Genomic DNA, 288,358 nt, shown 5'->3' on the forward strand with positions numbered 1-288,358 from the left:
ATATACTTTTCTCTATGCCCAATTATATATTTGAAGATTTTTTAAATAGATATTAGCTTGATAATCCATTTGGGACACATTTGAGATCAAGAACAAATTTCATGGATAGCTAACCATTTTGAAGTCATTTAATTTCTTGAAATTGCAGATTTTTCACGTCTGTACATAAATATATCTATTTTTATATTTTTAATTTTGATTCTTAAATCTTTGTTTATTACTGTATTCTTACTTTATTGAATTTTTTTAATTAAAGACTAAAGATATTTTATTCAACACTGCAAAAGCATAGGTTAGAGATCAACAATTTTGATTTCTCTCCTTTTTTTGAATTCAGATAACTTTTTTATTTTTTATTATTATTTTTTAATTTCTCTCCTTTAATTCTTTTATTTGCATCAAAATTATTGATGTGTACTGTATATAAGAAATATGCAATAGTTAACAGGAGAGATAGTAGGAAGAAGTAAACAATTATCTAAACACATATACTATGGGAAATTGTGGTAAGTTCTATTAAATAATCTTCCCTAAATAAGAGGGTATTTTATAATAGATATAGTTATTAATGTTTTAATATGTTTAATGCTTAATTTAGCAAGTGCAAAATTTATTCTAAAGATCTAAAAATCTACACATGATGAATCTTTTTAAAAATCTTTTCTTTATGAAAAGTAAACAAATTTATAAGACAGATGGTCCTCGACTTATCGCTTGACTTGCATTTTTTTTTTTTCCTTTAAAAGGGCATGCAATTCAAACCTTCAATAGGAACCCTATACTTTGAATTGTTTTTAACTTGTGTAATGTTTTATTTTAATTTATATTTTTGTTATTGAAGTAACATTGGTTTATAACACAGTATAAGATTCAGGGGAGTGAGTTCAAATGTCCTCATATGTACGTCCACCCCCAACACACCCATAGTCATTCACTCAAGACCTGTGGGTCTCCTTCCCCTTTATTTCCACCCACACCCTCTTCTCCTTCGTAGCCTCAATTCTAAAGTCATAATTTTAGGGTGTTTTTGTTTGTTTTTTTACTTAGTTCTGTCAGTTCCTCAGTTTTGCTTCTCTCGATTCTGTATTGGTGAAATCATGCTGTCTTTCTCCTTCAGACTTATTTCACTTAGCATTTTTGAAGAATAGCTATCTTAAATTTCCTATTTTAATTTTACTCTTTCAACAAATCATTTTGTGAAATACTCCGAAAAGCTTCAAATACTGTAACAACACAAAACATTATTAAATAACCATAATTTTTATGCTACTATACAATTCAAAGTAATTGTATATTTCATGAAATCCCTCACAATCTTTACACATTTTCTACATTTTACATAGAGAGGGAAAAAATGCCATAAACAGAAATAAAAGTAAACAAAACATACCGCCCCTGCCAGGCTTATGGATTCTATTTGTCAACCAATTAATTTCCAGTTTAAATATTAGAACTGGTTGTTCCTTCTGAGGTCTCTCTGTACTCTTCCTTCGAATATTTTTTAGTTAACTTTTTATAACCATGTTACCTTCCTATGTCAAAAATGCATTCCGAAGTCATGTATTACCTTATGACCTGAAGTTTTTTGTGTGCTCTCATGGTGATGAAGTTTAATCCACTTTGTTTTCCGTATCCCTTCACATTTTAAAAGTATCATGCTTTCTTAGTGCAATCATATACTATATTTTAGAAATTGATCCAAAGTTTGTATCTCTTAGGAATTCGGAGATTGTGGAACAAAGGCTGGTTTCTCTGGTAATAGATCAAGTTACTATCTTCTATCAGATATGAGCACTGTTTTCTACCTGATTGTTTCGTAAAAAACAGAGCAGATTATTCTGCTTCTAGTGCATGCAATATTTTTGCCAGAATTATTGACTTATTCATAGTACCATGAATTTACCCATCTCTATTTTTTAGTGGGAAAAATATTTGCATACCATAGTTAATATACACAAAATTGAATAATATTAAGGAATAACTGAAGCCAATATTAATAATATCTTGATACAATTATTTAAAAAATAAAGGTATGCTTACAAATATGTCTAATACTACTAATAATATCAGTTGTCTTAATTTTCCATATATTTTGCATTAGCTTACTTTTTTCTCTTCAAAAATTCTTAGAGGGGCCTCCCTAGTGGTGCAACGGATTAGGACTTAACCTCTGAAGCTATCTGCAGCCACTGCAGCAAGAGTTTGATCCCCAGCCAGGAAGCTACCCACATGTGCAGCAGACCTCTCCTCACTCACCTGCTGCTCCCCTTAGCAATGTATTTCTGTCGATCTGCCTGTTCTGTTCCCCGCTCAGTCTCTGGTGAATCCTCTCACCCCCACACTTCTGGCCTGTACCCCAGTTTTTGTGTGCATGAATAAATACATCTTAAAAAAAAAACACTTAGAGGCTAATGGATTTTTACCATGTCAATATAGTGAAAAATATTCTAATACTTATTGTAGCTCACTCTTCAGTATTACCAATTACTCAATAGGTTTCCTATCAATATTAGATCCACTAACTTGTAGGTTTATCAATCCTGTTGTTGAAAGATTTTTTCTTCTTTCTGGAACAAGGTGTTTTGCCATTTTCCTTAGTACAGGCACAACAGCTTGAATACAATATATATGTTATTGAAAGATCCTGCATTCTGCAAAATCACCACTAACATCATTAGCTTATTGGGAAAATGGTGTTGGCCAAAATTATGCAGTTATGCAAACAGAGTATTAGAGAAAAAAAAACAACTTTGGTTTATGGTGATCTGTGTGGGGAGAAGTGGATCTTGAAACAGTAACAAGTAAAACCTGCTTGAACCTAGAACATGATTGCACATCTCCAAACTAAGTATCAGTTCAGGGGCTCATTTTCAATGAAAAAAGAAAATGGAGCTCACGGGCCCCTTGTCTATGAGCTGCTCAAGCAAAGTTCTTACTACTTTTTACAACATGGCATCCATTACACCGTTATAGTTTATTTTTTTTCTTCAGAAATGTGTTAAATAACAAAATCCCTTAGCTTGTACTTAAAGTTTTAAAAATATGGGTACTTAGGAAAAAAAAAAAACACCTCAAAAAATCACATCTCTTTGCCATCATTTACATTTTGACAAAGCCTATACAGCAATTTTTCTTTAGTTTTGTAGCCCTAGTTTGCATTGATGCTTCTGACTTTCATGCCCATTTCCAAATGCTTTAATCTTTTACAAATAGAAACTAGTTAATTTTCTCTATATCACATACAATTAGATATTTCACTTCTTACCTAAACTTGGCTCATAGCTGGTTCTTTTTATATAACACTTAAAAGAGACTCAGTGAAATATCACTGAGAGAAAGAAAAAAAATAGCAATAATGCTGATGGTTTTTCTAGTGATAGATTACCCTGCATTCCTGGAATAAACCTTGTTTGTCCTGATTCATTTTGATTTAAGTAATACTGCATGACTTGAGTTTCTAATATTTTATTTGTTCTTTGGCACACATTCAAAATAAAATTTATCTACAGTGTTCTTTATACTGAGTTATGCTAGCTTTGTAAGATGATTGGGTAAGGTTTTTTATATTTTCTATCTTATGGAACATTTTTAATAAAATTGAAACTATTCTTCAAGTCAAGTTTGCTAATTTATGTTTCACAGTAAAAGCATTCATTTGCTTAGCTTTTAAAGGACAGGTTGCTGAAAGTTGCATCTCATATCTTTTACATGATTTTATTAACTTTCATATCTATGACGATATGTTACATATTTTTATCTCTTTACTCGTAGGCAGAAATAGGTATTCAACATTAAAAATAGACAAATATTAATGTGATAGTTGATATTTTCATTGTTATATTAATTTTATATTTTGATGATAGTTTATAGTCCAAGATATAAATATATCTAAACAAAAATGTGAAGTTCAAGAAAATAGCTTTTGTCTAGCAAACAACCTTTAGTATATGAAAGAAGTTGAGAAACGGGCATAGTCGTAGGCATTTCTGACCTTGAGTAATTTATGTAATTCACTTACACAATGTTTGCCATTGTAACTTGGATCCAGTAGTGTCACTTGAATTTGAAATGTTCCCATGATGACGTGTGTGTTTGTGTGTGTGTGCGTGCGCGCGTGTTTATGCATATGCATCTGTGCATGCTCATGTTTTTCAAGCTACTAACTACTCTTACAAATAAATTGTGATGTAAAATGGTAGGATTTTATCTATAACAGTTATTCATTTTGGCATAGGTATCCTAAAATCCTTTAGAGATCTGACACATTTTCCCCCATTAATAAGAGGTTTTCTACCCAAGTATCCGAATCCCATTAACTCTGGCAATATGAACATGGGTACATCCTCAGTGGGAAAACCTTCCTAGAATTTTTCTATTTGATTAACACCTTACATTTTCTCTTTTGATTAAATACTTTAAATTGAATGAAGGACTCCAAGGAGCACTTTTTTTTTTTAACCATTGACTTTTATTTATTTATTTTTAAAGATTTATTTATTTATTTATACAAGCACTGGGTACAGTCAGAATCATGGGAGGGTGAGAGAATTCACCTTAGCCAGAGGAGGGAGCAGAGCAGGCAGATTGACAAAGAACACTGCTGAGGGGAGCAGCGGGCACAGCAGGAGAGGTCTGCGTGACATGTGGGACCCTTGCCCAGCAGCCGGGGATCCAACGGGCACTGCAGAGGCTGAGGGCAGCTTTGCAGCCCAGCTCTCAACCGCTGCGCCACCAGGGAGGTCCAGAGCACTTATTTTTTAAATGTATTTAACCCTGTCATTAATGACAAACACAAATTCTTGTTACAGTTATAATTTAACAACATATAATAACCTTTGAATGGTACTGTATTTCTGAAGTGTCCAAAGATAAAAATGGATATAGTTTTTAATTGTTCAAATTCCTCAAGTACAAAAGAACATTAAAATTAAAAAATAGTCAATTGAATAATTTCATCTGTCTATAATGTTAATATACGTATACATGCACACACATATATGTAATCTTTTAAAGGACTGTTGGATCAGAGCTATTGATAATGCAATTAGTAACTGTTATTACTATCCAAATCAGTTTTGGAGACAAATGTTGTATAGTGTTTTGATTATTTTTCTTTTATGTATTTTATGGTTTCAGGTCTTACATGCAAATCTTTAATCTTTAATTTTTGAATATGATGAGATAGTAGTCTAATTTAATTCCTTGCATGTAGCAATACAGTTTTCCCAACCCCACTTGTTGAAGAAACATTCCTTTCTCCAATATATACTCTTAGCTCCTTTTTCATAGATTAACTGTACATGTTATTTTCGGTTTATTTCTAGGCTCTCAACTTGGTTACATTGGTCTTTGGGTCATATTTTATTCCATTAATATATGGTTTCAATTATTAGATCTTTGTAGTATAGTTTGAAGTTTGACAATATGATATCTCCATTGTTTCTCCTTTTTTATCAGGATTGCTTTGGCCAATTGGATCTTATGTTGTTTCATATATATAAACTTTCTTAATATTTTATAATAAATGCATATTAACATGTGATGCCTAACTGGTGTCATTATGCTTTATTCTATTATTATTAAAGTGAAAAGAATGGACCCAGCAGGAATACTTATAGTTGAATTTAAAATTATGGAACATAATTTTTCATCTTGTTATTTAGCTCATAATTCAAAAAACTAAGTGTAGAGTTTAGTATACATATGTATACATACAACCCCCTGCCATTATAAAAAGAAAAAAAAAATTAAGTCATCTTGATCAAAAACATGACCTAATTAAATCAAGTGGAGATTATTTCAAATGCATAAGGGTTTATTTCTGCAATATAAATCCATTTTGATTATTCATAGGAAGATACTTCTTAAAATCAAAATTTTACAAATAGATGACTCAAACTTAATCTTGTTAGATGCTTTTGTATCCTTGGTATTCTGATTCAAAATCTATTCACACATTTCCCATTTTTCAGTAAATTTTTAACTTTTACTGATAAAAAATATTTTTACGGTGAAAGACTTCAATCTGTCTCACCTTCAAGGGTGACTGATCCTCCCATGTCAAGGAAGACTGAGGATTGAGGATTTATGACTGTCATCATAGATGTCAAAATTGTGCCTGGACACATATTAGAAGTAACAAAATCAGTGTTTTGAAGATCTTGTGTTTTTATGAGCTTATTTTGACTGTTAATATAGTTCCTTTTCTAAGTCTACAGAAAAATGACTTTTTAGGAAGATAACTTGATGAATGTGCTCTTCAGTCTGGTACATTTTCTTATTGTAATCAATACAGATCAATGACCATGCAAACACAAGTAAAGTGAATTCAATTGGGTTAATAGAATCTTGGCTTAAAATGGTTCTATTAAAAACACCTTATATTTTAGGCCTCCCCGGTGGTGCAGCAGGTTGAGCGCAGCACTATGACACTGTCAACAGCCTCTGCAGCATGGGATCGATTCCTGGATGGCCAGGGAGAAATCCACATGGTGTGGTAGACCTCTCCCATCTCGCCCGCTGCTCCCCTCGGCAGTGTATTTCAGTCAGTCTGCCTGTTCTGCTCCCTACTCTGTCTCTGGTGAATCCTCTCACTTTCCCCTGCCTCTGGCCTGTGCCCCAGCTCTTGTATAAGTAAATAAAAAAATAAATAAATCTTAAAAAAAAAAACTTATGTTTTTTATGAAATTATCTTTGAAGATAACACACACAATGTTACTGAATGCTTTGGATTAAAGAACTAGACATAAGACCTGAAACCATAAAATATATAGAAGGAAATATAGGCGAAACACTACGTGATTTGCACATCAAAGACATCTTTACAGACACATCACCCAAAGCAGTGATAGTGAAGGCAAAGATAAACAGCTGGGACTACATCAAATTAAAGAGCTTTTGCACAGCAAAAGAGACAATAACAAAAACAAAGAGAAACCCCACCAACTGGGAGAACATTTTTGCACCCAACACTAATGATAAAGGACTGATCACAAAAATCTGCAAAGAGCTGATGAGACTCAACAACAACAAAGAAAATAATCCAGTCAAAAAATGGGCAGAAGAGCTTAAAAGAAACTTCTCTGAAGAGGAAATACAAATGGCCAACAGGCATATGAAAAAATGTTCAACATCACTTGTCATCAGGGAAATGCAAATCAAAACTACCATGAGATACCATCTTACACCAGTGAGAATGGCACATATTAAAAAAGCCAGCAACAACAAATGTTGGCGAGGGTGTGGAGAAAAAGGAACTCTTCTGCACTGTTGGTGGGAGTGCAAACTGGTCCAACCACTGTGGAAAGCTGTATGGAGATTTCTGGACCTACTAAACATAGAGCTTCCATATGATCCAGCAATTCCACTCCTAGGAATTTACCCAAAGGACACAGAAACATCAATTCCAAAGAACACCTGCACCCCTATGTTTATAGCAGCACTGTTTACAATAGCTAAGCTTTGGAAACAACCCAAATGCCCAAAAATAGATGACTGGATCAAGAAGATGTGGTACATATATACCATGGAATATTACTCAGCATTCAAAAAAGATAAACACATGCAATTTGCTGCAACATGGATGGCGCTGGAAGGGATCATGCTCAGCGAAATAAGCCAAAAAGAAAAAGAAAAATACCGGATGGTCTCACTCATAGCAGGGATCTAGAAAACTTAAATAAGGGACCAGGAAAATGAATAACTATAAGAAAGTGAAAATCAAAATCAACAAAAAACTATGAACTAGAGACACTTTTAGGGGGGCGGGGGTGGGAGGGGAGGGATTGGGCTCAGAATGGGGGGGCTGCAATTGTATGGGGAATATAACAATAAAATTTATAAAAAAAATAAAATTAAATTAAATTAAAAAAAAAGAATTATATAAAATAAAATATTAAAAAATTTTTAAAATATGAAAAAAAAAAGAACCTATGAAGTGGGTGCTTTCTAGAGAAATCAGTGTCTTCCGAAGTATCATAGCAATGTACAACCCTATTATACCTCAATTCTTGCTGTTTTGACAGTGACCTCAAATATCATGAGGGCATCTAACCTGAATTATAAATGATTTCCCTAACTTTCATTTTTTCACTAAAAAATTGTTATAACTAAGGTATTCTGTGTGCAATTTCACTAAGGAGTCAATATTGAAGCTTATTTACGGCATTATTGCTTAAGTTTCCCCATCTTTCTTTAATGAATTTACCTCTTACCCATATTCCAAACACTTATCAAACACTTTTCTTAATGGACTTCATTCCTGCTCTGTCATTATGGACAGAGTCCTCTCCATCAACAATATATGTACAATTGAAATGGAGAATTTCTCACTTGTATTTTAGTATAAAATTTTCATATATAAAACTAACAATTTAAAAAGTAAGTGAAATATTTATTGTAAACTTTTCATTTCTGCTTTATTGTTTACTTATTCAAGAATCATCAAAAAAGAGGGCCATTGTATTTGTATCTATAATGCATACATGGTTTCATCTCTTCAATAGGTGAGTAAATGAGTTTATGAAATTTCTGATATCTGTATGTCATACTAAATAATCTGGACATATACTGATGAAGCTTTAACTTGTATAATTATGATCACAGAAAATGACTACTGTTTTATTTGATGTGCATTTTAAAATCAGTGGTTCTCTTGTAAAATATCACAAAATATGTTCACATTGTGAATTCCATTATTTCTGAGATGAAGAGAAGTAAAAGTGATCAGAATATATTTAATGGTATTATGCTTGGTGAGCATGAACACCATGGCAAAGTAATGTAGCTTAGGAAGTATTGATCCAGGGATTTCAAATAGTGTTAACAACTGATTCAGATTCATAACAGGAAATGTTTCATGAGACATATTTCTGGAAAATTGCTCATGTTAGCATTAGCCTAAATGATTTTTAAAAATAGAGCTGAAAATATATTTTTTAAAGTGGAAAACATATTGCTTCTTTTAGTATTAAAATGTATGTGAAAATGTGTAATCTTTACAATTTCATGACCCCCTCCCCCAACATCAATTTTCTTTACTTAAAAGGGAGACATGCCTTTTTCTGAAGGATTTCTTATTTGAAATTTGAAGATTAAATATCTTTATGCTTTATAACTAACTACTTATTTTGGGGGGAAATATGCTGCTTATTTGATCACCATTGGTGAAAAAGTAAAATAATGCACAAATTAATGAATAGAATATGGAGGTTTCTCAAAAACTTGAAAACTTCCATGTAATTCAGTATTTATCTAAAAGAATTGAATCAGTATCTAAAATATATCTGTACCCCCATGGTTCATTGAAGTATCATTCACAATAATCAAGATATGGACACAACCTAAGTGTTTGTCATGCTCGAATGGATAAAGAAGCAGTGTATATACCATGAAATATCATTTAGCCATGATAAAAAAATTGTTACTTATGGTATGAATGAGTGAGAGCATTTTGCTAAGTGAGATAAGTTAGACATAAAACGACTATAGGTTTCAGTTCAGACTTACCCAATGCATGCCTAAGTAGAATACATATATATATATTTAAAGATTTATTTATTTATTTATTTATTTATTTATTTATGCATACAAGAGCAGGGGTACAGGTCAGAGATGTGCGGGGTGAGAGGATTCACCAGAGACAGAGTGGGGAACCGAACAGGCAGACTGATGGAAATGCACTGCTGAGGGGAGCAGCAGGTAAGACAGGAGAGGTCTGCTGCGCCATGTGGGTAGCTCCCTGGCCTGCCAGGGATTGAAATCATGCCGCAGAGGCTGCAGATTGCTTCATGTGTGGAGATTAACCCCCTGCACCACCAGGGAGGCCCGGAATACATATTAATTTTCTTGAACTAAATAAATATAATTGGTAAATAACTGATACCCAAAATATCAGTTGTTCTAAAAACAGTTTTCTGTTTTCACTAAAAGCAAGATATAAATCAGTATATGGCAGATCCTTCTCTTATACAAAGATAACAAGACACCAGTAGTGTAAAGACAAGGACAGAGATGGGGAAATGTGTAATCAAGCTCTGCTTTGCTCACTAAATTATCTGCCTGAACCAAAAATGTCAACAATTTATATGTTTTGTCTGTTCTTCACAGCTTTACTGCTAATTTACTTAAAAAACTACACTGGCTATTTTGTTTATTCCTTAGATTCCATTCATGGTGGCATCTCCATGCACATGAAATTGAACTTGATTTTGTTCCTCTTATTGAATGTGTCTTGTGTCAATTTCATTTTTAAACCAGGCAAGAAGGACTGAGGGGTAGATGGGAGTCTTCCCCTACCATAGAAGATAAATATCACATACGTATACTCTTAAAAAAAAAAGAAAGAAAGAAAGAAAAATATTCATATGATGGTGCTCATCAGGGGCTGGTTATAAATAAGTTCTTAGATTTAATGCACAGCACAGTGATTATAGTCAAGATTACTGTATTATAAAGTTCAAAGTTAAGACATTAGATCTCAATTATTCTCAACACACACACACAAATGATAGGTATGATTCATGATAGAAAAGACAGGAAATGCAAAGAAGGTAATCACATTGCAATATATATCATATTATGTTAGACACCTTAAACTTACAAAATATTACATGCCAACTATATCACAATAAGAAAATGGAATACTCAATTTGAAAGCAATTTGCTAATAGCCATTGTAGAGGGTACTTTCTGATACAGCCTTGTGAGCTCTTCCTTAGTATTCATTCCCTTTTCTTAACTCCCTTTTCCTGAGGATAGGCTGACTTAGCTACTTGCTTCTAACAAGTAGGGTACAGCTAACGTGATAGGGTATTACTTCTAAGATTAGATTACAAAGGTGCATCTCAGATCAGATTAATGAGGTCAGCTGCCATATTGTGAACTGCCCTTTGGTGAAAACAATGGATGGCTTTACATTAACAACTAGCAAAGAATCTGAGACATTATATTGCCATGTGGTGTACTGAATTCTCCCAATAATTACTTGGGTGAAGTAGATCTGGAAGCAGATTCATCCACATTGACAAGCTGAGATAACTGTATCCTTCTGAAAGATCTAGAGGTAGCTGTCTAAAAACCCAGCTCAGCAATGCCTGGCATCCTCACCCACAGAATTACCATTTCTTCAAGTAACTTGGTTTGGGACAAATTCACTACACAACTGATAACTAACATAGCTAGTAAATGAGAAAGATCTCAATGATTCAACAAATTCTGGTCTAGATATATCCTGTAGAAAACAGTATGGCTCATATGAACTGGGAAATGGATTAAATAAATGGGATATTCATGAAATGAAATTTTATAAAATAAATAAATTTGAGTCACAATGGATTAAGAAATTTTGAGTAAAACCAGGATTTTACAAATAAGTACATGTTTAGATGTTATATCTGAATGTTAAAGTAGCAAAACACTATATAAGTTATAGAAATATATTCATATATAGAAAAAAATATAATATCAATCCATGGTATGTACACTAAGATTAGCATCGTGTCTCAATGCAGGCACACTGAAAGATCAATAAAAGCACTATTTTATTTATATGTTTTTGCTTTTCAAAAAAGATGTCTGTATGCATAGATAGTATATTATGTTCTACTTTTCCTCATTTGAAATATTTCACAAATTTTGAAAAATAATATTTAATAAGAAAAACTAAAGCATTATAAATGTGATATATTAATACAAAATTGATAAAAGCGCCACTGACAAAAAATAATGGAGATAAAAGCACCTGTATTTTGTTTAGACAAGCTAAGAGAAGACCAAATTAGATACAGATCTTGTTTATTATAGTAATCTGATGACAATAGGATCAGCAACCATAATACATCAAATAATTTCCAAGACATTAAGCAAACAAATCATTTATATAGAGTAATGTAAACAAATCATTTATACATCTATTGCACACAGCACATCTCTAAACTATGCCTCAGAGACATCGAGCAAATAGTATAAAGCTTAGTAAATCTATCATATTTTGTTCATGTTGGAGAAAAACACAGTGACATATAATCCAGTAAAAATGGAAACTACATTGTTTAGTCATGTAAATCTGACATCAGAAATATTAATGCTATTATGCTAATTAGATAGTAACATAATTATTCAAATTTTTAGTTGCCTGATATTCAGTAAATTATATCTAAGATGGACAGTCAGAGACTTTTTTAGAATTCAATTTAAGGTGCCACATAGATAAACTTCCCAGGTTGTATATTTTTCACTAATCTATTTCCTTTTTTAAATTATGAATAACTAAGACTATGCATAGAACAAAAATTTCATTTACTTTATATAAATATATATGTCGTCATGATTATAAAAACATTGATAATACTTAAAATATTATCTACCTTGTATATATCTTATTTTCACCAGGGAATGCTACATAAACAGGAACACAAAACCCAATTTCAAGATATCTGTGGCATTTCACAAGATATGAGAAATGGTTAATAAAATCATGAGGTCTCAAAACCTTCATAAGTCACTAGCTGATTTCTGAAAATACATTTTAATGAACACTTACACACATAACTATAACTTAGAACTATTTTTAATTATGTGAGAAATATTTTGCATATTTCTGTGAATCATTTACACCTTTGTATTCAAATGTACTTTTCATAATACACACAGGAAGAAACAACATGTATGTGACATTAGGAAATAAAAGCAGTTGACCAGAATAGATAGGAAGAATTTGGAGTACTAAAGTGGCATCATTTGTAGACTTTTTAAAAATTGTATTAATGGTCCAATTTCTTCACAAGTTTTTCTATCCATGTGCTTTTTCTGTGTAAGTTTTCAATGTTCTTTCATTGTGGGTGAGTTTAATTCTTTGTACCTGAGTTCAGTTTGTGATTTACTTTGGTCAATATGACCTGAGACCAACAATGTCTCTAAATGCAAGAATATTGAACTTACTTGCTATTCAGTTTTTTACATTCCCATAAAAGTACTCCTGAAATGGACTGATATCCTAAATGGAGCATAAATGATATCTAGAGAAGTACAGAAGCAAAGAGTTTCGAAAAAAGTTTAGATCAGTCAACCAAGGATACCAGAGCAACATAAATTGGGCCTAACCTACATTAATAAAATCATGGCAAACCACAGACACATTAACTAATATAAATAGTGATCGATTTGAAGCTACAGGATTTTGGAGTGATTCATTACATAACAAGAATTAAATGATGTAGTCAAATATTCTATAGAGTAATCAATGAAACTCATAAAATCTATTAGTGTTAAATATTGTGCCACTACAGACATTTATGAGTAAGTCATTTTAAATTTTTCTTTCTTCAGCTGATAAAACAATGATCCATTTCATTATAATTTAGTGAGATATAATTTCCATCAGAACTGTACAAATTTAAGGCATACAGCATAATAGCTGATATACATATATTATGAAACATTACTACATAAGTTTAGTTAGCATTCATCATCTCATATAGTTATACAAATGTTTTTTTTCTTATGATGAGAACTTTTAGGATCTAATTTATGTAAATCATAAATTTAAGCAAATGATAAGTATATTGTTTAACATTATAAGTCTAAATGAAGGAAAATACAAAGTAAATTTAATATGAATAAAACAAGGATATAGAGACATAGAATAATTTAATATTTTTAATACTACACCTTTTACCATTTGTTTAACTTTACTTGAACATTTAGGGTTTGAATATTTCCTTATATCAGAACAAAATTTCTGGCCTCTTTTATTTCTAATATTTTATGCTGTCTTTTTTCCTAAGTGAAATGATAATGTTAAGCATATATTGATTGTATGATTTGTAGTATTTATTTGATAACCTAATGACTTAATGAATTTAAGATCTATAGAAAATCCATCTATTCATCTGCTATTATCATTCCCAGAAAATTCCCAGGCTGTTGGGATAAGTCTTAGTTAACAGAATATTTGATGTAGAAGTAAACAGAATTGTCTATAATTTTATATAAGATTGAAGAATTGATGTTTTGTCAAGTACATATGATGAGGATAATAACATTGACACCCATGGCACTAAGTATGTTGGAGGTAATGCAAGAATTTATAAAATTTAGGATTAAAAAACTAGAGAAAGAGGGAAAGAGGAAATGTGATGGATACAAATGTTAAAATGGTCATCGGTTTCCAGTTGGCAATGAGCATTCAAACAAGTGTGGAAAAGTAGCTCATTTTTGAATAATGTAAGAAAAGAGGAGCAACTGGAACAGAGATATTGATTTGGTATAACTTTATAATTGAAGCAGTAGAATGAAAACATGAATTCATTAAATAGTGTAATTATAATATGAGGAATAGTATGGCTACATTTGTATTTAAAATCCCTTTACACATACCTAAAGTAAAATATATTCTACAGATTGATTCACTCATCGTACGTATAAATACTGATACAGTACTCTGACACATATATTCTAAAATTATAGTCTATGAATCATTTTTCTGCACTTTAACTAGATGGTCAAGTTAATTCAACTCTAGGATGAAGGAAGAATAAGTATAATTTCCTGGTCCAAGTAATTTTCTTCATTCTGTCTTCACCAGCAATCAATATAAATAGGAATTGTGCTGTTATTCTCAATTGACTAATTTGTCCATTTTTCTTTTGATCAGAATGCAGAGGGATGAAAAAGTGGCATACAAGCCCACTCTCTCTTCCCTCCTCCCTCTTTCTGTATCTCTCCCTCCTTCACGATCCCTTCCCTTCTCTTTATTTCTCCCCTTCTCTATTTTTCTCTCATATTTACATGAGTTACATATGTAAATACATATACTATTTTTTTAACTACATAAACTATTTTTTCCTTGTTCATGACTTTATTTTTTTTAATTTTATATATTTTTACATCATTTTTCATTTTTGCACAATGTATGCATTTTCATCTTGGTTATAGTCCCCATACAATTCCCACCCCCTCCTTGTCTTGATTCTACTCCCTCCACCTCCCTCTGTAGTGGGTCTCTGGTTTATAGTTGCTTGTTGATTTTAATTTTTACTTTATTATAATTACTCTTTAGAAGTCAACATAAAATAAAATCAAAATCAACAAGCAACTATAAACCAGAGACATAAACAATTTTTTTTTAAGATTTATTTATTTATTGATTTTTGCAGGAGCTGGGGTATAGTCCAGATGTGCAGGAGGGTGAGAGGATTCACCAGAGACAGAGCAGGGAACAGAACAGGCAGACTGATGAAAAACACTGCTGAGGGGAGCAGTGGGAGAGACTGGAGAGGTCTGCTGCGCCATGTAGGACCCTCACCGGCCAGCTGGGATCAAACCCGCACTGCAGAGGCTGCGGACAGCTTCATAGTGCAGCGTTCAATTGCCTGCACCACCAGGGGAGGCCCACAAATTTTTAACTCATCTTTTAAATTGCAATTCTTTCCAGATGATTTCCTTGACACATAAACAAGATCAGATTTTTATTTATATTTTTCATAGCATCCCTACTTCTCATATTTGTACTTATTACATACTCAAAATAAGTAAAAACTGTGGCAACTGTATGCTTTATGACTCTATATGTATTTAAAGTTGATCAGTTGTATCATGGCTGGAATGCTCACTTCGTAATAGTAGTTAGCGTAGAAACTAGAAATAAATATATACATTTTTAAATGAAGTTAAATTTATTTTTATTAATTGAACTTTATCTTCTTCAATATTAAACTGGGAATTATAATACTATGCAATACACAAAACATTAAATGCCTAATATTACTTTTTTTTATTTGCTTCACTCGTTAGTATTGCTAGTTTTCATATTTTCCAAACTGATTTTCTATCTTAGTGATGTTACTAAAATTCTAATATTTGGATTTAAAACTATAAGTCCTCTGCAACTGTTCTGAATAAGCTTCAGAAAGAGAAAAAATAAATTTCCTTTTCAGGGCAGGTAAATAAAAGCATAATAATAACCTCTGTTGTGGAACTGTTACTATTGTAATCTAAGCATTACCTGTTTTTCATTGGCTATTTAAAAACTGTGGCTTTCTAAATACTTTGTTTCTATATATTAGAATAGCTATAAGTGGTGTAAGTTTCATCTGTGAAACCAGAAGTCGATTGCCATTATCACTCCCCTCTTCTTCCGCATGCATCTCACGTGGAACTCACGTAACAAAAATAACAACAATTAAACTAACATATCTACTAGATATATTTGATTTCTTATTTTAAAAGGTTTGAGTTTGGCAATTCCATTTAAATTAGCACTACCTCCTAGCTTTAGTGTGACGAGTGAATATAAATCAATGAGCAATCAGCAGAGTGACAAACTATGAATTAAATGCTCAATTAAACCTGATGATGCTACATAATAAAAAGTGCTTCATTAGATGGACAGGTCATTAGCTTTTGGGGCAATTGGTAAGTCTGATTTTGCATGTTCATATATGGATAACAATATACACAGTAAAATGACTTGCTTGATACAGGATTTTTCTGTGGATAATTTCCCTCCAGAACAGAGAGAAAATTAATGTTGAATTTTTATATAATTACTTTAAATTTAAAAAAAGCAATAAAAGGAAGTTTTCAAAATGAGAAAAACAACTAATCATTAGATACATTTTCAGAGTAAACAATTTTCCTGAATAAAAATCGGACCCTGTATTCCCAGTTTGTTTCCAGTGCAAAGTCAAAGTGTCATATTATATTAGGTGAATAATAGGACTCCACAGCTCATTAAAACATAAATTCATTTCTTTGCTTCTCTTGTGGTGTAATGTGTTTGCATTTTTGCCCTGAGGACAGATACTAACATGAACATTTATCTGTAATTAAAGATTCACAGACCATTAACAGTATAGCAATTTCCTTGCCAGCTAAGGCAGGGGAATAACATGCTTTAAAAATTATTTCTTATTCCATGTGAAAGTTATCTTCCCTCTATTCTGTTCAGATTTTCTCCACTTAGGAAGAAATTCATTCCTAAAATAGTTTTCTCCAAAGTTAAGGAAGAAGTTTGTGATTGAAACCAATCCTAAAAATCTGAATTCCTTTCTCAAACCATGCCTGCCTTCTTTCTGCCCAGAATCCAGCTGATCACCAAGTCTAACCACAAGCTGTATTTCAGCCTGGTCCATTAAATCAGTAATGCCTGACCTGCTTCTTTTAATACCAAGACTATCCTGTACTTCCTGAACAATTCTTTTGCTCCAGATAAAGAAAATCTAGCACTTTTGGTCCAGACTTTTGTCCACAAGGTGTCCAAGCACCAGGACTATCTGACCACCAGGGCATACAGTCAAGAGCCCACTACCACCAGAATGTTTCTGCCAGCTCTGCATCCCTCTGGCTCTGGTGCATTTGCCATTAATATCCTGATAACCCAGCATTCCTGTGCCCTACCCAACTCTCCAGCCAGTGGAATTCAACTATTTTTTTCTCCCAAATATACTTCCCTAAAACATTATATAAGCTCATTCCCCAAGTGTTTAGGGGGACAAATACAAGTCTTAGGATTCCTACCTCATGCTGAGTCAGCTTTGCATCAATGTCCTGTCCTTTCTCTCCCTAGATGCTGGAGACATGTCTTTGGCATTTATGTGCATTGAGTAGGTGAGTCTCAATTTCAAGCTAACAGGAAAATTCACAACCTTCTTTGCTCAATTACCAGCGCACATTTTCTGTGATATATACTCTCTATAAAGATTTAGGGACTATGAGTACGAATTTTAAATGTGCCTGTATCATAGGGGGCATCTGCTGCAACAGACGAAGGTAAGCAAGCCTAATGAACTTTCAAGACTGCACAGCAAATCACCAAACTTGGAGGAAAACACAATAGATAATATTTAAAAAAAAGATATATTGGCCCCAAATTCAACCCTTTATATCAAACTCTGCCAAGATCTAGTTCTTAAGCTAATTGTGGTTTCACTCTGTGAAGGAGTTGAATTTTAAACCTAATCAATCTAAATGTGCTGGTCAGCACTAGTGAGGTAATCTGCATGCTAAAATCTGCCTACCTTTCCTCAAGAGAAAAGTCTTTTTGTCTAACACAATTTTTATTTTATTTCATTACCTTACCCCCTCCTTCTTCTTAGTATAAAAATCTTCCATTTTGAGCTGTGATTCTACAGCACCCTTCTACTAGCTAGACAGGATGTTGCTCAGTTCATGTATTCTTCAGTAAATCAAAATAGATCTCCAAATTTACTAGGTTGAATTTCATTTATTAATAATTAAAAACTGAATACCTACCAAATACTTTCAAGCAGATAAAGAGTACACTGTGACTGGGTAATATCTTAATGGATATATTAAAATGCCTGCAGGTGACAGCATTCCTCAAAAAGCATTTTACCTATGTGTTTGGGTAAATTTATCTGTTCTGGAATACACACACACACATGCACATATATACACATATATGTTGATTCAAATTATCTGTTCTGCATTCTGGGTAAAAAGTCTCCTCAGTTGCTTGTTTAGGAAATCTCTGTTGAGTATATATGTTAAAATACAAATATCATGAAAGTAGTATAGTGGGTAGATTCTGAAGCTAAATTGCATGAATTCAAGCTCCTCCCATCAATTTCAAATTGTGTGACCTTCGACAGCTGTTATTTAATCTCTATCCTCTCTGATTTTCTACCTAAGTTATGGGGTATGACATCAACTGCCAGGATTTATTACTGTCTGTTTTCCATTTGTTTGTAGGTACAAAGTCTAAATATATTCCTCATCTCGTATTCATTCACATCAGTCCAAGTGAATTTGTCCCAGCTAGAGAAATGAGAGAAGAAACAGTTGCACCACTTTCAGTCTAACCCATAAAATTCACCCCTGCATAATTATGTTCTTCCTCATCAATATATGGAAAGGAAAGAACTCTGATGATATGCATGACCAAAGCCAGAGGGTGGGAAATACCAATAACCTTGAATGACTGTCTGGAAAAGAAGCTTCCTGCCTCAATGCAATCGACCATGATGTGAAAGAGAAATATCTTTTTATTATGTAACCTGTGGAGAGTTCGGACTTCGGCTTGTTAAAAAATCACACTTCTCTAAATAAAGTACGAAGGTGATTTTTCTTCTGTCAGATTATTTACTATTGAGGTAACATTGGTCTATGACACTATATATGCATTGGGAGACAGGTTCACACAACTTCAGATGTGTATGAGCACACTACACCACAACCGAGCACCCATAATTCTCCACCTTGTTCCAAGGGGCTCTCTCCCGCCCTCTTTGCTCCCCACATATGAGTGAAATCATCTCGTGTTTGTCTTTCTCCTTCTGACTTATTTCATGTAGCATCATATGCTCCAGTTCTGTCCATGTCATATCCTACCAGCCATGTAAAAGAAAGAGCCTATAATTGCCTTCTCTTCTAGATATTATAGTTTTAAATTATATATTTTTCTCACCCAGGTTGGAAATGTTGTTCTTCCAATTGATTTTTAACACTGAGAAAATAGCTTTAGAAATGTGAATGATTACTCTTTCCAGGGAGTATTGAATGTCCAAAGAAATGCACGAATGTCCAAAGAAAAAGTAGATGTGTTTGTAGTTCTGTCATTCCCTCATGCTGCATGCCAAGTTTAGGACACGGTTTTAATGATTAGATTTCATATAACATTTAGCAGGTGATCAGCAATGAGATTCGCTGAAAAAATGAACTACTTATAATGATTCTGAGACTCTGATTACAAAGTTGCATCAAGTTGAACATTTCTTATTAGCGGTAAAGTCCGAACTGAAAGTACCTATCCTGAATCTTTATTTTTGATTTATTTTTATGTAGCTAACATTGGTTTATAACACTGTATGACTTAGCTATGGAGGCTCACTGTCTTCAACCACTGGGTACACTCTCTATGTGCATCACAATTATTCAAGAAAATTCCACCATAAAAAGCTTACATGTATAATGCAAATATATAATATATTCAGGGGAAATACAGTTCACCTCATTTTCTGAGCAGTCTTAATTAAAGATAAAATCGGGGTCAGAATGGGGGGCTGCAATTGTATGGGGAATATAACAATAAAATTTATAAAAAAAATAAATAAAAATGGACTTATAGTGATACATTAAAAAAAATAAAGATAAAATCATAAATAGAGATACAAAAAACATGTAAATATGGAGTTACCGATGAGAACAGAAACAATATTGAGAGAGAGCTATACTTTAACTTCTGAATTGTTTAATGACTTTCAATTCTTTATTATTAATATTCTTGTCAAATTATTGTAGTTGGGCAGAAATAAATCATTCCTGTTGAATTATTATTAAATTAGATATTGAGGGCCCCTCTGGTGGTGCAAGGGCTTAAGATGCGACCTATGAAACTGTCCATAGCCACTGTAGCATGAGTTCGATCCCTCTGCTGGCCAGGGAGAAACCCACATGGCACAACAGACCTCTCCTGACTTACCTGCTGCTCCCCTCAATAATGTGTTTCAGTCAATCTGCCTGTTCTGTTCCCCACTCTGTCTCTGGTGAATCCTCTCACCCCCCACACCTCTGGCCTGTACAGTTCTTGAATGCATAAATAAATAAATCTTTAAAAAAATAAAATAGATATTGATGCCATTAAAATATAAATACTACTCCTTAAATTTATTTTTTTCTATTCAGTAGGTAATTAAAGATACTCATGTTAATGTTAAAACAATTTAAATCAACAAAAAACTATGAACCAGAGACACTTTTTGGGGGATGGGGGGCGGGAGGGGAGGGATTGGGGTCAGAATGGGGGGGTTGCAATTGTATGGGGAATATAAAAATAAAATTTATTATAAAAAATAAAAAAACAGATCAATAGTCCATTAATTGTAAAAAAAACAAACAAACAATTTATTATCTAAATTCTCAGATATTTCTAAATATGAAATTGTGTCATTTTAGTTACGGTAACATTCAATTTGTTAGTAAAGGTGTGAATTTGGATTGTTTCAAAAGACAAATTTTACTTTCTCTTTATCAGAGTATAATGAATGACTAGAATTTAAATTTATTTTCTTAAAATCTCATTTCTATATAAAACACTTATATTCCAAGGATTTAATAATCTATATTTTATTAGTTATTATAACCAAGAATTTCAAATCACTGCATTTTAACATTTATATGATTACATATACAAAACTAAATATTACTTATTTCCTCTAAACCCTATTTTCTTTTTACACTGGACTTTTTGTTTTTACTATTCTGTCATTTCATCTATCTCCTTTAGGTCTTGTTAGAGGTCTGCTCTGTTTAAATTAGCAAAACAATTAAGTATTTGCTGTCTGCCCCAGGTATCCAGGCCTAAAACACCTGCCAAGTGACTTCGTATTTTCTCTGAAATGGCAGGGAATCCAGAATGCTTTTTGGAAACTCCACCAGAGGAGGTAGCCACTAACAACTCTTGGAATAAAAACTATTTCTTATCGTAAAGGGAAATATGAAGGTTTGGGGAAATCACAAATGAAGTAATAAAGCAGCAGGAACACATAGGGCAAATAATCAAATTTAGATATGCCCACTTAGCTCCAGATGCATGAAAGTCACATCCTTGACAAGTTCATTTGTTCAAGAAATAGGTTGATCTTGAATCAGGAACCTACATGAGACATATTCATGGAAAGAAATAATATTAAGAAAACAAACAAATAAAAAAATTAATAAAATATATGTAAAAATAAAAATACTCTTCAAGTTATAATGTATCAATTAAGGTATTACATATGTTTATTCTTGCCTGCTTCAGAAATAAATCACTTTGTTTCTTTTTTCTTCATTTTTTAATTCACCTGAGACAGCAAACTACAAGAAGCTCAGATTGATCAATTTACCTACCTATCTATATATCTGATATGTTCATAGATTCAGAGGAGTAAATTCACTACTCTCTGGAGATTTTAATCAAAAGTCTTTTGGATACTTCACTAAATATTAATGTCTACTCACATACATTTAATCTTATTACTTTAGCATAGAATTCAGTTTCCTTAGTTGATCCAGTTTCATAATGCATGCATTTCTATTAACTGTTTGTTAAAAAATAGAATTTTATTGTATTGTGCTTGAAGTTGTGAAGATAACTAAGAAATCATTGCATTAAAATTTACAAAAGGAACAGAAAAGTGGAGTCAGGGATCTTTAGAAGGCTTGAACTTGTGCATGGCTCGGAGGCAGACTCCACCACGCTCTGTGAACCAGCACACTGACACCTGAAATTGGAGAGTTTGGAGATGACACCAGGTGCTCACTCAGATCAACAGAGATAGTTGTAGGACCTCAGGTTCAAAAAGGACATTCTACCACTGTGCTAGATGGCAGACATCTCTCTATTTTGCTTTTCTTTCTCCTTTTAGTTTGTTTATCTGTGGGAGGTAGCTCTGCCCCCACACTGAAACACTTACAGTCTCTTGCCAGAGTGATGTCTCCCAGATTGTAATTCAAAGTGAAAACTCTGTTTCTCTTACAGATAAAACTCTGTGTCATTGCTGAATTATATTCTAACAAAGTCATGCCAGTACTTGCCAATTCCATAGAATGAAGTTCAGGCTCATGACCTATGTCTGGAATCCTATGCCACATTAAGTCCCTCAACAACTATGACTTTTCACAATTTATATGCCACTCACTTTATATTTATTTCTCTGAAATACATTATGAGCTTTTTTCAAAATCTCATACGTAGGTAAAATGAGCATGAAACATGAAAAATAAATCACCGACAATGCATTTCATGTTCTTCACTTCTATGATTGACTAAAAACTTTTCCCCATGAGAGAATACAAAGAACAACTTGCAGTTTTCTGTTTTCTTCTCTGCCATCTGTTTGTTTATTTTTTTAGATGATAATGAGAACATGAAACAAGGAGATTTGCAGCAATGAATTTCAAATATTTCCAATCTGTGGATCATTTCACTAGAGAGTCCTGGGGATGCTTCACTGTTTTTCTATAGTAAATGTCTTATAAATACTGATTTATGCGCTTTTGCTCCTAAGAATTCATAATGATTTAAATACCCTGAAAGCAAATACTATTACCTTTGCCTCTATTTACCTTATATTTTACATAGGCCTGATTCACAATAGACACTTGATAACGATTGCTTTTGTTTCAGTTCATGTGCAAGAATGTGGAATTAGTGAATGATGCCTACAATATAATGATATCTTTTGAATGAATTTCAAAAATCCTCCATCTATACATTGCATTGTGAAAAGACTGGGGTATAGGGGTATAAATATTGCATGTATGTGCATATACATTACTTCCTCTGTTTACTATGTTAAAAGAGGAATATATCTAAACCATGCCTGAGACATTATTTTGTGGTAGGTCTAAGATTATTTATCTTGTATCCTGAACAATAGTCAAGAACAGATGAGAAAAATTTCCTCTCTTAAAAGGCATACTTCTTTTTGTATTCTTGTGACAATGCAATTTCCTTTAGTAGCAAGTTGAACAGGATAATGGAAAAAGTAAAAATGTATTTTCTCCCTCTGTCTCTATCACTGGATATCCCTAGACTTCAAATGAAGTACATAATGTAACTGTTGGAAGAGATACCATGATTTTTGCTCTTCCACTGACATCCATACACAAACACAGATTTGGTATATGCAAGAAAATTCAGTATTATAATTTTTTGTTAAATTAATCAAAAATAAATTTGTACTTATTTATAATATGAAATAGGGCATTAATTTCTTTACTTTCTCCATAGAAAAGTCATCTCTCAAGCACTATTTAGTGAACATTTCTTATCCTACACATCTGTACTGCCATAACTAAATGAATTTCTATAATGTCTCCTATTCTATTTGTTCATCACGGGATCAAGATTGAAGCTACTTATATTTCATCACTTTGAAATAAACACATGTCTCTAGAAGGAAATAATTTGTGACAACATATGCATGTCTTTTTTTAACATTTTCTTGATTAGTGTTGATTAAATAATGCTATAAAATTAAGGTTTGTCAATAAAGTGTAATATTTCACACAGAATTCTGTTTTAAGTCAGTCAATATAAACCTACAAGCCTATTGTTTTATTTTTATACATGGGCTTGACATACAATGCAAGGTATATGTACATATCATATAATAATAATTGTAAAATTCTCTATCATATATTAAATATGCATTGTTTATTTGTTGGTGTCCTTATGAAAATATATTGCTTTTGAAAGGCATCAATTTTGATCACTTTTCTACATGCAGCATGGACAACACTGCTGACCATGTAATAACTTAAATAGTTCTAAATAAAAATAAATGAATAAAGAACAAATCACATCTAGATAATCCCTCTAAGTACAGATTCAGGAATTCACACGGAAGCCAAGTCTTACATACTATTCTCCTGATAACTGTTATTGATCTAGGTACCATATGTTACTGAAGCTGGTCTGTTCCCCTGAAGAGGGATCTGATTTCCTAAGTCTCTCACAGAGGGAAAGGGTGAAATTTGTGACTTCCGATTTGAAACAAAATTATTGATAGGTTCTTTATAACAATGAGAGGCATTGCCATGAAGACAAAATAAGGATGCCAAAGAAGGCAGGATAGGGTTATTGACAGGTATAATAAAAAAGAACCTGGTTTTGATTTTGGGATGCATAATTCTTAGCATCTGTCTTACTGTTGAACATGTTGCTATATTTCTATGCTATAGTTTTGGTTTTGTTTCATAAATTTGAATAAACAGTTTGATTTTAGTTCAATATTACTTGCAGTTGGAAGTATTTTACCAGAGTGAGATGCAGAAGTTCCATTGAGAAGAACTTACCACCTGCATCAAGGAGGGCTTGTTTTCCCTTAGCATGACTATTTAGTATGTATTAGGCAAAAGATGGCAAAAATTCTTTCAAATACTGGTGATTTCCCAATGTGAAATAAGAGATTGAAATAAGTTAGTCATCATCAACAAAATGCTAATCTGTCATTTTAATTCCCAAAAGGCAGCACAGTTTCAGAATGGTTACAAACTCCAGATTCAGACAGTTTCTAAGTTTGAATTTCAAATGTAGTAATTATAAACATCGACTTTGAGCAAATCCCTAAATTCAATTTCATTGGAGTGAAACCATAAAGTACTCATTTAATGATTATATATAGTAAACAGCAGAGGAAAAGCATTACCAGCTAGTAACTAGTTAGGGAAGTATGTATGTGGTTGAAAGCAATGTTGAAATCCACAACAAGGATGAAATCGTGATCAGTTTGATAAAGGGAAAAATAATAGGACAAATAAGAGATAAATACAATAAACATTATTTTGCTGTTTTAAATAGTGTTATTGTTACTTTAAAATTGTTTCTTTAACATTATCAGTGGGACTTTATAATTATTGGCAGATTTTTAATATTGAACTTGGGTGACTCTGATTGCTTATGAGAAAATTTACGACATGCTCCACATTTTGAGATAAGAAAACTTGGGCCCTGAGAAATGGATTGTAAGTGATAGACAGATCATGAAGCTAGATTTCTTGTCTAGTAATCACATTGAATTTCTATCCACAAACAGCTTATGTCCATTAAAATAGGTTTTTGTTTCACTCTTAAGGATTGAAGAACTCATTAAGGCTATTGAGAAGAGAGAGACACAACATATGTGACAATATTAAAAGATAACTGCATCTACTGTGTTGCGAATAAGCAGTGACGAGAGAGTGTGGAACTGGGAGGATCAGTTAGAGATTACTGTATAGTCTTCAAGATAGATGATCATGACTTTGATCTCTGTGGAAGTAGTGAGAAATGAGCTGATTCTCGATATTGCTTGAAAGTAGAACTAACTACATCCACTGATGGATTGGCTATTAGGGGTTGACAGAAAAAGAAGATCTTGATGACTCCTCACTTTTGGGACTGAGAAACTGAAAAGAATGAGTTGAAGTTTACTGATAGAAGAAACACATTATGAGTAGCTTGTGTGTGAGGAAGGGGCATATAGAAGGTTTTGAATTTTTTTTTTTCATATCCAAGTGTAGGTTTTCACCTAGGAGGGAATTAAATACAAGTCCCTGGAGTTATGGAAGCAATGTGAAGTGACTCTAAAGTTGGGGATTTATACAATTTATACATAAGTGGTTTTTGAAGACATGATTGCAAATGAAATCACATAGAAATGTATACATGAACTTAAAAGTTGGAGAAAACTGCAAATAACTATAATGCAATGATTTTTGTCTCAGTCCAAAATTAGCTAGTGTTTCATCCCTAAGTAGAAGTGGATACCTCTTGACTATAGACTTACCTTATAAAATCATGATGTTGGTAAGAAAATGGGGGAAAGAAGAAAAAATAGAAAAAGCAAAGAAAGTAAAGGAGAGCTGGTAGGAATGGAAAGGTAAAGGAAAGTTTCATCTTCAAGAGAAGTGTAAAATAGATGTATTGATGCCCCATTAAAATAAGCAGGGGGCTTCCCTGGTGGCACAAGGGGTTAAGCATCAACACTATGAAGCTATCTGCAGCCTCTGCAGCTGCCTCTGCAGCACAAGTTCAATCCCCGGCCAGAAAGCCGACCCACATGGTGCTGCAGATGTCTCCGTTTTACCTGCTGCTTCCCTCAGTCGTGTATTTCAGTCAAACCACCTGGTGCTCCCCACTCTGTCTCTGGTGAATCCCTTCACCCCTCCCCCTGCACCTCTGGCCTATACCCCAGCTCTTGTATGCATAAATAATTTTAAAAAACAAACAAATAAAAAATAAAAAACAGATACAAAGGCCAATAGCCTACAACCTATCTTTTGATGATTGTAATTGTCACCCACATTCATTTCCCTAGATGTGTAATCTTTTTAAAGATTTATTTATTCATGCATACAAGAACTGGGGTACAGGTCAGATGCGCAGGAGGGTGAAAGGATTCACCAGAGACAGAGTGGGGAACAGAACAGACAGACTGACTGAAATACACTGCTGAGGGGAGCAGCAGACGAGACAAGAGAGGTCTGACGCACCATGTGGGATTCTCACCGGCCTGCTGGGGTTGATCTGGCACTGCAGAGGCTGTGGACAGTTTCACAGAACTGTGCTCAACTGCCTGCACCACTAGGGGAGGCCCTAGACGTGTCATCTTCAGTAAGTTACAGATCCCGGTTTATGTTTACATGTGTACACGGGACTGCACTTAATTTTCATAAGTCATCTAAAAAATTACCTGCATCAACTCTTGGAATCAGTCACAGACTGACAAATAAGTGGGCAGAATATTCAGGACTTTCATCTCAAGATACCATCACTTTATGGTACAACTTACAATTCAGATTCCCCTGTGGGTCAGGATAAGTCTAGGTTTTACCTAGCATTGAATCTTAGCTTGGCTCTTTCCTTTTTCCTTTTCTGATTCCATACTGCCTTAGAGGTTTCTCCAAAACATCATCCCCTTAAAAAAACACACCGTCAGATATTTTTATTTCAGATTCTGTTTCTAGGGAGGACTATCTAAGGTAGATTCTGGACACATTTGAAGATAAATGTGATAGGATTAGTTTTTTTTTTTTATTTCTGAGAAATAAGTATAAAAGATAACATCAGGTTTGACTCTGATATTCTCCTTGGAAGTATGAGACTTGTTTTGAACTAAACAGACACCATTTTGTCTCTGAGATTTTGAGAATTCTAGAACCATTGAGGCAGTCTGACTTGGCAATTAACTACTATGAAGGAAACAAACCCTCTATTGATTTTGTAATAGATATACACTGCAGTGTCATGCATGAAGACTATTGTCAGCTAATCCAAAAGTTTCAAAACAACTGGGATAACTCAGACCACCATCTTCTGAGCCTTTGAAACTTCCCAATCTCCTTACCCTGATGGAACAGGTCTTGGTACTGTTCCTTGGTTGTGTGATTCCTATTCTGGAATAAATACTTTATTATATTACAGTCTGGTAATTTCTCAATTGACAGATGGACACACTTAAGATGGGTTTATGGACTTAGTTCATTCATAAAGTGGGTGATAGTGAAGACACCTTTACTGAGGTAAGTTGAGTATTGGTATTCTTTGGAATGCTGGAAGTGTACTAAAGTTAGGATTCATACTTGTATTATGCTGAGATAAACACAGAATGAGATGCATCTACTTGTACAACATTGCTAGAGTTTGAGATAGATGGAGGATACCAATCATTAGGACCACAGAATCAAGTGACTATTGCTGAATAGCAATCATATTTTGCAAAAAAATATATATTATACTCAAGGGAATCCATCACACTTACAAAGTAAAATGTGATTTGTAGAACTCCTTTTAGTATGTTGAGAACTTTCCACGCTGATCACTAGACATGGAATCTAATTGTAAACAATAGAATACTAGTGAGGCTGAACTTCAAGTTTTACAATTTTTCTCTGCCAAAATCTTGGCCCTGACAGAAAAAGACTGAATACTTTCATAGATCAAAGCATAAGACAGAAATATAAACATCCAGAATCCCTGAAGTCTGTGAATCTGCAGGAGTAGCTCATTCTTCTTTGCTAAATGAAAATTCCCCTACTTCTTTTGCTTAAAGAGTCTTCAAAAGTCATAGCAGTAGGGGAACAAATGCCATTGAGAAAGTGAATAATGGCTGCTCTCAGCAAATGAAGATTTACAGAGGAGGTATTGTTATAGAACTAGAATTCTCAATAGCAAAGGATACAATAGGAAACTGGATATGACAGAGGCCATTGGCAGAACATAACTATCAGCAACAAGGCTGGTGTAATAACCATAATCAACAGCCAGCTAAATTCACTATTAAAAGTTAGCCTTCTCCTTGGGTATCTACAGAAGTATTGAAGAGGCTAATAGAAAACAGACTTCCAAGGTGCAAAACAAATGGACAACCAACAAGGGGCCTTCATATATACCATCAAGAGAGCTTAACAATTTTGTGAACAAGAGGCTGTTGTTAAACACTCCAATGAAAAGTCATGATTGGCCCATCAGTTTCCAGAATTTAACCAGTACTCTACTCGCAATCTACTGATTGAAGAACAGAACTGGGCCTCATGAAGAATTCTATAAACACATATCAGTTGGATTTAGTAGTGATTCACTCTGTTCTTCAAGGGACCTATACATTCTGCACAAATAACCATGTTGTAGGTAAAGGAGAAGGGAAAAAAATGCTTTTCCCCTGGTGCTAGATCCAGGGTCCATGCTAATATTGGACTAAATACTGAAGGACTAAAAGTCTTAGAAAAAGTAGGGCATATGGTGGTTAGATGTATAATGGAGTGCTTCTCCTAATCAATTTCACAGAAGATTCATTGATTTTAATGTCTAAACAGGTAATCACCTCCCCATTTCCAAAGTATACAGTTGAATTTAATATATTTAGAAATTTCGTCTTTGACCTATGAGCTATTTTAGTAAGAAAGACCACGTGGAAATTCTGAAAAATTCTGTGACCTCCATTCAGGATAGTCAATCAAAAATGATACCAGTTCAGGAAGATATGATAGAGATTAGTGCTTCCATCAAAAACTTAAAAATATATGTACTCCATCCTTCCCTCATTATATTTCAACATCTAACCTATGGAAAAATTAAATGAGTCATGACAGGTGAGAATAGATTAGCAAAAAATGTAACAGGGTTTGAGTCACCTTTACAAAAAGTTTTACTAAATGTGGCAGATTTGTTAAAGTAGAGTAACACAGCCTTGGTAAGAGTTAGATAACTCTTTGTCTGGCATATGTGTTTCACTTCTTTTCATACCCATAACTAAAGAAAATAAGAAGCATTTCATAGTCACACGATATAACTAGCAATATGCACTCATGATTTTGCCACAAATCTGTCTAATTCTGCACTCTGTTACCCTATAGTCCAAAGTAAACATTTGCAGGATATCAGACCAACTCACTATATTTATGGTGTTGGCCAATTGTTTAGCAGTAAGGAACAAGCATTCTGGATTCCTCAATAAGACACAGAAACAAAAAGATTTAAGTTCTTGCTTTATTTGTGAAGATTTCAGGTATGCAATGGCTTGGGTCAACTCAGAGCATCCTCAAGTAGGACAAGAATTCGCATCTCTCCTAACCTATCACTTAGAAAGAAGAACATCCCTCCTTCACACTTTAAAAGAAGTGTTTTCTTGACATAGTAACAAAGTTTTCACCCATTTACTGGGTGATGAGGAAGGTGCTTAGTATTTATTTAATTGGTCCTAAAATAATAATGTATCCTGGAATGAAAACAATGTGTAAAACAATCAGTTCTTGGATTAGGTCATATTACCCATGTTAGAGGGATGTAGTGGTAAAAGGCAGTAATAATTTTTTGTCTCCAGCATAGGAATCTTAATACTTAGCACACCATGTGTAGTTAAGTATTAGCGGCCACTACTAGTGCCATATATAAAAATTCAACTCAAAATAGACTAAAGACTTAGGTGTAAAGCCTGAAGCCATTGCATAAAATAGATATAAGAAAACACAGGCAAAACTCTCCATGACATTAGCCTCGGTGATGTGTGTGGGGACTCAACTCCTATGGGTAGGGAACTATCACCAAAAATAAACAAATGCAATACATTAAACTGTTTCTGCAAAGTGAAATAAACTATTTGGAAAGTGAAAAGACACCTTACTGAATGAGAAGAATATTTGCATATCATACATCTGGTAAGAAACTAATATCTAAGATCTACAACCAATCATACAACTCAACAAAAAAATCCTAAAAAAATGAATATTGGCAATATATCAAAATAATTAATAATGCTTACATAAACATTTTATATGGGGTTATGTATAATGGTATAGTCTATTGCTAACCTTTACATAAAGAGAAAATTCCATTTAATATGTCTTTGCCTTTGTTCTCCAAATCTGTATTTACCAAAAGAGTAAACAGCATGTCTACCACTTTTTATTCCTAATAAAGATTCCAGAGAATTGTGGTTTGCCATTAAGTGTCAAAAGCCGCAGAAGTGCTGGATTACAAGAGACAGAACAAAACACAACGAGCAACACGGTCTCCATTTTTAGTCTTCAAATCTCTCCTACCCAAAATTCTTCATTAAAATATCTAATTCTAGGGCCTCCCTAGTGGTGTGAGGGGTTAAGACGCAACCTATGAAGCTATCCGCAACCACTGCAGCAAGAGTTCAATCCCCGGCCAGGGAGGTGAACCACATGGGGCAGCAGACCTCTCCTGACTCACCCGCTGCTCCCCTCAGCAGTGTGTTTCAATTTGCCTGGTCTGCTTCCCACTCTGTCTCTGGTAAATTCTCTCACCCCCACACCTCTGGCCTGTACTCCAGTTCTTGTATGCATAAATAAATCTTTAAAAAAGTCTTTTAAAAAATAAAATAAAATATCTAATTCTAAACTACAAAACACTTTCTCCAGGTAAAAACTCATTAGTCTCTTTTCTATTAGTCATGTAATAGATCATCCAAATTCAAATGAGTTAATATTAGATCTGGGCATGTCTTTGTCCATGAATATCTGTAGTCACTAGAGGAAAAGCTTTATCTTGTATGATTTTGTACCCTGGCAAAATACATTCATAACAAATTTGAAGAAAAATTGTCAACAGGAGCCACTTAATCTCTTTATAGAGATTAGGAAAGAGTCAGAAAATGAAAAAGAAAAAAATGCACCATTTGTATAATTTGTCTCTGAAGAGTGTCCATGTACTTATTTTAATAGAAAAGTAGACTTTATCATAGTGAATGGATTTTTGTTATTGATGTTTCAAGCATCTGCTGATTCCAGTCCTTGATTGAAAACACACATACTTACATAAGAAAAGGAAGATAATAATTTATCCTTTAGCAGAACGATAAATTGTTGGTTTGGTTTATGTATTGGTATTTTGGTTAAAATGCATTTGAACATAAAAAAGTCATATTAACACATATGATTTTGAAAATAAGATCTAGTTAAATCCCCAAAATCTGCAAAACATAATTTCATTGATAACTAAATTACTGCAGGCAGCAAGCTATTTCCATTGAAACGGCTCTGTATGGCTTTCCTTTAACTGGGGTAGGGAATGATTTGGGAATAAAAAGCAATATTTAAGGATTATGCACATATAAACCCTATGTTCAGATATAGATCTATTTTGTTACCCTCTTAAACATAATCTTTTTTAAAATTTTATTTTATACATTTTTATATCATTTTTCATTTTTGCATAATCTATGCATTTTCATCTTGGTTATAGTCCCCATACAATTCCCATCCCCCTTGTTTTGATCCTACTCCCTCTTCCTCCCCTGTAATATGTCTCTGGTTTATAGTTGCTTGTCGATTTTGATTTTCACTTTATTATAATAAGGTTTTTCCCTGGTCCCTTATTTAGGTTTTCTAAATTCCTGCTATGAGTGAGACCATCCAATATTTTTCTTTTTCTTTCTGGCTTATTTCTCTGAGCATGAAACATTAATTCAAAAGGGCATCTGTACCCCCTATGTTTATAGCAGTACTATTTACAATAGCTAAGCTATGGAAACAAGCCAAATGTCTAAAGATAGACGGCTGGATCAAGAAGATGTGGTACCTATGCCAAATGGAATATTACTGAGTAATCAAAAAGATAAACTCATGCAGTTTGCAGCAACATGGATGGAGCTGGAAGGGATCATGCTCAGTGCCATAATCTTTTTTTTTTTTTTGACACAAGCAATAGACATTTTTTTTTTTCCCTAGAAGATTCAGGGTACTATATTTGAGGTGGGGTTTCCTGTCTAGAAGAGTGTTAGCCTATATTTAATTTCATAATTATACCTCCATTTTTTTTGGTTATTTATCCCTTTATTTTCCAATATCTCTAATTATATTTTGGGGACAATATTCTTCTTTTAGGGTATTTAATACTTTTTTTTTTCCTAATCTCGAATCATGGCATTCCCTTTCCAAACTTAACTTTCATTCCACCTTCACTTATATTTCTATATCAAACATAGTTCATAAATGTTAATAAACATTTGTATGCATACATCATTTCATTTTACAATTGTGAAACTGAAACTATGTAAAAAAAGAAATAGAAAGAAGGAAGTATATAGAGGCATTACAATTGTTTCATTATTCTAATTAAAAAATAGAAATTGTGAATTATTTTTCACTCAGACTTTTTATATAAAGAAAATGAAGACCAGAAATGTAAGTTTAAGGCCTCAAAACTAAAGAAACTTCCAATATGGAATTCAAATTAGCAGTCTGATTTCAAAAGCCACTCCATAATACCTCCTCAGTGTATTAAACTGTGTCTTCAAATGTTTTGTCATCATTGTATGGTGTCTCTAGCACAATACCAGGCCTAGAAAAGAACTGAATAGGGCCTCCCCTGGTGGCGCAGGTGGTTGAGGGCCACGCTGTGAAGCTGTCCGCAGCCTCTGCAGTGCCAGTTCGATCCCAGCCAGCCAGCGAGGGTCCCACATGGCGCGGCAGACCTCTCCTGTCACGCCCGCTGCTCCCCTCAGCAGTGTATTTCGTCAGTCTGCCTGTTCTGTTCCCTGCTCTGTCTCTGGTGAGTCCTCTCACCCTCCTGAGCATCTGGCCTGTACCCTGTTTCTTGTATAAATAAATCAATAAATCTTTAAAAAATAAAATGCAGAATTTAAAAAAAAACAAAAAAGCTGAATATATATGTATTTCACTAACTTCACCAGAGAAAAAAAGACAGATGGCTTTTTTTTCCCCAATATCAAAATAGATTAACACTGAAGCATTTAAACAATGAGAACCCCTGACCTCTTCTAACCTCTTGTGGAGGAAAAAAAGGTTACTTCCCTGATAAAAACTCTTCTGTTCTCTGGGGAAGTTTGTAATTTACAGTTTTCTGATATTCCTATGACTTGTATCTATACTTATTGTAAAGATTGTGACTGAGAGTCTATTTTTGAACCAGACCATCTTGAATATTGGCTCTGCTATTTAAAAACTAAACCTCACCCCTCCATTTGCCTTTTATTTATCAATCTTTTCTAAGGGATCTGCAATCCATGCTTTGGGGCTAAATCTAACCTGTGACCCTGTTTTTGTACAACTAAGTGTTAATACTAATTTTTGGGTTTAAGAGGATTTTAAAAGAAGAGTATGTGACAGAGACCACCCATAACCCTTAAATTCTAAGCATCTCTCTAACTGACCCTTCACAGAGAAAGTTTACCAAGCTGTGAGCTAACTCCTTTATGTGTTATGACTTTATTTTTGTTTTAATCCCTGGAATGTCTCTGACACTCAGATTTGACCTTAAAAGTCACACCTTTAGCTAAGCTTCCAAATCATTGTTTTTCACATCTTTATAGGTGATATTTTTATAATAGCATTAATATTCCTAACTCTATACATATGTAAACATTTTGTTCAATTACTGTTTTTCCTCAGTTTCTCAAAGAGCAGCCCTCTCTCTACATGTTCAGTGCCATGTTATCATGGCCTAGCCTGTGACCATATTTTATACATTTACTGCAAAAACAAATATGTGTAAAAATGTTATCTTACATTATGCAAATACTTATATAATATTTTAACTCTAGACATCATTACAGAATGAATGTAGTCTTCCATGTTTTAGGGAATGAGGCTAATTTTGGGTTAAAGCCCCATTTGAATGATAGCATTGCTTTTACCTTAGAAATTGCAATAGTTTTGCTCTGGTCTCATGAAGTTGATATGCTTTTTTTCTTTAAGGTTTGCTTTCTTTGAGCAATTTTTAGAAAAATTACTGTCACTCAAATATATTCATCTCCAAAATCTCTACTTCCATTAAATATGAATAATTGACAGAAAGTGCTGCAGAAAAGTGAGGCATTGAATTGTGATAATCACTCAGGAAATTGTTTCATTCCTCTGTTTTCTTTCTGGTTAAGAAGGAAGAGCCTATATTTTATGATTTAGACAGTTGGTTTAAGTGGAACAAAGGAAACTTGCTGTGATTCTGTTTGAGACAGGGTCTTCACTGTAGCACTGTTTCATATCAAGGTGACTTGGGAGTTCTGTACTATTTATGTAAAATATACTTAGGAATTTCAATGCTCTCTTGCTAAAGAACAAGACATTTTACACCTGGATCCTTCTTATTTATCAATGATACTTTTTATTTTATTTTAAATGTATGAGGACAAGCTTATTAGGAAAAGAAGAAAGAGAAAACGAGAGACAGTGTATAGTCACAGGTGGGCAGAGAGGAGACCTGCCTATCAACATCACTTTAAAAAATGTCTGAATTTTATTAGATACTCTATATTTTCTTTATTTTTTTAGATTTATTTATTCATGCATACAAGAACTGGGGTACAGGCCAGTTCTGCAGGGGGGTGGGTGTGTGACAGAGGATTCACCAGAGACAGACTGAGTAAGAGAACAGGCAGACCGACTGAAATAGATTGCTGAGGGTAGCAGCGGGCGAGACAGGAGAGGTCTGCTGTGCCATGTGGGTATCTCCTTGGCCGGCAAGGATCAGACCCGTGCTGCAGAGGCTGTGGACACCTTCACAGTGCGGTGCTCAACCGAGCCTGAGCCACCAGGGAGGCCCGAGATACTCTATAAAAACTAGGAAAATCAGTCAAATTGTTCTTCATTTATTATTTACTAAATCATTTGCTACCAAAACTCCTAATAGGATAATGTTAATTCTCTCTTTCTCTCTCTCTCTCTCTCTCTCACACACACACACACACACACACACAAACACGCACACCCACACACTTATACACACATGGTAAAATTAGATTTCAGTGTTTTGGGGTTTGTGTACTTATATGCATATGCTTATATAGATTTCTAGTTTTTAAACTGCTCTTTTCTTTGGTAAGTGTTTCAATTTTATAATAAGGTTTTACTTAATTAAGAATAATATGTGTCAAGATTTTTAGCACTTCATAGACTATTTTGCCTACAGTGAGTTTATATTGATAGAATTAAATTCACATTGTTCTTTATATTAATTTGCTTAGTCTGTAATATCAAAATATAATATCAAAATACCATGTCAGATTTTCATGGCTCTGGAGGTTGGAAAATCCAAAATTAAGGTTCTGGTAGGGGTTGGTTCTGATGGTACCATTTTCCAACCTGAATGTAGCCATTGCTGTGCCTTTCCCTTCTCTCGTAAGTTCTATGGTGAGGTCACATTCTATTAGCTAAAACCCCAATCTTATGACCTCATTTAATGTTATTTATTGATGCACTTATTTCCAAGTACAGTAACACTGGGTCAGGAATGTGCCAGCATATCCCCAGGGACACAATGAGGGACGAGTCATAGAGTAGGTTTGCAATGCAAGACTCTGTTGCTCAGTGAGAAGCCCTCTTCTATTTATTAGCAGTAATAAACAAGCATGCATGATTATGTGACAATGGCAGGAGGAGCAGGGTCCAGGGGAGACTAAGGTTATTCAACTTTATGGGGAACAGGAAGGGACATGTCAGTCATATATATAGGGAGGACTTCCTGTGCAGGTACTTGATGTAATTTCTTTTTTTTTTTAAAGATTTATTTATTTATGCATATGAGAACTGGGATATAGGCCAGAGGTGTGTGTGGAGGGGTGCGAGGATTCACCAGAGACAGATTGGGGAACAGAATAGGCAGACTGTCTGCAATACACTGCTGAGAGGAGCAGCAGGTAAGACAGGAGAAGTCTGCTGCGCCATGTGGGTAGCTCCCTGGCTGGCTAGGGGTCACACTTGTGCTGCAGAGGCTGTGGATAGCTTCACAGTAGCTTCACAGTGCTGCACAACACCCAGACGACCTCAGACCATGGCCAAACCACCAGTCAATGGCTACATAGGTGTCCCTGGCTGCCTCATGATGTGGGCCAATGTCCTAAGGCAGCCATGCAGGAGTGCCTAATCCCAAGCCTTCACACACACACACACACACACACACACACACACACACACACACACACACGGGTGCACAGAGAGGCCATACACACACAGGTGCAGAGGCCCTAAGCAGTAGAAAGGCCACAGATTTCAACATGTTGATTTTAGGAGGTCACATTTTTGTCACAGCATTTTGAATAATTTTCAATTTCTCCATTCTTTCTTAGTTTATTTGTAAAGGTAATATTTATGCAATTTATTTTACTTAAATGAATAGTCTACACAGAACAATGTTCTTGCTTAGTTCATAATAACAATGCTCATTTTTCATCAGAAAATATTTATATTAATCTTTTTATATCTTCATATTTAGAGTTATGAATATTTATACTTGTCTCATATTTTATGATTGACATGTGCTTATTCCTAGAATAGCTTGCTTGAAATTTCAAGGGTTGAAAAGTTGCTTTGGTAACAAATATAATTCTTATAACATTTTCATACAACTTATAACTATAACTTGAAAATCTTTCCCTTTGAGATTTCATCCTTTCTATCTAAAGTGACACCATTTTCCATTTCATCATATGGGAAATCTCAATTATTCATCATTTTGTTTCTTTTTTATGCAATAGATGTGGCTATAAGGCCATGTTAACATAGGAGTTTCATTAGGGAGACAATTCGTATATTAAATAGTTAAATATTAAAGTTAGATTCTAACAGATTATACAGATTGGAAATCAATTCCATTTTCTTCATTATATTGCAATAAAACTGCATTTCATTTTTCACAGAAAATAATTGAAAATGTATATTTTTGTCTGAATTCATTCATCATGAACTACTACATTTCTTCTCTGTTGCAAGCACTTCAATTCTCCGTTATGATTCCCCATTCACCCTCTCCATCCCCTGTATGTATCCTCAGAATAAATTTGTTTTAAATTATGGTGACCAAATGTTACGCATATTGGTGTTATATGACCAGATGAAATATAATTATCTCCCTAAATAAAGCTCCTAATATAATGTTTACAGTCAAGTTAAGAATTCTGAAGAAACAGTAAAAGACACATTTGCCAACTTTTCAGTCAACAACTGTATGGGCCATATTAATGATTTCCCTGAAACTTAGGTAGCAGTTAAGCCATTTTTGATACTGAGCTCAGTGCATCAACTAAAATCACATTTATATATGTAAATATTCTTTAGTGAATGATTCTGCCACATAAATTAAAATATATAGCAGGGACAAATATACTCATTAAATGACAGAATGTGTTGTTACTTGGAAGGATTATCTTTGAGGATAAATTTTAAAATTACGTGAAAGTAGGGGCCTATCATAGATATTTACTAATTCCTGGGCAGTATTTATTTATTTATTTATTTATTTATTTATTTGTTTATGCATACAAGAACTGGGGTCCAGGCCAGAGGTGTGGGGGTTGAGAGGATTCACCAGAGACAAAGTAAGGAGCAGAACAGGCAGATCTACTGAAATACACTGTTGAGGGGAGTGGCAGGCGAGACAGGAGAGGTCTGCTGCACCATGTCGGTTGCTCCCTGACCAGCTGGGAATTGAACTTTTGCTGCAGAGATTGCTGATAGCTTCATCGTGCTGTGCTTAACCCCTTGTGCCACAAGGGAGCAACCCCCGCCCCCAGCCCCTGGGCAGTAAGTCTTAAGGCTCTGAATCTATGAGGTGGGAAAATTCTTACTCATTTTAGTCAGGAATTCCTGAAGTCTCCTTGCTTTTTACACAAAAACAAAATAGCTACTAGCTTTGAAAATTTAGTTCTTGGAACCATGATATGAGAAGATTAATTCTCCTTGTTTTTTTTTTTTAATAGATATTTGGGGGGTCTTCCATGGTGGCATAGGGGTTAAGTCTCAGCACTATCACACGATCACTCCTGTGGCCTGAGTTTCATCCCCAGCCAGGGAGTTAACCTACATATGGCACAGTGGACTTCTGTATCTCCTGTTGCTTCTCTTAGCACCATATTTCAGTACAGCTGTCTGTTCTGCTCCCCACTTTATCTCTGGTAAATGCTCTAACCCCCTGCACCTCTAGCCTACACCTCAGTTCTTCTATGCAGAAAGAAGGAAAGAAGGAAAGAAAAGAAAGAAAGAAAGAAAGAAAGAAAGAAAGAAAGAAAGAAAGAAAGAAAGAAAGAAAGAAAGAAAGAAAGAAAGAAAGAAAGAAAGAAAGAAAGAAAGAAAGAAAGAAAGAAAGAAAGAAAGAAAGAAATCTTTAAAAATAATCTAGGGCCTCTCTGGTGGTGCAGGGGGTTGAGCACAGTGCTGTGAAGCTGTCTTCAGCCTCTGCAGCACGGGTTCAATTTCTGGCCAACTAGGGAGATACCCACATGGCACGGCAGCCCTCTCCTGTCTCATCTGCTGTTCCCCTCAGCAGTGTTTTTGGTCTGTCTGCCTGTTCTGCTCCCTGCTCTCTCTCTCTGGTGAATCCTCTCACTCTCCCACACCTCTGGCCTGAACCCCAGCTCTTGTATAAATAAATAAATATTAAAAAAAATCTACTTTTTAGAGTGAAATCAAATAGCAGCAAAGCAATTTTGCTTTTTGCTAATGTTAGCAGCCAAGAGATCGCTCCTTATTATACATTAAGTGGATGACTTTGGGCAACTTCACCATAAGGACAATTTTCATATTTCCTAAAACCCTCCTAAATGTCCTGCTTTATATTATTACATCCTTTATTCACACACTGATTTTTTTCCTTATCACCAAATTTATTTTGTTTTAATCGGCAGCTGTTAGCTAATGAACTAAGATACAGAAGTGAAGTAAGTGTGTGTGTGTGTGTGTGTGTGTGTGTGTGTATTAGAAATGAGTTAAATTATTTAAGGTAAACTGATTTTGGATAGAAAAATAAAAGTATCAGCTACAAATTAGCAAAAAAATCAATAATACTCAAAATGTTTTAACACTGTAATAACAGCCTATTAGAAAATGTGAAGGCAACAATATCTATCATTACACCAGAACATAGAATAGAATAAAAAAAATAATTATACAGGACATACAGAAAATGACTCTTTTATTTTGTTTTTAATTTTAGTTTTTGCTGTCCAGAGGCCTCATCTAGCATTCTCTGATCTCTAATATCTTAACCTCATTAGGGGAAGAGACATTTGAAAGTAATTTAGCACAAATAGCTTTTGCTAATTGAGATTCCTTTCTTGCTTTATTTTTAAATTAAGGTCACATTGGTTTATAACACTACATATGACTTAGAGACACAGGATCACACCTTTCAGATGCATGTTACCACACCACACCACACAACTAGAAAATCATTGTCCGCCATCATAGTCCTTTGCTTTCTACCATCCCTCTCCCCTCTGATAGCCTCAATTTTGTAATCAGATTTCCAATGTTTTGTTTTGGTTTGATTTAGTCTTGCCTTTTGTTTTGTTTCTCTATATTTCACATATGAGTAAAGTCATGCCGGATTTGCTACTGCCTTCAATTTTAAATTCTGTATTTTTATTTAATTTACTTTCAACAACAGATGATGACTGGAGCATAAAGTAGTAAGCTTGGTCCTCCCTGGTGGCACAAGGGGTTAAGCACCTCACTATGAAGCAATCCGCAGACTCTGCAGGACAAGTACGATCCCCTTCCAGCCAGGGAGCAACCCATATGGTGCAGCAGACCTCTCCTGGCTTGCCCACTGCTGCCTCAGCAGTGTATTTCAGTCATTCTGCCTGTTCTGTTCCCCACTCTGTCTCTGGTGAAACCTCTCACTCCCTGCATCTCTGGCCTGTACCCCAGCTCTTGTATGCATAAATAAATAAATCTTTAAAAAAATAAATAAAGTAGTAAGCTTGGTTAATATATATCCCCAATTTACAAATAAACTGTGTCTTTTATGTATTCTCTTATGTTTCACAAATGAGACTCCCAGAGTGTACATAACTCTCAGAGTAAGTGATACAAAATTCTCAACACCTTAGGAGCTCTCACTACAGTTAAGAAGAAAAGGTATACAAAGCTTATGTATACAAAGCTTATGTATACAAAGGTATACATCATCCTGAATTTAAAAAATAAGCTACAATCTTGAGACAGATATAATTATTACTATTTTTAATCAAAATATAAGTTTTTTTCAAAATATAAGTAATTGACTATTACCACTTTTTATCAAAATTTATACATTAACTTGAAAAATTATATATGATCAAGCCACATTGTCTTTTAGTTAAAAGTTGCTTGGAATGATAAAGGTTATAATTAAAGGTGAAGTAAATATGCACTCAATTTAACCTTCAAGAAGGAAAGAGACCATCTGGTTTATTTCAGTGCCTTTACTGTGCAAATATGACTATAGAGGTTTTACACCATTGTCGACACCAGCTTTAAATGTGCTTTTATGGATCATTTCTTACAGTATGTCCCTTAGGGAAAATATGAGGTGACAAGGAAGTTTATAATGATACTTCAACAAAAATTAGTGATAGTGGTAACTTTTAGAAGACTTCTAAAACAGCAGTTTTACTAAGGTTAACATATTCTCTATAATTCATTAGGTTTATGTATAAAATAATAAAACACATCAATCTAAATATATCCTGATGATTTTAAGGTATCTAAAATGTGTTGTAAGCTTTTAAGTGCAACATGCTCCTAACAATGTTCATTTATAGAAATACATTCAAAATTTAAGTCTGCATTGATTTTTTTCATAGTTTTTTTTCTAGTGTTTTAAATACTGTTGTTAATCTTGAAATGAACTTCAATGCCATGAAGCAATGACACACTATGTAATTTTAACGCTACCTCCAAAAGATGGAATTTATTTTAGGAAGTAAGATAGTTCTACATACATGTAGTCAAAAGTGTGAAAAATACAATCTGCTTCATAGTAGCTTCTGTTATTCGAAACAGATATTCAAACTAAATGATTGCTTCAAGCATGTTAAAAAAAAGTGCAAATCTTAAAATATTGCCTGAGAAGCAAATTTCATGAGAGGGCAAATGTGTGAGATTTCTTCGATTTTTGTTATAATGTAAAAATGATATAAAGTGTTTTTTAAAGTGCTCTAGTTTCTTACAGCATAACAGTGTGTAAATATAAAGACAGGCAGAGAAAAAAATGTGACTTAGAACAATTTACAGGAAAATAATAGTGCTAGAAAAAGTCTTTCAAATGTCATTTTGGATGATTTCTTTCATTGTTCAACTATTGATTTTAGCTTTTTAATGTTCCTAAGTTATATGAAAATCTCACCTAAAGGAATTCAGAACATTAAGGATATTTCTGGAAATAATATATGAACCAGAATAGGTATAAGAAGATAAAAAGTTTCTTAACCCAGATGTACACTCAGCATGCATCTATTGTTTTCTCCACCCAGCAGCCTGACTGTATCTTTCATCTTTGAGAAATTTTCTCCAGTCAGTGAAAATATTGTCATCCTGTACATATGACTGCAGAGGATACAGACCTGATTGACATATTTTTCTGACCACAAAATTTGTTCTACAGTGAGCACATGGCTATAGCCAAAACAAAAATCTTTCCTAGATGATGTGTACCTGAGGTAGGGAAATAGGAAACATTGTTTTTGTTTTTTTCCTCCCAAGGTTGCTGAAGACAATAGTGCCCGTGTTTGCCGTTAGTTGCATTTATATTTGCAACTTAATCTATATAACTTGGATAAATATTGCCATGACAGGGATTATATCAGATAATTTAATTTTTCTAATCAGATATAACATTCTGCCTTTATAAAATAGTTATATTGCATTTTGATTTGTAATAAAGAAAATCCATCTTGAATAAATATTTGTTTTTCAGTGATTTCCATTAAAAAATAGAAAGTTCAGGAAAAAATTGTTTACTTGTGACAAGGTATAATCTTGTGAACATTTCCTATTTAGATGAAGGATCATTTTTTAGTAATTACATATTCAGAGACAAATCAGTATTTTTTGATAAATATTCATAACTAACATTAAAGTTCTAAAGAAGAAATATGCTATGGTACCAGAAATTAAAAACAATCAAACATACGTTTCATGCCGGTTAAAATATTTTCAGCAGTTTTAGCATATCATATTACCAACTCAAAAGAAAACTTTTGGAGAGAATGGATATATTTATTATTTTCACTGAGGTTATATTTTCATGGGTGTATGTAGATGTTGAAAATCACCAAACTGTATTTATGATATGTATATTTTTGTAGCGCTATTAATGCATCAGTAAACTATAAGATATTTCACATGTGTATAATTTTTAAATAACCCCTTTAATTACATTTGCCTCATAAATGATCCCTGTTCAGGTGACAAGTAGTATAAATGAGGGCTATAATATTTTGTCCTTGTTTTATATTGATGTTTGTATATATGTCTACTAAGTATGTTTTCTACTCCTTTCTCATCTCCTTGCCATCTAACAAAAGCTGCATTAATTATAAAAAAATTCCCAGAATTTAAATCACATATTTATCAAATGGAAGTGTAACTAGCTGGAAAAATATGAATGTCATCCAAAGACTGTAAAGAGGGTTAGTAGCTTCTCCTAGGTAATGAGCAACTGTGTTTTTATTATTGGGATAGCTGCACAACGTTAGGGCAGAGAATGGATTCTTACCTTTCAATTTAGAAATTACGCATTAGAGATATGCAAAAGTGCCAATTGACATTCATATTCCTTTTAATTATGTCAATTTAGTTAGGTTCGGCTATTAGAATTTTGAGAATTTCTGTTCTGGGTGCTTCTGGTGAGGATGGGCCACAAGAGAGATTTTACTAAAGTAAAAAGTTTTAGTAAACTTTTATAATTTGCACTAAATTGGGTACTCTGACATGTTAGCCCTATAAATATTTTGGTCAGGAATATTTGGACAATCAGATAATTTAGATATTGAGAAGTAGGCATTTCATACAATTTTGAAATATAAAAAAGTAGGATTTGTTATGCAGTATCAATATAGGTCTCTAAATTATTTTCAATTTAAATATCCAAGAGAGTACTTGTAATCTTATTTCTCTTATGGCAATATTGCTAGCCAATTCTGCTAACTTTGTTCTGGGAAAGTTTCCAGTCCTGGTCCAAAAATATCTGCTTTTTAAGGCAGGATCATGTTGAGTCATTGTGAATACATGGACAGTTCTCTGGGTGAGCAGTTGTGTTTTGCATCTTATCTTTATTTTGACATGATATTTGCTGAAATGAGGGATAGTGTTCATGCTTATGTTTTAAAGGTTTATTATGTATGTATATGCACGCAAATGTGTGTTTGCTTTAAGTCTTTTCTTCACTTAAACCTTCTAACATGGTCATTAATTTCAAAGTTAAATTTTACTTGTTTCTAAAATATAAGTTACAGAATTAATTAAATATATGTTAGCTATTTATAGATATTTAATAGCAATAATAAAGTCCACCTTTCGTCACATGTGATGTTACAACATCCCCATCTCTCTAAGAATAAAAGTCTTGTTCTTCATGTCAGTATTAATAATGGCAAAGGATGAATTGTCCCTGAATTGTATGTTTCCTTTTATATTTTTCTTGTTCATTATGTTGCTGAGTGAAATTTCCTCCAATAATAAAATTTCAAAATGACTTTTTGTTTTATGGTTGGGACTTAAGTAGTATATTAGATATTTATTCCAGAAGATGATGTAACAGAGTTATATGAAATCTGGTGTACTTATTACAACGCTGGTTAAGTAAAGTTTCTTGCCTTTTTTTTCTAAAATAAAAATTATTCTTATTTGAAAAATAAATGCTGATGATTTTCCTTAACAATACAAAAAGTTAGTACTTTTCTTTCATTGCTTTTGTTTCCCCCAGTGAGGCAAATTTATTTCAAAATGGCTTTAGTATGATAATTTATAGAATGTGAATAATATCCACTCATATTATATTCTATTACTGTAATGTAAATATATAGCAGAAAAAAATTACCAATACTGGAAGTGCTCTCTAAAATTATATTTTGAAATCAGACAAATCCCAATTTAGAGTATATAATCAAATTAGTAAGCATTAATGCTCAATATTAAGAGTAGAAACCATCAATGGCTTTAATTTCTAATTACTCTTTAGATATAAGATGAGCCTCAGATTTTTTTTCATATGAAATAAAATATTTCAAATATATTTGACATGTATTAGAAACAAAATTATTGGAACTATATAAAATACATACATTTGTCACAGTATATTAATGAGAATTCAAAAAATATAAATAACAAAATGTAGGTTAATTAAAGTTGACAAATTAAAGTATATATTCTTATGAAAAATATTCCTTTCAAAATTATGAGCAAAAATCAAGTTAAATATATTTAGAGTGATTTCACCAATGCTAATAAAAATACATATAAAAAACAGATCTATGTGGACATGAAAATATTCAGAGGCAATATTGGGAGTGTTTGTCTTTAGGTAGATTCTGCAATTGTCCCTATAATCTCAAAATTTACATAAAGTACATCAATACACATAAAAGAAAATAATAAAACATATAAAAGCAATATGTGTATGAAAAACTGAATTGTTCACCATTATTACTATCTAAATTTAGGCTAGGAAAATAACTTTAAAGTTAAGTCTGGTTCATAATATTAGCAACATTTTGCATGATCTCATAAACTTACTATTAATTTTTTTTATCTTTGTAAATTCTGTACAAAACCTCAAAAATCTAAATACTTGGCTGTAATAAAGATCATAATTTTCTCATAGTACTTATGTTTGCATATTATTCTATAAATTTGAAATTTAGAGTTCTTGGGATCATGAATTATTTTAGCTTAGAAAAGAAGGTATTTTAGGATTAAAAAGGAGGGAATTCTGAGCAATTGATGTGTCACAGAGATCACCTGTGGTAGAAAGAATAGTGCCATCCCTTAAATGTCCACGCTATTTTCCAGGAAACTGTGAAAATGTTTCCTTACATAGCAAATAGGAAATTGCAGATATACTTTAAAGGGCATGAGATGGAGAGATTATCCTGGTATCTCTGGGTAGATTGAGCATAATTACCAGCATCCTTATAAGAGGAGGAAAGAGAATCAGCTTCAAATAGGCAGTGTGATGATTTGAAGACACAGGGAGAGTCAAGAGTGAAGTGAAATCATAAAGGCAGTGGAGGAAGGTATCCACCACTGGAAAAGTCAAGAAGATGAATTTTTCTTGAGGGTCTCCAATTGCACACAGCCCTCACCATAACTGGTTTTAGCCCTGTTAAGATCCATTTCAGAATTCTGACTTACTTAAATTTAAGAGAACAAATTTGTGTTGTTTTAAGGCATTAAGTTTCTGGTATTGTGTTACAATAGCAATAGAATAGAAACCAATACATCCCATTACAATTCAACCTCATTATAAAATCAATTGATGTGTGTTAAGTTTTGAAAGCAATGTCTCCACTTTGAAAGCATTAATTGTCAATACTAGATCCTAGAAAAGTTTGTGTGTGTGAGAGACAGAGACATTTAATTTCTCTACCCCATGCTGCCTGTGTTACTGGACGCTGTTAAGTTACTTTTTGTTCACATTTAAAAAGAAAAAAAAAACAACAAAACAATAACATTCAATTGATAGATTACAAAAGGAAGCACTCAAAGTAGTACCAGGAAAAAAAAAAGTAATTGACATTTTTTTAACACATTTTCATTTAAGGATGAATTCAAACCTCACAGCATATGGTAATTGGTTTGTCTTGAAGTGATTTTTTAAAATATGCACTTTTCTAAAAAATATAACTTCTTGAGCTGTCTGTGGTTTTAAATAAATTCACACTTTTCAAGCATATTTGTTTCCACCTACTGCATCTGATTATGGTGTCTTGCTCCCTTGTCTACATTTGCATAATCTGTGTGGGTTCATCTATGGACAGAAACATGTTTTCAGTTGGTGATGGGCTGAGAGAAGGGCTGTTCTTATGTTCTTCTTTTTCTCAGAAAAATGTGTGTAATTCTCACCAGTGAGGCCCAGTTCCTGTATTAAAATATATTTTGGGTATCACCTTGACTATAACTGACATCCTCTAAGTTTTCAACAATCATAAAAACTAAAATTCAGTTATCTATCCTCAAAAGAAAACTTCCAGAAAGCTATTCTATTTCCTATGACAAGAATGCAGAAACAACAGAAGCAAAGAACTTTGAATGAATATTCTTATTGAAGAAAGATTAATTAAGTGAATGCTAAATTTATATAAACTTGTTAGCAATGATATTTTGAAATATATGTTTAAAAATATAACTTAACAGAAGGATGCCAAAACAATGATGAAATTGGACAAAAACTATTCCTTTGGTAGGAGTATTGGCAGCACCTATCACAAGCTTATTTTTATCTTTATTTTAAAAAATAGTGTTGTTTTTAAAATTCAATTGAGAGTTACTGAGAGTTTTGCTGAGTAAATGTTTGCATTCTGTGAGTATTTCTTCATCTTAAAAAATAAAAATCACAAATGGCATCATAATAAAAGATCTGGAAAAGTTAGACAAGTATAAGTTGTTTTCAAAGTATAAAACCAATTAGATGATGGTTTGAGGCTAAGTTAAACATTGAGAGCACGACGTCTGATTATACCATCTGTGACTTATTATAGTTTGTCATATTTCCTATCAATAATCTTCATGATTTAGCTTACTAATAGGCCATGCAATGTACTTAAACATTAAGATTTCTTGATCTAAAAAAAAAATCATACATTTATTTTATACAGCACAGAATTAAGGACTGCCAGTGAGCCAAACTTAAAATTACCCAAATCTGGTCAACCAGAGATGTCGTGAGTGATGCATTTTTCCAGCTTTTTCTTCTTGCATATACTTTAGCTTAACTTTGATAAACACCTGCACTATTTTGTTTCACTTTTTTACTTTTAAAATTGAGATATTTAATTTTTATTTTTATTCAAAGCATTGAACATGGAACTACCATTCAACCTAGTAATTCCTTTCCTAGGAATCTATCAAAAAATTCAAAAAACACCAATTCAAAGGATACTCACTTTTTTTTTCTGATTGAAGGAAGTACTTTAGGAAAACTTGTGTAATGTGGCCTAGGAAAACATAAATTCTTATTCTATTTCTTTGCATTACCGCTGGTTTTTTAGGTACTACACATAGAAAATCCAACTACCAATGACCTTAATATTTAGGACTGTGTAATCTCAAAAGATGCCCATGGGAAAGGTACTTTCAACATTGTTTAATTCAGTATGTCAGTGATATCAACATGAACCCAATAATAATGTCTTTCTTTAATGGCCTCCACAGGTCCACGAGTTCAGAATTTTGACGTACTTCATTATAAAGAAATAACTGTAATGTATTCAAGGACCATGTCTTCCCAATATCCACAACTGAACAGAAATTGAGGCTATCTATTTTAAGTGTAAGAATAGCTCCCTAGAACACCTACAGAAAGCCTCTCTTTATGACAGACTCCAGATTATATACATGCTTGCTGATACTTGCTAAAATCACTTATAAAAATAAATTGTTTTGATACTACTGCCTTATGATAATCAATATCCTTTATGGGGGAAGGGTTATGGGATTGAATTCCCAACATCCCTGGAAGGATATGATCATTCAAAAATATTTTCATATAATACAAACAGCTATCAAAACCAGCATGAAGTAATAAGTTGTGCATATATTATTTGAAAATAAAATTTAAAAATAATCTATTTACAATAAAGTGAAGAACAATAATAAACTTAGGGGGAAAATTAACCAAGTAGGTAAAAGATCTATACACTAACAGCTGTAAAACAGTAATAAAAGAAGTCAAAGATGATGCAAATAAATGGAAAGTTATATTGTGTTTATGGATTGAAAAAAGTGATATTGTTAAAATGTTGCCACTGATCAGTCATGTACATATTCAATGTAATCTTTGTCAAATTCCAATAGCATTTTCAAAGAAATAGAAACAAAAGCCAAAAATTTATATATCTACAAAACATACCTAGAAACCAAAACAAACTTAACAACATACTGAGGCTAGAGGCAACATACTTACTGGTTTCAAACAACTTTTTTAAAGAAATAGTAGTGGTAACAGATGTATTGGAATAAAAGACAAACACAGAACAACGAAACACAACAGAAAGCTCAGCAATCAGTTCATCCATACACGGTCAACTAATTTTTTCCAATGGTGTCAAAAATACACAAAGCACAAAGGATGATATTTTCAGGAAATCGTGTTGGGAAAATTGGATATATACATGCAAAAGAAATGCTGTACCTTATACCATACAGAAAAAAAAAAATATTAAGAAGAATCAAATCCCGAAAAGTCCTGGAAGGAAACACCTTTAGTTGATATACTCCTTGACCTGGAGATTCAGATATAAAATAAACTCTTCATTGAGAATAATACAGATGGATCTGGAAGGGATTATGTTAAGAAAGTAACCAAAAAAAAGGATGACAAATACCAGATGGTTTCACTTACATGTGTAATATAGAGAAGCAAACAAAAAGAGTCAGATAACACCAAAACGAAACAAAACAAAAAACCCCTAGAAACATGACTGTAAACCTGAAGTACCAGAGGGTGAGGAGAAGAGTTAAAAACAAAGGGGAAAGAGACACAATGGAGTAAGGGGATGGGGCAGGACAGACTATGGTGGAGGACTAAGAGTGTCTTGGTGGAGTCTGTGGTGTGGCAACATATACCCCAAAAGTTATGATCCTATAACTTTGAATAATGTACAGCATTGTAAACCAATCTTACCTTAATAATATATATATATATATATATATATATATATCTCCCATACAACAGTACACAATGTCCTTTATAACAGAACAGGTCACTAATCTTATATTACAAAGTACTAACACCTATTTAGTACATAGAAAAAAAAGATGGTAAATGGTTGCTATGTACTAGGTAGTCTATTAAGAACTTCTCCTGCAATCTCTGGGACATTAAGGGGAAAACATTATCAGTCACTTTGGGATTGTTCTTCATCAGCTGGCTTTGAAATGGTGATTTAGGCATTGTGGATTTGCCAAAATTATGCACACACTATTTTATTTTATATCTCGTTCACTATGTTCTCAAGATATGTGTAATTCACACTTAGATTATGTGCTCAGTGCTAGGTTAATCACTTTCCAAATGACTCTCCAGGCAATCATAGCCGGAGATTGACAGAAGTCATAGGTTTTCAAAATGTCTCTTATCCACAATGAATTTTCTTTTCCGCTAGGGTGTTCTTTCTCTTTACCAAGCCTCAGGATAACAGTCCTGCTTATTTGTTTGATTTTTTATTAAATTTATCATCACATTCTATATTCAGAAGAACTAAACAGCAAAATTTATAATTTGTGGAAATTATAGTTATGAAATATACAATATTGAATTTCCAAACAAGGACAGGTTTGGAACAAGGTTAAAAACTGTTGAACGCATGACTATAGACATATACTAAATCTGTAAATATATGTTTTATCCTCATTGCTAGATAAAGGCCTACTTTCAGTTTATTACTGAATAAAATAATTCCTGTGACAGGACAGATATAGCAAACAATTTATATTGGTAAAATTTTAACTCCTGAACCACAAAATATTCATGCATTTCTAAAGTACCATACCAAATACTAATTCATATTTTCATTTTCCCAGAGGTCCAAAAGTAAAGCTAAATGAATTTATCATGTATTGATCTTGAGAGAAAACCAAGACCATTACATCTCAAGATGTCAATAAAAGATCATTTGATTAGTGTTATTGGAAGAGAGGAAGAAAACTATTGAAACGCCACTAGCTGAAATATAAATCCTGATTCTATTACCAATAAAAAGGCTACTCTACTTGAAATAGACTTGATAGTATAAGAATCTATATATATTCAAAGGATCTTATAAGAAGATTTTTTTTTACATTGAAAAGTGATTACATAGTAAACAGTTTAATAACACATTGACATTTGTTTAACAATAAGAAATAATCTTCATATAATTCTGGGAACTGGAATTTTTTCAGTACAACTAAAAGGACTTGGCAAATGTTCCCTATTGCCATTATGCAATTTAAAATATTGAAGGAGATAATTCAGAGTATCTGTAAGTTAAATATGATTTATTTTGAAAGGATATCAATCTATAAATGGAAAATTGTTATTTAGAACCCAAAGATATACATTTAGATTTTTTTCAAAAGTCAGAGTATTCAACTTATCATTCAGTGACAATTAACAAGTTGTTTCTACCATAGTTTATGTTTTTTCTTCAGCTTGACAATATCTATCATATGAACACTTCACGTACAGGTTGAGATTATTTTAATTTGTAAACAATGGACACATCTACTAAGATACCTTGTGGGCAGCATTTAGGTAGAAAACTGAAAAAGTGTATAGTAAAGTAAGATATTTGGTGTGTTTTTCTCCTAAAGGAGGCAAAATAACACTGGTGAACTCACTTTGAAATCTTGCTTTGTGCTGACAGTTGAACTATAACTATATTTCATAAACCATAGCGCTCCCAAGTTACTGAAAATAAATTGATTTTCTGGAAATATGCGACACACAGGTTCTCAATATGGGTCTTGAGCAGTCTGTCCCTAAAGTAGTTATTTCCATTTACACCTCTGACCTGCCAGTATCTTCAGTGCTACTGTAGTTTTTCATGTACTTCAAAAGCTACAGATCTGTTTCCATCCCTCTTAATCTAATATAAACTGCACATGCTTCTATCAGTAAAGACCTTCATTTTTATCTTTCTTCGATTTCATGACACCAATGGTTCTATATTTCACAGCAAAGGGAGCAGAATGAAATTACATATCGCTCAGATTTCAGCAATATCTGGTTTATGTGATTCAGGACCTCCATACAAAGAAGAGGTCATTCTTAATATTTTAGAAAATGACTCCTTCTGGAGATTCTTTATGATAAACCTGACGATGTGTTTGATTGGAGTAGTAAGAACATGTTTATTTGAACAAAAGTGGAAAGAAATTAAAATAATCAAGAACCTAAAATGGCATCTGTAAATAGAAATATAGGCAATTAATAAACAGTTTGGTCAAAGCATAGAATGTGATGAAACCTATACAATATAAAACTAAGGAAACAAATTTTAACATTATTGTAAATGTAGCATAGCTGTCTCCAGTGAAATTTAAAATAAAACCTCAGAAGTAGCATATCTCCAAAAAGAAAAAAAAAATAGCCCCATCCCTCAAAAATAAACTCAAAAGCTGGAAATGAGAAAATTACATGTTACAATAAGAACAATGTTTTGGTTATTATAAAGATGAACAATTACATAAACCAAAATAATTTGAAAAATTTTGGTTGATGTTATTTTAAAATTACAAGAAAAAATGAGAAACATTAAGGAAGATTAAAGAGAAAGAAAAGGGGAATAGAAATGTTGCTGAGAAAAAAATGATCATAGAATGACCTAAAGCTTAAATGCAACAGGATAAACTAGTAGGGGAATAAATCTGAATGAAAGTAGGAATGAAGTGACTGCAATCTTTTATGAAAAATATGTGGGAATGAGGGATATTTAAGAGCAATAGTCAGAGATCAAGTCTGCAGTGCACAATGCAGTGTTGTTACAGAAATGATTGACTCAAAGTTGGTATATAAGTAATTTCAATCCTTGCATTGGATATGGTAGCAAACCTTCATATGTTCCAGCCTATTGACCTGAGACATTGTAATGTATTAACTATCTTCTATAAAACTTCCAGCAATACTAAGATCCAGCCACGCAGATTGCTGTTAGGGCAAAGATCCAGTATGATGTGTAAGCAGAACTTTAAAAATGGATTTTGACTAGAAAAGGAATTGCAAGTATTATAATCCCTGGAGTCAACCAGGAGTAGATTCCATGGGTGTAACTGGGTAATTGACTGGAATGGGTCCTCTGAATATATGTAAGCTGATTTATAATGATGGAGAATGAAGCACTGCTGGGAACCTATTTCAGAATCTGAATGAAGACAGGGACTGCTGCCAGAAAGCAGGAATTAAGTCTCCTGAAAACCAGGGATGTGTGACCATGTACCAGGAGTGAATCCATATGCAGAAGCCAAAACAAAATCTACAAATAACAGCTGTCACTATAGCAGATCCAGGTAGAAATAAAGAAGCCAGGAATCATAATGAAGGCTGATTATAGAATTGTGGAAACAGCATTATGGGGGACCTACGTAATGTTCCATAAAATACTTGAGGATTTCTATATTTATGTCCTTGTGGTTCAACATGTTTGCTGATGATCTACGTAGATTTATGACTTAGATTAATTCATCACTCCTCTAATAAGTGCCTGGTAGAGATGGCTTGGTTCAGAGTTCACACTCATCAGAATTGGTTCAGAAACTGAGTGAGGTTTATCCCTCAGATTTATATCATCAGATTCCAAATATGAAGAGAATGAGAAATCAGGCAAATTGTTGTACATACACAAGCAAATTTATCTTGAAATAAAAGGGAACGCTTGCTTGCAAAGAACAGTTGGTTTGTTGATAACAGCATTGATGTATACATAATGTTGTGAGTTAGGGATTTACACAGGTCAAGAAAAAAAGAGGTGATCAAAATCTTTTGAAAATAGACTATACTCTCTTAATGGAAATGAGACAATTTTCTTTTTGTATTGTAAATCACCTAGGCAACTGAATCCTCTTGTATTCCTCTATCAAATTATCTTTTCCATATTGGCAGTCAGCTGAATTCCTTTGGTCCACAGAATATACCTCATATTGCTGAATTTATCACACTCGAATGAAACATGTACAGAATGGGCCTCTGTCTTTAAACTTAAAGTTGAAAAAAATCTCATAAGAAAAAAGTCTCAGATTATATTAATGTGGCCTCTGAATTTCAACCTGTTTTGAAACCAGTGTCACCATTTACTTGATGCACAGCCTGTGTCAACTTAACCTCTCTTTGTTTCATTTGTCTCTTTGGTAAAGTGGACATATCAGTAGCATCTTTTCGTGGGAATATTATGAGGATTGTGAGACAATGCACATACGATACTTAAAGTAGCAATTGACACAAGAAAAACCAAAAATAAACATATCAGCAGTCGTAGAAGTGATGGCAACAATAGTTAAAGGACTGCCAGTTAGCAAATAAAACCAGTATATTCATTTAATAGTAAATTTTAGATAAACAAGGACAACTTTTTAGTATAAATTATTCCAAGTCTTTATGGTTGGTTATAACAATGGTAACAAATATTTATAGTTATTATACTAACAAATCACACCAAGACATTATTGACTGTTTGTCTGGATTTGAAATTTAATTAGGTGTTCTCTATTTCACTTGATAGGTAAGTAGCAGTTAAGACACCCAATCTAACTATTTAATTTAACTGATTTTAAAGGAGTCCAGAGAAGCAGCTGGTTGACTAAATTAATTGATGTTTCATAATGTATCTTATTATAAAATTCCTCGGGAAGATACAAAAGTTTTAAGGGCAGTGCATTATGCTGAAAGTTATAACAATTGATCAGAAAATATGTTTTATAACTTCTTTGAATGTTTCCTTAAGATTTATTCACTTTGTGAAATAAGCCAGAAAGAAAAAGTCAAATACCTGATGGTTTCACATATAGGAGTAATGCAAGGATCCTAATAAGGGATCAGGAAGAGAAGTAGTTATAATATAGTAAAAATAAAAATCAACAAGTGACTATAACCAGAGACATTCTGCAGGGTGGGGAGAAGGGATGTGGATCAAAACAGGGGTGGGAAGAGCACAAGGAACAGATGAGAAAGTCTCTTGTTTTGATGAAAATCTCTCTGTAAGATATGTAGAACAAAATATAAGGTCAGTCTGTATTAGGTTTTTAAAGTAACCCGGGTTGTTTTTGTATTTGACAAATTCAAAATTGAAAATAGAGAAAACATGTCTAAGAGTAAGTATTTGTGTAAACTTTATGTAATAAAGGCAACAGAATATTTGCATATATGTGATTCAAATAAAGTTTTAGAACCCGATTTCATATAATTAAAAAAATTAATAATTCTTAAAACATAAAAGCTTATATAACATTATTTATATGTAGCAATGTCATTTCAATATGATCTGGTTGTATACATAAGCAATATTTTTTATAAATGTTTTAAGTCAAAGTATATATCCAAATATAGTATGTGTGGGCCTCCCCTGTGGCACAGAGGGTTGAGCGCCGTGCTGTGAAGCTGTCTGCAGCCTCTGAAGTGCGGGTTCGGTCCTGGCCAGCTGGCGAGGATCCCACATGGCGCAGCAGACCTCTTCCGACACTCCCGTTGCTCCCCTCAGCAGTGTATTTCTGTCTTCTGCCTGCTCTGCTCCCCGCTCTGGTTCTGGTAAATTCTCTCACCCTCCTGCGCTTCTGACTGTACCCAGTGCATGTATAAACAAAACAAACAAACAAACAAACAAATAAATAAATAAATAAATAAAACACGCCTCTATTAAAAAAAAATACAGTATGTGTGTGGTTTCTCTATGCGAATATATGCTTTATTTGTACATAAATTGCATTATAATTATATATACATAATTGCACATTTTATATAGCTACTATATCTATATAGATATCTATATAGTTGTATAACTCACCACTTATGTCAGTAGCATTTGCATATATATAATTACTGAAAATACAAAATTATGTGTGTGATAATTTGAATAAATTTGTCATTTTCCACTTTGCATTTCTGAAATAAATGATTCATGAACTGTCTGATAAATACATAGCTTGCACCATAAATTTAAATATTCCATTATTTCTGCTAGACAAGCAGAGAATAAAACCCATTAACAGATATTATCTGAATTACTGTTTTATTTTATTTTATTTTTTTAAAGATTTATTTATTTATGCACACAAGAGCTGGGGGGTACAGGTCAGAGGTGCAGGGGGGTGAGAGGATTCACCAGAGACAGAGTGGGGAACAGAACAGGCAGACTGACTGAAACACACTGCTGAGGGGAGCAGTAGGTGAGACAGGGGAGCTCTGCTGTGCCATGTGGGTTGCTCCCTGGCTGGCCAGGGATCAAACTCGTGCTGCAAAGGCTGCAAATTGCTTCATAGTGGGGTGCTTAACCCCTTGCACTGCCAGGGAGGGCCTGAACTATTGTTTACACATTTATTTTTCCATATGAGTTTTAAAACTGATTTGCCAAGTTCTTTGAATAAACTTATCATTAATTGCATTATGCTAGATTGAATTTACAGAGAAATATCAAGAATGGATATTTACGCAATGTTATTTTCTGTACAAGGGGAAATAAGTTTTTTAAATTTTTTATACATTCTTTTTATATTTTAGTGTATGTAGTTTAATGTCTTGGACATTTTTGAAGTGTTACTTTAAGGCACTTGGTAGCTGTTATTTAATACAATTTTATTCACTTACTATTAATTTACAGTATTTTATCAATTTCTGGGTAACTTCATCTCTATCTTTTACTATACCTCACTTAATCCACCATCAAAGATCAAGTACCAGGTTCATTACCAAGTTGACATATTTTACTAGTCTTCCATACCACCGACTTCTCTCCTTGTAACTATATTTTTCAGAGCCTACATGGTTTTATTAATGTGAATGTTTTCCTTGTTACAACTTTAAATGGTAATTTCTGGGGTATTTGTAGGAAAACCATAATTTTTAATTAACCATTGTCTGTTCAACCAAATGAATTCTGTTCTTCACATGCATATATTTTTATTTGATTTTCTTGAATTTTCCTAATAGGATCTTTTATTAACTATAAATAGTATCAGTTTGTTTACTCCACATCATTATGCAAATTGATTATTTATATTTTCCATAATAAAAATGGATTTTTAATTGGACAAGGAACTGAAGACCATGAATTTCAGTTTTATGTTTAAATATGGAATTTATTCCAGTAGATTTATGTATAGCTTTTTGATGTCCTATATTATTCTCAAGGTCTCTATAGAATTTTCATATGACACATTTCAAAAACAAAGGTGTCCAACTGAATTCCTTAATTCCAATGTGCCTCGAGCAGGTGTCAGAAAAAAAATGCAAACAACTTTATGAATAACTATAATATTTTCAAAATGATAATTTATGCTATTTATTATTAAGTTATTTGAATATTATACAGGTAATAGCAAAAGATACAACACACCATTAATCTTTTCAAGAGTCACTTATATAGTATATTTTTCTTTAATCTTGTATGCCCTCATAGATAAATAATTGCCATAAATTCATAGCCTCAAGTGACCTTTTCTTGCTCAGACATCATCAAAATATATACTACTCACCCCAAACAAAGGGGGATATCCATATTTCTTATTCACCTTTATTTTTCTTCAACTATGTTCACTTTCAAAAGACATAATGGTTCCTTACATATGTAGGAGGTAACTAAAACACCAGATCAATTTTACAAAATAAGTGCTGTAGGTATTAGAATAAAGTTTGTGAATAATTTTAGTTTATCTGCATCAGTTATTTGATATAATTTCTTTTTAGGATCTAAAGTCATAAAGGAAAATTACTCTTGGTCACTGATCTATGCACTCCACTGGTATTGATTTCTTTTTTGGCAAAGGAAATAAATGTCTTATAGCTCAAAGCCCTAAAAATAATTTCTACAAAAGAAAAAACAGAAATTTGCAGAACATGTGAAAGGGAAATTCTAGTATAAAGGGTCCTTCGAAACACATTTTCACTTTCAATGATATATTATGTATTTTTTGTATGAATTAGCTCAGGTTGCTACAACAAAGCAGCATAGCTGCTGTGGCTTACCAGTAGATGTTCATTTTTTCCACTTTTAAGACTGGGAAAACCAATATCAAGTTGCAGATGAGAGACCGCATACTGGCTTGATGACAGCCATGTCTTCTGTGCCCTTACCTGATGCACAGAGAGCTTTGATTTCTTTGCTTATTATTAGGACAATATTCCCTCATTTGGACCCCACATTCTGATCTCATCTAAGTCTAATTACCTTTTAAAGACTCCACCTCAAATTACCTTAACACTGAGGGATTATAGTTTCAACACCTAAACTTAGTACAGAAAGTTTTCAAGTACATTGCAAATGCTAAAAATAATTTTATTCATTTTTAGAATGTCCAATAAATGCAATTATTGACATGCAATATTATAGTTTAATTTTTATATTGATAATTTTGAGGTAATCAAAAATCATTGTTGAAGTTATTTTAAGATTAAATAAATTATTTCTTGGTTTATTAAAAATAAATATTGATAGTGAATACACAGATAAATAAAGTCACCTAAAAATAAATGCTGCTTTATCTTGCTTTGTTGCTTTCTACACCATCTCTGAAGATATTTTTCTGCTATTTCTATAAATTAATCTCCAGGTAATTTATGACATGAAATTCCTTATAAAATGTTTTTGTTTGGTTTCATGATATAACTTTATTCAGAAGTTTCACTGTTTACATAACCGGTGCCTAACCTAAAAGTATATTATCACAGTGTTCATAATGATGATATGGATCATGAGTAGTTTATCTGTATTTAGACTGGAAGAAGAAAGGGAAACCACAGTTTGTGTACTGCTTCACTTAATGTGCTTATTTCCAAGTAAATGAATAGTTTTTTTCTATTATATGTTTAACAACAGTGTGTCATTCTAACATGTTTCACGTTAACATTCATACAGTCCTCTCCTGCTGAATTTGTTGTGTTGGGCATAAGCACAAAAAATAAAATTCAACCATCTGCTTTTCTACTGTTGACTAAGAAATAATACACCATCTAGAAACACAAGTTTATGCCAATTGTAAGAACAACTAACCATCAATAACCACATGTTTTTGTTAGCTAAGTCCTCAAATTTACACAGCAAGTTAATTCTCACAGGCAGCTATCTGTAAACTTCAAATTCCCTACAGAAAACTATGAAAGTCCAGTCAATGATGACATAACTCTTCATAGTTGATAGCATCCATCTTATAATTTTGAGAAATTGTGATGGAGTCAGCTTAGATCACTAGCAAAGTATCGCGTATCTCATGACTAGTAAACAGAGTTTAACTTGCAAGTCTTGGAATTTAAACAAAGAATATCACTTTCAGTTTTATTTTCAAACATGGAAATCTAAATTTGGAAATTATATATTTCAATACAGTCACCATGATTTATCTTAGATCTCCAAAATATATTAACCTTAGTATGAAAAATGTGTATTTTGTTTTCAATGTATAGATTTTTCACTTGGTTAAATTCATTCTAAGTATTTTCTTTATGTAATGCTATCTATTATAACTGGTATTTTTTTATTTCCTTTTCAGATAGTTAATTGTTACAGTATAGAGGGGCAGCTTATTTTTTATAGGCTTTTGCATATAGAATTTTGACTTTATATATGGGACTGTCATCTTTCAGATTTCCTTTCTCTCAGGCATATTCCCTCATATTCCCTCTGTCAAGGAAAGTAGGGCTCATTCATGTTAATTCTCTTCTATTCCAAACTGACTTGCCTCTCTTGTGTCAACTGCATTTATCTCTCTACTTCATGGCAATGAAATCATTTCTTTAGTAATTCAGACCCTAGACACACGTTAGGGCACATCCAATCTTTTAATGGGTTTTAAAATGTATTTAAAGAAAATTCTATTCACATCTATATTAACATTTTGACTGTTTTGTGTGTGTTCCTTTGATTTCTAACTATTATTGTGTACCTGAACCACACATGGTCTACCTTAGTAAACCTGCTAATTTTTCCCCCTTTTTATCATGTTCTCCTTTTGTCTTATCTCTGAGCAACTTGAGTCAGTAGCCAAAATATTTAGAATGCCGTGGAAGGAGACATTATCTATTGTAATACAGTCATAAATATTGTACAAAGAAGTATGAGGAAGGAAAAGCCTCTCTAAATTTTGCTATAGAGGAGATGAAACCAGAAATAAAAAGTAATAACGAAAAGCAATACAGCAAAAGTATCAAATAAATGGCACAAGAAAGGATGCTGGTTATATTTAATCTCTACATGCATTTTTTGACAGCATAGCAACATGGAATCATTTGGAATCAGATTTATCTTCATCTTTCCTTTGTTTTCAGATTCAAGCAACAAGGATAGCTTTAGAACTTTTTTTTTTTTTAACAGAGGCTATCATATCATGTATCTATATATATGATCCTCAACTTAAAAGGAAAAAAATCTTAGTTAACAACTTATACTTGTCAACTGCTGAAGTATTTGCCTCCAGATTAATTACATCCTTCACTATGATTATTTATTAAACTAGATAAAAAAACATATATACCTGTTTATTGTAACAAGTTTACTTATTAGCAGGCTATGGTAAAACACTTTAAATAAATTGTAGCATTTCAGACAGTAAGTGAAAAGGCCTTATTGCAAAACCAAGGGCTCTTAACACCACTATAATAGTACTTTACTCACAAAGTGGAAATCATTATATTTACAAAATGACTTAATATATTAAATATTTTCATAGTAACTATTTCTGTAATTGTTATTGTAATGCCTGAGGAGAAAAAATAATTTGTCATAGTTGTATGACGTATGTCAAACTTTAAAAAGTTAACATCATAGCTTCAGAATTAGTGTTCACTGACCTATCATTAGATGTCAAGAAATAAACAAACAAAAAACCCCACCAGGATCCTAACAGGACACTCTGGTCAGAGACCTTTTAGAGAAAGAGGAGTTTGCAAATATATATAGATATATATATATATATATAAACATATATATATTTCCATATATATAACATATATATATTTCCATATATATATATATATATATATATATATATGGAACTAATTCACTCAGCAAACATTAATTGAATGAGTATACCTTCTGGCAGTTTAAGACATTTGAATCAAAGAAAGCTTAAGATCTGCCACGATTGCAAATTAGTTGATGCTCCATGAACGTAGAACTAGCACCTATTATATTGTGCTATTGGGGATGAAGAAATATTTTAGAAAAGAATCATCTCAACTGCTAGTGAGTTTTCAAATGATTAATACCCTCAGGATATTGAAAAATAAACCCTGTGCAATGATTATTAAGCATACAAACCATGATTGCTGATTTTAGTCCTAAAATAGAATGCTTCTGGAGAATTTTAATGAAGGCTGAAAGAATTTCATGTAACAATATACCCTTTTAATGTAACAGTGGGAAAATATGAAAGAAGTAAATGAGCGTGTTCATAAAAACATCTAGTGCTTTTTTTCTAATCTTTAAAAATGATTGAATCAAACAGTATCAGGTCAAACAAAAATATTATTTATTTTAAATGATATGGAAAAAATGTTTTTTTTTTAAAGATTTATTTATTTACACAAGAACTGGGGTACAGGCCAGATGCGTGGGAGGGTGAGAGGACTCAGCAGAGACAGAGCAGGGAACAGAACAGGCAGACCGATGAAATACACTGCTGAGGGGAGCAGTGGGTGCGACAGGAGAGGTCTGCAGTGCCACGTGGGACCCTCGCCTGCAGGCTGGGATCCAACCAGTGCTGCTGAGGCTGTGGACAGCCTCACAGCGCGGCGCTCAACCACCTGCACCACCAGGGGAGGCCCAAGACATTGTGAGTTTTATTTTTCTTTCAAACTAAATATGTGTGTATTCAATCTGAGTTAGTTATATAAAATACATCCAAGAGATCTATCAAGCAGTTTTGTTATTTTATCACTAATGTTTTTTTAAAATAATTTTATTGTTTTGAAAATATATATTTGTAAAATTTTAATGATTTTCAATTGTTAATCTACCCCAAATATATATAGCAGTTTTATTCTAAAGTATAATATTCTGTAATAAATCTACACTATTCGAAAATATTTTTAATTTAAAAAGATGTGGGTATTTAATATTTTATTATTATAGTATATATTATAAATATATATTATATAACTTAAACCTAAACACATATTAATTCTTGATTCTCATAGGTGCATATATCTACAACAAAAAGATGACGCCACATTAGTGATTGATATATATATTTATATATTTCAACATATTTACAGTTTTCTCTTTTACTTTCTGTAAAGTAAATGCTGACAACCACCCCCCCATGAAAAATACCCCCCCCCTTTCCTCTTTTTATTATTCGTGCATGCTTGCTAAGTCAAGCTTCAAACATCTGGTCTCAGCACCTGAGGCTTCCTCTGGTGTCAGTAGTCTGCTTTGCCACCCAACGTTAGACTGGCATTGCCTGGGAAATATTTTCCCTAGGGAGCAGCCTTCCACTGATGACTGATGACAGTAGCTGTATAAACACCTCCATTGTCTGCCCCTTGAGGCAGGGAGTAACTCTGGAATGTATTTTCTAAAATAATTTCCAGCATTTTCTCAACAAGGGTAAGCTCTTAGTCACCCACAGTGGTAGCTGTATTCATAATGACTCCTTTATGAGGCATCATTTTCCTGTGTCTTCTCATCCTACTAGCACTCCCAAAGCATTATTTATATTAACTTCCAAACACATTTCACACACACCTTAGTCTCAAGTTTCTCTTTTGGGTGAATTCCCATTTAGACATACTACTGCCTCTCTTCTGCCTTACAATACTGGCTGTAACGTTAACATCTGAGGCAGAGTCTAGACCAGTGAACGGTATCCCAACTGCATGTGTCTGGATGAGTGTATTTCTGAACCTGAACCTCAAAACACACAGGAATGTCACATGACCACCACAGATAAGTATCCAGTATCTGAATCCTCACATTTATTGCAACTCTTAGGGTCCAGTCCAGTTTGCATTCTAGTCAGTAAAAGAAATATATTCTACTTCCCTCTAAGTACTTTACTTTTAGGATCTATATTTATAAAGCATTGCTTTTCAAATAAATGAAAATCATTATAGACTTTCACATAGAAAGGGATTCAGTCCATGTAGTGGGATAAAAATACACACTCATTTTTTTTAACACATTCTCTAGAAGTGAGATCTGCATCACTGCCCCTTAAGTCTGAGCAGGTTCTAGAACTGCTTTTAGTAATAGAATATGGCAGAAGTGACTCTGTCTTAGTTGGCAGACATAGTTGTTTCCTGGAACCCGGCCACCATGCTCTGAGAAAGCACATACAGCCTGATATAGACTCGTGGGGATGGACCTTGCTCTTGGCCTATTGGGATAATCAATCCATCAAACAGTTTCCAGTGACATGAGGAGTAAACTTAAAGGTGGATCCTTCATTCCCAAGAGAGCTCGCATGGTGACAATATATAAAACAGAGATAAGATGGTCAGCTGAGTGAAACTGATGACCCAAAAACCAGGAGTGAAACAAAATATCTATTTTAAGCTAGTAAGCTATACAGTAGTTTCATAGGCAAAAATAGAGAACTCTAAATACAGAGTTCACATCTTGAAGAGAATGCTTTTTTTTTTACAAATAGGTTTTTGAAAGTTTTAGAATGTTTCCACACTCAAAAACAAAACCAATTTAATGTTATGGGAAACTTCCTAACTTGGCAGGCTCTGAATGGGAGTATGATCCTTGCCTTAAAAGCCACCCATACAGGGCCTCCCCGGTGGCGCAGCGGTTGAGCGCTGGGCTGCAAAGCTGCCCACAGCCTCTGTAGCGCCGGTTCGATCCGCTGCTCCCCGGCCCCCAGAGGAGGGTCCCACATGGCGTGCAGACCTCTCCTGCCGCCCGCTGCTCCCCTCAGCAGTGTCCTTCGGTCCTTCTGCCTGCTCTGCTCCCCGCTCTGGCTCTGGTGAATTCTCTCACCCTCCGGCGCTTCTGACTGTACCCAGTGCTTGTATAAATAAATAAATAAATCTTTAAAAAAAAAAAAAAAAAACACCCATACACTCCTCTGGGCTGTGATTGTGACAATGGGTGATGGGATTTTTCTTTTTCTTTCAAGGATCTGATAATATCAGTGCCTGATGAACACCCCAGGGTCATTTTCACTGATAACACAGAAGAGAGCAACTACTCCAGAAATATTATCAATAATGTGATCATGTGCACCAAGCTACCAAGCTGCCACCACCAACGTGAAAATGAAGAAACTCTCCACTCCTGCATATTCCCACATTCCTTTCTTGCCTGTATAATTTTCATTTGCCACTCGGCAGCCTTTTTTGATAACTGTCCCTGCTGTCCCCTGAAGTATCACCACTGATAATAAAATTCTTATAATAAAATTATTTCTTTGTGGAAACTATCTCCTGGATCAGAGTCTGGCTTTCTGAGCATGAGCCATGTAAACTGGTTTGGTGGGTAACAGTAATTCAGATCAATAGGAGAAAAAATAATAAATTTTATGATATATAAATGCTATTGACTTGAGGAATCTATTTAAACTATTTCTCTTGTCTGTGTATTTTTATTGCATATGTAAGATCAATAGTATAATTTAAATGCATTTTGGTAATGTGCAATGTCGTTTGCTCTGCATGCAAATGATCAGTCTTATATATGTATTTTGGCAATTTCTTAAGGCATCTGCATTCTGAAGAACAAAATGACCTAAAAAAAGTTTGTATGCATATTTATAAATCACATAAATATGATGCATTTAAATAAAATGATTATGAAATAAATATTTCATATATTTTATTAAAAATATGAAGGCTACACAGGGATAAAATGATAAGGTCTAATACATATTATTTTTATATGGTTGGGAATGGGAAGTAATAATACCAATTACAGATTGAGTCTGCATTGGAAAATAATGTTATTATTAAAATTAATTAACTAGCAACAGCAACTGCTACATATTATGCACTTACTGTGTAATTTAAATTTTCCTGAAAATATATAATTGTCATAGCCAATATACTATGCTCTTAATCTGAATGAGAATACTGATCTCAATGCATAATTTGTTCTAAGTCACACAGGAAGTATATGGAATATAAAATATTTTATCTTAAATCCTTCTGACCACAATACTGGATCCTTTATATGATCACATTGCTCATTTATATTTTCACATATTATTCATTAAAAGAGCAATCTTTATCCTCTGACTCCCTGTGTAGGCAGTTTTTTCCCCCCCATAGACAAATACTTTACTCTCTTGGCAATCTCTTCATATATATTTCTCCCAGTAGCTAGAAGGGATGTCTGAAGAAGTACCTTCAGGTTCTGTCCTGGTTTTGATGACAAAAATCAGCAACTTCAATTTAGCCTCAAAGATTTGACCTGTCTCAAAGTCTTATTCTCTCTGGCAAACATGCTGGACTATTTTCTATATCTCAAATGGTAGTTACTTTGCCTGGTGTGGTCTTCTCTTAAAGGGCCCTTACTTATATCATCTCACTAAATAATATTTTAAGTTGCCTTTCTTGATCTCCCACATTAAACTAGGCTACTCCAGGACGGTATCTGCCAATGATCTCTTGTCTAATTTGTAGAGACTCCTAACCTGCCTCGTGTGTATGTTCCACTGGATTCCAAACACCAAAGTCAGTACAAGATGATTCCATGTCAAGTAAAAATATGTTAATTATCCTAATAAAAATTGATACAATGAGGGATTATACGATTGATGATTTTCCTACGTTTAAAAATTTAGGGGTTTAAGGAATTTGCAAACAATTTTTTAAATTTATTTATACAAGAGCTGGGGCACAGGCCAGAGGTATGTGGGTGAGAGAATTCACCAGAGACAGATTGGGGAGCAGCACAGGCAAATGTACTGAAAACACTGCTGAGGGGAGCAGCAGGCGAGACAGAATAGTTCTCACGTGCCATGTGGGTATCTCCCTGGCGGCCAGTATCGAACCCGCGCTGCAGAGGCTGTGGACAGCTCCACAGCACTGCCCTCAACCTGCTGTGCCACCGGGGAGGCCCTGCAAACAAAATTTTATGATGATTTTTAAAATCATTATAAAGTAATAACTATTAATGTTAGGAAACGAAGTTACAGGCATATAACAAAGACTATATATTTTAAATCTATAAGATATTTCACTTAATTTCTCTTTTCAAATGGTCATAATTTTATAATAAAAGCAATATTTATTGTTCAATTACAAATTCAACCTGGTCAAATTCAATAACATCAATATTTGTGAAAACATTTCCATAGGCCCATCAGCTGAGAGTTTAATGTAGTTTTGTATTAATTAACTTCATTGTTCTCAGTGATATTTGTCCTCAGTGAACTGTAAAATGTTTATTTCCATTGAAACATACCAATAAACACACACACACACACACACACACCCTAAACTCTTTCAGAAAATGAAGAAAGTTCCATGTATTATTTCTTTTTTGAATTGAAATTTGTTGGATTTTTATTTTTTTTACTTTTTAAATTTAAATTTTATTTTTATATTTCCCGTACAATTACAACCCCCTTATTTTGACTCCAATCACTCCTTTCCCCGACCCCCAACCCCCATAGAGTGGGGGTTCATAGTTGTTTGTTGATTTTGATATTTTCTTTCATATAGTTATTCTTTTTCCTGGTCCCTTATTTAAGTTTTCTAGATTCCTGCTATGAGTGAGACCATCTGGTATTTTTCTTTTTCTTTCTGGCTTATTTCGCTGAGCATGATCCCTTCCAGCTCCATCCATGTTGCTGCAAATTGCATGTGTTTATCTTTTTTGAATGCTGAGTAATATTCCATGGTGTATATGTACCACATCTTCTTGATCCAGTCATCTATTTTTGGGCATTTGGGTTGTTTCCAAAGCTTAGCTATTGTAAACAGTGCTGCTATAAACATAGGGGTGCAGATGCTCTTTGGAATTGATGTTTCTGTGTCCTTTGGGTAAATACCTAGGAGTGGAATTGCTGGATCCTATGGAAGCTCTATGTTTAGTAGGTCCAGAAATCTCCACACAGCTCTCCATAGTGGTTGGACCAGTTTGCACTCCCACCAACAGTGCAGGAGAGTTCCTTTTTCTCCACAAACTCGCCAAGTTCCATGTATTCTTAAACAAGTCTTGTTTGCTATCCTCCATGTTAGTTTTCTGCTGCTTATAAAACAACTTGTATCACTTACACAACTGACAACTTCAGTAATTTTGAGGTCAGTTTATGATTCTAAGTCCCAAAAGTTTTAGAACAATTGCTATTAATATTTACTAAAACATCAAGGCATTGCTAGAATTCCCACATTCTCCACATTACAAATATGAACTGTCTCCACAAGTTTAGTAAAATGTATCTGAGCTGGGCTGATAGCTGGGGAAGCAGATGCACAAATTTATCTCAAGAGGTCACTAATGAGTCCTTTGGGTTGAACCAGGGAATCAGCATGGAACTTATGGCTATTCTTACTAATTCCTTTCCTGGTCCTCCCTAGTGGAGCAAGGGGTTAAGAGGCAGCACCATGTAGCTATTTGCAGCCACTGCAGCAAGAGTTGGATCCCTGACCAGGGAGCTGACCCACATGGCGCAGCAGACCTCTCCTGTCTCGCCTGCTGCTCCCCTCAGCAGTGTATTTCATTCAGTCTGCCTGTTCTGCTCCCCACTCAGTCTCTGGTGAATCCTCTCACCCCCGCATCTCTGGCATGCACCCCAGCTCTTACATGTATCAATAAATAAATCTTTTTTTTTATTTTTTCCTGACAACACACACATACATTTAATAAATTGCTTCCTTACTTTCTCTCCACTGGATAATTATATTTAATTGTAAAAAATAATATATTCAATTGCATGAAGGAGACATTAGAACACATATTAACTCAATTTCTAATCTCGTTTACTGACCTAAATTTGGGTTTTGTGAGATGCTAGGATTTTTTGTTACACCTCCTTATATGATACCTTCCCTGCTGCACAACTGAGTGGCCAAAGTGGAAGCCCCCACTCAGCACGAACAATTACTTAAATTCACTTTGATGTCATGCTCCGTATTCAACATAAATGTAAGATTGTATCACTTCAGGAATACCTTCTAAGTAATGGGATCTGTCCTATAAATACAAAATACAAAATAATGTGACTAAGATAATATACTTTTAATTTAATACTCAGTAAATAGTATAACATTCAGTGAAGATAATGATTCATTAAAATGGATTATTAAAAAATGAGTTTTCCATACTAATTTTGTAGACTTTGTAATAGTTTTTAGTATTTTACAAATGAAAACTTAACATATTTATTAAAAATGGTATATATTTTTATATATCAAGGTTTGGGAAGCAAGCACAAATCTGTTTTGAAAATATTCTAGGGTTTTCTTTAGTATAATCTTTAAAACAAATTTTATGATAACAATTGTTTTTGTTAATACTGACAGTCAACCAACATTCTACTTTCCAAATGAAATTAATATACCTAATAAATGCTGCATCAGTGCTTACTCAAGAATAAGAAATTATGGTCCAAATTAATGGACTTGCGTTATACCATATACTATTTCTTTTAAGATTTATTTTTATTTATTTATTTATACAAGCACTGGGTATAGTCAGAAGTGCGGGAGGGTGAGAGAATTCACCAGAGCCAGAGCTGGGAGCAGAGCAGGCAGAGGGACCGAAGTACACTGCTGAGGGGAGCAGCGGGCGGCAGGAGAGGTCTGCACGCCATGTGGGACCCTCCTCCGGTGGCCGGGGAGCAGCCGGAGATCGAACCCGCGCTGCAGAGGATGCAGGCAGCTTCACAACCCAGTGCTCAACCGCTGCACCACCAGGGAGGCCCCCATATACTATTTCTAAACTCCAATGTTGGTTAGTAATTGCCTGTCCAATGTAGCAAAAAACAAATAAGAAAGGAGAAATCAATGGTTTCCTATCTTAAATAAATCTTAGGTTCCACCACCATGTTGTCCAAGTGATTTATAGAATTTTAAGCTATACATCTGGATGTTGTCTTAAAGGTCAGGTAGCTAATCCCTCACTCTAAAAATGAAGACAGTGATCTAGAAAAGAAAGGCAAGTGGTGCCATGTAAAGAGATCTTACTTTTAGTTTTGTTTTATTAACTGATTTATCACAGTAAAAGCAGTAAATGCAGAACCAGTCATATTTCTGTCTTCTAACTCCAAGTTTATAGTTGTTTTTAATCTCCTGGGTCATATCAGAAACATCTGAAGGTAGTAATCACACATACACATAATAACAAAGAGAGAAGAACAATATCATTAAAGAAATCTTTATACTGTAACACTGATACAGAAAAAAAAAAAAGGCAGGTACCTACAAGCTATTCCTTGTCTATCACAAACACACAAACATGGGAAAAAAAAACAACACAGGACATTGAATGCTTTTAAACACTGAGCTATTTGCAAGAGCTCTGGCAGGTTCAAATTTATAAATAAATCAGCACTATGGAATACATAAAAAAACTTCACTCAAAGCATGTTTTTCTTTAATTACTAGATTCAAGTTATGATGTATAAATAAATATTTTTGCCATATCTTCCAAAGGAATAACACCCTTAATATTTTTGCTTACTGTCAATGTTGTTAGAATGCTCCAATCAACTGTAACTTACCAAGAGTGATTTAACTATCATTGAAGAATTTATAAGCAATAAAATAAATCACTCAACATATTAAATGACTCAATGCTTACAAGAAATGAACTCATATAAAGAATGACACTTGCTTCAGTTCTTCATAATGCTGTCAGTCACCTACCTCCTTGGTGTTTCCTTTAATTTAAGCATCTGGACCTGGTTAAGTAACTCAGTGTCTAGATTAGCACATTATGTTGTTAATGGGTCCCCCTAATATTTGTAAAAGAATCAGAAAATACAAATTTTATCCGCTGAATGACAGTGCAGTCATGACAATGCACTAGCTCCATCTTTAAAGAATCGTGTGCCATGGGTGGACTCATGAAATTGATGAGACAGTATTTAGAATGAGTCAAACTTATTATTTTTGATATTTCATTATTGACAGCTTTAATGACTCATGAATTTTCCCACTTACATAGGCTGCTGTTTAGGTATTAATCCAAAAGAAAGGATAACTTTATTCATCATGCAAATGTACAAAGTGGAAATATACATGATTTGCCCCTTGTTAAAAAGACAGATCATTAAAAAATGCAGTCATAAGATGAAATAACTGTTCATATGCCCTGTTCAAAGTCTCATTTTATCTTATGACTCCCTCATTTGTTTACTCTTTTAAAAAGATACATGATATCCAAATCTTACATTGTATGCTTCAACATATAGCTATTTATACTAATAACATACAGCATAAATGATGTGATTCAACATGCAACCTCCACAATCAAATTGAGCTCATTAATTCCTAGATGTTAATGTGATCAAAACTGGCTTTTCTCACTTATCAACATAAGTTTCAAAATCCAGCCTATGTTTTTCTTTGCTTTTGAAATAAAGAAAACATATCTCAAGAAATTGTCATTGCCAGGGAGGAAAAAAACAAAACAAAACAAAACAATGTTCAAATGCTTGCCTACAAAAAACATTTAAAAATTTCCAAAGAGTACCATTTAAAATATTTTATGTTAGTATAACTCAGTTTAACTGAACATTTAAACTAAAGTATCATGTACACAATTTGGAAAAATAAAATGTTGCAATATTCCTCTCTTTGCATATCCCAGGCATGTCCTCCCAGCCCCCTTTGCTTCAGCCAACTGGCCCCAGCAGCTGAGCACCACATTGACCTGAGACTGTTCCTGTGTATGAGGAAGCCTAAATGGGGCCAGCAGAGTTGCACCACTGTGCTGTGCCCCATTCTCTGACCCATACAATTTGAGCTAAATATGTTAATTGTTTTAAGCTACTTAATTTTAAGACAGTTTGTTACATGGAAAGAGATAAATGACACAAATAGTAAACCATGACCCAAATGCTTAAAGGATTTTGTCATTTGAGGAACCAACCTTAAATTTTTGAGCATAAAGAAAATGAGTGTCATATCAGATCACATGTATTTCAGCCAAAAGAAGTATAATAAAGTAAAATGATACACACACACATACACATATACTCCCACATATATTCATATAGACACAAATAGCAGGAAATTTAGGGGCCTCCCTGGTGGCACAAGGGGTTAAAGACAGTGCTATCAAGCTATCTCTAGCTTCTGCAGCACCAGTTCGATTCCCCAGCCACGGAGATACCCACATGGTACAGCAGACCTCTACTGTCTCACCTGCCGCTCCACTCAGCAGTGTATTTCAGTCAATCTGCCTGTTCTGCTCTCTACTCTGCCTCTGGTGAATCTTCTCACCCTCCCACCCCTCTGGCCTACACCCCATATTTTGTTTGCATAAATACATAAAGTTAAAAAATAAGTAGGAAATTTAAAAATGTGTAACATTTCATCTCTGAGCCATCCTAAGTAGGGATAACTCTGGCTGCTTTTATGCTACTTAATTTCTACCCTTATGTTGGTTTACATGCCACATTTAAAAATTAAGTCTCTCTATATTTATGTATGTATACACACACACATATAGCACAACATTTTTGTAGGTAAAGATAGAGAGGCATTTTTTTGTCTTTCTAATTTTAAGATTGTGTGCTCCAGCACTTTTTCATTAGGTTTACATATAAATATAAACACAAAATGTTTTGCAATAATATATTTTTTAAAACATACACTAACATATACTGCAATGAAATTTGGGAGCAATTGGCCACTGAATTGTATGGTCTTAAAATTAAATGTCCTCTTGATAAATGAGCTAAAATTTCCTTGAATAATAAAATTAGGTTATTTCTATTATAAAATGTAATTTATATAAAAAATAGAGTTTGGAATTACTAACTTCCAACAACATTTTTTTAAAGTAATATATCCCTTCAGAAATAGATATGAATAGTTTCTGAATTGTTTTTAGGACTGTTCATTAAACATCATCTGTCTTGCAACTACCAAACAGCCATTTCTTAGACAGAATGATGGTAAAAAATATCCAGTATTTTACATGTACATATATATGTATGTTTTAGACAAAGCTTTACATAATTTACAGCAAAATAAGTCTGCAGTAAATGTCAGCATGCTAATATTTTAAAAGACATGTAGTGAAAGATGTCTCATAATTATTTTAAATATTGAAAAAATACAGGAAAATTGCTATATCCCTTCCAAAAAGAGTGATATTTAATGTAATCTTTTAAATAAGGGTGAAATAACATTTAGATTAAATTTATTACTCATTCAATCATCTTAATGCCTCTAATCCAAATTCCTATCATCTTAAGGCAATCAGAAATGCATTGCCCAAACAATTTACTCTACCCATGGGCAATGAACCTAAAACAATACTAAATAAAAACAGGATAGACGCTAGAGAAATAAACACAAATATTTCAAAGCACTGGGATTTTTCCTTATTTGTTAGTGAGATGAGAACTGTGCTCTTGGCAGATGTAGACCTGAATCCCTGAACCGATTTAAATAGATCACGTCTTTATTTTTATTAGCTTTGCTATATATTTATCTTTCAAGTAAGATTTCCTTGAATAAATGGGCCCATAACTAAACACATACACAGGAAAAATTTGAAAATTAATGCTATTCTGGAATATTGTCTACCAATAGCAAACTTATTTTACTCAGTTATAAATATTAATAAGCTTATGACTATGTTTATGCATGCTATTTATATTTCAGTATATTTTAAAATAGTCAACAATAAAAAATAGATCAATTTTCTCAGTTAAAGAAATGTGTTTATTCATGTACTAACAGACATTAATATATGGATATAATACCATTCTCAGGACATATTCAAATTTACCATAAGATACCTAATTAATGTCTAATGATAAGTATTTACCATTTTAGATTTTAAGTTAAACTGAGAAAATGTGAATCATATTTGTTAGATCAATGAAAGTATACCTACTCAATTATTGCTTTTCTTTCCATGGAAAATTGGAAATAGAGTTTTGTTATACATACTTTACTATGAAAATTGTAATCAATCTGTACGAAAGGGGAAAATGAGATCAAGGAAAGAATTTTAAGTAAGTTTAAAGTCTGATTTTGAAAGTGAATGAAATACAAGGAAATATATAGAATCTTTTCATCAAAAATGTGATAATCTAATTCATTCTTCATCCATTAATTCTTGTTCTCAGTTGCCCTTGGTTTATCCTTTATTTAATTTGACCATTAAACATTTTCTATTTTGAATTATATTATATACTAAGGATTCATTGATGGAAGGCAGTGTTCCATCTATAATGTAGATTTAAATGTACTTCAATTTTCTCTTTCTAGTCCTGATCTCATTTAAATGAAATATTTATTAATGTTAGGAATATTTTGAAGTTCTGGATATTTCTTTAAGTCTTATATGCACTGTTATATATTGAAAAATAATGTGCACCAATCAAAAAATCATGTTTTCCTCCAAAAAGATAAAATGATTTGCTGCAGTGTTTTTCAAGTGATTTTAGTATTTTCTAAAAATACTGGAGACATATAATATAGTGTGAATGAGGTCACATTATCAGATATTAATCTGAAATTTCTAGAAGGATTGTAACAAATGTGACAAAGAAGTTTATATGATTTTTTTCAATACACAGCAATATTACTTTAGCAACAGGGTGGTGTAGTATTGAATGTTTTCTAAATGCTTTGATTGAATGTATATGTGCTGCCAAAGCAAACACATTTTGACAGCATGTCATTCTAAAATGTTCAATATATACACTTTGCAAGGACTCAAATCTTGTATCTTATCTTTTCTAATTTTGACAGATGAGAAAATGGAAATAATCCCTGACAATAGAACCAAGAAACCTGTCTTACACTTCTATACCACAGGGCTGCTCACACTTCCAAATGCTTCTTTCTTTCATGTGATTGAACAATGGATTAATATCTGGTTCCCTAAGTGAGTTTCAGACCCAGGCACCAGATTCAGACTTTGAAGTTTGAACTTTCAGTGGAAGTTCCAGCTAAATATTCCATTAAATATTTTTTTAAGAATGTTACTAAAACATTCACTTTGTTTTATAAAAACTAAATATTGAAAACAAATATTACAAATATAAAAATAAAATTTATTATTTAAAAAAACAAATATTACAACCATCTAACATAGAAGTTGTACATAACAAAAGGAGTTCTTTGAAAACATAAATTTATTCTATATTAAGCATGAGCATCATGGGAGTTTGCTGTGGTTGAACTGCTATCGTAATGATTGTTGATATATTAGCAGCCATAGCAGTAGAAAGACTAGACAAATGTCAATAAGTAGAGAAAATGAAATATAGCAAGAGTGATATTGCCTCTAACACATTTACAATGACAGAATTGTAAGTTTTGTCATGATATACATTTGTAATTAACTTAAATCTGTGAACATAGAAACAGGTATGCAGGAAGCCATCATTCTATTTCACAATATATTGTCACCATTTCTGACTATATAAATGAGATGCAGAAAGTTCATTTGATTTATTCAAATGTTCAAGATATTTTCATCATTTAGTTTGGTCAAAAGGTCATTAAATTTATGAACTGCACTTGTGCCCTTCAAAGTATGAAGTCATTGGTTTATTGAATATTATAGCCATTAGGAGATTTTTTATTTTAAATAAATGAATTCTGGGTAGTCAGTGTTATGTTTAAAAGGGAGTGATATGAGTAAGATAGAATTGAACTGAAAGAATGCTTTTTATATTCCCCATAGTGAATACTGTCCAGATTTATTTTCATGCTATAGTTGTGATAAAATAATCCATAAGAGTAAAATATTATTGAAGATTTCAAATTGTTTAAAGATAGAGTTAGTGCTATGAAATTTTTTGACTTCTTACCTGAAATTTTTAAAGTAGGCCCAGTAGGCTGTCAGAATCTAGATTTATGTATGAATTATTATTTGAGGGTCTTCAGAGACCCTCTTCCATTGCTCTGTGCCTCATAAATCTGTAGGCAACTGTGCTCCATCACCAAAAAGCTGCACATATTAATCTCACAGAAAACAGACATGATAAAATTATTCATTTTATTTCTTTCTTACATTTCTAGTGAAGGTGCCACGTAATTTAAAACAAACACATTTTTTCTTACTAAAGAAAAAAATCAAAGAAGGAAACTTACTAAGTATAGATATTATCTAAAAATGTCATTAGAATTCATTTTTATATTCTATTTTCCCCAATTATTTAAAAATATTACTTGAAAAGAGCATTTGGACTGAATCTTAGGGCCTCCTTAACAATTAAAAAATATAATGGTAAATATATATATACATATATATATATATATATATTTCTCCACACTTTCAGTCTATAGACATTGATAAACCCAAGAACTTAAATAAAAGGAAATGTAATGGAGTGGATTTCCCATATCCTTTTATGATGAATATGTGACAAAAATAGAGCTGTTAACTCTTAGAGAAAAATTGACATTGTCTTTCCTGGCTTTACAATCAAATCCCTGCTATCAGTTGAAACTTTTAAAGTTTATATATTCAATTTTATAGGCTGAAAAAAGTAATATCTCACAGGAATTTAGCCCTTAGATGCTTGACAAGCCTAAATTCTTCCTGGAATACTAAAATCATAGATATTGAATTTCTAGCAGATACATATCAAAGAGAATTTGTTGCTGTGCCCTACCATTTATAGAGGTATCAGCCTTAATCTTGATATCTGTGTCTGCAGAAATAAGAGACAACCTCATGATTTTTAGGTATGATTCTCTGGTTTTGTAAAGAAAGTAGCTAAAGCTTTTGCCCTGCCTATCCATAATGATATCCATGCTCTCCTCAACTTCAGTAAGTAAACATACCATCTGTGATTAGTAAGAAACTATATGGATTGAAGTCAGTAAGATCATTCAAAGGAGAAACATTAAGTTACGTGTAATGCGAATGAGAATAATATTTTATGTTAGAGTAAAAGGAGTGAGAAAGAGAATGAGAGAGAGACAGAGAGCGAGCAAGAGTGAGCAGGTGAGTTATATCTCATACTATACTACAGAATTTTAAAGACATCATATGTTATAATGATCAAGTTGTTAAACAAACAGAACCATCATTCTGTAAGACAAACTTGCAATAATAAAAATAGGAAAGGGTTAGCTCTTGATGTAACACATCAAGAAATGTGAATTTCAGATAAAGAATTTTACTAAAAAGTCTTACAAAATTGGCAAATAGAGTAATCTTATAAAATTTCCATTGTTAGATGCACATAGAGAAAATAATTACAAAATATTGCATTATTATTCACATCAAAACATGAAAGTAACCAAAATTTCCACAAATGAATGAATGGATTAAGAAAATGTGGTTCATACACATACAATCGAATATTAACCAGCTCTAAAATAAAAGGTGATGTTGCCATTATGTTAACTGAAGCAAGCCAAACACAAAGGACAAATACTAGATTATATCATTGTATGAACAAGTTAATTTATGAAGCTCAATGAGGAAGACAGTAGAATGGGTAGCCAAGGTTGCAGGAAGTTTGGAGGTATTAGTCAAAAGGTACAAAGTTTGGAATATGAAAGAGGACTTGGGTTCCATCATCTGTGCCCACAGTTAACAATATCGTATTATACAAAAAATGTGCTGAAAATGCATATTTCATGTTGAATTCTAAAGAGTAATTATAATAAAGTAAAAATCAAAATCAGAGGCCGTCTGCAGCCTCTGCAGCACTGGTTCAATCCTGGCCTGAGGGCGAGGGTCCTACATGGCGCTGCAGATCTCTCCTGTTGCAACCTCTGATTCCCTCAGCAGTGCTTTTGGTCTGTCTGCCTGTTCTGCATCCCATTCTGTCTCTGGTGAATCCTCTCACCCTCCTGCGCCTCTGGCCAGTACCCCAGCTATTGTATAAATAAAAAATAAATCTTTGAAAAAAATGACTGGGGGAAGCTCTTGGTGGTGATGGTCTTTTTCAGATCCTGGATTGTGGTGATAGTTTCATGGATGTATAATCATCTCCAAATAGATTAAGTGATATGCATCAAACATGGACAGTTTTGATTGCCAACCATCCTTCAATAAAGTGGCTTAAAAAGAGAATAATCACAAAACCAAGTTGTGCATTTCAATGTATCTCATTTACCCAGAAATAAAGATTGTCAGCATAATAGTAACGATAACTGAAAGCAATGGGTCCATTTATGAAGATCTTTAAGGTAAATGCAAAAAGGCATTACACATATTTTTCATGCTTTCTGGAGATGTTGCACCATCTAAGTTGCTACGCTTACTGTTTTATGTTATGTGTCTTATTTCATTCAGGCTGCAATTACAAAATGCCACAGAATGTATGGCTATTGTATTTTGTACCACAGCAGACATTTACTGCTCACAGTTCTGGAGACTGGTTCCCTGATATTTGAGTACCAGCACGGCTGAGGACTCCTTCTTGGTTGTATGATTCTTGCCATATTCTCACTTTGTAAAACTAGGAATCCTGCAGGATCCTCTTTTATAAAGCAGTAAGCATATCCATGTTTGTTCCACCTTAATGACTAATGAATCTCGCAAATATCTTACCTACCAATACCATTATTTGAGGAAATAATATTTCAACATATGAATGTGTGGGTCACAAGCATACATACTGTAGTATCTATCATGTTAATCTACCAAAATAATAGTGCCCAAATTCTTTCACCCATGCCAAATTTAACTGTTGTTAAAACCTTCTGACTCCACCCAATATTTAACTGCTATAGATAATAATTTAATTCTCAAATTTCTATATAACCATTGGATCACCTTATTAATTTTGATTTTTAAAAGCCCCCCCCCCGCTTTGGAAAATATGTAAATCCTTAAAACAGTGTCTTTCAAGCTATGCAACTATTAAGCATTTTTTCCATTTATTGAGATGGCCACAATTTTTCTTTTTATTTTATGAAAGTGCTGACTTATTTTGAGATTTTTAAAAAATACTGAACAAAATTGCATTTCTGTAACAAATTCAACCTGACTGACACCATGTTTTTAGACATGATACTGTTAAAACCAATCAATTGTTACGTACAAATAATCACAAATTGTCATATTTACCTTGTCCTTGCAGCTTGTCCAGCTAGAACTCTATTCTGCCAGAATTCTTGCTATAATTAATTGATGTCTATTTTAAATGTAGAATTTAGTAAGTATGAATGTATAATATATTGCAATAATGATAAATTATGGAATGATGAGGAAAGAATGGTACCTATGTAGAATTTTGCTGTTATTCAGAATGATGGGGAAAGTTAGAAAATTTCTTCTAGCTCTATCATAGCTCTTACATATATCACATGATTTTAATAATTAGCTGTACAGTCTTTCTCAAACTACATTTCATTAAACATAATAACAGATTTCAGGAAGTACTTTTTCTTTTGTCTCCTATTTCTAAAACATATTAAGGACACACTTTTGTAAATCTTTTCTAAACAAGCATATGAATGATTAACTTTGAGATCTAGTAATTTCACATTTCATAAAACTCTAAAATTATAATATCTTTACTTCACAGCAGAGTGTATAATTTCAAATAGTACTCTTAACTTTTATAAATAAAGTACATCTCAGTGATCAGGAAAAATTGTTTCATTACAATTTGCAGATAGATTATGTCAATAAACCCACCACTCAGAATTATTTACCTATTTCTTTAAGAGTTTGCATATTGACTTAACTCAACTGATAGGTTATTTCAATACCTCACACAAAAAAGGAAAATGTTATACTTCTAAAATTGTGAAATCACTCTCTAAATTTCCCATACATTGTAAATTTTATACTATGTCCTGTTTAATATAAATATTTTAAACTGTTTTAACTTAGATTTAAAAAAATATATCCTCTCTATGTACCTGCCTCACTTGATCCCATCATTAAGACTCTTTTGTCTTAATTGGCAATCTCTTTCTACATAAGAGTTTCTGATCTATGATGGGCAGCCACTGATGGATACAGCTGTGCTTATTCTCCAGCCAAATCTCATCCAGCATAATTCCATTGATAGAGATGGTGTACTTTTTGCAGCTCTGCTGCAATGCTTTCTAATATTCATGACTTTGAGCTGCTCTAACCTGTATTCCCATCAACAGATGTCAACCTGTGGGAACCACATGCTTTCAAGGACACCTGTCAATATTGTCAATCCAATTATACATTATGTTCTCACTCCACCCACAACTAGAAAATTTTGTTTATTTCTTCTACTGAGATAGCCAATTAATTCTAAAATGAGAAAACTGCATGGAAGATGGTACTTGAAATACTCTTCTGACATTAACAACACTGAATATGCAAATATGTACTCCAACTCTTGATCTATATGTATGAAAAATAAAAGCTGCTAGTAGGGAAATGCTAAATTGTTTTTGTGTATTATGTTGGAAGACTTTCTGTGTTAGTTTCTGCACAAGATGAGGGTTCCACATTCATTTAGATCATTGTTTTCAGTCTTGTGATACAGGTTTCATTCTGATTTCTATAGTAGCATGATTCCCCTTGGTTTTAATGATGTTAGCATTTTAAAAATATTTTCCTATATTTCTGTGGACATGTTAGGAAGGCAGTTTCACAAAGCTATATAAGATACTTTTAACTGGAAATATAAGCTATCATATTTTCCAATACATTATTTCTGTATTGTTTAAATTCTCCTTTTACTAGGTAATTTATCAATACATTATAGAAATAATCTTGTGATATGAGGATGTTGATGTTAAAGAAAAATGCAAATATTTGTTGAACTAATAAGAGACTTTTAATATCGTGTCTTTTGACATTTGGGGCTCCATACTCCTTGCTGCGGGGTACTGTCTTGTGTGTTGTAGGATAATTCACAGTATTTCTGTCCTCTACTGACGATATGCCTGTAGTGTCTTACACCATTTGTGAAAAGTTCATATTCCTGGAGAAATTGGAATTTCTTCCTAATTGGGAACCAACAATGTCAATTATCTCAATTCTCTATATTTCTTTATTTTTCAGAGATCTCATGAATACTTAAAAAGTGTCTCTACAATTCTGTTTGGCATGTGTTAGAAGGCAATGGAAAAAGGTCCTCATTTGCTATGCATGGAAAGTGTTTTTCTCCTTCCATGCCCAAATGGAAATGAGAATATATACTGAGAAACATGCATTATTATTTGACTTGGATATAAACATCACTGATACTCATCTATGAAGAAGCTATGGCCACATCAAATGTACTGTTTTGCTGTTTATGTTGTATTTTCTCAATACCATAGGCTTGACCATGGCTTATCACAATATCTTACCACACTATCATATATATATATATATATATATATATACACACACACACACACATACACACTCATATATACACTATATATATTATATATATAATACCACATAGAAATTATGGAGGAGAGTATGTAAGTCATAACTTCTGTGTGGTATTGTTTCAAATAGCATTGTGTATGTTTTGTTCTTGACCTGCTACTTCACTATGTGCCTATTTTAATACTAATATTTCCAAATGTTTAAATGATCTGATTTGCAGTGATCCATATCTTATATATGGTAGAGTGGATTTTTTTCAATTCTGAATGACAGCCCTCTAGACAACATCTTACATTGTTTTACATTTTCAGAATTTAGTTAACACAATAATTACAAACAAAATCAACTATAGGTTAAAGAGGAAGTACTTCCGACTTGAAGTGGAAAGAGCTCATCTGTAACAGTAACTACTCTGTTAGATTTAATTTTTTCCAAGTCTATTTAGAAATCATTTGACATTTTTTAAATTTGAAATTAATTTATATTTTCTGGGCCTCCCTGGTGGCGCAGCGGTTGAGCGCTGGGTTGCAGCCTCTGCAGCACCGGTTCGATCCCCGACTGCTCCTGGGCCCCGGAGGAGGGTCCCACATGGCGCACAGACCTCTCCTGCAGCCCGCTGCTCCCCTCAGCAGTGTCCTTTGGTCCCTCTGCCTGCTCTGCTCCCCGCTCTGGCTCTGGTGAATTCTCTCACCCTCCCACGCTTCTGACTGTACCCAGTGCTTGTATAAATAAAAATAAAAATAAATCTTAAAAAAAATTATATTTTATGTTCACTACAGGAAAGGAATATCAAACAAAATGCAATTCAATGCATTCTATAATAAAATATTTGTTTTAATAAATGGAAGCAGAAATGAAATATGCACTTATACATATATAATTTATGCATTTCACAATGCAATATATATTATATTATGAAAACATATAAAATCATACTATAGATTAAGTGCATTTATTTTATAATATTGTATTAATAATCATAATGATTTAATCTAATTATATTTACCATCTCCAAAAATTATCAAAGCTTAAATGTTTCTATAACATCTGATTGTTTACTACAAACATGAACACATTTTTATTTCTGTTATTGAAAAAAGGGCAAAACACTTCCTTTCCCAGAAGGATTTACGTATCAAGATATTTACATTAGGCTCACAGTCAGGTTTGCCGCATCTCAAATTTAAACATTCATTAATTTTATTTACAGAAATAATACAAAGTTATATAATCTTGATGTTTACACTTTAAAGTTTTAAATATAAATTTAACCCACATAAGCTATACTATGGTCATACCAGTTTGTTTTCCAGAGACTGTCCAGAGAAGCAGCGAGTCCTTTCAGAAGGAGCTTTTGCTGCAAAAGGAGTTCCAGTCACAAACATCATCATGTTGCACTGCGCTCCCCAACCTCACCTCAATAGTTAGTGAACTTCCTCCCTTAATTTAAATTAATTGTATGACTATATTATTGTAACCTACACTCCCTCAATAAGTTCATTTTGTGATTATATGCATTTGGCTTGAGTCCTATGTGAAATCTCTGTGCTTCCCTGGAAATTATTAGCACTTTTGAGAGCTGAACCTCACCTTACAAAACTTTAAGAGGTAAAAGGAAAGGCATACATACATAAATATTAAAGAAACAGAATATAAGGACAAAATAAAAATAACCAGAATGATTTCTGTAGAGGAGTAACAAAGCAAAATAATTTATGGTAATATTGATTGACAGTGAGAAACACAAACTATATGAGAAATTAAAAGAGAATATAACTGCACATAAAGAAGATATTTATAAGAGAGAGGTAGTTTTATAAATAATGCTATTGAAATGAATTTGTAAATTAAATGGTATTTAATTATAAATCTGGTACATATTAAGGTGGTCACGCTCATCGTTTTTATTAGTGTTACAGCAGATCTGTAGCCAATAAATAATACAAAAATAAATAACAGCAGTGCTTGTAGTCTGTAGTTAGATCAAGATCATGATTAGTTTTATTCAGATTTTATCATCTATGTGTTTACTGATTTTTTGGGGGGTCTACTAGTTCCAACAATTGCTATTAGATAAATGTTAAGTCTCCAAGTATGGATATGGAATTATCTATTTCCCCCATTCAATTCTGCTCACATTTTCTTTATTCTGTGATCTGCTTTTAGATGCACACACATAAAACAGCCAGTGCTGACATGTCTTTGACTATATTCCCTTTGATAGATTTCTGGTCTTTTCAGGATTGTTGTGGAAGACAGTATGTGGTGCTTACCACACTTCCTCTTGACTCTCTATTCCTTCAATCCCTGAACTGCCCTTTCTAGTGGAAGAGATATGTCTTTCTTCATTTGAGAGAGACCTTGAATAGCTCTTGAGACTACCTCATTGAACAAAGATTAAACAGTTTAAAATTGTAGGGTGAAAAAATAATATTATTAGTATTGTTTCAACTCATTTAATTGTTATTTATTTTTTTTGTGGAAACCTTGGGCAATTATTACATTAAAACATGTTAGTTAATCATATTAGGTACTATCCTACAGACAAATGTGAAAATTGAGGCTCACTAGGATAGTGACAGTTCATATATATGTATTTTCCGGTGTAATCTCATTTCACATAAAAGTAGAAACTGAAAACCTAACTTTGTTCTATCATCCTTTTCAGTATAGATTCAATTTCGGAGAACTTACTTTGCAGCTTATATGTCATCATGATAACATCATTAAAAAAAGATTTTAAATTAACTCGGACAGTCTGTCCATTTTTAAAAAGTTAGCTTTAAATTCAAAGAAACATGCCTGTCTTCTTAAGATATCTAAACAGCAATATATATATATATATATATATATATATATATGCACCATATTGCAATTGCTGTAGAAATATCTATGGCCAGTATTTTCAACTCTGCTCCCTATATTTATCAGGATTGCACTTGTCAGACTGTTTTTATATTCATGATAACACCACCACATTTTTTGGTTATCTATTTTTCAACAAATTTTGTTATCACTTTTACATCTCTTAACAGCAAAATTTTATCCTCTGTATTCAAATAATTTCAGTAGAGTTTGCTTTACAGTTATTTATTTGCTAAGAAAAACTTCCAATTTTATTAAGGTATATCTGTTGAGAATTAGGACCATATGCCATTTTATTCTTTATTTCATTTTTAACCTTACATTTCTAATAGTTTCTAAAATAAAATGATTTAGCATATAGGAAACAAATTCTGCTAGAAACAAGAAATATAATGTTCTCTAATTTTAATACAAAATATGTGGTGATTGATGTTCTCAATAATATTTTATTTGACCACAATCAACACAAAATTTTTCTAGAAAATAAAGCTGATATTTTTACTGCACATTAAAAGAAATAAATAATAAGTTGTTTTCATGCAATTCTTGCTACAAATTCACCAACACTAGATTTTTATTTTTTTCTAGAGAGTAAAGTTGGCATTTATACTGCACACTAGAAGAACTATAAGTATTTTGATGCAATTTTTGTCATTTATGTTGTAGAAACAACTTGCTTTTAAATTTAAATGTAAATTATATATGTATGTATATGTTTTTTATCAACACTAAGAAAAATATCTCAGTAACTGGTGAGAGGAGGAAGTAAAATTTTAATATGGAAATGTTTATACTTAAATAGTATACATATTTAGATATTATAAAAATGAAAGATGCAAATGCAAAAGAAATATCAAATAAAGAATGTTTACTTGAAAACTATATGTCAATTTTAAGAAAGCAATACTTATATACCTACATTTGAATTGACCAGAGATTTCCACTGATCCATGTAAGCTATTATGAGCTCATGAACTCAAATTATAATTAAAAACAATGAAGTGGAACATAGCAAAATAGAAATGATAAGATTACATTGCTCAAATTAAGGTAAGAACTTTTATTATAAGATGTTTTTCAAGGTGTATGAAATAGATAATTCACGGGAAGGGAGTGAAACAACAAAGATGTGTCAGTCCTTGGTATATACTGAGATATTATGTATATATTTTATACATATCTATATATGCGTATGTACTTGTATTTGTGGAAACATAACTATTTTAATTCATGCTGTACTACTCAACATATTTATTTCCATTTTACATATGTACAGTTTTTGAGATTTACGCATGTTTAAAAACACTTGTTATAAGTAAAGTTAATATGAAAATTAATTCACGTGTGTTTATGTAAAATTTTTCACTGAAATGCAGCTGAATGCACCCTAATTTATGCATGTATGTATGTATGTAATTATGTATGTATGTATGTAATTATGTATGTATGTATGTATGTATTATTTATTTTTGTAGTTTGGAGCTTATGTAGCAACATGTGTTCTTAAAAACGAAAAATCTGGGCCTCCCCGGTGGTGCAGCAGTTGAGTGCTGGGTTGCGAAGCTGCCTGCGGTCTCTGTGGCACCGGTTCAATCCCAGGCTGCTCCCCGGCCACCGCAGGAGGGTCCCACATGGCGCGCAGACCTCTCCTGCCGCCCGCTGCTCCCCTCAGCAGTGTACTTCGGTCCTTCTGCCTGCTCTGCTCCCTGCTCTGGCTCTGGTGAATTCTCTCACCCTCCCATGCTTCTGACTGTACCCCCCAGTGCATGTATGTATAAACAAACAAACAAATAAATAAATACATGCCTCTTTAAAAAAAAGAAAAAAAGAAAAATATTTTCCCCATCTCCAAGTTTCCATACTGAAACCACTCTCCATGGCACACTCAACATCCTCTCTGCTCCTTTGCTCGTACATACAGAGATGAGATGATAACTGATTTGCAATTTGAGGACTGAAGCACTGGCATGCCAACTCTCTTTTGAATTTAATTTCCTTAGGCCTGAACTGAGTTCATCATCAGGCACTCCTTATGTCAGGGAGGTTTATCTGCCTGAGCTTCTTGTGGGACTGAAGTGAGCAAGCATAGTCTTCTTGATCCTGTCTAAAATTCCCTCTTATCAGAAATAATAATAACTTTATTCATTAACAGATATTCTCTTGTTTTATTTCTTATGTCCCAGTGAGGAAAAGGGTATTTTTTTATAAGACGCTAGTAGGGTAAGTATGAGGCTTTTGTGCCCTTCTGCCATTAGGATTGTTGATGGAGCCCTAGGGTCCTGAATGCATGCCTGATGGCGGGCATATGGAGTAGGGTGTGGGCATACGTAGGTGGGTTCGCCTGGGCTAAGACTGGGCTCATAAGGGTGACATCACGAGATGCCAGAAGAGTAGAAAAAGCCAGAAGGAGAACAAGCAAGAGACGGGAAGAGGACCAGCAGAGAAAGAGAAACAGAGGCCACGAGAGAACGCCAGAGAGCCCAAAAAGAGTGAAGATTCGCCAGGGCTCAGGAGGCCAGCCTGCCACCTGTCCCCCCAGAACCTCTTCCTGCCAGGTACCAGGTACCTGGTAAAGTCCCAATAAAATCCTAAAAAAGCCACCAAGTTTCCAAGACTCCTTCACCCATCAGCTCCATTCATAGAAAACCTGCTCTGTGGTCCTGCTACCACTACAATGCTTCTGAAAACAAAAGAGGGTGGAAACTCCTGGAAGTTGGGAGTTTCTATGGAGGCAGCATAGAGAGATGCAAAAAGAACAATACAAATATCTGAGAATTCACAGCCCTGCAGGCCTGGAGAGCATTCCCCAGCTGACAGGCATACTAGCACCACAATCAGGAGGACCATGGCCACAATTGAAGAGTAGCAATTTTAAAGGAAAAGACTGGGCAAAAGGGAAAAAAAAAATATTTACAGAACTTTTTAGCATTGCATGGCTTAGAAAAAAGAGCTTTTAATGCACTTAAACTGCAAAAGCACTAAATCTCCATGTATTACAAAATGTTGGAGTGTCTTGACTCCCATTATTAATGCCGGTCTTAAATGAGAAGCACAAATCTACTATTCTGCTTTCCATTCTATAGTCAAGCCTAAGAAGGAACTGTGGAAGTAACCCTTTGATTATTATTATTTTTTAAAATGTTAATGACATATTTATTATTATGTAATATTCTCTTTTTTTAAGATTTATTTATTCATGCATACACGAACGGGGGTATGCGCAGGAGGGTGTGAGGATTCACCAGAGACAGAGTGGGAACAGAACAGGCAGACTGAATGAAATACACTGCTGAGGGGAGCAGCAGGTGAGACAGAAGTCTGCTGCGTCATGTGGGTATCTCTCCGGTCAGCCGGGATCAACCCGCACTGCACAGGCTGCAGACAGCTTCACAATGCTGTGCTCAACCACCTGCGCCACCAGGGAGGCCCAGGTAAATCTTTTAATGGACTCTTGTTTACAAACTCAAGATCATTCCCCTGCTCATGGAATGTCATTTGATGTAATTTATTCCTTATTTCATCTTTAGTATTTTACACATCAAACTTCTAATATTCAAAATAAAATAACACATTGCAACATTAAATATATTTGTCTTTTTTACATCTTTGAGATTTAAATTTCAAGACTTATTTTGATACTTTGGAGTAGATAGTGAAATTTATTTTATTATTTTTTAAAGATTTATTTATGCATACAAGATCTGGGGCACAGTCCAGATGTGGGGGGGGGGTGAGAAGATTCACCAGAGACAGAGTGGGGAACAGAACAGGCAGACTGACTGAAATACACTGCTGAGGGGAGCAGCGGGCGAGTCAGGAGAGGTCTGCTATGCCATGTGGGTTGCTCCCTGGCCAGCGGGGGAATTGAACTTGTGCTGCATTGGCTTCAGATAGCTTCACAGGTTGCATCTTAAACCCTTATGCCACGAGGGAGGCCCTTGAAATTTATTTTAACGATGTTATTCATCCTCACTAAACACCTCACATATTATTTTTGTCAGAGTTTTTAAACATAAATTGAGATGGAAAATAGAATAAGGTGAAGATTTCCAGCTTGGGATAGAGTCTCCTTGAAGTCGATTTCTAAGTGTATTGTTCTGATCCACGTATAATCTTCCCACATTAAACCTCTGGACTAACAGTGGGGACTATTTGAAAGGAGATGTACTTTGAGTGAAGGGACTGCATCTGAGTTAGGATAGCATTGCAATTATAATTGCTCAGAACTCAGTTGTCAAATTTAACCACATGATTTAAGAAAACCACCATTAATTATAACAAAGTGTTAGAGAGGAAAACATGTCCCCACCGATAGTTTCACTCAAATTAAAAAAAAAAAAAATTCTTCCCAAGTTTAGGACATTTCAATTTTTTTCACCTCCTCTCACTACAGAATCATATTTTGGGGTATTTATTAACTCTGTCTTTTAGATTTATCTAGTTTATTGACCCGTAGCCACCACTCTCAAGCTCTAATCTAGTCCATTCTCCTCACAGTAATACTTCCTATACTGTATCAAGCAATTTTTTTTTATAGAGCCAAATTATCCATTAAGTCAGGTTATCAAATAACAAAACAGGTATTACATTAAAAAGTCAAAAGTTTATCATGAAAGACATCAATATTAAGGTGAAAGATGGAATGTGTAGAAGTAGAGTTAAATATTCTATTATTTTTCAGCGGTCATACAAATCCTTGTGATATAACAATTCATCCAGCATGTTTTTTTTATTTGATTTAATTTTTGTCCATACAAAAACACAGCAGTAGGTGTTATTCTGGGTTATTTGTACAACACTCAAGATCGTGAATGTCCAGGTCCCAGTTCTCATAGTATTTATACCTGAGTGCAAAAAATGAGTTAAAAAATAAATAAGTAATTGCAAATATAGGCACTTAAGTATATATCTACATACATTTGAGATGTATGATGAAATACTTTCATTTCACTTTGAGTATTGTAAAAATGAACCAAGGAGGATCTCCCTGGTGGCGCAAGGTATTAGGCACAGCACAGTGAAGCTATCCACAGCTTTTACAGCATGAGTTTGATCCCTGGCTGGCCAGGGCACTGCCCACATGGTGCAGCAGACCTCTCTTGACTCCCCCGCTGCTCCCCTTGGCAGTGTATTTCAGTCAGTCTGCCTGTTCTTTTCCCAACTCTGTCTCTGGTGAATCCTCTCTCACCCTCCACACCTCTGGCCTGTACCCCAGGTCTTATATGCATAAATAAATAAATCTTTTAAAAAAATGAACCAAGGCATGCTATCTTTCAAAGGAGACCTGAATGTAGCAGTCATGGCAAGTTCTGCGGGAAATTATACTTAGGCAGAAAGGAAGCATTTTCCAGGACTCTGTGATTGAAAGAAGTGTGCCATGCTCAAGAATTGGGGGGAAAAAAAGGCCTGTGATACTGTGTGGTGGAGGAAGAGAGGATAACAATATGAAATTTAATTGCAGAGGTAGAGACTCAAGCAGATTTGTGATTAAAAAAATCAGAACTTGCCTGGGATTAAATTAGGTATAAAGTGAATGTACAGGCAGGATACATGGGATTTCAAAGAATGGTCAAGAATGCAGGAGATAGACCATGATAGTGTTACATGGTCAGTATGGATTCCCTGTCTCAAAACCTACATCTCTACCCAACAGAGAATGCATCATTCTTTCAAAGCTCAAATATATAGGTATGAAGACTCAACTTGATCCTGCCACATCATAATGGTCATGGAGAGAGAGAAATAAAAGTCTCCTCCACAGTGTTCCACAGAGATGGGTGGGGCACTACCTACAGCTACAGACATACAAGATGGGGTATGGCCCTAAGTAAGAAGAGATTCATGATGCTGAGTTAGCCAAAATATAAAACATCCATTAAAGGGTCCGTCTTTGGCTGTTGAACATTCATACAGTATTTCTCAAGTAGACCTAAGGGAATGATGCTTCAATTAACTAATTGTCTTTTCACTCTGCCTTTTCCAGGTTCCAGTGAATTCTGGCATGTATAAGCCCTATCTATCCCTCCTGTTTTTTTGCATCATGTTTTTAAATTCTATTTTTTTTTAAGTCTAGATATACACTAATATGTAGCTAAGCAAAATATATATTCACATTTGTAAGCAATAATACAACATTTTTATTTCTATTGTGGAATAGTGATACAACAAATTAGAAGGTTTGGCCTAAATTATTGCTATTTTTTAAAAAAGTCATTAGGTTGGGGTATATGCTATCAGGCAATTAGGGAAAAATTGCTATTGCTCAATATAAATTATTTGAATTTTGTTCAAAACAGCCATGAGATAAAAGAATTGAAGGGAAGAAAACATAATGGGCTAAAGTAATTTCTTATTACAGAAGAGAGTAATGACTTCCGGTAATAGAATGAGGAAAAAAAAGTTAGGGTGATAAGAAGAGAAACTCCAAGATGAATGATTATTGTTTTCATTATTTTATATATAGACAGAGAATACCAGACTTATTTTCCCAGGGGCATCAGATGCCCCTAAATGGAATTGAAAGGCAAAGTCTGGATTTGGACAAATGTATCTTGGTAGAGCAAACACTTCCTAAAACTTAGACATCAGTTATTATGTTCATTGAAGCAAAAATTTCTCAAAATAACAATTCCATGAGATTGTTAAAATGACCTTAAGGACTGTTATCCAAATGTGTTGACTCAGGTTTCTTGTTTATAGCATGAACCTATATAAATGCCCTAAGATGAGATTTGTCTGTCTCTCTTTCAACATATCTGTCATTTTTACTTTCCACTCGTTTTTGTTTAGTTTCAATCTGAAGAGAGTATGGAACGTGGTTTCAAGCACTCTAAGCTTCCCACATTCTCATTACTGGTGATTTCAGATGTCCAAAGGTTTTTACATAATGAAATGAACAGCTGATGCTGAATGACACAAACAGTAAACATCTAGTTTCATGTCCAACTTTGCTATAGAACATGCATATCGAGCATTTTCTTAGAGGCATATTTTGAAAAGGAAACTATCACCACCCCATATATCCAGTCAAAAATTTTAATGATCAATATGTTATGGGCATTGATTGATCAGAAAAAAAAATCTATAAACAATGGTTATGGTCATACAACATACTGACAACTTGGCTAATAAAACTCAATCTAATATACTATGGGTGTCTTAGTGGTAGGTGTGGTGTGACAACATACACTTGAAGAAGTGGGATCCTGTATTTCTGAATCATATATAGTACTGCAAATAAATTTTACCTTAAAATAATTTAAAAAAACAGTATCATTAATTTTCTGTAAAGAAAATAAATGTGAGTTTTACCAATATTTGATATCCTCGTATAAGTCCAGAATTTCAGTTAATTTCACACGGATAAAGATAAATTGCAGCCATTACCAAAATACCTGCTACACAAAGGTAGAGTAAAAACTAGAATATTGATATAAAACTCCCATTTGGAAAATTACAGGCTTAATTATTACAGTGCAGATTTTAATCCAAAGCATATACTGCATCATAATGCAAAACAACTTCAAATACAATCTGATGTAACAGTGATTTTATATCCTTGACCAGACCATTTTTTTTTTTTTTTTTGCTGCTCAGAGTTTAATTCTGAGAAACTATTTCTCTTGATGATTCTATTTAGTTGGCTTGTGGAGCAAAATAGTCACTATTTTACATTTGTCTTTCTAATCCTCTCCACAGTAGTCACTGCTTTTCATTATATTCCATTCAGTCACTATATTATCATTTGTAGTGTTTATATACCTGTTGTGCACTGAATTGCATCCCTCCAAAGATAGATAGAAGTCCTAATACCTAGCACTTGTGAATGTGACTTTATTTGAAAATAGTGTTTTTTTGCAGATGTAATCAAATTAATATGAAGACATACTAGGTTAATGACTTGCCCTTATGAAGAAAGAGTTTTGGAGAGACACAAAGACACAGAGGGATACAGGAAAAGGTCATATGAGGATGGAATAATGCAGCTAAGATCCAAGGAACATCCAGGACTGCTAACAATCATGAAAAACTAGAAGCAGGCAAGTAATAGATTCTGTCTTGGAGCATCTACAGAGAACCAAATCTGCTGATACCTTAAATTTGGATTTCTAGCCTCCATAACTATAAGGGAAGACATTTCTGTTTTTATGTATCAGCTTGTGGTAATGTGTTAGGTAGTCCTAGGAAACTAATATAAACTCCAAAGTTCTAGAAACTATCTTTGGTCTTTCACTGTGGAGGAGAAAAAGTCCAACATTGGGACACATATAAATCCTGAGATTTATTTTCTAAAGCCTTCATCAGAGAGAATTTTATTTATTTGCCAATGACATTCTCAGATATAAGTTGAAGGTAGTTTACAACTACTTTTGACTTTTTCTGATTAGCAGATAAAAAAAAATCACACAAACATATCAGTTCATTAATCACAATAGTTGTAAATTAAATATTACTACAAGTCATCCTAACTGTGGGTTCAACATTATTACAGATCAATCCATAGGATTTTCCTGTCCCAGAAGATGTAGTCAGAGTAGATGAGCTTAGCTTCTGTTAGAATCCCCACACTGGTGCACTAACCTTTACAGTGATATTATAGATAGGCATCATAACATACAGTAAAGGTCAGCTAGAAGTTCTTAAAACCAGCCACATCCTACAAAGAGAGTGAACCATAGCATTATTGGGCTTGAGATGAATTGTAGAGAATTGCCATTACTGCTAAAGGCTTGAGGAATGCATAGGTTGATATTTACCCCTTTATCTACATTACAACACTTCGATCCATGCTAAATCTAGATAAGTCACAGTGATACCATGATGCCATTCTTATGTGGTATTGCCAGATATTGTATCTTTTTTGAAAGACTGCAAACCTTGGTATTGAGTTATACATATTTTTTTCTAATTTCCAGAAATAAAGAAAAATAATAATAATTTAAACGAGGTTAAAATTATACTTGCTACTTTGCTCCTGGGCTATGCCAATTTCCTTCCTCTTTGCCATGGCACTATTGAAAAGAAAGTCTATCCTTTAAAATATCTGATGCAGAGGAGTGGCAGTTGTCCTTTTGTCAAATAAGACACTGTGAAAAAAGGGCAAAAATCTCATGTGTCCTCAGGTTTTGGAGCAAGTGCATACTGCATTTTGATATTTTGCTTAATCCATTTATCAGGTAACACATAAGACTGCTGGTTTTGAGTGGGTCATGGAGCAATATAGGTCGCTGTATAAGATTCAAGCTGTGATGCAAGCTGTACTGCTTTATGACCCAGCACATCAAACAGCATTAGAAGTATCTATGGCAGTGATAAATCCTGAGTGGATTTTCTGGTGAGCTCTCTTTGGAGAATCATAGCACAAATCAGTAGGGTTTTGGAGGAATGCCACATTTTAGCTTGCTAATGAGCTCTGGTAGAAGCTAAATTCCTGACCAGGGGATACCGACTTACTAGGATTCCATAATCACTCCTCCCACACACAGTGAATGAGACGTACTAAACCAAAAATTAGATGTGCCCTATAGAAATCAAATATAAATGATCATTTGTTACTTATATATGTATGTATAGATACACACATCATTGCATATATAAAATATATGTGTTTACTTTGCTCATAAAGTCATGAGAACACAAACAATATACATAAGCAGGTGGTTCACAGCTCCACGGTACATGCTCTAACTACTCTGTACCTCTCTCTCTCAAAGCCATACCTTGGGGCTCATGAGGCATGTCAATGGTCTATTCTTGTTACAAATGTATCTGCATTGTGTTCCAAATATAACAGTCTAGTAATGTTCACTGTGTGACAATACTAGTTGGCTGTCCTGAATGACTTTAGCTACAGGAAGTTTTTCCAGTAAACATATTTGAATGAAACATCTTTTCCAATATGTGCAGAAATATAGATGTCTTGAGATATAGATATATCCACCTATGGATCCTAGGCAGTGACTGAAAAATTGACCAGTTTCACTAAGGATCCAAAAAAATCAATAAAAAGAAAATAAAATTGAAATAAATTAATATGAGAGTAGAGAGGAAGAGAAAAGAGTGTGTAGAACTTCTTATATGGACGTATTATGTAGTGCTATTTGTCCAATGGATATGCCTGATGACATCAGCCTAATGGATATGTAGTGTCAACTACAGTGAAATATCATGAGCTCAGATATGTAGATTTCTCACCAAGGTTTCTCTCCATCATACTTCTGCTTAGTACACAACCAGCTCTATACCAATACGACACAATTACCATGGTGTGACCTGAAAAACAAAAGCTATTTTTTTTTTGATTCACCTTTTTTGACATGGATTGCTGAGTGACTTTTTTTTTTCCTCACAGGAAAAGATACATATTCTGGGTATAAATTTGCCTTTTCTGACGATAACATTTTTATCAGCATTGCTAGTTAGGTGCGTGAAACAATAATCATCTATTGTCATGTCACTATTATTTAATATTGTTTCTACTTGAAGTATTTGCAGTTTAAGAAATGCAGAACTTCTTTTTTTGATCAAGATGGAGTAACAAAGAACAGATGTATTCTTTCCTTAAATAAATAAACAAAAACAACAAGAAGAACAAAGCAAATATAGGAAAAAAATTGATTAGCGGCTGTGTGTTAGGAATGAATAGAAGTGACATAAGGAAGAAATTAAAGGGGGGAGCAAAACAACATGGTTGTAATTGGATGTATTCACTATCTGATCATGGGGATGTCTTCATTGGTGTTTGCATATATCGAACTTCTCAAGATCTGCTTAAAAAAATACAGTTTGCTCCATGACAATCATACCTCAACAAAGCTATTTTTAAAAACAAACACATAAATTAGATTGTGTTTGTTGAATTTACTAATGTTAACATCTTCCCCATTATCTTAGGCCATAACCTGATAAAAATATGGAATGTCTTATGAAGGTTAACTTATGTTACCAACTGGAAGATAAAATCCTGGGAATGAAGTGACTAGTCTCTATTATATTATATGGCATCCATTTAAGCATAGTGGCCAATATTAGATGCCCTTTCTCCTAGATAAACAGGACATTGACTTGAGAAATGGGTAGTAAAACATTATAAAATGTTTTGCCTCCTGTCTCTGCAAAAGGTTATAAAGTCAAAGAACCAATAGTTGAATGAAGCTACCAAGAAAGTAACGGGTTCCTATGAAATGGAATTTAAGACCTTCTAGTCACTAAGATGAGGGGATAACTGATTTCAAATATGAGGGGGAAATTGATTTTCATTTCTGAGTGGGAGCAAAGGAGGCTCCCATTGGGACCTAAGTGACTCAATACTTAGTAGTATATCCTCACACTATATTACTGATGTTCATAAACTATGAACTTAAGAGTTTCCCCTTGAACAATTTATATAGAAGTTATACATAGTATAAATATAAAAAATAGCTTTATAAAGATTTTTATTGTTAATCATAGGAAAATTACACATCATGAATGAATTAACATTATATTTTAAGCAAAACAAAACTAACAGCCATTTAAAAGATAGACTTCCATTTGCTGATTTACTTTATATAACAATTTCTGTTCACACAATTGTCTAAATGATTTTGTCCAATTATTTATGAATTTAACTTTTTGATTGAACCACTAATAAAACACAATAAATAATCTATTGTGCCTCACACTAATTATACTTTGGTTGGATTGATTTGGATAACTGTTTTGGCATTGTATAGGACCAACCATATATAAATGTTATATATGTAATTTATAAACATTTCATGGGGGCAATTCATATCAAAATTCATTAAAAAATCTGTGAAACTATGCTTAGACATTTAAAATGTCAACTATTATATGATCCTGCTTTTTAGCAATTTCTATCAGCTAATGCTTTTATAACTTATTTTCTTAGGAAAGGAAAAACTATTGTTTTCATTTTATTGCAATCATAGTGTGCATTCTTCTTCTAAGACTGTGTGGGTTGCTTAGCACAGAAAGCTTTGTGCTGTCAGTCCTTTATCATGCAGTAAGTGATCATGTCTATCTTTACATGGAAACATTAGAAGGACTAATCCTGCCTTGGTGTATCAAAGTATTTGAACTCTGTTTTCAAATGATAAGTGGACTTGAACAAAGAAAGGTATCTAAACATTCTTACACAGCCTGCATAAATAAGAAATGACATTTAATTGGAACAAGCTGCATGAAAATGTGACTGCGGGTTGAAGAGATTAAGGTGTGATTTACACTGGTGAGATAAGTTAGGTTCTTGCCAAACCTGATCTACTATGGTGACTGACTTTGGTAAATGCAATTCTTTCTTTTTTTCAAAATCAAATAAATCCACTAACACTGATACTATGAAAAAAATCTAAGAAACATTTGGCAGATTTAAGTAATATTACCAATATTTTAGATGTGCTTTCCATGTTTTTCCTGCAATGTCTAAGAACTTCTTTAGCTATCAACAGCTGAATATTTAGAAATATAATCCTCTTCAGATACATTTTTCCTATTGGAAAATTTCATTAAAAATCAGTGTCCTTATCTTGATTTAGAATGTGACCTTATTCCAGAGAACTAAAAGTGAATTTCAAAACTATAGCCTTATTGCATTTGGTATTTCAGATAAGCTGCTCAAAAGCCTCAGCTGTCAGGAATTGTGATTTGGACCTATGTTGAGTCATGAAGGTCAATAAAAATACCTGAAAAGGATTATAAATGGTCACCCCTTTCCTTGTTATCACTATGCTTGATGAACACATTATTATTGAGGAAACTAGCATAAGAACTTAGCTTAACAATTGTTGCTCTAAACTGGATATGACATATTAGATTCTTAAAGAATAACTCTGCACATATATAAGGGATATTATATTTTCTCTAAAGAGAAAATCTTTAGAAATATGGTAAATGGGAAAATTTAAAAAAATGAAAATTTGCTACATAAGAAAAAAATAGCTAGAACATGAAAAGAGAATTAGCTGTAAAAGAGAATTAGCTACAATAGTAAAATCATTTGTAAAATATAAATGCAACAGATGATGTAACATACAATGTAATATGAATTAATTTGAACATTTGTTTTCACACAAATCTTGATAACACCATCATATGGAGTGTTCACATTCTAAGTAATTTTGATCTCACACACATAAGCTCTGTATGCATATTTATTGAGAAATTTGGATCTTTTAAGTATTTGAAACTGTAATATAGAATTTCTTGTCATATTTCTTAAGAAGCCAAGGAAAATGAAATTCATTCATACTGTTTTAATGAAAAATTCATGTTTTCACTTGTGTCAGCTTAATTGTAAAGGTTTAGAAATTTTAGAAAAGTCATAAAATCAATGTAGAATGAAGGTTCTTAACTGTTGAAGCTAATGGTGAAGTCAATTTCAGTGCATTGTTCATTGACGATGCTGTGATTATATTAGAATCATTTATATGAGGATGCCCATTCCTAGTTGTCTCAAAATTAGAAAATGAAAAACATAATCATTCTTTCATGATGCTCTTAAAGTTTCAGTGGAAAATGAATAAAATATGAAATGCATAGAGAAATGATGTGAAGATATTAATAAACATTTATCTCAATATTAAAAGGGATCTTTTTCCATACACTCTCCCTTACACCCCATCCTATCTATGGGCTTTATTGTTACTATTTTATGTTTAGCTTCCATATTTAAATCTTTCACATTAACATTTATATCAAAAGCTACAGTATATGCATAATAGTTAATACATTAATGAGTCTGCTTTGCTAGACATATATTTTACTTAAGTGAGATAAAGATCTATTGCAAATTCTTAATAACCCATCAATAATTCCAATAACATGATAATTTTAAAGCTCACCCAAAATTCATTAATAAAATAATAATAATATGTATATTCTAACTCTTATTGCTTTAACTGTTTGCAAAAGAATAGGGAGAACTGACAAGACAAAAATCGCTCTAGAAATGCAAAGAGCAGAAAAGTTGGAAAATGACTCTCCTACTGGTTATTTTCACTATTTAATAAAAGAAACAAAGGTCAGGGTTTGATTCCTATGTTGACTGCTCTTCATGTTAGTTCATTAACTATAAATTTATTCCTCAAATACATGGTCACTTCACATTGGGGTGCAAAGAGCTAGTGGAACAGAGGATACCAATGATGTGTAAACATTCAGTGAGTCTGTGTTGTTCAAGTCCATTGGAACCTAAACCAGGTGACACATAACACATGCTGTGTGTGAAAGTTAGCAATACATTCTGATCATTATTTGGTAAATGATATTTTTATTTCTGAGAGTACAAGGGCTTATTTTTTTCTTAGAATTTAGAGGTATTTAATTGTGATTTATGTGAAAAATCAATTTTGAAATAAATTGATAAGTAACATCAAAAATTTGACTCTACTTGAAACACTAAAGTTACATAAGATTTTTTTTTTAACATTTATTTATTTATGCACACAAGAGCTGGGGCACAGGCCATAGATGCAGGGGGTGAAAGGATCCACCAGAGACAGAGTGGTGAGCAAAACAGGCAGACTGACTGAAATACACTACTGAGGGGAGCAGCGGGTGACACAGGAGAGGCCATGTGGGTTGCTCCATGGCTGGCTGGGGATTGAACTCATGTTGCAGAGGTTTTGGATTGCTTCATAGCGCAGTGCTTAACCCCTTGCACCACCAAGGAGCCCCTACATAAGATTTTTGATAGTATAATTCCTCTACCTTGTGATACAGTCTGACCACCACCGTTACCCCCGAGTCAAGTAGTTTATCAGAAGTCATCATGATGATGCATCTTTCTAAAGGAATTTTATGCTTTGGTTTTATAGCTATATCGAAGCTTATTCTCAATATAAGAACAAGAATAATCTGTGACTCTATAGTGATGAAAGTTTCTGGGCTGTGGCTAGTCAATAGCTTCCTCCCATTTGAAAGAAGACATACACAGAATGGAAAAAAAGAGTGAAGCCATCATGGAAATATCCTCCTGCCTGTGCCCTCCAAATGCCTCCCTACTCATTCCTGAGTTTTGTTTGGCTTTAAAAATTAATTTTAAGTGTACCATATCTAGTTAACAGCTACAGTGCTATGCATACCAGAGCATGCAGTTTCTAAGTTGAATGGCTTAAACTGTGCAAGGAAATGTTCCATGGCTGCAAGAATTTTACTTGAGCGATGCTTGGATTTAACAACTAAAGAACTCTTTAAATTTTGCTTGGTACTCTCCATCCCACAATCCCTTTCTTTCCTTCTATCCTTCCTTCCTTCATTCTTCCTCCTTCTCTTTCTCTCTCTCATTCATTTAATAAAATCTCAGATTCAAAATTTTGATGGGGGGGGATATCACTAGTTTTTCAGTCTGTGTATATTTTCAAAAATAGGCTTAAGATAATTTTCACTGACTGCATCAGAATATCATCACTCCTATTGAGATGTTCATTATTTAATATTCAAAATCCAATAATGAACAGAATATAACCAGTTATATGTAATAGCATACTATGGTACAATCACATCTAAGGAGATCTTCACTTTCATTCCTGTTTTGCAAATCACACTATTGTCAAATATTTTAAGCAGTATTGACAATTGTACGTATATTTTAGGTATGCTTTGTGTATGGTCTATGCATTAAATTTTTATTTAACATATAATAATATACTTTATATAATTAAATGCACCATTTTATATTTTATAGATTAAACGCGAGTTGGAATATGATCTAACTTGACATATATTGCAAACGGAACAATTTTAGACATTGTCTAATTCTCAATGAATCAAGTAGGAGAGGTATTATGATGGCTAACACTCCATTATTTTCTACAGTTCACATAATCCCTCTATCAAGTTTATAAAAGCCCTGATGTGTTCCTTCTTTAATCATAATCCTCCTGGTCAAACAGCATTTTGCAGCTACTTAGATTTTTTCTCATCTTTTGGGATAAGCAGCATTACAGCTAAGAAATTCATAAGTCATTCTTCATTTTTTAAAATAACAATGCAGGTTCAGTATTGCAAAAACTGTCATTCATGGGTATTCTCTAGTAATGTGATGAACAAAAGGTGGCTGTTGTCACTCCCTCCCTCCCTTCGTAATTGTTCATTCTACCTGACAACTAGAAAGTCTAATTTCAGAGAACAAACCAGGAAGGACTCTGCTTCATTTTAAAAGGGAAAAAAGTATTTTGAACAATTTCCATGTTTATTTTGAAAAAAAAATCTTACATTTTTGCTGTATTTTTCCCACATTGTCTGAAATGTGGTTTTGTAAAAACAATGCAATACTTTTCAGATAAAGCAATACCTTATTCTATTAACCACTTACTCTTTGTATGATTTTATTGGATAGATCTTATTGTTTCTGCTTGCTTTGTGGCTGCTAATGTACACCCAAAGAGATGTGAACATATACCTCTAAATGTTGGAAAACTAACATTATCTCAAAAAAAAAAAACACAACCTTTCAGCATGTTACTTCATAAAATAACCTCACTACACTACCTCACTGCAATTTTTATATTCATTCCATCATTAAATTATAGTGACTGCATGCATTAGTTCAGAGAAAACCTTGGAAAAAGTGTTATCTAGGTAATTTAAAAGGCATTTTCACCTCCCATAATATACTTCAAATATACAACAGACCAAAAGAAAATACATATAACTTTATTTTATCACAGCTAGGAGGTGAATCTAATCCATACCTTGACTTCAAAAATATCTGTATAGCGCATGAGGACAAATTTCAGGACACCAAGTTAAGATTGTGATAGAGGAGTTTATCCCTTCTTCGTGTTACTGTGTGAGAAATAACTTAGAGACTATTAAAATTTAAAAGACTGAAGAGGAAAAATATGATTTTGGCAAATAAGAAATTGCACAGAATGCAGTGAATATCTGCTGCTGTTTGATTACTGAAAAGCTTATTTTACATCATATACGGCTAGAAGGATCTAAACACACTCTAGTTTTGACCTACTCGATCCTGGAGCAACATAAAAAATGAGAACAAAATTATGATTTTCAGATATATAAAGCTGAGAGAGTTCAGCTAACAATTTGCATTTTTATTTCAACTTTATTTTGGTTTCTATTTTAAGTGTATATCTTTGAGGCAACATGCTATTCAATGTTGACCTCTTCTCCAATTTAACAATGTCAGTAAGTAAATCAAACTTTTTATTCTATTTATATTTAACACAATAATTAATGTGATTAGATACCATTTCACTTTTCATTTTCCTTTCTATTTTCTTTACCTCTTTTTACCATCTTTCCTGCTTCTTATAAGTCAGTGAAATATTTTTTCACTTTCAATTTTATGTCTTCTCTTGTTATCTTAGATCAGCATTATTTTATTATTCCGTCCATAGGTGTTATAATGTACAGGGTTATAAGTGTGGGCACAACTTATCACACTCCTTAGAAATAATATTGACAATGATTTACTCTGAAAAAAATAAACATTTCATTTTGGCACTTTCCATACCCTACTTTACCTTCGCTGTGTCTACTCCACACTGCATATTTTCCACTTCTCATACTAGTTCACCCAGTTTCCACTTCAAATAATTAATTTAGGGCTTCCTTCCTGGTGCAAAGGGTTAAGTCTCAGCAATAAGAAGTTATTGGCAGCCAATTGCAGCTAGAGTTCGATCCCTGGCCCGGGAGCTGACCCAAATGGTGCAGCAGATTTGTCCTATCTCTCCCACTGTTTCTGTCAGCAGTGTATTTCAGTGGATCCGCCTGTTCTGCTCCCCTTTCTGTCTCTGGTGAATCCTCTCACCCGCCCCTGCATCTCTGGCCCACACCCCAGCTTTGTATGCATAAATAAATAAATCTTTAAAAAAATTGTAAATTAAAGACAAAAAAATATGTTTGTGTTCCTTGGTGCTTTTGTGATATGTCTTTTATTTAGGAATGAGTATTACCATACTGCATAAAATTTTTTCACTATGCACAGATATATGATTTTTAAGTATTCCCTTACTTGCTTTAATAAAAAAATAAAGAAAGTATGTTCATCATCCTTCATCCGAAACGTTATCATTCCTTATACAAATCTAGTCATCTCAATTTTTATTTATGTGTAAACATTATTTTATCCTTAATTTTGAAAAGTATGTTCACAATGAAAAAATTGTTTGTTGACATGTTGTATCCTTCGTACTTTAAAAATTCATTTTATTGTCTTCTGGTTTGCTATTTTTCTAGTGAAAAATATTGTTTTCAATTATTTTCTTCTTATATTTCCACCTCTAATTGCTCACAGGTTTTCTTCTTTTCTTCCACGTGGACTATTTCAATTATGATGTCCCTAAGAACAGTTTAATGAATTGATTTTTATGTTTAGTATGTCAATTTTTTATATATGTGTGTCACCTCCTTACATCAAATTTGAAAAAAGAAAAAACATGATTTTTTTCAAAAGTTTTCTACTTTATTATCTGACTCCCTTCATTTGAGATCCCAATTACATACACCTTAAAATGTTTGATATTGGTCCACAAACCCCTGAGAATTTGTTCTTTTTTAATTTTTTTTTAATATAGCTTTGAGTTCAGAGTTTTCCTACTAATCTCTGTTCAGATTCACTATCTGCCATCACCTGATGGCAGAGGTGTTCTATTAAGCCTGATCTTAGGAGAGTTCTATTAATTTTTCATTCCAGTGAATGTAATTTTTAGCCCATGAATTTCCAATTGATATTTTTACACAGATTTTTACTATCTTGGCTGATATCTCTTTTATTTTCAAAAACTATTTGCTCCTTTTTAATTATTCACCTTTTTAAATGTATGTTCTTTCACTCTTTGAGACAATTTATAGTATCTTTAATTTTTTGCCTTCTAGCACTAACCTTTGGTTTATCTGGTTTATTCAGTTTATCTAGGTCCATGTTTAGCAATTATATTTTAACACACTAATTTATTTTTTTTTCAAATCTATGGTAATACTTAGAAAAAAATTCCTTATCCTAAATCCAGTACCCTCAAATATCTTACATTTGTCATACTAAATGAAATTATATTGATCAAATATTATAATATAACATTGATAGTATTATTTAGATTTCCTTATTTTTTATTTCTCATTTTCTATTCCAAAACCCTATTCACAGTGCCATCCTATGTTTAATAGTTATGTATTATTATACTTCTTTTGGTTGTCATAGTTACAATTAATATTTTTAGTGTATGGTAGGCATTGCACACAGTATATTGTAGCAACTTAAATTTTATCATGATTCTCTAAGAATACTTGGATTCTCTGTCTTGGAGACAGTTTAAGTATTGACTATTGTCTTTAAAAGTATTTAGGCTAAATTTCATAACATGATATTGTGGTCTATGGAAAATTCAATTTCCATGCCTCTCTAATATGGTGGCATAAAGTGTCAAATTTAGTCATTCTAGCTAACTTGTTATGGTGACCTAGAGTAAGCATTCTCCGAGCTGCATTTTTATGTGTCGGGCTTTATGGACATCCCAAAACCCTGCCTGCAATGTTCACTAGAAGTCCTCAGAGTCTCTGCACTATCAGCTCTTCTCGGTTTCTTTAATTTCTGTTTTTTCTCATCCCCATAGCAACAACTCTTTGCAACATTAGCATTCCTAGAATGCAAGAAGCCCCACAATCCAGGGATTTGCTGAAAATTTCTTGCAGCTTCCTTTTATCAGAACCCTTTCTTCATTGCTTTCCATCACAAACTTCACTTGTTCCAACAACTCTGAGTTCCAATATCTGCTTTTTTTAATTCTTTAGGACCTCTGACTTTTTGTGGATGCCAGCTTGCTGGGACAGAAGAAAACATCATTCCAGCACCTGAGTCACTGTGATGTTTACAATCTCTCCCTTATTTCAAGGATCACAATTTTGTGCCACCTATTCTGCAATGACAGGGCTATCAAGGCAGATCCAATACTAGAAGACTCACACTTCTCCAATAAGTGATGTTGGCTTGAATATTTTTAATGTAGTTTTATGTTTATTTATTGTAGAAGAGATAAATCTGGAATAAACTATCATGTCCCAGCTGGATGCATGGAATTTCTGCTTAGTACCTGGAGGCATAATAAAAATGTCTCAGGGTTGTCTAGAAATGGAGGAGAGAGGTTTTGTTTGTGTTTGAGATACATTTGTGATTAAAATAAATGTATAAGGTAACAACCAAGCTAAAACTCTGGTGAAAGGCCAGGCTGGCTATGTGCAGATACCATACTGTGGATGTTTTGAAGATAGGGTTAAAGTGTTCTAGGAAGTGGATATAGAGAAGAGAAAATGTCTTAGAACAGAACTACAGGACATCTCAATATCTAGAGGTCGAAGGATATAGAAAACCAACTACAAATACAGCAATTAGTGGAAGTTGGGGTGGGGGATTTCTAAAGATCCCAAAAATGATGAAAGTAACTATGCCAAGCCAGGGAACACAGTAGTTATGAAAATGCACTTCTCGAATCTCCTATCCCAAAACTGACTGTGAAGTCATCTCTGAAATCCATCTTCACGCTGGTAACAGTGCTGGACCTGAGACAGGCAGCCCTGAGCCCAGGCAGAATGTACACTTCCCTGATTGGTGACATTTTTTGAGGCTTTCCCCCCGAGTCTGCTGTAATTTCTTGGTACAGCACAATAGATATGCCCAAGCAAATTAGTCCTTTTCCCTTTTATGTATTCTCTCTCAGCCCCCATGCTCCCTCCCTCTATCCCTCCTGCCCCCACTCCCCTCTTGCATCTTTCTTTCCTTCCATTCCTTTAGACTTCTTAGAACACAAGTCTGCATCGAGACCTGATGACTCTCCAGTGTCCCTTCTCGCTTTCTTTTTTGTAACGTTCACTCTATTTTCCTTCGCAGACATTTTTCCTCAATCATCATGCCTGTCCCTATTCGTCCTGCATGCTGCTACATACCTGAGATTGTAAATAATCCTTACAGGATTAAGGAAAAGTAAATATAGTGTAAAGAGACAGCTACATTTTGTTGGAATTATAGGATAAATTTTAAAGGAAGATTTTAATCATGGGGAGCTTGCTAATGGGCTACAGAATATGTACTTGTTCATTAGAATGGATGCAAGACTAAGTCACATTAGAGAAGCATAGAATCACATTGGCAGAAAATTTTAGTAAACAGATACAATATCATATGTATATATATATCACAATTATCTAGATAGCTCAGAGAAACAGATACAATGGTGTTTAGAGTATATAAATTATACATGAATGTATGCATAAACATATACATGTCACATATAAACACATGCATTTGTACACTCATGCATCTATACATATATGTGTAAGAATTTTATATAACTAGACATTCTTTTAGGAGGACTAGACCATCAGTGCATGGCCGATTTTGTCTTTCATGAAGATTTTTGAAATGAGGTTGAGGGAAATTGAAGGGAGGAAGTTAAAATTGCCAGAAACACTCTTTTTTGCAGAGTCTAGGAGAGAACAACTTGACCAAATCAAGTCACATAAAAGGATTTTGACTGTGTCAAAAACCATGTGAATCGAGAAAAGCTAAGTTGGTGTTGATATAGTTCAATTTAGAGTAATTACAATGACACATGATCTGTTTTCCAACAATTAGGTAAATGGATATCTTCACTTCTTTAAATATTCTCCTATTTGGCACTATAAGACCTTTTAAGGTGATTTCAACATGCAAAAATATAATGAGCATGTCTCTTTAACAACTGTTTTTATCTAATTGACAGGTTAATAGGTTTTTTTTAAACAATGATGTTTTACATCTAATAAGAATATTGCTCATTTGCTGATCCAATTGTAATTTATCCTTCTTTGCGAAACTATTTTTATCTTCACACCAACTTTTAAATTCTCATTTATTAGACCCAGAGCAATAGGGAAATATTGCAATAGCTCAATAAATTTCAATTTATTATTTGATCAAAAAGCTCACTTAAATGAAAAAAAATTATTTAAATCTGTTGAATAAATTCCATATTTATTACCTGTATAGTTTTATATATACATGATATATATTTTTATAAATATATATAATAAGACACATATGATTAAAAATGATATTTGCTCTCTACAGTTTGTGAAAAATAATTTGGAAATTAAAAATGCATTCTATACATTATAATTTATAAAGCAAAATGCCTGCTAAATATTTACATTAAATATACCATACATTAAGCGTCTGTCAGCACAAATTTGAGACGTGTTGCTTCACTTAACACACCAGCTAATAGATAAATTGACTAAACTACTCTCTGAGCACTGAAGAACTGAGATTAATCTATTATCTCACACCATCCAACCTTCCATAAAAATGATCACAGATCCAATATTGAATATGTCACTTCTTGAGAGATGTGCTTGAACATCCACTCATAGAACCAACATAGTAAATGTTGAAATCACTCAATGAGCCAAAAGATGAAGGGAACAAATGATAAAGTGAGATATTTTTTCAGATAGGAGATATAGTTTTACTACTATATTAATCATCAGTCTGAGTTTTAAAACCTCAGTGGTAAGATATTCTTTGTAATTTATTATTTTTTTAAATTATTTGTGGTTGTTATGTTAAAGCAATAAAAGCTAAATAAATCCAGCAAACCTTTATGGCACAAGTATATATACCATTTCCTATTTTCCTTTTATTAGGTTATAGATTTTATATTTTTATTATAGTCACTTTATCACAAATGCAGCTATTCTATAAAACCATGTATATTTTGATGCATTTTCAAAGTATGTTGCAGACCTTCTGACACTTCTTTTGAAACAATCCATTAATTAGACATCCATGTTTGTTTACAGATGTTTTTCCTCCAATTATGTTTACTGAAGTCTATTTGGTTTGTATCACTGTACTTGTTTTAGGGGTGATAGTTTTAGACCTCTACAAATGAACATTTTTACAACACCCCATCACCAAAACCCAATAATATCCACTATGTTCAACTGGGACTTTTCCTCTTCACTGCCACATGCCCTCCCTTCTGGTGCCCAGTCTGGTAGTCAGATGTCAGGATTTGTTACTGGTTTGGTTTTGTCTAACTGTTACATGTACCTATAGTCCACATTTAGGTTAAACAACCTGGTATTTTTCTTTCTCTTTTGGACTTATTTCACTTAGCATTATTCTTCCCAGTTGGATCCACATCACTGCAAAGGCAAGAATTCATCTTTTCTTTCTTTTAATAGCTGAGTAGTTTCTCATTGTGTGTGTGTGTGTATGTGTGTGTGTATGTGTGTGTGCATGCATATATTTTTCTGATCTACTTTTGCAAGTTAATTTTGTGACCTACCTACCTCTTTATCGAGTCAGTTCATTATTATTATTCCTATTTTTTTGGCCTAGTCTTTAGGATTATGCATTATACTAACATGATTAACATGACATCTACAAATATTTGTACTTTTATCTCTTTTTTCCCAATTTGGATTTCTTTTATATCTTTCTCTTTCCTGACTACTTGAGCTAGGACTTCTAGCACTATGTTTAATAGTAACAGTGAAAATGTCTTGTGCATATATTAAAGAAAAAGCTTCTAGGATTTCACCACTGAGTATGATATTGGTTGTGGGTTTTGTATATGGCCTTTTAATGTTAAGGCATATTCCATCTATCCTATTTTTTGAGGATTTTTATCATAAATGGATGCAGAATTTTACCAGATATATTTTTTCTTCATTGATATAATTATGTGAGTAAACAGGACTTCCTATACTATGTTGAATATTAGTGGTGAAAGTGGATATCCCTGTCTTGCACAAGACCTTACAGGAAAAATTTTCTTTCACCATTGAGTATGGTATTTCTGTGTGTCCCACTCTTGAGTAAATTAGAAAGCTATTAGTATTTGCTATTATTTACAAAGTAAAAATTGACTTCTCTTTAGATAACTTCTTACTTATACTAGAAGTTCTTTACCTTTACTTGAAAAGACTGCTGCAGAAACCAAAAAGCTTAATTTATACCTTCAATTATGTAAATTATACTTGGAATTTATGAATAATTCCTTTGGAGTGGATATCTGTATTTTTACATAGATTATAATTCATGATGCATAATGATAGTTATATTTTCCTTATTTATATCATTTTATCTTTAAAATTAATCATAAGCATCACATCATATTGTAAATTATGCCTGAAAGAAATAGGTTAATTTTAGTGTCGTCTAGGAAAAACATTGTCCTCATCAATGGTTCTTAAATCCGTAATTTGTATTACTTCCAGTACATTACACACTACCACCACCTGGGAAGTAAATTTTCTAGAGAACTGACTTTCATTTCATTCTAGATGCCTGATGGATGAAATAAAGCATATAAACATTTAAGAAGCTGAATTAAGAGGTTCATGAATAGAATATTATTTTGTTGTGTCCTTTTAGATTTGCTATGAGACACAGAATCTAAAATAAACATTTATATCTGTTGAATTATAAAATATAACCATTTTCAAAAAAGATTCCTATATATAATTATTAAAGATTTAGATTTAGATGACTGCCAAAAGTTCACTTAGTTCTCCAAATGAAATAAATTTATTTTTCTCCCAAAGTATCTAAGATTTTAATGTTTAATATTTCTGCCTAAATTTAGAAACATAGATGTGAATTTCACTATTTCATTGGTTTCTAACTATAAACCAATGTAGCTTCCTATAACATTTATCCTTTAAACTTGATAGAGTTATTTCATTTTTCAACTAGGAACTGAATGACAATTTGAATAATGAAAATTTTTTGACAAATGCTGAGGATTTGTTAATTTTTGAATTCTTTGTTTTGAAATAGAGGTGTCAAGCTTTTTTTTAATGGGTGAAATGATTATTTTAGTTTTCAAAATTATTTCAGTTAAGGAGACTAATGGAAATAGTTTTATTTTTAAAAATTATATGGAATCACAAATGATTAGACAACTGTTCTCATAAGCTTCAGATTCACTTCGTATCTGTGAAATTTAAAAAAGTGATAGCATAGTATGGCTATCAAAACAAATGTTATTAAATTGAAAATGTGGGCAACCCCTGATGGCGCAGGCAGTTGAGTGCCATGCTGTGAAGCTATCTGTAGCCTCTGCAGCACCAGTTCAATCCCAGCTTGCCGTTGGGGATCCCACATGGTATGGCAGACCTCTCCTGTCTCGCCCACTGCTCCCCTCAGCACTGTATTTTGTCAGTCTGCCTGTTCTGCTCCCCACTCTGTCTCTGGTGAAACCTTTCACCCTCCCGCGCATCTAGCCTGTACCCAGATTATTATATAAATAAGCAAATAAATAAATAAATAAATAAATAAATAAATAAATAGATAGATAGATAGATAGATAAATAAATAAATATTTAATTTAAAAAAATTGAAAATATGAAGAATACTGTAATGAAAATCCTTATGTAGGAAATCAGCCAATATTTACATAAAAAAAGTTGCAATGCTTTAATATCATGAAATGTTCAGAACAAAAAGAAATTCATCAGAAGAATAGGTGACTCCTAAATTTCAAAACATATGCTAAGGTATATATGTGAATTTATTCTTCCAATAATAGAAAAACAAAATCTCTGTTAGCACAGTAGAGATCAAAGCCAACAAGAGAAATCTGAAAGATAAAACACTAAGAAAAGGAAGCAATATTCCTAAGTCTCAAAATAAGGACTTCTTTGGAATTGAGGGCAAATTGTAAATTGAAGATCACCAGCTTAATGAAATTTTCTTAAAAAAAATATTAGAACTAGCTGCCAATCCTGAAAGTGCAAATATTCTTTTTTTGATGGATATCAGATTTGGTTTCTCTATTTTCATTTTATTTCTATTTTTGTTTGGGAAAAAAATCTGAAAACATTACCCACGTTTCTTTGAACCACAATCATTAATATTAACTAAATTCTAACAATTCAATGCATTCACATGTAGACTGATGGATGGATGGAGTAAATACTTAACAGAATGGTCAGACAAGAGTCCTACAATATGGTTTCACACATGTAACTGCAGATATGTACCCCAAAATACCTATAGTCAAGTTACATAATGACTAAAACTATAGAGAAAAGAATTGTACTAATCCTCTAGGAAATACTATAAAATATTCAATAAAATATTCCTAAACCACACCTACAACATTCTACTATGGCTTAACCATCCAGGTGCTTGCTCTATTTTGTAAGTTGTTAGGACAGAGTGACGACTTCCAAGTTACTTACATGCCTTGCCAGAATCTAGAAGTCCAAGACTGATATTAAATGATGAAAATCACAATGGCAAAAGTATTTTATCCATACATTCCTACCAGCAAAATAAAAAGTAGGACATTGGCTCCTAATACATCTGTATTTATTTATGGTTTTGAAAGCTGCATGTCTAATACCACACTGATATATATCAGAACTTCATAATTCATAGATAAAATAGGCATGAAAATATGATAGTAAATATGTTTGTGAACACAAACACGCATATTTCTAATGCATGATACCTCCTTTAAAATCATAATGAATTATCGTGAAGGTCATTTCTGGTACAGATCTCTAATTCTGAGATGACACTCTACATGACTATTTTATAAACCTCAGTGTAATCCCTCATACTATTCTTGTACATAACCTCTTACGAGTCAAATAAAAAAAACCTGAATTTCATGGTATATAATGTTAGATATAATGTGATCTTCAAGAATGCATTCTATTTGCTATGAATATCATACAAATTATTAGAATCCAAAAGACACGAGTATTAAAGAAATTCCTAACAGGGTACCATAGGAAGAAGTGTTTTTATGTGATTTGTACTAGACTAAGAAAAGTTTGAGAAATCAAATTACTTTCTCCAGTGAGTTTTTTTTTTCTCCTTACAGCAGATAATAAATCCCAGAAGTTTCTCTTTGTCATTAATTTCCCCCCCTATTTTCCTAATGCCCCAGGAATCTAGGATTGCTAGTGGGGATACTTTCAAGTACTCAAACACATTTTATTTCATAGCATAAAAATTATCCTAAGTAAAACACTTTGTATGTATATGTAGAGCTGTCTATGGGATATTCTCTCTCTCTCTCTCTCTCTCTCTCTCTCTCTCTGACACACACAACTCAGCAGAATCAGTATTTAACCTTATATATTTATATTGCACATTTTATTTATTTTTTAATTATTATTATTATTTTTAAATATTTATTTATACAAGCACTAGGTAGAGTCAGAAGCACGGGAGGGTGAGAGAATTCACCAGAGCCAGTGCGGGGAGCAGAGCAGGCAGAAGGATCTAAGCACACTGCAGAGAGGAGCAGTGGGCGGCAGGAGAGGTCTGCGCACCATGTGGGGCCCTCCTCTGGGTGGCCAGGGAGCAGCTGAGGATCGAACCAGTGCTGCAGAGGCTGCGGGCAGCTTCGCAACCCAGCGCTCAACCGCTGCGCCACCAGGGAGGCTATTGCACATTTTAAATACCAGCAGTTTCTTAAGTATTTAGATGTCAAGGAATATAATTTTTAAAAAATACAGTTCTATCAGCATAGGTTTTTCCTTATGTGAAAATAACTATTTCTTGTTTTCCTATTAGTATCCCAATTAACATATGAATATTTTAACTTTATTTTTCTTCACAGAAGGCAATGCCAGATGATCGTTACAGTATTTAAATAGCAAATACCTTTAATAGCAAAAATTATTCTTGAGATGAGCACACACTTTGTATAAATGTGTTATCTTTAAAAAATAGATATCCCTTACATGACTTTTTGTCATACTGCCAATTGGGAAGCTACAGTTCCAACAAAAATGATTTACCTTTGAGGATACAGACTGAGTATATTTGAAGTAGTGAAAAGAAGCATAATGATAATTGATAATAATATGAGAAAAAGATCAGCAAAGTTACTCCTATTATTGCTGAAACTCCAACTGTGTGAGTTGCAGATGGAGTGTTAGAAGTGAGTCAAAACTAGGTTTGCTGGGGGAAACTGAATAATAAGTGATCTATGTCAGTAAATGCAAAAAAATCTGCTACTAAAAGTCAAGAATGTCAGCATGGAAAAAGAACTACCAGAAAAGTACATGACGTTCCCTATCAATGGAATACTTGCATACACTATTTCACAACACACAAAAATACAGAGATTTAACTAATCAAAGTTTACTATATGTTAACATTAGATGAATTTACAACTTACTGAACAGATACTCTTATTTTAAGTAGATACTTATAGAATAATATTGATGCTTTAATTTTCCCTTCCCTTCTTGATTTAATCACCTTGCTCTAAGTCCATCATAACTTTCATGAGGCTATAAAATTGCCTCATTACCATTGTTTTCCCTGAACAAACTGTAATTTCTTTAATGATCCGGATCATGTTTTACAAATAACTATTAACATTATTTTTTGGTGCTAGCACGAGATGTTCTTTAATAAATGACCTCATGAATTACTTAATAAGGAATTATCAAATAAAAGAATGAATGGATATTGATTACACTCAAATTTGAATATTACCTATTTAAAATATTTTGCCTAATACAGATCTCTAAAGCAGCAGCCACATGATCGTGGATATCACCAGTATAACTTGCAGAAAATACAGAGATGTATGTGAGAGACATAGAAGAATGATAAATACAAGCCTTTTCAATTGCACATTAGTATCAACCAGCATATTTTTTAAAATGACAAATAATATTGACCGAAGAGTTATGCTTAGGGTGAAGAAGGGATACATTTGGGGAGGAATAGGGCACTTGTGCCATCATTAAAACAGAAATATCATATTGCCCTTTCACAAATCTAGGATGATTCAGTTTTCTCCATTTGCAAAAGCAATTGTGTTTTTAAAAATAGATACTCTGTATGAGATAGATATGAGTTTCTTACAATAGTTTTATATAAATTCAAAAGAATAAAAGAATATATAACCAAGATAGTCAGCCCAATGAAGCTTTCAACACTAATAAGACATTTCCAGAGGCATAGCTGGCAGCACATTTCCCTAACAGGTTCTTTTTGGGATGGCTATTCTCTGGAGTTTGATATCTTAGTTCTCCGATTGCTAAGCAAAGAGAAAAATAATCCAGTTGCTAGATCTGATTGCTAAGAATCCAGTTGCTAGATCTGATTGCTAAGAATCCAGTTGCTAGACACACGGTGAAAGGTCACCAAAGTGTATGTTTGTAGACATGGATTGGGGTTGATGGTTAAGGATACTTGCATTTTTTAATTTTTTTAATAAGTGGTGTATTCATATTTCATTACATGTAATTAATGTCAATTTAAATTTCAAACAAAGTATATTATAAAAAAGATTGGCTTGGTTTATATTAACAAAATGGTAGGGGTTTTAAAATTTTCTTTTTTATTATATGTACAGACTTCAAATGTTCACAAATGAATTCTTTTTGGGGATATTATATCAATTCACAGAATAATTTAATTACAATCTCATAATTTCATGAAGGCTAAAGCCTATCTTTAAAATACAGCATATGACACTTAAAAATTTGTTTCATACATGTATATAGTAAACATGATAATTAGAACTTTATGTTGAAACTGTCATAATTATAAGTAATAAAAGCTATAGTCATAAAAATACCTTTAAAATGAAACATTTTTACAAATAAAAATGTAAGATAAATATTACACAATATTTGGCAAAGGAGGATATGAAACTAAATAAAATCCTACCACTAGTCTCAAGGATATGATTTGTAAATATGAACTGATAATTCAAAACTTCTAATAATGTATACATGAAATGAATGGTGTAAATTTGCACAATGGTAAATATTTACTTTGTAATTCAGATTTAATTATTTCCTCAATAAGTAATGAATCAGAAATTTCATTGGATTGCTGTGAAAAGGGTCAGAACAAAATAAAAGGGCACGTTTTAGCATTTCTCTCAGTTTAGGTAATGAGAAAAGTAGTAAATCTATTCTCATAGTGTTAAATGTCATATTTTAACTGAAAAAGAATTCTGTTGAACATCTGAAAATTCCACATTGCTAACTTGGAATGATATATAGAACTGATTGCTGATAATGATTTTGTATATATATATATATATATAAATAAATATTTATACATTAAGTAGTAAAGAAGGATATGAAACCTGTTGGAAATTCTGCCATTAGTCATTAGCCAAACTGATAACAATCACCAACTGCAGCTAAAGATTAAAATTTGCAAGATTTGCTGCAAATCAAAGACTTAACTAGCTCTGGAATAGAGAAATGCTTCAGTATGTATACGATGCATAGCATAAATATACAGTGCATATACATACACACATGTAGAACTTTATATATTAAAGGTTTTGGAAAGTTTTAATAAGATAAAATATTAAGTAATGTAAATGTAAAATCCATCATGACTGAATATTTCATATTAAAATATATCTATTACATAAATGTATGTAGCCAATATATGTTCTTATCAAGTAACATTATTATTTTGAATATAAGTTTCACCAGTTTTTTCTTCATATTTTCTATGTTAGGCATGCATTTTATAATAAGCACAAACTATTTTAAAATAAAAAAAATGTAATACTTGCACAAGACCAAATACTACAGTCTATGTCAAAATTAGATACTGTTTATAATTTCCAAAATTATTTTAATTCTGATATCTAGATGTGTACAATGTTTAATGATATATATATATACATGTATGTGTTATACATGCATTTCATATGTGTGCACTTATATGTTATATAAAATTTTATTATAACTAAACTTCAAATAAAATTTACAATCAATAGGATTAATTATTTGTAAGATTTTTTTTCTTCTTAGACATTATGGTGCTGGCTTCTATATCAAGAACAAAACAAGTGACATTAATACACTGTCATAGTTAAATTCAGTTTCATGTGTAAAGTGAGACAGAAAGAAAATTGAATACACAGAATTTGATTTGTACAAACCATCTATCATATTGTCACTGAGGGCAAAGATTATATAATAATCTAATCAAATGTTAAAAATCACCTCTCACATAGAATATACACCCTAACATACCTGTGTATATATGTTTTGTTTTCCAGCAGAAAAATATAGTATTTGAAATAACCACCATAAAAAGAACATTTTGGTCTCATAAACAGCATCGTATTTTTGGAACTGAAAATCTTTAGTTTTGGGCTACATGGTTGCAGCAATATGAGAAACTATCCCAGTGAAATCTGAAGCAATAGAGATTTGCTCAGCTTACTATCTATATTGGCATGACCTTTCTATGTAACTGTCTTCATCAACTTGGCTTTTTTTTCTAAAGACTTTTACATAGAAAAACTGACATCGCAATTACTACACATTTTACTCAAATAACATATACAATTCAAAATTGAAGATAAATTATTGGTTTATTGTCTCAATTTCTGTAGCCAGAATTCTGGGCTGGAATGGCATTACTGGATTCTCAGTGTCGGTGGCACAAGACCGAGAACAAGTGTCATGGAGTGAGACTTTTCTTTAGAGGGTTAGAGGAGAATCTGCTTCCAAGAACATTTATGTTGCTGAGAGAATTTGGTTTCTCCTAGTTGCAGGACAAATGTCACTGTTTCCTCCCTGGCTGTCAGCTAATGGGCACCTTCCTTCCAGACCAATTATTCCTTGCTATAGCCCCCACTCCATCTCAAGCAATCAATAGCATCTATTTCCTTCTAATGCTTTAAATCTCTCTTACTTCCCTTTCTACTACAAATTAATGAACACTCTGCTTTTAAATTACTCTTATGATTATATTGGACCCACTTCGATAATCTCTTTCTTTAATTAACTCAAAATCAACTGATTAGTAGAGTTAATTATATGTGCCAAGTTCCTTGGCCATACAATATAATGTAATCACAGAGGTCATATCCACCTTGTTCACAGTAACAGAGATTCTAGGGGGAAAGTTCAAACATGGCATTTGAAATTCTGCCACTGCATAACTGTTGTGAACGCAACATCTGCTACGAAATTTAGAGAGTATAGAAAATCCAAATAATTACTCTACCATGAAAAAAATACATAACATATGATCATATCACCCCTGACATGATCACCCCTGCATATTTATATGGGTGGGGGCCGTATGCATATCAGATTTATAATTTCTAGAATACGAGGAGATACAGGTCAAAATGGTCTCTATAGTATGACAAGGTCAGTTTCTGACTTGACTTTAAAAAATAGAAATGGTTGGGGCCTCCCCGGTGGCGCAGCGGTTGAGCGCTGGGTTGCAAAGCTGCCCGCAGCCTCTGCAGTGCCGGTTCGATCCCGGCTGCTCCCTGGCCACCAGAGGAGGGTCCCACATGGCGCGCAGACCTCTCCTGCCGCCCGCTGCTCCCCTCAGCAGTGTCCTTCGGTCCTTCTGCCTGCTCTGCTCCCCGCTCTGGCTCTGGTGAATTCTCTCACCCTCCCACGCTTCTGACTGTACCCAGTGCATGTATAAACAAAACAAACGAACAAATAAATAAATAAATAAATAAATAAATAAATAAATAAAAACACGCCTCTATTAAAAAAAAATAGAAATGGTTTGTGATGAAATTTGCTCTTACAAGCTTGGTTACTTCAGAAGTGTAAGCAAATAGAGGTGTTACAGTTAATTTATCTTGTCAAATAAGATAGACATCTGCAGGAAAAATACTCCTCAGTTATGTATCTATTACCAAGCCATATCCTCAAAAATCTTTTAAAGAATATATAAATTATTTCATATTGTGACATCCTTTTTCAAAAATTAAACAGAAGTATGGGGGAAAACTTCATTTCAATGCACTGAAAGTGGACTATGTATCACTGCATTTTCCAGTACTTTTTTATTCTACCTCTCTACTTTTTTAAAAAGGCATACTTTATTTTTCAATTTCTTTATTATATTATTCTAAGAAAAGTGCATTTGAGAATAGATGAGGGCTTCTGTAGAGCCAGACTCATTCATGGATGTAGTCATTCTTCATTCTCCCTCTATCAGAACATAACACTGGGAGTTCCATTCAGTGAAAGAAAAATACATTTAAACTATTTAATCATTAAAATAGTTCAAGCTTGGGCCTCCCTGGTGGTGCAGGCGGTTGAGCACTGCATTTTGAGGATGTCCATAGCCTCTGAAGTGCGGGTTTGATCCCAGCCGGCCAGCTGGCAGGCGAGAATCCCACATAGGGAAGTAGACCTCTCCTGTTTTGCCCACTGCTCCCCTCAGCAGTGTATTTCGTCATTCTGCCTGTTCTTCTCCACACTCTGTCTCTGGTGAATCCTCTCACCCTCCCATGCATTTGGCCTGTGCCCCAGTTCTTATATAAAAATAAATAAATCTTTAAAAATAGTTCAAGCTTATTTAGTATTTCATAGGGTATTATTGCTTAAACACTAACATACAACTATCAGAATGATATACAATTTATGTTTTCTAGGGCTTGGTTCAGAAACAAAGATGAAGACTTTACAGTCCTAAAGTCCAAACAATTCAAACCCTAATGGGTGAGATATGGAGATGACTATCTACAGGAACATTTTGTAACACAAAGATTGGCAATTCTAGAAGAGGGCCTAATATAGCAATTTGGCTCCCTGATTCAGAAGCTGTTAGGACTAAATTCACCATAGGACAAAAATCTTAAAATACAGGGGCTTTCAAATTAACAAGATAAGAGGAGAGTCAAATCACAAAATGGACTGAGCATGGCAGATCAAAAGCAGCATGGCCTGCCAAGAATAATGCTGAGATGGATGTGAAAAGAAGTTAAATAATGAGGAATGGAATAAATCACAGAGGACCTTCTATGTCACATTATGAAGTCTACACTATATTATATTTCCTAAGTGATTAATCGCTTCACATATTTTTAAAACGAGTGATAAAACTTATTTACAAATCTATTTTATAGGTATAGAGAAGTATTATAGGATGGATCGTGATTAAATTAACTGCTGAACACTTGAAATAAGATTGCTCCTGTTCAAATTCCAGCTCTGCCACCTGTTAGACATGTGTTCTTTGGTAACTGAGTTATCACCTCCGTGCCTCCATTTCATCATTTCTAATACAGGATTTGTCATGAGAAAATTAAATTGAGTTCTTATACACAGAATACATAGAACAATACTTGAAATATAGGTTCTACATAGTAGCTAGATATTTAATAATGATTTTATTACTTTTATCAGTGTTTTATCTTTGTTGCTGGAGGTATGATACTGTCTAATATAGAATGCCACATTAAAAAAAAATATGGTAACATTTTAACAGTTGCATCTCTTTATTAGTCAGCGGGCGAAGATGCAAATTTCAAACATGATGATTTCCAATTAGTGAGTGGTGCTTATTGAAAGTCAAGGCTGCTTCTGTTAAAAGATGAACTAAGACATATTTAAAATTTTTGTGCTCATTTGAACAAAAATCCATTCTTAACAGACAGTGTTGAACCAGAAGTAGTTAGGATTGTTCTACGGACAGGAGCTAGGGAGAGACCTGTATAAAGAAAAGATGAACTCAAAACAAGGACATTATTGACTGACTAGGACTTAGAACTAAGTTGGTGGTTTATGACTGGCTATACTTAACTTTAGACTTTTTCTTAAAGGTTTATTTATTTATTTATTCATTGAGGAACTGGGGTGTAGGCCAGAGGTGCAGGGGGTGAGAGGTTTCACCAGAGAGACAGAGTAGGGAGCAGAACAGGCAGATCTACTGCAATACACTGCTAAGAGGAGCAGCGGGGAGACAAGAGAGGTCTGCTATGCATGTGGGTCAGCTCCCTGGGTGGGGATGGATCTCAGGCCTTCAAATTGATAGTGCTGTGACTTAACCCCTAGGCCACCAGGGAGGCCCCAGCTTTTGATTATTTAATGCTGAGTTATATACAGGTTTGCATTAAAATTTGCTTATAAGGACTGCCAGCATTAGGTCCACCAATCTAATGGTGTCATTATTTAATTTAACTCTTTTCTATTTTGGGTGATTGGTGAGCTAGTAGCTGATATAGTGATTGTGTGTGTGTGCATTCACAGTGAAACTCTCTCTCTCTCTCTCTCTCACACACACACACACACACCATTCTTATTTAAACAACGTTGGAAGAAATGGAGTGAGAAAGGAGATTAAAGCCATTAGAAAAAGCAAAGTAAGCCCTGGGTAGAGCTATTATCATGTGCATTTTGCTTACACAGATAATATATTAAGATCTTATATTAATATCCATTGTTTCCATATTAGCTCTATTGTAATAATGATGCATAACAACTTCCAAATCTCTTTAAAACTTGCTTCTCATCTCCAGGCTAAGACTTGGATACAGGAGTATTCTGCTTGACTCTTCATTCTGGAACGATAATAGCTATTTTCCATCCCAAGGTGAATTAGAGAAAGATAAGAAAACATGCAGAAGAATGCAAGCATATTAAAGTTGCAAGCACATTTAAAATTTCTGCTCACATCAAGTTCATTTGAAAAACAAACAAACAGAAAAAAGCCAGTTGTAGGCTAAGCCAAATATTATGTTGGCAGGGAAACACAGTCCATTTATACTGGTGAGAGGCATTTGACAAGTCACAAAGTCAAACGTATAGATCTATATGCTATTACACAAAGAGAGGAAGGGTTGACAAGATAACCCATCCTAGCACATTTTCCCTTAGATAAGTTTAAATGACAAATGAGTAGGGAAAAAAAAAAAACAAACAAACTTTATTTCACTGTTTAAACTTACTTAATATAAAGTCTGAAAAGCCACTGTGAGAAAATATTAATATTTTTCTACAATGTTAATTCTTCTCAATAACTTCTAAACCATGTGGGACCAATGGCTGATTAAACCTAGAGGATTTGATTATTCTTCTTGACATACTGTGGGCATGAAAAGAGCCATTTTTGAAACTCCAAGCTATAAGAAAATGATGAGATAGGAGACTATCATGAAGGAGAAAGAAAAAGACCAGAGTCCCAGAGAAAGAATCAAAAGAGTACAATAGGAAAAAGCTCAAGAACATAGGAGGGACATGTTGATTAAAGATGACAATAAGCCAAAATTGTCAACTGACACATATCAGTTAGCTATGACAATTAGGAGTTCATTAATGATTTAAGGAATGAGGTTAATAAAAATTATTTATTGCTTTACAACTTCCAATTTTAAATAAATAATAAAATTCAGAATGTTGTACTAGACTGAGATAATTAAAATTGATTAGACAAATTAATTGTCTTGAAAGCTTAGGCTGACTAGAGTGTATATGAAAATATAATTCAACTCTTTCACTTATGATACTAGATGGGAAAATAATTTCTATATTTTGACAAAAAGGATAAAATCAGATATCAATAGCTTCTGTAAAATGCTTAATAACTTCAAACTCCACAAAGAAATATCATAAGTGCTGATTATAATCACTGTCCTCATATTTCCACAGATAAAAATAAACCTAAGCAACACATTTCTAATATAAATCTTTCTATACGACACTTCAAATATAATTGTTTTCCAGACAATACTTCAGTATTGTTGTTTTCTATATCTTTAGAAACAGCTGACTTACTTGAAAACATATGATGCATAAGAATAAGCCATAAACAATGTGTTCTTGTTTTCTTCCTTGCTAAAGGTTATTTATAATAATACTTATTTTACATAAAAATGTAACTTATTTATTCAGAGTTGTTTCTCTAATTTATTTCTTTTCATATTTCTGTTTCCAAGTTTACTTTCATAAGGATAGAATTACTTAGAATTGGTTGACTTAATCTGTAATTGCTTGTAAAATATTTAATTGTTCCTGAAATATATACACACATAAACATATATATATAATGTGATATGGATAAAATGTTTATATCAATGTCAAATATGTATACACATAACGAGCAGCTTGTTAAAACTTTTATTTAAAAATCAAGGAAAATAGAGGTGATTTTCCATTAGTAATTTTGAAACAAATATAAATCTGGAAAAGTAAGATATTTCTAACTTTACATATGTATAAAGATATCTATTTTGAGAAAAAAATTGTATATTTCGGGATTTCTAAATCTTTACAAGAGACATTCAACATAGATATCCAAAGAGAACTCCAAAATGCCATTGCACTGTTTTATTTTTAATCTATTGAGAAGCATAAAACATACAGATAAAAATGCAAATTACTCTAATAGGCTATCAATATATGTTTATATTTTTTCTTACTACAAATAGAAGCTCAATATATAATATTGAGCTCAATATATAATATATATACTTGTATTGGCAAAATGATAACACATTTTCTCAAAAAATCTTTAGAGTCTTATTTTGTTGAAAAATACATACATATTTAACACTTTGCTTTTTTCTTCCTCTTTGTTTTAACAAGTATTTTTTGAGTCTCTTCTACATAAGACAGTATATTAATGTTTTTCCTACTCTGCTGATGTATGATTATTCTCATTGAAGATGTTTGAGAAATATCACGTGCTTTTGTTCCTTATAATGAACATGAGTCACTTTATGAAATGATACTGAATGTTACATAGGAAATCATTTTTTCAGTAACTTACATAACTAATTACGGCAAAACTTAGTTAATAAAATAATCATTTATTGTCCTTATGATTCTACATGTCAGGTATTCAGACAGGATAGTAAGGTAGCTTGCTTTGGTTCCTCAGAGGGTAGGACCTCACCTGGAAGTCTTGAAGACTGGAGGAATTTGAAGACTGACTAGTGCACTTGCCTGGAAGTTGATCCTGGCTATTGACTTAGAAATGAATAGAGAATAAAGTATAACACTACATGTATGTTTTCCATGAAGTAGGCCCATGATGAGAGAGAATTTATTTTTATGGCATGTCCCCAACTATCAAATACTATAACAAAGAGTTACAATCCCTTATCTCCCGATTCAAATATGTTCCAACAATAGATATCTACTTATCTTATAGAGGGTAAGTAGACAATTTCAAAATTTTTTTGAGAATGGAGATACTGCTATGGTAAGTTTTGCAAAATAAAATCCTCTTCACTATTGAAATAGTAATAGCAATAGTGTAAGTATAGAGGGAATATGTATTTATCTTTTAACATTCATAATTATGCTTCATATATTAAATAATCAAATATTCTTTTTATTTAAAAAATAAGGCAATATGGGTATATCTGTAAACATATATATGTGTGTGTGCTTATATATATATAATATATATATATATTATATATATATTATATATATTCTCTTCTCCATGTGTCTTTTTCTCATTTTTTTTTAAGATTTACTTTATTTATACAAATACTGGGGCACGGAACAGATGTGGGGGAGGGTGTGAGAATTCACAAGAGACAGAGCAGATAACAGAACAGGCAGAGTGACTGAAATGCACTGCTGAGGGGAGCAGTGGACAAGACAGGAGAGGTCTGCTATGCCATGTGGGTATCTCCACGGCCTACAGGGATTGAACCCAAACTGTGGAGGCTGCAGGCGGCTTCACAGGGCTGCAATCAACACTCTGTGCCACCAGAGAGGCCCTGTTTTCTCTTTTCTTACAAGGATATTTGCTAGGAATTCAAGATCTAGCTGGATAACACCAGGATGATTTCATCTTGAGGTGCTTAATTAAGTAGACTTTTTCCAAATAAGTTTACATTCACAGGTTGTGATTGGGTATAAATGTTGTGGGACCCTCACCCAACCCACTACATGACCATTTATTATTAACCTATGTTTCCTATTTAATGTAAACATGAAAATGTCTCTATTATATTCATTGCAAAGATTTTCACAATCATTGTTTCAAATCCCCTGCAACAATTTAACATCATGCAATTCTAAAATCTTTATTTCTGATAAAACAGTGATAATCTTATTTAATGCAAATTATACAGGCACTGTGGATTTTAATTCCAGTTTTTTATATTAAGGTAACACTGGTTTATATCATTGTTTATTAGAAAGCCTCTCTCCTACCAGGTACTCTCTTTAAACGCTTAAGATTTAAAACACCTCTAATTTTGTAGATAATAAAATAAAGCATTTTTTTGTGATTATTTTTCCTTGGTTGCTGGAATTATTCTTCACTGCAACATATGGTACAAGTTGCAATGTTCAATAAATATAAAACTATATAGAATTCAACGTTAGCATAAAGAAATAATTCATATTGCATATTCTCTATAAACTAATTGTGAGTGGAAATACAATTTTCAGAATATTGAATTGGTGAGTCCCCTTAAGTCTAATTCCACAGAAAAGAGACTAGTTAGACAAAAATTTTGTAAATCATGAACCAGAGGCAGAGTTCAAATACCTTGCTCAAGTCAGTTCAAGAACAAAAAAGAATATTTCAACTTTCAGTTCTACTTTGCATGTGTCATTCCACTTGAGAAAATGTCCTCAACATGTCCCCTAATTTAATTGTCCTTAATAATTTACTTTAAAAAATTAACCAATAATAATTAATTTAAATTTTGACTCTATTTAGTGTTTACTGTCAAGGCAAATTTATCAGAGACTTTATCCCAGCTTGAATAATTCCCAAACTTGACAATAATTTAGGCAAATCAGTCCTTGGCTGCTTACTTTGTGGGAATATGAAAGTTATAAGTTCTAAAATTGCACTATCAAACTTAATTCTCTATAGTCACTGGCTTGCAATGTCCATTTGATAAGTTGTACATATTTCTCAAGTTTTCTTCAAATTAAAAGTTTTAAAATAATAAAAATAGAATATTCCAATTAGTGTTAGATTATTGACTATTATTACACGTACTATTTCTATTACTTGAATTTCAAATGTGTTTTTCATTCCATTCCAATGTTATTTATAATTGCCTGAAACAATCAGTAAAAATAAAAATAAACTTGATTTTTTTAGCATAATGACACTTTGCTTGTTTTATGGGAATGTAGAAGAAAGATGAACTTAGTTATTTTCTTAAATTGGATTGCTCTGTGAAATTCCTTTTGTGCATCATAGTGTTTTGGAAACTGCTTTACATTTTTAACAAAGAAAATCTTATTTAAGCCAAAATTAAAATAACTACTGATTAACTAAATTAAGAATGCATTATGGAAAATTAAGAAATTTACTTAACTTGGCTATTTATAAAGTTGGGAAAATATTCTTATAACTGGAATACCCTGACTATTTTGTGAATACATAGCACAAGTAGTTATTATAAAATTCATTCTTTTAAAATTTGAAAGTTTTCATTTATATATAATTAGACATATAGTGTGATATCTGCTATCTTAATAAATAATTCATAAACTAATTATGTGTGTAGTGTGAATTCAGCAAGCTTCTACTGATCTTTTCCATGGGTACTAACTGAAAATATTTTCTATGAAAATGCTGTAATTAAAATCTTACAAATGATATACTTTCATAGTGATAGTAAAGATCCACTTATTTCTAATGCTAAGTAAATGAGAATCCTCAAAATCAATATCTGGCACCTACCAACTAATATTATAACTTGGGATTGAATATGAATTATATTGAAACAAAAATAAAAGTTATCACATCATAAATAAATAAAGATTTTGAAAAACTTACAATTTTATTTCCTAAACTATTTGGGAAGATAACTTTAATATTTGAAATATGATATACAGTATCCATAAAATACTTTCTACACACTTATGTAATCATTCTTTTTTATGGTGGCATTTCATGAATTTTCCCCCAAATTACAAGGTATAATAAATTTGATTATAAAAATACATTATTAGATATCTTGTTATATCTAACTTATTTTATTCATTCCAAGACATAGAGTATACAATAGATTATATATGTATAGCTATTTTCTTCAAATTTTGTATAACTTCTTATCCCATGAATGACTCCAAATAAGATTAAATTGGAATTTGTCAATATTGACATAGATTCTACCTGCACTATTATAAAAAAATGATTGTTTATGTCTAGAAGGATTATAATCTTTTAATAATTTCAGATGTGCAACATAACTATTCAATACTTATACATATTGCAAAGTAATTGCCACCATAAATCTCCTTAAAAGCTGCCCCTAATATAGATAAAGTGTTTCTTTTTTGTCTGCGTTGAAGACTTGTAAAATGTACCCATATACCCACTTGCAAATATGTAATACAATACTGTTAATTATAGACACTATATTATTTACTATACCTTGACTAGTTATTTTTAACTGGAAGTATGCCTGTTTTGATACCATTTTCCCATTTTGTACATCCCCAACCTTGCCTCTGGCAAGAATTACTATATTTTCTGTATCCTGAAGTTTTTCTTTTTCTTTTTTTCTTTTAGATTTCACATATAAATGAGATCATATGGCATTTGTCTTTATTTGACTTATTTCACTTAGCAGTAATACTGCATTTTGAATAGCTATATATAGCATATATATATATGTATCATGATAAACTTCTTTATCATGGAGGTTGTTTACATATCTCAGGCATTATAAATAATGCTGCACTGAACATGAGGTATTCGTGGGTTTTTTTTTTTTTTTTGCTTTTGCTTTTCTTTTTATCACATCATTTTTGCAAATTGTATTGAGGTAAAGCTGGTTTACATTTTGAAAACTTTTTTTAAAGATTTATTTATTTATGCATACAAGAACTGGGGTACAGGCTAGAAGTGTGGGGGGTGAGAGAATTCATCAGAGACAGAGTGGGGAAACAGAACAGGCAAACTGACTGAAACACACTGCTGTGGGGAGCAGCGGGCAAGACAGGAGAGGTCTGCCCCACCATGTGGGTTGCTCCCTGGCCAGGGATCAAACTCATACTGCAGTGGCTGCAGACAGCCTCATAGGTTGTGTCTTAACCCCTTGCACCACCAGGGAGGCCCCGGTTTACATTTTGTATGTCTGCTAGTTATAGAGTTAAACCTCTACAAATATGTATTTTCCCTCATATTAGTGATTTTGTTTTCTTCAGGTAAAAGCCCATAAGTAGAATTGTTGGATTACATGGTAGTTCTGCTTTTAATTTTTTTTAGGAACCTCCATACTATTATCCATTGAGACTCTAACACTTTGCCTTCCCGACAACAGAGCATAAGGACTTTCCATCAAAACACTTGCTATTTTTTGCTATTTTTTATTCTTTTTGAGAATAGTCATTCTCACAGATGTGATGTGGTTATATATTGCTGGTATCACCTCAACTATGTATCAAATTCTTATACAGAATTATTTCCCCCTAAAAACATCCCTTTGTTCCATCTGAGACCAATGGGTTTGTTTACAGGGAAATATGACGATTTTATTTGTATGTTACTGCAGTGTGTTTTATTATACATTTCCCTTAAAAGCTGAATTAATAATAAGGAATATTTTACATGTTCATCTATTTTATCATTAATGTGTGAGGGTCAGTAAATATCCTATTAGAACTTTCATTGCTTATATGACAAAACATCCTTGGGAAATGCATGGCAATGTCACACAAAATTTAAAATAACTTATTTTATAGATAATTTCTACAATGCTTTCACAGAAAAAGCATGCAAAACAGTGATGTTTAAATCAAAATTTGGTGGTTGCTTTGATTTTCCTTCTTATTTGAAGAATTTACCAAATCCAGATGGGAAAGAAAATATCACTGTATGCCAGAATAAACAAATAAAAATTTAGAAGCCAAACTGAATAATTGGTTTTTACTTTAGTCCTACCAGCTGTCTGGAAAGTGATATCTTCAGCCACCTGCCTCATTATAATCACTACTATTCAAAACTTGTACCAATATGCTGATGAAAAAACTTTTTGTAAGACTATTTGTTTAGATTATCTTTGAAGTATTCAAAGTATTTTCTATTTAGTTAACTCACATGACAATGCATAGCAATTATAATGCAAAATATGTGAAAAATATATAATAAATTCATCTCTAATATTTGAAAACACTGTATTATTCTTTATTCTCTGACAAGGAACATTCATTGGGGATGTGCATTATTTGTTGGAATGATATCATGGAAATCCCAATATACTAAAGTCAGTTGACACAACAGATGATATCCACATTTATTTATATGATTCATTCTGGGTGTTTTTGCATGTCTAAATTTGAATTAATTAGACAGAGATGTGACATTTCAGAAACAATAATTTATTAATGGTTTGATTTCAAATATATTCCCAGAATTTTTGGAGTTAAAATAAATATATTTAGTACTGAAACAGTGATGTTAAGACATATTTATATTTTACTTTATACAAAACCTAAAAAAGCTGGGTTATTTGATAAAAATCCTAAATTTCTAGCAAAATTAGAACAATCTGAATCCTATTAGTAGGACCATCCTAATGATAACTGTCTTTGTTGAATGAGTAGCTAAAAGAAGTCATGTGAATAAAGCCCATGTGCAATATACTAGAAAAGGTAACTTATTAAAATATATTATATAAGCACATGATATGTAATTCTGTATTTCCACATATAATTATAGGTTTAAATGTATGCTACATGTATGTAGAAATATGTATGTGTGTACATATATTTTAAATATATTAAGCAGTTTTCCAAAACAGATTTTAAAAGTCTCTATGGGAATGTTCATACCAAATTTTCAATCAAAATTTTAATCCTCACACTATTTACCTTATATTAATATGCATCTATGCCGCTGGCACTCAGTTTACAAACTGACATAATTTGCTAGTCATCACAAAAATTGATTACGGATTATGCTCATTAACCATTAGCAGAGCATATATTCTAAAATTGTTGTGTAGACACCAGAATAAAACAGCTTATATATGAATATTTTCCCCACAATTTCCCCAAAGTGTGAATTGTGGAAAATAAAAAAAAATACTAAATCGTAATTTTTGTCAAATTTAAAACAAGGGCAAAAATAACGATTATTTTAACAATATGTGACAATGATGGTCAGATGAGTAGGTTGGGATTTCATGACATTACAGAGTGAAAAAAAATGACATTAAGTACTTAGGAAAATGATTCAAGAATCATCAGCATTATTTTTTAAGTTCTCTATTTCACTGATTTTTAAAATTCTTGAGTTTCTTTAGATTTTTCTTTTCTTCACTGCAATAATTTTTTTAAAGATTTATTTATTTATGCATACAAGAGTTGGGGTACAGGCCAGAGATGCGGGGGGTGAGAGGACTCACCAGAGACAGAGTGGGGACAGACAGGCAGAATGACTGAAATACGCTGAAATACACAGCAGGCAGGTCAGGAGAGGTCTGCCTGGCCATGTGAGATGCTCCCTGGCTGGCCAGGGATTGAAGGAGCTGCAGATGCTGCATATCACTTCATAGTGTAGTGCCCAACCCCTTGTGCCACCAGGGAGGCTCATTCACGACAATGTATTATTAATACAAGTCTTTTCTATCTTTTGGCTTTTAGTTTTCAAGAAATGCTAATCAAATGAACACATGTCTAAAAAATATGAACCTTGTAGACTGGTGGACATTGTTTGAAAACCACCTGAATTTTAGTACTTTTTTCTAGATAGTGACTGTGTATACTCCTGATGGCACATTCATTTGCCTATCACTAATGATAATGGTGTCCATGCTGCGTGTGACAGTTACCTTCACAAACTATTTCTCACTTTAATTGTTAAATTGCATCCCTGATTCTAAATCAAGAAATCTGACCTTGTTATTACCCCTGTTATGAAGGAAGCCCTAAGGAGTAGCTGGAGGATAAAGAAAAAGAGAAAGTAATGTACATTGGCAATCAATCAGTAAAGCAGCATACCAAACAGTGACAAATGAGTACAAGAAAATTTGGGGTATTTTTTGCATGCCCAATATTGATATTTAAGTCATAAAATTACAAAAATAAATATTTTTGCTGCAATGGACTAATTTCAACCCCTCTCAAACTAGAAATATAGTCCTTAAGTATTACAGAGTTAATAAAATATTGATTGATATTTGCCAATTGGCTAGAAACATAATTAATTGGAAAAGTCATTGCTACCAGTTAAAGCTGATTGATAGCCATGATTCTGATATTGATTAACTATAGGAAGACAGTGATCTACAAAAACACTCTTACATAAAACTCTTTATCACCCCTCTTCTGCTCTCCCCGCCTCCTATCGCCACTCTTCTCTCCCTCTGCTCTCCTCTCCCATCTTGGCCTTGCCTGTCTCTCTGTCTTTCTCTCTGTCCTTCCCTTTGATCCCCCATTTTCCCCTTATTTCCACCCCAACTCTGGGAAATATGATTAACATAAATTAACTGAAATAATCCTTATTACCACACAGAGGAATACCATGACATGGATGATTTTATGTCACCTCCCTGGGAAATTAAGTTCTCTCTTTCCATTAGTCAAACTTTAGTTCTCTGGATCTCTTTCCTTCTGGACCTGAAAATGCTTTCATTGAGATGTACCTACTCCTCTTCCTCTGCCAGAGTTCACAATTTACTGGCCAGTAATACTGAAATTCTTTCTAAGTCTTTCTAACCCGTGTCACTTGATTTAAATCTGCTGCTGGTGAGAAAAATGGATTAAAAAAGACAAAGTTGGGGGGGTTGCAGAAATTAATATTGACATCATCAATATTGAGAATGTCATCAAATGCCACTAAACACTTTTTGACAAGCAGAAAATGGGAATGGAAAGTGAGGAAGAATTCAGTAGTTGGCATGTGGTCAACCCATTCCAAGAGTCAGTACTGTAGTTAGAACAGACAGAAGCAGTTATTTCTCAATCCCCTTCTTAATGTTAAGAGTTTATGACCATATCCATCCTGTACTTACACAATATTATCTGGTCTAATGTGGAGATAATGAAAGTCACAGTGACATGATGAAACCACTAAAAACAAAATGAAACCACTAAAAACAAATATTGTCCTTCCTAGTAGTTCTCCTACCCTTATTAATGCGTCTTAGCTCCACAAAGACACAAATGAAAACATTCCCAATATCCTAACCTCTCAATCTCCCCAGTTAATGTTAATCCTTTCTAGGAGCACCAAATTCATCTCAGCTTCTCCAGGTATTTCTTTTTTACCACTGCCATCCCTAATATCCCTTGACCCTTTATCCCTTTCTCTATTCCTTTTCACCCCAAAAGTCTCACTTTGTCAGTGTTGACAATTTTTACAGGATATGCTTTGTTGAATTGCCTGCAATGCAAACAAACTTTCACTATTTGTCTTTGTCATTCTGACTTGCTTTATTATACATAATTCCCTTGAACGCCTTCCATTTTGCTGTAGATGATAACACTTCATCTTTCCTTATGGCCAAATAGTTTTTCCATTATGTACATACACTGAATCAACTTAATCCATTCCTGTCAGGCGGTGTCCATGTCCTAGTTATTGTATTCTATTTTTCTGTGTGATAATAGTGTTTTTGTGTATTTGTGTATATATTATGCTCCTGTTATTTGACTTCAAGGTTGCTGGAGCAACATGTTTCGTCATGTTTTGCATATTAAAAATTCACTTAGGTGAAATATTGTGTTTACGTATCTTCATTCCTGTTTAAACTCACTGCCAATTTCATATGTGTATCAACTTTAAAAAATACTGTAGATAGATATTTTATATGTTTAAAAGACATCTATTATACAATGCAATATCGTTAGAAAAACAATGTACAGAATATATTGAAATGAGTTTATTTAAATAGTATTTACAGCAATCCATTTCTGATATCTGGATGTATAAAATTCTGTGGTGAGTATAGTTGAAATATAAAACTCAGAGTTTTTCAAATTAAGTTAATATGTAATTTGTAGATCAAATACTTTTAATATTAACTGAGGCCCAATTTACATTCACTATTCACACATATCTTGCCATAGAATTGCAGCACAATTACTGATAAAGCATTTATTGCTATAAAAATTGTAACATATTCTACAATCTTTATGACTCAATGTTATACATTGATAATCTGAATACAATGTAATGTCAAAATAGGGATGTTTAGCAAATATGCTTCTTTCTGTAATATTGAGAAATAAAATTTTATAACCTATAAATAAGCAAAAACTTATTAAAAGTATTTCATATTGTATTTTATTTATCTTCTATTGTCTTTAAATGCCATGTAATTATGTCAGACCCTGTTCTTCATTCAGTTACAATTAAATGGAACAAATAACTTGAAAGGTCTGCAATTATTATTCTTACATTGTAATTAGTTATTCATTTGATGATTGCATTTTGTCATTTTCATAATAGACTTTTTGAGATTATATAAAGTTGATGTTGACAAAATGCAATTACTCATGTTGCTTGAATTATATTTTGCATTTTTTTGACAAAGTAGTTATTTAATTTAGACATGTCTAATTAGAAAAGTCAAAATAAAAATAATTATTTTAACTATTAATGATTTAATATTTGGGATGATAGTCAACATTTGACTACTCTTTATGTCAAAAACTGAAACTTGCCAAATAGCTTTATATTAAATATGTAAAGATACATCTGTTGTAAAGTATTTCAGACTTTGAATGAAAGATTTATTCAGCGTCAAATTGTGTGCATGTGTGTTTAAAGTCAGCAATCCCAAAGTTTGTTTCCTCCCATTTCAACCTGTTTGTTTTCAGTTATGTGCCTCCAGTTTGGTGACTATGTTATTTAAATGATTTAAATGTCATATCAAAATTTAAATATATTTCATTTTGAGTATAAGCATACATTTTTATCTGAAAGAATATATCAAAATATATCTGGAAATAATAAAAAAATCCTCTTCTCATACTTTCCTTGTATTTTTAGAGAAAGAAACTTAACCTGAAACAATTGTTTTATGTTTCTTTCTTTGTGAACCTACAATTTACTCAAGGTAATGCACTTACATGTTATATGAGAGAACAGCCATTGCTGCATATATGGTAATGCTTAGATTTTGTCCTCAGGGAGATTTGCTTGAGGACATTTTGCCAGTCTAAATGAAGGGGCTAATGGAGTTTTCACTTATGTATTCACAGAAGTGACTGCCCATTTTATTTTCCCCATGTTCCTCACTACAGTTCTGAAAAGTGGATTTCTTCTGAAGTCATTGCTCTCTAGCCTCTCTTTGCCAATTAATCTCCAACATCTCATTTTATATGCCTGGCAGTCTGCCGGTTATTGAAGATGGCTTTGGATTTTGTTATATGTTCACTTTTCCATTTTTAATAAGATTCATATCTTCACCTAGATATCACCAAAATATAATTCCTTAGTAACAGTCACAGTTACCTATTAGTGTTCTAATAACAACGCCTATAATTTTCCTTAGATAATAATACCTATGGTTTTACTTACATCTCCATCCATTTCCTAAAATGTTTCATGTGGTTACATTTGAAATAAAATGTGTGTTTACTGTGGTATAATAATAAATTTAAATTATAATTACATTTTAGTTTTGAATAGGTGAAAAAATTCCATTATTTCAAAATATATCTTATATCCTGCAATTACACCCCCAAGTAGAAAGGTTAGCATAATATTGGTTATTTATATGTTTTTACTCATCTTTTATTCATGATCATTAAAATAAAGCTAACTGACCATTTTCAGCTTATTTATTTCTAATCATTTATCCACAAAACAAATAATGAAAACATGAAGAAATACAGAAGCAAGGCAAGATTTTCAGATTTTCAAAAACATTTTCTCTCTTGAGACACTGGGATTGGAATATGAGTCACTAAAATTCAATAAATTGTTGAAACCATCCTAGACATTTAAAATTATGTTCGTATTATGTCATTATTGACTCAAACTATTTTTTTTTTTTTTATAGAGGCATGCTTTATTTATTTGTTTGCTGGTTTGTTTGTTTGTTTTTGTTTATACATGCACTGGGTACAGTCAGAAGCGCGGGAGGGTGAGAGAATTCACCAGAGCCAGAGCGGGGAGCAGAGCAGGCAGAAGGACCGAAGTACACTGCTGAGGGGAGCAGCGGGCGGCAGGAGAGGTCTGCGCGCCATGTGGGACCCTCCTCTGGTGGCCGGGGAGCAGCCGGGGATCGAACCGGCACGGCAGAGGCCGCGCGCAGTTTCGCAACCCAGCGCTCAACCGCTGCGCCACCGGGGAGGCCCGACTCAAACTATTTTTGAAAACAAACACTGGGTCTCGAAATACTGCCAACAGCAAAAGTATGTGATAGTATTTTGTAGCATGATAAATTATACACATCTAATATAAATTCAATCACAAATGTTTTAGTATGTTTATATATATATAGTATATATATATATAGTAGTGCTCACTGTTTAGAGTGCACAAGGATCATCAGGTAAGATAATTAAAATCACAGATTTCTGGGTCCCTGCCCTTAATAATTTTTAGTTTGTAGTTTTGAAGTAGGTTAAAAGGAAAGGAAATTTTTAATAAACCACTCACATGATATTAGGTACAAAATAAAGGACCATTCAGCAAGGCAAGTTCATGATTTTGAGTCACATATTTTGAAATTTACTGATTATTCATATTTTCTCATGGGAGTCAGATTAATTATGATTCATTTCATTATAGATGATTGAAAAAATACATTGGAACTTCCTTTTTTTCTTATGTAATTATGAAAAGCTAAGGCTCTATCTTTTATATATGAATTCAAAGCATTACTTGTGAAAAGAATGTACATGAAACAAAACAATAAGCTTTATCATAACTAGATTGATAATCACTATTATTATCTCCAGAATGTGTTTCAAAGAATGGCATTTAGTCATTATGTAAGAAAAATAAGGAAGTAGTTAGAAGGGGGTGATAAGAAGAGAGCCTGTGATAAAAATCTTTGGAAATTTCTAACAAACAAATGGCTCACTGAATCATGCCACACAAAGTCATAAATATTTGCTGAATTTAAAAGTTTCTTTGTAAGTATATTAATGTCGATGTGTTCTAAAATAAGAAAACTGATGCTTGAAATTAATGAATTTATTACACTGAATAAATGCACATTTTTTCTACAGCAATAAAGCCATGCAAAATCTGAACCACACAATTATATTTATGTTGCTATTCAATTAAATTATCTTTGTATAACCAGAATTAAAGCCACTATTTATTCAAGCTACTGTAAATTTTGGCTAAAAAAATATACTTACAGTATATCAACTGTATTGCAAATTGATTGCAGTTATCCTACAGTTAAAGATATGATCAGTGATACTTTCAATAAATGATGCTATTTATTTGAGGTAGACTTATAGTATTTCTAGTCTTAACTGAGTGATAGATATAAAATTGGGATATCCATTCTTTACTTGTACTTTTTAATCACTACATTAAGAATATCTTTTTGTTATTAAAGCACACTTAATTTCTTATTGTGTAGACAGTTTATGACACTTCATATTTAAATAAGAATTTTAGGAATAAAATATTCCTATAATAGGTTGGAGGCACATTAAAGCTGAATGATTACTAAATGGTTTTAAACTCTGAGGTCATAATTAAGATTTTGAAAGTTTATCATTATCTTTTGAATAACAATGTAAGATAAAAATGGTTTTACTATAAATCTTTCTTTAAGAAAGTATATGATTATTATTACAGTTGATACTGAGTAAATATATGCTAAATAATGAATAAAGAATCTTCAGGAATAAACTATATATATATATATATCATCTATGAAATTGTTACTACATATTATCACAGCTGGGAACATGGATAAAATATGCAAATAAATGTCTTAAGATAAAACAACTAATAGTAGAGCATGAAACAGATATTTCTCCACAATGTGTAATCACTGATTCTACACAAGCAGTGTGGATTTACATGATCTAATTCATATTTTTACAAACAATGTGTATGCATAAAATGGAATGTATAAATCTCAACATAAATATTACATATATATTTATGTTTCTGGTTTTAAGGCCTGTCTATAAAAATAATTAGTTAAGCATGAAAAATATTACACTTCAATTTTTTGCAAAGCTTTATAAAGCAAACACTGTGCTCTAGTGGTAGCTAACATTTTTGAAAATATGACTTTGTCCTTCACATAAATGGTAAATGGTTGTCTTTTCTGCCAATCATTTTTATCTTTGCAGTGTAAGCTAAAGGTGGTATGGCTTATTGCAAAAGACAAGGGTCATCATGAAAATGAATTTCAATATTCCTTGATGTGTGTGAGCCATCAATTGTGAAGAAAAGCCTTGAGCATGAACAATGAAATCATAAATTCTCTTGCAATCTGTTCTTTGTATAGAAGGAAAAATAAAGATAAATGTAACTCTGGATTGTATATGATACTATCAATAAAGCAATAGATTCAAACCAAGATAAGGGATAAGCAAGTTTGATATGTTGATGATAATATATACTCTAGTTTTATTTAAATTTTAATAAAATTTGAAGAAACACAGATATTGAGGACTTGAGAATTACAACTGATATAAAATGAAAGCACAAATTTGTAAATGAGAAAAATATATTGAATAATAAACTGATGTCTTCTAAATTCTAAATTTACATTGAGAGTTACCCATTGTGAAAAATATGTTAGGTTCAATAAAGTAAAAGTTTATTTGCTATTAAAATAAATAAAATAGGGGGCCTCCCTGGTGGCACAAGGGGTTAAGACACAACCTATGAAGCTATCCGCAGCCACTGCAGCACGAGTTCAACCCCCTGGCCAGCCAGGGAGCAACCCAAATGGTGCAGCAGATCTCTCCTAACTCGCCCACTGCTCCCCTCAGCAGTGTACTTCGATCAATCTGCCTGTTCTGTTCCCCACTCGGTCTCTGGTGAATCCTCTCACCCCCCACACCTTTGGCCTATACCCCAGCTCTTGTATGGATAAATAAAAAAAATCTATAAAAAATAAAATATAATATAATATAATAACCAAAATAGTGGGCCTCCCCTGGTGGTGCAGGCGGTTGAGAGTGGCGCTGTGAAGCTGTCCGCAGCTTCTGCAGCACGGGTTTGATCCTGTGGTGGTTCGATCCCGGGGTCAGCTAGGGGGACACCCAAAGGCACAGCAGACCTCTCCTGTCTCGCCCGCTGCTCCCCTCAGTAGTGTATTTCATCAGTCTGCCTGTTCTGTTCCCCACTCTGTCTCTGGTTAATCCTCTCACCCTCCCACACATCTGGTCTGTACCCCAGTTCTTGTATGCATGAAAAAATATATCTTTAAAAAAATAAAATAAACACTATTATTTAAATGATAATAAACATCAATGTTCTATGCTTTCAGCAATGTTTTCACTTGCCACTTGAATAACTCACAAATTAACAATTACTTAAGACTTTAGGTGTATAAGGTATTGTCCTGAATATGGAAGAGAGTTCAAAATGTCCAACAGATAGAAGATAATGCTGAAACAAGGACTTATGAAAAATAAAAGCAATAAAGACTAAAATACAGTCTTCCATTAGAGTCTATAGGAAATTGCTTCCAGGAGTCCCCGCTCCTCCTAGGAAATACCAAAACTGCAGATGCTCAAGGTCCTTATATAAAATGGCTAAGTATCTAAATGTAGTCTATGTGTATACTCATATATACTTTAAATCATCTCTAGATAACTTACAATACTTAATATAATGCAAATGCAATGTTAAGGTTGTTATAAAGTATTGTTAGGAAATAATGACAAAAAATTTATTTTTAATTCAGTGTAGTTAGAACAATTGCAAGCTTAATTGGCATATTGTTGATATTATTTTCTGTATGTGGTTATGATTGTGTGATTACATGGAGTACCAATTCTCTGATGCCTCTGATACCTTGGTCTTACTTTAGTGGTGACCATTTAGAATCAATTCTGTTTTGCTTTATTTATTTTCTATATTCACCAACATTTGGCTATGATAAAATGTTGTCTCTGAAAATACATTTATTTACCAATAGGAATATCTACTGATGACCTTTTTCTTTGTCTTAGAAAGGTTTTTTCTCTTTTGACTTTGCTTGTCCGTGAGGAAATTGATGCCTCTTCTAAACTGACTGTGTCCACATTCATCACATTGGACAACCCTGCATATTCCTGCAATCTACTGACTTTGGAAACAGAGGTCAACTTAATTGTTCTTGTTGGAAAAATATTCAAGTAAATTGAAGCAATAGCTCATGGTATTTTGGTATTCAAAACTGAAAAGTTTAAGCTAAGTTGAAATTTTAGTTGCTAAATTGAGTTCAGAAGTTTACCTGTCCATCTTTTCAAAAGTTCTGAATTTGTTTTTTGGAAGGCTGCCTAAATTGGTAAGGTAATAAAATGAAAATAGAGTGTAAAATAATTACAGATAACAGTTGTTTTAACTGAAATAACTTTTAGTCAAATTGAATGCCTTTATTTAATGTGGAAAACCAGTCTTCTTTGAACCTCAATATCACTTAAAGAAATGATGTCAACGTAACAATATTTTAAACAATTTTGTATATACTTTACCTATATTATAGTGGATATTTTGCAGGAAAGAAATAATCCGCACACTCTCTCCTTAATATATAACTTTGAAAAATCTATTTTACCTTAATCACTCCCCACACTTTTAAGTTAAAACCTCTGCTTCTTTCACATGTTCCTCCAGAACAAACTATGCATTATAAGCAGAAAACAAAAGTCAGAAAGTAAAAAAAAAAAAAAAATGACTTAATAATAACATAAGAAGCCCACATACATTCTCCAATCATCTGTATCAAATACAGTTTATATTTTTCTCCCTTATGTTAAAAAAGGAGATGCATATCATCTTCTCATCTCTCTTTCTCCATACCTAACTACCAACCTAACTATATGGCAAGTTAATTGGCTAGTTAAGCTTATTTTTACGGTCAATTTAAAATTTTAAAGAATGACTCAGTTACATGATTATAAGAAATGATTATTGGCCTGTATTTTTCTTTATGGCTTCATAAATTTTGTTATGGTTTCATAAATTTCTTTCTTAATATCATTCAGACTAGATAACTTTTTATCCTGCTGTCTATGCCATCCTTGAATGGTATTTAGGGCATTCAGGAATTCCATGTGAATCTGATGTGTCTGTTTTACTAGCTTTCAACACCACTTTTATGAAAACTTTTGTAAACGTTCTCTTCTCTAAAGGAGAAATTATCTGACCATTCCTTGTAAAATGACAATAATTATATATGTATAAACATATATGTATATATTATTTCCATTTTACATGTTAGTAAATAAAGCCTCAAGATTGTGGATCTGCTAACCCTAACCAGCCTGTTTGGCCACCATTTTTGTTTCTTATGGTTCTGCATTCCTATACAAGGTCAGAACTGCCTGATCAATCAGAATTATAGGAGCCCAACCCTACAAGGTGCCTTTCAAATCAATCAAGAGCAGAAAGCTTGATCACCCTGGGAAGGGTATGCATCACCATGGGTATGAACGGAAATGCTGGGGGGCTGTTGATTGATGTGTGACAAGGGATACCAGAAGCTGATCAGTGGAACACCTTAGTAAGACTGAAACCAGGGCTGGGGAACTAGGGCTTGATTTCAATCTCAATAATAGTCATCAAGCAGATGAGAAGAGCCTGGGAGGCTGACTCACATCCCTGATACTATAGATGACAGAGCACAAGTTCTAGTTTAACCACCCCCCCTTTTCTCTTTGTCCTCTTTCCCCAAGCAACTGATGCTGTAGGAATTTTCGAAGAATAAAAAGAATAAAATAAAAAGAATAAAAAGAATAAAAATCTTACTCTTTTAGCAGCATCCTGCATTGAACAGCTTGCTCCATGACTTCCATTTGTCAGTGTGGTGTTAACATAACACAGATATTGACTACCCATTCACAGGATATTCTGCATGCTTTATATAAAACTGCTTATGAAGTGATGGTAGCAAAATTAAAGGCTTTATTTTTTACTGCAAAAAAACTCAAATAAAAAAAAACTTCTACATAATTGTTCTCCAAGCATTTTTTTCAATATTCATCTTCTGTTTTATTAATTTTTTTACAGCACTATATTTGTCACCCAGGTTGTTATAGAATAAATACAACATGCATGGCAAGACAGAAAGTTAAAATGATTTGGATAACAATCAATCATTCCTCACTTTATGATTACCATACAATTAGCTTTTATTAAGGACGGGATAAATAGTGGGGATTTCAGGGATGAGATGTGCCAAGAAAATAGGCCGTTGTACTTCCAGTGTTTATACAAGAAACATCATTAAAATATGCACTTACAGAAAAAAAAATATTAGAAAAATAATGACTGGATAAGCAACAACAGCAAATGACATCTGAGAAGAGGAATATATCTCAGTGTATTCTGGTTCTATTTAGCTTCAGAAAATAAATTTTGGTAAAATGAAAATTATTTGCATAGGTTTAGGTGACCAAAATTATAGGATAGGGAAATAAGAGAGCACAAGGAGTGAATTTAAAACAGACAATAATAGAACAATTCACATAGAAAGAAATTTTGTGCAAACAGAAAGCTTAGAAAAGATATTTTTATTTTATCCTAGAGAGTCCTGACTACTTGTAGTTTCTAAAGTTTTTGTTGTTGTTGTTGTTATTGTCATTTTTTTTAACATAAGGTGTCTTAATTGTACTCAGTTAAAACCTCTGCCTCTTTCACAGTGACTATTCTCCAAAACACTTCACATTGTGTATGGTACTAAAACATGGTCCATAATGTTTTGCAACAAATGAATGAAAGATTAAATTGGAGATGAATTTATTATGGCTTAGTGAAATGTATCTATGAGAAACAGAATCATCTCCATCCATAGTGATGCTTTTCTTATTTGTCTGCTAACATAATGGGCTCATGGAATTCTAACACCTGTCAATGCAGTGCATTTTATCATTGAAAATAAAGAGCTGTTTCTCAAGATCATGGAAAATATATATTCTAGAGCACTGCGCATTGAAAATATTTGCATAGTAGAAGAAAAAAAAACAGAATAAGTGTTCTGAATTGAGTTCTGATTATAAAAATTTATTAGATGTACAAAATTTTAATAGACTATTCATGCTTGTCCAGTGAAAATAGATTATTTCTCTTAATACAAATATACTTGATGGCTCAAGATATATAATTACAAATTTTATAAATTTTAAATATAAATTGTTTGGATAAAAGAATTTATATGTTTTCAGGGAAAAATAAACCCTCTCATTTCCAATAAGTGTAGTTGAGCTTGTGGAGAAATAGCATTTTCTATACATGTCAAGTCATAGAATAACACTGTAACAAGACAGCACTGATAACGAAACACAAAGCTAAAATTTTTTTCTTGATTAGCAACAATTTAAAAAAAATCAATTCTTCCACTAGAATATATAAGTATAATTCTATTCTAAGTATAGACAATTGAATAAAATTGTATTTATATTTGAAGAGTCTATCAATTATAGAACATGCCAGGTTATAGAACCATGCCAGGTAGTTAACTAAACATTCTTAATTGATGATGTTTGTGGTATTTAGCAGTTTTTAAGAATGCAGTATGGATTTATGTTCTTAACTATTGTGGAGGACCCCTCTAAATGAAATCACATTAGGAAACATAAAGTTTGTGTAACATCTCTGGCTGGACCTTACTTTTGAAGGAGAGGTTAGATTTCCAAACCATGGAGATAGCTCTGCAGAAGCAGGGGTCTCCAAAATAGCCTATATGAAATTTACCTCTCACTGTGAAAGTCATTTCTGGTAAGCCAGAACAATGCTGGACAATTCTTTCTGGGCCTTAGTAGTATTCAACAGAAGGAGCAAGAGATTCCCATCACAATAAATAATAAGAAAGCCTAATCCCACATTTTCCTTGACACCAACCTCCAGTGGTTTTGACAGCCAGATGGGGTAAGCTTGTCAATACACAATTGAATTTTCCAGTCATTCAAGTGGGTGGGAGTGCTGCTGAGCAGTTTTCATCTGATTTAAGAATGTGAAGTAAAGTGATACTGCTTACCCTTGAGACCCAAATTTAAACTCATTACATGTGGGAACCTGTCCAAGACTGAGAATGATTTCTGGTTTTTGTATATGTGTCATAAGATTTTTACAACCTGTACTTTTAGAGCCAATTGATTCTGAGATAACAAAGGCTCTGTTGAAGAATTGCCATGTAGAGATGCAAACAAATCTCAGGGAAACCACAAATTTGGCAAATTACAGAGGACAGAGAAGAGATTGAATTTGAAAGGGAATGCCTAAAAAAAAATCCTTAGAAAATACAGTGTAATCAGGGGGAGGGTGAAGAAGGAATCAAGGGAGATAATGTTTGAAGTTTCTTTCTCAAATGCTGAAATTATATTTTTAAAAAGGGTGCAACTCAGAACAATTAGACAAAAAGCTTTAATTAATTTAACTCTCTACTTCCCCAGATCTTGGATCCTGGCTAAAGAACAGAATGTAATAATAATATGTGTTTTATTATTTTATTAATAATAATCCAAAATTTATTATTATTTTTAGCTTATTTTCTCTATAAACCACATGAGTGAAATTATATGGTGTTTATCTTTCTCTGTTTAACTTACTTTACAGTGCGTAATTACCCTCCTACAAATAGCAGTGTTTCAACCTGATTTTGTGGCTGAATAGTATTCCATTGTGCGTGTGCATCTTGGGCTCTTTATCCATTTATCAGTTAGTAGGCTTTGTCTTGGCTATTGTAAATAGTGCTGAAATAAACATGAGGACTATTCTTATATTTAATTCATGACCATTAATACACTGGATCCTTGGTGCTAATTTATTTTATTTATTTATGTCATTCCCTTTGTCTCATTCTCCTAAACCATTTTTTGTACCCTTATATCTGTCTCTAAATCTTTACCACTTTCCTCTCCTTACAGTGAGCTGATTTGTTTCTCTCTTCACTGAGACTATCTAGTCAATCAGAAGAGATTGACCTTATATCTGCACTAATGTATGTATCTACACACCATAGTCCGATCAGAATTATATTCTATTACTACAAAGGTACTATCTATGCTTTCTGCAAAGACAAGGTTTTCTATTATTTCACTCAGTCCTATCCCCTTTTTTCATTATGCCAGAAGTGACCTCAAAATTGACTCTCTTTATCAAAAAAATCTCCCTATACACTGATTCCCTCACTCTATTTGATAATCCCATGATGTGATTCTTTCATTTATTTTAAAAATAAAAGACAAAAATGTCTTTTCATCATATCCCAATCTCCACTCTACTCTTTGTTTTTCCGCTGTTGAAATACATCAAGCACTCTCTTACCTCAGGACATTTGCACATGCTCTAAATTCAATCTGGAATTTCTTCCATTTATAGCTATAATTATCTTTATCCAGATCACCTTCACACTTCCTTCAGGTTTATCCTCACATTTAATCTTATAGAGAACATCAATGAGGACACTTCCTATCAAAACTTGATTTGTTTCTGCTATATTTTTTCTCTTAGTCCTTATCCCTCTCTGACATATTACATATTTATTGTCTATTCATTCACTATAATGTGACTTCCATGAGAACAAGAAATACTTAAAATGTTATAACAGCTAATTAAATGAAGTGAAAATGTTATTATCCTAAATATCAAATAGCACATTACAAAGACTAGTTGCTTTTCAATTAATGCCTTTCCATATAGTGTGAAATGCTGCAATATCTGGGAAAATAGAATTTAAAAATACAAAATATGCAGTAGCATAGATTACCTGTCAATGTGATATTCATTTGAACACATGGAAAATTGGAATTCCAAACATAGTTGATATGAATGTAAACTGGTAAGGCCTCTTTGGAAAGCAATAATAGTATCTAATATTGTATCTCTTTCAACCAACATATGCCACTTTCACAGTACTACCATAGAGAAATAATCACACATCTTAAAGTACTTCAAATGGGCCACATATACACATATGAATTATAAGTTATCAACAAAAAATGAAACCATTCAAAGGGATAGGAATGGTCACATTCATGTATAATTTATCTTTAGAGACAGGCACATTTATGGCAGGACAACAGTTATCCTTTGAGAATTTTTTTCCCTATAAATATAGTCATTTATTTGTACACTACACTTGTGAGGGTGGATCACAGCCAGCCACACAAAAACTAAGCTGTGCTTCAAGTTTCGGCAAGTCTGGGAAGCTATGAGCAGGGACACATTTGATTACACAGCATTGGACTCCTCCTGAACTCACTGTCCTTCTCTTTTTAGAAAATGGTTCCCAGGAGTGAGAATACAAACATGGAGATTATCCTGCTAATGCCTGATTCGAGTTTGAACAAGGATGCAAGTCATGTTCATATCAGGAACTCTCAGTTCTATTGTTCAATATGAAGGGGAGAAAACGTTCAACCAATTAGATAAGGCCTACCTCAGTATGGAGAGTAATCTGCTTTACTCAGAACCCACCATAAATATTAATCTTACCCAAAACACCTTCACAGGTATATCCAGAATAATGTTTGCATATATCTGGGATTGGGATACCAATCATGTTGACACAGAAAATACTAAAATTAACTTAGCCTAATGAATATCTATGCAATATATTTAAAAAAAGCTTAGTACTCTTACAAAGAAAAAATCTCTATGTATTATCACTTAAAATAAGCCAGTTTGAATCTAAAAAAGGTTATATACAAACTTTACCCACAGAAAGAAAATGTACAGATGAACAATGTTCTTCTTAAACTCAGTAGCAGCCCCATGCATAAAGCAACACAATTATGTACCATATAAATTTAAACTCTCATTGTAAATTTTGTCTTCTCTAAAATTAGATAAAGACATTCTTAGACAAGGAAATGCTGAGAAAATATAGATGCAAGAGAATGATATAATAGATTATTTGTTGCATATTAAAATATGTATGTGTTCTGCATTAAAGCAATAGCCACTGATTCTTTTCACTAGAAGCTACAACCTAAATTAAAGTTTTTTTTTTCCTTAATTTTATGTTTAAAATATATTTGTTTAATTTTTTACATCATTGTTCATTTTTAAACACTATTTGCTTCCCCCCTCCCCCTCAGGTGTAGTCCCCATAGAGTTTCCGTCACCAATGCACCTGTGCACCATCACCTCAGTCCCCTGTGCGCCTCCCTCCCTCCCTCTAATCCCTCTCCCTCCTCCCCTGCAGGATGTCTCTGGTTTATAATTGTCCGTTTCTGCTTTGTTGTGTTTTGTACTGTTATTATGTTTTTACACTGATGTCTTATTTGGTCCCGCTATATTCCTGCTGTAAGTGAAACCATCTGATATTTTTCTTTTCCTTCTGGCTTATTTCATTGAGCCTAATTCCTTCTAGTTCCATCCACATTGCTGCAAATGGCATGAGTTTATCTTTTTTGATCGCTGAGTAATATTCCTTTGTGTAGATATGCCACATCTTGTTGATCCAGTCGTCTAAAATAAAATTTTAAATAAATAGTGGCAAATTTTGTCACACTTAATTGTGTGACTATCAAGGAAAATAATTATGTAATAAATGTGAGATTTAGTGGCATAACATATAATCTGATGGTGGTTTTCATCATCACTTTTGTACTTATGTTTGCAGTATATGGTAAAAAATAATAGGTATATATGTATATGCATGTATACATGCATATGTCCTATGTATTTTATATATATAGAAAAAGTGTATTATTTATTATGAAAGTAAACTATCATTTTACACATGAGAAAATTTAGCACAGAATGTAATCACTTTCCCTGTTCATAAACTTTTCATTGACAGAACAAGAAGTAGTTGTAAAGCTCCTAATACTAGTCTCTGGGCTTAGAAATAGACAATAATCACCTATATGCCCACATATGAGAGGTATAACCTTTTAAACTTTTTCATATTTGACTTGATTATATTTTCTGTATAGAAAGTGAAACTCTACAGGTGAAATAAAGTCCAATTTAATCTAGTCCCTGTCACCCTCTCTTATTTTTTTTTATTTAAGTGGTCCACTGTAATAAATATAGATTTCATATTTCTTATTATTTTTTAACTTTGAATACACTATATATATATTCTTGAAAATAAATGGTATTATTTTGTGACTTATTCCCCAATGTGGCATCATATAAATGTACAATTATGCAGCTTGTTTTTACTACTCAAAATTACTTTTCTCAGGTCTATATAAATTTAATTTCTATCAAGATCATTAGTTCTAATTGTGGCATTGTATTAATATATACTTTATATCCATCTTCCTATTTTCTGTGATTTTTTTTATCTTCACCCCCTTCCGTGATTTATTTTATACACAGCGATGCTATAAACATTTATATGCCTTTTTGCTTCTGCAAAATTACAAATGGTCGCAAAGTTTCCACAATGTTATGCCTTGATTGCTTTTTTATCTTTTGTGTATTTACTCCAGGTCCTTGCTCTGTAGTTAGGGTGAGGCATACAATAATCATTTCATACATATAACACTCAAGTTTTACCTGATAGAAATTGAACTTTCATCATAAACACTGTCTTTGCACTTTCCTTCCATGTTTTATCTTTATGATATAAATTACTTATTTTATATCACATATCTATTAACACTTACTAGTTACAGTTATTTTTAATTCTTTTGTCCTCTAAATCTATTTTCTCGAATTACGTGATTAATACACCACCAGATTACTGTATTAGAGTATCCGGAATTAGACAGTAACTTACCTTTAGCAGAATATCCCTTGGCTGACCTGATTCTGGGTTCACAGGGGCTGATGTGGTGCTGGGAACCACAGTGGCGGTGGACGCGGTATCCACATCAGCAGCGGGGAGCAGGCCAGGCCACAGTGTGCTTTCAGGAGAGCAGGCCTGGAATTGGGACCTGCGCTGGGCCTGCACTGGGTTGCCTGGAATCTGGAACCACTGCAGTCAGCCTGGATCCTGGGCTTCAGGGTTGGACTAGAGGTGCCTCTGCTGTTCCGGACAGGCACTTGAGCCAGCCAGGAGACAGGATGCAGCCCACCGAGCTCGCCTGGTGCTGAGGCTCACCAGGACTCTGCGTTCTCTGCGCACGGCATCGAGCTATGGGAGCTTCCTGGAGCTGAGACAGGTTGAAAGTCTGGTTCCCAGCATCTAACCTGATGGCGTTGGGCAGGATGGGTAGGCTGGATTCGCAAACGCTGGCTGACCCGGGGTTCAGGGTAACCCAGTGTGAGTTGTCCAGAGCTGCTGTGTCCCAGGAGCCTGGTTACCTGGAAGCCATTCAAAAACTTGGGACCCTCAGAGCAGTTTCAGGGGGTTGCTGCCAGCAGGCAGCAGAACAGTAGAAAACCCGGACTCGCTATCCCAGAGCCGCCTGAAGCATGGAGTCGCCAGCCCAGGAGTGGGTGGAGTGGGTGCGATTTGCGGCGGTCGCAGGGATGGCTGGGAGGCAGGCGCCTTGCAAACTTCCCCGCCTCAGGAGCCACCTGCACCTGCTACAGCTGGCAGGCGCTGCCGTGAGCCTGGGGCCTGGGTTTGTAGGAGCCTATCAGGAACCAGGTGAGAAAGGAGCTGTGGGTGCCAGGGTGGGGAACTAGGGCTCCTGGCATCCACGTAGGACCTAGGAGTCAGGCCATGCTGGGTAGTGACTTGACTCTGGAGTCTTCTGGAAAATTAGGGATTCACTTCCCTCATTTTCCTGCTGGGAGAGTGTCTCCCTTTGTGCTGGCACAACCTTTCTTAGGGTAGGGGTGGTGGGGCAATGCAAATCTACTGCCTGCCCTTCTCAAAGGATTTATTTTTTATTTATGTTTTTATTTCTGTGCTTCTCCTAGGTGCTATCATCACTCACCTGAAATTCATGGTTCATGTGAAGGTATTTTTCTGTTCAAATTGATGCTTCTTGGGGAGAGGGTGTCAAGCCCTAGAAATTCCTCTGCTCCTCTTTTGCTGACCTCCTTTTGCCTACACTATACTTTGTGCATTCAGCTTTTAATGGACATTTACATGTGTATTTGGGGGCTTGAGGTTTGTTCTAAATAGTGCATCTATGAATATTCTAATACATGTGTTTTACTTAACAAATGTATAATTTTTATTTTGGAATGCATTTATGGTATCATCGTATATGCATAAGATCAGTTTTAGAAGATGGAGATATCTTAAAGGATTTGTAAATCATCTTTGAAATTTCACTCTCCTCAGGAGTGTATGAATTATTCTGCTTCCATATCCTTGCCAATACTTGTAATACCAAGTTATTTTCATTTTAGACATTTTTATGTGTGTAATTTAAATCATTTAATTGATAGCTGACTCAGTTGAACATTTTTTAGTTTAATAAGTTTATGGCACAATTGCATATCTTTTGTGTGAAGTATTTATGACATCTGAACAATTTTTCAACAGAATTATATATTTATATTATTAATTTTTATGCTAAAAATCAGAAGTACAATTACTGTCTTCTCTACATTTGATAAGTTTGCTTTTATACTCTTGTTTTTTTTTTTTTTTAAGGAACAGATTTTGATTTTATTTCCTGTAAGTTTTGTGCTTTTTGCTGCTTTTTTTTTTTCAGTCTGTCATACTCCACTATCATGAAGCCTAATCTAAAATCTTTATTGTTTTGATTTTTTGTAATCATTTGTACAATCATTTAGAAAATACTCATTAATGTAGATTCAAAACATATTAAGGAAAAAAATAGGGAGATGAAAGAAAAAAATGGACATCCCAAAATAACTCTTATAGGGAACTGTGTTAGATGACAGAGGCAGCCAAAAATCAATGAAACATAAAATATCTGAACATAAAGCTAATAATTTAATTAATAGGCATTTAGGGAACATTTTGCATACGTATGCAAGAAATATTTGACAAATTGACCATATGTTGGGCCATAAAAATGACCATGACCAACTATTTTAAAATATGAAAAGATATTGCATTTCCTGATCATGATGGATTTAATATAAAATTAATGACAAATATATCAATAAAAAACATCCACTTAGAGGGGGAAATAATACAATACTAAAAATTAATGAGTTAAATAATAAAGTAAAATTTTAAAAGTTCTTGAACATAATAGAAATCCATGACTACTTATCTCTTACAAGATATAGCTATAACACTGTTTAAAGGCAAATTGATAGCCTAATATGTATTCATTATAGAAGAATATAGAAAAAAACAACCAATGACTTAATCATCCATATGAAGAAAATAGAAAAATAACAAGAAATCAAACCTAAGGGGGAAAAAATCAAATTAGAGCAGGAATCAATGAAAAATACATCAGTGATACAGTAGAGGAAATTAGCAAGACTAGATGCTGTCCATTGAAAAGATTGATTTAATTGCTAAATTTGTAGTAATGTGATAAGGAAAAAAGTAAAGAAAACAATAATCAATATTATTAATAAAAAGGAGAAGGTCACCCCAAATCCTAAGACCTTCCATAAAGTAGCAAGTTAACAGCATTTATAATTTGGATACCATGGGTAACTTATCTCAAATAAATACCTCGTGGCAGACAAAGAAATATAAGCTGAAATCTGATATCATTTTAGGGAATATGAATCCAATTTATAAAACCTTCCAAAAAAAGAAAAACCAACAATGTGATGACTTAACTGATTATTTTTTTCCAAAATTTAAGGAAGAAAAAGCACTAATACCACAACCATTTATTAAAGGAGAAGTAAAATATATATGTCAGATACTCTAATATTTTAGAATAAAGAAACCTGGCTTATTTACCTTTCTCAAACTGGGCATTACAATTTATATTAAAATGTTTCTTCTACTTTTGAAAATTTAGGTTAAATTATATAATTCTAGTTTTATAGCTTCTGTAATTGTAGCTTAATCACCTTAATCACCCTCACTATCTCTCCTTTTACTTAATCAGTGATAATTATAAAGAAACAGCAAATATAAGAGGTAACAATGACATAAATTAAGAAACATTTTGAATGAGTCAGAGATTAGTGAATGAGTAATAGAAGACTTTGTATTTTATTTTTTTTTATTTTTATTTTTTAAATTTTTTATTTATTTGTTTATTTATATTTATACAAGCACTGGGTACAGTCAGAAGCGCGGGAGGGTGAGAGAATTCACCAGAGCCAGAGCGGGGAGCAGAGCAGGAAGAAGGACCGAAGTACACTGCTGAGGGGAGCAGCAGGTGCGGCAGGAGAGGTCTGCGCACCATGTGGGACTCTCCGCCGGTGGCCGGGGATCGAACTGGCGCTGCAGAGGCTGCGGGCAGCTTCGCAACTCAGCGCTCAACCGCTGCACCAATGGGGAGGCCCAAGACTTTGTATTTTAAATATAAAGATCTAGTGTAGAAGAGAAGGACACAATCTCTTCACTGGCTTGAGCAGTGTACTCTGGGAACCCAAACTCTTGGATTGGCAGTCCACCCTATCTAGAATTCAAAGGTGGCCCCTACTATACTTCCAATATGTAGGAGATTCCATTTATTCCTCAAGTAATTATTTTGATGAATAATTAAATGACTATAAATTCCCTAGGATGTTGCTTGAATTTGATGAGCTCTCAGTATAAGATTTATAATTATTATTTCTTTCTTATTGATAGTTCATCAAGGAAATGATGGGACAGGATGAGGAAGAAAGTGAAGCTGTCCAGAGTGAATGTAAGTGCAAAGTGATTTAAAGATTTTTCTTAGTGAAATGCTGTGAAAGATTATTCAACCTGAAAGGGAGTCTTGGTCCTGTTTCTGTGGAATTTAGATTGCTTATCAGAAAGGCAAAAGTTTAAGAGTCTGTGTGTAATGACTGGTACTTGAGAGGAAAGGGACTTTTCATTCTTATAAGAAATGCTTTGAAGGCAGTGAATGGTCCTGTGTGTGACTGAGGACCTATAGCACTTGGATTTGTAGAGAGGTCAAGGGTTTCAAGAATGAGAAAGATCAGTGATGTATGAACCTTCATGATATGTGGGAACAAGGAATTGAGTCCTTGCAACCCGTAGCTTGTGATACTGAATCTCTTTCCTTACCTTGATTTTTTTTTTTAATAAATAATGATTGAAAGGAGATGACCTTACTCTATCAATGAGAGGAAGAAAAACAGTGATCTTTCAAACTGATAGTATATTGACACGTATGGTAACAAGGTCATATACTATGTTACAGGTTACTAAGTTTCTAGTTAAGCCACTTTTGCCTCAAGGCACCAGAATTTGCAGAAGAATACTTTAACTTATTAATTAGCTTATTCCTGTCTCTGCATGTTTTAGCAGCCTCTTTTTTTCTTTTTGTTTCTTTGGAGAAATTCCTTTTTTTGTTGTTGTTTTTAAGGTGTATGTATATAATCGAGGCTTGTCTGGTTTTGTTCATAACACTAGAATATGACAGTTGAACCCTGGTGTTTTGCGTCTTCTGTGTAGTCCTGATCTTCACTGTCAGGTGGACAGTCTGGTTAGTTCCGTGGGTAATTTGCAATTTTGCTTTGTGGGAAGAGTTAGTGATTGTTGTCTTTTGATTTGGGCAAGTGCTTTGGTCTTCTATGTTGACATTCTTGACCTGCAGATTTCTGAGTACAAACATTTCATCCTGGCTTGGGATAAAGACTGGTGACTTATTAGCCTTTGCTCTGTTTCCATTACCCCTCTCCAGAGTCACTTGTTAGGACATTTACTCTCAACTCAGTGTCTCCTTTCATCATGCCTAGAAATAGGGAATTCCTATATCCACATACCAGAAAGCCATTTATTAAGGTTTAGGTTTATTGACACATTATTTTCCTCTGTCTACCATGTAGTACAGCTATTTTTACTTTGTTGTAACTAGACTTTGGCATAAGACCACCCCGACTGACACTAATCAATGTTTTTAGTGTTTCAGTTACCCCATCTAACACTAAACCTCTTCATAATTTAAATTTTCTAGAACAGAAGCCAAGACCCAATCAGTCTATGACTGTGCTTCCTCCCTTCTGATTCATAATTTTCACAATCCAGACTCTAAATAAAATGAGCAAGATTTTCTTGCTTCCTGAGAAAATAATGGCTACTCTTTCAATTATACATTGAAAAGCTTCTACTAATGGTATATGATGATGCTAGATGATAAAGCTGAGCATTCAAGTAGTCAGTCACTTTTATATAGGAAGCTTAATTATTTCGAAGCTCATTTTTTTTTTCATTTATACGTGACCAACTACACTTAAGTGTTTTCTAAGACTTTGTTATCACTAGTTGCAGAAGGCTATTGATTAATTAAATACGGGTTTGTTCACATCTAGATGTTACAAGTGCAAAGTACAAAACATATGTGCTAATGGTAATGGAAATCCTATGTAAAATTGCTCAGTAATATCACATATTGATTATATGTTAAATTAGCATTTTCATATATATTTGGTTGATTACAGCGCATTTACTGTTTTTTTTTTTTAATATTTTTAAAGCTTGCCTTCCAGTTAAGTTAAAGCTATCTATGAGCTATCTATATTATGTTTTTACTGGACAGTGTTATTTTAGGAACTGAAATGAGCCATCTGTGTGCCAAATCTGGACATTAACTCCTCATTTCTTTTCTATTTCCTCTGTAACAAAACTGATTTCTCCAGTGGCTTCGTCTGGCAGCATAAATAACTGGAAAGGAAAAAAGCACACACACATAATTATTATTTTCAATGATGCTTATTTCAATTAGGAGCAAGGAGGTTTTATGGGCACCTGGAGAACTAGGGATTTCCCTAAAATGTTTCCTTTAGAGATTTGATTTTGTGATTAAGGTAAAAGGATACTGTTGAGGGAGAATTACTGTTGAAAAATTTCAGTTGCATAGCCTGAAAGAAAAGAAGGTATGCAAGGTGCTTATTGGCTAGGGAATTTTGAGATACTGGGCCAAGCAAGAGGGTGTGATCTTTATGTTTCACAACCCTATTTTTTTTTTTTTTGTAAAATTTATCAAACATAAAATTAAACATGAGTCATTTTAAAGTTTGCAATTTAGTATCATTGATTGCATTTGCAATATGCTGTTGCCATCAAATCTGGCTAGTTCCTGGACACTTTCATCACTGTACAAGTTTTGAAAGCAGACAAGGTCCTGCTCAATACTCGTAGTATTTGCTCATGGGAACCAATCTGTGGTTTTCATTATGTGGCTCATGTAGGGGACTCAGACCATAGTATGAGCACCACTGTCCTCATGCGTCTTCCTAGTCTATGGTCCCACATCTCAAGCTAGTTGTTATTGTACTATCCCTGCTACTGTTCATTGCATGTGACCCATATCCTCAATATCTTTAATAAGTAGTGCAGATTTTTTTTTTAAGATTTATTTATTTATTTACTTATCTACTTATTTATTTTGTTTGTTTGTTTATTTATTTATGCATTTATACATGCACTGGGTACAGTCAGAAGTGCGGGAGGGTGAGAAAATTCACCAGAGCCAGAGCGGGGAGCAGAGCAGGCAGAAGGACCGAAGTCCACTGCTGAGGGGAGCAGCGGGCTGCAGGAGAGGTCTGCGCGCCATGTGGGACCCTCCTCCTGTGGCCGGGGAGCAACTGGGGATGGAACCGGCGCTGCAGAGGCTGCGGGCAGCTCGCAACCCATCGCTCAACTGCTGCGCCACCGGGGAGGCCCGATATCCTCAATATCTTAAAAAAATATATTTTTAATACATGAGATAAAAATAATCCTTGGGCATTGAGCTTTGTTTACTACTTATTGAGTTTATTCTTAGCATTCCTTGCCTGTTTGCTTTATGCCTATGCTTAGTACTAAAGACCCCTTTCAAAATCCTGAAGTCATCACTTCTATACACCAGGACATTGAGTCTCAAGCCTTGTATATATTTGGAGAGCAGTTATATATCAATTCAAGGAATGGAAGAATATATATATTCTGGAAAGAAATGGTCTGGTTGAAAAAGTTAAAAATTTTCAAAATGATGGTCTTTCTAATTGTGAAACATTTGATATAAAACTTTTTTGCTTAATGTAGCAATACCATTTATACTTTTTTACTGTCCTCATACTGTCTTTCATTAATTTCCATTATGTACAATCAAGTATTCACATTGTCCTTAAAGATTCCTTTAATTAAATAAAATTAAAAATTTTAGTTTAATAGAAATATTGGCATTTATAATATTATAAAGATAGCTATTTTTCCTTCTCTTTCAAAGTTCACAGACTAAGGAGACAGCATTAAACATAACAAGCAATACATTTATGAACCATTTCATTGAAAATGGCGTTATAGAAATAGCATGAATTTCAAAGTGAATATTTCTAATTCCTCATTCCCAAAATGATGTTAAGAAATCCTGTCATAAGGTGATATGAAGACATAAAACTGACTTGTTTAATGGGTAACACAAATTACCTTCTGAAATACAGTATTAATTTATTGAAACATCATATAAAATAATTTATTTTGGCAAAGAAATCTATTGGGCATTCAAAGAATAATAAGATGGCCTTTAATGCATTTGATGCAATTAAATAATTAATGATAAATATGCAATGCTATTTAATGCATTTAATGCAATAAATGTATTGTAAATGTTAGAGAAATGTATCACAGAGAAAATTATTATTCAGTCTTAGTGTAGTGTAATATTTATGACAATTATTTGCTGAGTTTAAAAAGTCTGGCTGTGAATTAAAATTATTGACTGGTGAAGCTCAGGAATTACAATAGGATATATAAATGACATAATGTGATGAATGAAACAGTTGAAAGTTTCTAAAATTACTCTTAAAATATTGAAATACACTATTTTAAGTTGCTCAGTGATGTCTGAACTGTTATGTGAAAGGTAGTTCCTCATGGCAGACTGAGTACTTGCTGGATCCACATTCTCCTCATGGTCAGTAACAGAAAATATAAAGTTAGGGTATAAATAAAAATTATGTAGTTAGAAAAAAGTTCTAGAAACATGAAGGCGGATAGTTGTCTCACTTTAAGGTGAAAAGCAAGTAACAACGCACTGAATACTAAGACAGTTTCTGAAGTATTAAATATGTTCCCACTAATTCAAGAACCAGGAGATATTAGCATTTATGTACTGTCATCTTTCATCTAATAATCAGTTCTATACTAGTAAAATGTGCAAAATATATATGTATTTTACAGTCAAATTTCCATGGTTTGCCAAGCTTTTGTTTGATCCTTTGTTTTTCGAACATTTATTAAAAGTATGTTGATATTACCTAGTTTTTTACATTTTCAGCAAATACACCATTTTGCTAAATCATTGGATGATATTATATTTACATAATGGAAATAAACTACATTCATTAAATTTGCCTTCAAATTTTATCAATGATCTATACATAACAAAAATATGTGAAATACATGAGTGTTAATATTTTTATTTAATTACTATATAATATGTATAAATAGTTGATAAATAGAATATATGATCTGATATGGACTGACTACCCCCTCAAAACAATTTATATCTTGAAATATAATACATGCTGTGATGGGATTAGTAGGTGGGACATTGGGCAGTAATTAGGTCATAAGAATGGAACTTTCATTAATGGAATTAGTCCCTTTAGCAGAAAAGACCATTAACTTGTTCTCACTCCACCATGCTAAAATGATTCAGAAGTCAACTAGATAAGAGGAGGGGAAAAAGAAGGGTCTCAGAACTGGATCATGCGGTTATGCAGTTCTGAGAGTTCTAGTCTCCCAAAGTGTGAGAGATTTATCTATTTTGTTTATAAACCACTCAACCTAAGATAATTTGTCATGGCAGCCCAAATGAAGGCCTAATTCTATCAAACGAAAGCCCTGATATTGTTTGACTTACCTAATCATTTATGATTTCTGCTACATTAGCTGTTATGCTTTATTATTTTCTACTCTAAATTTGAAGTGTAGGTGATTTAAAGACTTAAGATTGATTCTGGGACAACTGTTAATTCTTATTATTTTTTTAAATGTAATTCTGAACTGGAATAAAATTTTATTTTCTGCTAGGGTGGTCATATTTAGACTAATCCTTGACATCTCAGCAACACTAAGAAACATTATTATTAAGACCTGCAGTATAACACCTAATGGTACAACCTGTTCACCTTACTTTTCATTTTCTGAAAAATGTAAATCAACTTGATGCCATCAACTCATTTCTCATACTTTTTGACAGAAAATAAGAGTGAAAATTTAATTATGAAATATCCTCTGAAACATTTGGTTGTATACTTTAACCTTTTTAATATTCTGAATTTTAACAGATGGTCGTTCTAGCTCTTCCCAACAGGGGTTTGAGTTTTTAAATAGGAAAGAAATGTCCATCCAATCAAATTTGGAGTTCTGAAAAGGTCAAATTAGGATAGTACATAGCAGTTATTCTCAGAATGTATTAAACATTAGCAGCCTGACAACTTATTCTTCTGACACAGTGTAGGACAATTTTCCACATGAGAAAGCTTTTAACAAGAAAGAAAAATGGAAGTGATTTGACAATTTTCATTACAACCTTTACCAACACACAATCATAAAATGAGAAGTAAAATATTTACTGTTATCCTTTAAAATGTATTCGAAGGACTGAAAATCTTATTCAATTTTTATATACTCTCCCATTCTCAGATATATATCTACCTCTGTATTTGCTATTTGGATTTTGACAATGATGTGTGTATTGCAAATCCAGTATTATTTTTTTTCAAATGTTAAAGTGTAGCTTGGAATCTTAGAAAATGAGTATTATTCTCTACAGAAAAAAAAAAGTCCGCTATGGAAGACATTGACAAAATACATCAAACATACAAAAATATTGAAATGACCCATCTTTAAAATATAAACATATGAACAACTGTACATCCACATACAGAGAAAAAGAAAACTAGACACATCTGACACTATTCACCAAAACTAATTAAAATAGATCACAAATATAGAATTAAGGGTATAACCTATAGATGATCACATAAGAGAAAATCTGTGTGATCCTGAGTATGGTCCCTTTGTAATAGAACACCAAAGTCCTCAGTAAAATAATTAATATACTAGACTTCATTAAAATTGAAAACATATGATCTGTGCAAGAAATTTTCAAAAGAATGAGAAGACAAATAACAAATTGGAATAAAAAAATTGCAAAAAAAATCTGTTAGTAGATAGCTAACAAAATATACAAAGAAATCTGTAGACTCAACAAGAAGATAATAAACATCTATTTTTAAAAAAAGGGGTCAAAAACTTTGTCAGACACCTCCCAGAGAACAGTCACATTTTGCTCAGTATTTTAGAATTTGTGTGTAAAAACCCATTCAGATAGTTTAAATTATGATTTTGTGCAATCAAATTTGTAATGATGGAAAAACAAATTTTGGAAGAAAGGAATATGAAAGGAAGAACTGAGTCAAGTGATAAATCAGTGAGTCAAATGAGAGATGAAGCCATAAAATAAGTTAAAGAGATGCTGGAATGAATTACCACAAAATCCACTATTTTGCAGCCAATCAGTTTGGTGAATCATTTTATTAAAACACAAAATCATGATGTTACATTAAAATGAAGCTAAATATGAATCAAGAATTAGAAAATAAAACACACATTACCTATTTAAAAAATAACAAGAATATTGCAGATATCAAACATTAAAATATTTAACTATCTGACATACCTTTATAATTTTATAATTTTGCTTCATGAATCCTTTTATTCTCTTAGTGACTCTTTATTTCAGTGCTTTTTATTTATACTGACTTTATTGTTCATTTCCTATAGTAAGAATGGATCAATTCAGTTTTTCCTAAAATATAGTTTTTAAAGATTGTTCATTCAGGTTTTATTGTTAGTAGCTGATTGCTAATTCATGGAATTTTTGCAATTGTCAGATTTCAAAATACTATATCAGACTTTTTCTTTCATGTGCTTTAAGATCCTAGAGAGTTAGAGATTTTCCTGTTGTCCTTATTCTATGAATTGATCCTAGATTTGACCTAGTATCTCCTTCAGAAACTGGGAAGGCTATGCAAGTGAAAGACTCAAATATTCACTTTTATTGTCTTCAAGAAAAATCTTCTAGTAATATATACATTAAAGATACACTTTTGTGTCTAAAATTATTTCAGTATTTTGAGAATGAACAACTAAGGAAATGAATGTTAATGTAGTGAGGTATATGGAAGCATAGTACACCACCATATGAAAGAAATGGTATTCTACCTTCATTCTCCGCCCCCCTCCATGGTTTTAAGGCTGACTACTTTTATACAATCTGTACCATAATCACCTGGAGGGTGTGTCCCCATATTTCTGTGTTAGAATTAAATTATCCTCAATCTCATTAACGATATCTTGAACTTGACAATTTTCTGTTTCTATAGCAAAGGAATCAAACATGGTCAAAAATTATGTTTTCTTGGTTCTTTGTCTTTATTTTTTGACTCTATATAAGTTTTAGCACTATATGGGCTATATAGATTATCTGTTTGTGTGTTTGTATGTGTGTGCATATTTGTGTGTGTTCCTTCCTATTGTTAAATCCCTTAGAGCACAGGAGTGTATCCACAGAGGGATCTTTGCCCTCTGTACTTTTTACTAAAATTGTTCTGAATATTTTTGGCTATATAGTCAACTTTTTTATAAAAGTATATACATAAACATGCATAGAAATACATGCACATATGTATATGTATGCATTTCAATATATTTTACCAGTATGATTTGCATGTTATAATGTTCAGCTATTTGATATATGTAATTTAATGATTTCATTATATTTCCAGAATTGTGGAATCATTGCCATATTTGTTTCTGTAAAAATAAGTTGATGTGATTTTGTTGTCTGCATGTTCGAGAAATCTTGTTGGTATTTTGTGGTCTCTATTTCACATTTTTATACTAGAGATATTTCCTTGATTTTTTTTTTCTATTACGGTTTGCTTTTGTTGCCATCTATGTGAATATATTCAGTTGTACATGTTTGTTATTTGAAAAATTGCCATCTTGCTTAAATGTGAATTTTATTTTTGGAACTTTATTTCCCCTCAAAAATCTCATTTGCCTGAGATTTTTGTTTAATGTCAAAAGAACATAATATTTACTTCATTTTTTCTACTATAAAATATTAAATATTCTGAGCTAGGTTTAAAAAATCTCTGTCAGCAAAAAGCAAAGTATTTTCTTTTCCATGAGGAGATATATTTCTATGTAAATGAAACAAAATATAGTGATTGTTCTTGAACAGTAGAATAATACAATGACTGGAGGAAACTATAGAATCATCCTGACTCCATCCTTGTCTTGTATCAGTGGTGTGAGAACTGCCTTCTTCTGCCACTTCTTAGAAAATCTGTCTCTAAGTTGCCAAAAAATGGTTGATCCCATGTAATTTTATCCTTGCTTGATTATTCAGGTCAGTAGTGGTTCAGACTCCTCAGCATTTCTATTTTATTAGTACCTCAACATCCAGTGCTGTTTTTCTTTTTTTTTTTTTAAGTTTTATTTTTATTTATATAAGAGCTGGGGTACAGGTCAGAGTCGTGGGAGGGTGAGAGGATTCACCAGAGACAGAGTCGAGGAGCAGAACAGCAGATAGACCGAAAGCACTGCTGAGGGGAGCAGCAGGCGAGGCAGGAGGGGTCTGTTGTGCCATGTGGGTTTCTCCCTGGCCAGCCAGGTGTCGAACCGGCACTGCAGTGGCTGCAGACAGCTTCACAGCACTGTGCTCAACCCACTGCGTCACTGTTTTACTTAGTCTTCTCTTATACCTCTCAAAGTAGTTCTTTTGAGAATGATATCTGCTTAGTAATCATAAAACCAATCAAATATAAGCAAATCATGGCTAATAATTATTTATTTTAAGGCTTTTTGGTAAGATCTCTCTCTCTCTCTCTCTGTGTGATGTGTGTGTGTGTGTATATATATATATATATATATATATATATATATATATATATATTTCAACATCCTCTTCCTTAAGATAAAATACCTGTCATTCAATAGTAATGAGTCCCAGAGCTGAGGTTCCACACTTCACTAAGGTCTCACCAGTGTCAATTCTAGGAAACTAATGTATGATTTTGACTTTTTTAATAGTTGATGTGAGTGGAAATGTTTGACAAATGATGAACTTAACTTCTGTCTTCCTTACTCCTTATTTTAGATATAAAATAAAGATAAGGTCCTTATAAATCTGTGGAGATATCAAATGTTGAAATGCAAAACAATCAGGAATCTTGAATAGTCAAGCTTTATGAAAGCAACAATGTGCAGTCTATGTTTTAAGAAATGAAGCAGCAATCTTAGCATTTCTTTATTAGAAACATTGGCCAGGCAGCAGTATGGATACCTAAAACTAAAATAACCAAAATTCTTTAATTTAAAGCTCATAAAATACTGAATACAGTAGAGAAAAATCCATTCTAAAGAATACTTGTCCTTAGAAGAGAGACAGGAAAATCTCCAGTGAAAAATGGATCTTATACAATATTGTGAAGACATTGACATGAAAGATACACTGATTTCCAGCCACATTGGTACCCTGAATTTACATTTTAAAAGTTTGAGTCTACATTTATACATTGCATTTTTATTTTTTCTTAAAATATTATTGATAAAGATATGCTATAAAATAACTGTTAAAAAGCTTAAAGCATTCAGGTGGAACTAAATTATATTTTCAGGATTTTTTAATCAATTTTTTATGCTTTTACACTTATTCTCACGTCCAATTTATTGTTTCAGATAATTGCAAGGCATCACCTGATCCAGAACAAATTTGAGTTGCTATAAACCACCAACCAAATGGCAAACTTTTCAACCCCTGCATAGCATATCTGTATACACCTGTACATGTACACACAGAGAACCTAACATGTTCATTATCATTACTAGGGTTGGTTAGTTAACTATGAGGGCTACTCAGTAAAAAACAAAAATGCACATATTATTCAATCATTTTCTTACAATTCATATTCAGTTATGTGTTCCAATTGACAATATGATGATTCTTTAACCAATTATAAAACAACTAGTGAAAGAGTCCTCAGAATCTCAAGAAAGGGAACAAAGCTCTCACTGTTTTTTTTTTTTTTTTAATCTGGCCTTGTTTTTTACATAACACAACAGCGCCTTTTTTTTTTTAATTTGAACATATCTTCACTTAAGCAATAAAAATGAATCCATTATACATTAATTTTATAATGTACATAATCAGTTATGTAGTTATGTAGTCCAGAGGTAGGGAAAACTATAGGGCTAGGTAATAGGATGTTTGGGATTCTCTGATTTCCAATCCTCATAATTTTTTGTTGTGGTATTTTACGTATATAACATATAACATTACGTATATAACATATAACATAACGTATATATACACACACACACACACACACGTGTATTTCATAGGGATTTGAAAGTTCTATTAACATTTGTGTTCCTGAATTTAAAAAAGAAATCCCTCATTATTTGATAATAATCATTCATTATTTGTTTTACTGGGTATAGATTCTCTTTTGTCAATATACAGCTAGAATCTGATTGGGAGACACAATCATAGCCATACTTGAGCAAGGGGAATATAAATAAAAATTAAATAGAAAAATGTGGTTAACTATTAAACAAGGGTAAAATGTGTATCTAAGATTCCAAAAGTGGCAAGTTCAAAATAGCACCTGCTACCTTTAGGGTAAAGGAGAATGAACAATAAAGGGAAGTAAGGACTTAGAGGAGTGCTATACCCCAAACATTTTGAAGAAGGCAGGATTGGAAATGAAAAGCAGCTGCTAGTTTTAGAGACATTTGTCATAGAGCTTGGAGTGGAGCTGGTTAGTAGAATTGTCCTACCATTGGTAGAGGATCCAGGCCAGCAGGAGCTAATACAGAGTAGTAGGATGAAAAGGTGAAATAGTAAGAGTGAAGTTGGACACCCATAGAACAAGGTCTGAAATTTCTGTCTCTGGGGAACTCTAATGGGGAACTGTGAAATGAGTGCACAGGACCTACTTCGTTGTTAGGCAAAAATGAAAGCAGATTGGAAACCAGCATATTGCCTTACATCTGCATAGCTTTGTACTTCTAGCAACCTCTATTGGCCAAGTCTAATTCACCAACCCACAAAGCAGACATATCAACCTGGTTTAGGTCCAAAATCACCAAGCCTTGCAAAGAAGGGAAAGAGAGTTGATAGGGGCAGAGAGATAATGGCTTATCTCTCTGAGTGTTTTGCAGGATTTTTTTGTTGTTGCTATTTTTATCTTTTCCAATTTTTAACATGTAATTTCACTCTTCATCCAATCCAGGTTCCATAATTTCTCTTTTCTTTTTTTCTTTTTTTTAAGATTTATTTTTTGTTTATACAAGAGTGGGGGGTACAGGCCAGAGGTGCAGGAGGTGAGAGGATTCACCAGAGACAGAGTGGGGAACAGAACAGGCAGATTGACCAAATTACACTGCTGAGGGGAGCTGTGGGTGAGTCAGGAGAGTTCTGCTGTGCCATATGGGTTGGTCCCTGGATGGTTGGGGGATCGAACTCATGCTGCAGATGCTGCAGACAGCTTCATAGGTTGCCTCTTAACCCCTTGTGCCACCAGGGAGGCCCCCAGGTTCCATAATTTCTAATGAAAATATTTTATCCTTCAGGTATAGCATGTATTTTCATTTGTTTACTTTGCACATATCTTCTCTCTTTCTCAGTGATTGTGCTCTGTTGTATTTATGTTCATTTTCTTTTTATTAGTCTTTTTTTGAAATGCATTGTCTGTCTTAATTACATAATTTGATATATTTAATTAGGTAAAGAAAATGATCAGCTGTTAGGAATTTAGTTTATTTTGCCTCAGTGACTTTTTTCTCTCCAATTCAAGTTTCTGTATATTACATCATTTGACCATGTTCCATACACAATTTTTTTTTTATTCTCTCCTTCTTGTCATCATTTATTTTGAAATCCAAACTAGTTACTTAGGTGAATTTTTATTAACCATCCTTTAATTAATTTGTGATACATCCTCTGTCATTCCACTGCAGCCCATATGGTTTGCTATTGTTAGATTTTCTATTTTAGGAGTTTTTTTCAGTGTTTATAATGGCACTTTATTTTTATTTCTAGTTTATATTTTGTTGAAATTTTCTATCATCTCATGCATATTTTTCAATTTTCTTTGAATTTCTCTTATTTAAACTATTGTTTTCAAGTCCTTGACTGCTGATTCTTTTTATTTTTTTCTAAATTTTTTAATGATTTATTTATTTATTTATACAAGCACTGGGTACAGTCAGAGGCACAGGAGGGTGAGGGAATTCACCAGAGCCAGCAAGGGGCAGAACAGGCAGACTGACTAAGTACACTGCTGAGGGGAGCAGCGGGCATGGCAGGAGAGGTCTGCGTGCCATGTGGGACTCTTGCCCTGTGGACGGGGATCGAACCAGCTCTGCTGAGGCTGTGGGCAGCTTCTCTACCTAGTGCTCAACCGCTGTACCACCAGGGAGGCCTTTGACTGCTGATTCTTACATCTGGGTTATACAAATATCTTTTACTGTCTTTTTTCCTCTTAATGTTAAAACACATTATCCTGCTTCTTCACATCTTCTATTTCCCATTCTTATGCTGATTATCATTTTTAAGTGACTTATGGATATATTGTGAATATTAATTCCCAACAGAAAAAACTCCTTTTCTTCTGACAGTTAAGGTGGGGCATTATTTTGTATTCCAATTAAGAGTTTAAATGAGTCAATTATGTGTTACAGTTTTGGTTAGTTTCAATATTTTGAGGATAGGCTTTTATTATCTTAGACCCCTCTACCTTCCAATATTTTGGTGTATAAGCATGATAGTGCAGAAGTTAAACAGTATCTTTCAGTGTGATTTCCCCTGCCTTCAATGCCACCAATAAGAAAAACTGCAGGTAAGAATTGGCACAATTAAATATTATCTTTATATTTGGGTATTTTAGAAATTGCAGTCTATTTTGTCAGACAGTTTATTAGATTGTTGTTGAAAAACTACATATGTTTTAAAAGTTTGAATGTCACTCCAGGTCATTCTGAATAACTCTCCCTGACGTAATGGATAAAAAGTGCTTAAGTATAATACATAAGTTCAAACTTCATTGATAATATGTAAATGATGATTACCTATAGAACAAAGAAATATACGCACATACAAAAGAAACACATAGTTGTGTGACAGAAAGGATAAAAATGTGTACTGGAGCTTTACATGGTACTCATTACTTCAAAAGTGAAAATTTGAAGTGGTGAAAAAATATGGCTTTTTTTGCATTTTAAAATTTGTTAATCATATAAATAGCATTTGAAGCAAAAATGTAAAATGTAAGCATGCTAATTCTGATTTCAGTGCATATTATGGAACATTTACTGTATTTCCTTTATTATCTGGTTGTTAAGATAACTTTCTGACAAGGGAAAATAGAAACACAGTGGCAAGGTTTCACTGTAATCAAATGGTTTATACCATATTCCCACTTAAAGGAGAATCTAAGTAACAGTAATTTTTTATCAAGCAATTCAATAATGTAATATAAGCTGCAGGAGATGGGAATTTTCCTACATATAGAATATCATCTGACACATGGTGCCAACTATGTGATTTTGTTGATTGAGTGAATAATGCATATATTAATAGAAATAGTATTTTAAGAAATTGTGATCTTCTATATTATCTTTCACTTAACTTGCCTGGTGGGCAATTTTCCTCAATTTCTTCATCATTTTACAAATACCTGAAAAATAAAGTGTTCTCTTCATCATCATGTGTCAGATACAGAGAAAGGAATCATCAAGCCACTGTTCATACCCCAACTTCAGCTGACCATCCATTGTTGGCTGACCCATGAGTCACACAAAGTAGGCTTTTCATTTCAAATGAAACAAATCAAAAGGAAAATACTATATTGTGGCATGTGAACATTATGTAAAACTCAATTTTAGCATCTGTAATTAAAGTCTTACTGGATCACGGTTGTGCTCATTTGGGAACATGTTGTCTGTGGCTGTTTATATGCTAAATGTTAGAGTTGCATACTTATGACAGAGACCGTATGGTCTGAAAAGCTTAAAATATTTACTGTCTGTCCTTTGACAGAAAATGTGTGCCCCCTCTTGATATAGCAATGTAAAAAAAAATCTTATCAAGCTAAATTTTGCCTTCATTGACATATACTCCAATCTAGCTTTAGTTTCCCTCTTACACCTCTATTTACAAAGTGATCACATTTTACTACGTGGGTATATATGTATGCATGAAAGTATGTTGTAGCCATGTGATTGTTTCCATGTTCTCTCTGACAAGAGTGGGAGGTCAGGTAGATTGACTTATTTGAACATTTCCCCCAGTGCTAACAGAGAGCCTCTTACATTCTAGAAAGTATAAGTATATATAAAAAGAAGGATGAACATGTTATCTTTTAATGTGTACCCTCACTGAGGTTCTGTGGGAATAGTTCACATGCTAGTACCTGGAGAAGAAACAAATTTTATATCAGTTTTTTATAAATGCATATTCAACTATATGACAGATGACTAATTGTTTAGTATAAATTATGTGTTAAAGTTATTGCATGTAAATTGCCTCTCTAAATATCTAACTTACACATGAATTGCTAAGAGGGAAAAACACTTTCTATTTTTACTTTACATGTTGAGATGGTGATGTACAATTATAATATTCAGAGTAATGTGTTTATTGAAATTCTTACTCTAAAATGCAAATAAGAAAAGTTTTGGAGACTTTAAGGAAGTTAATCAGAGCTGAAAGAATACAGAGATCATTGTAGGAATTCATTAAATGTTGTTTTTGTGTGTTTAAAGCTAAGCCTTGCTATTTTATTTTTATTTGATATAGACACCATTCAGATTACATCAATGTAATTTATTTAATATCTGAATAAATTATAGTTACATTTAAAAATAATCTTTGCAACTTTTTTTTAATATTTATTTATTTATTTATTTATATAAGCACTGGGTACAGTCAGAAGCACAGGAGGGTGAGAGAATTCACCCGAGCCAGAGCGGTGAACAGAACAGGCAGACTGATGAAATACACTGCTGAGAGGAGCAGAGGGCGCAGCAGGAGAGGTCTGTCGTGCCATGTGGGACCCTCGCTGGTGGCCGGGGATCGAACCGGCGTGGCAGAGGCTGAGGGCAACTTCACAGCCAAGCGCTCAACCATTGTGCCACCAGGGGAGGCCCTCTTTGCAACAATTTTTAACAAATTTAAAAGAATTTCGGATCTATAAATAGACAAAACTATCTCTAAGACTAAGAAGGATACCACATTTTGGTTGAATTTTCCTATCACTTCTGTTGCCATAAATGACTCAGAGGCCATTGATTCTTATTAACTCATGGATCCTAGATAAAAAATTAATCCTGATGATATTTTGTCCATATTTTCTCAAGAATGACACAGGAGCAGTTTCTGCTTAATCCATTTAAAATGAAATTAAGAGGTAATTAATAGTATTTAATGGCATTCAATTTTCTGTCTTCTCTTTTAAACAGATATTCATAAAACTAGTTGATAAGACTGGCATGTGGGCATAAGTTTTTTTTTTTTTTCTATTTAAAAACTAGTAACAATCCCTTAGACATGTGAGTTAAGATTACTCCATTTTTTTTTTAAGATTTATTTTTTTAAATTTATACAATACCTATGGTACAGGCCAGAGGCATGGACAGGTGAAATGATTCACCAGAGACAGAGTGGAGAGCAGAACAGGCAGACTGATAAAATACGCACGGTTAAGGGGAGAAGCAGTTGAGACAGGAGAGGTCTGCTGCGTCATGTGGGTTTCTCCCTGGCCGGCCGGGAATCGAACCCACGCTGCACAGGCTGCGGACAGCTTCATAGTACTGCGCTCAACCTGCTGCACCACCTGGGAGGCCCTACTCCATATGTTTTATTAAAATATTATAAATGGCCCTTAAAACTGAGGATCATGCAATCTATTTTTAATGCATAACCCTTGGAAATGTCAATGAATTTAACTGTATATTTTGAAAGGAATTCTGAGTCTATATTTGTAGAATTTTAAATATATGTGTGCATGTATGATATATAGAGGGCCTAATACACACATAAAGGATATGATAAATATAAGATATAGAAGATACTTGTATATATTTAAGATAATGCTGGCTTATAATAGTGTATATGAATCCAAGTTATAGGATCTGGTGTATATATGGCTGTCCCTACTTTTGTGTCCAGATTGCTGGTAGAATTATTTTCTAATTCTTTATTTTGAGCTTCTGATAATCTTTGAAGTTCTGCTGCATTTCCTAGAGACAGCAGACCTTTTTGTTTTTGTTCTTCCTCATCCACTCAGCCACTCTTTGCCTTTGATGATGAGTTCAGTCCATTTACATTTAGGGTGTTTATTCATTCAGGGGCATTGGCTGCTGATATGAGGACTTTAGTTTTCTGGTTCTATCTACTTCCTTTTTCTTTTTCTTTTCTTTTTTTTTTTTTTGATAAGTTTTCTTCTGTTGATTTGGATAAGAGAACTACTCTCAATATTTCTTGTATGGGAGACTAATGTTTACAAAATCTTTCAGCTTCTGTTTGATAGGAGGGTCTTTATTTCTCCCTGGTATCTGAATTAGAGCCTTTCAGTATCCAGCATTCTGCAGTTTTGTTTTGTTTTGTTTTTTAATTTAGGTATCTTTAATAGATCTTTCCATTCTCTACTTGCTGTTATGTTTCCTCAGAAAAGTCTAATACAGGACTGTTGGAGAACATTTTTAGGGAATCTGCTTTTATTGCATAACCCCTACAGGATCCTTTGTCATGAATTATTGGAAGTTTGAAGGCTTTGTGTCTTGATGTAGATTTCATTACATTTTGATAACCCTGTGTCGTTTTTGCTTCAGGATAAGCTGAACATACAAGTAATGTATATAACTTTTGATTCAAAGAGTTCAAACTATTTTTTAAGTGGATAACCACAATGACTTTTTAAAACACTTTTCTCTTTGAAACCACTTATTATTCTGCACGCTACTTACAAATTTCACACCAGTAAAATTTTAAATTGTATCAAATTGTTACACACAGAAAGATGGTAGTTTCATGCATATGGATTTAAAATCCTTGATTTGATAAAGAGCTAGAAATCTCCATATAGCTCTTGAGTTAAATTTATGCACCTCTCTTTCTCTTTCTTTCTCTCTCTCATACACATACACATATACACAAAACAACAACAACGATAAAAACAAAAACTAATTTATCAGTATTACCAGTATTCCAAAGATACAAAATCACAATAGATTTTCCTCTTCTTTCTTTTCTATCCTACTCAAAAATGTTCATTTTTATTTTATTTCCCCAACATATTTCACTGTAAAATCATCTATAATAATCCTAAAGGGAGGGCCTCCCCTAGTGGTGCAGGCAGTTGACTGCAGTGCTGTGAAGCTGTCCGTAGCCTCTGCAGCACCGGTTCCATCCCAGCCAGCTGGCGAGGGTCCCACGTGGCATGGCAGACCTCTCCTATCTCTCCCGCTGCTCCCCTCAGCAGCATATTTCGTCAATCTGTCTGTTCTATCCCCCACTCTGTCTCTGGTGAATCCTCTCACTCTCCGGCACATCAAGCCTGTACCCAGGTTCTTGTATAAATAAATAAATAAATAAATAAATAAATAAATCTTTTAAAAAAAATCTTATAGGGAATGTATTATTTGATAATAAGTAAAGGTAATTTGTTTCGAAATAAGGTAAAATGTTCATCAGAACAAAAATTCACAGCAAACTTCACTTAAAGTAACATACCTTTCGAAGTATTATCCAGAAGTTGGAATGGAAATAATCCCTTCACTTTTGGAAATGGCAGCAGGATGGAGTTGACCTCCAATCACATTCCCAGATTTTTAATAAACATTCAGGAAACAGACACTTTATAGTTTATTGGATCAAAAGTGTGATATACTTTGAAATCATACATTTTAATCATTTTGTAATTATGAAGCAAGCTGTCCTTATTGATGGTTACATAATATCAATCATATTTTATAAGTATCACATATTGATCAACAATACAAATCTTTTTCACATGCAAAAGAGATGATATGAGTATAATCTTTAACAACTTTACATTTCACCACAGCCATGTGAGAGCAGTAATATATGCAGGAGACAGCTTACAGCTGACAGTGGCTCACAGAACCTCTTGTTGGCATCCCTTTCCATTTGCATTCCATGTTGTCATGTACTCATGCTGAAATCAGTGATGGAGTATTTTCATTACGAAAGTAAACAAACACTGCACTCAAGACTTCTTTTTTACCTCTACAGGGAGAAATTGTTTAAAAACCTTTTAATAGCATTGCTTAAAATGCAAAGAATAGTTAGAATTCATAATTAAAATATTTTTGTGAGAATGGATTATTTTGATTTGTTCTTGTCATATGAATGACAAAAATTATTCAAATTTCTAATGTTTAGTTCAACAATGACTTTAATCCTGCTGACATTTAAATATATACCTCTCTTTCTTAATGAGAAAGTGCAAAATCAAAGAGGTTGAATTTTGTTATGAATTTCCAGCCAAATAAATATTTCTTCATTAACATTTATATCGGTTTATAGTTGTCTGTTTATAACCTTTCAAGATGAATGATAAATGGTGTCTCCCTGTAAACAAAGTCATTCTTCAGATAATATAATCTTTGTGTAAGATCAAATCGCCACTGATCATTTTATGAAGTTTATTTAATTACTCTCAGTTGGGTCATACATTTTTCTGAAGTGAAAATAAAAAAAAAGAGTTGAAATATTTTTAAATATAATGTGCTAGCAGGCAACAGTTCACTGTTGAAAACCACAGTGAAAATTCCTGAACTCCTGACAAAAAAATCAAGTTTTGGTCAATGAAAAACAGTTTGCTTTCCCCCTCCTTGTAAATATTCTTATGTATTACTTTAGATGTGAAAATATAAAACATTATTTTTTCCTTCTGGTAAAGATGTAGATCTCCCTTTCCAATATATTCCCAACATTTAGTGCTAATTATATAATTAAATTTATAGGTCAGATACACAAATGGTTTGTTTTAAGTGGACAGATAAATTTAGAAATAAAAAAAAAAACTTCAGTAGTTTTCTTTGTTTAGAATTAGGTGAAATATTACATTAATTTCTTGCAATTATTGAACTGTTATAAATACCAAATGAACAAACTTACAGCAAATAAACATTACTCATATTTCTTCCTAAAATATCTAGATATTTTAATACCTTTTATACATTATGAATGAAAAAATTGAAAATTGGTATCTTATTCTTGGAAATTGTCTAGGTATTTAAAATTTAACAAAAAAATGATGAGACATAACATTTATTGTGATTTGAGATCATGGAAGTGGAAAAAGTGCAGCCCTGATTGTCCCATGAGAGCCTTTTATAAGTGATAGTAGTTAATTTGTATGATCATATAACAAAGATGCTGATTTTAGAGGAGTTAGTTAGAGAAAAGCATATCACTAGGACAGTAGCCTTGAAAATTACACTAATTGATCACCTGAAACTATGCAACTATACCAATTAGGAATCACTTTCACTGTTCAAGCAGATTGTATAAAACCACGAGGAAATGGTGATGTTCTCTTAACAAACAGAAGGGATATCTAGAAAATCTAAAGGCAATAGTTTAAATACTTAACGGCAATTTAAAATTGCACAGCTCTGAATTCCTTGAGACTTTAATAAGATCAGGCAGTCAAGAAAAACCAAGCATAAAAAAGGCTGGAATGAAAAGCAATAACAATAAACTGACCAGAGAATAGCAAATTGAGAAACATTAAACAACTTGATGCTTACAAAATTCTAAGAACCTAAATAATGACAGTGTCAAGGAGCTGTTGGTTTCATAGAGTAACTTAAATATATATTGCGAAAACAGAATATAATTGTTCTACCCAACAATACAACTGAATGAAGAACTAAAATATAGAGCAGTCTCTACTGAAAAGTGAAAAACTGAAAAAGAAAGGGACAATATGCTAAAAATATAGGGGATATTTACAGAGGAATTTAAAAGGCCCAACATCACAAGAAAATGTGGGAAGGGATAACTGGCTAGATATGAACCATAGATATCATAAGACTTCATATTGATAAATAAGACAAAGTCTAAAATGACACCAATTTCCAAAGAACACTAATCAGTTTTATTTTATAATTCCAAAGACAAAGCATTAACAAGATTAAAGACACATATTATTCAATTTTTAAAAAAAGTAATATACATTTGCATGTCTTCTTTGGAGAAATATTTATTTAAACCCTCTTCCTATTTTTTAATGCTAAGTCAAATAAGTCAGAGAAAGCATGCTCTATGACTTCACCTAAATGTGGGTAACAAAGAAACAAAGCAAATAAGCACACATACAACCAAAATGAACACTTAGTTAACATAGAACAGATTGGTAGCTACCATGACGAGCAGTAAGTACATTGGATAAATGGGACAGTTGCATCATGATGGATAGAAACTAGGTATTTGGTGGTGTTAAGGGTGCAGTGTAAACAGATATCAAAATATATGCTTGCTGGCTCATTCCGCTAAGCATAAGTCCCCCTGCTTTCATTTTTCTTTTTCCATTTGTCAATCCATGGACAATTAGGTTTTTTCATTTTAAAATTTAAATTACCAATCCCTGCAAGGGGCTCACATGGTACGGCAGACCTCTCCTGTTGCACCTGCTACTCCCCTCAGGAGTGTATTTAATCAGTCTGCCTGTTCTGTTCCCGCTGACTCTGGTAAATCCTCTCAATCTCCCACGCATCTGGCCTGTAACCCGGTTCTTGTATAAATAAATAATCTTTAAAAAAATTTTAAATTACTTTGACCTTGAAATAATCCACTTAATTCAGTTTGTAGCACAGTTTTTTCAAATCTGTATCACTTACAAAGTTAGTTTCTTAGAGAACAAATGCAATCTAACTTTGGAAATATCTAAATTTGCATTAATGTGAGGTAGACGATGAAGAAAAGATGGCAAATGATGCACACATCCACATACATGCAGAAAAGGGACAGAACAGAACAAAGTCAATGGCGACTGAATCATTTTAAATTGATGGTTTTAGGCTACAGATTTAACATAAAGGTCATTTTCCCAAAAATCACATGCAATGAAGATGGTTATAAAATATTACAATTAATCATTATTTTATTGAAATAATAAAATGGAAATAATATAATTATTTAATTCTATTATAGACTTATAAGTGTCAAGCAGTATTTAGATGAAAAAGAATACAATTTTCATTGAGGAATGCAAATACCTTGACAGAAGAATATATAGTTCAGTGTACAAGAACAAACCATATAAGGAGTTATTTTCATACAGTTATTTAATAATTAATATATATATTATATTAACACAGCCTGCTTTAAATGCATTTAATAAGTTTTGGTAAAAGTGAAATGAAGTACAACAAATAATAAATTCATTTTAAATTACAAAATGTCAAAATTATAAAATAAGCTATTTTACATTAAAAATGGAGACTTGTTTGGTGTTATAAAGGAGCATATAAAATACCTACTAGATTCATCTTATTTTACAAATGAAGAAAATAGTAAATTGGAAAGAGTCCTTTCCTAAAATCAATAGCTAAAAGCATAGCAAGTTTTATGGTTTTAACCATCTTAATTTTAAACCCCTATCTTTCAAAGTATTTTTAAATTATCATAAAAAGTAGCCTTTTTATTTCAGTTTTATATTACTAAACAAATAATTAATGCAGTTAGAATTGTTAGTGATTATATACCAGAAATGGTGCAAGTAATGAGACTATAATGATAGCAAAGTTGAAATAATATGTACTATCCTTAAATTTTTCATAAAACAACATGATTTAACTTTGTCTATTTAGTTTTAGCTAAAAGATATATGTTCACACACATATATATATACACATACACGTGTGTGTGTATATATATATATATGTATACACTCATAATATAATAAAAATATATATACACAGAACTATCAACCACAACCATAAACTGTTTGTACCAGGAACAAAAAAAAAAGTTTCAGTGAGCTGTTGAACTAGTGCAATAAGGCTTATGGTTTGCATATTATAAGATGTAATTGAGATCAATAGGAGGAACAGCTACCTCAGAGAAGGCTGATACAGGTGAAAACTTTTGGAAATCGATGTCTAAAATAAACATAGGCCAATGTTTTTACATGTGACCAAATCAATAAACCCCATTCATTCCATTTCATTCTCTTTTATTTCAGTCATACCAGTTCTCAGTGATTATTGCAGCACAGCCTCAATATTGAGAAAATAGCGATAATGTCTGTTATATCTGTTCTATAAAGGTTATGAGTTTTTGTCAACACACAATTATTTGTAATAACATTTTAAATATACCCTGTACACAAACTGTTTGCATAGAACATCACCACAGAGATGCAACAGAACAACACTAATCCAGGTAAAAATAAAACTACTGTGATTTTTGTTGAAATAGTCAGCTAGCTTAAATAGACTAATTTTTTTTGAAAATATGTGAATTTTGAGCCACATTATACTATTATCTTTTAGAGAGGGCACCATCAAGATGATAATAGTAAGATACATTGTATTTTAGATAGAAGAGAAATTATACATGATATTTACTGCTGGCAAAATATTTTATGAATGTTGTCTCATTTATTTTAATTGCTCTGTCTTCTATAATTTATCACATTTGAATTTTCCCTTGAATGTTTGATTGCAAACTCCTAAGCCCCTTTGTAAAAGGGTTCAGATAATTCTAATATTTATGTTTTATATGTCTCAAATGAGAAATACATAATCATGTCAGGGACTTTTCTAAACAGTTAACATAGGCTTCTCTAGGCTGGTAACATGACTTGAGACTGCTAGAGGGGATTGCCTTAAAATTTTCATAAAACAACATGATTTAACTTTGTCTATTTAGTTTTAGCTATATGAACATATATATGTTCATATATATACACATATATGTGTGTGTATGTATACACACATAATATAATAAAGATATGTGCACACAGAACTATTGACCAACCTATGGCTATTTATTATTTTTTTAAAGATTTATTCATTTATGCACACAAGAACTGGGGTGCAGGCTAGAGGTTTGGGGGGTTGGTGAGAGGATTCACCAGAGACAGAGTGGGAAGCAGAACAGGCAGATTGACTGAAATAAACTGCTGAGGGGAGCAGCAGGCAAGAAGGGAGAAGTCTGCTGGGCCATGTGTGTCAGCTCCCTGGGAGGGGGATCAAACTCCGTGCTGCAGTGACTGTGATTAGCTTCGTAGTACTGAGACTTAACCCCTCGCGCGCCCAGGGAGACCCTGTTTATTATTTTAATGATTCATGGGAATTAAATTTTATATTTATGTAAGTAGCAATACACTTTATTTTTGGCCCCCACAACATATCCTATCCTCCATTTTCCAAAATATCTGGTTCTGCCTATGACTCGACTCGGTAATTATATATTTGCCTACATGTAGTGATACTCAGAGGATAAGGGGAAACTGCCCGGAGGTCATGATGTGGCTTTTCCCTACCGTACTCTGAACAAACATCTTTAAGGTGCCTCTTTATGATTAAGCTTCTCTAAAGCTTTCGATTTCTAGTCGCAAATTCTATTTTTGACTTTCATTTCCAGTTCCTCAGGGCTTTTATTTAATCTTCTTTCAGTCTACTTGTAAGAGTAAACTAATGGGTAAACTTAATGTGTTTTACTATATATGTCTATCCTAAGCTGTCCCCCTTTTTCTAAAAGCATATAAACTATTTTTATTCTTGAGGGAAATACAAATAAGAGTAAAAACATAATTTTGATATAATGTGAAGTGAAAGCAAAATGAGCAATGAACAAGATATTTTCAGGGGAAGTAAATTTCTATTACAGGAAAAAAAAGAGTGGCATAAACTCCTAGCAATACTTAGATTTCTAGAAACCCATATTTCCACAAGAATGGAAATAGCACATTTTTATTCTTAAATACTTAGGTTGTTTCCCTTTTCTTTTTTAATAAAAGTAGCAGTTCTCTCTGAGGAATGATTACAAGTTAGTAACATGCTTCCAAATAGCTCATTCATTTTTTTTTCAAGTTTTTTTTAACTTACGTATTTAAATTTTATTTTCAAACAAAATAAATTGGCCCCTACGTCTTTTTTATCACTAAAATTTCAAATTTATTTTATGATTTTATTTATTTTATATGTTTACCTGTGGATGGTACCCTCTATTGGTTAAATGAAAGACCAGACTGTACTATAGTCGAGTTAGTAGGTAAAGCGAGCAGTACAAATACATGGCATACATTGGATGTGATATAAGTACTTAAATCGTAAGATGACTTTGTTCACTATGAGCATGATGTATGTTTAGTTTGAGTCATAAACAGTAAAAAAATGACAAGGAAAGCTATGTTCTGCATAATATAGGTGCATGTGTGAGTGCTCCTCTATGATTAACTTATTGGAAATGCATAGCATATAAATGTGCATGTGCATGCATGTTTCATCTACATATAAATGCACATAAATATATTTCAGATACATGTATTTATGTTCAGATATTTTTCACATATACATGCATATGTATATTTGAATGTCACATATACACATAAATGTATGTTTTTAAACAATGTATTATAGAAATATAGAGGAAACTGATAGAAAATATGGACGTAATGGCCTTTAGTACTTTCAATCAAACTTATAAAAATAGACTTCTAAAGTCTTTGAAATAAAGAGAATTCTCACAGTGGACTATGGTGGTGGACCATGGATGATTTGGTGATGGGTGCTCTAATGGTGATACCTGATAGAGGTATCCAAATATTACTTCAATTAAAAATAAATAAATAAATTTTGAAAAAGAAAAAAGTAGCTGTGTCATCTTGCATTTCCATCAGCGATGAATGAATTTATTTTGTTCTTCATTATTTAGTGTTATCAGTGTCCTAAACTTTGGTAATGTTAGTAGATGTGCAGTGGCATCTCACTATAGCTTAACCTTATGTTTCTCTGTTAACATGTGCTGTTAACATGGAGCATTTCTCTGTTGACATTTGCTGTTAACATTGAGCATTTTTCTGTTGACATGGAGCATCTTTTCATGGGCTTACTTACCATCTGTGTTTTATTTGATGAGGTTCTGTTAGTATGTTTGGGCTAATTTTTATTGGCTTATTTATTTTCTTACTCTTGAGTTTTAAGTATTTTGTTTATTTTGAATAACAATCTTTTATGAGATGCGTATTTTGTAAATATGTTTCTTTTTTCAAATGCTCCATCCCTTTTGCTAAATCGTCTTCATCTTCAGCAAAGCAGTTGGTCCAAATCACAGACAAAGGGAGGGATTCACAAGATAATGAATAACAGGGTGAAGGAAAACAGTGAGACTTGTCATAAACTTGCTTCACAGGGAAGCTGAGAATTTAGTAAAATATGTTAAGGCACACATGTAGAAATAATATGCTAATGAATAATAGTACATATGCCAAAATTTAAAAAGGATGTTGTGTCCTGACTGTATTCAGATGAAATCTGATGACATTAGAGAAAGGGAACTTATCTTAAGAAATAAGTTTCAGTAATACAATAAACACAATTCAACTTTTTGCACAGTGTGTAATTATTTTTCATTTCTAATATATGTCTGCATAAGGCTATACATATATTTAACATAACTCCTAGTTTATGACAACATACTTGCATACCTTGGTATTTTAATGATTTCCACCATATCACAAATGATAGTCTTTGAATAAACTTCCTTTAGTACATATACCCATCATTCTTTAAAATCTATGTCACATTTAATTATCTGAAAACTGCCTTAAGTAAAGTAGGTCTATATTGATAGACAATGGTTGCAGTTGTTGATAGTTTACATTTTGTGCCCCAAACACAACGTGTATTACTAGCATAAGTGCCTGAATGTAAAAATTCTGGGAAATATGTTAAGTGCATTTTTCATTTTGAAATATATTGCAAATGTCCTGCAAGGATGTTTTACTCAATTCATTCTTTTATTCAATAATATGTAAGAGAAATAGTTTCCTAAACATTTGTCAGCACTGTGAATATTGCAAATACTTCTTTACCGTGCAACAATGATTGAACTTCATGAAGACAGGCATCACATTAAAATTTATTGTATATTTTTCTGTTTTGTGGGTTTGCTTGGTCAGATTTCAATAGTGTTTAAAAATTTTTGTGCATCTTTTACAAACTACTTCCTTTGCTCTTTCTTAATGTATTGTTGATCGTTTTCTTTTTGATTTAAAAGAATTCTTTATAATGGTTGTCAGAAATAGCTATTGCTTTTTTCTAACTATCTTGCTCTATGTTGTATCTTGATTCATTTATCAAGCAGACATTTTTAAAACATAAAGTGTTAAATAGATTAACATGGCAGAGATGCCACTCAATATGATGTCAATATATATTTTTATGAAGATAACATTGGTTTACAGTATTGTGTGTGATTAAAAAATATAGAATCCCACTTAGGGAGGTGATGTTACTACAGAATCCTTGACCTCCAAACTTCGGCACTGACATAGCAGTACAGTAAGGATGTTTGTCCCACTTTCCCTTTAATAAAGGTCTTGGCTGCCCTACAAATGTGAGTAGTATGGTGAGCAGGTTGCTGCCCGCTCTCTGTAAGCTTCTTCAGGTGGCCCAAATCCTGGCTTTGTCTGAAGCCATTCTCTTCCCAGAGTAACCCACACCCAGTGAGTAAGTGAGACACAAATGCCTCCATTTCTTGTCGTACAGGCAGAACCCTGGCATTCTTCAGGGTTACTTGATGGGTAGACTGAGGATTTGTCAGTTTCACTTTGGATTTGCCTTCTTCTGCACCGACCCTACATCCTACTGCTTAAACGAACATAATTCATGTCTTGAACTCTAAGTTTTATTTATCTCAACATTTGCTTCCCCAGAACTTAACTTGTAATATTTGGTCAGTTGTTCACTGCAACTGATAAAAATTTAATTCCCAACTTTTATTTAATAAGCATTTTTCATTCCTACCTCTCTCCTTTCTTTTCCTCCTTCAATCGTCTGTCAGACTCTGGTTAGGATTTAGTAAATTTGCTCGTACAAAATATGGATCCCATTTACTAAATCTTGACGAAGTTCAGTAATTATCCTTATAAATATGTATCATTGTTTCCTCTGTCATCTCATTCTTGAACTCCAATTAGAAGTATGGATTCTATTTGTCCTTCTAGTCTCTATTTCTTCATTTCCTTTTTCATATTTTCTAGTTTTCTATCACCTGTATGCTATTTTCTATGCAATGTCTTTATATTTTTTCTCCAATACTTTAATTTGTTTCTGCTTACCTACCTTAATTGTTTACTTTAGAGTAGACCTTATGTCCATTTAGAATGTCAGTTTTTTCTTGTTACATCAGTCTAGTTGTTTTTTTTTTTTTTAAGATTTATTTATTTATAAAAGTACTGGGATACAAGCCAGAGGTCCAGGAGGGTGAGAGAATTCACCAGAGACAGAGCAGGGAGCAGGCAGACGAACCAAAAACATTGCTGAGGGGAGCAGCGGGCGAGGCAGGAGAGTTCTGCCGCACCATGTGGGTATCTCCCTGGCCGCTTGGGAATTGAACTTGTGCTGCAGAGATTGCGGACAGTTTCATAGCACTGCACGTAACCCGCTGCACCACCGGGAGACCCCTGTCTAGTTGTTTTAACTCCTTTTAATTTTGTTAAATTATGTTTAATGTTGAATTCCTGTGTTTATATACCTTTAAATATCATTTAACATGGCACACTCATGTTTTGTCTATATGATGTATAGGATTTTTAATTTTTTTTTCTATTTAGTAGGTATCAGCTGATCTGTAAGTATTGTGACATTTTGCTCTTTTCTACTAGCTTTGTAAAAGCGAGATTAAAAGAAAAAGTTAGAATGAAAATGGTAGAGGCATGTGATGAAGAGTTAGGAAGGAAGAGGGCACACTGAGAACAATTAATGAAATGAAGGTAGACAATTTAATTTAAAGTAATAAATGAGTAAATAAAAGATATTTCAGTTGATCTGCTTATGGGACCATATTATACTCTATAGCATTATTAAGAATAATAAGCCCTTGGGCCTCCCTGGTGGCATAAAGGGTTGAGGGCAGCACTGTGAAGCTGCCCGCAGCCTCTGCACTGTGTGTTTGATTCCTGGTTCCAGGCCAGCCAGGGAGATTCCCACATGGCACAGCAGACCTCTCCTGTCTCTCAAGCTGCTCCCCTCAGAAGTGTATTTCAGTCCTTCTGCCTGTTCTGCTCCCTGCTCTGTCTCTGGTGAGTTCTCTCATCCTCCCATGCCTCTGGCTGTACCTCAGCTGTTGTATCGATAAGGAGATCTTTAAAAAAAAAAAAAGCAGCAGCAGCAGCACTTAGTCCATACATTCCTATAAAGCAAATGAAACAGCAATATATTTTTTTTAAAGTGAAGTAAACGCAAGAAGTCTTGATATTACATATAATGATTGAAGCTGTATAGGGTGTTGCCTCTTCTTCCTACAACAAATAAATACTACCTGAGTTTGCTCAAAGGTTTCAACGTGAATTTAATTTACAACTATATCTACACCATGAAGATTCATCTGACAAAATCAAAACTCTGGGAAAATTCAGGTTTCTCCAATGAAATATGTAACAGGCAGGTTAAAAAGCAAAAGAGAAAAATAAGCCAACAGAGATACCAGTAGACTAAGAGAAACTCTAGACACAAGTCAATGAAAATGGAAGGGGTATATTTAGATGTTCATTCCAAGACATTGTAATTAGCATTAATGCAATGGAAATGAAAAATCAGCATACTTACTGAATAGTTGATAATAGTAAGTAATTCTTAAAAATGTGATAGAAATGGCACTTACACATTTTTCTTTGGTTTATGCTAAAATTATATCTGACTAACACTACTATAATTTTGGAGAGACAAGGGGAAGACGATAGTGATATCACCATTTTCCATCAATTGATAGTTGTTAAAATTGTCTGCTTTTGTATGTGTTAGAAATAATTCAAAAAACAAAAGCAATAACAAAAATAAAGTGAAAAAGAAAAGCAATTTATTTTAATGTGTATAATATTGATTTGTTCCCATCTAAACTTAGGACATTCCATTATGAAATTTATGTGACATAAAATTGCCAGTGATAAAAATAAATTATTAAATAACAGCTTCAAGTCATTTCTGTTTTACTAGATTTCTCTGCTTGAGAGAAGTTTTGGACTCAAAACCTAGATGTACCACTGATTTCTCAGTATGTGGATAATGTAGACCATTTAACATCACTGAAACTATTTGCTTGTAATATAGAGATAAAAAATACTTGTTCTTTTCTCACAGAACTCTTTTAGTTATAAATAAGAACATATTTAAAACATACTTCATAACTTATGGTGATTGAATATTATCAAATTACAATTATGTTAGCATTGCAAGAACATTCATGCATTATAAACAGTGTAGTTCCTTGGGAATAAATGAAACAGTTAACACCTATAAGTAAATAAAATTAGACTGAATTATGACTGTAGGATAGTAGTGTCATTTATTCTCAGAAATATGAGTTAAATAAATTACCAATTTGAATGGAGATAATTTGGAGTAATTTAGATCAGACTATATAAAAATACAAATTATTAAATTTTATCAAGATTCTCCGAAAGAATTAAGTGTTTTTTTCCTTATTCACACACTCATAGGATTCAATAATTCACTTACCATACAATATATCAATATGGGATTCCATACTATTTTTTTACACATATTTAATTAAGCAGTGCAAATTTTTACTTGAGAAGTTGCCAATATTTTAATACTTTTTCTTTTGATTCTAATGTATTTTCCTGTCATTTAAAAAAGTTGAACAAAAGTATATACATTATGAGTATTTTTTCTCTATCATTTTTAATGGAAATTCTTGTTACTTATGTTTCAAAAGAATGTTTTATTTAGACATTGAATGGATATTAATACAGCCTTTGTGGATTTTTTGCACTGGAATATGTAAACTGTGGAATGTGTATTCTTTTATCAGAGAACATTTGGCTGCCCATAATTAGGACAACTTATTTTCTTTGATTCTATCCCCATGTCCCACAATTCTTCTAGCAAAGTCCTCTCCATTTTCTAGTTACTAAAATGATACTTTGTTGAGCCTTATTTTTATTAGTGTGCTACAATCTACAGTTAAGAAACAGAATGTAAGAATATGCCTGGAGATAAAATCAAAACAAAACTATTTTTACAACAGATTATTATGGGCAAAACATAACTAAACCCAAGGTTTCCCTGCATCCTATGCTGAATTAGAATGATTTTAATTGTCAAAAGTTCACTCAAGTGTTTTCCAATTACATCTCCATAAACCTTCACTAATAATCCCTAATGAGATATGAAATATTCTTTGAAGATCAGCATTAGAGTACTAAAATTAAAAGAAGAAAAAAACTAAAATTTTTGCCTATACCCTTTCATCTTTACTGTCTCTCATGTTGTGGGGCTATTGCCCTATCTTTACTAGAACTATGCTCCGAGTATAAGAAAATATTTCTGTTCATTAATAGTAGGTAGTTTTTTAATGGATACTAAATATTGTGGTTTTAAACAAATAGAAAATACTGAATGTATAGCATACTGACATTTGAAAACAGCAATATAAATAATAAAAACAAAGTAATTATATTGCATAATATTATAATGCTATGGTATTATATGTAAATATCATCACTATATGCAAATAATAATCTTCCCTTATAATATATTCTGGAGACTTTATAGTTTAGTATTTTACCATTAGATTCTTGATCTATTTTGAAATAATTTTTGCAAAATATATAAGGTCTATTTGGTTTTGACTTTTCTTTCCCTAATAAGTGATAATGAGCATTTTTTTCATGTGCCTTTTGGCTATCTATATGTCTTCTTGGGGGAAGTGTCTATTTAGAATTTCTACTCATTTTTTATTGAATTGTATGAGTTTTTTGTAGGTATTTGATACTGTCAGATTTATGATATGCAAATATTTTCCCATTCAGTAGAGTGTCTTTATTTTAATGATTATTTTGCTGTGCAAAATATCTTTAGTTTGATTTATTTATATTTGTTTACTTTTCCTTTTGTTTCACTGTCCATGGAGTTGATTTCAGAATACATCCCTGAGGTCAATGTCATGTAGTGTTTCGCCTACTTCCTGTTTTTTAAAGACTGATTTATTTATTCATACAAGAACTGGAATGCAGGCCAGAGGTGTCGGGGAGGTGAGAGGATTCACCAGAGACAGAGTGGGGAGCAGACAGGCAGATTGCTGTAATACACAGCGTGCTAGACAAGAGAGGTCTGCTATACCATGAGGGTCAGCTTCCTGGCTGACCATGGATCAAACTCAGGGGTAGAATTCTTGCCTGCCAAAATCTTTCTACTATCATTTTGGAGGATGAACATTACCATGATTTTGGGGAAATGTGAAGATATGCTCCTGCCTAAATTTTAATTTCTGATATTTAGTCTCTAAGTACTCTTTATAACTACTCTGATCATTTTATTCAAAAAATATTTAGTGTTTCATATTGCCTTTCCTTGAGTAATCTTAAAACAAGCCAAAAACCATGCCAATTTACCTTTATGAAACAAGTTATCTATATCTGAACAGTAAACACCCCATTTTTCACTGTAAAGTTTCAGAAAGCAATTTTTATGAGACTAAGATAAGACTATATACAAAGGTGGAAGCTATTTGAGTTCATGTATTTCTGAAGATTAAAGAAACATTTAGTAAACTCAAACATGGTTTTCTTTTACATAAAATGTTATTTATAACATGCTATCATGAATTATTTACAAGCAGTGGAGTCACTTGCAACAGGAGTAAACAGAATTGATGATGACCTTCAAATCATTGTACTGCAGAGAAAACAATTCTCTCATTAGGTTTACACTGGAGAATAAAGGAAGCCCTTGCTTTCAAAAAAAATCACTGCTTGCTCCCTCAATACCCTTCCTTCACCATGGAATTGAAACTACAAGTGTATTATATTGTAGGTTTCTTCTAGTATAATGAAGAACCAGTTGCAAATGAGTCTAACCCCTGTGGTATGTTAATTAGTTCTGACCATGGTCTATTAACACAACACTTAGAAAGATTCATATGGGCTCTTGATCTAAAAGTAAATGTCAGATAAACTTGTAGTTATTCCTACCATTTTAGTAAGTCTTTGGGGGCTTTTCATTGATTGGATTATTAAGATCATGATGTAACAAATTTCCTGAAAACATTTTTAAATGTCACATTTTGTCCCAGGAATAAACTATTGTAAGATGAAAAAGAATCTCTCCTTAACCAAATTTTAGTAAGGTTCTTTGGGCCTTTTTGATCAGGTCCAGCATTGGGTTTCTGTTTGTTCTTATAGATTCAGCTTTAGCAAGAATGATAAATGATGCTCCATCAATTTAGAGAGAATCCCTACAACCATTATCTTATAATCCTCATTCACTGAATTCCTTATCCAATGTCTTACTCAGTTGACATATGGTTACCAAGATCTGCCTACCACAAGAATCCTTTCAGGGCAGTTTAGCAAGAGTTGTACTACCTCATAATGATTTCTATCTGGTCCTCCCTAACTTGATTATAAACCCCACTGTTCCTTTTTGTGTTCAAAATTGAGGTTTATACGATACTGAGGTCCCTTTACCTTATATTTTCCTATTAAAAATTCTTAGGTACAACTTTATTTTAGCAAACTGTCTCTTAAAGTTTATTTAAGCAACTCTGTTGCTTAACAATAGATTACATGCATATTTTTTCTTTACATTATAGTTTCTTTTATAGTGCAGAAGCTTTATAGTTTTATTTATCTCATTTGTATATTTTTGCTTTTATTTCCCTTGTTATTGGATTTTAGTTGTCAAACACTTTTCTGAAGCCCATGACTCAGAGTATTATGCCTATGTTTTCTTCTATGCATTTTATGGTTTCAAGTCTTTAATTTAGGTATATGGTATAAAGTGAACTTCATTCGTATATGGCAGATTTCCTCTTGTCCTATTGTTCTAACAAGGACTTCAAATTCTATGTTATGTGGTAGTGGGAAAGTGAATACCCATGTCTTGTTCCTGACATGGAGAAACTTTCAATTTTTTTTCAGCACTATTTTTTTAAAGATTTATTTACTTATGCATGCAAGAACTGGGGTACAGGCCAGAGGTGTGGGGAGTGAGAGGATTCATCAGAGACAGAATGGGGAGCAGAACAGGCAGACTGACTAAAATACACTGTTGAGGGGAACAGAGAGTTAGATAGGAGAGGTCTGCTGCACCATGTGGGTAGCAACCTGGCCAGGGATCAAACTCGTGCTGCAGTGGCTGCGGATAGCTTCATGGTGCTGTGACTTAATCTCTTGTGCCACCAGGGAGGCCCTAACTATTCATAAATGTAAATATAGCCATTGGCACAACACAGTTGTATTAAGGGACTTCAACATCTTCTTTTATCAGTGTAGAAATCAACTGGACAGAAAATCAACAAGTAAACAACAGCCTTAAATGAGGAATTTAGACTAGATATGCCTAATAGACTTTTATAGAGCACCACACCACAATAAATGAGTGCACATTCTTCTCAAGTGCACATAGCACATTCTTTGGATACAAAATGTTGACTCCAAAATGAATGTCAATAAACTCATAAAGATTGAAATTATATTAAAAATATATTAAAAAATCCCTCTGATCAAAATATTACTGAAGTAAGTCAAGCACAAAAGGAAGAAGTGGTATGAACCTTCAATTTTTGAAGACTGAACAACATACTATTGCATGATTATTGAGTTAAAGAAGCAATTAAAGGATAAATTAAAAAGTGTCTAGTAACAAAAATGAAGACATGAGCTACCAGAACTTATGGCATGCAACAAAGCAATACTAAGGAGTGCGTTAAGAGCACTGTAGGTCCACCTCAAGAAACATAGGGGAGTCCCTCATGGCCTAGGGGTTAGTCTCAGCATTGGCAACTCTATGGCCTGAGTTCAATCCCCAGCCATGGAGCTAACCCAAATATGGGGCAGTAGACCAGCAGACCCCTCCTGTCTTGCCCAGAGTGTATTCAGTAAATCTGCCTATTCTGCTCCACACTCTGCCTCTCCTGAATCTTCTCCCTCCCCCCATCTCTGACATACACCTCAGGTTTCTATACAGGAATAAAAAAAAAAAATTAACACACATTAAAAAAAAAAAAGCATGTAAGATCTCAAACAAGTGATCTAATATGTACTTTACGGAGTTAGAAAAAGATGAACAAATGTAATGAAAGTTCATTGTAGAAAAGGAAATAATAAAAAACTAGAGAAGAAATAAACAAAATATAAATAAACAATATAAAATTGAATTTCAACCAAAAACTGGTTCTTTGAAAAGTTAAACCAAGTAGGCCAATCTCTAGCTACAGTTTCTGAGAAAAAAAGGAAAGGTAAAATTCCTCTAATAAGCAGAATCAGAAATGAAACAGAAAATCTTATAATAGATGTCTCAGAAACAGATGATCATATGAGACTACTATGAATATCTTTATCCCAGTGAATTAGGTAGCCTAAAAGAAATGGTCATATCTCATATAGTAATATGTATATATATATATATAAAATTTACTGTTAATATTAATGCATTACATTTAATTCATTTTTGTACCTTGGAAAAACAAGCAAGCAAAAATAAGTCGAGCATTCAGATTTGCCCACAGTTTTAAAATGATATTGAAATTTATTAATAGAAATTTGAAATGATAAATATAAATATCTTATGCAAAGAGCCTGCATGGAGTGAGGGAAAAGAACAGTTGCTACATTTTTCTTTTATATTTTTTCATAGCACATAGGAAAAAAGACAGTGCCCTTTATGAAAATTTCTTATTTTGAAAAAAATTTTCCCTAAAAAATTGAGTCAAAAAACTAGCAAACAAACAAAAAATAAATCACCAAGATTAGATAATTGGCTGTGTCTTAGAATTGGCCATATCTTGGTTAAATTTAAAAAGGAAAACAGTTATAATTTGCTTCTGTGATGAAATTACATTTTCAGCTTAACTTGATCAACACTTGTTGAAAGTACTGGTATGGGTTAAAAATGGGAAACACGCTATATTTGTCCCAGAGTAGAGCAGGGCTTGGCTGGGTTAGAACTCAGTTTTAATGATTAAGGTAATCTATTATCAAGCGTGCTCACAGGTGTGGCTCTTCTACTGCCTCTCAATAGACAGGATGAGTTTGCAGACCAAGAACAAATGGGGTTACAACAGAGCAGAGCATAAAGGCCTTTAGGCCTTTTTTTTTTTTTTTTTTTTTTTTTTAGGTTCCCAGTAGGTGCAATACCACAGTGAGCAACCTCTAAACTGTGGGCTCTAAACTGTGGGTCTGTAGTCTCAGAGTGACTCTGCTGGTCTTGGTTCCCCATAAAAGGGTTCAGCAACCCCCATGAGGGTGCTAAGGCTCCCCCCAAGCCACTTTTTCTCTGTAGAAAGCTGACAAAATGTGTCTGTGAGTCTATAAATATACTGTTACTTAAGAGATACGTATCTCCTATCCTGCCATCATGACGACATCATCTCGACATGACTAGTTTAATGTATAAACTTACAAAATTTCTGTTTAAAATTAATGTTAATATTAACTTACTATGTTTATTTCTCTTTTAATTACCTGAATAATTGAAAAAACAAACAAATCTCAGGTCATGACCTAGACAATGAATTTTATAAGTGGGATTTAACCAAATAAAAATATGTTGTTTAACTGATGTCAGTTTCTCCATCCTAGTTTAAGATCCATCAAACTGAGAGGTATAATTATATGATGAGACACATCTCCATTACCTAGTTCTAGACTGTAATTATGATATGTTTGCATTACCACTGATAATGGAGGAATTAGTTTACCCAAGCAAGAAATCAATAATTCAAACTTATAATTAAATTTCATTATAATGAGAAAATTCATACATTAATGTAGAGTCAACCTACTGTTTATTCTTAATGGTTATTTTCTAATTCATGCATAATTAAATATGCAAATTAAAATATCAAGTATCAATGATGCTATATTTTTATTAAAATCAATAAAGGAAAACAGTTTATAATTTTATGGGCATACAATACGTATGAAATTCATAAAACCAAAGAATATTTATCAAATGTGTCATTTATTGCAAATCAATGCCAATTAGGAAATGAGTTTGACATCTCTTTGTGTAAATCTTACATATGTTATTTTGAGTCTGTTATTTCTTTAGCAACATTAGCATTAGCAATGTTTATACATCACAAGTAGTACTGGCTACAAAATTTTTGTGTGGCCCAGTGCAAAACAAACCTCCAAAGAACATTTTTAAAATTTATGACTAATTTCAGAATGTGACAGACAGAGCATTAAATTTATTTTTGGGGCTCATCTGAATGCTGGGCCCTGGGGTAAACATTAGAGAAGATTTAACATCAAAGTTTACTTAATCTCTTCTAGAAAATAGAAAATGAGAAAAGACTTTTCTGTTTCTTATATGAAGCAAATATAACCCCGATACTAAAATAACAAAGGAAAAAAAAAAAGAAAAATACACACCAGTATTCCTCATGGATGTATCACAGCAATCCTTATCAAGGTATTAGCTGATAGATCTCAGTAATATATAAAATTGTTGTACAGTAAGACCAAGTGGGATTTATTCTAGAGGTAGAACGCTGGTTAGTGTTCAAAAAATCAATGTATTTTACCATATTAACTAAAGATGAAAATGTTCATATCAAATAATGCAAAAACATGGAAAATCTCGATACAACCAAATTCAGAAAATAGAAATAGAGGGAAACTTCCTCAACTTTGTAAAGAACAGTAACAAAAAATGTATAGGCAATATCATATTTAATGAGACGGAATGCTTTCTTCCAGTATATCACAAGTGGGTAATGATGGCCATTATTAGCACTCTTACTTAATACAGTGCTGAAAGTTTTGGCTAAAGCACCAAGGCAAAAAAAGCATATAGACTTTTTCATATCTGGAAGTCAAAATGAAACTTTTTATTTGAAGGTTACATAATTGTTGATATAGATAATCCCTGGGAATCTTCATAGTAATATTTCTAACTCCTATTGCTAATATCAAAGCTTATTAAGCTTGAAGTATTTATGGTAATATATAATTCAATCAATTATATTTGTCTATAGTTAAAATGAATTTGCAAGGCCAAAATAATGCTAATTAACATTTTTTATTTTATATGTAAATATACGATTAATACAATTATGTAACCATATTAATATATTTAATAATTAATGCATCTATAAAATAACTATACTATAGAAGAGAACAATGTAAAAGTAGTCATTATGCTATTTTATTTTAATATTATTATATACATAAAGTTATCAAAACTGTCTGATACTGATGCAGGGAAGATTCATAGACCTAGTACAAAATAGGTGATCCACAAATCGTCCCCTCCAAATAATCTCATACCTCATACAAAAATAACTTGTACAAAGATATTATATACTTTAATATAAAATGAAAAATCATTAATATTTATTTAATGTTAACTAGCAGAAAAAATAATCTGAGAAAATCATTTAGATCTAGGACAAGGGATAAATACATAACTCCATAAAAGACTAAAATGGTATATTGTCAAATGTTACACATTTTGGGATTGCGGGAAACTATATTATAAAATGTCAGGATTTGCACGTGAGTCAGAGATGCTATGCAAAAATAATTACAAATTGTATTATTTTGTGAATTCAATACATTTATTCTAAAATTTATGTGGTCCTTGGGTCTCCTGACAAGTTCCCATCACACGAAGAGGTCAGAGTGAATAAAGTGAGCTGCACAATGTCTGGGCAAAGAACAGTCAGGTTGTGAACAATGAGATTATTTACTAAGGAAGCAAAATTATGTATGAGCAAAGAGCATCTATATCAGTTAACCCAGGGGCAGGGGATATAGAATTCATGAAGAATGTGACAGTGTGAATGAAAATTGTCTCTTAGTTTCCTATTGAAGATATAGATGTCTTTCTAGGTGACAGTTGACCCCTGTAAATCATATGCTTTTTTGCTATTAAATTTAACTCTTATAATAATGAGAATTTATGACCTAAAGTAACAAAATTAGAGCCACAGAACTCTTCTAATGCAAAGCCTTCATATTATATGTGAAGACAGAGACATGCAGGAAATTTAAGCGATTTACTCAAGGGCACTGCATTAATTGTGACAGATAACAGGTTTGGGATTAGGACTTCTTTCTCTAGATACCTGTTTCTCTTTTCTTGCCTCCAGATTTTTTTACCTTTTGTCCACATTCATATTTTTGCATGCAAACTAAATACTGACTTCTCAGCTGCAGAGGCTTATATATATTATCAGAAATATTTTTCTAACTACAGGTCTGCTAGCCACTCCTAGTGTCTGGCTGCTATGCCAAATGATCAAACTCAATCATATATCAGACATTTTGGATGATACTGATAAATGATGTTATTGACTTTCAAAGTCAAAAAAAGGTAAAAGTTATGTATGTTAACTTTTGATGATAATAATCAAATCCATCACATTAATCCCCTCATTGATTATTCCAATCAACTTTTGTTGACTTCCTGTTGCTATGTTTATTGAGCATTAGAAGAGTTATAAGTATGATTAGTATACTTCAGGGGAAGAGAAAAACTTAAAAATAAACAAAACCAAACCAGAAACTCTCTCAAAGTTTCATTCAATGAGAATTGAGTGATAACTTTTTTTATTTTTTATGGATGCTAAATTTCCTTTTATTATATGAATATGTTATCACTGATTTGGTGGTTTAAAACAGTATTTTTTTCCCTCTTACAATTTTGTGTACCTGACACAGATATTTTAGTGCTATATTTGCCCTCTCTGGAGACTATAGAGAAAAACCCAAACTAATTTTGTTTCCTTTCTTAGCTTCTAGAGATTTTCCATATCCTTGGTCCAGCTTCTCTTCTACTGACTTCCCCTAGTGACTGTTTATATCTGTGACCATTTGTCTGTGCTCACAACTCCCTCTCCATGGCCAATGAGATTCTTTACCTTTTAAGTATTCTTCTGGTTAGATTGAATGTACCTGATAATGCAAGATAAATTGCTTTATTTTAAGGTCCTTCGATTAAACGCATCTGCAAATTCTCTTTTGCCACCCAAGTTAACGTATCTACAGGTCTGGGGATAATAGTGTGGACATTATGACAAAGCCATTCTTCTGCCTACCATTCAGGGTAATTGGAGGGAACTTATGATTTGGTATTTAAGGCACCTTAGTTGAATGTTGTAAGATTTACACATCCATCCTCATGACTATTCCTACAAAAGTAGACAAACGTGAGTGAATAGTGAAGAGTTAGAATAAGGTGGTTACAGAAACAGTGGAATGGAGTAAGATAAGACTGACACACTATTTAGGGAGTTTTAACTCCAATTGCAAAGAATAGATTCAAAGGATTAGAAATAAATCAGTCTTCATAGCATTTCCATTTCAGCCGTTATTTCTATTTAGTTACTTAAAACCTTAGCTAGAGTTTGTCTTCTCTACTGTTAAAATAAGATGGGAGAGGGATCAGGGATCCAATTCTAATATGTAGGTTCATAATGGTTAATCCACACATTTTTATTAGTTTATAATTTTAATAAAGTACCATTGTTTTTACATCGTTGTTAAAGTTTTGACAGGGTTTCTCCCCTCACCTATGGTCATCAAAGTTCTCCCGCCACTAAAGCATTCATGGCTCACTGTGCCACCCCTTTCTCAGCTCCCCCCACCTCTGTATAACTCAGATCTATGGTCATCTATCGAGGGTTCATTTTTTTAATGTTTGTCTCTGTCCTTTTTTTTCCCCTGAAGATTTATTTATTTATGCATACAAGACTGGGGTGGGGGAGACAGGAGAGGTCTGCTGCGCCATGTGAGTAGCTCCCTGGCCAGGGAGTGAACTCGCGCTGTAGTGGCTGGCAGTAGATTGACAGTGCTGTGTTTAACCCCGATGCCACCAGGGAGGCCCTGTCTTTGTCCTTTTTATTGATTTTTAATTGAATTATTTTTTATTGAGGTTACATGGGTTTGCAGTATCACGTATGATTCAGAGATACAGTTTCATGCCTCTTCAGATGTGTTACCACACTGCACACACCAAGTCACCCATCGTGCTCCACCAGAGTCCACTGGGCCCCTCCACACTTTGTTCCACAGCTCGATCTTCTCCTGTGACACATTTTAATCTCACCTGTTTTAACTGAAATTTTCACATTTATCCAGTGATATTTATTGAACCATCTCATTACTAGTAAATAGAATAGCTCTGCTTCCTCCTTTCTCCTGCCCTATAATCATTTTGTGCCTGGTTTAGCACAGAGTGATATTTTTCCTTTTGAAACTACAGTCAACTTATTTTTTGGTATGTATTGAAATGATTGCTGATATCTAAAGAGTTTATTTACTTTTCTGAGTTGCAGACATTTGAAATGATGGAATGGCAAAAGTTTTCCAACCAAACATAGAACAAAATCTTATTTTTTAAATATTAGCACTTAAATATTTATAATTAGTATATCAATAGAAAAGTTTATTTTCTTAGCATTGTACTAAATACTGGACCATGATTTCTGTATTGAAAAAATATTTTAGGGCCTCTCAGGTGGCACAGCAGCTTGAGTGCTGCGCTAAGAAGCTGTCCACAGCCTCTGCAGCGTGGGTTCGATTCCCAGCCAGCCAGGGAGAAACCCACATGGTACAGCAGACCTGCCCTGTTTTGTTTGCTGCTCCCCTCAGCAGTCTATATTTTTGTCAATCTGCCTGTTCTGCTCCCCATTCTGTCTCTAGTGAATCCTCTCACCCACTGCATCTCTGGCCTATACCCCAGTTCTTGTATAAGTAAAAATAAATCCTTAAAAAGAAAAAAATATTTTAAACTTTACTACTACTTCCCTTAATCAAAAACTTATATAGATGGATAGATAGATAGATAGATAGATAGATAGATAGATAGAAACAAAGGTGCATTTGGTTGAGGCAGAGTAATAAATGACCGCGTAAAATCTAAACAATATAAATAGAATAAATTCATGTTTGAAAAGAAAAAAAAAATACCATGAGGACTAGAGAATTGGCACCTCTTATCAAAGATCTGCCTGGATTGTGCATCATCTGAGTGTGGATTCTTGAGACCCAAAGAATCCTTATCTACAAATCTGTTAATCAGGATTGGAGAGACTAATCAGAATAGCTTATCACTAAAGCTCTTATATTTTCAAATCAAGTAAAAAGATTTCCTCAACCTGTCTGAAGATTCTTTTAGAAGCCACATACTGTGAAGTTAATGATGTGGCCGCAGCTCCCAAAATATTTTAAGATTATCTGAAAACTTTACAAAAACTTTGCTCTGTGGGTGGAAATCTCTCCTGATCATTCCTGTATAATTTGAGGATTTTTAGTGCAAGCGTGGTCTACTTACCTTCAGTCTGAAATTGATAATAGAGTGTTCTTATGCTGACTCAATTAATATGTAGTGTTCATGCTCCAAATTCCTAGTGATAATTAAACTATTTATTGCTGAAATTTAATGAAGATTATTCTCCACATGTGTAATTACCAGAGTCCATGTTTCAAGATTGGCTCAGCAGCTTAAGAGCCTTCAACATAAGGAATACAAATCAAATTAATTATAAAATAGCAAATAAAAGTGCCACAGCATTACACATTTTCTAAAACAAGAATTAGACTATCTTATCAATATATATAAATTTTAGAAAATGGCATCCATTAAAATTATTTGATTTTGTTTCATATAAAAAAGAAATATCCATGCCTCCCTGGTGGTATGGGAGTTAAAGAAACAGTGCTATCAAAATATTGCAAGCAACTGCAACATGAGTTCAATCCCTGGACAGGGAGCTGACCCACATGGCATAGCAGGCCTCTCCTGTATTGCTTGCTGCTCCCCTCAGCAGTGTATTTCAGTAGATCTGCCTGTTCTGCTCCCTACTTTGTCTCTCGTGAATCCTCTCACCCTCCTGCCCTTCTGTCCTTCACTGCATTTCTTGTATGCATAAAAATAAATATTCAAAAAAAAGAAACATCCTTAAAATTATGAGACAATAAAATTAACTCTGTGATAATTAAAAAGAGTCTAAATTTTAAGACTTTATTGCCATAAGAGAAAATTTATAAGGTGAGAGCAAGAACAATAATAACATGTCTACCTAATAAATTTGAGAACAAAATCGAGAGTTGCTACTTCCTCAAAGGAGTAAAAAGTAGCTTTTTCTACTTTATATGATGGAAGGAAAAGGGCACAGAAGAGAATAACACACAACACTCATATATTCCATCTCTATATAAAATTAACATGACCTTTCCAGAATCCAGAATTCTGCCAGTGAGTACATCCTCTTAGCTAATTAGAATCACATGAAATGTTTAGCCAGGCCTGATAGATGTTTTGTTAGCATATTTTACATGTCATTGGCTTACTTGTGTTGAACATCAAACATTTAAAAAGTTAAATCCAGACGCTTCTTATTTATTTATTTATTAATTCATTCATTTATCCATCCATCCATCCATTCATTCATTCACTCATTTTTTGCTTATTTATTCTTATTCTTATTTAGCATAGTCACACTTTTATGTAGTACCGCTATGTTTCCATGACAAAACAGATTTTAAAGACTTTTTTTTTTATTTTGACCAGCTATTTCAAACAAAAGTGTTTCCAGTTATCTTCACATGTGCTGATCACTGTTTTATGTCTACTAATTGATCGGCTTTTAGATCAATACATTGCTAATATTTTCCTTATAAGCACTTAAGTTTAACAACCTTTTTTTTTAATCCTCAATAAATTTGGAAGTATAAACATTGTATATGTGCAATCAGATCAAAAACATTTAGCATTAAGTGATATAAAATATTTACATGTTTAAGCTAAATTAAATATGGAAGTGAGGTCTTGAGGTTGTGTGAACAGAATTTATTATTAAAAAATTGTTTATTTTTAATGAAGGTAGCATTGATTTACAATGCTACATATGATTCAGACATATAGGATCACAGTCTTTTGGATATATGTTACCAAACCAAATCCATTTCCAAAGCAACCACTGTCTCTACCATAGTCCATTGGGAACCCTCCACATTGGCTCACTACCCTCTTCCTCTCCCTCTGGTTGCTTCAGTTCTACATTCAGATACCTAGGGTTTGTTATTAGTTTGGTTTCATCTGACTCTTTGTTTTGTTTTTTTAAAGATAATTTTTAAAATTGTGTCTAATCTGGAAAATTGATAAATGCTATTTAAAACTCCCACAGAGAACATAGATAAATAATCATTGATTTCCCAAAGATTACTAATGTGTTTTATCTATTTTCTATCTACATGCAAAGATACCAACATGGTTAATAGCATCTGAAGATAGTATACATGAGAGTACAAGATATATAATATTGCTTGAAAATGTGTAAGTCTTTGATAGACTTCTTGAGAAATCGAAACCAATTGCTGGCAAGTTAAATCTCACTTGTCAACTTGGTACCTTGCCAGAATTGTATCTTCATTGTCAATTTAAAGACACTATCTCCAAATATAGTCACATTACTAGGTATAAGGTGTTAGTATTTCAACATGTATATTCTTCTCTGATCATTTTATAGATACATATAAAACAATGGGATAATCATTTTATAACAGAAAATAATCACATGTCAAAAACAGATTGCAATACTTCATTTATAAAGTTTATTTATAATACCTTTGTACTTTGTAGGTGCTTTGGTTGTATATGTGAGTGTGTGTGTATAGAATAAATGATCGAAGGAACTGACTTAGATTCACAATTTACTGTGTTATCACAAACATTTTTATTTGGTAAAAAACTGTTTATTATAAAGGTAAAATATAATGTACATGATAGTTTTATTTTTACATTGCATTATAAGATTATTTAAAGCCAGAAAAAACACATAAACTATTCATGAATCCATCATTGAATTTTACTACATTTTATATAGAAAGGATAAAAACCTCTGCAATTTGCATGTAATTATTCAATACCAATACTTTTCCAGATTGATAAAGTTTACATTGTAAATTAGTATTGAAATTCAAAATTCAGAACTGAGTATGTTTAGCACTCATAGGTGTGTTTAACTGTAAGAAACAAAGAAGAAATTACATCCCATATTAAATTTCAAATATCAGTCTTTAATTGGGAATACAGAGTTTCCTAGAATTTATTAATAAAATTCAGTAGGGTTATAGCATACTTATGTAATCACCTCAAGCTATTGGGCATATGCTCAAGAAGAAATGTAAATCATGGATTTAGCACAGAGATATCCACATGATGCATTATTTGGGAAATGTTTGTTAAATATCAAGATTTTAAGTGTTACTGTGATTCCAGTAGTTAGTTTCTCACAAATATACTCTTCTAATTAGCTACAACAAAGCCTGCTCTTTTCTGTCTCCTGAGGTCAGCCCTGCAGTGAGGAGGAAAAAGAACACAATAGGAAATAGCTTAAGTGGAAAACTGACAAGAGGAGAAAAGAAGCCAAATAAACCAAACCAGGAATCTAATTTATCTTATGCTGTGAAAGTTCACATCTGATCTAAAAGGGCTCATGTTCCCTGATACTCAGGAGAGGATGGAAGAATTAATATATGGGTAGAGTGAACAGCAGGAAGAAATCTTGAGATATGATTCATAGTATTTTGCAGCACTGTATACCTAAGGTTCAGGTGGTATATTAGACATTATTGCAAAAAACTGTGCATTATCAAATAATTGCCTTATTTGATGACATTGAAAAAGTTATCAGTGTAGTAACAGAGCTGAATTATCTCTGGAATTGGGAGGGGAGAGAGAAAGGAGACATCCTGTTTTGAATTAATTTTGCTATTTTTTTTAAACAAATGAGGCAAGTTATTTTGGTGTTCTTGTTTTGTTATTTTATTTTATTTTACTTTTTAAAGATTTATTTATTTATTTATACAAGCACTGGGTACAGTCAGAAGCGCGGGAGGGTGAGAGAATTCACCAGAGCCAGAGCAGGGAACAGAACAGGTAGACTAACAAAATACACTGCTGAGGGGAGCAGCGGGCGAGACAGGAGACGTCTGCTCGCCAGGTGGGTTGCTCCAAGGCTGGCGGGGATCGAACCAGCACTGCAGAGGCTGCAGACAGCTTCACAGCGCTGCGCCACCAGGGAGGCCCTTGGTGTTCTGTTTTAAGATTTATTTATTTATACAAGAACTGGGGTACAGGCCAGAGGCATGGGAGAGTGAGAGGGTTCACCAGAGACAGAGTGGGGAGCAGAACAGGCAGATGGACTGAAAACACTGCTCAGGAGAGCAGCGGTGAGACAGGAAAGGTCTGCCGCACCACGTGGATATCTCCCTGGCTGGTTGGGAATTGAACCTGCACTACAGAGGCTGAAGGCAGCTTCATAACAATGCCCTCAACCCGCTGCACCACCGGGGAGGCCCTAATTTTGCTATTTTTATATCAAGAATCAAGGTTATTGGCAGAAGTCTTGATTGAGAATTTATCAGTAATCATCAATCATTATTTTAGTAAAAGTGTAAAGGTCATTTGTTGTTATTCCTGGATGTAAAAATAATAACTTATCTTAAAAACAGTAAATAATACTGTGAGCAGATTGTCACAGGGAATTGCCAAGATAGAGATCTGTTGTGAATTGATGGCAGGAAATTAGAATGAGATATAGAGCACAGTGTCAACAGCAGTCAGTGTGAATATCTTGCCTTTTCATCATTTTTTTTGTTGTTGTTTAGAATGTCGTGAAAAGGAGGCTAGGATGAACAGATCTCTAGCAAAGAAAGAAAAATCAGCATATAATACGTAGAATAATTTGTGGAATTTTATGTACAAAGTTAGATATTGTCTGACAACGTCAAGTCTAAATATGCCTAAATTTGAACACATATAGGCATTTAATCCAAAGTAAGATTTAGAAAAAAAAGATGTTACATTCAAATTAACTGCACAAGCTTAGGAGTTCTTTATGTTTTTATACATAAAATGATGAATGCATTAAGCAAGCAATCAAATATTTATGCATTTCTAATCTTAGCCTTTAAACAGATGGAAAAAAATCATAAGTAAGTCAACATTTAGAGAATTTATATTTCAGTGTATATAAAGAATAAGGGGTTTTGTAAAAACAGTATCATTGAGGGCTTGATATACACCTACTTTGGACAGTCATTACATATTCCAAAATAAAACAGTTATTTAAAAGATGTCCTGGGCCTCCTTGGTGGCCTGGAGGTTAAATCTAAGCTCTATCACCACTATGGCTTGAGTTTGATCCCAGCCAGGGAGCTGACCCACATATCACACAGCAGACCTCTCCTGTCTAGCCTGATGCTCCCCTTAGCAGTGTATTTCAATAAGTCTGTTCCACCCCTCCACCCTGTCTCTGGTGAATCCTCTCACCTCTCACACTTCTGACCTACACCCCAGTTCTGCTGCAAAATAAATAAATGAATACATATTAAAAAAAAAAACTATGTAAGTCTTCTGCCCTTTGTGTCTCTGATTATCTTTCTATATAAAGAGAAAATATTTGGTAGTTTAACAGTTGGCATCAGACTTAACTTAGGTCCCTTTTCACAAAATAGATTATAATTAAAAGAATGTATGTTGGTAGCTTTCCATGCAAGTAAATCTTCTTGTGGGGTAAAAAGGCAATGGAAAATAAAATTTGAAAAGGTGTGTCTTATGTGAAAATATCTATTTGTCTCAGTGTAAATTTTCTGAAACCCAGAAATTCATGCCAGAAAAAAATGTAGCTTAAAATCAGTTGAACTAAGCAAGTGAAATGCATGTCTTGATTAGATTATAGATGTTATACTTCTGTGATTCTGGAACTGTACATGCAGTGCAAGATCCATTAAATATCAAGAATCTTTCAGTAATGAAAGAATATTGAATCCTAGCATTTTTAAAAATAAGGCTATCCTAGCAATGTATGAAATGCTCCAGTTCCATTGGAAAAAATTACCAATATTATAAGAGTACTAACTAGTAAGTTAGTGACAGTGTGTTCAAACAGGGCCTTCTTTACTGTGTGATCAGAAGAATCTGATAGGCAGTTCCAGTCACATTGTCTAATTTCTCATGATGGAGAGCTCAGTCTTTATGTAAGTCTGATCACAGAGCAATTGATTTCAAACAGCATCTTCTCTCACTATGGAAACCTAAGCTTTTCTTCAATATCTTACTATTCTGTGTTGTGGCTTATATTAAGTGTTACAAAGGGAAAAAAAAAGCTTTTTTCATAAGTTGTTATTTATTGAGGTTGCATTGCATTATTAACTTTTGATATTCTGTACATTTTCAGGTGTGCTTCTGAACCCCCATTTTGTTTGCACTTCATTAAAACTTGGCAGTCTTTGGAATTGTTTGTGAAAAAATTTGGAACATTTTTCTCAACATATGTATTGTCTGAAAAACTCAAAATACCTATTAAAGACTTTGCTTTTCTTAGTGGCAAGAGAGGTGTTATTCAGTAACTGTTTTTCTGTTATTGATCACTGAATCATTTGTAGGTCAATATCCGATTTTTCAGTATTTGTGTCTTTACAGTGACATCCAGAATGTCTATTTTTGTTTCTTTTAATGTGATAACAGTCCATATAGTAGAAATGACATAATCTATGGAACATAGAACTGATGATGGGCCCTTGAGCATATGTTTTGATAGAGCAGAGAATTTAATGTTATTCTTGGGTGTGACAGTAGATACATACAAAAGACCTTCATTGGTAGATGCCTTGTCTTCTTCCTCAATGGAGTTTGAAGTTAAAAAAGAAAAAACAAACAAACAAACACCAGATCAATAACCATATGTCAAGTGACAAAGGCTGGATTAATTATTTTCCAGTTGAGATGCCAATTAGCACAGCACTTGTAATTTTGGTTACTAATTAAGTTTAAATAAGTACTACTCAATTGCCAAGATTTCTTTCATTTTTGTATAGCCCCTGATGGATTAATTATAGATTTGAAGCAGATGACCATCCATACATCTTTGAAGTTTCTGAATATTGAACTAACGTTTGTCACCCCCTACAGAAATAAAATATTACTTGTGAATAATTATATTGGCAGAAATAAGCAATTTCAAGGGTATGCGCTTTGTACTCTGTAATTCTCTTATTAAAAATACCAGGATAAAATGTGAAGATTCTTTCAAATTCTTTTTTTTTATTTAAAGATTTATTTATTTTTATTCATTTATTTATACAAGCACTGGGTACAGTCAGAAGCGCGGGAGGGTGAGAGAATCCACCAGAGCCAGAGCGGGGAGCAGAGCAGGCAGAAGGACCGAAGTACACTGCTGAGGGGAGCAGCGGGCGGCGGGAGAGGTCTGCGCACCATGTGGGACCCTCCTCCAGTGGCCGGGGATCAAACCAGCGCTGTAGAGGCTGCAGGCAGCTTCGCAACTCAGCGCTCAACCACTGCGCCACCGGAGAGGAACGATTCTTCCAAATTCTAAGAGTATTTATTGGGTTGTCAGAAAAGTCATGATGTATTGTTTCTATGTTCTCTATGCAAAAAAAATAGATCATGACTTTTCTGACAACCCAATATCATTACTATGCACTCAAGAACCAGGGCAGTGAGCTCAGGGTGAGTCTGTGTTTTCAATGGCTCCGCCATATGATGGGCTTGAAAGAGACTACATTAATAATGTGTTCTTATACCCCTGCTCTACTGGGGCAGAGCAGCATACTGGTGTGGATCAGCTCATATCACTTAACTAACATTATAGTCTTATGATCCTTGAAAGAGGTGGGAATTACCCTTTGTGTAGGAAAAAATGCCATTTATTCTTACACTCCACCACACTCACAATATTCCGGATGCCAGATGTGGTAGGTTTCCCAAACAAGCAACTCTTTAACACCAACTATGGGGTCCTACAATTTAACTCAATCCTGAGACTATATCCCTGGAGGGAGTGTTTAATCCCACACTTAAGCCTCAGTTCCACAAGGCTTTCTTCCTTCACCCTTTTAAGGTGTTAAGTGCAAATCCAGATTGTCTCATTTGTTTTTGACCAAAAGGCTATCCAAACCCTGTTCTGGGGCTGCAAATGGAGCTACTATTTGATAATGTCTACATGATGAAGCCTTATTAAAAATCCCAGTAGTATAGAGGGATTAGAGAACTTCCAGAATGGTAAATTTTGGAGATGCGGGGAGTATGGCAGCACCCCATGGAGGGTAAGGAAGCCTTGTGCCCCTCTCCCCATATTTTGCCATATCTATTTCTTCCATCTGGACTACATCTATGCCCTTTAATGTATCTTTATATAATAAATGGCTAAATAACAAGTAAAATGATTTTCTGAGTTTTGTAAACCTCTCTAGGATATTAATGAAAACTGATTTGTCAGAAAAAATGACAACAGAGACTTGTGATTGGTATATGAAGTGGGAGAGAGGCCAATTTTATGGAATTAAGCCCTTAACCTGTGAATCTGATGCCATCTCTAGGTAGAAAGAGCCATAATATCTTTAAATTGTAAAACATCTAGTTGGTCAGAGAAATTATCTCATGTGGGAGGGGATCACATATCTGTTATCAGAAGTGCTGTAAATAAGGTAGTCTAGTGAGAGTACAAGATAAACCCAGGAGCATACTGAGTTTTTCCTAATACAGCATTTTGCCTCATTTTATAATAACTCAGTTAAAACCCCTTGCAGTCCTTGTTGGAAGAATTTGAGGAATTACTACAACATACATCTCTGTAGCATTTCAGCCAACTTTCCTTCAAAGGAATATTCACTTTCATAAGAGATTTGGGGACCTGGAAACTGGGTTAAAGTTTGGAGTTTCTTTTGAAGTCTTAACATGGCAAGGAAAAGATGGAGTCAGTTTGACTCAAAAATAGGTTCTGTACTATCAAACCCAAAAATTTGTAATTTCTATTTTCCTCATGAATTCCAAATGCTAGAGACATTATAAGCAAACATCTTCCTTTCCTTCAGTTAAGCACCACAGTCCATCCAGGCGAGTCTTATTAATTATAATGTTGCAGCATACTTGAGATAATTATCACCACTCAACAGCATTGATAGAATCTTTATTGCTAACTGAGGAAATTCTTAAATCCTGTACCAAGATTGTTTTCTAGTGTCACTTTTAGTTGTAATGTCTTTCTCCAAGTTGTTGCTTTGCAACCATGGGATTTGCCCTGTTAAAATCTGAAACTTACCCCATGTACAGAGAGAAAAAAAGCAGATCATTTCAGATTGGTAGTTGGGTTTAAAAAACAAAGGAAATTACAAAGGAGGCCTGTGTTGGACAGAAGTGAGTTAAGCAGATCTCGACATTCTCCTCTTAAATGCTTAAGAGTTTATATAGCCATATGTGCAGTCCAGATGATTTCAGAAACACACTACTATCTGAAAGCTGGGTCCTTGAAATAGTTCTTAGTGTGGACAGGATGTAAGGACAAAACATATATTCAAGACAGGGGAGGGGTAAAGAGTCTCAGTTTGTCCAGGTCCAGCTGACTCATCAGCCAGATGTCACACCCTTTTGATGACATCCTTTAACACAACTCACTTAAAACAGTCTCCAAGTGAAAGATTATGTTGCAAGTACTTTATTTGGAGGGCTGTTCCATAAAGTTCTGGGAGGAAATGACAAAGTTAAAGAGAACTCACTAAAATATTTTGGTGTGGAAAACCAATATTGGTTATTTAATGACAGTGTTCTTATGGTTAATAAGAGTTCTCACTTTCTAGGAAACCTCTGAAATACTGTGTTGGATATACCTAAGAATTGTCCCATAAAGGAAGGAGCATTTATTCACATTAGCGATCACACATTGATAGAGGGTCAATTCTAGGATATTAATTCTCTGACACCTTCTTAGTTGTCAATAGCAATAATGTTCATCTCAGAATAAAATCTGTGAGTAGTAAATAAGACATATTTGTAAATTATATGGCAAAGTACTTAACAATATTTAAATAATGAAAACTTTTCTTGTTATAAAAATCATTTCAAAGCTTAAACATTTGGGAAGCTCAGTGTCAGAGCGTGAGCACCTAAGATTAAGATTTTGCTTTTCAAGGTGTATTACATGGCAGCAGACAAGTAGCTACTTGGTGGTGTGGATTTGTTTTGCAAAGCTAATTGCCAGTGATTAATTTGAAATTGGAGTAAATTTTTCAAGCTAAAATTTATACAAACATACCTGCTATATCTACAGCCTTTAAAATTTAGTGTAGATTTCAGAGAACAAGACGAGTACCATATCTTTGAATCTTAAAAGAGCAAATGACCTTTGTTTAACTAAATCTTGTCTAAGGTTTTTTGCCTCTAGGTATTATGACCATTGAGAATATACTTGTCTTTTGCTTATGAATTTATTTATACAGCTTCTTGAGGAAAGCATTTTTACAGTTTGTCTGAGTTAACCTTCTTCTCAAAGCGATAGCATAGACATACTTCAAAACCTAACCTTTTCGACCCAAAATCTCCTTTTCTCAGAGCAGTCAAAATAGAGCTATCTTTACAATTTGAAATCCAATATTTTTAACCCATTCATTATCTATTCTAGGTTGTCTGTTATTCTATGTGCATTCCCCTTTTTGAGGGGGGAGAGGAGATAATATGGAGATTTAATAAGTGAAGATTGCATAGTAAAACAAGTATTTTATTTTTATATTCCCCATACAACTGTGACCCGCTTATTTTGACCCCAATCCCTCCCCTCCCCGTCCCACCCCCTATAGAGGATTTCTGGTTCATAGTTGTTTGTTGATTTTGATTTTTACTTTCTTATAGTTATTCATTTTCCTGGTCCCTTATTTAAGTTTTCTAGATTCCTGCTATGAGTGAGACCACCCCTGTTTTTCTTTTTCTTTCTGGCTTATTTCGCTGAGCATGATCCCTTCCAGCGCCATCCATGTTGCTGCAAATTGCATGTGTTTATCTTTTTTGAATGCTGAGTAATATTCCATGGTGTATATGTACCACATCTTCTTGATCCAGTCATCTATTTTTGGGCATTTGGGTTGTTTCCAAAACAGGCATATGAAAAAATGTTCAACATCACTTGTAATCAGGGAAATGCAAATCAAAACTACCATGAGATACCATCTTACACCAGTGAGAATGGCACATATTAAAAAAACTAGCAACAACAAATGTTGGCGAGGTTGTGGAGAAAAAGGAACTCTCCTGCACTGTTGGTGGGAGTAGAAACTGGTCCAACCACTATGGATAGCTGTGTGGAGATTTCTTGACCTACTAAACATAGAGCTTCCATATGATCTAGCAATTCCACTCCTAGGTATTTACCCAAAGGACATAGAAACATCAATTCCAAAGAGCACCTGCACCCCTATGTTTATTTGAAGATACTTTTGAAATCTTCATGCTATTTCTCTTTATGAATAGAGATGAGGAAAATGGAGATGATGGAAAATATATAAAACAAAAGTTTTCACTTAATGTTGATTTATGTTTTTAAGATGTATTCATTTTAATTGCTTTACAATACACAAATCTAAAATTTCAGAATTTGGAAGACTTTTTATTCATGTATAATTGGCTTACAGTTTTTACAAGTCACGGAACTACAGTTCACACCTGGATAAATGTATGCTCCACATTATCTCACTAACAAAGACCTAACTATCAGCCTCCAACTCCAACTGAATCCCTTAAATGATATTTCCCACCTCCTATCCCTTCCACCTGTTAAAGACAAGAAATTTAGAATAATGGTATTAATAACAATGGAAAGACATATATATATATTTACTCATAAATAAGGAAAAAGAATAAAAGTTTTCAGATACAAACTGAGTGGGATATTAAAATAGGCATGGGTTGAATTAAAAATGTAACATTTCTGTTGTATTATGTCCCTGTGCTTTGAAATATATTTGCTTGCATGCCTTTTCTTCTGATGTTCCTTCTTCTTCTTTTTTTTTTTTTACATAATGTCTGCAAAGTAAAATATATTAAAAAAAATGAACGTGATCTTTACTTTTTATGTATGTGTGTGCTTGTGGTGTGTGTGTGTGTGTGTGTTTCTCCTATTAGAAAATCAGGGAATAGGCAAGATGAAAAGGTATTGTAATGATGGGTGGCAGAATTTGGCACAATAGTTCTCAAGTGTGTAATAGAGCCTCCAGGGAGACTAAATGCATTAGGATGTATTTATATTGACAAAGGAGTCATTCTTTGTAGTGTTTAGAAAAAGGATTCTGCCATGACCCACATAACAAATTACTGTTGTCTGACCTCATTGAAACAAGAATCTAGTGAAGTATATCCAGTGGAACTGATGTCGCAGAGTTTCTTTTGGCACAACGCTCCTAGAGGGCCACGATTATACCACCCTTTATTACCTCGACTACTAAAATACTGGATAAAGACTCTTATCATTGTGATCCAGAGCTCTTTTACAAGACAGAAAAGGAGAGGCGTGTTACCACAGAGTGGCATGCTATTTTCTAAAGAGTAAAATTACTAAATAAAAGAGAGAACATGGGGCCTCCCCGGTGGCGCAGCGGTTGAGCGCTGGGTTGCGAAGCTGCGCGCGGCCTCTGCGGTGCCGGTTCGATCCCCGGCTGCTCCCCGGCCACCAGAGGAGGGTCCCACATGGCGCGCAGACCTCTCCTGCCGCCCGCTGCTCCCCTCGGCAGTGTACTTCGGTCCTTCTGCCTGCTCTGCTCCCCGCTCTGGCTCTGGTGAATTCTCTCACCCTCCCGCGCTTCTGACTGTACCCAGTGCATGTATAAACAAAAAACAAACAAACAAACCAGTAAAACAAGTAAATAAAGCATGCCTCTATTAAAAAAAAAAAAATTAAAAAAAAAAAAGAGAGAACATGGGCTAACTGAAATAATAGCTGTGTTCATATCAAGCATAGTCAGTCAGCAGTTGGCATTAAGAAAGGGATTTTTTTTCTCCATCACTATATATTGCTATCCTTCCTGCTTTATATAACTAAACAAACACTTGCTAAAAGGCCCGCCCTCATTCAATCATCTCACATCCATTTCACCATGAATTTTATTTTTTTTAAGATTTATTTATTTATGCATACAACAGCTGGGGTACAGACCAGAGATGTGGGGCGTGAGAGGATCCACCAGAGACAGAGTGAGGAATGGAACAGGCAGACTGACCGAAATACAATGCTGAGGGGAGCAGCGGGCGAGACAGGAGAGGTCAGCTGTGCCATGTGGGTTTCTCTCTGGCCGGGGATCGAACTCCTGCTGCAGAGGCTGTGCATTGCTTCATAGTGCGGTGCTTAACCCCTTGCACCACCAGGGAGGCCCTCAAGCATGAATTTTATTAAAAACATATAAAATTGTTGTTAATGAAAAGATAATTGTTTTACAATGCATTCATGTTTCTTATGGATTACATTTGTTTTAAAGCAGCAGTGATTTTCTTATACTTATGTCCTATGTATGTATTTTTATTTATATTCATTAGAAATATACTACATATGTATTTTTATGTGATTGACTCTGCAGAGACCTTGGAAATAATTGTCAACCATTCTTAGGGTTAGGATCAATTTAGTTGTAATGATTTCTTATAAATATAATAACATTTTTTAATTTTATACAAACTATATAAGCTTGACTCTGAGAAATTGCAAGAATGATTTTTCCAAAATGAAAATATAAGAACTTTTAGTCCTCATTAAGTACTTCCTGTCACCATTGCTGAGCAGGCTGTTCTATATTCACTTAGAATAACTAAAGTAATCTTTGGTAATTTGCTAATAGCCAATAAAGAACTGAATCTTACACACCACCAGACAGCTTAAAAGCTAAGCTCTTTAATTGTTGTTCTTAATATTCCATTTAATATTTTATTGCTGAATGCAGTCAGGAGGAAAGCACTGGTTTGTAATTTTCATTTGAAGAGTATTTTGTGGATTTCATTCTTTCCAAATTGATTTTGCAAGAAAGTTGTTTCAGGCACTTTGTCTAGAATGCCTTAAATTAAATAACATTGTTGGAAAAAACTCCAGACTTATTAGTAGTCATGGGGGTTATTCTAGGCTAAAACTTGCACTCTGAAAAGATCTTTCTCACCATTGTAACACCTTTAATGAAAAAGGATAGAAGTAATGCAGTTTAGGATTACTAGTGATATTTGATAGATGAGTAGATTTTTAAAAGTTGTATTATTATTTCTAGAATATTCTAGAAATATTTCCATTAGTATTTAGATGTATAATAAATTATATGTAAATTTTTGATTACAGATCTATATTATAGCTTTATGTTGTGCATAGATTTATGTTATATTAATTTATAGTCTATTTGTTACTATATGTAGATTTATTAAATATACATCCCATCCATCTTTGAATTTGTGATGCATTATAGACTAACAATATAAAATTTGGTATGTTGAAAGAAGACATGAAAATAATTTAGAGGGGATAGCAACTTCAGTCATCCTACAGAAATATAGCTTATATGACAGAATTATATGCATCCCCATGATATTCATACGTTGAGTCCCTAAACCCCAATATGAATGTATTTGGAATTAAAGGTTTTAATGAGGGCATTTATGGATATATAAGGCATTGAGTTTGATACCTATGTTCAATTTGACTGGAATCTTTATAAAAAGAAATGCAAAAAAGATAAAAAAAAAAAGACCTAATGAGGACATAGTGAGAACATGGCATTCTGCAAGCCAAGGGAAGAAGACTTATGAGAAATCAACCCTGCTGGCTCTGTGATCTTGCACATCCAGCTTCAAGAACTGTAAAGAAATAATTTTCTGTTGTTTAAGCCACCCCATCCATGGTATTTTGTAATGACAATTAAGTTTATTAATACAATAACCAAAACAAGGCAGTAAAATTTGTATTTTCCATAAAGATTGTTTTTAATTCACTAAAGTATATTCAGATCAAAACACAGTTATTTTAATTGTCTCAGATTGTGCTAGTCAGTACATGTCCATTAACTTTTAATGAAACTATAGCTCTATGAAGACATATATACCTTACCTAACCTTATTTAATTTCCCTTATTTTATTTTCCTTTTTTCTCTTTGAATAAAATGAATTTACATCAAGATTAAGCAATAATTTTTCATAGAAGACCTAAAAATCATTTAAACAATACAAAAAATGAAAGGATTTTAACTGACTTTACATGTATTTATGCAATAGCTTTAAACTACATCTCGTCATATCCTATTGTATATGCAAATGAATTTGCAGCACCCAACACATTCAAGAAATTAAAATTAAGGAAGAAGATTGTTAATAGTAGTCCTCATAGGAAACTGATCTGCTTTCTATTTAAAATTCTTTGGTATATAAACATTACATAATAATATTTCCTAACCACCTTTTGTCATAAGAATCATCAACAAAGTTTCTGGAAATGAATCCACACAAGACTTGAATATTTAAAAAAAAAATGAAACAGTCCTAATTTTAATGTTAGCAAGAGCTAAGAAACACTTTAATCATTTTAAATCAAAGTTGTTATAGTTGAGTCTGGATAGCTAAAACCGTAATCCTGAGTTCAAACATACAGATAAGTGTTTTGTAAATAATTATCAATAAAATATCCTGCCTTGCCCAAAGTTCTTATTGTTTCTTACAAAACTTTGGTGAAGAGTAGAAATACATCTATATATATATATATATATATATAGGGAGGCACCCTGTGCTTCACTTTTATATATCATACAATAACAAGAACAGTAAAGCCCATTTAATGACTTTAGGTTTTATAAATAGAAGACAATTAAAAAGTACTTAAAGTTACAATAAGAGAACAAAAAGGGAATTGAGCACAATAGACTGTGCTGCAAACTATGGGTCATTTGGTGGCTGGCACTGAAATACCTGAGAGGGGATCATATACTTCCAAAATGTCAACAATAATGTAAGCCACCATTATCTCAACTAAAAAAGTAATGTTGCAATATAGCCAGTCACAAAGTTAGGAAATATTGATGTTCAAGTACAAATGACTACAATGTTAAAGTACATTAAAATCTACTATGCAAGAGCCTATTTTACAATTAAAAACAAAGAACACAGGGCCTCCCTGGTAGCGCTGGGTTGCAAAGCTGCCCGCAGCCCCTGCAGCACCAGTTAGATCCCCGGCCGCTCCCCAGCCACCAGAGGAGGTTCCCACATGGCGCGCAGACCTCTCCTGCTGCCTGCTGCTCCCCTCAGTAGTGTATTTCGGTCCTTCTGCCTGCTCTGCTCCCCGCTCTGGCTCTGGTGAATTCTTTCACCCTCCCGTGCTTCTGACTGTACCCAGTGCTTGTATAAATAAATAAACAAATGAATCTTAAAAAAAACAAAAAACAAAGAACACAAAACAAGTCAGAATCATCTTCCTGTTCTACTCGTGAATTTTAGTCATCATATTCATAAGGTTGGTTATGTTGACATCTAGTAGTTTCTTGAAACATCTGATGAATTATCATGTCAAAGTATTTCAGCACACCAACTTTAGGTCATTGTAAAATTTCAAATCAGTACAATATCACTGTGATGTGCTAGGGTGTGAAAACTTATCCCATGCAACATGCCATCCCCATGGTGGAAACCAGCATGAAATTGAACATCAAGGATTCCAGCATGATAGAGCATGAAGACCTGCATGTACTTGTAGAACTAGGACATTTGCTTCCAGGAATGCATTAAGTCAAATATCAGTCTCATTTTTCATGGCATTTTAATCATGAGAGTGCTAGGTTAAAAACAAACAAAACAAACACTGACATGAAAAAAATCATTAGGAAACAATATGCTTCTATCTTTTTCTTGTCTCTACAAATATGATGCTATTACTTGTTCTATGCTTCAATTTTTTCAAGATGTATTTATACATACAAAAGCTGGGGTACAGGCCAGAGGTGCAGGGAGTTAAGGGTTCACCAGAGACAAAGTGGGGAACAGAACAGGAGGACTTACTGAAATACACTGCTGAGAGGAGCAGCGGGCCAGACAGGAGAGGTCTGCTGTGCCATGTGGGTCAGCCCCCAGGCTGGGGATGGAACTCATGCTGGAGTAGCTGTGTATAGCTTCATAGTGGTGAGACTTAACTCCTTGTACCACCAGGGAGGCCCCCTATGCTTCACTTTAAATTTAAAATAAAAAGTGGGCCTCCTCTGGTGGTTCAGCGGTTGAGAGCTAGGCTGCAAAACTGCCCGCAGCCTCTGCAGCATCGGTTCCATCCCTGGCCTCCAGCGAGGGTCCCGCATGGTGTGACAGTCCTCTCCTGCCACACCTGCTGCTCCCCTCAGCAGTGTATTTCGTTGGTCTGCCTGTTCTGTTTCCTGCTCTGGCTCTGGTGAATTCTCTCACCTTCCCTTGCTTCTGACTGTACCCAGTGCTTGTATAAATAAATAAATGTCTTTAAAAAAATTAAAATAAGTGACTTTCAATTTGCTTGTCTATAAACAACCTTCAAATGTGATTTTATTTGCTTTCCATTAAACCAAGCACATCAGAAAATAAATACGTCTTAATAGTTTAAGGCTAAAAATAGTGATTTTTAGGTCAGTGTTTGGTTTAGGAATAGTCAGTAGTAAAATGAACTGAGAAATAAAATGAATTAAATATAGGCATGTTATTAGAATTTTCAGTGTTAATTTTACATGGCTCACATTATAAATTTTATGTATATACAGATAATAAAAAAATGAAAATGATATCCTTATTACAGATTAAGTATTATATAAATATATGTCCCATAATGAATGCATTTCCAATCTGTTTACCTCTATTTTAATGTTAATTTTGAATCAATTCATCTATAATATATAAATTTAAATATATGTACAATAATCCATTCAAAAGCAGCGATTCATGTGAAAATTCCCATATCCTTTTTTTATGTTTAAGAAATATGATATAGGGCCTCCCCGGTGGCACAGCAGTTTGAGCACAGCGCTGTTAAGCTGTCCGCAGACTCTAGTGCGGGTTTGATTCCCGGCCCACCAGGGAGATTCCCACATGGCACAGCAGACCTCTCCCAACTTGCCCGCTGTTCCCCTCAGCAGTGTTTTCGGTCCGTCTGCCTGTTCTCCTCGCTCTGTCTCTAGTTAATTCTCTCACCCTCCCGTGCTTCTGGCCTGTACCCCAGTTCTTGTATAAATAAATAAATAAATCTTAAAAAAAAAAGGAAAAATTATACAGCTGGGCCTCCCTTATGGTATTGAAGTCTTAGCACGATCATGCTCTCACTGTGGCCTGAGTTCAAACCTGGCCAGGAAGCTAACCTTCATATGGGGCAGCAGACCTTACCTGTCTTGCCAGCTGCTCGCCTTAGCATAGATCTATCTGTTCTGCTTCCTACTCTGTCTCTGATGAATTGTCTCACCCCCCGTACCTCTGGTCTACACCCTAGTTCTTCTATGCATAAATAAATAATATTAAAAGAAGAAAAGTGAAGCAATCAATAGGTAAAATTTATAATATAATGTTATATATGATTCATCAATATTTGGAAAATAACTATGACAAAATATTCATATAAAACATAATTTAGGAAACTTATCCCACAAAATATAGTTAAGAAGAATGAATTCAAAATAAAATTTGCAAAGTCATATAGATATTTTATGGTTCAGTGCTTGTTAGCACTAACCAAAGAACATAAAAGTAAAAGGACTATTGAACTATTTATTAAAAATTATGAAATTTCTGGTAGTAAAACTGAAATAATTGTAATATCTCATTTGACCTAGGGCTGGACTGTATACTTTTAGAACATTTTGTGTTTTTTTTCCCAGTAAATATAGGTCTGTATTTCTGTATTTATATCTTCTAGTTATTTGTGGAAATTGCAATGCATTCTACGCCAAAGAATATCTCTGGTTTTGTACTGAAGATATTCCATATCTTATTTGAACTTTCAAAATGTTATAAAATAAAAAAAAAATAGAAGTACTTTCTTCCAGGATTCTTTATTTTAGGAAAAAAAAAACAGGAAATGCAATAATATAGCAGGAGCATTTAATAAAATTGCATGTTGCAATTTATTAGGAATCTTCTCAATCCCTTTAATTTCACTTCTACTGATTACTTAAATGTGTCTTATGGTTTATGATTCTATCCCTAGTACCTGATGTTAATTATTAGTTATTAAATTAATGACTGCTTCAAATTACAATATAGTCAGTCTACAATTTGATAATGATGTTTAGTTACTATGCAAATATTTGTACAATGAGTGAATTTCAAGGAAATACCACTTATTTAGCAATGATACACATGATTTTGGCAGAATGTTCTGGCATATAATAGACTTTTTTGAAATATTACACTTTTCATTTCTTTCTGTGTTATTAAAATGTGATTTACCACAAACAAAACATCTGTTTAGAAAATCAAAATAATGTAAGTAATCTGCTTCTTTTTGTGTTCAACTGCCATTCAGCTGTATCACATTATGAAAACATTTCAAAGAATAGATCATGAACTGGTCTACCTCAACCCTTAGGGCAGATTAGTTGGGTTTGTTTGTTTGTTCTTTGTTTTTATGTCAAAAAATTTTCAAAATAGGAATATCATTTGAAGAGGATTCAGTACACCAGGCTAATGGTTCTAATTTTATATAATGTCATAAAGACACTCTGATTTATATCAAAGAATAGGATTTGTACAATGGCTTATCAAGGTTTAAACTTGAAAAAATTGTTAAAACTTCAAGGAAAAGTTTTTCAGAAGTGAAAATAAAGTCAAGATTGATGTATTCCACTAAGGATCATTGTAACTGTATCCCAAGGTCTTTCATTACTTCCATGGCATTGAAGTTTTATTAACTATTAGCAGTTTCTGTTCATCAAGAATTTAAAAAAGACACTCTGTCATCTACAGTAAATAGGACATTTTGTCACTATGGAGTGTCTTATTGAAAAGAATTTGCCTGTATTTTTATTCTCTTTTGCAGTTTTCATAATAGCACAATGATGGATTAATTTGGTGTTGAGAGCTCAGAGTGCAGATGATTTAATTATTAACCCTTGCAAACAGTCAGACTGTTTCAATTGTTTTCATCATTAGACTGTATTTCTACAAGATTATTTCCTAAACATGTATTTCTATTTCTGTTTTATTTTGCAACAAAGGTAATGAATGTAGAATCAATAAAATATTTTTTTATTTTTTAAAAATTTATTTTATTTATTTATGTATACAAGAACTTGGGTGTAGGCCAGAGGTTTGGGGGGTGAGAGGATTCACCAGGGGCAGAGTGGGGAGCAGAACAGGTAAATCTATTGAAATACACTACTGAGGGGAGCAGTGGGTAAGACAGGAGAGGTCTGCTCTGTCATATGGGTCAGCTTCCTAGCCAGGGATCAAACTCAGTGCCTGGCAGTATCTTGGCTTTAACACCTGTGCCTCCAGGGAGGCACTAAAATATTTTTAATGATGCAGTGTTTACAAAAGAAATCGTTAAAATACCTTAATCTTCTTACCATCCACCAATAAAGATATTTTCTGTATCTTTATTGTCTGACACTAATCGGTCCTTTATTAATCACATTTATGTAAAGTGTTTAAATTCATTTTTTTCAATTTGGGAATGAACATTATTTATTATTGGATAATGGAAGGGTGAAACACAGTCAAGTTCAAAATTTTGTTGCTGACAAAAACAGACACACCTAAGAAAGTTATTGCAGTGACATATAGAAATTTATCAGGGTAGGGACAATATATGAGGCTGAGAAAATTAAGCATGAGAGGGCTAAATATTTTTCCAACTATAGCTCTATGATTTCTGATGAGCTACAGAACGCATGGTCTTGCATTTGCTCCCTTGTGTTATGAGAGAGCTGTATGTCTTGAATCCGTAGACTTCATCCATAGTCTTGTTATTTTCCTCAATATAATAACATTGAGGCAAGCTCACATTACTTTCATATTTCAGGGTCTCAAAAACCCACAAAGGTATCTTTTCTAAATTCTTTTAAAAGTTCAATACCATACTCATTACTTAGTTATCAAGTCAAATTATACCAGATTCAAAATCACTACTGTGAATAGATTAATACATAGCTAACTTAATAAGTACAGTATCTTTTGAAAATAAATATTGGCTTTCCTGATAAACTCTCTGAATGAAAGTCCAAATATTGAGGTTGGTAGAAATTGAAACAATTATTTTACTAAGTAATAAATGTCTTCTTTTTACTTGTCTTGGAGATAAAGGTATGTTTTATCTCTAGTTAATGATATAAATTATAAAAGCAGTTTATTTCTGAACTATATACCATTTGTAAGCTAATGTTACCTTAATAAAAAAAAATAAATACAAGGAATTTCCAAGAAAAGAATGATTATTTTCAACTAAACAAATATTATTCTAATAAGTGACTAGATATCAAGGATTACTCTATAATAACTAAACCAATATGAAGATAATGACTTTCACAGTGTAAAATTTCTTTTTAATTACTAAAAAGGTCATATACAAGAAAATAGAAATATAAAGATAACTTTCACATCAAACCTTCTCTTATGAAAACCTTGACAAATTTTCACACTATATATTTTTGAGAGTGCTTCAAGATAAAAATTGTGAAAATGACCTTTACTTTTATGCTTTTATTTTCCTGATATGCTAGCTTGGATCATCATTTTATGCACTATTTATACTCCTTTTTATGGGAAAGCTGACCTTTACTGGAATCTAGATATGAACAGAATACAAATGTGGAAGCATATTTCTTCTGAGCTGGAAAAATCAAATGAATGATAAATATATGAGGAGAGTATCTGTGAAAGATGCCATATATAGTATATATTTCAGGCCAGGGCTTATGAAAACCAATTATAGCTTTGTAGCTCTCTAGATTGGTTTATCAGTACTTAAAAAGGAAAGATGATGAGACAAGTCTCAACATGAAATATATTTGATCAAATAAATCTAAATTGTATTATACATGTGAACAAATATTATCAGATACATCTTATTTTTAAAAAATTGACATAATGATTAAAATGCTCACATTTTAATAATTTAAAATTCAAGGGCCTCCCTGGGGATAAGACACAACCTATGAAGCTGTCCGCAGCCACTGCAGCATGAGTTCAGTCCCCAGCCAGGGAGCTACACACATGGTACAGAGACCTCTCCTGACTCGCCCGCTTCTCCCCTCAGCAGTGTATTTCAGTCAGTCAGCCTGGTGTGTTCCCTACTCTGGCTCTGGTGAATCCTCTCACCCCCCCATGTATCTGTACCCTGGTTCTTGCATAAATAAATAAATCTTAAAAAAAAAGAAGTGTTGATAAGAAAAAATAAACCTGTAAACTCTGTCCTCAGCTCAATAACACAGACTGTTCTCTAAATTTCAAAAAAACTATTACTTTATGGTCATAGGAACTTAGCTGTGAATTCAGTTGACAGTCAATAAAATCTGTCCCATTTAGAAAAAGAAATAGTCTTTATTTTTCAGTTTGTGTTTATATTCAAGTTCTTGAACTGTAATCATGTTTTTTTTTTCTTTTATTACCTGCAAATAATTGTTTTCTCCCTACAAATCTGGAAATGGCTTATTAAAACATCCATTACTCTCTTTAAAATCCTTTAAACCTTAAAACAATGAAAAAATTGTTGACTCTGATCTCTTATTGCATGAATGGAGTTCTTCCAATGAGTTTAATCAGACAATCCTTACCCAGAATCTTACTTAAAGCATGCTAAGCAAATAAAGCTCTGAATATACAGAATTTAGTAAAGTCTATGTTTGGATGGTTATTGTTAGTGTGTCTATATTCCTACATAGGTTTTAAGGTTAGATAAATTAAATCTTCAATAACAATATATCCATGACATATGAATACATCTTTCATCGTTTCACATATAACTTTAACAAAACAAAGTGGACATTAGTATAAAGGGAATTGGAATCATAATAAGAAAAAGAAAATAATATAAGCTTCCTTAGGGAATGAGCAGGTCGAGTAAAATATAGAGCTAAATCTAATAATTATAAATTATAAATTGCCATGGAAGTGAACAGTATTCGTTACATTTAACTGACCAAGAAAAAAAAAAAAAACAAGTAACTAGAACAGTGCTTAACTCTACTAAACTACACTTGTTGCTGGTACATTTAACAGTGTTAAAAGAAACCTGGGCTTAAACCTTCAACTTCATCCTCTTAAACATTCTTCCCTTTTATCCCTAATAATATATAGTTACATTTAATATACAGAAGTTTGTAGTAATATATTTTTTTACTTTTATGAAATATTTTAGAGAAAACGTTTAACATTTTAAATATTTTTCTTTGTGACTTTGAAAGTTGTAGAAATATTTTATATGCTGTTCAGACTTTGACTAGGCTAAAAACTTCTTTATACAAAGGTTTATAGGCTTGCCACCAACCCTTAATATTTTGAGTGATATGGATCAATATATGTTGGTGGATTTGGTCAAAAAAAGGCAATACTTGACAGTCAGTACATCACACACTGAAAATGTCTGTCTATCATTCAGGATTTTTACATTGTGTGCTAAAAATGGGGGTTTGGTGTGAGTATAACTCATCCAAAATAAGCACTTAAATCTAAATGCATGTCTGTAATTAGCTGTGTAGTATAGATGCATTTCAACTTAAAATGAAACAAAAAATTAATAAAAAACAAAATATAATTTTGACATCTTTGAAACAATACTATTAAAATGTGTTTTAGATTCATATTGAAATATTGTATAAGGTCACACTTATTCAAAGGGGGAGGAAGCTTTGATTTAAAAACATAGTTTTCATTCCTTGGGCTATGATTACATTGTGAAACATGCTGTAATAATTTAAAATGAAGGTCTTGGTGCTCAGCAGCATCAGCAGCAACAGAGAATTATTAATTGCAAAGCCTCTGCATTTCTGCCCTGTCAATCAGCACAAGTCACAAGTCAATCAACTGATTAACATAAAATCAAGGTCAGAGAGAAAAATAATTTCTAACTTAACTATAGATAAATTATTTCCGTTTAGTGGAAAATCATTATTGAATATTCTTATTAGACTAAAAGTCAGTTTGAATATGCATACCAGCCACAGATTTTACTTCCTAGCATTTTGTTTTTTAATATGATCATCTATCAGCAAAAAAGAGCAATTTGTCTTCTGTCTTCAAACTTTCTTAGTTTTGTTTTGTCTTTTTAGAACTGACTGGATTTTTTACTATTACATTTAGCAGAGACATTGATAGTGTGCAGTCTTGGCTAGAATCCAGTCATAAAATAAGTGTAACTATAATTTATTCACTAAGTGTAATATCCGCTAAGTATAATCCCAATATTCTTAATGGGTAAATTATAATGTATTTTTGGTGTATTAGCTATAGGAAGAAGTTAATGTAATACACAGTTTTAATTGTAAATTTCCATCCACTCATAGCTTAAGCTTTATCATGCTGTGTTTTATATGTTTTCTTTGAATTGGCATTCAGTTCAAAATATATGGTAGTATTTGTGGTGTGTTTGTTGTTTGCTGGATATCTCCATTCAAGTGTGCTTAACTTCCAAATATATTTTGTAAGAAAACACCACATTTTTATATCTTTCAATTGTTAAGAATTTTAATCAAAGAAGAAGTACCATGAGTGCATTTTCCATTAATTTTCTGTTATTTTCTGTTAATTAAATAGCATTAAAAGTATATGTAATGAGTATACTTATGATTTAACTCAAAATACTAGCTTCTTAAAAATTCTAGAAAGTTAATCCTTAGAAAGTGAAGGTCTTATTAAGATAAACATTTCTTGATTGTATGACCTATTTTCCTAAATTTCCTATTTTTTCCCCTAAATTGTCAGATAAACTCAAAGCTGAATGTTGATATTTTCAGCCTCTGTTTTGTGAACCTCTACTTGGAGTCTCAGAAAATCACAGTTTGATAACTGTGTGTCTTCCATTCTTTGCTTTTCACATGACCTAGAGCTCCGAGGTTTAAGATCAACTGAATTAGGATGCTCTCTGAATTCCCTATGATGCAACTATACTAATGAAGTGTGGGTTAGGAATTAACAGACACATGAAAGATGTGATAATGGAGTGGCCATAAATATTCTCCTTTACTGTCAAGTGACTGTGTTGTTTGCAGCCTCAAATGAAACATCAACTGCAACTTATTACTGCTCTTTCCTGGGATTCACAGGACAGAGACACTTCCAGACATCCCTGAATTGGATTATTTAGACTTGTTGCTGAGATTTTGTAATTTATGGTAACAACCATACTGCCTGTCATCATCACTGTAATTCAAGAATGATTATGGGTTTTTAGAATGCTCTTTATTCAGTGAATTTTTAGGTATGGAGCAAAAAAAAAAAATTCCTCAGCGTAGAATTCTATCTTAAAGAAATAGCAAGCAAAATATAGTTGACTACTCAACAGAAAGGCTAAAATAGTACCAACACCAGGTAAAGGACCCATTAGAATAAGAATTAACTACTTGAAGACTATTTGGCAAGTCTACTCCATTTCAAAAAGAAATGGGGGGGAAAAGCCTCCATGTGCAAGAATGTTTATAGAAAGTATATTTATACTGGCCTAATTTGGGAAGCAGACCACCAACAGTAGGAGAATAGATAAATAAACTGTAATTTTTCATATATTGATTAATATTCAGCAAGCTGAGGGAGCCACCAATTTTCTCAAAGAACAAAAATAAATACAAAATAAACTTAAATTAGCTTCACAGATATACAGTATTCTATGTGTGTGTGTCATTTACAACTGTTATTCCCTTGTTTATGGAAGCCTGCACGCCAGAGTGCTCCCTCTAGGTGGCCTGCTGTTTTGAGAAAAGATTTCAGTTTCACTCTGGGAGAGAAGGAGTCAAACAGCAGGATGTGAAAATTGTTGACCTCCAACTAATATTGAGCTTTTGTTCTTAAAGACGTAAGATAGGACTGGCAGAAGGAAAAGAGGCCAAATGTGTTTCATGACACCATGGCAGTGAGCGTAATGATTTCAGGGCAAATGAAAAACAAATACAAGTGCCCAGTAGAAAATAAGTTTCTTAGGATCTAAGTCCCCAAACAGTGAAAGTAAATATCTAAAATCTGGCCGATTCCTGAGATTTGCATTCATATTTTACTTGTATATCGTATTAGTCTACAAAATAGCAGTACAACCCAGTGGGTGGTTTAAACAGCAGAAACTTACTTGTCACCGATCTGGAGACAGGAAAGTTCAAGATCAAGGTGTCAGTCAATTGGGTTCCTGGTGAGGGTTCACTGTCTGGTTTGCAGATGGCTGGCGCCTTCCCACTGAGGCCTCCACCTGGAGAAGGAGAGAGCTCTGGTGTCAATTCCTCCCCCTATAAGGTCACCAGTGCTTTTGTGTTTGGGCCTCACACATATGACCTCACTTAACATTGATCACCTCCTCAATAGGCCCTTTATCCAGTATATTAGGCAGAGGGTTACAACATCAGCATATGGATTTTAGGGGACACAGCTCAGGTCAGTTCATTTCACATTAAATGTAATATTTTATATTGACTTTTTTGTATTATTATAAATCCTTTGAAAATAAGTGATATTGCTTCTTTTCTACCTGCTTCAGTATTCTAATTATTGCTATTTGCTCTTCTTTTTAATGTGGGATTAATTAAGTCTATTTTGATTCTTTAAACAAACCATTAATTTATGACAGGTGCTAAGATACTCTATTCCATTCGGGCCTAAAATATGCAATTGATCTAAAAATAGTTGCATGTATCCAATATTCATTTTGTAAGTTAAGAAAATTCCTAACACCTTAATCTGATTCAGTTTTGGTAAAATACAAAAACATTATATTTTCAAAGAGCTGAATTGATATTCCTAGCACAATAATGCCACATTACATCAGTAAAATCTCAGTTGCTTACAAAGCTGGTAATATTTACCTTTGCTAAAGAATCTTCATTGTCAGTGGCCTTTCCTAAGTTGGTCTGGACTTACTTCATAGTTTTGCTTTGCTGGTGTGTTGGCTGTCAGTTGAAAAGTACTAAGAATTGCTTGGGCTAAAATGGAGAGCGATTCACTTGTCTCTGTTCCGTATGTTCTCATGTGTTCCTGCAGACTAACCAGTGTTGGTATTCTTTCCAGTGACAGAAATCTGGAACCCCCTTTTTTTGTCTTTCACATATTTATTTTTTTATTGTTTTTATTTCATATATATTTTTACATTATTTTTCATTTTTGAGACAATGCTTAAGTTACATTTACCCTGTTGCATTGAGCAAATTGTCAGAGGACAGAGCTGAGAAACAGAGAAAGCAATGAAGTTACAAAAAAAGAGTTTGGTCACAAGGAAGCCATTAACTGGTGCCATTAATGTAACCAGTTTATCAGAGTTACTACTTCTAGAAACCTTAAATTTGGAGATTTAATTTTAGTAGGGTTAATTGCTTTATAAGGGTATAAATACTTATCATTTTCCTTATTAATCATAGGAGTTTCTAAATAACAAATATTTAGTTAAAATATAACTAAAATAAAAATATAAATAAAGTCAACTAAAGGAACATGCATTACACCTTTTAAAATTTGATTGTTTTTATTAATGTATAATTGATATATAGCATTGTTTAGCATTGTTTAGTTTTAGGTGTGTAACACAGTGATTTGATTTTGGTATAACTGAGAAACAATCACTAAAGTAAGTCTTGTTATTCTCTGCTACTATACATAACTATTTTTTTTTCTTGTGATGGGATCTTTAAATCTTAAAGTCTAATATTTTCAAAATCAGCTGTATTTATATTTTAAAGCAGATTTATAATAATAGAGTAGGTAGAAAATGCAAACTATCCCTTCTCAAATACTTCCTGTCCCTTTACCCTGAGATTGTCCCATTAACATATTGTTTTGTTATGGCACATTTGTAGCAATTGATGAATTAACATTGACATATTATTGGTATCCTAAGTCCATACTTCAGTTAAGGTTTACTCATGGAATTTTCCAAACACATAATGCCATTTATCTTACCACTAGACAATCATACAGAATATTTTCATTGCCCCACAAATCTCTTGGGTGCCGCTTATTCCTCCCTTCTCTCTCACCAAACTCTTGCCAACTACTGCTAATTGTTTTGCATCTATTGTTTTGCCTCTCCCAGGGTGTCATATAGTAGGAATCATATAGTGTATAGCATTTTCAGATTGGCTTCTTTCATTTAAACACATGCATTTAAGATTCTTCCAAGTCTTTTTGTGTGGTTTGATAGCTCATTTCTTTCTATTTTTAAAATATTTATTTATTTATGCATACAAAAACTGGGGTCCAGGCTAGAGGTATGAGGGTGAGAGGATGCACCAGAGACAGAGTGGGGAATACAACAGACAGATCGGCTGATATACACTGCTGAGGGGAGCAGCCGGCAAGTCAGGAGAGGTCTGCTGAGCCATGTGTGTTGCTCCCCAGCCAGAGATCGAACTCGTTTGGCAGTGACTGTGGTTAGCTTCATAGGTTGCATCTTAACTTCTTGCGCCACCAGGGAGGCCCAAGATAGCTCATTTATTTCTATTGTTTGAATCACATTCTACTCCATGCCTTTACCATAGTTTCTTTAACCATTCAACCTATTGAAGGACATTTATCTGCTTTCAGTTTTGACAAGTATGAGCAAATTTGCTATAAATATATATATATATATATATATATATATATATATGCAGTTTTATGTATGGACATAAATTTTCTGCTCATTTGAGTAAACACCTAGGAGTATGATTGGTGAATCATATGATAAGAATATATTTAGTTTTTTAAGAACTGCCAGACTTCCAAAATGACTGCAACATTCTGCATGCCCACCAGCTATAAATAAGAGTTCCTGTAAGTAAGTCCACATCCTTTACCATCATTTGATTTTACCAGTGTTTTGGATATTGGCCATTTTTAGTAGGTATGTAGGGATATCTCGTTGTATATATTTGATACTTTAAAACATTATATGCTCAAATGATGATTAGTTTATCTCTTAATAGTAGAGATAATGGTCTCTCAGTGTCTTGCTCTTGTTAAATCATGCTACCTCTACCTGGGGTGCAAGTGCTTATGAAAGCTGTAGATAATGTAAGAGTCCCAGTTTTATGGAGTGTAGAGAATCAGAGTCTGGATTATTTTTAATACAACACAACCTTTCTTCCTATATAACATTTGTCATAATGTCTGAAAAAACAAAGAAATTAAAATAGAACAAAAACAAAGCCATAAAAGTCTTTGAAACTGGCAGACCAATTCTTACCTGCACAGCTGCAAAAAATAAGAAAATTAATTTTTCTCTATAGGGGTTTGCCTAACATATATATGATCATGGGAAAGAAGTCATAAAATTGTAAAACTACCTCTTTCTCATAAAAGATCCAACTAGATAGATCTAAATAAATCTAAATTAATCAATAGTTGCTATCAATTCACTAAAATGAATTTTCTTTTTTACAAACTTATGTGCTGCACATAACTAGATATTTATAAAAATCAATATTTATTTTTAATGAATCTGAGCATAATAGTATCAGTATATCATTTTAAACTACCCTAATATAAGCAGTACTGACAACTTAGAAAATTGACAAAACTTTATCAAAGAACTACATGATAAATAATTGAATTTCTGCAATGAATTATTGGGATGCTAAATAAAAAAAATGCCTTTAAAACAGTTAGACTAGAAAATGGCATATTCTTATTAAACTCAGGATTTTTGAATTAAGTCAAAACTCTATTTTCTGTTCAATCTTGCTATCTTAATTTTGAAGAAATAAATGCATGACATGTAACTAAATTATAAAACAGTAAGTATGTGAACATATTTTCAACACTGTGTATCATTACATGTTTTAACAGTAATTTTCAAACTGTGCATTGCATTTACCTTTTCCATAACATCATGAGTTTAATAGGTTGTGTCTTAGATATAAAAATAAGAATAAAATACCTGACAATAGAATTGAGAAAAAAGGAAATATGGGTGTTTTTTTTAGTATATTGTCCTTTGTCAATTTATGATATGCATTATATTTTTTTAACTATAGACATAAACAAAAATGAAATGCCAGTGCTTAATAGTTACCACAAATAGATTGCCGAGCTATTAGAAATGTAGGATAGCCACATCTGTTCCTCATTTGGGGATATTTAAGGATATATGTCAATTTCATTAGGATCATTTGATTATGAATTATTTCCCTATTAATTTGCTGAGATATTTTAGAGAAATAATAGGAAATTTTCATAGAATTGGTTTAGAAGTTAAATATTAAGTAAAATAAACCAAAAAACACACTCATCAAGTATGAGGAGAAGGCAATACATAAAAACTAAATAATGCAAAAAGTATGTAGAATATTAAAAGTTAAGTGAAAACTTGATTAACCACATATAGAATGTTAAATTTAAAGTTAACATTGAAACTATAACAGGATATAATTCCTTCCCAGTTCTTTCAAAATGCTTTATATCATGCTGTAAGTCAATAAATAATGTCAAAGTAATAACTTTGACATAAATAATGTCAATAAATAACTATCAAGAAGGCACATTGTAACATAAATCCACACAGAAATGTGTTAAATTATTTCTATGTCACTAGAGATTATAATATAAGTATAAAATTTAGACCATGATTAAAGTCTCACTTCTTTCTAACTTGCATCTGGGCTCACATTTTAGTTAAATCACTCCACTTATACCAATATAAATTAAGGCATGCCAATTCAATTTGAAAACCATTTACTTATCAATTAATTAATGCAACCATATACTTCTGTCTCTAAAAGATATGAAGGACTGTTCTTGGACAGACCTTTGTTAAACTATGACCTGTGGATCAAATCCATCATTTTGAACACAGTCAAACCCATTCCTTATGTATGCTCATGGCTGCTCCTATTGTACAGTATCAGGAAATGGAGTAGTGTGACACAGATCACATGTGACAAGCAAAACATATTTATTTCCTTAACAGAATAACTGTGCAAACATATGCTATAGAGACTAGAAATAAAGAGCAACATTAAGAATAGTCACATTCATTAGTCACATTCTTTCAGGAGGCCTCTGTCTACATCAAAATTAGAAAACAAGCAAATCAATATAATGCAATGAGATGTGTGTAATAAAGGCATAGGTGTATAGCAAATATAAGTTCCCAGGGATAATTCCCAAAAGTGAGACCCCAAATTTTGTCTTCAAACCTATTAATGTGAATTATTTATTCTGAAAATATTCCTTTCATGGTCATACATTTCCTGTAAAAATGATAAAGGGCTTTTTAGCATTTAAGATTGAATGTAAAATACTGAAAGACAGTGGGTTTCCCCAAAAACTTTCTTTAGTTTTTTAGCAATTACACACTTCATTCACCTTGGCTGAAATGTCATATTCATTGAATGAATACACTACATTTTATTCATTTGGCTGAGATACAATATTCATTATGAGTATTCTACAACTTGACAGGTGTTTCATTCCAACTTTTTGGTCTCATGAGTTGTTACCTATCTCCCTTAGTACAAATGCAATCATTTATTTTAGAAATAAACCTAAGAGTGCAATCAATATGTCAGTTACCAAGTATACATCTTTATAGACTTTTTTTCTCAGAGTGACAGTGGGTATTTTATTGAGCAAGAAATAAGCATGTTAGTTTAGTTAACCAATTAAGATAATGAGTTTATGTGTTATCACATAATTCTTTCAATTCTACTAAAATGGTTTTATCACTTGACATTCAACCAGCAATAAATAAAGACTGATCCCAGTCTTCTTCAATTCTTGTTACTGGATGTCATGGAAAGCAGAACAGTGGTTCACAACAAAATTGTCATATCCTAATCTTCAGAATTTGTGCATTTGTTAAATTACATGGCAAGGAGCTGTGGGGGCTGCAGATGGGACTGAAGTAGCTAATCATCTGACCTTAATATGAGAAGAGTTTCCTGAATTATCTGTAATATATCTGCCTTATCTGCAATTCAAATGTAATCACAGGACCCATTTATATGTGGGAAGGGTAGATAAGAGAGTCAGTCAGAATGATGCAATATGAGATCAAACTGAAGGGACATCAGTCTTTGAAGATAAAAGGTAGCTATGAGCCAAGGAATCCAGGTAATCTCTGTGAGGGAAGCACTGTGAAGGAAAGAAAATATAGTGTGCTCTAGAATCTTCAGGTAGAAATGGAACCCTTCCAACCATTATTTAGCACTGAAAGATCCATTCCTTGTCTGAGCTCCTGCTAGTCAGTCTCTTAAATGATTGAATACCCTTGAATTAACATATTAACATTAACATGAATTAACTTTAAGATATTAAATAGGGGCATAATATTTACTATTAGGAAAATAATTTAGATGAATTAATTTTCACACCTATTTGGCAATGTGATTGCTCATATCAAGAGAAAATATCACTATGGTATTTCATTCAGCCACACAATGATGATAAGATAGGAGTTATGGGGTAAAAATTGAGGTTATGGAAACCCATGAGCACAAATGAGAGATTCCAATAACTCTCCTTACAGCAATCAGAGATTGAAAAATGAATCTGAGACACATAAGATGCTGCTGTGTAGTGGGTTTGCATCAATTATTTTCTCTTTTGTAAATGCTACAACAGTTGCATCCCTCTGGGTGGATGAATCTGGAGAAGTTTGTGCTATAAAAGCATTCATTATCTTGGAATATAAAAAACAATTAAATTGGAAGGATAGCAATTTGATAAATGTTTTATTATTGTGTTTATTTTGCTAAAGCTAGAGCTCACTATCAAGCTTTAAACAACTGCATCCATAAGTCTTTATCCTTCTAAAAATAATTCTGTATTTGGTTTTCCAATAAGATTAAATAAGGAATCAGAAAAAAAAAATTACAACTCACCTAAGACATTCAGCACTACTCCTGTTGTTCTCCTGATTTGGAAGAAATCCCCAGAGTCTTCCTTTGTGAAGGTCAGTTTGGATCAACAGTTACAGGAATTCCAACCCCTTTCATATCCAAGCACTTTCAAAGAAATATAGTTAATCTGGTCACTGGACTATATTTAACTTGTGGAAGGGCAACTGCACCTCAACAAATTTGTTCATTCATCACACTTGAAACATTTTTTTTTTAATTTTCCTAAATTGAACAAACATTTGCTAATTACATGCTATTTTTGCTTCCATGTCCGCAATAGTGGGATACCTTTATATAACCAAGCAAACCTCATGTGAAATATAATCCCACTGGAATAGGCACCACCATTTCATTTTCATTTTCCTTAATATTAGTATGAGACAAGAGTATGCTCTTTATCATCAAGCGAAGCTGGTGAAATAGAGCAGATGGTGTTTGCAGACCTGTTCACATCTCTATCACATACCTATGGGGGAGAATCATGTTAGCACATTAATACTTTTGGCATGAACTCTCCCCTGGCTCTTCTCCTGGAGGGAAGAGGAAAACAGGTGTGAACTGTGAAATTTGAACACTTGAAATACTAGCAATAATTATAATTTAAATGTGATTAACAAGGACATTAGAGTCCAAAGACTCGTTTTGATCTAGTCCTACTAGTATATTTTAGATTTTGTTGCCTGTATTTTTGACATTGTTGCCAAGGCCAATGTAAGGGAGCTTTTCCCTGTTTATTTTATTTTTTTTTCCTTACATTTTCATACCCTGCATTTAACCCATGTCAAGTTAATGCTTGTGATAATATAAGATTGCAGTCTTATTTAATCGATTTGATTGTGGATATCCTCTTTTCTCAGCACCATCTACTAGACACACTACCCTTTTCCACTGTGTCTTTTGGCACCATTGTTAAAGGTCTGTGGACCATGTATGCCTGGACTTATTTTTGGCACTCCAGAATGTCCCATCAGTTGTTGTGCATATTTTTATTTCAATATAATATATATTTTTTACCATAGCTTTATATTTTTAAATAAAAAAGTGTGATTCCCTCCACCTTTGTTCTTTTGTTCATTACTGCTTTGACTATATATATATCATATACATATGACATATATATATATGACTATATATATGATGGGATATATATATGACTATATATATATGATGGGAATATAGCATCTAAATATATATAAAAAAACTCATACACATCAATAGTGAACAATTTAAATACTCCAATTAAAATGGACAAGTGATATGAATAGACATTTTTCTAAAGAAGACATTACATAGATGGTACATGTAAAAGTTTTCAACATCACTACCTTCCAAGCTCCTTATATATGCATCTGGAATAAACTTCATCTTTCTTACTTTCTCTAAATATTGACTTAGTTGAACATTTTAAGCTAAAATATTGTTAAATAGTAGCATATCTTTACTAATCTCTCATTTATAATTCAGAGTAATGATTTTATTGAATCTCTATACTTTTCTTGAGAACATAATTATGTGAATAGGTTTAATAAGACGTATTCTGAATATTTTCCTGGTAATAATTGTTAAAAATATTCTATAATCAAGGCTAAACCTGTATGGTCATCTGGATAATATCTCTTTCAGTCACATATAACAAAATGATCAAAGTTGGACAAATGTTTTACTTTATGTGGATCCATAACTTACAAAGGTTTTTTGTTTGTTTGTTTTAATGGAATCTTTTCTACTAGCTGAATTATAGCAATCCAGCCTCAGATGTTGTAGAGAAGATTACTTCCTGGTAGTTGAGGTGCATTCAAAATTTTTATGAATTTGAAGAGGAGATTCTCTCAACTTCATATCTATGACTGTAAAATCTGTGAATAGAGGATATTGGATATAGTTTGATAGCAGTGGGATTGATGAGCAACCAATACATCTTTTAATTGTCTGATCAATTGTCTGATCAATTTCTTTATATAAATGTTTATACATAAGCTAACTCTCTTGTCTTAATGTGCTAAACATGATGTATTCAACATGTTTTATATGTGTTGTTATTTCTGTACCTAGGTAAGTGAGCATGTCAAAAAAATGGAGATCACTCAAATATGTGTGAGTATATGATCAAGGTCAATCTTTTGAGATTAATATCATCACAAAGGTACAGAGAAGCTGTTAAGAAATGTGTTCTAAAACTTTGAAATAAAGATAAATGTACATAGTATATTTAATATTAATATATGTGTTAATTTTGATTCTATGGGTTAACCCAACATTAAGAAGCATTTTTATTATTCTAAAAAGTGAAAGACAACTAATGGCATTTTAGATATATGCATAAAATTTTTAAAAATAATCTGTTATCATCAAGAAGGTAACATTTAAAAATTAGTATATAGTCAAATAATTGTTTTGGGCTCTTGCTGTAGTTCTGAATGACTTTGTGTAACTGAAATGTCAAGTTCACATTTAGGTACATTTTCATATTTATTAATTTTGTTCATTAGAAACATCTAAAAGGCATAGACATTATTTATATTTTTGCAGCTGTTTTCATTAATTCATGCCAAACTGTGAAATGTGTTGATTTCAGCATGACCAGGCCATGAAATCAGTTGTCAAACTCTTGATATACTGGCTTCTTACCCAAAAATGCTCTACATGAAAGATGTACCATGAAATGACAAACATTCTTATAAGCCTGTTTTTTTTTTTCATGAAAATTAGAGAACTAGAAATATATCTATGGAAATTTTAATTCCATGTGAACAAAATGTCTGATGACATTTTGGCCTTGATGTGAAATTGCAATTGCAAAAAAAAAAAAAAAACTTCACTCTGCACTTTGTTTTGTTTTATTTGCTAGGCATGGGTTTTGACTATTGCTTAATAAATGCATTGGACTTTGAAAAACATTTATTATTTTCTTTATATTTTGCATACCTTTTTTAGTAGTGTCTATAAATATATTATTTTAAAATACAAATGCAATGCCTAACATTAATATTTTCCTTTAACATGTTGTACAAGTAAAAGCAAATATTTAACTGATTCTTATATTCTAGTCTGAACTATTTACTCAGCATATTAATATTTAGTTTGCTTAGTTAATGTTGTTAATTATTATTCAGATCTGTCAAAATGTTCTTAACACTTGTGTATTTATACAACCAGAATCCAAAAATAGTATTGACCTGACTGATTCAAATGATTGGCTCAACTATCTGCATATTAAATGTGATAACATATCAATAATTGTCTCATAGATCCACATTTGTTTTAAAAGTAGCATGATTTGAGCTAATTTGAATTCTTGCCATAAATCCTTTAAATAATTCTCATTACTAATTAATGCATTAGATAAACTTATGTGAGGCAAGTATTTTAAAATTACTGAAGTGTTGATTATTAGTCATATATTCTCCCCCAGATAAGTGTATTAATAAAGGACAAGGTGAGGAACTGGATTTAGGTTAAGTCATCCAAATAAATAATGTTTACCAATTTTACTAGCTAATACATCAATTTGTATTGAGTTACTTTTGTTAAAACAAGATGAATATTCTACAAAACATTCTTAAATTTACTTTGAGACTTTTTCCTTTGAGTTACATGTGATATGAAATATCAAAGCTATTTTTTCACTAAGTGGTAAGTTGACCTCTTATGGGAAAGGAAATAAATATTTAACTAAATGACCATCTTGTGGTTAACCACCTTGAATATTCCACAAAAAATTCCAATGAACATTGATAAATACAGACTTTTAATAAAACTTTAGAAAAATACATTGTAATAAAAATGAATTAAAGATACATAAAGCCGAGAATTCCTCTGGTGGCGGCCTCCCTGGTAGTGCAAGGGGTTAATAAGTACAGTACTGTGAAGCTATCTACAGCCTCTGCAGCATGAGATCAACCCCTGGCCAGCCAGGGATCTACCCATGTGGCGCAGCAGACCTTTCCTGACTTGCCTGCTGCTCCCCTCAGTCAGTCTGCCTGTTCTGTTCCCCACTCTGTGCCTGGTGAATCCTTTCATTCCTGCACCTCTGGCCTATACCCCAGCTCTTGTATGCATAAATAAATATAGCTTCAAAAAAAAAAAAAAAGAATTCCTCCTGGCTAGTAAATACCTGGAGACTTGCTATTCTCAAAATAATCTCTCTCTTCCCCCAAATCCATTATTTCACTAACTACATTTGTTCTACTGAAGAAAAATAGCACTTAAATCAAAGTATTATACTCATTTCTCCAAAATATATTACAATTTTGCACATTAATAATTTATAGTTTATGAATTAATGGTTAGCATTAATTTTTATAGTTTTTCACAACTGTTGCATTGGCGAAAAAAAAATTCTTTTGTGTGTCTAACTCTTGGCCTATTGGTTTATTTCTTATATCTGCACAATAGGAATCATAAGCAAAATATAATCATGTGCAAATATTTTTTTGTGTATTTATTCTATCAGGACATGCTTCTGAAGATGTTGAAATTGTTAGAGATGAGTACTGCAGAGCATATAGTTTTGATGACCTGTTTTATTTATTTATTTTTTTAAGATTTATTTATTTTTATACAATAACCAGAGTACAGGCCAGATGCATGGGAGGGTGAGAGGATTCACCAGGGACAGAGTGGAGAACAGAACGGGCAGACTGACAAAATGCACTGCTGAGGGGAGCAGCTGGTGAGACAGGAGAGGTCTGGTGTGCCTTGTAGGATTCTCGCCAGCCGGCCGGGATCGAACCCGCACTGCAGAGGCTGAGGACAGCTTTATAGTGTGGCGCTCAACCGCCTGCGCCACCAGGGAGGCCCTGATGACATGTTTTAGAACGAGATTCTAAAATAGTTTATCATTAAGTAGAAATGGAACACTGAAACACTACTATCTTGTAGATGTTTATGAGTATGGATATGATTGAACAGGTGATAGATGTCTGTACCTTAACATAATTGTGCATCTAGTTTACAATAGTTGATTAATAATCTAGTGACTGGATTCTTGACATATTGAATATTTCATATTACTACATCTCTCCAGTTTTTTTTAAAGCAAACTATCATCTACTCAGTGGCTTTCTATAATTTGTACCAATTTTTAACTCTCTGACTATACAGTAGAGCTCTGTGAGGAATATGTAATCATTGGAACATCATTGTAATGTTGCAGTGAATCCCAATTCTCACATTAATGATTGCTTAATTGCTGTAAAATAGAAGCAGAATGAATACTGAATTTTTTAAAAGTTTTGTGGAAGTATCATTGGTTTATAAAGCTATGTAGGTCATAGGCATACAGCACCATAAAGTGAAATCTGTATTTTATGTATTTGTGTATTTTATGTATCTGTATATTATTTTCACCACTAAATTCTGGTTTCCATTCTTCACTGAAATATAGTCAAAAATAGTAGGGATCTGAATTCAAACTAGCTTGTTCATACTTATAAGTATAATGTTGCTGTTTTTATTGTGCTAAAACATCCATAACATTTACCACTTTAAATATTTTCAACTGTACAATCCAGTAGTACTAAGTTCATACATTCACATGGTGGGACAATTTCCAATACTTTTCATCCCTAGACCATTACATCAATACATGAAATTATTTTGCTAATATTCAAAATTCATTGAATTTCCAATTTTCTTTCCTATCCTAAGAAAAAACATATGCAGAACAAATTAGAAGGTTAAAACCTGGGAAGTTTGGAATTACATATAGTACTGCCAAATACATATACTGTGTTGGATAATATATCACCTTTCCCTTTCTAATTGTATAATTATAGTTTAGTCATAATACCTAAAATAATCTAGTTTTGAAAAAAAATCTAGTTTTGATCTCTATAATGCTGTTTTATTCTTTACCTTTCTCAAGAAATTGTCATTTCTGTTTTCATGCAAATTGCATTTACACAGTGAAAATGAGTATCATTAACTGTAAAGTAGGTGGTTCTAACTATATTTATTAAGTAAAGAAACATCTACTACATTATAGAAAGACAAAACAAACCTTAGGAAAAGTAACTGAAACAGACATATTTGTCAAGTAAAGTATTTTAAGGCATTTGTATCTGAAGTGTTTATATATGTTGACCTACTTCTCCTGAGACTATGACAAGAGCAAAAGGATTTCTTTAGCTTATGTGAAATAAAAATTATTTCTGAATAAAGTTTCTCCTGCTTACGCAGCTATCTCTGTCAAAACATCTGAACTGGAACGAAGTCACTCAGATTTTTTGAGATCGTTTTTCTTTTTTAATTTTAGTCATAGGAAAGCCTATGTAATTCAAAATTATATGACTGAATATAATTGTGAATAGGCTTTAGAAATATAACTTTTAAAAATGATTTATTTCACATGAACAATTTTAGTTTTCATTCATGATTCCACAAATATAAAGAGATATCCTGAAAATGTTTTTTTTACTGCTTGCATAAGTGTGATGGATCACTTCTTCTCAGAAGCCTTTTCTTAATAATGTTACACTCATCCCTTTCCCTTCTTTTTCATGATCTACTTTGTAAACTTCTATAAAATGGATTATAATATATTTATTTATTTTGGCCTATTGTAATTAGACTATAATATAAAATATGTCTATCACAACTGATATATACACACCCATTAATAAATATATATATATATATATATATATATATATATATATATATGTGAGAGGATATCCAAACCATATCATTATGGGACCATGTCCAAGAATGAAATTTTACTAGTTTTTAGTCAAAAAGTAATTCTTTTTTTTTTATTTTTTTAGATTATTTATTTATACAAGCACTGGATACAGTCAGAAGCATGGGAGGGTGAGAGAATTCACCAGAACCAGAGAGGGGAACAGAACAGGCAGACTGACAAAGAAATACACTGCTGAGGGGGGCAGCGGGCGTGGCAGGAGAGGTCTGCGCACCATATGGGACCCTCGCTGGTGGCCGGGGTTTGATCCCGTGCTGCAGAGGCTGTGGGCTCAACCGCTGCGCCAGAAGGGCAGGCCCAAAAAGTAATTCTTTACATTACTATTGAGGAGCATAAACAACTCAAGCACTAATTGCCCACAGAGAACAATGGCAGGAAATACAGAAAATCAGTCATGTTTTAGTTGTGCGTGGTGGAATGACATAAATGGAGGAGCCCTATGTGTTATTTTATGCAGTCTTTGAGGTACAGCTTATATGTTTTAAGTGCATTGGTATGAGTCTACCTATTCTAACAGGTTTTGCTTTTGTTTTTGTTTTTTTTTTTTTTTTTTTTTTTTTTTTTTGGCCATTGCTTTGGTGAGGGAGATTTGTGGATAGAGAAACTTGGACAACTTTGCTCAGTGTCTTTTAAATATTGGACACCAATCAGAATAATAGTTTTATTTTCCATTATGTAGTTCAACCATAGTTCAAGAAATTCTAAGGGCAAACATAGGGTGAAGGATGAAACAGCATTGGTGGCTATCATAGGTGGTATGTAGGTTTTTTTATACCATCAGCACCAAGCTAGCATCTTGAGAGGTGGTTCCTTCATTTTGACTTAAGATAGCCAGCATAAGAGTGCACATTTTCTTTGTAATGGATTTAGGAAGGTTCTGACTTATTTCATGACTTAAATGTTATTTTATGGCAATCTAGAGTAAAGGAGCATCTACTCAGGCAGCTTTCTGGGTAATCTGAACCATCTCCTTGTGTCTTCTACCTCTTTCCATATCAGATGTTTCAGGAACTCTTAGAAACATCACTGGTTAGCTTTTCTTTTTTCTGCTACTGTCAGATACTTTTCATTGGCAGATTGGGATGTAGGCACAACCAATATGTAACCATTTTGTGAATATGGATTTAGGAACCAAGTATTGCACAGTATTTTGGGTAAAATAATCCTTGATAATATTTTGACAGCAAGTTCCATGGATTCCATATTTCTATCCCTCAAAAGTTATTTTTCAAAGGTGACAAGGTAAAATATCAGGAATAAGATGTTGGTGACTCATGAAAAATCATCACTTGTGACATTTGACCTATGATATTTTTCCATTAATGTTGGGCTATTATGATATTTATAAATTCTCCATCTTATGGGAAAAATGCTAACTGAAGGTCATTCTAGAAGTATAAGGAAATAATCAGGCAGAATAAATGTGAACTAAGCATTCTCATCTAAGAGAACTTCCCCATGCATGGAGTAATCATAAATAAACTGTGATAAATAAGTGTGTAGAAAGGCAATAGGCAAATTGAAAACAGGAAGTTTGTGTGAAAGGCAGTAGAAAAACTGAAAGCTGATAATGCAAATAAAGAATGCTATAGTATTCCATTGATAATGTTATTCAGCATTCCAGTGCAATTTATTTTTAATTAGACATGTTTTATGTTGAGGTGGAAGAAATTTATTTTGTTTTATGTCTTTTAATTTGTCTAATTATTATATGTAAATAGTAAAATAATATTTGAACAAGCACCTTTCTACTTTGACAATATATACTTGATAATTTCTAATTTTACATTTATATTTTAGCAATATGCACATTTTAAACTTGATGTCATTTCTCTGGTATCACACTTCGGAGATTCGTAGGTATTTTACACTATTGCCTAATGGCTACACTATTACTAAGAGAGATTATTATTATTTTTTTTGTAAGCAATCACAAAAAATTTCAGCAAGGTAGATTTATGTTTCCCATTTTATATTCCAAGAAAAACATCGTTCTGTTAAATTGATACTGTCAGCATTAACTTATAATATTCTTCCAGAGATGCTCCATTGAGCAAACTGAAAGTTGCCCAGAAATTTATTGGAGAATTCAACTTGATTTGAGAAATGTCATCAGTGTGAACTGATATATATATATATATATATATACATATATATATCTTAATATCTGACTTTATGATCTACCTACACACACACCATTCAGTTAATCCTATAATGTCAGTTTATGCCATATTATCTTCTCTTCAAAAGTCAGTATGTTTGGATTCCTAAATAGATGTAAGTGTATGTGAGTATTTTTGGGTAAAATAATCCTTGATAATATTTTAACAGCAAGTTCCATAGAAACATAAGTTATATAAATGAATTAGAACCTACTATCCCAGTATAGGAAGACAATATATTTTTTCATGTTCCCTACCAAATGTTGGTAGATACTTTATTTCCCAGACCATTGAATAATGAGATAGTATACTAAAATGTACTATTAATTGATGATGCATTAATTTCTCTTCACTTATGAACATGAACGACTATTTGTAATATAAAATCTATATTTTTCACTTTGTGAATATCTAAGCCAATATTTTTTATCATGTAATAAACATATAGCCTTTATCATTGAACTGAATGCTCAAATACTTTACCTAGTTCAAAATAAATATAAATACATATATGTGAAAACTGATTCTATAGCACTGAGTTATGCAAGTAATCTTGAATAAACACTATTTAAATAGAAAGTTAATGTAACTTAGTAAATAAAAAATTAAAAAAATACATATATTATTTCATGGCATTTTATTATTTCCTGAGTATCAAACAACCTATGATAATGAATTTTTTGTCTGTATGTTTTTGTTTTTTATAACCATTAGATGACTGTACATTACTCTTACTTTTTGATATTTAATAAGGAAGTTTAAAATATTCCTTTGATTTCCATATATTCAATGTAACCATTATGGCTTTGCTGGACCTGTGGTCTCTTGTTGCATTATTTAATATATTCTTCCACATCACCAGTGAAATGAAGAAAACATGTTTTCCACTATAAGTCACATATATCTGCTAGAACATTTCAATGGGCTCATGGCTCATATAAAATTGTATATGTGTGTGTGTGTGCATCCTTCCTATTATCCAATTGCTGCTACATGTTTTATTGAATATATTCTTCACTATTCTGATATCTATATAAGCAATATTTCTTGCCTCCTAATAAAAACTACTTATGAAGCAATGCAATGCAAATAGCCTGGTGGGCTACACATTGATAAAGGAGAATATCTAATAAAGTGACTAAATAATAGACATGTAGATAAACTTTATTGGAATAGACATGACAACCCTTTTATTATTGTAGCTCAACTAATGACCAATTTCATTACCCTTTGTATAATTATTTACTTTTCCTCTGGTCTCAGTCTAATCAATAAATGATAATGATAATCATAGCACTAGGCTGGCTCAATAAATGTAACTTGTAACTGCTGATATTAAGCACTAAAACACTTATCTTTTTAATACTATTTTTCGCTTTTAAATGAACTGAGATAAAATATTATTTTAAAAAATCAACCTTATAGCATGTTGATTATTATTGCAATGTTGATTTCTTATTTCTATAGCACATCTCAAAACATACAATATTGAATAAATAGATGGGAATCTTTATTTCAATAATATGAATTATCTAGTTCCATCCTCATCAATTAAGATTTAATAGAATGAATAGGCCACAGATATTTGGATATTTTGCAGTGTTCTCTGGACAAATCTGAAGTTGCTTCTGATTACGATTTAAAAAAAAAAAAACTAAATTAAAGCTACATTGCAATGGCTTTGTTATTTGGATAGATCATTTCTGCTTCACATTGCACACTTGTTTTCAAAGATTTTCTTATATTTTAAAAAGTATATAGAAATCCTAGTATGTGCTATAAATTCGTTTTGCTATTTATGAAGTAGAAAACTTATTAGGAAAGTCTTTAGAGTATATAGGATCAATAAAAGATTATGAGAATCTTTTAAGCCAGAAAATAGTCCAGAGACCACAGAGCAATATTAATTAACACTAAAAGGAAATAAAAGTTTAGATGAATGCCTTAATTTGGTCCAAATGAAAAAAATTTGCAAATGTAGAGAAAAGATGGGGGATGAAACTACTAGAGACAACTTAATTTGAACTGGGTTTATTACATTAGATGGCCTGAATTGATTGTTTCATTTACTTTTATTAAAGATGCTTCAAATTACTTCATTCTTTATTAACTATAAGTTACAATACAATTTTCTGTATATATGAAAATTTCTCTCATATCAAAGGCATATTAAAAATCTTACTGACCCACTTAGTGAAACATTGCTTCTTCTATGGTTATCTAGTTACTCTTGCCTTTCAGGAAATTAAAAAAAAATATTTTAGTTTATAAAACCAGTGCTTACAGAAAGTAATTTAAATTAATTATATTTCTCCAAACATATCTTTTGTAAGCCTTATCTTCCAAAACCACTCCTATAAGATGTGAAATCAAGTTCAGATGAGAAATTAACAAAAGCCCCCAAATTCAAAAAAGGTAATATTTAGCACAAAGTTTCAATATAGATATATTTGAGGTTGAAGTCTATCATGCAATCTGTGATTTAATATTGAAATGATAGTTATCATGTACTGAGCAATTCTGAACATTATTTTCAATGGGATCATTAAGATTTAGTGTCAGCATCAGTTGATCTGAAACATTCAGAACTGGATTCAACCTCTTTGAACCAGTCAAAAGCTATTTTAGCCTATTTGAATCAGTTTTATTTTTCTAGTTAAAAATACAGTGAACCAGTTTGAATCAGTCAGAACCAGTCCCAGCGAGTTGGAACCAGTTTCAACCAGTCAAATTGGTTTCAGCCAGTTTGAGCCAGTCGTAACAAGTTTCAATTGTTTTCAATTTCAGTTGGTTTCAGTTTCAGTTATTTTGAACTTATCAGAACCAGTTTGAGCCCTTCATAATCAGTTTCAGTTGATTTCAATTTTAGTCTCAGTTTCAGTTTGTTTGAACCAATTAGAAAAGTCTTCATCCAGTTTGAACTAGTCAGAACAAATTTCAAGTTGTTGGAACCAGTCAGAACTGGTTTCAGTGGGTTGGAATTGGTTTCAGGTGGTCAGTACCAGTTGGGATATGTCAGGGCCACTTTCAACCTGTCAGAACCAGTTTGAGCCAGTTGGAACCAGTTTCAGCCAGTTGGATCTAGTTGGAACATGTTTCAGCCACATTGAGCCAGTCAGAACCAGGTTCATTCAGTTTCATGTTTAGTTACTTTGAACCTGTTAGAACCAGTTTGAGCCTGTTGGAACCAGTTTCAGTTGGTTTCAGTTAGTTAGGTTGAACCTGTCAAAATCGGTTTCACCAGTTTTAACTAGTTAGACCCTGTTTCAGCTGGTTAGAACAGGTTTCAAGCAGTTGGATCAATTTGGAGCCAGTTTTAGATGGTATTAACCAGACTGTACTGGTTTCAGCCTCCCAGGAACATTTGGAAACAGTTGGCACTGCTTAAAGCTGGTCAGAAGTGGTTGTGGAACTGGCTTAAGCCAGTTGGAACTGGTTTCAACTTGCCAGAACTGGTTTGATCTGGTCAAATCTAGTTTCAGATGGTCAGAGCCAGTTTCAGCCAGTTGGATTGAGTATGAACGTGTTTCATCCAGTTTGAACAAGTTTGTCGTTTTCTGTTTCTGTTGGTTTAATCCAATCATATCTTGTTTGAACCCCTTAGAACCAGTTTCAGTTGGTTTCATTTTCACTTGGTCTCAGTTTGAGTTTAAGTTGATTTGAACCAGTCAGAAATGGTTTCAGCCAGTTGGATCTGGTTGGAACCAGCCTGAACCAGGCAAAAATAGGTTCACCCAGTTGGAACCAGTCAGGAATGATTTCAACCAGTCAGAACTGGTTTGAGCAGGTAGGAACTGGTTTCAGCCACTTGGATCTCATTGGAACTCGTTTCAGCTGGTTGGAACTATTTCAAGGTGGTCAGACCAGTGCCAGCCAGTCAGAGCTGGTTTGAACCTGTTTCAACCACTTGGATCTATTTGGAACTGATTTCAGCTGATCTGAGCCAGTCAAAACCACTTTCAGTAGGTTTCGATTTCAATTGGTTTCATTTTCAGTTGGTTTGAACCTGTCAGAACCAGCTTGAGCCACAACAACAACCAGTTTCAGTTGCTTTCAGTTTCAGTTGGTCTCAGTTGTAGATTCAGTTGGTTTCAATTTCAGTTGGTCTCAGTTTCAGTTGAACCAATAAGAACAGGTTTCTGTTGATTGACACTGGTTTAAGCCAATTGGATCTGGTTGGAACTGGTTTCATCCAACAGAAACAGTTTCAGTTGATTTTGTTGATTTTAATTGGTCAGATCCAGTTTGAGCCTGTCAAAAAGAGTTTCAGTCAGTTTCAGTTTCAGTTTTAATTGTTGAACCAGTCAGAACTGGTCTCAGCTGGCTGGAACTAGTTTCAACCAATCAGAATTGGTTTCAGCCAGTTGGAACATTTAGACCTGTCAGAACTGGTTTGAATTTGTTGGGACTGGTTTCAGCCAGTCAGAACCAGTTTGAGCCTGTCAGAACCAGTTTCAGTTTAAGATTGTTTCACCCAGCCACAACTGGTTGCATTTAGTTTGAGCAAGTCAGAACTGGTTTCAGTTGGTCTGAACTTGTTAGAACCACTTTTGGCTGGTCAGAACTGGTTTGAGCTGGTTAGATCAGGCTTCAGCAGGTTGGAACCAGACACAACCAGTTTAAGCCTGATGGAACTGGTTTCAGTTGTTTTTAGTTTTAGTTGCTTTAATAAAAGTACGTGAGAATGGTTATATTTAGAAAATACCACTACAATAAATCTGTTATTTTCATCTAAATGTTTTATAATATATATATATATAATATATATATATATAATAGACACCGGATTTAAGATGCTAATTAGGTCAATATTTAGATAATTAGGTCTTTCAGTTGAATTGCCAACATTTTAATTTCTTATTTCTCAGAAAGGTCTCTTCATATAGTATGAAAATTACAAAATATAAAGAATACCATTTTCCATCCATCTAACTGTCAGTGATAAACAGGTTAATCACATACTGCTTTACTCTCTCCTGTTACTTGTATTACATCAATTGTATTACTGTAATATTAAGATTAAAAACATGCAATATAAGATTTAATATCTCAGTTATATCTCAACAAGTAAACACACATACATTTATGTTTGTTATCTATTACTATAATGTTGTATGGCAAACCATCCTAAACTGCTAAGTCTAAACACAATTTTTTTGAACTCTCACCAAAGTGCAGATTGATGATCTTGACTGATTTGTTCTTCTGGTCTTTGGTCTCCATTACATTGCTTGCATCAGGCTGACAGTTAACTGGGGTAATTTGACACTTACAGATGACTCTCACATCAATCCAACTGGCTAATGTAGGCAAATTCTTCTGGTGGAGACACAGGTTAAAAAAGCAAGCAAATCTCCTCTTTAAAGTGTCTTCAAGTATCTGTGAATCTTACATTTCTACACTGTCTCACTGCATAAACCAGTTACATGGCTGAACTCAGAGCTGTGAGGTGGGGAAATAAACTCCTTTGCTTGGTCTACATTTTATTGAATGCCACCTGTAAAGAATCCGGATATAAGGTGTGTTAAAGGCATTCAAGTAATCAATCTACATTAGCCCTTGTTTCCTACAGATATACTTGTATATAAAATCAATAATTTAAAGCAAAGAGAAAAAAAAATAAAGCTGCACAAATAGGCAGTTATGAAAATCAACCAAGTTCTAAGGAGCCATGGTGGATGGAGTACTGGCCTTTCATCTAGTTCTGAGGTTGGCAGCATATTTACTAAGGATAGCCATCTTTGAAGAGGATGACTCTTAAAAATGGATCCCTGGGCAATCAAACCTTAAGTAAGGCAATTACATTAAAAAAGAAAAATGAAAATTAAAAAAAAAAAATGTCAGGGCTTATTCCACATTTAGCGTATGTCAATTTTTTATAATACATGAATTGCCAGCTGTTTTGTATGTGTAGCATTAGATTTAATGACTATGTCTTGTGAACCTTCACAGTTACTTATTTAGATAATTTTTTCTGCATTTAACTTTGCTAATAAGATGACAGCTCTCCTGAAAGGAAGAGACAATGTTTTCTCTTCCACCCTCTGAATTTTTGCTATGAGTGAGAAGCAATATCACACAATAGAAGCAAGGAGACTTGAAGAGAACTGTACATATTTCTAAGATTTAGTACCATTTGATCATAAGTAAGTTGTTTATTATTTATTTTTTCTCACATTAATCTCCATTTCTGCAGAAAAATAAAGAGGGAAAAATGTCTATGGGCAGTGGTTGTTTAAATATTTCTAATTCTTATTTGTATTCTACACTACAACTTGCCAGTGTGAATTATTCTGACTTCTTACTATTCGACATTAGTAAATACAAAAACAGTTCTCCTTCAACTCTCATTCATAAATAGATTTTTTTCCTGCTTAAAACAATCAAAATTAAGGGATAGACAGCATGATTTTATCCCCTAATAGTTTGATTGATGTATATAAATTATTTTGTATTTTAATACACAATAAAATTTAATAAAAAATAATCACAGAGATATTTTAGACTGGTCTCTTGCCATTTGTAAGACAGATGACAACATTTCTAAAGTTATAAATTTATAGTATGTGCCATTGGGTATTCATATGCATAATTTCAGATATATTCGGCTACTTATTTTTCATAAATATGTAAATATTTTGTTTCATCTTTGGGGACAAAATCAGTGTAATACATCCAAATAATAATCTAAAGGGAACAAATATCTATTGAACTTGGTTCCAGAATTTATAATGAATAAAATGTGCCAATGTAAATGACTTTCAGGATCTGACTTTTCAAAGTGATTATCATATTGAAAAGAGAAACTGTTATAACTAATGTTTGAAGTTAAAGATATTGCCTGTTGGCTTTAAAATGGAAAACTAAATAATAAAAAAATAAGAAAATTAATAGGGACCTGGATTCAAAGAAAACCTAAAAGTAAATTAAAACAAACAGAAATATGTACTGATTCCCAAACAATTATTTCCCCTATTTGTATAGTTTTCTTTAAAATATATTTTAAAGTTTCAACTGAAACTGACCTTTTCAGCATTAATTAGTTTATATGGAAAGGAGTATACATGCAAGATAAAATCAAATGTTCTGTTAGAGTCTAATGATGGAGTACTTGTTGTTCATCTCCGTGGGTCCCTATATATCAATTATATTATAGTATTTCTAAGTTCAACAAAAGTTGACCTTTAGTGAACTTTATCAAGTATCATGTATGCAGTGCCCTCCCATACTTACCCAGTTGACAATAGATATTATCAGATTCTTAATGAAAATCAAATTTCTCTATATTCAGTAATTAGCTAGTAAAACTAATTAGTTGAGGACCTAAAAAACTAGTGTTAAAGGTGATTAAGCCAAGTTAATGACTACAAAAATAATTATAGGTCCACAGTGAACTTCAGAATTGTAATTGGACTGTCTATCCCAGTTAATTAGATAATTAGCACACCAAGATTGTTGAAAAACTTTGAGCAGTTGGGAAAGAGCATTCATTTGAAATCTCGCATTTAGATGTGATCTTTAGCATACTGTGATATTGCATATCTTCCAAAGTTAAGACAATGTAATTTTAAATTTTACAGTAATTAGTAGTTAGTCAATTAATACTATTGCTATTAGCTTCTTTCCCTTCCAAATCAAATTTGATCAAAAGAGCAAAATACTTAACAACAAGTCCAAACTAACAATGCCACATCCTGATCAGAGATACAAACCAAATCAGTTCATTATCATATACTCTTAAGTATATGGCCTTCTAAGTTTGTTCTTATCATCACCTTAACACCATTCAGAGTTAACTCATTGTCTCCATCAATGATAATTTAGACTGCTAATGTGGTAAATTTTAAATTTCAATAATGATTGGTCTTCAAGTATTTTGCTATAGCAAACTGTTTTAATTTGGAATTTCTTTAATGAAAATTTCCTGTAATATTGTAAAGAATTTGCATAGCAATTTAATGACTGACTTTGTGATTAAAATAAGATGATCTCTCTAAAAGACTTCTTTTATTCAGAAAATCTTTGGCAGATAACTATGAGACAGGCAATGTTTAGGTATTTACTTATGATACAGAAATTTAAAAAAAAAAAAAGACAAAAATTCCCCGCCCTAAGTGTATTCATTTTACTGGGGATACAAATTTAATTTCAGTTTAACATGGATCACAGAAAGCTAAGACTATTGGGAACCCCCAACATTGTATAGTGTTTTTTGTCCTTGATACTGATGTTTCTGGACTTGCCCTCACAGAATAGTTGTGCTGGGTAGTACAGTCTACCACTATGACAATGGGAATAGTATTGATCAATAATTTTCTCCAAGTACTGTTTAAAATTGATCTTTTAAAGTACATTTTATTATATACATTCCTAAGCATAGAAACTAAGATGATATTTTAGCTAAAGAATATGATCACATCATTCAATATTTACATCAAATTATCTCAAGAAATAGAATACTAAGACGCACCTCTTTTTTTTTTTTTTAGAAGGCTAATAGTTTATTTTTTTCAAAACCTTTTTTTTATTTTTATTCTTTTGAGCATTTTTTATTTTATATAATTTTTACATCATTTTTCATTTTTGCACAGTTGGGAATTGTATGGGGACTATAACCAAGACACACCTCTTTTTAATACTTTTTTTTTAAAGATTTATTTATTTATTTACACAAGCACTGGGTACAGTCAGAAGCGTGGGAGGGTGAGAGAGTTCACCAGAGACAGAGCAGGGAACAGAACAGACAGACTGACGAAGTACACTGCTGAGGGGAGCAGAGGGCACAGCAGGAGAGGTCTGCGCGCCATGTGGGACCCTTGCCCAGCAGTGGCCAGGGATTGAGTGGAGCTGCAGAGGCTGAGGGCAGCTTCAGCAGCCCAGCACTCAACAGCTGCGCCACCAGGGGAGTCCCTTTTGATATTCTTTTTGATCCCATTTTTATGCCCCTTTACAGATCAAATACTCTGCAGCAGCGGGGTCATATTTTTCTCATTAATTATTTTATGCATTTAATATATAAAGTCTTCCCAGCACATACATTTATCAAAGCTATACACACAGCTATTATTTACACACACACACACACACATATAAAATTTATCCTAGGTAATACATGTGGCTATTTATTTAACACATATATATGGTTATGCCAAAATATATATCTAAATTTTTGTAAGAGTTTAAGATCTTTCCAGATTTTCTCTAATATAGTTAATGCTGGGATACATACTCTTAATTTGAACCCTTAGTCAGATATGTTAAATATTTTCATGGGATATTTGGGCAGAAATAGAACTGTCACCTTTTATGGCATTCAGATATGCAATTTTAATAAATTTTTCAAATGTTTCCACCAAATATTCCAAGTAGTTTTTTTTCTTTTTAAATATATATTTTACACCCCACTATGTACTACTGGTATATTTCCTCCTATACTTTTATCAGCATATAGATGTAAGGTCACAACCCAGGAATAATCTTTTAACAACCCCCATACAGGGAAGTCAAGAAAGAAACTTTAACTGGGTTGAAAAATATGTATAGTCTAGACTGTCTTAGTAACACAGTTTATCTTGGGATTTGACTTGGGCAATTTCAGGAGCATGGAAGAGAAGCAAAATACACATATCCAAGGGTAGTGGTGCTAAGGGTCTTCTAATTGGCAGGATCTAGCTCAAAGGTCAATAGGCAATCAGGTTTTTGAATTACCTTCTTCAATAATAAGTTGTCAAAAATTTGCCAGGTCTGTGAGAGAGAATTACTTTAGTGTAAAATGTCTTTGCCTTGAGTACCAATGAAATTGAACATCTTTTCAAAATTTTATTGGACAATTGCTTTTCTTTTGGTGGGAAGTGTCTGTGATATTCACTACCCAATGTCCTATTGTGTTGCTTTATAATTAATTCATCAGTATTCTTTATACATTCCAGTGGGAAAAAATACCACTTTCACTTAACCATAGAATAACCATTAGGGATATCTTAGCAGATGCATGGATGGAGGTGGATTTCTTTGCTACAAGTCTTGAGGATTTGGGGTTTTATTTCACTCTCTTGATCAGTTGGATCATTAGTTTTGAATCCTACTGTATAGAAGAATCATCTGGGGAGCTTTGAAAACTAACAATATCCTCTTGTGAGATTTTGATTCAGTTGATGTGCAGTAGGACATGAGCATCAATGCTGCTGAGATGTTTCCCCAGGTGATTTCAATGTGAATTCTTAGTTGATAATCACTGCATTAGATGCAGACAAATCTTTTGCTTATTATGTTGAAGTAAAAACATTTAAATCATTTAAACCCCAGCTAAGATAGTATCCAAAAAAATCACTCTAGTTTACTATTGCCACCTATTGTTTTGTCATTCACAAACCCTCCCCCCTCCCCCCGCCCCGGCTCTCCAGTTGCTGTGATATGTCCTTAGCTATTCAGGACTTGACTTCCCAGTAAGTTCTTGCCTTTGACATGTATTAGTGCTCTTTCTATAAACTATAATGACATAGGGCTTTTCTGTTTCTTCCTTTCATCCTTTCCAGCGTATATAAAATTATATTCCAAATACACAACATCAATATAACATCTGCTGACTCTTGAATCAAGTGGACCCTGATACCTTGTTACTCTGTACTTGACCTGGCACTAGGAAGCCACTCCCCAACTTTCACCCAGTTGAGGATGATTGCAATTCATACTCACCCACACCTCATAATTCATTGCTGCAACTGATGAAATGGATCAACTGGCCATTTCTACTTCTCCTATCATAACATAGACATACTACAACTTAAAAATGCTCCTACTAACAGGCCATTCTGTGGTTGAATTGATAAACCAAGTGAGTAAGATCTACTTTATATGACATGCCAAATATTCAGCTCAAACTAAGGTCTTTTTTATATTTTCAATGTTATATGTTTGTAGATAGAATACTTACATAGAAAATATCAGGTTAGATGTTTAATAATATGTTCATTTTTCTTTATTACTTTTTTTTTAAAGAGCCATTCATTTATGCATACAAGAGCTGGGGTACAGGCCAGAGATGCAGGGGAGTGAGAGGATTCACCAGAGACAGAGTGGGGAACAGAACAGGCAGACTGACTGAAATCCACTGCTGAGGGGAGCAGCGGGCAAGACAGGAGAGGTCTGCTGTGCCATGTGGCCGACCAGGGATGAACTCATGCTGCAGAAGCTGTCATTGCTTCATAGGGTGGTGCTTAACCCTTTGTGACACCAGGGAGGCTCTCTTTCTTTATCACTAACCTAAATAGGATTTGTTTGTCATCTTGTCATAGGCCATGCTAATACTATCTCTAAGTGCCATAATTGTGCTTCAAAATTCCTGTTCTAGATACTTCTACCCATGTCCAGTCCCACCAGGATACATGTCTAAAATACTCCCTGCATTGCACTTATGCATCTTTGGTCTTGCTTATTGTTAAGGACTGAGTGATTATGTCCCTCACAAATTCATTTGTTGAAATCCTAAGCCCATCTTTGTGGTATTAGTAAGTGTGGGCTTTGAGAAGAGTAAGACTGGGGAAATGGAACCATTGTGATTGGGATTAGTGCCCTAACAAAATAGGCCGCAGAACGCTCTCTCCCACCATGAAGAGAAGTGAAGAACCGACTAACATGTTTATATTTTTCTCAGCACCTAAATGTTTTCTATACACCTTTAAAATTTTCAAGCTCCAACTCAAATGCACACATCTTCTCATGAAGCTTTTACAAATATAAGGAAAGGAAATTGACAATTCTTTGCACTCTTGCATTTCTTTGTTATGCTGTTACACTGCTTACACTGAATTCTGTGCTCTGAAAGGTTTATTGCCTTTGTATGATTCCCATGTGAATAACATCACTAAACCTTAACCTTAACTCATCATTGTAACTCTATGATATAGTATGAAATGCATTGGAGATAAACGTTGTGCAAGAAATATTTGTTTTATTAAATGGAATTGAATATAATTCCAAACAGGAGGAAAAATAGATCAGGTAGTATACTAATTTAACCTTTATTGTGGATAATTAGTGCATATTATATTTAAGAAGAGTAATTACTTAGCATTCTTGGTATTATATTTTCTAGAATTTCTGTACAGAAAAATTTTATATAAATTTATATAAGAAAAAAAATTGCTGTATGTGGATAGAGTTCTATAATAATCTTCATATATACAGATATTATAAAATATACACTATATTACTTTCTTATAGTGTGATTTATCTTGAGAGCTATTTCCCTTTTGAATAATAATGATATATATTTAGAAAATTTCATTATTGAAATGGATATAATTAAAATTGTGATAAGTGGCTATAACAAATATAAAAATGAAACCAAATCACTAAAAGTGGCATAATATTAATTCAAAGTAATGAACAAGTTACAATTGTTAAAAATTGCAATGATTGCCTTATTGTTTAGCTTATTATTTAATGCAATCCTCCATGAACGAATATATTTTCCCTTCAGTTAAAAGACACACGTTAATGAATTAATCAAAGAAGAAGGATTTATTTGGAAACTTCATTGAATCAAGTAGACTTGAAAATTAATAAAAAGTTTTTAAATTCCACATGATTTCTCCCCTTAAGCAGCTCACAAATCATTTGGAGAGGTGAGAGGAAGTAATATATATTCAAGCATTCATCCTGACAGTTTAATATTAGTCTTCTGACCACTGAGCTTAGTACTCACCTTCCTCAAAGAAAAGATGCAGTTATCTTTCTTATTCCTGTTTTTCTCCCCACAGTGTGAGCCTCTCAGTTATTTGTCCAATATCTTGCTACCAGAAGCAATGTCCACAGAATACCAGTGTTTATTGTCTCAGGAGGGTGTTGTAAGATATGCAAATTATTGGGACTGACTCAGACTTTCAGAACCAGAATCTGTTCTTTCATAATTGTCCCAGGTGATTTGGGTGTGGCTTAATATTTGACAATTATTTGCTCCTGAGTAGTATTTTCTGTACAATTAATTTAATTTCTAACACAGATACTAACTCAGAGTGCCAAATCTCCCACTCACAAAGCCTTTTGACTGCTAGTAAAATTTACACTATTTTTAGTTACTTCTTGTAGCATAGAATATTGTCTCAATCTCTATCTTTGTCTTAATGTTGATTGTCTTTTGAGAACAGTGCTTCTCTACAGTCCTTCATTTAGTTGCTGAGTTTTCTTTCATATCCATCATGGGGATCTTAATTTCAAAAATGGGGAATCCAATTTAGTATCTTTCTTGTACTTTTTTTATCATCCCCAAACTACAGCTATGGTGTTACTCATCAACATGTTTTTGTTTCTTGATCGAACGTAATTGAAATATGTGAGTATTTTATCCTGTGCTGGAGGATTAGCATATACATTCATTGGCTACAAATCCAAATGGCTGCTACAGATGAAAGCTCAGAACAGTGTAGGGACTTCTTTCAAATTTTATTTTAATTAATGGCCATTTTACAGTTCACTCTTTGTTACTTATAAGGTCCAGTGGTAAAAACATGTATTCCAAACCTTGATCTGATGGTTAAACCTAGAACAACTCTACTAGTTATACTGATTCTCATTCTAAGAAGACAAGCATGTCTTATCAAACATTTAACCCAACCTAAAAAAAGGTCTTGTCTCACAAATGCTTGCTAATCTCTAGTTGGTATTCCAGAATTCTTTTTTTTTTTTTTTTTTTTTTTTTTTTTTTTTTAATTTTCTAGAGGCATGTCTTATTTATTTATTATTTGTTTGTTTGTTTGGTTTATACATGCACTGGGTACAGTCAGAAGCGCGGAGGGTGAGAGAATTCACCAGAGTCAGAGCAGGGAGCAGAGCAGGCAGAAGGACCGAAGTACACTGCTGAGGGGAGCAGCGGGCGGCAGGAGAGGTCTGCGCGCCATGTGGGACCCTCCTCTGGTGGCCGGGGAGCAGCCGGGGATCGAACCGGCGCCGCAGAGGCCGCAGGTAGCTTCGCAACCCAGCGCTCAACCGCTGCGCCACCGGGGAGGCCCCATGTATTCCAGAATTCTTACAGAATTAATTTTCTTTGTCACATTTTAAAAAATATATTGGAAAATTTTCTAGTGTCACAAAGGCCCATATTACCGAACATAGAACAAATTCACCCAAGATAAAAATATCATATGTTAACATATACAATAAATAATGATACATATCATTGGATGGCTGGCCCTTCACTGAGAATTTTTATAATGTTTTAATATAGTGCTTAATTAAAAGTTGTATGATTAAGAATACAGAAGTCTGAGTGGAAGTTTTTGAGGTGTGTGCGCATAGATAAAAATAAGTTTTATCTTCCAATTTGTCATAGTTAAACATGTACCTAACATTGCAGCATTTCTTGTTAACAAACTCCACTTGTCCCTCCTTATTTTTTAAGATAGTAATATTTAGCATGAAGTGAAGATTAACTTTTTAAATTCATAAAATATGTGACACAGAGAATGATGTCCATTCTTTCCCATAAAGATTAGGTAATAATAAAGCTTTAATAGCAACTAGCAACTCATAAAACATTCAGAAGTGCTGGAAAGAGACCAGTCTAGTTCATCTTCTATATTTTTGCAGTGAATTTACAAAAGTTATTAATAAAAATGACACCAAGTCAAGTTCTATGAAATATATGTATTTACAATTTTACTATTATATGTTTTTCAGATTGTTTTGTTAGCTTTGATAATGTATTTCAACCACTCCATAATGGGCTGTTACTTCATGGATTCATATTCTTATCTTTAAGTTTCTATTATTGGTATTTTTAATTAACATGATCATTCTTTTCATGCCTAATGAAAAGAGAGTGTTGTTTTGAATTCCCTAATGTGTCTGCCAAAGGACTTGAGATAGATGTTGGCTTGTCCATCTATCTACTAAAGACTTTCTGAAAAATATATGCTCAACTTCAGATGGAACTTTGCTGAACTTCCTGTTCTGTGTTCCACTGTAATAATTGACATTGCTTATGAACCAATATAATCATATAAAAAGTATATGTGACCTGTCTACTGTATTGGGAGAGATTTGGGGGGGTATGCATAATGTCTCATCTTTAAAAAAGGTGCTCATATATTGTACCCAAATAAGTTTGTAACTGTTTGAAAAATTTTAAATTTATCTGTGTTTATAAGTCATACTTGTTCCTATATATATATATATAGGATATATATCAAATATATATAGGATATATATATCCTATGTATATATATATATATCAAAAGGAAATCTAGAGTGTTCATTTCAATATCTCTAATCAACCTAATAAGTAGTATATGTCATTGATTTAATATTTCAGATTACCAAAGTAGAATTTAATCAATAGTTTGATTTCTACCAAATAAATTATAGCAAAGAAACTATGTTAATATCACTTTAATCTGAGACAAAGAGAGGGCATTTCTGTTACTGTTCCATCCATAAATTTAGACCTAATGTGAATTGGGTACACTGTAACAAAAATAATAACATTTGCTAAATTCTAGACTGTAGAAATTGCCTTAGGCTGGGGTTATGACTTTTGCAAGTTATACTATGCCCAAAACTCTATTTGTAATATTGAGAATACCTAGAGCAATTCTGGGACCTACTTAGTGGTGCAGGGGTTAAAGTCTCAGCACTATAAAAGCTATTGCCAGCTACCATGGCACAAGTCCAATCCCTGGCCAGGGAGCTAGTGCATATGGTGTAGCAGACCTCTCCTGTCTTGCCTGCTCTCCCCTCAGTGATGTATTTCAGTAAATCCACCTGTTCTGATCCCCACTCTGTCTCTGGTGAAACCTTTCACCACCTGATGCACCTCTGGCCTGCACTCCAGTTCTTCTGTGTATAAATAAATAAAACTAAATCTTAAAAAAATGCAATTCTGCTATTGATTGTTGAGAGTTGTTGACAGGTATAGATATTTCAGAATATGCCCCATTTTGAGACCCAGAGCTTTTGCTTATCTCCAAATATTTTGCTTCTCATATTACAGTGATGTAGTGTTGGCATAATGGAATAAAACTCACTTGACTTGGTGAACTGAAAATGTTTCAGTTGGTTTGAATCAGTCAGAACCGATTTTGTCTGTTTGAGCCAGCCAAAAACAATCTCAGCTGCTTTGAACTTGTCAGAAAAGGTTTCAGCCAGTTGGAACAAGTTTCAGCCCATCAAAACCAGTTTAAGCTGGTTTGAATCAGTCAGAGCCAGTTGGAACCAGTTGAACGGATTCAGTTCCAGTTTCAGTTGGTTTGAACAAGCCAGAACCAGTTTCAGCTGGTCTGAACCAGTCAGAAACAGGTGTCCTCTGGTTTGAGCCAGTCAGAACCAGTTTTAGTTGGTTTCATTTTCATTTTCAGTTGGTTTCAGTTTCAGCTGGTTTGAGCCAGTCAGAATCAGTTGCAGTTGCAGTTCGTTTCAGTTTCAGACAGATTAAAAAAGTCACGACTGGTTTTAGCCGATTTAAACCAGTCAAAACTAGTTTCATCTGGTTTGAACCATTAAGAACCAGTTTCAGTGGATTGGAACCAGTTTCAGCCTGTTGTAAGTTCAGCCTGTTGAAACTGGTTTCAGGAGGTTTGAATCAGTCAGAAACTGGTCTGAGCTAGTTAGAACTTGTTTCAGCCAGTTGTAACCTGCTTCAGTTCCTTTGAGCCAGTCAGAACGATTTTGGAACTGGTTTCAACCAGTTTTATCTGGTCAGAACAGGTTTGAGACAATTGTAACTGATCAGATTAGGTTTGAGCTGTTTGATCAAGTAAGGACAGGTTTGGACTGGTTTACTTTTCCAGTTCTGGTCAGAACTGCTCTGTGCTGGTTGGAACTGGTAGAAGCTGGTTTGAAATGGTTTTAAACCAGTTTGAACTAGTTACAGCACTTGACATTAGGAAATAAGCTGCATATTATATTCATGTATTGTATCAGAACTCATGTGTAGTCCTTGCATTGAAAATGGATATTTTTTTTACATTTAATTGATTTTGTTTTTAATGGAATTTTAATGGAAAAAATGCAGACACTGTTGCTCTTTGAAAATCTTGTTAAACCTTTTGTCATCACTAAAGAGTATGTTTCAGTTCACTGTGTTTCATAGGAATGACTTTTGACAAAGGACCCTGACAGGACTGTGATTAATTAGATGTCACTTGTTTGCTTTCTGTTAACAATTTTATACATTTGCAGAAATGACTTGTCAAAGTATCCAGTTTAATGGTAAACATTTCTGAACATTTTATTAAGGGATGGAAATACAATATATTAGGTGACGGAAATATATAGAAAGATTTTTCTTCTCTTGGTATCCCATTGGGCACATTGCTACAAACAAACAAACAAACAAAACACAAAAAGAAAACCCTAATGGACACTTAAATAAGACTGAGCAGAAATATAACTGAATTTTATTTTTCTGACTGCCAAGTGATACGTATATATCCTTTGGGATTTTTCATTTTCCTCTCATATATTCAGCACTGAAATCCAGTTAGCTATTGGTCTATTGGTCCAGTTAGCTATTTATCATGGAAATCTTGGTTCTATCCACTTGCTTTTCAAATAGTAGTCCTTTAGTCTTTGAACAAAGAATATTTAAACATTGCCAGCAAAATCATGTGAAGACAAATTGATTATTGAAGACAAATTTGCTGGATTGTCCTTATAAAGGCTAAAAGTAAGTTTAAATTTTAGAGCAAGAAAGATAAAGATAAAGAAAGATAAAGAAAGATAAAGAAAGATAGATGAATTTTAGAGCAAGATATATATATTATATATATATCTATATATAATATAGATATATTTATATTTATAAAACATTACCAGCGTGAGATTGGTTAATTCTTAAAAATACAATCCCTGGGGCTACAAAGAGTTTTCCAGATTCTTTGTTTTTAACTGTATTACTTACACTGAATATGATGTAGGGGTATAGATTCACACCTCTTTAGATGTGTGCTACTACACCATGCCTAACCACAAAAGCACCACCAATTCTCTACCACTACAGATTCTTTAAGTAAATGTTTAAAAAGGTCCTTCCCATGGCATTTGTATGTGACAATTGAAAGTGTATTATCTTCTTTCTTTTTATATAGATTTGAACTCTTCTTCCACTCACATACCAAAATTGAGGAGATCATATCACTGTGGTGGGCAGTTTTCTCCAGTAATTGACTGTTATTTTATTTCCTTTTTTTTAACATCCTTGTTTATTTTTATTACATTATAGGATTTCTCCCCTCAGTTGCTGTCACTGTATTTTTTTCCAACCACCAAAGTGCCCATAATCCTCCACCACACTCCAATTCTTCCTTCTTCCATTCTCTCTCATTTTATTTCTTGTTTGAAAATTCTAAAGCTAGTAAATATCTCTCTTCACAAATTACCTGTCCAAAAAAGTAGTTTTCTTTTTATCTCTCTGTCATTTAACTTCTCATTTTTACATGATTAGGTCTCAGTTCTAGGCATCTCATATAAAATAAATGTGTTGGAAGCTCTGGATATGACCTTGCCTTTTAGACCCATGTATTTCTCTGAGGTTTAACCAGACTAGAGCAGAAATATCACTTGTACCCATGCTTACTTCAATATGGAATTATCAATTATTTAAAATGTGCCCTTTGGCACATTTAATGTACTTCAATATATGATTCACACTGATATTTCCCTGTTCTTAGAAGAGGTCTAAAGAAGAGTGGCTAGGATTAAAATTAAAAAAAGTTTTTTTTTCCAGATAAATTACATTTCCCTGCACTCTATAAGAAAAATCATCTAAACTTAGGAGACCAGAAGAGAATCATGTCCAACATTTTATCATAAATAGCTTTTATTATAAAAATGTTGGTAAAGCAAATATGCTTTGGTAAACAAATTTGTTCAAACAAAATATATTCACATTATCTGAGTTCATGGCCCAAGCAATTAGGGCATAATGAATATAAATTACATTATATGCCTCAGTTAGTGTTCACAGGATGTCTGAAGAACAGTTATAATATATCCCCAGGGAAAAGATCTCCTTATCTTTGTAGTGTTTATTTATCATGGAAATCTTTAGTTGTATCCACTTGCTTTTCAAATAGTAGTCCTTTAGTCGTTGAACAAAGAATATTTAAACATTTCCAGAAAAAGCATGCAAATTTGATTGTCTTTATGTTGCTATTGTCTCACAAATTAGTATATATAAATATTAAAATGCCACTAGTATTTGCATATGATATGCTTGTATTTTAATTATGGTGTGATGGTATCGATTCAAAATATCTTTAAAATAGAGGGTGGAGTTCTTTGAAAGGTAATTAATGGAGTCATAATTTAAACTTAAAATTTGATGGATTCTGGCAAATGCTAGCCAAAATATAAAACTGCTTTGACTATAGAGGATAATTTATATTGCCTTTACATGTATTAGCAGTATACCAATAAATTTTAACTAAATTAAACCTCTTGAGAAATTCTTTATGAGGGGAAATAATAGGACAGATAGCCAAGCATCATTGTATCAACCCAAAACTAAACCCATAAGTCTAAAAAGAAGATCTGTGAAATAAGAAAGTAAAATATTGAACAGAAAAAAATTAACAATTTAAGTTGTTATTAAATTCTGCTGGGGGATGTTTTAGTAAGTATCAGAAAAGGGCTAAAATATCTGAGATTTATTAAGAATAAAAAAAAGGTAAATTATTGGCATAATTACTGATTTTGTATATAGATTGATGAGCAGAGACAAGTCCAGAAGTCCCAACTTAAGTGACCTTTGTGACACTGAGACACAAAATGTAAAAATTAGGAGAGATATTATAAGAAAAACATGGAGGCAGAAGAACAATTATAAAGTTAAATAAGGTAAAGAAGAACACTGCCCAATGTGCAGTTGGCCTGCTCAACAATTCTTTCCTCAGTCCATGGCACACAATATGAATAAATCAGACTTTTCCAATTTAACTTCAAAAATCATTTCAACAAAGTCTTTCGGATCATTACCAGTAAGTCAGCATTTGAACATTAAAAACAATTTCTGTCCTTTGTCTAGTGTAATCTAGTGGAAAATGCCCAGCAAATTTGTCAAGTTGATAAAGGTATTTTTGATGTTCTTCTACCTCCACTGTGTCATGTCCCATTGACCATTAATCCTCTTTTGACATCCTAGAATAGCACCTATTCCAGGACCTGTCCAATATGCCAGGTTTGATATGCAAAAAAATAAACTTATTCCAAAATTGTTCTTCTATTTTCAAAATAATTTATCAGATTTCTAATATGAATTTTTGTATAACTGAGCATAAGAAAAGGAAATATATCCTATTCTAAGGAATAGGTACATTTAAATACACTGTAATCCTCCTGTTTACAACTTTTCATTGTGTAACTATTTTAATAAGCTTACAACAAAAATGGCAAAATATAATAACGAATATTAAAAGATTTGAAGAAATGTGTGTGGAGAAAACGTATTTCAGTCTCTCATGAGCCACTTGGATAATTACATCTTCTCCTGATATTTAACACCATCCTTGTTTAATTTCACTTATAAACAAATGCAACCTTAAGGCTGAAAACGAGTGTCTTAATCTTATCAATGAAATAATGAATAAAAGCTAAGGCCTTTGGAGAAGCTCATGGATCTGTCATGAGAAATCACATTCTTAAATGTGTATTTTATTTTCTGAAGCTCTTCAGATACAACTTTTGTATATTTTTTTCCTCTTTCAAAAACTCAAGATCACCTTGACAATGATTGCTCCATTTGAACCATTTGAGAAAGAACAGCAGAGCAATTTTACCAAGGACTAAACAGTTTCAAATGGGCTGAGATACCAATTCTAGACAGCCAAATGACCATTAAAACAGAGATGGGCGGTTGTGGAATATGAAACTAATTTGAGAAATGTGTATTTTGACATTTTTTTATTACACAAGCAGTCATATAAACGCTAACATTTCCTTCTAGATATGGGGGGAAGTTATTCTTGCCATAGAAATGAAAGGACAGTTAAAGAAGAAAGCTCATTTATATAGATTTTCAAGTGACTAAGATAAAAACCAACAATACCAAAATGATATAAGTGGGGAAAATGATAAGTGCAGGAAACCACTTAGCATTTGACCCTTGCCACTCTGATCCTCTCAGAGACACCAGGAGTTGACATAAAACCAAGCAAACATACAAAGAAAGGAAGGAGAAGAAAATGTTTAAAATCTACATCATACCTAAAACCAAATAATATTAAAGTAATATCTTGGTATCTAAATTTTTTCTCTTAAAAGTATTTATAATGTTTTCATGTAATTTGAACTTGTAATAAAGACATGATTGTTAGCTGTGTAGATATTTATATGCAACAGCTGCTCAATATAATTCATAGAATCAAAATAATGCACATTTCCATAATTAATAAAAGTAAATATTTAACTTCACTTGACATAGCAATATGTGAAAAGAAAATGTCATTGTCCTATATTGTCCTATATTATAGCTAAATATTGCTTTGAAGAGAAGAGTTAAATTATCAGTCTTAGTTCAATTTTTATCACTGACCAACTCATAATGAGAAGGGTATCTTACAGAGTCCTTATCAAGCTAATGTTCAATGTTGCTTACATGTTCAGTTGGACAATGATATATTATTAGATTTATTATTATTGTTTGTCCTTATACTTAGGAACTCTATATTGCAATTAAAAACAAAACAAATAAAACTGGACACCTTCCTGCACTTATGTATTTATGTTACTTGATTAAATATTTCATTTTAGTATTTAAATTGCAGTAGTCAATATATTCTATTCATGGATGAAGAAATCAATTGTAAAATAAGCCTTATATATAAAATTGGCTCTTCATCTACTTATTAGTATGTTCCCCATTTTATAATAAAACAAATGAAATTGTTTCTGAAATTGTACTATAAGATTCTTGCCAATAAGACTACTCTCCGCTTACAATTTTAAGAAAGTCACCTTATTATTTTCTGATTATCATTTGAAAAGTCTGGAGTGACTTTGCCTTAGAGGCTATGCAAATTTTTGTTAGATATAAACCTTCTCATTTCTGATTTCAGGAAGTCAACATAACCCATCTGCTGCTTTCACTTCCCAGCTGTATGCAGCTATGCCAAATTGCTCTAAGTTGAGCTTTATACTATCTTTGTAGGCTATCTTTTACCCTCCATGCTTACATTTTCCTTGTGTAATTCACCATAGACACAGGTGCAGATGGTGTGTAAGAAGAGTAATGCATATGGGAACATGTAATGTTAGACTTGCAAGGCTTTTGACAGAACTTTGAATTACAGTTCTAAAAAGTGAATTAATTTAGTATAGCGATGGGCACTAGTGCATCAAAATGGATACAGCCCTCAAGTGATGCCTGGATATAGATCCAAAATCCTTATAATCTTGCTATTTTGAGGAATCATTTACTTCCATTGCATGTTTTACAACATTCCCTAATGAAGGTCTTGTAGTTTTTCACTAACTACCCAAGGATTTTGCTTAAAAATATCTAGAGATAGATGATAAACAAACATGGTGTTTCTATTGGCCTGTATTTATTGCTAGTGTGCTTTATAATTATAAAAGTCTTCAAAATAAATTTAAGAACACGACATAAGCTTAAGTTCCAATTATTGACATTTAAAATAGCAATGGAATAATAAGACAAATCCTGATTAACAAGAGCATTATATGCTCTAAGCAGCTCTTGAGCCAAAACCGAAATTAGCATGTGAAGTTATAACCTAGTAATTGGCCAGGGATAAGCTATATCTGACTACCTATATAGATATCATTAAATCTGCCTTGATCACTAAATAAATTTTTATACTTACCCAGATTTGAGATCTGGAACTGCCGGGTTGATAATTAGTCTTCTTTTTATATTAAAAAATATTTTGTTATGTCTACCTATGAAAGAAGCTTAGGGTCACTGGGCAATCCTTTAATGGATAGTGGTAGAAGAAAGGGTGACCCTTCAAATTTTGAGTACATGCCCTTCTTTAATAGAGTTAATGTCTACAGTAATTGCTGATAAGCATTTGGAATAAATGTATACCTCAATGCACTTATATGAATTATCTATTTTAGCTGATATCAGTACTGAAGAACTTAGGTATTCATTATAGAATCAAAGTCCACAAAAAAAGTGTGCTATTAGAAATGCTGGTGTAGTTTATAGTCTAACTGAACTTTTTGATTATGTTGAGAAGACTCTGTTTACTAAGTTGTAACATTTAATCTTGCATTGACATGATACACTCTTCATAATTTGATGTGATGTCAGGCGGGTTATCATTCTATCTGTTTCTTTATGTCAGCCTTTAAGATTAACAAAAAAATAAAAAAGTATGAGTTTATCTGTAAGGATTTCCAAAGTCTCTTAGGATTTTGACCTGCTGTCATTTTACAACTTTTTCAAATATCCTAGATATGCATTTAAAATAAATGTTAAGGGAAAAAGGACAGCTCATAAAATGTATAAGTTTGATATAAAAAACCCTTCTCCCCAAACCAGGACACAGTGGAGTCATCAAAGGTGTTGGTTCAATATTGCTGCCTTAATAAAATAATTTCAAAGAGGCTGTTTATTTTATATGGATACTTTGTGTCAATTCAGTGAATGATGGTGGATATAAATGGACATAGAAAAATGAAAGCCTGATATTCAAGATTGATTTTCTATTTTACTTTTTCTTGTATTAGAAAGGCAAAATTGTATTTATTTTTAAATGTATTTTTATTAAGAGACTGGTTTAAAACAGTGTATATGATCACATCTTTTATGATATATATACCACTAAACAACTCCCAATACCAAATAAACCATTATTCCCCAATGTAGACCGAGTAAATCACACATTTTTTTGAAGGCCCATATTTTTTAAACAATAAAGTTAGTATAATTTTAATTAATCAGAAATTTCTTTTTTAATTTAAATATCTTAATTTTAAATTCTTCATTACATTGTCTTAATTACAGATGTGTGGTTATATGTAGATCTATATTAAGGCATATGTATCCATAAGTATACTCTAAATGTGCAAAAATATCACTCATTTAAGCCAGAAACACAATATATAACAACTTCTTATTACTATAAATATTGGTAGTGGTTAGACCATACTTACAGTAAAGACCTTTTGTAATAATGTACATTACATCAACAAAGGGGTAATGTTATTGGGATCATGTTATTGCAATATATATTGTCTCAATATATTCTCAGATATTTTCACTAATTTCATTTGGTCTGACCATTTCTATCATTATTTACTCTTATAAAATCTACTAAATATGTAATATGGCTAATAATTTCCGAGGAAGGAGATATAGATAACCATTCTCTAATGCCTTTGTGTAGTTTAATGTTTTTCCTGAACTCAAAGTTAAAGCTGATGTCTTCAACCTGAGGTGTAGATCATAATACACTGCTGAAATTTTTTGAGATATGCAAAAAAGTTTGTGAACCTATGGGCTTTTATTCTCTGTGAGAAATTTTAGGTGTATATTTTATCCATTCAATAGATAACAATTTATTTTCATCATAATTTGGGGGAGTTAATATAGGGGCTATGTGTACTTTCAAAGGACTCAAGATTTACTGACAAACTGGCTCAAATTTGAGTTGATATAGAATATATGTTGACCAGTATAGTTTTATTCAACAAACAGATCCTCTTACATACAGATAAACTTGAAATGCAGCGATCTGCTGATATTGACTGACATTGTCATTTCATATATTTGGACTGGTAGAGGGATACTATATCACATTGAACAAAACTGAGCAGTGGTGAAGAAGCCATTCTCACACTTTCAAGTAATGGAGAATTATCTCTATACTTGTGTGGATAAGAAGGAAGTATGAAAAATAATACCCCTTCTTTATTATTAGATAGAATTCGTAAAACTCCTGCATCATTTAGGGTGAGATAATTCCTTAACCAGTCCATATATATGCGTTTCTTCTACCCCCTCCCTCTCTGCTCCCATCTAAAGAGTAATCTTTTAAAGGAAATTTTTTGTATTATTTTCATTCTTTTTAATCATTTATCATCTTTCTATTGTGCTTAAGATAAAGAATCTATGTCTCTATTTACTGCTCCAGCATCATACTTGAGAAAGTCAGCCTGGAACTTACTCCCAGTGTGAAGGATATAGTCAACCTAGTTATTGCCAAACAAACTCTTGATAAGGAGCTTTTCTTAGGTGCTTTTATACCTACTACATTCACGAATATAACCCCTCCTCATTCTTAAATCCCACCTCAAATATTTCCTTTAGGAAAAGGCTTCCAAAATGTCTATGATCTAGTAACATGGTGTGCTTGTTTTCTTAGACTTTGTGACATAAGTATTTCGAGTGATTGTATCTGTTGTCTTGACTGATGCCTTCCTTAGACATTAGAATTTAAGCTACAAAGAGTGAGGTTTTGTCAACCTTCACTCATTCTTACTTATCCAACATATTTCCCATTGATTAACATTGCATAGCTGAAAGAAGTCTGAATACTATTTTTTAATGAAAGGGAGTGGAGGATATTTGGTCCTTAAAGTCTTGCACTTAAAAAAAAAAAATAGGACACACCGTTATTTTACATCCTTGTTTGTTTCTTCACAATATAGGTTTTTTCTCCTCAGGTGGGGGTCACAGGCCAGATGCGCAGGAGGGTGAGAGGATTCACCAGAGACAGAGTGGGGAACAGAACAGGCAGACTGCTGAAAATACACTGCTGAAGGGAGCAGTGAGTGAGACAGGAGAGGTCTGCTTTTCCATGTGGGATTCTCACTGGCTGGCCGGGATTGAACCCATGCTGAAGAGGCTGTGGACAGCTTCACAGTGCGGTGCTCAATGTCTGCGCCACCAGGGAGGCCCACGCTTACACTTTTAAAGCCACTGTACAGTACATAACAAAACTGAAATAGATGTGTCATTAATTCTTTACCATTATTAAACTGAAACTTCTGTTTTTATTCAATTTTCTGAAACCACTGACAGTTCTTTTTTTTTTAAGATTTATTTATTTATGCATACAAGCGCTGGGGTACAGGCCAGATGTGCAGGAGGTGAGAGGATTCACCAGAGACAGAGTGGGGAACAGAACAGGTAGATTGACCGAAGTACACTGCTAAGGGGAGCAGCAGGTGAGTCAGGAGAGGTCTGCCTTGTCATGTGGGTTGCTCCCTGGCCGGCTGGAGATTGAACTCGTGCCGCAGAGGGTGTGGATTGCTTCACAGTGTGGTGCTTAACCCCTTGTATCATCAGGGAGGCCCCCCCATTGACAGTTCTAACTGTAATCTACTATTTATAAATTTTATTTCCTAAAATGAAAAAGTTCGTTGTAAATTTCCTTTGCAGAAATTAGAAAAAAAAATATACTTTTCACAAACTGACTGCCAAAAGCGATTTTTTTAAATGATATTAATGATTGTAAAGTAGACACAAGACAAGGGAAATAGCTCATGTTTTTAATTTTCTGAAAGTAATTTTTCATTTCTCATATTTAAATATCTATTAGCTTCATAAGACTTCCTGCCTCTAAATTTACCAATCTATAAAAGTTGCATAATAATTTTTATTCTAGGTTTGTTTTTTTTTTTAAGATTTACTTATTTATACATACAAGAACTGGGTACAGGCCAGAGTTGCAGGGAGTGAGAGGATTCACCATACACAGAATGGGGAACAGAACAGGCAGACTGACTGAAATCTACTGCTGAGGGGAGCAAACAGGAGAGGTCTGCTGTGCCATGTGGGTATAGCTCCCTGGCTGAAGGGGATCGAACTCATGCTGCAGAGGCTGCAGATAGCTTCATGGCACTGCAATCAACCCCCTGTGCCATCCGGGAGACCCTCTACTATAGGTTTAGAAAGAGGTACACGTACCGTGGATGTTTGATATAGTTTTGAATTTTTGGAATGACATGGATATATTCTTTTTAATTTTATAGAACTGTTCTGTTTTTCAATTAAGAGATTTACATTTGTGATCTTTCATCATCCAATTTGCTTTGTCTTAATTCCACTTCCTGATTTGTGTCTATTATAATATTTTGAAAGGAAATTTGTACAGGCAAAACTGATTTCACAACAGCAAAAATGGTATATTGTGACTTTACAACATTTGTGACAATGCCTGGAATGGCCATTATCTCCCATAGTTTGGTAAATCTTTGGGAGATGAAAAAACAAGTGCATTATCTTAATGTAGGAGGGAAGATTCCAGTGCTTTAGAGGAATAATTAGAAAACTTAATTATGCATCAACTATTTGTTTCCAGTTCCACCTCCAAAACACCAAAGGAAAGAAAGATGTACAGAAACACTGAGATAATTGAATTCTGGATGCTATATTGCATGCTGCATGAAAACTATAGGATGAGAAACTTGGGAGTTATAAGAACTTCTGTTAGGACAGCAGGATTACCGAAATGTCATTCTCCTTCATTAACTAGAATAAAAAAAAAATAAGAAAACACAGAGAAACTTACTTGAAAAAGTGAATGGGATAAAAGAATACGAGATGATGTATTTCAGTGATTGCCAATTTGCAGAATATCATTGGCAATTTGAGCAATGTGTGCAAAATATCGCAGTATAGAAAACCAGAAATGCTTGAAAAAAATATTATGAAAACTCTTTTCCAGCACATTTCACAGCAGGAAATTAGTGAGGGGGAAAGTAGGAGCCTAAAATGATGATAATGCAGGAATTCTAAGAAGGGAGTAATCTTTGAAGTTGGTAGCTGCCTGAAGGCATTTGGTAATCACTGGGTGCTATGTCAAGGGTTTTAATTATCTGTGTACATGAGCATACTAAACAGACCCTGGAATCTACACACGGTGAAATGTCAAATTATAGTCTCTGAGTAAAGGCTGAATCCATGAAAGGGCATGCAAAACATAAAAACTGAGCAAATCAAAATGTCTACACAGATGCAGACTGAATACTCACATACAGATCTTCATTCTCCTTGGAAGGAAAATTCACTATTTTCTTCTGGTGCTCAAATTGTGATCCAGGAAGGTAGCTTAAACTGAAAATGGTTAACCAAGAAAATGACAGACACAAATCAGAAGGGAAACATTTTTAAACTCCAGTCTTCATAAATTAGTACAGATAAAGGATAAAAGTAAAAGGCAGTAAGCAAATAAAAAACACTATTTACAATACCCAAGATATGGGAACTACTTAAGTGTCCTAAAACAGATGAATTAAATCAAGAAGATGTAGTATATATACACATTGGGGTGCTACTCAGAGATCAAAAGAGATAAACTCATACCATTTCTGGGCAGAATTAGAAGGAATTATTCTAAGTGAAACAAACCAAAAAGAGCAGGATAAATACCAGGTGGTTTCACTTACATGTGGAATGTAGAGAAACATAACAAAGGATCAGACAAAGACAAACTTTAAAACCAACCCTTGAAAGCTGACCATAGATTGATGCATTCAGGAGGGACGGGAAAGGAAGAAAAAGGCGGGTGAGCAAGATGAACTGTGGTGAAGGAATATGGTGATCTGGTGGTGGGAGAACTAGGGTGGCCACACCTGAGGGGAGAAATTCTTTGTTGTGAAAATAATAAACAAGGATGTAAAATAATGGTAGTTTAAAAATATTAGCAAGAGTTCACACACTTAGTGTATTGAATAAATAATGGATTTGGAATATCTGAAAAGAGATTAAACATTCTAAAAATAAATCTGAAAATAACATCAATAACTTGCAGCAAAAGAAAAAAATAGAAAACATGACAGTGGTTGTAAGAGATGTGAAAGTTAAAATGAGACAGTTCAACGTACGTTTATTTAGAATACCAGTAGTAGTTAATAGAGAAAAAGATGTGAGAGAGGCAGAATATAAAGGGTTATTGAGAATTTTCCATAAATGTATGAAGTCACAGATCCTTAAATAAGGATTATTGAATTCCAGAAAGATAAAGAAAAATAAACATTTGTTCATATCATGATGAAACTGAAAAACACCAAGGCAGGGGGATTAGTAGAACAGAATGACCATTGTATGGTCAGCTGACCTCTAATAGTAGCAGTGGATACAAAACACAAACAAAACACGTCTAAATGCAAACCAATGATGTGAAATTCTATAAGGAATTGCTAAGAAATTCTGAGGTGTGACTAAGAACATCTAGCAAACGAAATGCAAAATATGCAAGTGAACTTGAACATAATCCAATATTATACTAAAATAGAAATAGTTTTTAACAAGTGCCATAAAAAGAAACGCTAAATTACTTCACAATATTTATATATTATTTTAAAAGGCTTTCATCGCATACCTTTAAAGTTATATCATATTCAAACGCTTATTAACTTAATATTTCATTAAAATAATAAATCTACAGATCATAACAGCTTTGGAAATAGTAGAGAAAAAACTTGGAAGTAGTAGAGAAAAAACTTAATGGAATTAGAAAGTGAAGTAAAACAGAACCAAAAGACTAAGAAACATACAGACATATTCACTTACATACTTAGTGTCAGGTAAATAGAATAAAATAAGTGGTTTAAAGATAAATACAGGGGCCCCGTGGTGGCACATGGGGTTAAGATTCAACCTATGAAGCTGTCCACAGCCATTGCAGCATGAGTTCGATCCCTGGCCAGGGAGCTACCCACATGGCACAGCAGAACTCTCCTGACTCACCCGCTGTTCCCCTCAGCAGTGTACTTTGGTCAGTCTGCCTGTTCTGCTCCCCACTCTGTCTCTGGTGAATCCTCTCACCCCCTGCACCTCTGGCATGCACCCCAGTTCCTGTATGCATGAGTAAATAAATCTTTTAAAAAAGTAATCAAATAAAAACAAATGAAATAAATTCTTCATCTAAAAGGGACAGTTGTATATGCAATTTCCTCTTTGTCATCACCCCACACTTCAGTACTTCCTCCCTAGCTTACTGTTGCTTTTCTTAAAGCATTTATTGCCTAATAGTCTATATAATACCTAGTTATTTATTTTGATAAGGTGGTCTGTTAATGTCTTATCTGAATTGAACAATATCAAGGTTTGAAAAGATTGTTATAACAAGAAGCTCATGCCAACAGGCATGAACTGCAACCATCACAAGCACACAGGCCATTTGGTTTCTCACCTTTAGCTTATGATCTATTCTTTTCTCAATCGTATGTGTTCCATGGAAGCAAGGATCTTTGTCTACTTTATTTATTGATGTAATTCATGTAGCTGAAATAGTGTCTGCCAAAATAAATATTTATTCAGTGAAGGAATAGCTGAAAATCTATCCTGAACCATAAAAAAAAACTATCTCCTCACATCCTATATGTGATCAAATATTCTTGGTAAGCTGTCTAGATGGCAAATGGCAATCCTAACAATTCATGCACTATAAATTCTCAATATTTCAATAGGCAGGAATTATTCCCGAAATGTAGACTTAAGTTAATAGGCTTTTTATAAAATTCTCTCAAATGAAAAGTTTGATTTTTGACACAATGCCAGAAGGTTTTTATCCCATGTAAAATCTTTTCTTCAAATATTAAAGTTTGCTTTGCTCTCATTTAAGAAATAGGTAGATTTTTGCAAATGAAATGGAGAAGCAGGTGTCGGCAACTAGAACACACACAGGCTGGCAGATGCAAAACAAATAGACCAACAAAAGCATTTGGAGCCTTTACATTCTTGCCAGTCTGATGCCTTAGCACAAGCTGCAAAGTGCTGTGAGGATTGTCCTTATGTTTATTCATTGAATGAGAAATATTTGCAAATTTCTCTTTCCCCTTTGGATATAAAGTTCTGTGAAATATGATAAAGTAAAAAGAACATTTGAATGACAGAATCTGCATGCATATTTCCATTACAGGCAAAAGCAATACTTCTGACTTTCCATCATTCAAGTACTGCCTGAATATATATTTTAAAATCTACAAGCAGCTATTCCTTTATATGGAAGAAATCAATGGAAACTTTTGGGAAATTAGCATTTATTTTTCAAATGGGGTCTTTAAAAAAAACTAATAGTCTAATGATTTAATTCTAACTCCAGATGCATGTTTGAAAAATAAAATGCAGCAAAAATGTATCTGGTTTACACAGCTGAACAGAACCCCCACTAGATATTGAAATTTTTACAAACATTAACATTGGACATTTAATTTTTAAATGGAAAAGTCTTTATCACTAACTTATATTTTAAGAAACCAGGTGGATAGCTATTTGCATTTGTAGCAGTTACTTTTTGAATGCAAACTGTTGAGAACAAATGAAGAAATCTTAAATACTCCTAAGAATACTTCTGTCTTCCAAACTCATTTCATTTGCATAACTTGAAAACCGCTAGATAATGCTTCTTGAAGCTTTCTAGATTAGATAATGAAAACACACATTTGTATTTGGTATGCATCTTATATTTTTTCTATAAATGCATATCATATATGCACACACCAAAACAGATGTTTATATGTGTATCTATGTATATTTGTATACACATATTCACATACACAAGTGAGCACATACTAGAATTTATTGATTCATATTTCCAGTATTACATTAGATGAGAAATTGACTCTGAAATGCCTTTAGAAATAAACCCTCAAATACGTGTCTTTTTCATTTCTTTAAAAATAAGGAGCACATGATAGTATCTCTTGAAGTGTAGAAGCAGGTAGTACAATCTTAACTATATTGTTCTTTAGTTCCTAGCCCGAGTCACAAAATCCACCCTCAGGAGGATCTTCCTAAATTAATTTGCTAGTTGACAGCCTGAGCTAAAATAGTTGCTAACATAGTTACTGGAAAGTAAGTGAAGGCACTCAGGACTCAACTTGTACGGGAACTGAAGACATTTTCTTCCTCTGTATAGATAACACAAACATTCCTGGACATACTATCCTCAGATTACCCTCAAATTTTAACAAGTGCATTGCACACTTGTCTAGTGCTATCTTTGTCTCCATAAACTCATAGAAATTTTCCCTGCACAAATTTATAGCCATCACAACTCTGTCCCATGTAATAAACAAAAGCAGTCACAAACAACAAAACATTTCTTGGTAAAACTGGAATTGGAACATGCACCCCATCACAAAAGTCAGCCTGATGGAACAGATTCTAGAGAAAGGATTTGTTTTATTGCCAGACAGAGGAGATTAAATCTTGATATTACTAAGGGATAGCTAGGTCAACTTAGTTATCCTAAGACATGCTTCCGCCACCTTTAATATTGGAAAAAAATCAGATTTTGCGTTTCTGCTGAATATTAAAAAGCATAAAGTATTTAAAATTGTTCTCATATGATTCCACATGAGCATGCAGCATATGTTGCCACTTTGCAAAAGATTAAATGTTATAGTTTTTATTTTCAATATTTAAGCAATTTGAATTTTAATTTATTTGAAGTCTCCTAGAAGCATTGTACTATTTTTAAAAAATGCTAGAAAATCAGATATGCAAGGCACATATCTTTTAACTTTTCCTTCTTAGTATCATTAATAATGTGCCACAAAAAAGGAAACTGTAACTAGGATTGGAATACTACTGATATTTTTATACCTGTTCACAACTATCTATGCAAACGTTTTTGCCAGTAAATTCAGTGTTTTTTTTTTTTGCAGATTTGTTATTAATTAAGCAAACATTTTGTTAAAAAGTAAACTTAAAATTCACCAACACAATGAATAAATCGAAATGGAAAAACCTGTCTTAGTGTGTGATATACATGGTATTATCTAATTGTAAAGATTAGCCTAATCGTAGTTTTCTTATTTTTTTCAAATATGTCTTGAGGATTTTAAAATGTAGTGTCCTAAGGTGATGATTTTGGAACCTGACTGTCTTCTTCAACACATGACAGATATTTACTTACAGGGCTTTGTCAGGTTTTTATCTAGTTCATGAAATTCACTTATCAAGGCAATTTTCAAACTTTCCTAAAAGGAAGCTCCAAGCAATTAATTAATTTGCTTTTTGATTATATTTTTTCATTGCATTGCTTCCAGCCAATAATTTTTCTCTTTTGAGTTGCAGAGCCAATTTGGTCATATTCATTCATAATTTGCATTATTGGTTTCAAAATATTGCTTTGAGTGATATTTTCATTTAGTTATTGCTCAGGGTTTTCTCTCACAAGAGACAACAGGCAGACTCTCTTGAAACTTCAAAGTAATAAATCCATATGTAAGTATTTAAAAACACCACTTATTTTACTTTCACTAATAAATTGCAGTGGTGATAGACTACTCAACAGCAGAAGCACACTATTTCAATTCTGATTGATTTCCAATAACAATGAACTTTTCTCAGTATTTTTATAAATTACAATATCACACATTAAACATTGTTAATTCTGGTCTTTATCACTATTTTTAAGGATATACATTTAAAGTATTAATTGATGGGAAATATTACTTTAAATGGAAAAAATATCTGAAAATACAGAACACATTAAAGTAAATATAATATTTAACCCATGGAATTCACTGAAATAGTCTTTTAAAATGAACATATTTTCTACATGTGTAATACATTTCTGGGACACCAATTAGCAACCAATGATGATTAGATTGGATTATAAGATGACCAACTTATTTTTAAAGTCAAAATGTACAGAATTTTGAGAGTGCTGAATAGAAATTACTACTATCTCTTACATTGGGTGACCAATACCAGCTGTATAGCCAGTAAATCGATTCTATCTAGTTCTAGTTCCAGCAGAATATTGCCCTTGTACCAGAGTGTTCATCCTGACAAGTTCAAAGACAGAACTGCTTGAAAATATCATTGACTCGTCACCAAATAATTTGACCAGGACAAAGATGCTGGCTATCGACTAATGTGGAAATCTTGATTGATCAATTTAATTGTCCCTTTATATGTCAAAATCTTTAAGAGGAAATAAATTCAAAGTTTGTTAGCTTTGTATAAAGATATAGAAATGGGAATCACCTACTTGTATGGTGCAGTGAAGGATGATATCCTGTGATATCTCCATTGTATGGTATCTCGTCAACACAACACATCGCAATGAAGTGGAGCTGGGAATCACTGAAGTACAGTTATCTTCTTTGAAGTCTAAGTTAAATGAATTTTTACCATTTAACTAGCAAACTACATTTTAAATGGAATCATTACATTTATGATCACCTATCATCTGTATTTAATTGGAATTGTGAATCAGCAATTATAAAAATACTTCTATATGTTAAATTCTCAAATTTGAGTAAGATATATAAAATTCTCAATTCTTAAACATTTATTGATTTTATGCATATACATTTTATTTCAGGAATTACATCACTTTATAGTTTAATAATGGATATGACTTCTCTATGACATTCACTTAACTGCTGAAGGAGTAGCTTATGGGACTCATTCTCCTTTATTCTCACATCTGTAGCAGATGTTTTGTATGGTTCCAAAAGTTAATTTCCCCTATTATACTTGACAAAGTGAAGACTAAAAAGGTAGATAAAAATATCTATTTAGGTGCTTTACCTAAAAGGTTTTTATAACCTTTCCTAATAAAATAATCGAGTATGTAAATAATACTAAAAATGTGTAGTCTGCAGTCACTTATTTCAAAATAGTATAATAAATCTACTTTATTATTGATTCCCTCTTTGGTTTATGAAAAAAGTAGTTCAGTCGCTCATACATGGCTTCTCTCAAGAAGCGTACCCCAAACACTGTACATCAATAATTAATAATGTTTTTAAACAAAATAAAAAAATGAAGAATCAATTGTTTTTACTTTTTGGTAATTCTAGATGCTGAGAATCCTCTATATAACCATTGATGCTTTAAACTTTTTATCATTTAATTTGTAAGATGCTGAGAATTATATAGGAAGATTGCATTCAAATACCTACCCAAGTATTACTACTGGTATAGGTTGCAAATTGGCAACTCACAAGCTTTATATTGCCCAAACTGAGATAGTGCTTGGCTAGGAAAATATTGATTCATGTGGGTGTTTAATTAAATGTGTTCAGTTATGTAATATCACATGCCCTTTCAGAATTTTAGATGTGTATTCTTCTCAAAAACCTGAGAAGCTTACATGTTCACAAGCTTTCATGTTCACTCTGAGCAGCTTACATGTTCACCCCGTTGCAATGGTCAGTGATGTTCAACTATTAACTAGATAACTAGACTTGATAGTTTAATACTCTCCATCCTCCTTAATGATTTTTTTGGTTCAGTGTCATTTGGTTCAGTGTCAGCAAACATTAATCACCAGGCTTACTTTGTGTCTTTTCTCCATAAAGGGGAGTAGTGAAGAAGCAGTAACTCTTTATTGTATCCATGATTCCATGAAAAGTAGACATTCCAAAATGACTAATCAACCTCATCATTTCTAAAAACAAAAACAAAAACAAAAACATACACCTGGCTACATGCATGTCTTTGTATCATTGTGACAGCCTCTGTATACATTTTATTTTGGGTAGCTTGTCTACATTTCTAAAGGTGAATATACAGTTTTTTTTTTTTTTTATCTCATGTACTGGAAAGGCAGTTATGGCATTGAAGAACAGATGCAGGCTGATAAAACTGACTTTTGTTCTTTTTAACATTTTCTTAGGAACATAGTTTCTGTAACTTTCTCATTAATTCACATTTAAGAATGATTCACTTATTGCACCATCGAGTCTGCAAAGTACACACATGACACCAAATTCAGGATCAAAATGATACCTCTCTCAATTCAGTCACTAATTTGCACAATAATGTGAGCTAAATAATCGGAAAAATAGTATCAGGAATCTACTTGTCATCTGTATTCACATTGAATATGTGTGCTTTCAAAAATATTGGTAAAGTATAGCTTTTTTCAACTTAAATAAAATACAATTATTTAGATATATAAAAGCCACACTTATAAAAAATCACAATAAAATTTCAAACAATGCTTTTAAGTAATGTATGCTCTGAGAAACAATTTATATGTGATCAAATATTTTTGGCAGATACTATGCATTGACTTTTTTTTTTTTTTTAATAGAGGCATGCTTTATTTATTTGTTTGCTGGTTTGTTTGTTTGTTTTGTTTATACATGCACTGGGTACAGTCAGAAGCACGGGAGGGTGAGAGAATTCACCAGAGCCAGAGTGGGGAGCAGAGCAGGCAGAAGGACTGAAGTACACTGCTGAGGGGAGCAGCGGGCGGCAGGAGAGGTCTGCACGCCATGTGGGACCCTCCTCCGGTTGCCGGGGAGCAGCCGGGGATCGAACCGGTGCCGCAGAGGCCGCGGGCAGCTTCGCAACCCAGCGCTCAACCGCTGCACCACCGGGGAGGCCCCCAGATACTATGCATTGAAACCAAATATAATGCTTCTTCCTCATCTCTGCAAATAAAGTTGTGTTGTAATTTATGTAAATAACCAAGGTATATGAATTAAAATTTCAAGATCTGCCTAAACCACTTCATATGTTATATATCAAATACCAACCAAACAGATTTATGTGGTGAAGAAAACATTATAAATGGTATGATAAATAAAATTATTTCATTTATCATATATAAAGTTTTGTTTAGGAAAAAAACTATTTTGATGTGTAATAGCTATTCAAAGTTTTACCTACTTTTAATTGGTTTTAGTTAGTACCTGATTATTGAATTGAAACAATTCTTTATATATTTTGAATATACTTCCTTTATCAGCTATTTGTTTTTAAATGTTTTTTTTTTTTTCCCAAACAGTGACTTTTCCTTTTCATAATGGCTTTTTTTTTAAGTACACAGAGTTTCTAATTTTGGTAAAGTACAACTATTTTCATTTTAAGCATCACTTTTTTGGTAGTTTTTTTCTGAGAATTCTTTGCCTGTTCATTGTCATGAAGATTTTACCCTCTATATCCTTTTAACATTTTATACTTTTAGCTTTTTTTTTAATTTAGAACTCCAAAATTTTTTAATGGAAATATTTCACAATATTATAAGTTTCAGGTGTGCATCAGTAAAAATAAGCATCTATAAATACTACATTATGTTTTCAACATTAAACATCCAAGTCTGTCCTTCACCAAACATTTGATCATTTGGGAGTAAAAGGTCTTAACCATTTCTACCTAAGATGCTTCTATAGTGGCAGTCTTCTGTCTGTGAACTCTCATTTGGGCTGGCTTAGATTTTTGTCATGTTGAAATCATAATCTGAACTTTCAATACATCAAGTCCTACTTTTCTTTTAAAAGCATTACTCCCTTTTGCAACTCAAACCACATTTAGGTGTCTGCTTCCAGGAGACCCCAAATCATATTACTTAAATTCAAGGAAAACCAAGTTAATATACACAGTTTTCAGGAATGAGAGATATCTCAATATGGGTCTGCTAGACAGATAATGAAGGAGGTGAGAGCAGGGAAGCACTATCATCAGAGGACTAAAAACAAGAAAGGTTACTTTGGATGTTCTTCTGTCTGGTACATTTTGAGTTCTAATGTGCTCCTCTCTCAAGAACAAGCTACACAATTGTGAATGAGGACCCCAAAACAATGAGTTCTAGAGATGATGCTAAGTTGACTCATAGACATTGTGACATTGAAGTCAACAGTGCGAAATCTTAAGGACGAGGGTGATAAGCCACCAATATCTTTTGTTTTTATCATTTACTACTCAAAGAGATTGTTTTACCAAAATATCTTTCATAGATTTATTTTTTATATTCCCCATACAATTGCACCCCCTTATTTTCACCCCAATTCCTCCTCACCCCGCTCCCCCATAGTGTCTCTGGTTTATAGTTGTTTGTTGATTTTGGGTTTTTTCTTTATTATAGTTATTCTTTTTCCTGGTCCCTTATTTAGGTTTTCTATGAGTGAGACCATCTGGTATTTTTCTTTTTCTTTCTGCCTGAAACAAAATATATTTTTTATATTCATTTGACAGGTAAAGCAATATCAAAATATAATGTTCATAAATTACCCAAGTCTATAAACTTTTCCTCAGTAGATAACATATCATGATATCAGACAAAATCTTTTTCCAACCAACCTGAATCTTGCAATTCTAAGCAGTATCCGTCACTCTACAAAACTAAGAATAGTTTATGAAATAGATATGTTGCTTGTTATGCATTGATTGCACAAATGAGAGGAAATGAAAAACTCTTCTCATTCTGTGATAATTTTAGGAAATAAAAATAAAAAAGCAGAAGAATCTAGTCCATGTCTGAATTGTAGGAACAGGAGAAAGATGAGTAATGGGATTCATAAGATAAGAGATGAATGAAAAGCCAAAAAGAAGTAGAAATAAATGAATGCATTTAATATTCTCAAGATATAAGATAATGTGGTAGTTATGCTATTTAATTGATATAAGACATATGGAAGAACATATTTTATATTGTAGTAAAATATCCAGCAACATTAATATATAGATGGAATAATGCAACAAAGGAGTCAAAGTCTGAAAATATTATTTAAATATTAGGAAAAGCCAGAAGATTAGTAAAGTTTAAATTGCTCCTATGTAATTATTTCTTAAAGTTTATTACTAATTAGGTCCTCCCCGGTGGTACAGTGGGTTGAGCACAGCGCTGTGGAGCTGTCCTCAGCCTCTTCAACCTGGGTTCGATTCCCCGCCGGCCTGGGAGATTCCCACATGGTGAGGCAGACCTCTCCTGTCTCACCTGCTGCTCCCCTCAGCAGTGTACTTTGGTCAATCTACCTGTTTTGTTCCCCACTCTGTCTCTGGTGAATCCTCTAACCCTCCTGCACCTCTGGCCTGTACCCTAGCTCTTGTATAAAAATAAATAAATCTTAAAAAAAGTTTATTTTAAAAAAGAAAAAAAAATCAAACTTGATGACACATTTAAAAAAAAGTTTATTACTCATTATTATTTAGTCATAGAATGCACATTATGCATTGTGCTAAGAGCCATTACATACATTATTCCAATAGCCTTATAATTCAGAACCTCTTATACCATTTTGTATATGTTAACTAATGATAAAAGGGTATTAAGTGAATTAACCGCCAGTTATACAGCTTGTAAACTAAACACAAACTCTCAGCCTACACAGTAATTTTTCAGGAATAGAACCTATAGCCACTAGGATTTACATGCTTGAAACAGCTGCATGTAGAACAAAATATATTATGATTTCATCAACACTAAACATCTATCTTCATAAATATGTACCATATGATGAAAAAGCTAAATAAAAGAACAAGCTAAAAGCTGGGAGAAAATATTTACATATGCCTTATCTGGAAGAGGGTTAGTGTTCAAAACATAAAAAATTTTCAAACTTCAACAGCATAAAAACAATAAAATTCTGAGCAAACAACTGAATGGGCATTTCATCAAGGGTAACAAATGGATGAGAAATAAGTACATGAAAATGTACATAAAATCACTGGCGTTTAGGGAAGTGCAATTTGAAACCCCAGTGAGATACTATTTCTCTATCAGAATGGCTAAAACAAAACAAAAACATGCAAAAACCTGTACATGAATGCTTATAGAACCATTATTAATCACCAACCAACAAAGAGTAAACGGATACACTGTATATCTATTGTACATTCACTGGTGGGATAGTATTCAGTAATAAACAAAAAGTATATATAGGCACGGCCAATGACTTGGAAGAATTAAAAATTACATTATGCTAAGTTGAAAAAGCCAAATTTTATTATTTTTTTATAGAGGCATGTTTTATTTATTTATTTTTTTTATTTGTTTGTTTTGTTTATACATGCACTGGGTACAGTCAGAAGCGCGGGGGGGGGGGGGGGTGAGAGAATTCACCAGAGCCAGAGAGGGGAGCAGAGCAGGCATAAGGACCAAAGTACACTGCTGAGGGGAGCAGCGGGTGGCAGGAGAGGTCTGCGTGCCATGTGGGACCCTCCTCTGGTGACTGGGGAGCAACTGGGGATCGAACCGGTGCCGCAGAGGCCGTGGGCAGCTTCGCAACCCAGTGCTCAACCGCTGCACCACCGGGGAGGCCCAAAAAAGCCAAATTTAAGGTTAAATAAAACATAATTCCAGTTTTACAAATGTCTGGAAAAGTGAATTCTACTAAGATGGAGAAAAGTTCAGTGTTGGAAGGGGTGGGGAGATAGGAGAGGTCTGGCTAAAAGGAGGCATGTTAGGAAATTTTAGGGGTAATGGAATTTTCTTGTACCTGGTTGTGGCGATGGGCACATAATCTCATATGGGTTAAAAATAATAGAATTAGGGCCTCCTTAGTGGCACAGGAGTTAAAGTTGCAGTGCTCTCAAGCTAGCACCGCCACTGCGGCATGAGTTCAATCCCCGGCCAGGGAGCTAATCCACATGGTACAGCTGACCTCTCTTGCCTTGCCCTCTGCTCCTCTCAGCAGTGTATTTCAGTGTATCTGCCTATTCTGCTCCCCACTCTGTCTATGGTGAATTCTCACCCACCCACCAGCACCCCTGGTCTACACCCCAGTTCTTGTATGCATAAATGAATATAAATACATAAAAAAAATACAGAATTAGATACTACCTGCCCTGCAAAGAGAATTATATTAGTTTTTACTAAAATTTTAAAAATATTTTGAATGTTGGGCCTCCCCAGTGGTGCAGCTGGTTGAGCGCTGTGCTGTGAAGCTGTCCACAGCCTCTGCAGTGCCGGTTCAATTCCCAGCCCGCCAGGGAGATCCCCACGTGGCACCGCAGACCTCTTCTGCCTCGCCTGCTGCTCCCCTCAGCAGTGTCTTTGGTCTGCCTGCCTGTTCTGCTCCCTGCTCTCTCTGGTGAATCCTCTCACCCTCCTGCGCCTCTGATCTATACCCCAGTTCTTGTATAAATAAATAAATCTTATAAAAATATTTTGAATTTTTACTCTAAGATTAATATATTTATTGTTAAAACATTGGCTTATGTTTGTCAAGAGTACATCTACTGAAGAAATGTCTATTTTGTAATGTTATTTAAATGTGACAGTATAGGAATGATATTTTGCATTAGCTCTCCCATCTCTAAATTTAGTCTATGGAGAAATTAATGTGTTTTGGAAAGAAAAAATTGCACAGATGTCATTTTCCTCAAAAGCAGGCAAATTATGAATGTAAATAATGTACTGTTTTGCTTGTGAGCTTCCAGAATCACTTGGAATCTGAGATACTAAAATGTCAACAGATTTGAGACCATTTTCTGCCATAAACAGAGATAGATTGATAGACACTTATTTGTAACTTGATTTAATTTTCCTATTAAAAATCCTTAAGAATAAAATTTGACACAGTTTTCTGTATCTATGATTAGAGTAGCATTCAGTCTTTTGGGAAAAAAAAAAATCCAAGCAAAACATTAGTCTGATGCTTCCTTTATTGTGATAATTACATAAAATTATGAAAAGAAGGAAATTAGAGTCAGAATAAAATTATATCAAAATTAAACTTCTTGGAGGCTTTTGGAAGCCTCCAATTTGAGGGTAAATATGTTTTCTGATGAGATTTTTATTAAATTTACATACTCGCTAATGTCTATACAAAGGTGTGTGTGTGATCTGTAGTAGAAACCATCTTAAATTTTTTTAAACAAAACAATGTACCTACCACATGCCTCAAAGTTTTTTCAATTCTATGTAATATCCTTCAACCTCATTATTCCCTGATAGTCAATGTAGATGGTAGAACTAAAGTTTTTTCAATACTATGTAATATCCTTCGACCTCATTATTCCCTGATAGTCAATGTAGATGGTAGAACTGAGGTGCGCTGATGAATGGAGGCAACAAGCCACTGATAGTTATTTCTTATGTTACCAAATTCCCCCCTACCCATGATCAAAAATCAAATCTTACAGAAATCACTAATTTCATACACTATCACATGGATTATCCAGGAGTTCTCCTTGTCTCAAAAAGTCAGGTACATCCTGTAAAGAAGATTAAAAAAAAATTCTCAAAAATGGGGTTGCTCCAGGGTGAGGCTTATTTATTGCACTCTGCAATTTCCCTAAAACTGAAAAACAAATGAATAATTTGTGGAGGTGGAAGAGTGCTTTCACACTCTCCCTGAAAACAATAAAGAAAATATCCTCAAACTAGTCATACTGTAACTAAATATTCTCATTTGCTTATAAATGCTAATATCATAAATGTTTTCAAATGCAATGCATGATAACTATCTAAATTAAATATTTAAATTATCCATGCATCTAAAAGTGAACTCAAATCCTACTTTAATGATTGGTATGTTTGATATTTGAACTTTACTCAGGATAACAGTTCTTACTTGTGGGTTGATTTGAGACCATTTATTCATCCTTTTCCCAAATCCCTATATTGAAACTTACCCTGATTTATATGGTATTAGGAGGTAGACCTTTCCAAGGTAATTAGGATTAAGTAATGTCATAAGGGTGAAACCACTGAAACAGATGAATGTCCTTTTAAGAGAGAGAGCCTGCTTCCTCTCCGCAGTCGCCATATGAGGACACAATGAGGATTCTTCTATGTGCACCCATAAGGAGGGGCTCTCACATAACCCAATCATTCTGCCGTTCTGATGTTGGACTTCCAGACTCTAGAGAAATACGTATCTATTGTTCTAAGCCAAGTGCATGGTATTTTATTATAGCAGCCTTCACTGACCAAAATACTTTATTGCTTTTGATAACTGGAATATAGATCATTCTTTTTATGTTTTGGACAAACTCTCTTTAAGGCATCCTTTGGGCAAATTTTCCTTTATCCCCTGAATGAGAGAAACTCAAGTTAGTAAAAGTATTAAATGCATTGTGGGTCAAGTCCATATGTAAATATGTGTGTGTGTGTAATATCACACCATATACTGAAGGGTATTGTTTTGACAATAATTAGATAGTTTTAACATAGTGTTTTAAAACTTAGCAATATGTTTCTGTTAATTTAGTTTTCCTATTAAAGTAATTTATTTTTATGGTAGGGTATAGGATATATCCATTGGAGAAAATAAACAATGTTTGAATCTTGGTTGTGCTATGTGCTAATCATATGACATCACAAAATCATTTAGCCGCTCTGCCTTAGAATTTTTCTTGTCTAAAATGAAGATAATTGCATTTGTCTCATGAAGTTTAATGAAAAATGGGGAGATGGTACAGATCTGTATCTACACAAAGATAGCTATTGAAATAAAATCCAGTTGTGTTCCAAATGAGAATTCAGAGAAAACCTCATAAATATACAAGAATGCTAGGAAATGACTGTATCAGCCCTGTATTCTGCATGGGTTTGCAGACGGATTTATTTTTCTTCAGCAATCACAACACTGCTTAGTTTGAAATGCATAACAAAATTTGAAAACCATAGCTTTGCATGATAGTTCTCTGTCTCTGGTTATGAATGTAACAGTTTTGAATGTTTCAGAGTGTTTTAGTCATAAATGAAGGGAAAGGAATACACTTACACAGCACACCCAGTTCTAAAATCTGATTTCTAGAAGCTCTTGATGGCCTTTCCAACTGCAGAAAGGCTATGTTTACCCGTTAGGGAAATAACCACTCACCTCAGTCAACAATCAAATTATCACTTCAGAGATAAGGATAGCAAATCATACTCATTACATGTTTTCCCCTTCAACATTTGGCTTTTTAATGGTAAAAAGATATCTGAATTTTGAGAAACATATTCAATCTATGGGAAGTATTATTTCACATGGTTATATAAGTTGTTATTTAAAAAGAATTTTTAATAGGAAAATGGGAGGATTTTTAAAATATATTGATTTACTTATTTTGTGGAAGAACAGAGGTTTAGGCCAGAGGTAAGAGGATTCACCAATTCAGAGTGAGTCGCAGATCAAGTGGATTTACTGAAATACACTGCTGAGGGGAGCAGTAGGTGAGACAGGAGATGTCTGCTCGCAATATATGGATTAGCTTCTTGGCCAGGGATTGAACTGAAGTGATAGTGGTAATAGCACTGAAACTTAACCCCTATGCCACCAGGGAGGCCCTGATGCCCCAGTTTTAAGTATTGTGTTTTATTCACTATCATATACTTTATATAAAGACAGGTGCCTAGGATTCAGCATTCAAAAACCATAGATTGAACTATGTGACTGCTCATAAATTGAGTATTTGAAAAGATATGTGTAAATTTGTTAAGTGCTTGAAGGAAGAACAGTGATGGAAAAGAGTTGGTTCTAAATTAGGGATATCTAGTCACAGAACTCACTCCACTGATAGTCAACTGAGTGAATTCAACTATGTCACCTACTTCCTTGAATTTCCTCTCTTAACTGTAAAAAAAATGACTGTTTTGATGTAAATGAAGTGTTTGCTGAGCAGCTCCTTTAGGGTGATGCACTTTCATTGGTTTATATAAAAGAGTCAAGAATGGCTTCTTTGTATTTGCCCCTAAATTGTTTATTTTTTCACAGTAGGCTATGACCTGTTAGCTCAAAAGCCTGCTGGTGCCAAATTTTCACACATCTTTTTTAAATGTGACCCAGATATGCAGACTTTGCATCACTAAGAGATTGTTTTTTTTTTTTTAATATCCCACAAAGTTCAAGGACTCATCATAGGTATGGTAAGGTGCAGAATCATAAAGACCTTCAAGTCACTTAATGCCTTTGAATGTCCTCTGACTCTGTCTACATGATGCCAGGTGATGCACCCTATATTTGAAAAGCTCTCCTGTCTAGTCCCCATCTGCCCAAAACATCCTTCCCTTGCTTCCTTTCTGCTTGGTCATCTCTGTGGTAGCCTATGGACTAACCCTTGTCTAAGGAACTTCTGCACTCAAACCTGTGCCAGCATAATCCTGAAAGCTGGTGTGCACTACTGCCACCTGTTGCTCATATCTTTTTTTCTTTCATTAGCTCTGAATTCCTTATAAGAGCCCTAGGATTAACCAGAAAATTTTTGTTTTCTTTAACTGGAGATATAAATTAAATTCACCTACTGTTTGTTTTAAGATAAGCACTGCAATATATAGCCATTCTGTACAACTTAACAATTCTAAAAATAAGAATAAAAATATTTATTATTCCATTATTAAGATTAAGCTATCATGCTAGTCACTAGACATAAAAAATAACTGATACATTAAAAATCTCACTCTGATACATCTAGCAAGTGCTTTCCAAAATCACCATGCAATGGGATAATCTGTCCCATTGAAGGAAGCAAACTTTCATTTTCAAATCTTCACTAGTATTGAACACTGGAAACAAGCAAACAAACAGAAAAAGGATTTCAAGTTTTATAGTTGAAAATGGCAGGTAGTTTTATACTTGTTCATTTACTAGCTAGTAAAGCTTTGAATATTTTTAATCTTATGAAAACAACATCATGTATTTCTTAATCATTAATAAGAATATTATTGTACACCAGATTTTATAAACTTTAATATTTTTTAATTTTTGATCGATATGTTCGATATTTCTGTTCTATAACTTCATTGCTTTAGAAATAATTTCTCAGAAATGACTTTTTCTACATCTTATTGTGTTTCAAATAGATTTATTCTACTAGACTTTGTATGCACATCATATATTTGTGTTAGAATTACATAACATATATGACTATTTTCACTGCTTTTAAGGGAAGTTCAGTGACTCAAACTACATTGACAATATTGCACACGTATCATAATACTCCTTCTCCAGAATTTCTCTCTTCCCATACTGAAACTCTGTTCATGCAACTCCCCTTTCCCTATGTCTACCAGCTTTCGGAAGCCTCCAATATGCTTTGTAACTCTGTGAATTCGACTACCGTAGGAATCTCATAACAGCATGACAGATTGACAGAGAGAGCTCCTCAGTCTGACTCCCGCCAATGTGTCTTACTTCCTGAGAGTAGTCATTAAGTCTATTCCAGCCATCCATTATGTCTCCCAGTATATGTCAGTATTCAACACTAGTAGGAAACTTGATTCTTTATTTAAAAGCTCCATGGAAAATAACTTGAATTAATTGCAGAATTTAACTAATCTGGCATAATTCAAATATGGCAACTCAGACCATATATGTCACTTAACTATATCACTATGTGATAAAATGCTAGAATCTCAGCTTCATAGCTAACATACTAAGGGATAAGGTGATGGTTCTCCAAACTTGCAGCTAAAAAGTCAACAGAACAAGAGCTAAAAAGCTAACAGAACAAGAGTCAACAGAACTTAAAGTGTGAGATATAGCTTTAAAGATAAAATGTAATGTCTTACAATGCAGGGCAAATGGAAAACCCACATAGCTGTGATTGCTCCAGGCCCCCTATGTTTCTCCCAGTAAATATTGACCTGGTGGATGTACTGTGTGCTCATTTATACTGGCATCCTCTAACCGCATCTTCACTGTCTTCACATAACCTAAATGAGCAAACACTATTTAAAAAACTGTAGTAATGTATAATATGTATATATGTGTATATATTTGCACAACAGATATCCTACAAGTGACTAATATCCAAGATATACAAAGAACTCATACACTTCAACAGAAAGAAAACAAATAGCATAATTAAAAATTGGGTAGAAGATCTAAATAGACACTTCTCCAAAGAAAACATACAGATGGCCAACAGGCACATGAGAAAAATGTTCATAATTTATCATCTGGGATGCAGATGCAAATAAAAACCACATGAGAAACAACTTCTCATCTGTGAGAATGGCTCATATCAAAAAGTCCAAAAATTAAAGATGTTGACATGGATGTCATTCCCACTGTCAGTGGGAATGTAGTAAACTGGTCAAGTCTCTGTGGAAAAGAGTATGGAGGTTTCTTAAAATATTAAAAAAAAATGATCTGTCATATGTTCCAGTAATTCAGCTCCTAGGTATCCATCCTGCAATATGCAAATAAATAAATAAATAAATAAATAAATAAATAAATAAAACCACTAATTTGGAGGAATATGTGCACTTAGTTTCATTGCAGCACCGTTTACAATCATCAAAGTATGTCAACAACCCAAGTTCCCAACGACAGATGAGTGAATTCAAAAGATGTGGCATATATGCATAAGGGAATGTGTCTTAGCTTTCAAGAAACATGAAATTTTGCCATTTGCAATAAGGATGGAACTGGGGGACTTTAAACTAAGCAAAATAAGTCAAATGAAGAATGGCAAATACCAGATCATTTCATCCATAGTGAGAACACAGAAAAACAGGAGAACAGAAAAAAGTATCAGAACAAAGGCTAGAAATCTCACTGTTGAATTGAGGCTGCAAGAAGGGGAGTGTAGGGACAGAAAAACAAAGGGGGAGGGGAGCCCAATGTATAAGATAGTGGATTATGGGTGCTTTGGTGCTGGGAGTAGTGTAATAACACAAATCTGAAGAGATGTGATCCTATTCCTCTAAAGCATATACAGTGTGGTAACCAATGTTACCTTAAAAAATAATACAAATAAAAATATATATACAGATTCAAATAAAGTTATCTTTATGCTCTCATCTAACAAATAATGCATCTATTGATCTTATAAACAAAATAAATCATCTCTTATTTTAGAGAATTATGATAAAATTGCTATGGTAAAAATAAATTATCCTTTCAAAATTATTTTCTTAAATATTAAATTTCCCAAGCATAAATTTTCGTTACTTGATAATAACTGACTTCCAGTTAAAGTTGAAGCTCAAAGCTTTTGAATTGACTGACAGTATAAAATACCTGACAGCCTTATCTTTTATATACTTCCTATCTCTTTGTTAAAAAGCAGTACACCACAGTAAGAAGGAAGCCTTTTGGGTCAAATGCTTGTATTCTGTTGAAGCTTGGGAATAGATATTTACTAGCACTACTTATTTATCTATTCCTTGTTGCCATTGAAAGCCTTGAACCTAAATATCAATTCAAAATATATACCTTGTGACATTGTTGGATATTTTTACGAAATTGTTGAGCATTTTATTAGTGCCTTATATAGTTGAATGAATCTTATTTCTGAAAACAAAATTGTATAATACGCAAATAGTTGTGGGATAATAAAATTACTTTTCTAATATTAAACACTTTTAATACAATCAATCAGTTCAAAATTTTTCTTCTAAACAAGACACTTAAACAAAAAACAATAAAAAATAGCTAATATATATGAAATAGAATAATTATGTATAGGTTTTTAAATAGTTTTATTTTATAAGTGGTTTGTAAGACTGTATATGATTTAGAAATATGGGATCCTGTCTCTTCACTTGTGTTTTCCCAGACCAATCCCACCACCAAGGCAGCCACAGAATCAGTAGTTTATAGCAAAAAATAATAGTGAACATAGAAAGCATTAACTCACTTTCAGATGCCTAAAAACTTATCTGCGTATAAATGAGTAAATATATCAAAATACTGACAAATCATTTTCACTCAAAAATCATTACTTTTGAACCTTAATTTTTTATGAATTTATGTTGATTTATGTTCCTAGACCATTTATGACATGAAATGGGCTGGAGAAAGAGTAGTAACCAAAAAGTGACATATATAATTCATAGGTAAATTTTATCCAGGAGGAATGAATGTTTGTCTAGCAAAATGCTTTAAAGAACAGATTGATATGACATTTGTTACTCAATGGGAAAGGTACGTATAATAGACATTTCTCTTGAAGATAGAGAAACTAGTTTAAAGAGGGAAATTTGCCTTCCCTGCCTGTGTCTGTGCAAGAGTCTCTTTTTTGTTCTCCTTTTCCTAATAACCCATCCTTTTAAAATGTAAAAATAAATAAATACATAGAGAAATCAGTTTGATTTCATTAGCAAGTTTATGTGGAATATTTTCACAGAGTCAAGATAGAATATTTTAATTCATAGATTAAAACCATAAGTTAAAGTTATTTTATAAAATTAATATGTGTTCATTTTAATTTTATTTCTAATAAAAAAGCAGAATATATTGGACATCATTTAAGAGTAAACATGTTAATGAAGTACACCAATTTTTGGTAATTTAACTTAGGAGAGAGAAATGATGTTCAGGGGAAAAACGACTAATGGACATAGACTGTGACCTGAGGTTAAAAGATGAGAGGCCATCAATTCAGCAAATGAATGAGTTCATAAATAGAAACACAAAGTCAAATACAACCAGCTTAAAAAAAAAAAAAAGATGAGAGAGGGTTTGTTGTTGTTCTGTTTTTGTTTTTGAATCAAGGGATACTTTCTACAGATAAATGTGGCAGGTACCTGGTCTTTGGAAATCTGATAGAAGCAGAAGAACACTTGGGTCAAATTCAATCAAGCATGGGTGCCACTAAGTTTTGAAAACAAGTGTGTGAAAACAGTGACATTAGAGTGAATATTAATCAAAGAATATGCATAATGACTGGACAAAGTCATTCAGAAAGGATCACACATGCAGTGAAATTCAGAGAATTCAGAGATAAAACAGAATTTCTGCCAGGCACCAAACTGTTATAAGAAGTGTGAGACAGGTACTGTCTGATTAAAGAAACAGTAATAGCTGAAATAATTTACTGTGCAAATGTCAGTTACCTGCATTTTCCTCCAGTCTTCTGGTAACTCTATCAGAGCAAGTCTGTAGCAGTGAGAACCTCTTAAATACACTGGTTCTTTACAGTCAGGCAAATTATAGATATGAGAAAGGTGTAGACATTTGACATAAACAAGCATAACCTTTCAAAAATTGACACTACTACTATGCTGTACACTTTTTTCATTTATATTACTAATAAGTTTTAAGTCTGTGTTGGTTAAAATGAGAATCACTTTAGTATGATGTATTTTTTCTTGCTTTACAACCCACATAAATCTGATCTTCTGTGGCATATAAGAGTTTATGATCAATAATTTAATTTTCTCAGAAAAATGAATGGAAAATCTGATTGGTCAAATGATCAAACCCAATGTTTCAAAGAAATTGCTTATTTCAGAATTTTGATCTGCTTTTTTGTACCATGCATTTATTTATTATCATTGTTTTGCTAACAAAATGTGTACTTGTATGAGGAATATCCTAAAATATATATAGATATTTAGATATACAGAATACTTTTTCCTTAGTCTGGTAGAAATATTTAAAGTCATTGAATTCCTTTGTTATCAGAAGTTAATGAGCTGACTACTAACCAATATACATTTATATAACTTGTATTACTTGATAACCAAATCATCTGTTAATAATGGAAAATAAATTCTTAAAAATTGAAAATTAGCAAAATGCTAATATTAGTTTATCTTAGGACTGTTTCTAACAGCAAGTTTTATTATAAAATAGATTTAATACATGCTCCAAATAATTCAATTTTTGTTTTCACAGTTTCATGAATGAAATTGTGCTTTCACACAGCCTGATGAACACAATGGTTGTTCAAAATTTGTTCACAAAGTTAAATTTTTAGACTATTCTGTGAGCCATATATATGTGTCTTATACCAAGAGTTCCATTATCTTCTAGGTAAATACACTATACTTTCAGTTCTATCTCATTAGATGCACTGATATTCATCAAATTCATCCAGATTTGATATTCTGACTGTATATAGAGGCAGACAGATTAATTTAAAGCATGACTGATAAGCATCAATTCCTGTTCATTTTTCTAGATATGATTTCATCTTTAGAAATAACTGAAAATCTTATTCCATTGAGTTCAGTGTTTAGTTTTAGGAAACATAATATTTTCATCGATCATCTATATAAATCATATTTTCATTTGAGTCTGAAATTTCTAGTTCACACATACATAGATCTTGTCATGTATTTATCAGCTTTTTATAAAGGATATAGAGATGGCCAGATGAATAGGTACATCTGGTAAATTCCATAAGGGTCCTGAATGTAAAAGTTTCTGGCCTAATGTGATGGGGTCACCAAGCTTCCAACACCTGCTTATTTTCACCAACATGGGAGCACTTAAGTTTTTATGAAAGAAATGTTGCCTCCTTCTATATAACCCATTATATCAATTTTTAAGATTTTTTTCTAATGACTTCTTCCTTTCATTTACGTTTATCGTAAATATTATAATATGCCTGCATTCTTATGAGATAGTTATTTCTATCTTACTTTAAAATTATGAAAATTGGCTTTCAGGAAGGTTAAGATGCTGCTGACGATTTTTGACTAGGATACCTGATATATCCATTCTTTTTTGAATAGAAATTTGATCCGGGTCATTTTTTAATTGCCAAAATGAAATAAAATTTAAAAACCAAAACTGTAATCTGCTTCATATGTGGAGATCTGCAGCTGTATAAAAGAAATGCTTAGGTATTTTTGCCTCCTGAAACACTTCTGTGCTCTGTGCTGTATAGTCCTGTTTATCTCAACAATGTTGTGCAGTTTTAAATTCTCATAGTCTTGCCCCTTGGCTTTTCTCCGATCTTTATCCACACGCACATTCAAGTTTGTTAATGCAACTCCTTGACCCCAGTATAAGCTTGAGCATAGTATATTTGTTGTAACTGAAGTATGACAAGAAAGGTGTAAAATGTAAATGTATCTTTAGAAACATCAAGTCCCTTTATTGTCCAATATCCAAATATTGCAACATTGAACCTGAGCTAAATGTGTGCATTGGGAGGAATCTGCCCTGGAATCATATTGTAGGTGAAAGCCTATGTGCCACATACCAACACAAACTCATTCATTTAACATTTCAATTGTCAGAATTTGAAAACTGTATATACCCCGCTTATTCACAAAAGTGCTTGAGACTTCTCTCCTGCCTGCCCTTGGTGACTGGGTGTTGTATATTTGAACAGTCTTAGTGTAGTTTATTTTCTGTAATTGATGAATCAGTGTGTCAGGAGCAAGCTGAAGTATTGGATTTTACCTTGTCTTCTCTTTCATAAAGGATATTCTTGCTCCTGATGCTGTTACTGCCAGTTAGGTCAAGAGGAATCTTTTCCTCACACTGTGTATCTTTTTTGTCCCCAGGTTTTATACATGTCATTCAGACTTAGCAATTGTGATGCTGTTTATCTTCAAAGTCCTAAGTATCTGCATGTGAGCTGTTGTTTATTTCACTGCTAAAGGTCAAGCACTTTATGTCTCCAGTAATAACAAATGGTTATTAAGCATTAAGGCTGTTTAATTTTTTAATTAAATTTATTTATTTTCCTACATCGCTGTTCATTTCTGTACAGTATTTTATTTCTCCCCTCAGGTGAAAGCCCCATATCTCTCCACCACCATAGCACCCATGAACCATCATCATGGTCCCTTGTGCTCCACCATCCTCTGTTTGGACCCACTCCCAACCCTGCCCCTTCTTCATGTCTCAGATTATGTTCAGCTTGCAAGATTTGTCTTTTTCTTGTTGTGTTTGGTTTCTCTATATCCCACATACAAGTGGAACCATCATGTATGTCTATGAATTTGTTTCCATAATGTGCTTAAGTTTAGGAGGCAGTGGTGATGGCCACAGATATGTGCTTTCTAGTTCCCTGACTCCAGGGAACACCACTGACCAAGGGCTTGTTCTCAGCACACACTTCACTGGGCTGCACCCAGGCAATGACTGTACTCAGCAGGCATACTTTCTAGATCCATTCCCGGGAGACTTAACATACCTCTGACAGTTGACTTGGAGACTCGCCCAGAGTCTTGCTGAAATTCTGCACTGCATGGCAGTTTCCAGAGCAAAACGATCATCTTTTGCCCCCCCCCCCAGAAACCACATGTATTTATATGACTGTCCTGATCATCTCTAATTTCTCTCCAATATCCTTGTCTTTAAATCATCTAAATGTGTACTTCTCACATAATTTAAGACAGTTTAAGAATATACTACTATTAAATCAATTTCATATAATACAATAGAAATTAAGCTAAATATTGTATCCAAGGTTACTGCCTTAGGGCATACAGATCTGGAAGTATACTAAGTTCCCCAAAACAGAGGCACCATGGATCTGATCTACTTATTGCAACAGTGAGTTCTGCAAATGGCATTTCCTATAATTTCTAAAACTAGTGCAGTGACTCGTGTAGCCCTGTGTATTTTTCTTTTCTAACTTATTTTTCAACAGGGACACAAAATTGCAATGACCATGGATAAACAGAAAGATAGCATCTTTGTGAGAGTGGGTCTCTAATTTTAATAAATTACATAATTAAATAAAACACACAATATTCATTTAGATTTATTTAACATTGATGTGTCCTTAGATATTTATTCATTAAAACTTCCTTTAAACTGTATTTGCATCTCTATCCCTAATTATTTAATGCATTTTGTTAGCAAATGAGAAAACTAAAGGTCAGCTTATACCTATATTCAGCTTTTGAACTGTCATTAATTTACACAATTTTAAAAGCTCTTACCAGTCATTGTAGTATTTCCTGTTTAAATGAAATAATGTCTGTTTTCTTTTGTCATCTACTTGATAGGGAAAATGAGCTCAGTTGGATTCCCATGCAATGCACACTGAAAATATCTATGTGATTGGAATATAATATGTTATGTGCTTTCTTTATTTAAGACAATCAACTTCACAAGAAAAAGCCAAATTTTGGTGAATTATGATTACTGGAACATGTTAAGAGTTCCATAAAAATATAACTATGCCTTGATTTACATGGAACCATGTATGTGGAATTATGTTTATAATGAAATATTCTTCAGAAAGTTCATATCCCATTCCAAACCCCTACCCAAGAATTACTTTTGAGCATTATATAGTAGAAATATTTATTAGTATTTCTTATAACTAGTAAGTATTCCTCCAAACAAGTTGAGAAATGCTGCTCTAGGTGATAGTGAAAACTTCAAATGAGAATGCATAGTCATTGAAAAGAAATATTTAACTTCTTTTATCAATGTTCAATAATTGACAATAATCCTATATAATTAAGCAACCAATCACAATCCTGGATATTATTAATCCTGAATATTAAACATTTATATTGATTTGTTAAATCAATACTATTGATTTGAAATAAATGAAATGTTTCCCAGAATAAAAGTTTGAGGATCTGGAAAATGTAAGTATTTAACAGGAAAGAGAGAATTATAACAAAGGATGGTAAGAAACATCAGGCATTGAGCTAGTGAGGTCTGATTGAAGCATAAACATAATAGATTTTTTTCTTTTTTTTTTAATCTCTGCTCTTTAAGCAAAACCTTTATAAAATTTGTAATTATTCTATGTATTGATTCTAGAAAACAAAAATGAGAGAAAGAAGAAATTATCAGGAGAAAGCTAAGAACTTTTCATTTGAACTAAGACTATAAACTTTAACATAAAACTGGGGAGTTCTTAGGCCGAATAAGTAGTACATACTAAACTATTATTAAACATCCTCCCATTCATGGACACGAAAGGCAACATGTACAAAGGATAATGTTCCTTTGAAAAAATGTTCTGTATTTATTTATACCTGATCATTTTATTGCCTTTATGAATTTTTGGTCTTCATTCATGAATGGATGATTTGAGTCACTTGTGGTCCAACTATATTTGCATTTTTACTCCTCAGTGCTTAAAAAATATCAACATTTGAATCCATTAGCAAACACGATTTATGGCATGTAAGATTGTATTATTCTGAACAAATGATGTTGGATAAAAATCTAATGAATTTACATAATGGAATCTATAAATGTAATGGATTAACTGCATTAGTGTATTTGTTGCAGTAATTTACTTTTTCTTTTTAGATGGAAAAGAATGTTTTTAATTTTCCTTTAACAGATACTATTAATCTTGTTGACTTTGTGGCTAAACATGTCAGATTTATTTACCACTAAAGATAAAAATGTCTTATATTTGAGCCTCTAGGAAAAAAGATAGTGCAACATGGATTTCTGAAGGATTGCTTGGAATGTAAATGGATATGTAGAAAATATTTAAAACATATCAATGGAAAAAAAATACTGTATTTCATTTAGTTCTAAGAACTAAAGCAAATATAAGTGTCAAAATGCAAAATGGAAAAAAAATATATGCAGTCTTACAAGAGCATTATTGACCTTATATTGTTTAAATATGCAAATAAAGTAAAGGTAACAGTTACTATTTTTCATAAATAAGGCTGAAAATCATCCTTTTTGCCTTTATTTCTATCCAGTTGTTCAATAGTATGTCTATATTGTAGTCATATTTCATGAGAAATTATATTAACTTAATTTCATTTTTCTGTATTCTGGGAAGTATATCTCTACCAACGAGTTACAGATATCTTAAAATAATTAGGAAACTGAAAAAAGTACATCTATATGACTCTGATTTCTAATGACAGATTGCACACACATTGTTATCTCCCTGCTGGTAAAGATTTTATAATGTAGAATGAATAGTGTAAAAATATGTAATTAAATAAAAGGAATTAAAATAGAGCATTCAGGATACCTGGTAGTGTTTCACCAGCCTATACAAATAAGGAAGAAGCTTAAATGACATGAAATGAATAAAGATTTGACAATAGAATCCCATAGAAATGAGAAAAATGCAAGCATGTACAGACAAAAATAAAAACACTGAAATGTCAGTTTCCCCCATTGTACGAGAGAACATCGAGTCACGTGGAGGTGGTAGGTCAAATATATAATTAATTAGGGAACAGTAGAACAGTGTTAATAGGAAAATTGTCTCAGAAATAAAAGTCCTGATATTAATCTATAATACCTCTTTCAAGTACAATGGGATTTGTGATACAGTAATTTTGTAACTAGATGATATGATAGTGCCCAAAGTAGCTAAAATTACCCAAATAATTTTTATTATTAATCCTTTGCTCAGAAGCAAGCAAACAGATCTGTATTCTATTGCTCTAAAATAAAATATCACAAATATAATAAAGTAAAAATCAAAATCACAAGCAACTGTAAACCAGAGACATACTATGGGGGGGGAGAGGAAGAGGATTAGGGTCAAAATAAGGGGGGAGAGGGAATTGTATGGAGACTATAACCAAGAAGAAAATGCATACATTGTACAAAAATGAAAAATGATGTAAAAATATATATAAAATAAAATTTTAAATAAATAAATAAAATGTTAGTCCTGCAAAAATAAAATTAAATAAAGTAGCATCCATTTATTCTATCATTGCTCTTGAGGTCAGCAGGTTAGGTGACCCTGCTCGCTTTAGGGTCTTTCAAATGTAAAATTAAGGTATTGGTCAGTGCAGGCTCGTTTCTGGTGGCTCTTGGGTGCAATCCAGGTCTAATCATTTTTATGGCAGAATCTAATTCTTGTCGTTGTAGCATAGGTGTCTCCAATTTCTTGTGTTTCATAGTTGGCTTCCTATTCCTTTTTTAGCTACTACAGGCAGCCCACATCTCAGGCCATGTGGCTCCTTCGTAATGTGTAGCTCTCTGTTTATCTCTGCCTTATCTGCCTCGCTTTCTTTTCTACCTCTACTGCTTATAACTTAGGATTTATATTAGGCCCATCAAATAGTGTCCCTATTTGAAGGTCATTGATTAATCATCTTCATTATATCAGTAAGGCTTTTCTTTTTTTTACTACATAAAGATTTCCACTGCCCATAGATTATATATGGGATCTTCTTGGGCACAATCGAGATAACAATCCACAATTTTGTTCTCCTTACAACAGAAATAATCCAATCAGAACCTCAACCCAGCACCCCTCAGTCTGTAGCAACATTCTCACAATTAGCATACACTTAATTTCAGTTGAGTAAGGATTTTTTTGCCCAATGAAATATATTTGTTATGCATACTGCATATGTCTTGTTTTAAAATATGAGCACGCGATAATTATCAGAAATTTTCAGTTTAAATAAGACCAAATAGACCTAACAGCTAAATGTAATGAATCACCCTAAGTTATATACTAAATTGAGAAAAAATGCTGCAATACATATAAGTAAATTAAGAAGCAAAATTTGATGTGGATTGTAGATTATAAAATATCATGTTTATCTAGGTTATATTTGATGACTGCCACATTTACTGTGTTCTTGTAAAACAATGACTTTGGCCCTGGGAAATATTTTATATCAATTCATGAAAATATTTGCAAATGGAATAATAATATTGGAATCATTTTTCAGTCTATTTAAAGGTAAATTAATA

This window comes from Talpa europaea (assembly GCF_964194135.1).
Source record: "Talpa europaea genome assembly, chromosome: 5".
Lineage (NCBI taxonomy): Eukaryota > Metazoa > Chordata > Mammalia > Eulipotyphla > Talpidae > Talpa > Talpa europaea.